The following is a 288,358-nucleotide window of genomic DNA, read 5'->3' as shown; positions in this document are numbered from 1 at the left end:
CAAGGAAAGTTAATCAGCCCCTACATTGTGTCAATATTTTGAACAACAGCCATTATAAATTAAATAATTCATAAATGGTTTTCACAATCTATACTTTATTTATGAATAATATCTCTTGCTAGATGATTCTGATACAGATTACTTTAAAAAAATGTTTGTTGGAGTAAAAAGAATTTTGCCTTGGTGGAGATTACAAATGGCTCCTGAGAAAAATACAAAGAGGAGATTCCATTAATTATCTAGGATACAAGATTCATCTACAAAAACTTCAATCACAGAAGGTACAGATTGGAAGAGATCAGTCACAAACTCAATGGTTTTCAAAAATTACTGGGAGGTACTAATTGGCTATGACCCATTATTGGATTAACTACTCAAAAGTTAAGTAAGTAATTTACTTCAAACCTTACAAGGTGATTCAGACTTAAATAGTCCAAGAAAATTATCAGCTGAGGCTGTGACAGAATTGGCTCTAGTGGAAAAGAGATCATAGGAGGCACAGGTGAATCACTTGGTCCCAAGCTTGACTGGATTTTAGTGATTTTGTCTTCTACTCATTCTCCCACAGGAATTATTTTGCAGAGAGAAGATAATATATTCGAATGGATATTTTTAGCACATAAACAGAGTAAAAAATTAATACCCTATATAGAAAAGTTTCCAATTTGATTGTAAAAGGAGGAATAAGACTTTGTCAGCTAACAGGAACAGACCCAGCAGAGATTATATTGCCTTATACTAATGCTGAAATTACTTCACTGAGGGTAAATTATAAAGATTGGCAAAGGACTTGCAATAATTTTGGGAGAAATTAACAATAAATATCCCAAAAGCAAAAGACTTCAATTTATATAAAAAATTAATTGAATTCTTTCTTGCTTAGTAAGAGGAATACCAATTTCTAAAGCTCCTGTCTTTCATACAGATGCCAATTAACCAGGAATGGTAGGTTATAAGTCTGAAAATATAAGTAAAGCAACCTAAAGCCCATATGCTTCAGTTCAAAAGTCAGAGCTATATGCTATTCTCATAGTTTTATTAGATTTTCGAGAATATCTTAATATAGTTACTGACTCTCAATATGCAAAAAGAGTTGTGTTTTCATAAAAAAAAACTGCTAACCTTATTCCAGATGATTCAGGATTAACTGTGTTACTTATAATCAAGCTTTGTTACTTGCTGGAAACAACACTAAAGTTAGCCAAACAAATGAAAATTAGAAGTTGGATGTGTTTCATTTTACAGAGTTTGAAAAATTATGTATGTACACCATACAGTTGATACCTTCCAGGATTCCAATGGCTTTCTAGCTTGAGTTCCAAAAAGGCTGATTCCATAATAACACATTTACTACAAATATTGGCTGTCGTGGGGATACCTTTACAAATTAAAAATGCTCTGGCATATGTATCCAGTAAAATGAAACATTTTTTACATACCGTAACATAACTTCTTACAGGTATACCTTATGGTCCAAAAGGTCAAACAATCGTAGAACGATCTAACCACACTTTAAAGATTTTATAAAACAGAAAGAATGATATGAGGTCTTCCAGAAAAATGCTTTATAACTTTAAAATTTTTAACTGTCCGTGAGACAGGCAGCACAGCTGCTGAAAAACACTGGACTTTAGAAATAGCTGCTGAATTAAGTCAGCCTATCTACTTTAAGGATGTGATAACCTCAGAATGGAAGTAAGGACACACATTGTATGGGGAAGAAGCTACATCTTAATTTCCATAGCAGACCAAAAGCTATGGATCCCTTCAAAGTTAATAAAGATTAGATTTGAGCATTGAAGACCTCCTGAAAATCTTAGCGGCCATCACAGAAGGTGCAAAGGAAGAGACGCAGAAAAACAACAAATCAGGTGACATGAGCGTTGGTTCCCCTTTGTGTGAACAACTTAAGAGACTGAGGAGACATGGATGCCTCTGCAGTAGCCAGTTAATCTTTTTGGCTACCTCATCCTCATGACTTATGTGTTGCATGAAAATAATAAATGTACCAACCCATGCTAAGGTCAGTTACTCTCTGGCCCCAGCAGTCTGTCTCACCACTTCCATGGCTAGCCCCATGTATCAACCACCCAGCTCACAGCACTTTTGCTATAGATTCTGTTCACCTTCCTATCTGCACCCTGAGCTTAAAGTCACAAATCCCCATAACCCAATAAAATCAAAACTCTAGAGGCTTGTAATTTATCAGTCAAATTTATATCAATAAATTCTCACCCCACAAAACATCCACACAATGAACTCAGAGCCAATTGATATTGACATAAACTACCCACCTAGATAAGACAAATTGTCCTGTAATAATCCATTTCTTATAAGATATTCATAGCTACTTGTGGCTATTTAAAGCCACGAAGAATCTGGATTGTCTTTCTCTTCCTCCATCTTTCTTCCTTTCTCTTTCTCTCCTATCTCTCCCGCCTCCCAAAAACTCTCAGCCCACCCCTCCTTTTCTACTGTCCAATCACAGACCTTGTCTTTCTCCTACCCTCGGCTGCTTACAGAGAACAATCTACAGTTAAATGCCATCCTTTTATGTGGCATACTGGCTTACAGATGCCTTTCACCGGCTCAGTCATGGAACAGAGAATCATCATTAGCTGATTTGTGCACACTGCACATTACACACATGCATTAATGCAGAAATGTTCCCACATGTAACTTTTAAAAATTTGTGTGTTTTCAGAGCAAAATGACCAGGCACCAGAAGTCAAAGGAGCTAGCCCCAGGTAGTCCACCCTCACAGACTGACTCGGCTAGGCCTCCATCTTCCTCAACAGCAAATAAAACAGTCAGCTCTTCCAGGATGTGGACAGCATCCCAATTCTCTTAGGATTCCTAAAGATGCCATCGCCCCTGGACAGCAGGGAGTGATCTGAAGAACACGTTGTCTTCATTCCTGAGAGGTGGGGTAAGCAGTTAGTTATTGGTCATTTGTTGGGTTATGAATCTTTGTCATTTAGGGGGATTGGTTGCAGGTTGTTAATGGTCAGGAAAGAGACAAAGGAAAGGCTATACTCAAGGATCTCTCTCTCTCCTTCTCTCTCTCTCTCTCTCTCTCTCTCTCTCTCTCTCCTTTTTTTTCTACCTAGTATTAGAGGGTAAAAAAGCAGGGGGAAGGACAGTAAAGGGGAAAAGAAGGGTGGATTATTGTATCTCCTTTTAGAGTAAGAAAGTGACAATAAGTCTCAAATACTTTAGATTGCTATGGATTTTTGTATCTTAATAGAGACTTAAGGTCATGTTTGCTACAGTATACTGTACATATGATTCAACTCTTGTTTAAGGTATATGTACATATAACTTGAATGCAACTCACTTAAAAATGTAAGGCTAGTCTCATGAAAACTACTATCATAAGTGGTTAAAGATAATTAAGAAGTACAAGTTAGTAGTCAGCAACCTATAAATAATTATATCCTTTAATGCATTCAGAACTGTATGTGCATGTGGGCTTAGATTTTTTAAAGCCTACCTTATTTAGGATTCTTGGTAGCAAATACCAAACACCAATAAGTAGCAGAGGCTTGATCCAGCAGAAACCATAAGGGTCTGCATAAGTCAGCAGCAGCAAGAGTCAACTAACCTTGAAAGAACCAAGACAAGGAGAACAGCATTCTCCCAGAGGAACCCAGACTGTCCTGGTGACAAAACTTCTGACCTATTCCTACTACTTCTATCAGACTGTGTCAAACAGCACAGTTCCACAGTCTGGAGTCGTCCTCACCATCGTTATCATTTTGTTTTGTTTTAAGAAAACCGATTTTTGTTTTCACAGTCCTCACCTAAGGCTAAGGGACTTTTTTGTCTCTCACAATCCTGAGGCAACACAGGGCATCAAACTCTGAGAACTGGAGAGCTGGGTGTGTACTCGAACAGATCCTCTGGTCCCCCTCTTGATAACACTACTAAGTTCAGTCATGGGTGCTCTATCCTAAACACCCTCAAAGGCCCTGCCTCTGAGTAAACACCATGGTTGGGCCTGCTTCTCTCAGTGCCTCGCTGTGACCTGCATCCTGACACCTGAGATGTAGAGGGTACACAGATACCTCTAAGCCACAGTGACGGTGTCTCTTAAGTGGTCCTTCATTGTTTTGCTTTATTTTCTGAGGTTCTAGAAATCAAACCCAGAGCCTTATGCATGTCACATGAAGGCTAATCACTGAGCTACACCCCCAGCCCTTGTGGCCCCCAGTTTTAATTGAGGCAAACCAACAAAGCTACTTTGTCTATGCATACTTCAAAAGCATGAAACATACAATATTCACAACCCCTTCTTAGTTCTTTTTCTTTAAGTTGTATTTTATGTGTTTGAGGCAGTTTGTCTCAATGTGTCTATGCACCACATGCATGTGTTGCCTCTACAAGCCAGAAGAGGGAGTCAGGACCCCTGAGACTAGAGTTATACATGGTTCTGAACCATGTATAAGTGTTTAGTCCTGGGAACTGGATACAGGTCTTCTGTGAGTGAAGCCAGTGCTTTTAACAGCTAAACCATCTCTCTAGATCCTAGTTCTTTTTTAAAAAAAAATTGTTTTTGTGGTGTGTGTATGTGCCACAGCATGGGTTTGGAGGTCAGGGGCAAGCTGTGGAGATTGGTTCTCCTTTTCCACTGTGGGTTCTGAGCGTCAAACTTGGGTTGTTTGTACAACAGTTGCTTTTCCCACGGATCCAGCTCCCCAGTTCTCTTGTCAGCTCTTAGCAATCATCACATGTATCAAGGTTACATGGCTCATCCTGGCTTGTGCTGGCGGAAGAAGTGCAGATTGTCTTAGTCAGCACAGTGAGTGTCACACTGTTACCAGGTTCTCCGACCACAAAGTGAGATACAAAACGTGTGTCATTTTTCCCAGTGTGATTGTTGAATCACAGTGTGATGCCTGCAACACAAATGATGGGGAACTAGAAGGCCACGGGATTGGAGACCATTCTGGCCAGGGACAGTGGCACATGCCTGTCATCCCAGTAACTAGAAAACTGAGACAGGGGACAGTGAAGCTCAGGCCAGCCTGGGCTATATGGTGAGAGTCTATCTCTAAAACAAGCAGACAGAGGGCAGGGATGTAATAGGCTTGTCCTAAACAGTTAATGAAACAAACTTACAGAAGGAGGCGAGAGAGGAAAAGGAGCTGGGGAGATGATGCGGTTAGTAAAGTGCTTGCCACAGGAGCATGAGGACCGAAATTTGGATCCCAGGGACCCACATAAAAGTCCAGTGCTGTGCCTCATGTCTACAACCCTGATCTAGGGAGGCAAAGGAAGGCAGATCCCTGGAGCACACTGACAGACAGTCTAGACAAATTGAAGAGCTCAAAGTTTGGTGAGAGACTCTACCTCAAAAAACTATGGATAGAGAGTAGTTGAGGAAGACATCTGATGTCAACCTCTGGCTTCCCTGCACACCTCCACACACCCAGACAAGCTGTCAACCTCTGGCTTCTGTGCACATTGTGCACACTCAGACAAGCATATGCATATACCCCCACACACATATTTTAAATAGAAATAGGGGGGTGAGAGGGAGGAAAGGAGGGAGGGGGAGAGAGGGAGAGGGAGAAAGATTGAGGTGGGCAGATCTCTGTAAGTTCCAGGCCAGCCAGGGCTACATAGTAACATAGTGAGACCCTGTCTAAAAAAACCAACCAGACAGAAAGATAGATAGATAGATAGATAGATAGATAGATAGATAGATAGATAGAACAGAGGCGAAGGAGCCACCAATCCACCTGGCTTCAAATCTCAGCCCAACTTATTGACAGGTTGGTCTTTCAATGCATCTACAGCATGTAACACACTATAATTAACAACCATAGAGCTGGCTGTGACATTATTCTTCAAAAAGGATCAGGAAGTGAACACCACAAAGATCAAATCAGTAAACATGAGTCTCCTCTTTGGGTGTGGTGGTACATGCCTGTTATTGTCCTGCTTCCGAGAAACTGAGGTAGGAAGACAGAGTGTGAGGTCAACCTAAGCTACAAAGAGAGAGCCATTCTCAGATCCCATTACAGATGGCTGTGAGCCACCATGTGGTTGCTGGAATTTGAACTCAGGACCTCTGGAAGAGCAGTCGGTGCTCTTAACCACTGAGCCATCTCTCCAGCCCCAATGGGAAGCTTTCATTATGGTAAAATGCACATCATCTGAAGCTTACTATTTTTACTTTTTTGGTTAGTTTTTACTGGGTATGTTCCTGGGTATTACCAAGGTCTGTGTATGCTAGGTAAGGACCCATCTTCTGAACCAATTGACTGTTTTTATCCTTGTTTATTTCAGTTTGTTTGTTTGTTTGAGCCAGGGTCTCACTGGCTAGCCTGGAACCACCTACATAAGCCAGGCTGGCCTCAAACTCAGAGATCCACCCCCTGTCTCTGCATTTCAACGCTGGGATTAAAGGTAAGTGCCACCAGACCTGGTGAGCACAAGCCCTTTGCAAGTGCACAGTTTGGTGCCACTAAGCACATTCACACTGTTGTCCCTCATCACCATCACCACCACTCCAGAACAAGCACAAACTTCACATTCATTAAGCTCTGACTCCCCCACATACATGTGGCCCCTAATACCATTCCACTTTCTATGTCTTCGGATGTGACCCTGAAGAACCTTTGGAAGTGAAGTCATGGCCTGTGTGTCCTTTTGAATAACAGACATTTCTGTAGCACAGTGTTTACAGGAAGCACCAAGATGATCTCCAACCCTGCACTGCTTTGATTGACAGTCTGCTGTGGCCAGAAAGCACGTCTGATGTTTGTCCTAAAGTAACCTTTCCCCCACAGACAAGAATACTCAAAAGATCGTTCGATAAATTTGTGATCATCATAAGTTATACTGTTGTCATATATATGTGTGTATATATATGTATATATATGCATACACACACACACACACATACTGGTGGCTCATGACTTAGCACTTGGGAGCTGAGGCAGGAAGGCAGTAAGTCTAAGGCCAAACTCTGCTACATATAGAAAGTCCCAGGCCAGCCCAGGCTACATAGAGAAGCCTTGTCTTAAATAACCACAGACAGACAGACAGAGACTTCTGAAGGACATAAGATATCATGCATTCTACCTCAGGAATTCTAAGTCCACTCTTTCCCCTATTCATGTGTGTGTACAATTGTTTTAGTTGTTTAAAAAACTTACTGTGATCCCACACACATCCACCTGTGTGCACACATCACACACACACACACACACACACACACACACACACCCCTTCAGTGATCTACTTCAGTTCATCTTTTGTCCAGGAAGCCAACACAGCTGTGAATCCTATCTATTAGGAAGGCCTTCCAGCTTCTCCACAAGCCTCCTTGGTGCAGTAGCTGCTTTTGGCTCTCCTGCAGGGGCCTCCCTCAACCTCCAACCCCCAGGCTTCTTGCCAGCTCCTGTTCGAAGAAGGTGCACTCCCTGAAAGCGGCCAAGCCCTCCCTGTGGTTTCTATTACTTAAAGAAACCCAGTCTCCCCTGGGCACCAGTGCCGCCGCCCCTTCCTCTCCACCCCCCACCCCTGCGCCGAGTTCCCCCAACTGGCTCAGCGGTCTCCTGGTAAATGAACAAACTATCACCAGGCAACAGCCTGGCCTGCAGCCGGTGACGCCAGGCCTGATGCTCCTCTCCGCCTCACCGGAATCTGTTTGGGCTCAGCTGCTGGCTGCAAGGTTTTCTTTTGCTTGTCAGTTTGCAGGAGATCTTTTGTTGATTGGCTGCGGTGGGTGGGGCCAGAAGCCCTGGATTCAGGCAAGGCATTGGCACCCTGGATTATTTCCCCAGCATGATAATATCTCCGAGAGCCCAGTGTGATGACACACGGTAACCCCTCGGGCAAAGTGGAAGCCACAAAGACAGTGGGGCATCGAATAATTGACTAATGCTCTGACCCCACACTCACTCCGATCCAGAACCCTGCTTACTATTAAGCTGAGTGAGCTTCTAGAATACCACAGGCATGACTAAAGGCCAGCCTGCTGTTTAATGAGACTAAAACAGCTTTTCAGAAGTTGGCGAGGGAAACGATGGGTACCAGAGGCTGGAAGAGAAGGACGAGAACGGGGTGATGAACTCCGGCCAACAGGAACTCGAGGGAGAGCAACAGGAAGTTCAGTGTGCGGTTGCATAGGACAGAGACTATAGGGAACGGTAATATTAGGACTGGAGATGTAGCTCAGTGATAGAGCACTTGCTTAACATGCACAAAATCCTGGCTTCACTCCCCAGCACCATAAACAAATACGTAAATGAAAATTATAACAAAAATGAAAATTATAACAAAAATAAGAACATAATATAAACGTAATGTAAACGTAATGTAAAATATAATAAAATACATTTCAAAAGGCTAGAAGAACCTTGAAGATTCTTAACATAAAGTAACAATCAGTGGATCTGACTAGACAGCTCAGCAAGCGAGGATGCTTGCCACCGAGGCTGACAATCAGAAATCAAGCCGCAGAACCCTTACACTGGAAAGACTCAATGCACAAGATAAACAGCAAGGTTCCTGTCAATCCTTGTCTCGCTGAAGAGCGCCCTCTGCTGGTAATGTTTTCCCAGGCATGTGCCTGCTACTACTTTGAGTTCCTTTTGTAAAGGGATCTGTAGAGTTAATGGGGGTTTGTCTCCATCACAGGCATTCTGAGGGACCTGGCTCTAAAATGACTCCCTGAATAGACACATGTTCCCCCCGATAATGCTGAGTTGACAGCCATCTGGACATTCGAGTGCATCAAGGCGAGCTATACACTGTCTACTGAAGACTTAGGATGAGATTGCACAGCTCAAAGAAATGAAGACTCCCCTCCCCCCCAAATGCTGGTTTAAGTCCAAATCCTATACCCTGTCCCTGGCCTTCTGCTTCTAGCCTTGAGTTCCTTCCCTTGGGGTATCTCCTGGTCTTCTAGACAAGCTGTTGTTATCTACACAGACAAACCTTATAGTCCCCAAAGCTTTTTCCTAATGATTCATCTCTGCCCTTTTCCTCTCTTCAAAACCTCCTCCCAGTCCCCCCTTCGTTCCAAGACAGGCCAACCTCCCTGACACCCTGCCTAGCAGACAATCCTCATATGGAAGACCACAAAACATCCATTACACTTCCTGTCACAGAGGACACGGGTTCAAGTCTCTGATCTGCCACCTACCAGTTGTGTGGTGTGAGGAAATTGACATTACCCTGTCTTCAGTTCACAGGACATGTGGGGAGAGTGAGACACGTAGAACACCGTCAGCCCACTTAGGTCTTGTTGCTTACATGACAGAAGGTTGGCAGGGCTTACAGAACAGGCTGTATTCAAAGATCTGAAGCGGTCTTGGGTGTGTCACAGACAAATATAACCAGTGTAAAGAGTGAAGACTTTTTTCAGGAAATGCACAGGAGTGGTTTTCTTTCTTTTAAAAGTCACAAGGAAGGCTGGAGAGATGGCTCAGCAGTTAAGAGCACCGACTGCTCTTCCAGAGGTCCCGAGTTCAATTCCCAGTAACCCCATGGTGGCTCACAACAATCTGTAATGAGATCCGATGCCGTCTTCCGGTGTGTCTGAATATAGCTACAGTGCACTCATATAAAGTAAATAAATCTTTTAAAAAAAATAAAGAAAAGAAAGTTTTTCTAACAACTGACTCTAGCAAGACAGGATATCCACAGGGGGGGGGGGGAAATAAAGTTGGACCTTTCTCTAACTCTGTATCCGAAGTTAATTCTAAATGGGTTCTAAGTGTAACCCAATGGAAGCATGTTTATTGTTTGTGAGGTCCATGGAGGGATGTTACTTACTGGCTTGCTTCCCCTGGCTTGTTCAGCCTGCCTCTTAGAGAACCCAGGTCCACCAGCCCAGGGATGGCATCACCCACAATGGGCTGGGCCCTCCCCCCTTGATCACTAGTTGAGAAAATGTCTACAGCTGGATCTCATGGAGGCATTTCCTCCACAGAGGCTCCTTTCTCTGTGATAACTCCAGCTTGTGTCAAGTTGACACACAACCAGCCAGTACACCATCTTTGTTTCTGTCTTAAACACAAAAAAGACACTCTTAGGATGTATGTGTTGCTCTCTGGTAGAATGCTGGCCAAGCGTGTACAAGGCCCTGGGTTCAAGCCCCATCACTAGAGGGGGAAAACTGTCAGCAAAATAAGATAGTAACAAACAGGATGAGAGAAAATATTTGAAGATCACATATATATCTGCCAAAGGATTAATATCCAAAGTATATAAAGAACTAATTAAAAATAAAGAACTAGCCAAGTACTGGTGGTGCAAACACATAGGGCAAATAGACCATATCACCGGACAGAACTGGTAAGCTTGAACCAGCCTAAACCGGGGAAATCTCAGACTTCAGAACAGTAGGCGTGAGGCCAGCTCCCTCCCTGCCAAACTACCTGATCAGGAATGTATAACCATGGCACCCTACTGAGAGGATCATAACAATTGGTCACATAGCATAAAAACCTGGAGTCCTCCATGCTAATGAGGTGTCCAGCTAGGCCCTGAGTGTTCACTCAAGGAGCATCCTTCTTGCACAAAGTATTTGTTCCCTAGTTCACCCCACATAAGATGTATGCATTCACACCCACCATCAAATAAAACAGTTTGGACAAGCAAGTCTCCTTCATCAAGGATCACCACTGGGGGAAGGGGAGGAAGGCCTTCATCATAAAGAGCTGCACGGAAATCTCCGGAGAAGGCCTTCTCTCCTCTAGCCCTTCTGCAAGCTCCGCACTCACTCGGAAACCACACTGGATTCAGCCCCAGTCCCAGACTCCGGCTGAGCCATTCCCTTCCCCGCCTAGTGGGCAAGGGGAAGCTCAAACCCTCAGAACCTCATTTCCAACTCCCCTCTGTCCCCAGCAGTACGTGGCTACACAGGAAGCAGGGAACCACAACATCCGTCCCAGACCCTGCTGTTTCTCATCGGGGGAAACACGGGCGGCGGGGGGGGGGGGGGGGGGGGGGGGGGACCTCTTTTACAGGCTGTTCTGCCTCCCCTGAGTGGCTTGCCAGCAGCACTCCAGCATCCCAGCAGCAAAGCAGATATGCAGCCCCACAGGTACACACCTTCCATCCCAGTACTTGGAAGGCAGAGGTAAGTGAATCTCTGAGTTCAAGGCCAGCCTGGTATACAAAGTGAGTTCCATGACAGTCAGGGCTACACAGAGAAGCCCTGTCTCAAAAACCAGGGAAAGAAAGGAAGCAAGTCCATACAATTCAGTTCAAAAATGAGGGCGGGTCAAAGAAGACTCCAGGTGTAATCCAATGATTGCACTTGCCCAAAACACTATTAACAATAAAAAATGTACGAAGAACGGAATGGAAACGTCTCCAATAAGCTCATGAAAAAAAAAATTGCTTAACGTTATTAGGTGCCAAGACCACCTCAAACCCATTAAAGTGTTTTCAACAATTCTAACTGAAGCCCCGAGGAGGAAGGACCCTGCAGCAGTTCTGAAAAGCAGTGTGGCCATTTCTCAAAAAGCAAAATAAAAACAATATATGACCCAGAAATTCTACTTCTGAATGTAAACTCAAACGATCTGAGGCAGATCACCTGGCACACTGTATCTATCTGCACCCCGGGAAATGTCGGCACTGTTCACAAAGGAAAAGAAAAGAACAAAAAGAAGACAAGTGTCCGTCAACGGCAGAAATAAGATGGTAAATACTGTGTGGCTTGCAATGACTTTTTAAATGTGGGTTGGGGGAACGTCTATAAAAATCAGTGCCATGAAATTCATAATGTGCTCCTGACTAGAGAAAATTTCAACCTTAAAAGGGGGTGTGCAACGCAAAACAGCAGAGCAGCTGGGGAAACGGTTCTGTAGCTGAGGGGAGCTTCCAGCCCCAGGATCCTTCTGTTCCAGCAATTCCTCTTCAGTGGCAGGGGTCCATAACAGCGTGAGGGAGTTGGTAACAGTGTGCTGCTTGCTCATTGGCCTTTAGCAAAAGAGCCATCCCCTCCCGCCCCCCCCCCCCAAGAATTTGGTCCTTGTCATATCCCGTAATGGCCACAGGAGGGCGCAGCTACCCAATATTACGGTAAAAATCAGAGCCGGGCAGCATAAGCAGCAGGAAGATGATCCTGGAACTGGCTAAGTAGATCCCACAGCTCCCTGCTCCAATCAGCTCCTTAGTCGGCTGGTATCCGTCAAAATAGTATTAAAGCTCTTCTGAAGGAGTGTAGGGGGCATTTTAAGTCTCAAATGAACTGGTTTGTTCTCTTTCCTTAGATGCCCACTGGGTGCCTACAACACACCAAAGGTGAACTAAAACAGATCCCTCCCCTCCAGGGACCTTTGGGGAATAGTACCATACGGAGGGAGGATCCTGAGACTATCAAAGAGGGAGGGAACCCTGAGCGTCTGTGTTTCTAGGACATAATCTGGAAGGCCGGCTGAGGAAGTGCACTTCGAACTTGAGAGCTGAGGGATGCTTAGGAGTTGGCTGAGAGACAGTGGGAGTTCCTGGTTTGGGAACAGAACGTACAAAGGTCACACAACACGGAAGACCAAGGGAGCTCTCAAGGAACCACGGGATACGCACAGCATGAAGCAAGAAGGGATCAAGGGGAAAAAGAAAACAGGGGCTCCAGGACAAGGGATCAGACGTTCGTTCCAGCTCCCTCTGACCTACCGAGATTGTCTCTCGGGCAGGGGTGTCTCTCAGGGCCTCAAGTCTCTGTATTTGACTCTTTCCCAAGCTGCCCACGCCCAGCGACCAAGGTGGACACGTTTCCCAGGGTTGGTGAAGTTTTCATACCCCTGGTAGCTGGCGGTTTCCTCTCCTCACAGTCAACACAGGCCCTCTTCATTCTCCTTCCACTGGCTGGCTCCTTCCTCCCTTGACTCGAGCCTTCACATCCACTGCTTACCTGAAGCCATAAGTTCAGTTCTGACCATGACCAAAAAAAAAAAAAAAAGAAGAAGAAGAAGAAGAAGAAGAAGAAGAAGGAAAGGCAAAAACAGAACAAGACAACTATATTAGATAGCTCCTACCATATGCCCATCTTGTCGAGGGAAGGAGTTTACTCCTTTCAATTGTAAAGAGCCCTTAGGCCTAGGGCAGTGGTGGCGCACACCTTTAATCCCAGCACTCAGGAGGCAGAGGCAGACAGATCTCTGAGTTTGAGGCCAGCCTGGTCTACAGAATGAGTTCCAGGAAAGCTAGGGCTACTCAGAGAAGGAGGAGGAGGAGAGGAAACGGGGTTGGTTGCAGGTAGAATACTTATTATTCAAGGTGCTGGAGACCTGAAAATAGACCGAACCACATCTAAACATGAACTGCCTTTTGTTTCCTGTGTGAAGCAGCAATACTTCAGAAGCTGGGGGGCTTGAAACGGGAAGGGGTCCCTCCTCCCACTCTCCCGGTTGGGATTGCTAGATCTTCCTGGCAGACAGCCAGTTTTCGGCATAATTGACCAAACCTCCTATAAAACAATTTACTCCTCTTCCTGAGAAAGTTCACACATTAGTTTTTTTTTTTTTTTTTTTTTTTTTTTTTTTTTTTTAATGGCTCATGAACATGCCTTAAGTTCAGCCTCGTATGGCCTAGGTATAAGTAAGGATCCCTTTGAGAGGATGTGTTCTCTGGAAGACACTCCCTTCTCCGGCACAATGCTCCCCCACCCCCAGGAAGTGGAGGAGTGTCCTCTTCAAGAACTGTGGATAAGGAAAGGGAACACGCCCAACACATCCTCGCCCTAATACCCAAACTCGATTCTATTTTGCATCTTAATGGGGGCATGGAGGCACATGCCTATAATCTTAGCAGTCAAGAAGCTGAAGCAGGTGGCCTGGGTCTCCCTGCAGCTCGGAAGTGGGCTGCACAGGCCAGCACACGCCATCTTCATAGTCTTGAGGTAAATTTTGTTGCACTATGTAGAGGTGGTCTCCAGCTAGCCTGAGTGCTGAGAGAAAAGGTGTGTACCACCATGCTTAGTACCTGAAGGTGATTTTAAACAATATTTTAGTCCACCTGACTGTGTCCTGTATGAAGGTCAGATGTAGAAATTTGCATCGAGGCTTCAATGTTTTGGTGGTTTGGGTGATGGTGGTGATGATGTTGATGATGGGGTTTGTCTGTCTGTCTGTCTGTTTGTTTGTTCTTGCTTTGTTTTTTGCTTAGGGTTTTTTTTTTTTTTAATGTAACTCAGACTATTTTCAAACTTACCTTGTAGTTTTAACTAAAAGGAGCCTTGAACTTGTTTTTGTTGTTGTTGTTGTTTTAAATATTTATTTATTTTATATAAGTACACTGTCGCTGTCTTCAGACACACCAGAAGATGGCATCAGATCACACTACAGATGGTTGTGAGCCACCATGTGGTTGTCGGGAATTGAACTCAGGTCCTCTGGAAGAAGAGTCAGTGCTCTTAACCACTGAGCCATCTCTTCAGCCCCCAGCCTTGAACTTTCGATTCTCTTCCTGCCTCCCCCACTCCACTTCTGGGATTTCTGCATGAGCCTGTACCACCACACCTTGTTTCGTGCAGAGTTCGGTTCAAGCCCCATCACTAGAAGAAAAAAGCAAAACCAAAGAGAAACAAACAAAGTCAGACAAACAGACCACTTTGGGCTGTCTTTAATCCCAGCACTTAGAAAGCAGAGGCAGGCAGATCTCTGAGTTCCAGGACAGCCTGGTCTACAGAATGAGTTCTAGGACAGCCAAGGCTACACAGAGAAACCAACCCCTCCCCCCAAAAAAAAAATTCAAGTAGGCATTGGAAAGTTAGAGCAAAACTATTGACAGTGGTTTTTCTTTCAAAAGAATTGCAATTAGTTTTTAACTTTCTGTATATATTCACTATCTGAATTTTCAAAGGGGTGTGTGTGTGTGTCTGTTTAACCAAGAATTTCTATTTCTTTTAGAAAGAAAGAACAAAGGCAAATCATGCTCTGTCATCTATCTTTTTTTTTTAATTGCTCTGCTGAGAACGTTTTAAAATATCTTCTTACAAAAGCAATATGTGCTCACCAGAAACAACCAAAAACCAGCCAAGAAGTGCAGACAAGCAAAGAGAAGAAGAAAACCTGCCCTGCTCCTCCCAGGCACAGCCAGTGCCTGAGCCCTCGTGGCTTTGCAAGCTGTGTGGTTTGGTTTGTTGGTTTGTCCGTCCCCTTCCTACAGAGCTGCTCAAAGCCTGCTCACCAGAATCCACCCTGCATCTGTTACAAGAAGTTGGAAGGAGATTTCCGGTTTTCTCTGTGTCCCCCAAACACCAGCTCCAAAGATGAGCTTGCTTAGCCTCAAACTGTGTCTGGGATCCCCCAAACAATAGCTTGTTTAGCAGGAGACCCCTGGCCTTCATCAGTTTTATAAGACACCCGCCCCAGTGTGTTATAGGGGGCAGGAGCTGTCAAGCTGTGGGGTCCATATTATGATTCCCAACACACTGAAATTGCAACACTCTAACACTGCATGATTTTGCAACCTGCTTCCTTCTTCAGAAAGAACTGAAAGAAAGATCCAGCCATTTGCAAAGCCCCCTTGGTACTTTTCCATAAATGTAGCTGAAGGGAATTAAGCCGAATGTGGCTCCCACAACCCTCCTTCCCCCATCTCTCTTATAATTGCTAGCAATCACTCCCAGGGTGCCCTCAGTTAAGACTTGGAGTTGCAGCTCCTGGGAGCTGTGCAGGCAGGTTCTTAGCTTACTAGGCCCAAGAGTCCACATCCTGGGCCAAGATGTCCCTGGGCCATTCCCACACACATGCAACAACAATAGGTTGCCAAGGCCTACCCAGCCTACACCCTCAGATGCTAAAGCCCCCCCTTCCTGGAAGGAGGGCAGGAGAACCTATTGGTTTTGGCATCCAGCCTCACTAGGTCCACACCCTCAGCATAGCCGTGGGGCTGAACAGTTCCTAGAGCGAAGGGATAAACGGCTCACACCTCGTGAGGCCCGATCAGTTCTGGGTGTTTCAGAAATGGCAAATGCTCACGGCCCGGCCCAGCCTCTCCTCCCCTGCAAGCTGGTGAGCCTGTCTCATTCTGAGTTCATGGATTCTGTCTTTCTTAAACCTTCCAGGATTTTTCGAACCCTGTTCATCTTTACAGGGCTTCCTCCCATTCCTAATGATAACACCTGACATTAATACACCAGACATGTTAGAAGGCTGTAACACAGCAGTCTTTGGAGGCAAATATAATTAGGCCTACCTCACCCATGAGAAACCACCGAGTCTAGGACTTGAAGAGACCTACTCAAAGTCAACAATAAGGGACAGACAAGAGGTAACCTAGACCATGGGGGAACCCCAAAAGGATAGTACTGAAGGGAAGCTAGAAGGCTTGGAAACCTCATTCATATCACCTAGTGCTCTGTACCTGACTAGTGCATTTATAAAATGGCAATTCGGCTTGCACCCGGGCACAGCCGTGAGGTAGGCATGTATGTATGTAGAAGAAGCTGAGACCGCACAGTAACCCACCCAAGGCCTCACCGCAGAGGGAGTCTGTCTCTCAACCCCAGCCACAGAAGACCCCTATCTCTGTGCTTTCTCCTTTCCTGGTTGCTTCCCTCCTCGTTTTTCTGAGTCTGCTGCAGGCTTCCAGCTTCCTCCTCTCACTCTGGGTGGTGTTTCTCTTGTGAAACCACACGTTGTGCAAAGCCACCTTTGATTAGATCACCCTCTGCACCACCCCCCACCGAGAACTAAGAGTTTTAGAAGGCTTATCTATGCAAAGGTCCAGAGTGTGTCTGTAGAAGTGACCAGTTAGTAAGCAATAACTTCTTGGAGGCCCTTTTTTTATCCCCAGCCCTAGGGAGGGCCCTATGAGAGGGGTCTATAAGCATAAAAGGCAACATATGACCCGCATCCCCAGGGAAACAGTGAAGGAGCCTGCATATAGGCTCCAAGTGGTGGTACATACTCCTCCCAGCCCCACGTGGTGGTTTGTACCCATTCTCTCAACACTTAAAAGACTGTCATAGGAGGGTCACAAATGTAAAGCCAGTGCACTACATAGACAGACTCAGTCTCAATAAAAATAAAGGTTAAATGAATGAATGAATGAGAAGGGAGCTGGCCCCCTAAAGGTCAACGGCCTGAATTCCATCCCTAGAACCTTCATAAAGGTGGATGGGGAAGGGCTGGAGAGATGCTCAGTGTCTAAGAGCAATGTTTGTCCTTCCAGTTCTCAAGAGTTTAGTTCCCAGCAGTTAAATGGCAGCGCACAACTATCTATACCTGTATGGGATCCAGTTTCCTCTTCTGGAGTGTAGACAGTCATTCAGACAAAACCCATATCCACTATATAAATAGATAAACCTTTTAAAAAATAGATGGAAGGAGAGAACCATCTGCACACAGGGCTGTCCTTTGACCTTCACATGTACACGGTGGCACACACAACCACACATGTACACTGTGGCACACACAACCACACATGTACACTGTGGCACACACAACCACATATGTACACTGTGGCACACACAACCACATATGTACATTGTGGCACACACAACCACACATGTACATTGTGGCACACACGACCACATATGTACACTGTGGCACACACAACCACACATGTACACTGTGGCACACACAACCACACACGTACACTGTGGCACACACAACCACACATGTACACTGTGGCACACACAACCACACACGTACACTGTGGCACACACAACCACACATGTACACTGTGGCACACACAACCACACATGTACACTGTGGCACACACAACCACACATGTACACTCTGGCACATACAGCCACACATGTAGACTGTGGCACACACAACCACATATGTACACTGTGGCACACACAACCACACATGTACACTGTGGCACACACAACCACACATGTACACTGTGGCACACACAACCACACATGTACACTCTGGCACATACAGCCACACATGTAGACTGTGACACACACGACCATACAAGTATACACACCTTGCACATGCATACCAAAATAACAAATTAAAATTTGTAAAAGAACAGAACCTATAAATGCTCTGTGTGTCCCTCTCAGAGCAGCTAAACTACAAGAGAGAGGGTGGGGAGGAGGGGGGAGGGGAGAGGGGAAGAGAGAGAGGAAGAGAGGAGAGGGGGAGGGGAGGAGAAGAAAGGAGAGAGGGAGAGAAGGGAGAGGGAGAGAGAGGAAGAGGGAGAAGCTTAATTTCAAAGATGGGACTTGAAATCTGGAAAGAGAAGGAGTAGGTTTTGAAAAGCAGCCCTGGTGAGAGAAATTACAAAACTGTTTTCCTACATCCACATGAAACAAGTGCTCAGAAATAAGCCACAGAGCGAAAACAGCTAGAGTTTTTGGTGTTTTATTTTGGTTTGGGTTTCATCTGCCAGATTGGCTCTTCCCATCAGAGTGGGCCTTCAATATGGCTCAGTAGGTAGAGGCGCTTGCTGCCAAATATGACAAACTGGGTTTTTTCCCCCACGGGTTGGAGGAGGAGAAACAATTCTCACACTTTGTCCTCTAGCCTCCTCCTCACAGCAAACTCTTGCGAGCCCCCTCACCACTGTGACGTTGCCTACGGGCCTGGAGGAGGGCACTCTCGGCTCCCAGAACCACCAGGTGGCGGAGCTGCGGTTCTGAGGCTACAGTTACAGGAACAGCCAAAGGGAAGAGGACCGGTTCCCAGACCACTCCTCAAATCAGCTGGTGGCGAGGAGGCTCCAGTAAAGTTGGAGGCACCAATCTCGGCGTGAGCTGTCTTCGAGGCCAGCCCTGAGGTTAGAGAGAAGCGGTTGTGAGAACCTGGGTGACGCTGAAAAGGGATTTTGAAAGATATGCCCCTGCAGTCAGACTCCTAAGAGCCGAGAACCCTTCCAAGCCTCGGGAAGGGCTGGTCCTTACTCACCAGCTGCAGCCTGAGCAGCCTGCCTATAGCTTGGGTGTGACTAGGAAGAAGAGCTGGGCTACCGCGGGTTTCAGCGAAGCTGACCACGGTTCTGACCCTTCTCAGACAAAGCACCAGCCGCGCTGAAGAGGAACGCTAATGGCTTTAAGGAGTAAACGCCCCTCATCCCCATTCTGCGGCTGACCTGTGACAGTGGGCTGTGGTTAGATGCTCTAAATGTCATATTGAGCCCAACTGTACATGGCTAAGCCAAGCATTATGGTCACCTGAGCTCAGGTTCAGGCACACCTGGATACCCTCTAAAGATAGAGAAGGACACAATTTGATGCCAGAAATCTGACTTCTATTTCTAGCTATCCGTTCAAGCTTGATTGGGAGAGCCAACTGCTACGAGGTTTGGTGTCCTTGTTTATGAAATAACAAGTTTATTCTCTGAAGTCCCTTCCAGTTTGGAAATTCTAGGGAAAAAAAAAAAAAAAAAAGAAGAAGCTTCTATAGCCAAAAGGTCTGGGGGATGTGAGCGATCAGCAGAGGAGGATAGCGAAGTGTATTGGCGTTGGGGGTAGATAAGCCTCATAAAGAATTAGCCCCACACATCGTGCTAATTGCTACGGAGTACCCAGCGGTAGCCACTGCGGCACTGCCCGCCCCGTCCCCGCCCCCACGGCCCCGCTGCACACACCCACGGCTCCTCAGAGACTTCTGGAATCTCGATGGATTCCTTTACATCCGCATCTTTATTGCCCTTTACATCCGCAAATCGCTTTACATCAGCAACCCTGCCGCGCGATTATTAATCATCTCAATATTCCCTCCGCCTGTAAAAGGAATTGCGGGGTCCGGACTTATGAAGGTGAAACCTGTCTCAGATCCATTCATCCAGCAGTTAACTAAAGTTAATTAAGCGTCTAAAATGAGCTAGCCCCAGGAGACGTACAGATACAACTAGTGAAGGCTTGAGAGCTGCAGGGGTTCTCAAGAACTTCACCCACCTTGCAATTATGTCACCAAAAGCGGTCAGTTAGAAGGTGATGGAAGACCCCCCCCCCCCGGCTAAATGATAGGGTTGGAAAAAATAGGCCCCACGCTCCAGCCAGGAGAAAGTGGCCTTCCCAAGGTCACTTATGTCCCAAGGGAAAACACAGAACCCCCAGAACGTCTATCCTCAAAGCTTTCCACTGCCCCAATGACGAGAATCTGAAATCAAGTGTATCAAAGAGAGGGAGGGTTAGACCAGGACTGATTCCAGGATTTCCGGGCACAGAAAGAGAAAATCGTGATCCCGGATCGTCCACTGGGAACAGTGGAGCCAGGGCCTAAGCTTTGACTGCAGCATCCACTAGCACAAGGATGCTGGCGACCCGAGCCCCCGCCCGCCTCCGCAGGGTCGGGGTAGGAGGAGGGGTGCGCAGCCCAGGGCTCGGCCGGCCCGCGCGGGGGCGGAGCCGGGCAGGAGGCGGGGCGCCGCGGGAGTCCAGCTCCCTGCCCGCGACGCCTTTCCAAATATGGGCAGAACGGAAGCAGCGGGCAGACGTCACGGCGCCGGGTGGGGGCCGCTGACGGGAGGCGCTGACGGCGCCTACGTGTCACCGTGGAAACCAAACAGTAAATAGAGGACTGGCGGGCTCCTGGTGCTGTCTGCCCGAGCGAGCTGACCTGGAGGAAAGGGCCGGAAGCTGGGAAGGGTTAGGTGACACCTTGGCCTTAGCAGAGCAGGGCAGGGGCTCCGGGAGAGTGCCGAGAGGGAGGGTGTAGGGACGCCGAGACCCTCGGGAGGAGCCTGGAAAGCCCGCAGAGAGGAGCCTTCCTACCCTTCCCGAGCGTTCCATCGGCCTGCAAGGTTGTTGCACACTTGGTTGTCCTTACTAGCCGCTGAGCATGCAGGCATTGGGGACACTTTACACTGGACTCAGATTCCAGGGCCGTCACTCCAGGTGGATAATGATAAAAACAGGCCATAGTTTTTCTGTGCCCTAGACTGTTATCTGTAAAGTAAGTCTAATAGCAAGACCTACATTAGAGGGCACTTGTGACTGTTTGTGTGTGTATGTATATATATGTATATATATGACGTGGTCTGATGTATCGTATTGATCTGGCCTTCATTGTGTAGCTGAGACATGGACCTTTAACTTTTGATCCCTTTGCTTCCTTTTCCCAAATGGTGACACGACAGGTATGAGCCATCGTACCCTGTACAAAAAAAAAAAAAAACAGTTCTGACGCTCGAGCCAGCATTTCTTTAATGTTAGGCAAGCATTCCACTAAAGCACAGCCCCAGTCCTGTGACGATTTTTAATTTTTTTTAAAAAAAAAAATCTATCTTTACTGTTTCTGTGCATGTTTCTGTGCACGTTTGTACAGATTGCTGGGTGTAGGTATGTGCTGAGAATCAGATTCGGGTCCTCTGCAAGAGCAGTATACACTGCTCACTACTGAGCCATCTCAACGGTCTTCCTCACCCCCCATCCCCCACCCCACCCCCAAACAAAGAAATGTAAAAGTTGTATAGTTTAGAGCAGTGTGTAGCAGTCTGTGAGCCCAAGTTAGTGCTGACTGCCTACTCCTTGGAAGCAGGAGAGTAGCTTGATTGTACCACAATCAAATGTTACATATACTACTTCCCCATCACATGTAAACACACATCAAAGCCCAGGTGCTCATACACAGACAGAGCTAACTGAAGTAACTCAAGTTCAGTTTGCCTTCACAGTCGCTATGTTGTATCCGTTTGGTTTTGCCTGTTTCTCGGAGTTTTTTTTTTTTTCAGAAAGGATTTGTACCATTCATGCTGATCTCAAACTTGGTATGCAGCCAAAGCTAGTCTTGAATATCTTTCAGAGGTGAACCTCCTATATCCACTCCTCAATTTGGGGGTTACACATATAGAACACCATAACTAGCTAGTTCATGTCAAATCTGTTTGGGGGATGGGGGGGCATGGTAGCACTCAGGAGGCAGAGGCAGTAGGATCTCTACAGTTCAAGGCCAGTATGGTCTACTACCAATTTCCAGACCAGCCAAGACTAAATGGTAAGACCCTTTATCAACAAACAAAACTGGTTTAAAGGGGTCAGCAAGATAGCTCAACTGGGAGCAGGGGTTGTGGGGGCTGGAGAGATGACTTAATGATTAAGAGCACTCTGCTCTTCTGAAGGTCCTGAGTTCCAGTCCCAGTATCCACATGGAAGCTCAGACTTGTCTGATGCCCCTCTTCTGGTGTGCAGATGTACATGCAGACAAAGTACCCATATACATAAAATGCATAAATAACACATCTCTTAAAGAAGAAGAAGAGGAAGATGATGATGATGATTATATGGCTCAGCTAGTAAAACTCTTGCAGAGCAAGCCTGATGATTTGAGTTTGATCCCTGGAAGCCATGTAGAAATGGAAATAGAGGGCTAACTTCCAAAAGTTGTCTTCTGACCTCCATACTACCATGGCACAAGTGCATGCACACACACACACACATAAATAAATGGGAAATCCAGAGATCTGTCTGCATGTATTTGCTTGCTTATTTGTTTGCTTGTTTGTTTACACCGTATTATGCAGCATTCAGAGAACAATCTGTACAGTTTTCTTTTTTTCTTTCTACTGTGTGGCTCTTTGGGACCAAGCATGGGTTGTCAGGCAGCAAACACTTTACTTGCTGAGCTGTCTCCATCCCCAACTTTGAGATGTTTTCATCCCACCACCCCTGATGGGCATAAAAATTACCTCAGAGGAGTAACTGCAGTCAAATTCTAATGATCTGGTAGTGTGGTTAAGCAATTTGGGCTTTAGATTCACAAAGTGTATATTCAAATCTCAGGTCTGCTACTTATCAGCTGTGGGCCCTTGGCCAATGTACTTACCATTTCCTGGATCACATTCCACTCCTGTGAATGAAGACACTAATCTCTGCCTCACTGTTGCGTTTCGAGGACCAAATGAGGCAACCAATCTGACAACGTGATAATGACTGTGTGTTATCAACTGCCGGGTTGTCAGAGGCACACTGATCAGCAGAGCAGTCCCTGACCCAAAACTTCCTGTAAAGTATAAAGCAGAGCCTGGCACAGAACAGGTTCATGTGAAACCTCACCCCAGGGCCACAGATTCTGTGCTGACCTTGGGCTCTGAATAAACCCTATTAATTCTTTCCATTTTCTACTGGGTTATTGGGACTACCCTCCATCTCCCCCAGATGGATCCTGTAGACATTGCAAGCTAACATGTCCCATAACCAACTTAACATCCACATCCCCTAAACCCATGATTCTTTCTACAAACAAAGTCCCTAGGGGGAACCATAAGCCTCTTGTGTATCAAGCTTGGTAAACAGAGTAATGAACATAGATTTCTTCCTCCCCCTCCCAACCCACATCTACCCCATCACCAAGCCTGGGAAGTCCTTTCTTCTAATCATTACTTGTTCTCCATGTCCGCCACTACTGCCATAACTAAGTCTTCAAACGGAGGCTCAGAGCAATGTAGCCACAGTTATCTATTCTTGACTTACCTTTAACTTCCTTCCCTTTCGATGCTACAATATTGATGTAAATGTTAGATCCCCTGCCGTCCGCTCACCTCCACCCCGTGCATTTCATAGACTTAGCCTAGCGAATTCAAATTCTTTGTTTTATGAGTCTGTGCCTTAAGAGCGGTTCGGTGCCTTGAACCTCCACCTCCAAAGTCCAACTCAGAGGTCACCTAGAGACTCCCCCTTGTAGAACATCTTATTCCCTTTTCCTCTCATCCCTCAAGCCTATTTCTGGTATTACCATGTATTATAATGTATGTATTTATATGTCTTTTGCCTTTATTAAATTCCAAACTCTGAAGACACAAGTGTTTTTGCTCACTTCTGAATCCAAGATATGATAATACAGTAGGCACCCAGAACCTGTTGTTCTATAAAAGGCAATCCCTATGTGTTCCTCTGACTGACCACCATCTCCCGAAGTCATAATACCAACCAACTGTTCTGCCACATTTTTCATAGGAGCTGTCCTCAGCCCTCTCTGCACGCTGCTTTGCTTTGCTGAATGCTCATAACAGTCTCAATAGGCAGACACAATTATCATCTCCATTTCGCCACCAAGGAAGCTGAGTATAGGCTGCTTGATTTGCCTAAGGTCAAGAAGCCAGGATTCAGAACTAAGTTTATATTCTGAGACACTTTGCAATATTGGATCCAGACTGCATTATCACATTGTCTTGATAAATTTCCCTGTCATGACAGTCATATGGTCAGTTAGCCCAGTAAATTTCTCCCCTCAATAAACATAGCAACTGGACCCTGGGCCACTTACAGTCGAGATAAAGACGCTTTTTGTCCCAGGCCTTTTAAACTGGGTTCTTTCCACACAGGCTTACTGCTGATGCTAGTTCATTTTGCAGTGCTGGGGAGCCAACTCAGGGCCTCACACAGGCCAGCAAGCCCTATACCACTACCTCCCGAGCCTCTGGGCCTGTTTCTGGAACAAAGAGTTTCTAACATAACCAACAATTAGACACCTGTGGGTCCCCAGACTTCTAATCACCTGCTTTAACCAAACCCAAGCATCAGGGCAGAAAGTAAGAAAGGGATTAGGAGGTAAAGCTGATGACCAGACTAGGGACCTCCTTGGGACAATAGCCAGAATCCTTTCTACTCTTCATCCTCTTGAGTAACAGGACAATGGTTTTGGAACAAAGGAAGTGCAGTTCAGCTTAGTCTATGAGTGGGTCTGTGGAATGGATTGCAACTAAACTGGTTTGGATTTCTGTTGCTTTTTCCTACATTCAAGGGAAAGGAAAATCTACCCAACTGGCCCCTTCTAGAGACCAAAGTCACTCACCAGCATCTAGTACATCTTATCCACAGTTGGTCTGGACCTTCTCTTGGCTAACGATAGTGATATTGATAACGGGTAACCCTTACTCTTCCATTCTAACGCAGACTAAATTACAGGTTATGCCCTCCAGCACACTGAACGAACTCCAACAAACTTGTGTTAGACTCTAAACGTTTTGTACCAAAGTGAAAACATTTTGATTATTTTTTTGTTTCATCTAAAACCAAAATAAACAAACAAGACAGGGTCTTACTCTGTAGCCCAGGCTGGCCTGGAATTCACTCTGTAGCTTATGCTGTGCTCAAATTCATGGCAATGTTCTTGTTTTAACCTCCCCAGTGCTGGAACTGCAGATGTGAATCGCCATCCTTAGAGCAACATGGATTTTTTTTTTAAATGGAGTGTGGGTGCACAGATGTTGGGGGTCAGAGGACAACTCTGTGGCATCGATTCTTTCCTTCCACTTTTAAGTGATCTGTAGGGGTAATCCGGATCACCAGGCTCTCTTATCTGCTGAGACATCTGGGTAGTTTGCTGTTTGTTATTGTTTATATTTTATTTATTTTACTCTTCACTTGAGTCAGTAGTAGGGCCCACCAAAGCCAGGGATGTTGGACCCCCTCCTCTGCCATAGCAGGAATGGTAGACAGTTATATTGTAGGTGCTAAGAACTGAGTTTGGGTTCTCAGCGGCAGGTGTTAGCAACTGAGCTATCTGTCCAGCCTGGAATTTGTATTTAATAAAGGGCCACGGTCTTCTACCCTTGAAGAAGTCTATGAGGTGAATCTTCCCTCCTAAGGTGCAGCTCTCTTATGACATTTTCATAATTGTCATCTGCATTCACTCACCTATTTGCATTCAATCAACAAGAGACACAGTTATGATCAAGATACAATAGGTCATTGCTCTCATGGGACGAGACATTTATTATTTTGAGTAAAAGAAAAGCCAAGATTGGATGTTGCAGCTGTCGAGAAATGCTATGAAATCTATGAAATGCACAGAAGACACCCTAGATAGAGTGACCGGGGAAGGTGTCTAGAAGGTGACTTGCTTTGAGCTGAACCTGAATATCTCAATGGCACAAAACAAACAAACCTCCTCTTCAAGGAATGGAGTCCCGTGCCCTGTGTGACAGGGTATGGGGACCAGAAGAATCAAGGGTCAACTCCTTAATGTTAACAGCAAAGCCAGCACCATTTAAAGCTCCAGCACCATTCAGCATTCAAATGTCACTCTATCCTTTGCGGCATTGTTTCAGAGGAACCCTGTGCAAGGTTTAAAGGTTGCTTATGCTTTTGTTTCTTCTTTTACTTCAGACATGTTGAAACTTGGGATTATTTGCTTAGGATAGCCATCTTAGAGTTTTTGTTGCCCCTTAGTTCAACACATGATTGGTTTACTTGGGAATCGTTGTTGATACATAATAACTGTAATTAGAGCAAAAAGTCCTTCCCTTTAGATTTGATAATTGCATGAGCTGTAGGGGTGTGCAGAGGTGTTGGGAAGCCTTATCCACTACTCTCTAAAGGTGAGTATTTGCTCTTCCATTATCTAAAATTAATTTCAGTCATTACAGTCATTCACTTTGCTGAAATGGCAGAAGGAATCCAGGGGAGGCAATGAAGGAATTCCAGGAATGAAGGACAGAAGGGGGTTGTGTGTCTGCAGCCAGATGTAAAAATGTAACATTCCTATTGCCCAACATCCTAAGAGGGACTGGAACAGAGGCTACAGAACATGCACAGACTACTTTCCGGCTGAAGAAAGAGTGTGGGATTTATTCATTCGCCCACTGAGCAATATCTTCCTTAGTCCTGTACTATAGCTCTGAACTAGGTCTTAGAGTCCATTGGTGGTTCAGGCTCGACATGGTCCCCAAAGGGAAATGGCCCCTGGTCTTTAGTCCTTTCTGTTGCATGTTCAGGACTTGTATCAATGTTAGTGGCACTGAAGACATGCTCATAGTTGTTCCACTGAAACTAGTTTGAGGCTTTGTCGTCTGAGAAGGGATGAAAGTGTCCCCAAAAGAAAGGTGACATTCCTAGTGTCAGTCATCCTCAGGAGCTTTTTGATTCCAGTGTCTCTGGTGAGAAAAGATTTGGAAGGAGTCCTTTGTCCATACAGGGAAGATACTCCTGTCTTTTGTTTAGAAGGAGCTGGCAGGGAGCTTAGAAGATGTCAGTCCTACAAGGCATCCCATGAACTCGGAGAAGCCTTTCAGAGATTTCTGTCTTCCTAGAGTTCAGAGTTTCAGTATTTGCCTATGGACTGAGTGTAGCCTGGACCGATGTGACCCAGAGGAAGGCTTTGTGTCAGACCTGTCAAAGAGGGGATGCTCTTCTCCCATGGCTGGTTTGCAGCTGCCTGAGCCATTAGTGAGGCCCTGGGACAAGCTGCTTTCCTTGCTGCTCTTTCCAATCTGGGAAATTCCTCTCAGGTTGTCACCACACATTTAAAGGAGCCCACCGGGTTATTCTAAAGTTATGTATTATTTGTCAAGGCTATTTACCCTTTAAACTGCAGATAATGAACCTTAACCTAAAATTTTTTCCCCTCACTTCAATTAATTTATATAGGATCTCACAGGGAATCCCAGAACTCAAGCCTCTCTCCTCAGCTCCAGGATTATTGGTGTACCAGCAAGGCCTCTCATAACTCAGGACTGGTAAAAGCAGTGTGCAAGTGGAGTGTGCTGTAAAAGATGTTCTAGAGAGACTTGAAACGAGTTGCTTTGAAGTGTCAGTCATTATGGTTGGAGCAGGTAGATCATAGGTTAACAGCTCAAGTGTAATGGAACTGTCATTTGAAATTGAAACAATTCAACAGAGTATGAGGGTCACCATGACCACAGTGATTTTCATTACCACTAATGACCTGAAGGCTCCCCTTCTACCCAGTTTCCATGCATGGGAACAGTCTCTGGTTTTTAGGTACCAGAGAGCAGGGGTAGGGAATCAATCACTCTCCTTTCCTTTCGGTTTGTGGAAGAGCAGTATTCATTCCCTGAGGTGCCCCAGACAAAGGTCATGTTCTTCTTTGAGATGATAAACTTTCTAAGCTAAACTTATCCAGAGTCTTCTGACCCTTCCCTACTGAGCTATTATGTAACTTCTTATTTACAGACCGGTTAATTACAGTCAGTCATCCATATTATTTATGCTGATCGAGATCTTTGAATCTTCAGTTCCTTTTCCCTACTGTACTGTGAATTACACCCAGTGTTAAAGTCACTCCGCAAGTTGGAATTTGTTTTTCAGGTTGGCATAGGCCGATATAGCCTGCTCTCTTAAGAGAATAAAAAGGGTTGACTGAGTGAACATATGCTAGGGTAAGGAACCAAACGAAGCCAGGTATATAGTGCATACCTGTAATGCCAGCACTTGGGAGATATAAACAGAAAGATCGGGAGTTCAGGGCCAGCCTCAGCTACATAGCAAGTTTGAGGCCAGACTTAGACCTATCTCAAAAATAAACAAAGTATTGAAATTTTGTTTTTTCTTTAACTAAGGAAAAACTTTGAAGGTTACGAGTGCTGAGGCAGTTCAGGGGGGCTGGGGAGATGGCTGAGCAGTTAAAAGTAGTTATTAGTCTTGCAGAGAGCCCCAGATTTCAGCTTCTAGCGCTTGCTTGGGTAGCTGCCATTGTCTCTGAACTCCAGTTCCACAGGATCCCTTGCCCTCTTCTGGCCTCTGTGGACACTGCATAGATACATGGTGCATAGACATACATGCCAGCAAAACACCCTTACACAGAAAATAAAAATAAATACATCTTTAAAGGGGAGGGGCTGGCAAGATTGGTTTGGTGGGTAAAGGTGCCTGATAACCTAAGCTCAATTCCCAGACAAAGGTCCTGTTCTTCTTGAGATGCTTCTGAAAGTTGTCCTGTGACCTCAAGTGCCCTCATACATAAATGCCCTCCCCACATAAATTAATATATTTTTTAATTATTGTTTTAAAGAGGCAGAACAGCCTGATAGTGGACAGGAAGGGGAAGTGGTGACTGGGCCCGAGGTGTGGAAGGAAGGTCACTTATTTCAACTGCTCCTTGGTTGGCTCACATTTCAGATAAAAGTAAATCTTCATGATCCCATGGAATCAAAACGCTAAACTTGCTGGTTGTCTGAAATAACCAGCACTGGCAGGACTGAGGCAAGAGGATTCTGGGAGTTGGAGGCCACCCTGGGTTCCCAGCAAGATCCTATCTCAAACAATGCAAAAATAAAACAAAACAAACAAACAAACCAAAAAACCCCCCACTGTTTGTATAGAGCTAGGCTCTGTTCAAAGGAGTGTTTTCCCATGAAAACCACTAAGGTGAAGATAAGCACATAAATTTAAGAATGCTCCCTCGAGAGGAGCAGGAAGGCACATCCCTGCACAAGCTGTTACAGGTAGCTTTCAACCCTCGGGGCAGGTAGGTAGAAAATCTTAGCGATGCAATATGAACACACATATCTGTAAAATACCCTGAACTAGCATTTCCTCTGAGTGATAAGGGAACGGAGGGCGTGTCCCCTCCAGGACCCACCCATCTTGACAAACTGGTCTCCCTCTCTCAGAAGGCCTTCCTGAAACCATACAAAGCCCTCAGAATAAAAAGAGCAACAAAGTGGTCGCATTCAACTTAAATGCTTTTATTGACAATGTCTTGGAACAATAAGCAAACAATGCTTAAATTTTTTCATTCAAATTCACTTTCCACATGTCGAAAGACCTCAGGGTAGAAAAAAATAAAATAAAAATATAAATATCTGAGAATCCATCTTAATAAATAAATTGAAAACACAATAAAACGTTTTCATGGAAAACTGTTAAATGTCAGAACATTCAGACCACCTCAACAATGCATGATCAGTTACATGACAATGAACATTGACGTTGAAGAACTACAGTACATGGATATAGTTATTTATTTCTATCTAGTGGAAAATAAAGTTCTATCTTTTCTTAGTTTAATATTGGTCGTTTCTAATTGGAACACGCTATTGCCAGAAACACAGTAGGTATTGTTAAAATCAGCTGCACTAGATACAATCCGAAAATATCCAGCACCAGGTTAATTCCAATAATGAACCCAACAGATTAGTTAATGCTATGAGAAGACGAAGGAGAAAGAGAAAAGAGACACAGACCCAGGCCTGGCTCACATGCTACTAACTACCAGCTCTCAGGTGTCACTAGGAACAATACACTCCATGCGGTTTTTGTTTTTTGTTTTTGCTACATCTCCGGAAGAGGTGAGGACTGGAGTCCAGATGTGGATGCTTGCAAGTCGAGGCCCACAGCCTGGTGTGTTTCACGCACAGATAAAGTCCTCCCTAGGTCTACCGGAACCCTCGAGGGAAGACGCGTTTCTCCTCTCTGTAATGCACCAGCTCAGGCAGTGGCGCTTTTGGATGCCGGCTGCCTCGCCTTCTCTGACTGCTCACAGAGCCAGCAGCGTGGGTGAGCTCAGAGAGTCAGAGGAGGGCTCGTTGCTGCTGCTGCCCTTTCGGTGGGCAGCTGCACAGCTGGGGAAGGAGTCAGCCTCAGGGTAGGTGAAGACAAAGGAAGACGTATAGGTGGTGCAGCTGGGAGTACAGGTGACCACGGGAGTGCACAGGGGCTCCAGCTCTGTGACCATGGGCCCCATCCCCAGGGAGCTGCTGTGCAGAGGCTCCCAGTCTGCTGCATAGAAGGAACCGGACAGGTCCACATCTGGCACAGAGCGGGCGGTCTCCGAGCCACTGGGCCTAGATGATGCCGGAAACAAGAAGTCATCAAAGGGCTCAGCCTTCAGCTCCAGGTTGCTGATGCTCTTGACTGGCTCCAAGGATGGCTTGGGCTCAGGGTTGTTGAGAAGGGGCAGGTTGAAGGCCTCTTCAGACTCTGGGGTAGCAGCCTCAGGCAGACCCCCAGTCAAATCCAGGGAGACCACAGACATCTCCTCTGGGAAGCCCAGGTCATCCGGGATCTTGCAGGCAGGTCGGTGAGCTGCCAAAATGAACTCCAGTTTTTCCTTCTCTTTCAGCAGATTGGCAATCTCGGTCTGCAAGGCAGACTTTTCATCTTCAAGTTGATCTGTCTCCTGCACACAGAGAGATGTAAGAAAGGTTAAGACACAGGCCTGTTTCAAGGACCCTGATCCCATAATCCCAACCTGCAACTTTAGTAAAGTTTCAGGAGTAGCAGCTGGTTCAACCTACCGCTTGGAGCGTATCTGTCAGTTCCCTCCTCCGATTCCGGCACTTGGCTGCAGCCATCTTATTCCTTTCCCTTCGGATTCTCCGTTTCTCTTCCTCTTCAGGAGACAGCTGCAAGAAGAAAAGAACCAACGTTCAATAAGGTTGTCTGGTGTCACCTCCGTTCAGTCAGTCACTCCAGTGAAACTGGCTTCTACAGCACCCGCACCTCTCCGCGATGCAGTTTTCCTAACCAGCAGTTGGCTGGCTGAGTGTGATTTGCATTTAAAGTGAGATGTTTAGGAGGGGAACAAAGCTCCCAAGCTAGAGAAGGAGGAAGGAAGCTGTCAGGGAAATTCTTGGGGCCAACTGTCGGAATCTGACAACGGGAGAGAAAGGGCTTGCAGCCACAGTGCAGCCAGTAGCATCGGGGTCTCACCCTCTCTGCTGTGTTGTCTGTGCGCCCGTCCCCCCAGCTCTCCCCCCCCACTCCCCGTGCAGGTCCAGAATCGCCGCTCACCTGCTCTACTTTGCCCCTTCTGCCGATGCTCTGCGCTCTGCCGCCTGACATGGTCTTCACCATTCCCGCTCTGGCGTAAGCCCCAGTCGACGAGGTGGGGAGTCCGTAAGGATGGGGCGCTCTGGTCTGCGATGGGGCCACGGAGGAGACCAGAGTGGGCTGCACCAGCCACTGCAGGTCTGGGCTGGTGGAGATGGCTGTCACCGTGGGAATAAAGTTGGCACTAGAGACGGACAAATCCGCGCAAAAGTCCTGAAACAAAACAGAAAGAGGAAAGCGGAGGTGAGCAAGGAGGTTTCAGACTCAGGTGGAGCAAGTGGCACTAGTGTCGCATGAAGCAGGGAGAGAGAGAAGCATTCCGGTCTGAGACTGCCTGTGTCTTCCCGTATGCACCTCATCTGAGATAAAAAGCTCTCCCAATATCCTCCCATGAATTCCGCAGCGCAGCCTTTCTCCTCCATCCTACTGCTGCGTTCCCGTTATCCCTTCAGCATCACTCGCTCGAAAGGGGGTTTGTTATAAATATCCCTGACGTCTGCGCTGACGCAGGCGCTGCTCCGGAGTCTCCAGAATGAACTCGCTTTTTATCAATGAAACTGCCTTACACACCATCCCGCAGCACCCTCCTCCCTCCTCCCTGCTCTAGGCTGCCCCGGGAGGGGGGATTGCCGCCGTTTGCCGCCTCCCAGGCTCTAGTTAGCTCAAGACTTGTTGGCCCTGGCTGATTTCAGAAACAAGTCACCGAGAGAAGAGCGCAGGCCACTCAGAATAAACCTGCCGCGCGGGAAGGGGTCACTAAGTCTTACTATGACAAGTGTGCACGCGCTCAGGCAAGTCCTGGGTACCCAGGCTAGGGCTGCCCTGACCACGCCAGTCTCCCTCCGGAGCGAACAAGGAAGACCACCCCCCTCCCTGAGAGTCACATCCCAGTGTCCCCTCCTCGGCGACTCCCAGCGCGGAGCTGGTGGCTGCACAAAGCCAAACTCACCTGTGTGTTGACAGGGGAGCCCATGCTGGAGAAGGAGTCGGCAGGGGAATGGTAGTAGGAAAGGCTGTCCCCGACCGGGGAGGCGCTACTGCAGCGGGAGGATGACGCCTCGTAGTCGGCGTTGAAACCCGAGAACATCATGGTCGAAGTTTGAGGAAAGCCCGGCGAGGGGTCCAGGGGTAGACACTGGTGGGAGCTGCAGAGCAGAGCTGGGTGGGAGCGCGGTCACTGCTCGTTCGCGGTACCGCCGGCTCTATCCAGTCTTCTCAGATGCTCGCTGCAGTCGCGGTTGGAGTAGTAGGCGCCTCAGCTGGCGCCTTTATAGAAGCGCTTGTCAATGGCTCAATACGTCACTGGGCGGAGCAGTGGCACTGGAGGGGGGGAAGCGCGCCCCAAGGCCCTCTGAGGGCGCTCTGTCGTCAATTCTCCGCCCCAGACTCCCAACCCCCGTCTCGGCAGGTAACTTTCACCTATGAGTGTTCACAATTGGGATCTTAGGGGGGTCTCCTGGACCCTCCACACGTAGGATTTCGGGGATGGTCCCCCCCAGAACAACAGGGACCGGCCGTGGAAACCTGCTGACGCAGATGTCCTAATATGGACATCCTGTGTAAAGGAGGGAGGGATTGACGGGAACAGCTCGCCGGCTGCAGCCAACTCTGAGGGTGCAGCGCAAGGGGGGAGCGGGGGCAGCGGCCGGGGGAGGGGAGGCGGGAAAGGCAGAGAAGGCGAGCGAACATTCGCACCTGATTCAATGTGTACTCTGTTCCCAGGGTCAGGGGATGAGACCCGGGTCAGCTCCTTTTTCATTGTCCAGCAATCTGGAGGTTTTTTTTTTTTTTTTTTTTTTTTTTTAAGTCTCTGGCATTAGGAGAAGCAGGTAGGCAGCCCTAAAGGCTCGAAGTCTCTGTTCCCAAAGGAAATCTTGCCCACATCGGCCCCCGCCCCATCCCAAATCAGTGAAAAAAAAAAAAAAAAATGGGATCAGTTTCTAAGCCCCTCGCTCCACCCCTGGCCTGGAGAAACATTAGGACTGGGGTTGGAAGCAGTAAGTGAAGGATTCTAAGTAAGTATTCAATATGCTGCTTTACCTACAATACTGAGTTCATTCATAAATTCGTGTTCTAAAGGACGACGACACCCACTCTTGGACCCTTAGCCACTTAAAGCTATCAGGGTGACTGTCCCCAGAGACACTGACGGATAAACATTGTGCAAAACCACCCTCTAAGGATACCTGAAGGGGTCGTTTGCTTAGTTTTGAGCTGAGGCCGGGAGGGCGAGTGGGGGCAGGGGGCAGCTCAGGATTACAAAATGGGGTGAGCTCCTGGAGAGATGGCAAGTTGGTGCTAAGAGGGGGCCTAGATCCGTGCAGCCTGGAAACTGCGCTTACAAGGAACCCGCAGCGGGTGATTTTCCAGTTCAGACTTGCGAAGGGGGCGGGGCAGAGGGGACTGGAAGCAGGGTCCCCAGCTGTGCAGAGATTTTGATGTCTGGGACTTGAGCACAGCTTTTGAGTCTTGGAAGATGGAACTTTGGAGAGGCCAGGTGCTTCGGTGTAGAACAAACACACCCCTACATGCCCTCAGCCTCCTGTCCTTCCGCAGAGGACAAGCCGGGTTACACTGACTGGGCTCGGCCCCAGAGCGCCGGTCACCTCTAGGATAGGAAACCGCAGATCCTCGCAGAACTCATGTGTCCCCTCGTCTCCATTCTGTGGGTCCCAAGGGTCAAGCCAACCGGTGGGCATTCCGAGACGGACCAGAGAGGATTAGGGCAGCGGATAGATCTTTAGGGGTGCAAGGGGTGCAGAACCACAAACCTGCCTCGGGCCGCCGCACCCGGGAGCTAGGCGATCTTGCTATAGATAGTAACAGCGAAGCGGCTGTTTACAGCAACACAGCGCCGCCAGGGCCGTCTCCAGGCGACGCGGCGCGGCCGAGCGCACGGTCCGCCCATCCAGGCCACCCGCCCTCCCTGCTCCCCAGGAGCCAAGGCCTCCCTGGCCGGGCTGCGGCCGCTCCACGGACTGACATCACCCTCGGGTTGGGGGGCTGATCCCGGCTGGCTCCAGCCTGTGCGCTAGTCTCCATTCTTAGAGATCCAAAGCCTGCGGGAGCGGGGAGGGCAGGGAGGCGGGGATTCGTGGAAATAGGCCACTTGCTATTTTTGCATTCCCTGTCACAGGCAGAGGTGAAAACAGAATTTCATCATTGTATGTCATTAGTTTATGTTGGTGGGAATTTAGGTGCTTATTTTTTTTTTCTCCTCGCTCCAAACAGGGGGAAGGGAAAGAGAACAACACGGCATAGAAACACAGGCTTCGTGTAGCTGCTCAATGCTGAAGCGATTTCGTGGCTTTCAGCTCTCTGTGAATTCTAGTCTGTCATGTGCTCCCACTGTTCTTTACTATGAAAGGGAGAGACAGAAAGATTGTGCAGACATCTTCCCTCTTATTAGTTTCGACAAAGTAGGTCAACCTTTGAATTCCTGGGTCTGTCTGGCCTCGCCTTCCACTCATAACCGCATCTCAGGGGCTCTTAGAGGAAAACTACAGTGATTTGATTTATTTCCTTTTCAGGCTTGAAGCAGCTCTGGCCAACACCTCAAAGATGTGTCAAGATTTTATATCCAGGATTTATTTCATACATCACTTACTTTGGCAATTAATAAAGAAGAAAGAAGAAGTCTTTGGGTCTTTCCTCCTCCAAATGGCTTGTCTTCTTTCCTGCTTGGCAATAAATATTATGGCCTGAGAGTTGGACATCTAATACATCTGTCCTCTGAGAAGGACAAGCCAGAGACTGCAGAGATGGCTCAGTGGTTAGGAGCACTGGCTGCTTTTCCAGAGGACCCAGGTTCAATTTCCCTTGGGCACAAGGCTACCCCACAACCTATGAGTCCAGTTCCAGGGACTCCAACGCCCTCCTCTGGCATCCCTGGGCGTCAGGCACACATACATTGCAAAGACATATGTGCAGACAAAATACCTATCTATACATATAAAACAGTGCCATTCTAAAAGGACAGACCATTGTGTTAGTGTCTTCTCTTGTTTATTTAACAAAGAACTATTTTTAAAGATTTATTTATTTTTATTTATATGAGTACACTGCATGTCTTCAGACACACACCAAAAGAGTGCATCAGATTCCATTATAGATGGTTGTGAGCCACCATGTGGTTGCTGGGAATTGAACTCAGGACCTCTGGAAGAGCAGTCCAAGCTCTTAACCACTGAGCCATCTCTCCAACCCAGCAAATACTATTGAAGGACTAGGACTAGGGAAGAGGCTGGCACCTCTTGCAGTGTATGGGGTGGACCTATCCTTACCTTCACATGGAGTCAAGCTTCTGGGGAAGATAGATAAGTAAGTCAATAGAGTATTGTGGGGCTGCGGTAAGTGACTTGACAGATCTAAGAATGGAGCAGCCAGGGGCACAGTGAGGGTTTGAGACAGAATTCAGAGTGACTGCAATACAAAGTCGGGCCTAGATCATCTGTCCTGTCAAGACCAGGGCTGAAAAGGTGGGAGCCTTATATAGGGCCCAAGCCCTCTACTTGGACCCTCCGGTCTCCTTCCCCACAAGTGATCATCCTATAAGACATTCTTATATCTCAGCTTGTCTGTGGCACCCATTCATTAATATAAACATTACATCTTAAGAAACAGAGCAGGCTGGGGGTGTGGCTCAGTGGTACAGTGACTCCTGGTGTGAACAAGGCCCTGAGCTTAATCCCACCATGGCTAAACCTGAGAGCAAGCAAAGAGAAGAAATTATGCTAAGTGTGTTGGCACAGGCATTTGCAGCAGCATTCAGCACAGTAGCCAGAACATAGAAACGCCCACACCCATCAACAGGCAAACCGATTTTTAAAATATGGTGTGCATATATAGTGAAATAGTACTTTCAGTCTTTTAAAAAGAGAAAAATCTGTCAATTGCAACAGTGTGGAGGAACCTATAGGACATCATGGTAGGTGAAATAAGCCAGACACCAAAAGGCACATAGCACATGAGCTCACTTACATTTGAAATCTCACTGTGGAACTCTCAGAAGAAGAGAGAAGAAAACAGGTTACCCGTGGCCAGAAGGAGAAGGAAAGCTGGTGGGCAGGTACAGCTAGGCAGAAAGGATAGGTTGTGGTCTTCTATTACATAAACCATACATGTGCATGCACATGCGCGCGCATGCGCGCGCGCGCACACACACACACACACACACACACACACACACACATTTTCATGCTTTAAGACAGGGCCTCAACATTCACCATGTAGCTGAGGAAGACCTTGACCTCCTGACCTCCTCCTTCTACCTCCCAAGTGCTAGAATTTCAGATGCATGCTGCTAAACCTGGCTAATAACATGTTTCCAAAAAAAAAATCTATAAACAGAAGAAAAGATTTTCAATACTTTCATCCACAAAGAAATTATAAACATTTGAGATGGTAGAAATACTATCAATACTTTTATCCACAAAGACATTATTAACATTTGAGATGGTAGAAATACTAATTACTCTGGTTTGATCATTATTAAATGTATAAGTGTATTAAAACACCCCACACACAAATCTATACAACAATCTGCCACTTAAAAATAAAGTTTTTTAAATGTAGCTCACATAATGTAGCCTAATAATGAAGACAAACCATTGCCTGCATAAGAAATTATCTTTGCCATTTGCAAAGGTCAGAGCAACTTTGAGACAAGTGTGTGCGCTCCAAATTGCCTAGTGCTATCTCCCAGTAGGGCATGGATTCTGGGCAAGTCTGAGTGTGAGGCACTACAACTTTGGCAATGAATCCTTATCTATGCGCTAAGTTCCTCTCCCCTGGAAATCAAGAGTCAAAAGGCCACAGAATCTCTAGTCTGATTTCAACCCAAATTAAAAACAAATTCAAGGTGGGTAGAGTAGCTCCTGCCTGTAGCCCAGGACTCTGCAAGCTGAGGAAGGAGAATGGCTTTGCATCTGGTGGCCTACACAAGGAGTTCCAGGCTAGCCTTGGTTACAACAGGAGACTGGTCTTGCCTTAGAAAAACAAAATGAAAAGAAACAGCCAAGCCAAAACAGGAGCTGGGGGAGGGGGCAGGCATGCCATGCCTGTGATACCTGGCGTGGATGTAGGAGGATCAGAAGTTCAAAGTCATTCTTGGCTACACAGGGAATGTGGGGTTATCATGAGCTGGAGGAAGAAATGAAAGGAAGAAAGAGAGGGAGGAGAAAAGCAGGAAGGAAGGAAGCTCATTTTTCTCAGCAGACTTTTTCTATCCTGTGCAGGCTCTTCTGATTTCGCTCTGTTGCATGGTGGGACGGTAGAGAAACCTGACCAGCGTCAAAACGTTCGGTAACTTTTTGAAGTTGGGTGTGCATTGTTTAGCCTGTGTTATTGCAACATTAAGTGAAAGGCTGCCGTCTGAGACGCCTACGTAAGTGCTGCCGCACATGCCCTGTCCCCAGCATGCAGAAGTAGTTATTTATTTAGGGAAGTGTGGTCTAGTGGTAGAGGGCTGTGGTCAGAGCACGAGACCAGTAGTCAGGAAGATGTGCACACCAGAATCAACTCTTCTGGTGACTTGGGAAAGCCTTTTTTTGCACTTCTTTGGTCATTTTTATGCCCCCCCCCCCTTGAGACAAGGCTACATAGAAGTTCAAGGCCAGAACAGATTACATGAGACTCTATCTCAAAAAGCCAAAGGGGAAGGGGGAATGACAAGACTTACATTCTTGGGTATAAATAGTCAAAAACTGGGAAAGAGAAAATACATAACACATTTGGGCTATCCTTCAGCTGGTGCAACCGATGTGGTGTAACATGCTAGTGGCTCATGGTGGATGGAAGATCAAAGGAGCCGGCTAGGCTTCCTCATGAGAAGGGCTGCAGTGCCCACACACAGACACCACACAGTCCACAATGACAGTATTCTAAATGTGTTCATTCTGAATGTCTGGACACACAGACTCGTCTCACAAATGTGAGATCGACACAGGGTCTTGGGGGACCAAGGATAGTCATCGTATGCCTCTGCTTGTGAACAAAGCCCAAGTTGTCCTTATTTAGAAGAGCACAGGCACAGCTTTGCCACTAGCACCACCCCACGCACCCGCCACCACTGCGACTAATTAGTGCCAGTGATTTAGCCTCTTTGGGAAGAATTCTGTTTTCATTCTGAGCAACTCTTGGCTTTCTGACAAGAGATGATGCTTCAATAGGAACCCTATCCTAATGCGAGCACTTAAACAAGGCTGTGTAATGGCAGAAGTAGATCCATCTGGAGTTGAGGAAACGAGACCGCTTGGGTGCTGAAGACCAACTCGATTCAGCCCAAGCTTGCTACGTCCCCCACCACCAGCGGCAGAATCCCACACCCGTCTGTCTGCCATGCTGAACCACGCTTCAGAAACAAGAACCCACTATCAGACAACAAGGGAAGTCTTCTTTGGATTCTCAGCTGCTCAAATGTCCTGAGCTGACCTTCTGTGGCTCAGCTGCTGGGATTCCAAAGGAACCTCACATACGTCACTAAACCTATAGGACAGCAATACACCCTGAGAAACCTCAACTGCAGGGCTCCCATCCAACGAGAAAATCTCACCATCACCATGGGCAGGGCCAAGGGTGGCTAGGAAGGGCTGGCACATGACGTGTTTCAAGGCGTTGAGACATCTTATCCATCATCTTACTTAACAAGCTGAAAGAAGCATTCATTGATCGTTGCAGTGCCAAAGAAATCCTTTCCCAACTGGGAAAAATCCAACCCAGTCTTTGGGAATGCACAGTGAAGCTACTCCCTGACTTGTCCATCAGAGTTTCAGCTTAGATGTGGCAACTTTTTTCATCTTAGTATTTGAAAACTTGCAGTGGTAGCTTACTGCCTGCTTGGGTCTGATTTTCTTTTGCTGCCCTGTTTACCTGCTGGGTTAGAGTTAGAGATCACTGGTGGAATTCTAAAAGGGACTTACCTAAGAATTTCATCCTCGAGGCTGGACGCAGGGGGCCTCACTTGCCTACAGTGCAAAAAGCCATAGGTTCAAGACCTAACAGCAGAACAAACTTTTGCTTTTGGACTCTGGGCTATTCTGGATATGAAGTCATCAGTTAAGACAAGGGCAAATGGAGACAGATCACCCACCAGTGGATTCTACTTCCTCATTGAAGGGTGAGTTAAACCATGGCCCTGAATGGAGCTGCTGTCCTGCCCAACCCACCCTGCTTAAAATTCAATTTTTAGAAAATCAAACACACAAGCGAAACTCCACTCCTCCTGGCATCTCCACATCCCCTCCACCTAGCCCTCGCCTGGCCTTGACCTCAGCTTGTACCATTCGTCCTCCTGCCACGACTCTGTGTCTTTCCCTTCCCTGAATGACCCCAGCTGGTTCTGTGGCTGGACCATCCCTCTCCTTGCTTCCTTTGCACCCAGACACTGAGCTGTTGACTTCCTCTAGCAATGTCTGCTAGAATGCCACTTCCTCCAGGAAGCCCATCATGGCGTTCCTCTGGTGTTGCACACTCCTTGTTCTGTCACGTCCCTGGGTTTTCCTTTTACCGAGCATTTATCACTAAGTCCATTTGTCCATGTACTTTGTCTTCTCCAAGTAGATCCTAAGTTCCTCAAGGCTGGGGAGTTTACCTGGTTTACTGAGTATCAACCTTCACCAGGCATTTGATAAATGCTTGTGAAATGGAAGGATGTTAAAGAGAAGGCTAGTGAGTCCTGTAGCTAAGACAACAGCATGGATTTCCTTATTTGGATAAGAAACTGTTGTTTGGCTTTTGGGACAAGGCTTTACTGGGTAGCTCAGGTTGGCCTCAAACTCATGGTGATCATCCTGCCTTTTTCTCTTAAATGTTGGAGTTAGTACAAAGAGTTGTAATGGGCTTGACCTCTTACCACAACCCTCCTCAGTAAAACTAAAACCCTGATTAGCATATTTGTGCTCAATATATTTCAAAGACTTATCAACCCAAGACGTCCACACACCTGCGCTTAGGATTGTACATACCCACCATCTCTGCTCTCTCGATGTTTCTAGCATCTGGTATACAGAAAGGATGATCTGAGGTACTTTCATTTTAAAGCTATAACCACTTTATCCACAAATAATCAATGAGACCTAGCACACATGAGAACTTTACAACATACACATAAGCATGCACATGTGCACACACACACACACACACACACAAACACAAACAAAAATCACACACAGAATACACACACACACACACACACACACACACACACACACTTTACAGTATGCTGAGATTGTGCCAGGACATTGAGTTCCACAGAGGAGGAAGGAGAACTGCTTCCCCAGTACCAGGAACAGCACCGAACACAAACAGGATAAAGGCTTTCATGTCCCTTGTCTCTTGGTGAATAGCCCTCTCCCCTGCTCCAGCTCCTGACTTCTGGGAGCAATCTGGCTATGACTGAGCACACTCAGGAGGGACTGTACATTAACTTGTTTGAACTCCAAAGAATGAAATCACACACTCAGGATTGCTGAGGCCCCAGATGTGTCAGGTACAGCAGCCCCACAAAGCTGGTCTGCTGTTGTTAAAACCACCTTGTAATCCTGGTTCACACACATGTAGCATGAAGGCATGACCCTTCCAGCCTTCTGTCCAGACTCATCAAGTGTTTTGGAATACATCTTGGGATACATGCCCAAGGAGATGTCTGTGGATTAGCAGTCTTTGCTTCTTCCCGGACTCTACTTGCTGCAAATAGGAAATGTGTGTATGTTTGCGTCTAGTACGTCAAGTTCATTTGAACTCTGGGCTTCGTCTGGCAGGTGCCCGCCTGAATTTAGAACTTGGAAAAGAGATAAGCAAAGGATTGTGAAATAGTCTAGAGGATAGAAAAGAATAGAATAGAAAATAAATAATAAAAACTCTGATGTTCACCCCACTTTTTCCACATTGGTCCACGGAAACAGCTCACCAAAAGATAATTCTGAGCCATGCCAACTAGTAATTCTCACGGTCCTAAGCTGTTTCCTGGGAAAACTCCTTTTCCTCTTCCTCTCCTTCTTCCTGTTTTGTTCTGTTTTCTGGGTTTCTAAGTCAGGGTCTCTCTATGTAGCCATGGCCAACTCATATATGACCTCGGTGGTTTTGAACTCCTGGAAATCCTCCTATCTCTGAGAGCTGAAACTATAGGCATGTGCCACTATGCCTGGCTCTTTCTAACCCATTTACAACTCACATAGTAGAGCAACCATATAAAGAAGTGAAAAGTTTCACATTAAATGTCTTAGTCTGTGTGTTTAGATAAGAGCAGCTCTGGGGCATTTATATCATACATCTAGTTTGAGATAATTTAGTTGTATTTTTTATCAGATGACCCTGTTTTGTTTTCCATTTCCCAATAGCTTCAGAATTCCCTGAAGGGAAGAAAGGGGTTTTCACATCCTTCAAAATATCATTTCCTTGTGCATGAGCCAGAAGGTACTGAGACTGGACCTCTGCAGCTAATCCTTCCGTAATTCAAATTGTGCAGACTCTAGTATCTGGCTCTTTGCGGTGAGCACCTACTTAACACCTTTGGTGAGCACCTACTATGTGTAGATCACTGGAATCCAAGGTGAATAAGGCAAGCTTCCTAAGATAAGGCTTAGTGTCTGACCACAAATAAGCAAGGAACAAAAACACAAAACAAAAATCAGATAAAAGTAAATATTAAGGTGTTAATGACATCTCACCAGTGGGTAAAGGCTGGTCACTCACACCTGCCTACCCTAATTTGATCCCTATGACCTAAAGGGTGGAACTGACCCTACAAGGGTAACTGGCTGTCTGTTGCTCTGTCTCTGTCTCTCAGACACACACTTGGGGAAAGAGAAACTTGGGGGTTTTTTGTTTTGTTTTGTTTTGATTTGATTTTTTTAAGTAATGCTGGGTTTAATTAAAAGTGGAAGACTATGTTGTGTTTTAACTGTGTAACTATTTTGTGAAGGGTAGAGGGAGGTGACAGGAATAAAATAAATGACTTGGAGGAGTTAGCCCCAGGTATGTCAGGGCACACCTGCAATGCCAGACCTCAGAGCACAGAGCAAGACTGGAGGTCAGCCTGGGCTTTGAGAGATTCTGTTGAGAGGGAGGGGGAGGGGGAGGAGCAGAAGAGAGGAAGGGGAGGAAGAGGGAAAAGGGGGGAGGAGGAGAGGGAGATGGAGACAGGGAGAGGGAGAAGGAGGGGAGGGGGAGAAGTAGAGAGGAAGGGGAGAGGGGGAGAGGGAGAGAGGGGGAGAGAGGAAGGGAGGGAGACAGATATGATAATCCCTTCACCCCCACCCTACAGAGCTACTGCAGTGGGACTCCCCCGCCCCTGCTGTCTGGTGACTCTCCCTTTCCTAGACCTTAAATGCCAACGTTTTGGATCCAGGCTACCAAATTTGGAAAATTCCCAGCTCCTTCCTCGCTTCATTTCCTCTCTAGCTGCCCCTCCACTTCAAACAGGATACAGACAGTTTCATTTCATGCTCATGCTAACTCGGGCCCTCCGGATCCTTCTCATAGCTGCTCGATGGCATGGTGGTTGGTACCACCCTTCTCTGTAGCTGAGAGGGTCTTCGAAACAATAAAGTCAGTCACTTTACCTCAGGTCTTGATGTCTCCCAGGGCTGTTTTTACAGGAATGTGGAAGCAGGCACATTCCTTTTCACCCTTTGTTAAAAAGCTTTTGACAACAAACAGAGTTTGGCTTAGAATTTGGACTGTAAAACAGCAGAACCCAGCTTTCTCACCCAGGGCGCTGATGTCCCTGAATTCTTGCCCAAGGTTTGATCGAGTATGTGTTGTGGGTGGGGGTGGGGGGTGGGGCTTCTTGGGAAATCATTGCAAATATCTGCTTCTTGAATTCTTTGTTATTTTGACTGCACTGAAGGCTTTTCCACAAGCCACTATCAAATCCACCCATCTTCAGTTCCTGTAAATATTATGTCTTCACTGTGCTATGTGAACTATTTCACGACTGGAATCTGAACCCGAGGAGGGAAGCTTGCTAATGGGAATGACATAAGCAAAGCATTAAAAGTGCAAAGAGAGAAAAGTCGGTAGCAAAGGGCTAAGGGGATGAGTGCTAGGCGAACACAGAGCTCCAGCCCCAGATGGATTATCCAAACCACACTCTATTATTTAAATTCAGCCGCAAATGTATGCTGACACATTCCTGGGGGCACGTGGGTGACTTTCATTACAGCAAGGACAAGAAGTCGTGTTCAGTTCCCAGAGAGGTCGTTTCTATCATAGCGGGTACTGACGGTTCCAGGCAATGGAAACCCCGAAGCGGAGGCAGTGGCGGCTGTCCTGTCCGCTGTCAGACAGCGAGCCCCGGAAGAGGGAAGACTCTAGGTAACGGCTTCCATGCAAGGAACCGAGGCCTCAATTCAATGTAAGCACAGGGCTGGGGTGTAAAAAGCATTCCCTGCCTTTGGACAGCGTCGAATGTGAGAACAGTTGGGGAAAGGCCTGGAGAATTAATGTGGGCCACTAGTGAGGTGTTATGCCCTTCCCCTCCACCCCCTTGTCTAGATCTCAAACTCCAAACTTCATCTTCGCATATGCTCCGTAAGTACCCAGGCTGAGGTACAAAGCTTTTAAGAATTCCTCATTCTGTCCGAGGTTCTCCACTGTCTGCACTCACACACCGTTTATACACATCCACACTTATGTGTGAAGGGATCAGCCTAAAATCTATAGTATGAGCTCCATGGAAGGTGGAGGTAGTTTCTTCATTTGCTTTGTTTACTAGATACAGAACCCAGGGCCTTTCACAGTCTGGGCAAGTGCCCTACCATGGAGATACACTCCCCCCCAGCCCTGTCTTCCCTTTTTATTTTGAAACAGGTCCTCAAAGTTGCCCCTAAAAATTAGCCTTGAAGTCACTCTGAAAACCAGGATAAATTTGGAGTCCTCCTGCCTCAGTCTTCCAAATAGATGAGATTATAGGTAGGTCTGAATCACCAGGCCTGGCTGCTGATTGTTTTTGTTTACAGATGTACCCTGGAACACTTGGAGAGGCCAGGTTCTAGGATCTAGTAATTGTTGGACACGTGTGTCTGATGTCTACTGCCCAACTCCTCCACCGGGATTGTATTTATCCTGGACTCTCTCCAGCCTAATAGCTGTTCAGAAATACCTTTTCAGGCTCAGGAGAGATGGCTTAGCAGTTAAGAACGCTTGCTGCTTTTCCCAGAGAATATGAGGTTCCCAATACCCACCTTGGAAGGCTCACAACAGCCTGTAACCTCAGTTCCAGGGGATCCAACACCCTCTTCTGGCCTCCTTGGGCACCTGTATATATATGGCACACACACACACACACACACACACACACACACACACACTAAAATCGTGGGAACTCTTTGAGCCCATGGCAATGCTACAATGAGCTTGTACTCACTGAGGGCTGGTTCTAGACTCACGGTAGAATATTCACTGAGATTATTCAATATTTTACTCAGTTCGGTGATGATCTTTGTGACCTGTGTTGCTTGGGCTGCTGAACATGTTCAATTATTTTGTTGGCTAAGACAAAATCAATGTGAAACCCATTATGGTTCAAACTCAATCATGCTACCTTGGCCTCCTGAGCCTCAAAGGCACGTGTCATCATTCTCCACTTAGTTCATCCCTGTTTTTAATACTGATGTTATAAATGCCAAACCCACAGTGGATCATTGGTCTAAATATTCTCCCTCTCCTCTCTGTTGTAGTGGAAGAAGTGCCCTTGTGACCTAAGTGAATTTGTTTCCCTTAGGTACCTACCACTGAAAGTCTGATAAGAGAAACTTGGCCTCATGGGCCTTAATAATATTTACATTACAGAGAACTAAATTATAGTCTTCTAGATACATTTAACAACACTTATAATAACACATACTTATAATTATACATGTTTATTTACAAAGAAATTGGTCTGATATCAAAATAATAAGTTCCACACAGAGATTTTTTTTTTTTGTAGCATTTAGTTTGCTTGTTTGTTTTAGGGTGCCTGGGATTGAATCCAGGCTCTCTTTCATGCTAGACAAGACAAGCACTCCATAGAATTATATCTGTCTTCATCTCTCCCTCCCTCCCTCCTTCTGTCTCTCTCTGTTTCTCTCTCTCTATCTCTATCACTCTCTCTCTATCTCTCTGTGTGTGTGTGTGTTTGGGGGAGGCATGTTTTTTTTTTCTTTTCTGGTTTCAGTGAGTCTATATGCAATCACAGAACATGTAAAATGCTTCTACTTCTAAGAAAGAAAACCAGAAGCAGGAAAAAATGGGCTGAGCTTTCTCAAGGTGCTGGTTAAACTGGCTCTGCCAGTATCTGTGCTCTGTCCTGGAACACTAGGTAGAAGACAGGCCTGTTCCCTATTCTTGGAACTCTGCCCATTTCTGTTGTTTAGCCCCATCAGATCTGACTGAACCACACATAGTACCATCAGTAATTCCACCTCTCCACCTCCCAGAGGTTAGACCCTTAGTATTTAGGTAGGTGGGAAACAGTTGAAGCAAGGACTGGACTCATTGAAACCAGATCCATCTGCCTCCAAAGTGGAAATAATTTCAAGAGAATTAGTCTTAACATGATGCCCCTGTGCTGTGTGACATGGGGATATCACACTCATCTCTCTCCAAATAGGGAGCCCACCACAAACCAGAGTCCAGGTACCACCATAGTCCAGAGTCCAGCTTGGTGAGCCAATGAGTCTTGTTGGGGTTATTTACAGGAATATAGGTGAGAGGTTACTCCCAGGAGCAGCAATGACTCAAAGGCAGCTGCATCACCAAAGCCCACCCCAGCACAGATGACAGGTCACAGAAAGCTGGGAACCTTCACTGAATGGCCTGCAGGCAGCTCAGCAGGTTGGAGAGTGTCCTTTCCACCTGGAGATCTGTTTCTTTCAGTCTGAGATCCCTTGTTTGTTGGTTGGTTGGTTGGTTGGTTCTTGTGTTTGTTTTTCAAAAGACACGAGTTTCTCTGTGTAGCCCTGGTGGTCCTGGAAGTTGCTCGGTAGTTCTGGCCTCAACTCAGATCTCTGCCTGCCTCTTGGGTGCTGGGATAAATGCATGCGCCACCACCAACCTGGCTTCTCAGAATGGTTTTTGCTGCTTTTCTCCTTTTAGCCACTTCTTTGCAGCTCAGTTTGTCTGAGAGTCTTTTGGGAAGTTCTGTTCCACTAGTCTCAGAGAGAATCCCATGGCCTGGTGAATCTGGTGAGTTTCAGAGACTTCCTGAAGCTATTTCTAGTTGTTTACTTTCCTGCTTAAGGAGCTTCCCTGCAGGATGGAATGTTCCAATTTGGAGGAAACTGTATCCTGATAATGGGAAACTGTCCGAGTAGGGTTATATGACTCTCTTTTATTGGTGATCCAAATATTCTAGTGCAAGAAATGGGTTGGTTTTGTTTGAGATAGAGTTTCACTGTGTAGCCCAGGCTGGCTAAAAACCCACAGAGGTCCAACTGCCTAACCCTCCAGTGCCAGGATTGAAGGCACATGCCACTAAGCCTCTCCAAGAAGTAGTTTGGCCCTCTCCATTTGTTTGTTTGTTTGTTACTTTTGAGACAGGGTCTGGCCCTGTAACCTGGAGTCAGCCATCCTAGGCCTCTTGGCCTCCCCCGTTCTGGGACTCCACGTGTGAGGCACCATGTGAAGCTGTACGCAGTTCTTGAGTTGGACTTTTCACTTCTCTTTGCCTCTCAGCACTGTGAACCAATGGACACCAGAGTTGGTCAGGAGAAAAATGGGAAAATAAAGATGGAGTAGGAGTGTTCACTGAGAAGCAAAAATTGACTTTGAAGAGTTGTTCTTTAATATTATTTGACTCTTTTCTTCCTTAGGACATCTCCCAGAATGGCCTCAGACTCAGCATGTAACATAGGATGTGTAAGGAAAAGATGACGGGGCACCAATGAAAGGAAAAGTCACAGGGCACCAATGTTGTGAGAGGATAACGATCCGAGTCACGGCACCAATGTTAGGGGAAGGATGAAGAGAGTGGGGGGCATATGGCCCATGGAGGTGCGGCGAGGCCTGAGGGCAAGGGAGATGCCTCTGAGGGGCCCATGTTGGGAATCCCTTCCCCCTGAGGGACCAGCCACACAACAGTATAGTACGGAATAGAGTTTATTCAGGTCATGGGAGAGTTAAGAGAGTGCTAGAGGCAGAGAGAGAGAAGTAGAGGAGTAGAGGCTGGCCATGAGCACGTGGGAGAGAGGGGGGAAGGGAAAGGGGAGAGCAAGGCTGTAAAAGCACAAGGCCAAGAGAGGCCAAGAGAGAGAGGAGGGGTCAAGCAGCTCCTTTTATAGTGTCAGATCACTGGGGCGGAGCATACCTGGCCACTGCTGAGTAATTGAGGGGTGGGGTATACCTGGCTGTTGCTAGGTAACTGAGGGGTGGGGTTTACAGAATCCCAACAGGATGTCCTTACATTTCTGACCTTACTTTTCATCTCTTGAATGCCGGGATTGTGTGTGTGCACAGTCACATCTATCACCATGCAGTATTGGGGTCCGAAGCGAGGGTTTCATTCATGCTATGCAATCCACACACATTCTACCAAATGAATTCCAGGCCTAGACCCAGGTCTTCAACACTTACACACTATTTTTAAAGTTGAAAATTATTCAACTTCATGGTTTTAACCACCCCTGTAAAAATTACTAGGGGGACTCATCAGCTCTGAGAGGCATGCGGGGCTGACAGTGAAGCAAGAGTACAAGCAGAAGGCTCACTTTCTATCTCGGCTGCGAGGCGAAAGGCGTTCAAGGTACCCATGATTTAGGTCTTCCACAAAACCTTTGCTCTGTAAATCTGGCAGGTAGAGGCTCGGCCCTGGGACAGAGAGGTGTTGTGGGAGAGTGTGCCCAGTCATAATAGCCAGCAGTTGGTATTTCCACAGTGCCAGCAGAGAATCTCTCCATCCATATAGCCCTCTTCAGTCAAAGCAAACACAGGGAGTGTCCAGGTCCCATGTCACAGAGCAGGAAATACACTGGGGAAATTGATTGTCCTGTGGTTTAAGAAACTCAGCAACATGGAAGGTCGCCATGGTCCTTTTGTTGAATTGGAAAAGAAAAAAATGCCAGTGGGGGATTGGAGAGATGGTTCAGTAGCTGTTCTTACAGAGGACTCCAGTTCCACTTCCGCATTCATCCGCATAGACACACACACAGGCGCACAATACCAATAACCAAGGCTTACAAAGAAAAAGTGTCACAACCAAAATCCAGAGTAGGAAGAGAAAGCGTTTGTGTCAGAGTTTATATCGTGTGCGCACACAAGCACATACTCTTATATTGCCATTAAATTGTAATCAACTTAAGACTTGCTGAAATGAAGACTCTTTGATCCACATATGCCCGTGTCACGTCTGGGTCTAACAAAAAGAGAACTCAAACACGGAAGCTTTATTTTAATGGATGACCTTGGAAAGGGTCATAAATCTGCCTCCTGTGTTAAATCTAAGCACTTAGAGACGCTCACTGCCGCCCTCCTCCCCCAAGCTCTCATCTACCACGGACCACGCCCCTCACCACTTCCATCTTTTCGGGTCATCTTTAGCATGCAGTGTAAATACCACCCCACTACTCTTCCTTTGGTATAACCCAGATACTTTGTCTCAGAAACCGCAGCATTTCTGTATTCCTGGAAATGTAGAAAGAAACAGTAGCATTAGAAAGCAATGGCTGATGGTCTAAAAAAGATCCTATCTCAGACTTTCAAATACCCACTGGCAGTGTCAGGACAGGAGGGAGACTTGCCCAGGCTCTTGAATACATTTACTGGGTAAATAGTAAACGCTTGCAGTTCCTGACTTAATCAGAATGAAGTTCATTAGGATAAAGAGCTGTGCCCTTTGGTCCTATTTGCATTAAGCAAGCTCCTAATTTCATTTAATTTCACTCACATCTCTGAAGGGAATTAGAGGCTGTAAGACAGGCCAAGAAAGGGGCAAGGGAAATTAGCAAAGATATTCACCAGGGCAGATAAAGAGGAAAGGGGGTGGGTTACATCTGAGCAGAAGGGATTGATGCTCTCCTATCATCCCAAGACTAGGCCAGCCATTTTACTTCTTGTTTTTAACTTTTAACTGTGTCAGTCTCTCTCCCCGGGTTTGAAAGCATGTTATCAGGTCATCGAAACCTTTCATGAAACATCTCAGACTTGTATGTGCATGAGCTGGTGAAAGTGCATTCTATTTGACTCGGGAACTGAAGATTTTAAGGCTTTTTTTTTTTTTTTTTTTCCTTTTTAATAGAGCAGGACTTGATTGAAAGCCCTGAGGAGAGATTGTTATCTCTAGACAGATGTGACTTGGTTTCAGGGTAAGGTTAAAACTGCTTCCAGTTTTAAGACAGCTGGGAATGTGTGGCCCTGGGAGAGTTCTCACCTAATATGCCCAAGGCTCTGGGTCCTGGTTTCAATCCTCAACTGAGGGAGGCAGGTAGAAAAGTTTCTGTAGATATTATTTATGTCTTGGAATGCTGAATATTAACTTCATCTGTATGGTAGTATTATTTGTTAACTATCTGGCATTTTAGTGTGTAAAAAGTGACTTTATCTCTTTCTTCGGTCTTGTTTTTAGTTCATTTGGAGAAATCAGGTGTAACATCACTACATCTCACCCCCATCTGTCGCTGCAACTGGACAGAGAAGAAAAATAATAAAAGTCCTTAACCAGAAGTACCCACCCAAGGTCATTTGGAATTTTTTTTTTTTTTTTTTTTTTTTTTTTTTTGATGTACGCCGGCAAGAAGAAATCTGGGCAACTCGGTGGGAATGTGGGTAAATGATGTCATTGCACAGAATTAGGACCAGACTGAGGAAATGGAGCCAGATCCTGCAGGGGGTAGCACTGAATCCAGGAATTGGGTATGAAAGGCTCCGACTGCTCTTGAGAGCATGAAAAGCATTAGCTGGGAAGCCAACCCATTTCTAGGACTTGGCTGAGAAGATAATGGCATTGCTGAGCGGAGGTGCGGGCTAGGAGCCGGCGATCTGACTCTAAAATACTGAGCTGTAGCAGACGCCGGGCATGAGGTGCAAGACTCCCACAGGAGACTTGGTGTGACTGTGGAGCGATGTCATCTGTGGTGCTGTAATCAGTAGAAGCAAAGCTGCACGTTGAGCACGTTTTCTCCTGAATCTCATCCTTGGCGACAGATCCAGACCGCAGCCTCTAAGATCTGTTACAGAAATAAACAGCTGGGAGACAACAACCAAAACAGCAACACTGGCAGAGCCGATCAGAGCCAAAGCTCCGCCCATGCTAGCCTCCGACCAATCAGAAGCCTGTTGCCGGGGTCCTGTGTTGGGCAGCCTGACGTTCCCATAGAGACCAAAGAACATTACACACTAAACACTGGCGGCGTTGACGTCTATGCGTTTTAACCATGGAGACGACAGAGCAAACGTCATCCCTCCTTCCTCCTCGCCTCCCCGCCCTCCCTCTGCGCCAGGGGCGGAGGAGCGTCGCCATCACGTGTTGCCAGCTGGGCGGGAGGCCTGGTGGGCGGGGCCTGTTGTCATGACTGCCGAGGCTGCTGTTGTTGTTTGGAGCTGTAATTAGAAAGTGCTGAGGCGGCAGGGCAGCCAGAACAGATTCTGGAACAGTGTCTACCGCCCCCGGGCCAGCGAGGGTTCCCCAGCCCTGGGAAAGCCAGGACACCCCCCAGGCTGTCCCAGCACGCCTCAGTCCCAGGTCCTGAGCCAAGATCTGTCTGTGAGCCTGGGACTCCAGACTGAGGCCAAACCTAGACCACTCCCTCCACCCTCAGTGGACCATAACTGTCTGGGTGACCTCCCTAACCACTTCTCCTCAGACAGTAGACCACAGAACAGCCACTAACCAAACTACCTTGCCCAGGAGGCTAAAATCAAACCCAGCTTAGAGAACCCCCACTGTTGGAATCAACCCCAGAGTAAAGAAAAATCGGGAGAGGAAAAGTTTAAATTTTGCCTTTCATATAGCAGAGCTCGAGGCATTCATTCTGTGGAACTCTGGTTGAAGGCCTGGGGGAAGGGATGCCTAAATGACCTCACTTGAAGGGAGAAGAAACCAGAAGTCCCTGAGAACTGTGACTTGCAAAGTTGAGAAAGTCATGAAAATATTAGGTCAACAACTAAAGTTAAATTGTGTGTTAATTCTTGAGACAAGCCAGGCAAACATGAGAAATTTTTGTGCTCTTGCTTCCCCTCCCCCAGGCCCCCCCCAACCCGCCTTGGCCCGGCTCTGGAAACAGTTGCAGAAAGATTGAAGAAGCAAAGATACGAAAGGAGCCAACCACCTTATGGCAACCCCGAAACAGAAGGCCAATTGTGGGTAGAAAGATGTGGTGGAAGCACTCAGGACTCTACATAATCTAGATTTAAATTGTGCCCTATGGGGGTGGGGAGTCAAAAGGGAGATTACTCACCGGGATTCAAAACAATCTTTGTAGGGCATGGGGTGCACTCATGTAATCCCTGCTTGTAAATGGAGCATGCGCATTTCCAGTCCAAGAATCCCTGGCAAGACTCAAGCCCAAAACAACACCCAAAGTGCAAGCAGATGGGTGAGTATAGTAGAATGTGCTCCAGAGGCTGAAGACATAAAGGAGTTTGTGAAAATAAGTGGCGTTTGGAAATGGCTCGGGATTTTTCCGTCCCTCCTTCAACACATATCCCATCGTCTTTGCCCAAACAGCACCTCAGAGTTTCCTGTTACTCTGCAATTGCCCAATCACTAGACATTTAAGCACCTATCTACAAAGGGAGCCCATCCCCCATCTTCACCGTGCAATGAGTGGATGGTACTTCCTCCCATCCTTTTGCTCCAACCTCTGACCCACCTATTTCTCACTTCCTTGGCACCCTTCTCTAAACAGCTCTCCTTCCCTTTCTACTCTATTACCTCTCTTCAGGTCTTTACCCATCAACCAACACTCCCTAAACTCTTGTTCTATCTACCCATCCCCAAGAATTTAAAAAAAAAAAAAAAAAGTCTCTGCTTTAATTCACCAAGGCTGCATTTTGAAACTCTTGTCTCATTTCAAACAAAGGAGGAGTATAGTAAATGAAACAAACCTACCCTTGCACTTAAACCCCCAGATAAATATAGCCAGGTGAGGGTTGTTTCATATAGGAGTTTAGGCAAGGTAGCAACTGTCCACTTTGCTGTTCTCAAGGATGAGACAGTCATTTCTACTCTTTCTAACTAGGAATCAGTCCTCCCTGAACATCATTTGCCACCTTGTCTTCAGTGTTCCTCCTAGAACATAAGGCAGAGGCAAAACAGAACTGCATGCTCAGGTCTATGGGAAAGCCTGGCTTGTAGGTAGATTCAATTGAGTCACTTCTGGGCTTGGAAATGAAGGATTTGTGTTGTGTTCCATGTGAGAAAGAGCAGATGAGATTCCCCTGTAGGCGACAAAAAAAAAAAAAAAAAAAAAAAAAAAAAATCTTACAATCTTTATCATTATCCCAAGAAAATCGTAGCTAAGCTAGAATAACAGTTTCCTGAATGATTCTCTCAGAAGCTCTCCTCTAATTCTTCATGCCAATTAAGGACTTAACAAGGCACTGGCAGAGTCAGGAGAGAAGATATAGCTAGTATTTTTCATGTGCTAGGACAGTGTATTCACCTGTTGTCACATTTCATTCCTCTAACACCTCAGAGAAGGAGACCCTTTGTTGTCCACTTTGACAATGAAAGAAACTGAGGTTCAGGTAGTTAAACAACCTGCCAAGGATACAGTATTTGCAACGAATCAGGCTTCCCGGTCAGATGTTCATTTTCAGACCCTTTGCCCATCCTCCATCCTCACCATGCAGTGGAAGGTGCTTCCCCCAGAATCATTCATTCTGTATGTGTTCCTCTCCACCGGGAAGTTCTAATCACTTGCCCAAACTTACTACAATGAAACGAGGGTGGGGGTGGGGTGGGTGTTTGAAGATTGTTTGTGAGATTTGCCAGACTATCTGGAAAAGGTGCTGACATCAGGAAATAAGAAGGAGGATCCATCCTTGCCTCTTGGGACTAACCTACATTTCCTCCTTGGCTCAGGATCCAAGAAACCAAAGAGAGACATGCCCCAGAGCACACAGCAGAAAGGCCTGGGCGGTTTGAGGAGTCTGACCTGCTCTGGGATAAGGAGTTCAGAGCTACCTGGAGCACTCCACTCACATTTATCTGAAGCTGTCATTTATTACTGGCTCCTCCTTCTTCTCCCCCTGCCTGACCCTGCTGAGAAGCACGTCCAGCCTCCCGACCTCAGATGCCTTTAAGATTCCAATGTGTTTGAAGAGTTCTCTCCTTGACAAGCTGTATTTGTCAAGTGGGTCTGGTGGCAAGGGCATTTCCTAGTGATCCAGGACTTGGAAGAAGAGGAGACCCTTCTCCCTCCCTGCCTTGGCAAGCAGCTCCTTGAGCAAGGCATGTAGGTGGCAAAAAGCACAGACAAGCTGCAGGGTTTCTTGCTAGGCAGGAATGCCCAAGGGCCACACCTTCTTCAGCCCTCAGAGCCCTTCTCTTGTCTGGACCTGTGATGGGGGTGGTGGTGCCAAGGAGTGGGTTGTCCGGTGTCTGGCTCCAACAACCGGTTTACTGTGATGATTCTATTTGTGTTCCCAGAGTTCTGTTTGACTTGGTAGCAGGGTGGTGTGTGTGTGGGGAGGTAAGGGGGGCAGCAGGTTCACTCCAGTTTGTACTGGGTGGTTCCTGCAGCCACACCCAAGCATTAAAGCAGGTCCAGGCACTGGTGCTGGGGATGCCTTTCCTGGGGGCCCTGGTGTGCAAAAGCAAGGTGTGGGAAGTATTTCCTTTTGCTGGGCTAGCGAGGTGTGGCTGACATTGTACCTATCCTTATATTACTAACATCACTCAGATTCAGGCCAAAGGGCAGACCTACCAGATTCATGACACTCTGAGACCCGGGATTAGGGAGTGGGTGGTCAAATTAATCTGGGCTAGATTATCCTATATTATTACCCAGAGGCACCCTAGTCCTTGCTTCTGAAATAACAGAAAAACAAAAACAAACAAAAAGCCAAAACAAACAAACAAAAAACCTCCACATAGTGACACACTTGTAATTGAACAGTGGGAAGGAAGGAGACTGAGGCAGGAGGATTACCACAAGTTCAAGACCAGCCTGGGTTACATGAAACAATGTCTCAAAAAAAAATAGAAAATTTATTTATTTAAAGTCAAATAAAACAAAAATCTAACATCTGATGTCTGTGCTCTGCTTGGGGGAACAGTTTTACCCAAGAAGTGTGGGTTTTGCATATATTCCTTTTAGACAAGGTAATGACACTCGAAGAAAACAACCTGCGAGGTCAATTAGACTGTGGATTCCCCTTGTTCTTCATGAGTGACTCTGTCTAGAAATCCCTGGCCTCTGGGGAAACAATAACTAGGCCTTATACTATCATCTTCCAGGCAACTGTTCTTTTGTTTGCTGCTGTTGCTGTCTGAGTATTCTAGCCCAGGCTGGCCCCAAACTCATTGTGTAGCCAAAAATGTTGAACTCTTGCTCTGTCCCCCAACTAACTGTGCAGGGTTCTAGACATTTTTCTAAAAATTCACTTATACCCCAAAACAATCTAAAGAGGCGAATAGGGTGAATACTGTCATCGTCATCACATGATATAGATGAAAAATGGAGACAGAGAAGTCAAGAAAATTGCCAAATATCACACACTTCTATGTGAGCACAGCAGTCTTGGACAGAGGGTGTCTGGGCCAGGATCCGTAGCTTACTGGTAGTGTTCCTGCAGGGCCATATTGTGCTAGGGTAACCACACCATTATTTTCCCACTCCATCATACCTACAAGTCATTTCTCAGGCGCCTAGGTCAATTTTAGGAAGAATCTTTTTGCTGTGAGCCCTGGAGTAGCCTTTCTGAAATGCAAGAATTTCCTGACTGAAGGTGACAGTTCTGGTCACCAGGTGAACCAAAGGACGTCCAGAAGGACATCAGTTCTAATGAGTTTCCCACCTGTGTCACAGACAGGAACAAAGCCAACACAATGACACTCACACCTGTCATGAATGAGCATTTTTGCCTAAGAGGTGGGTGTGTAACTCCGAGGGGCCTCTTGACACTTGAGAGACTGGCAGAGCCAGGTTGGTGGTGCCTGGAGTAGCCCAGCATGTTGATCTGGCAAGACTGCAGAGAGCCCTTCCCTGAAGAAAGTAGCCCCGACTCAGACACCTGGGTGATGAAACCACTTCCTTCCCAAGAGACTCTGGCAGGGCTACAGGCTTTGTTCCTGAGGTCACTCCCTACCCGGATGTGATAATATGTGTTGTGGACTTGAGACAGTTAGAATCTTCTCAAAGAGAGATTAGGGTAAGTAATTACATCACCTACATTAACCAAACCTGTGGAGTCCTTAAGGTGACTGATGTAGATTCAAAGACTTAATTCATAAGTAATCTATGAGGTATGTTTGCTTAAAATCCCCTTTGACTGGAGAAGAAGTAAGGACTGGGAATATAACCTTCCCCAAGTCAATACAAGCAAGGGCAAAGTCCAAATTCACTTTGACTTCCTGGAGTATACTCAACTTCCCTCAGAGTCAAAGAAGATGATGTGGAACCAAGGGAGGGTCTGCCAACATTTTTATACTAACTTGAGGATCCAAGGCCTCAAAGACCAGTTAACTGGGGATCCTTGGGACCATGCCTACAGAATGCCATCTGATAGGCACCCAGACTCTGAATGGCCACTTTAGAAATTAGTGGGTTAGAGATGGCTCCAGTAACCCCCACAGTCTGCAATAAGTCTCAGAATGGCCTGGGGCTTGACTTGACCCAACAGAATGAAAAGGGATGGAGACAGAGAGCTGGTATATTAAGCCGGCGATTTTATCTCTGGGTATTTGTCTGGACATCTTGTCCATCTGGGCTTTGATTCTGTTCTATACCTGGGTAAGCACCTTTTGAGACTAAAGACTATGACCTTACCTTTCTCCTTTATCACCCATTCCTTCCCTGTCCCCCCATCATGACCAAGTCTTACTATATATCTTTGGCTATAAACTTCTTGTGTGGACCAAGCTGGCTTTTAACTCACCAAAATCCTCCTGCCTCATTCTCCTTTCTATTTCTTATCTTAGACTTCTTCTCTGCCCTGTTCCTCATCTGCTGGGTTCAAATCTTAGCTCAAAGAACCAGAGTTGTAACAACCCCCCCCCCCCATCACCACCACCATAGTACTGGCGCCTGATCTCTGTGGAATACTCACCTCTATACCCATTAACACTAAAAAGAGGGCACTATGCTGTAATGGTTAGTGCTGTCAAGTTGACAGAATCTAGAACCACTCTGAAACAGGAATCTGTGGAGGATTACCTTGATTGTGTTAATTAATATAGGAAGACACACTTTAATTGTGGGTGATACTATCCCTTAGGCTCTTTAAAGAAGCAGAGGATAATGAATACATTATTTATAAACAGTTAATTTCCCAAATTTTCATTACTTTGTGCCTAGTTACCTCATTTATAAGATTAGAAGATCTATATATCTTAATCTCTTTCTTATTACTACGAGTTAAAAAAAAATTCAACTCTTACCAAAGCAACTTAAGGAAGGAATAGTTTATTTTGGCTCATAGTTCATGGTTGTAGTCCTTCACGGTAGGGGAAGTTAGGAAGGCAGGAACTTCAGACAGCTGATGAATTACATTTCTTCTGCAGTCAGAACTGGAGAGATGGCTCAGCAGTTAAAAGAGCACCAGCTGTTCTTCAAGGGGACCTGGGTTCAATTCCCAGCACCTACATAGAAGCTCGTGGCTGTCCAGTTGCAGAGAATCTGACATGTCGTCTATAATGAAGAAGCAGCAGACAATGGATGCAGGTGCTCAGCTGGTTTTCTCCTCTCGTGTTCAGTCCAGGACACCAAGCACAGGGAACGGTCTCACCCACAACTGAGTCTTCCTACATTAATTAACAAAATCAATATGATCTCCCACAGATTCCTGCTTCAGAGTGGTTCTAGATTCTGTCAGGTTGACAACACTAACCATTACACCATAATATCTTCTTTTGGACATTAATAGGTATAAAGGTGGGGGCGCAAGCACTCCACGGAGATCAGGTACCAGTACTGTGGTGGTGGGTTGTCATGTCTTTGGTTCTTTTTTGATTTTGGTAAGATGAGCTATCGCCTAGTGGACTAGTGTTCACAATCACTGTGCCACGTCCTGGCTTCATCTCTCCCATTAGTTCTTCCCACCGAGACCTAGCAACAAACACTCTTAGAAGTAGACAGTGGACTCATTCGATTAGGTGAGGGGGTCTCAAGAAATTCCTCAAGGCCAGTTCTCCTGATCATTTTAATATGTCAATTTGGGGAGGCAGCCAAAGCTGTTCATTTGTAACAGCTGCTGAGAAGTCAAGTCAACACCTTGGGATAGATTCTCTCTGTTGGGCACAGAGGTTAGGTTGAAAGTCATGAAACCTAAAATAATTATTGGGCAACAGCATGGCAGGAGATTACAGGCACAAAGTAAACAACCTTTTAAAAAATCCACATGCCTTGGCTGGCTCCACAGTAGCCATCCTCACCTCCTTTTCTTAGACTGTCGTCTCAGCCTGGTGGCTGAGCACATCTTCATAGATTTAACTGCCGTCACTCGTAACATAAGGGCAATTCAAACCCACATGTGTACTATATATAAGCTGGTGATGACCCGGCCTGGGATAGAAAGTGATCGACATCACGGGGTGAGTTCCTGCCACAAAGGAGGGTCAAGGTGAAAGGCTGTTTTATCTCAAATCTGAACAGAGGAGTAGATTTCCTGTGAAGTCAGATGAGAAAAAGAAAAAAAAAACAGTGGTTTGACTCCATTTCATGAAGTCATTTACAGCGGGGTCCTGCCCTGCCGGAGAACTTCAAACACCCTAAGCGGCGTATTTGTGGTTTGACTGTGTTATCCGATTCTGGGGTTGACACATGTTGCTTTTCATTCATGGCTACAGTTTCCAGTCCTCTGGGCTCTTACGTTATGGTTTCGCTGTGGTCACAGACCTCTCTCCGCTGTTCTAGTGGAACAGCTAGATGCAGGGTTACCCCCACAAACAGACCCAGCAGGATGCAGGGATACCCCCACAAACAGACCCAGCAGGACGGGCACGACTCTTTATCATGTTGATTGTGCTTGCCTCACAGGCCGAGAAACCAAGGCTTAACACAAATGAAATTTGTGATCTGGGGTCACATGGGTAGGAAGGTACAGAGCCTGGCTTCTCATGTGGCTGCTACAACCAAGGGCCCTTTTGCCAAATTATGCTGTATCGTACATACTAACACTTTCTTCTTTCTACGCTCTTTGTGCTATGATTTGCCCCTTTTCTACTGGATACCTATCTCAGATATTATTTATGATCTGCCCATTCTTTGCACACACTTAGGTGTGGGCACGAGTACACACACACACCACACACACACACACACACACACACACACACACACACACACACCACACAATTTCACTGTTTTGCTGCTCCGACCATTCCTGCCTAGAATAGTCACTCTATCACCGTTCTGGAAAAAAAGAGATTATTTTTCGAGTCAAGGTCTCAAGTGCCCCCAGGCTGATCTCTCTCTTGCTCCACCTCCAAAGTTCTTACAGTATATAGTATAGTCTTGTGGCACCATGCCTGGCAAAAACACTCTGAATTTTGTCTGGGCCACTGGCCTTATTGGACAGCATCTTGTACTGTGGGCTTTACTGTACAGACTGCCTTCTAACTAAACAACAAGCCTCGGGAGTCAAGGCAGCTCTGCATTCCTCTTTGGGTCCCTCTAGCCTCAGCCTAGAATCATGCACACAGTAGGTGCTAATTAAGAGTCTGAGTAGGGCTGGAGAGATGGCTCAGCAGTCAAGAGCATTTACTTTAGGGTTAGTTAGGTTTAGGGATAGGGTTAGGTGTTGAGTTAGGGTTAGAGTTAGAGTTAGGGGTTAGGACTAAAGATAGGGGTAGGGGTAGGGTTTAGTATTTGAGTTAAAGTTGGGGTTAGGGTTTGCTGATCTTGCCGAGTTCCCAGAACTCATATAGAGTAGCTCCCAACTGGCTGTAATTCCAGCTCCAGGGATCAGATGCTCTCTCTCTCTCTCTCTCTCTCTCTCTCTCTCTCTCTCTCTCTCTCTCTCTCTCAGCTTCTAATGTCATTCCATGTGTGCCATGCACCTATGAATCCTCAGATGCATACCCTGCACGTAACAGAAGTAAATAAATAAATTTATAAAAATAACAAATTAATGAAGGGAAACTCTAGAAATAGATGCCTAACATGGACTCTACTCAGGCTCTTTTCAGCAAGCAGGATTCATTCTTAGCACTGGTACCCTGTCTTGGAACCCTTTAGGTAATACCTTCCCAACAAATCGGTGACCAATGGGAATTCAGTGAATGGAAGTATGAAGTATCACCTCCGTCACCTGAGAGGTCGGTGCTCTAGTCTCTTTCGTTGCTATAACACTCTAACAGCAAGCAACTTGTTGAGGCAAAGCTTTTTAATTTATTTATTTATTTATTTTTCATTGAACACTTCCAGGCCGTTACTGAGGGAATCCCAGTCAGGAACCTGGAGGCAAGAACCAAGGAGAAATGTGGCTTGCCCATTGGGTCATACCCAACTAGTTTTCTTTTATAGCTACACATGTACAAAAAGTGGCATTGCTCACGGTGAGCTGGACCCTCTGGAAATCAATCAACAACCAAGACAGCCCCCACCCCAACTCCCCAAACAGCCCCAGAAGCCAATCTGATTTAGCCAATTCTTTGATTGAGGCTTTCCTGTCTGACAACTCTAGGCTGAGTCAAGCTGACAGTTAAAGCTAAGTAGGACAGTTGAGCAAATTATCACGGCACCTCCATGCCTGCGTTCCCTCGTGCGGAGAACAGAAGTGCTTCTTAGAGGGGTTAGGCTAGAACTCTAAACAGTCCGAAACTACCACTGTCTCTGTCAGTGCATACTGAACCCTTGTGGGAAATGGTTCCAGCATCTCAGATACAGAGAGGAGATGGGCACAAGTCTGATGGGCAGAGGGTGGAAAATTGCTGCCTGAGGGGATGAAAACAACACCCCCCCCCCTTCTGTGGACTGCTGTTTGCCGGTTTTACGTTTTGTTTTGTATTTGCCTGTGGCCAACTCGGAACCCCCATGGTGTCTCCCTTTGGAACCCTAAAAACAGTTGCTGCAGGGGCCTGCTTTTCCTTTCTTTATTAAGAAAAGGAAACAGGAAATTGAATGTAAAAACCCTCCAACGGTTAGAGTCACACCGAAGTTGTGAATGTAACCACACCCCAGCCAGGAAATGAAAGTACAGTTCTCACCGTAATGTTCCTTGCCTTTCGTGGCCCACTTGGTGTTTTTTTCAGATTTGAATTAGATAGTGGAGATGAAAGGGCTGAACTCTGGACAGGAGGGCTGTCACCGGGCTATCACCGGGCTATCACCGCGCAATTGTGGACTGGAACACAGATTTGATACTCTATAAAAAGAGAAGGGTTTTTCATTTGCTCCATGTCAACAGGGTCCTTTCGGATATCACTTACTGGAGAGTAGAGGGTCCATGCACATTCTGACCCATTGATATGTGTGTTTGTTTTAGCTCATGTAGTGTGTTTTTAAATCACTGGATGTTTAAAAACAGAGATTGCATGCATGTGCATGCAAAGACTTGGAGTCTAGATGCACACACGGGCCTTTGTGAGGGAAAAACAGCTGCCTAGCAGCCATGTGGGATGAGGGTGAGGGGTAATGCAGGAATCTACTCTATTTTGTGCTATTTCCCAGAAGTCAGGGGGGGTGTTTGCGATTTCAGGCTTTTATTTTGTGTAAGTGAAAGGCAGACACAAAGCTGCCATCCCCCAGGTTGGAGGTGGAAACCCTTGACACCTGAGTTTGTGGACTCCATCCTTCCTTTTTTGACTTATTCTTTCCTATATGGTTCCTCTGATTCCAAGTCATTAGTCCTCTACTCTAAAGGCAACTATGGACATGTTTTCCTTGCCTGAGCATTACAAAAACTATGGCATTTCTTTGTTGTTGTTTAGATTTTATCTGTCTTTTTCTTTATCTACCTACCTACCTACCTACCTACCTACCTATCTATCTATCTATCTATCTATCTATCTATCTATCTATTGTGTATGTGAGTGTGTGTGTGTGTGTGTGTGTGTGTGCGCGCGCGCGCGAGCTTCTGTACATCTGTAATATGCATGTGAAGGTCAGAGGACAGCTTGCAATGGTTGGTTCTCTCCTTACCCTATATAGTCCTGGGGATTAAACTGAGGATGCTAGGCTTGATGACAGTGGGCCATATTGTTTGGTTCTTTACTTTTATTTTTTTAGATTCTTTCATCTTATTTTATGTGTATAGTATTTAGACTACATGTACATACACACACAAACACATATGCACAAGCTCACACACATCCCACATGTGTGCTTGGTGTCTACAGTTGTCAGAAGAGTTACAGATCATTGTGAGTCTCCATGTGATGCGGTTGATGGGAATTGACCCTGGGTCTTCTGCAAGAACAACCAACGCTCTTAACCACTGAGCTACCTCTCCAGGGACTCATTTGGTTATGTCGATGATAAGTCTTGTTATGTAACCCTGGCTGACCTTGAACTCTCCGTTCTCCTGGGTGCCGGGATTATGAGTATTGGCCACTGCGTTTGGCTGCATCAGACTTCTTGCTTTGCCACTCAACACTTATTCCCGCCTCTTCTGCAACTGGACTCCCGTTCTCCTTCAGGCGATTACCCACTTCCCTCTTAGACTCTGCACTACATCAAGGTGACTCTGGATCACCTCCTCAGTAGATGTACGACAAAGGTATGACCAATCAGATTCTTGCTCAGTTTTCCAACCATAGCGATGGGTTCATATATGGATGCACGACCCTAGAGAGACCTAGTGATAACTTGCGTGAAGAGAGGAGGTGGTGCTGTTCTTACACTAGCCTAGAATAGAGGAGGTGGTGTGTTTCTTACACTAGCATAGAACCTAGAGCATGGAACCTAGAGCTGCTCTCTGTCACCTAACGGGAGGAGGCTGAGAGTTGCTCCAGCTTGCCTGGGAGACTTGCTGAGAGATAAGGACAGGCCCTGGACCTCCTTGATGCAGCCTGTCCTGGACTATTCAGTTCTATCAGGGGCTTCTTAGAGAAACTAAGCTGCCCCTTTAAGTCTCCTACCTGAAGTCACCCTGTGAAGCAAATGTAGACAGAAAGAGGTAGACAGGACACACTTATGTACGTTCCAGATGACCCATTTAATTTCAAACAAGGCCTCCGGAGAACAAAAAGACCTCTATGTTTTTTCCCTTTCTTTTTTAATTATAAATTTTATTCCTATTTTAATTGCAATAATAAAAAAAATCAAATCACACAAACAAAAAAGGCAAAGTCCTCCCCTTTTTTCCCCTTCAAGCCACTCTCTAGAGGTAATAAAGTAATTATGGTTACTAATAATATTGTTTTAAAATTCTGCAGAAATGAAAACTTGGCACTTCTGTTTACCTACTGAGTTCTAGTACCATCCTAAGACCTGTAGTTCCTCACTTGGGCTTTGTCCTGACTTGCACTGATTATCTGTGATCCACACAGAAAGAACACACAGCGTAGAAAGGGCCAGGTTGCAACTGTAACAGAAATAAAATCTCTGACTTCAGAACCCAGCTTCCTTCCAAGTCACTGAGGTTCAGTGGATGGTTAGACGTTTAGCCGAAGTTGCCCGTTTGTGTATATTTAACTAAACCACTGTGGGCTGGTGTTACACATTCTGTTCACAGCTATCTGTCTTATCTGTCATCTGACCATCATCTTTGTCATCACCCCATATCACTTTCTAGATGAGACAGTCAAGCTCTTGAATGGCAAAGTGGTACATGCCCCAAGGAGGCAGAGGTGGGGGAAGACCAAGACTTAGCTACACAGCAAGTTTGAGGTTGGTCTGGGCTATATGAGACCCTGTCGGGGTCTCCTACCTCTTCTTCACCCCCAGTCAGTGAGGAAAAACAAAAGCAAACCTCAAGCTGCTGTCTGAAAAACATTTGCAGACACAGTGGCTTGCAGGGTGACAGTCCATTAAGCTAGTGACCAAGCCATCCCAAGACATGTAGAAAACAATAGCATCTTCAGAGGATGGAGAGACAGTGGGTGACATCACCCTCAGAGAATTGCTAAGCTTTAAGCCCACTGGCCATTGGTCGAGGGTACCAACCCTCACCTCACCCTCTCCTGATATGTAGGTAAGGAATAAGTATCAGGCCCATTTTTATTTCTGGAACCTAGAATGGCTTGCCTGGCTCAGACTAAGTGCCCAAGGTACATTTACTGAGTGAGCACATAAAGGGAATACTTGTTGAATGTTCAAGGGCAGGGCCTCCAGAAGTGAGACTCATCCCGGTGCCGTGTGGAGAGGCTGTGAAGTCTCGCCGGTGACACAGCTGACCTGGATTCATAAGCGTTCGTCCCCAGTGATGTCATGCTGACGTTCATACACAGGATTTCCACACAGCCGTTCTCATCTGCCACACTGGGTTTGAGCCCACACCCCACATACCATCAACAGTCAGGGGCTTTTTGGTGTTGTTGGTTTTATGTTTATTGGCTATTTCAAGGACAGGGTAGAATGATGGTTACTGATTTGGGATCTGGAGCCAGACTGCCTTTGTTCAAACCCTACTTCTGCCACTCACTAACCCTGTGACCTTAGGGCATGTCATTTAACTTCCCAACGGGTGCCTTTGGCCAACAGTAAAGGGGGTGCTTACCTACTAGAGGGTTATGTAGCAAAGCTGTGAGGTTTGTGTGAGGTGACCAATATAAAACATTCAGAAGGGCAGGTAGGAAGCAAACAAGTATCCTGACTGGAAAGAGTCCAGTTATTTGACTTTTTTTTTTTAAAAAAGAATCAGATAGCAAGGTAGCTCCCACTTTTAATCCCAGCACTTCCAAAGCAGAGGCATGCAGATTCTGTGGGTTTGAGCTAGCCTGGTCTACATAGAAAATTCTAGGACATTTGAGGCTACATAGTAAGAAGCTGTCTTAAAAAAAAAAAAATCGAGATCAGATTGCTCAGTGTGGGGGAACGTACATTTGAAATCCCAGAACTTGGGAGTCTGAGGTAGGAAGATCAGGAGGTCAAGGCCAGTGTTGGATATATAGCAAATTTAAAAACAATTACTTAAGACTCTCTCCCCCTACCCCAAATCAAAATAAACACAAATATGAAAAGGAAAATCTTTAAATGACAACACAGCATCCCATACTGTTTTTTGCCCACTGTGCCCGCAAAGCCAGTGAACTGCTGATCTTGAAATAGCACACAGGTTGAGCACAGGATTTATTGTTTTAACTTGCTCTCATCCCTGGATGGTGTTCCAATTCATTATTAGTTCCTTGGCAGTTAAAGTGCATGCCTTTCTGGGTGATGGTAACACGACCTAAAACACATAATCCTTTAATACCCACCCACTCCGTGTCCCGAGTTCCTTCTCTGCCTTGTGGTCATCGTCCGCCTTAGGATCTTCTCTCTTTCCCCTAAGTGGCCCAGCGTCATCTCATTTAAGGTGAGCTATTCCGGCCCCTGCAGCTGTTGTAAAGCCGTTGACTAGGGTATCAGCCCCTCTTCCATCCTCTCTCCTGCAGGCTTCCAATCACACGGCTGCTCTTTTCTCCTCTCTGTCAAAGCAGGATAGCTGTCAAGATTCATAAGCCTCAAAGGGAACTGTTTAAAAATTTGAAAATTTCCCCCAGATACCAATTAGATGTCCACCTTTCCCATGGCCAGTTTACTCCTGGAATGCTGCCGCTCTGCTTCTAGTATCACAAGGAGTCTCGAGTGTGAGAGCAAAGGATTTAGGGTAATATTTATGTGTATGTACACATACATATTGATGATATACCATCACAAAATTATTCCCAGGGCTATATCCGAGGTTAAATTAAGGAACCTAAATTTAAAAATCCATTTAAACCTGGTTTGTAGTTGGGGGTTTCCTCTGGTCTTATCTTGGCTTTCTTCGACGTATACATCTCAGATGTCCCTAGAATTGATGAGGGCCTTGAACCCTGGTTTGGTGTAATTGGGCCAAGCATTTGGGTGTTCCACACTTTCTCCTGTGCCTCAATCCCTGAGGCCAGCATCATTAGGGTGTGGCCTGGGCAGAGATGGCAGCCAGCCCAGTGATGGAGCTATGACGTTCTCACCACCACCACCACCACCTACCCACGTACTGAGACTTAAACCCAACCTCACTCATGCTAGGCAGGTTCTACCACTGAGTCTCATCTCTGGCGCGCCTGCCTTTACTTTTTATTTTGGGACAGTCCAGCTGAGCCACTCAGGAAGGCCTTCATCTTGCAATCATCCTCTTGAAGCTTCCCGAATCCCTGGGATCACAGACATGCACCACCAGGCCGCACCGGCTGTAAGTTCTGTTGCTCATGGTAGAGTCACAGCTGGTTAGGTAGAGCCTTGGGACTAGGATATGGCCTGGTGGAGGGCTGGCGCTCTCTGGGAAGGACAGTGAGATCTAGTGCAACTCTACTCCATGAACTGGTTGGGATGGGGCACAGAAAAGGCAGATACTGGTTGGTATCAGATGGGCCCATCTCACTCAGCATCGAAGCTGTGTGACACAGCAATTGGTCAGCTCAGTTTTGGTCCCTCTGGTTAGGTTTTGGAGGCAGATAACCAGGACATCTTGTATTCTTTGTCATGTTACCCAGGACTTGGTCTTTTCTCTTTAAGCACACTGACGTTGCCCGGAATTTCGATCTCTAGCCCCTGTGACACAGAGGAAGCTTCAGTGCCAAAATGTGCCTTTGCCCGGTGCAGTCATTCATTCAACAGATACTTGCTAGGCAGCCTGCGTAGTAGGCTAAGAAAGCCTCTGGATGCCCATGGTCCAGGTGGGCGGCAGAGTGGCTAAGTACTCAGGCATAAGGTGAACAAACATGTCAGAGGCGAGCTCCCGACCCAGGGCAGGAGGAGTGAAAACAACTTGTTTGAGTCAGCATCAGAAGGAAAAAAAAATGGGAATTTTCCAGGGAAAAAACCACGATAGCTCACACCTTCATTCTAATATCTGGGATGCTGAGTCAGAAGATGACAACTTTGAAGCTAGCCTTGGCTACATTGCACTCACACACAAATACCACTAACAGGAAGGGTATTTCAGACAGATGGAACAGTCTACACACACACACACACACACACACACACGAAGACAAGAGAGCTGAGAACATTCAGTGTAAGGCGGTAAGGAGCGACATGAAGAAAGGTGGCTATACAAGTTAAGCCAGAGCCAAGTATGATAGCATGCACGCTTTAGTCTCAGCACCCAGGAGGCAGAGGCAGGCAGATCTCTGTGAGTCTGGAGCCAACTTGGTCTGCATAGCAAGCTCCAGACTAGCCAAGAATACATAGAGTCGACATTGTCTCAAAAAAAAAAAAAAAAAAAAAAAAAAAGGTAAAGAAAAAGTCAGAGACTTAGGCTGCAGGCCTTAGAGCTCCACGTCTGATGTCAATGGGCTCGGGCCTTCTCCTGAGGGAAATGGAGTAATGAGAAGCTGAGGCAGGAGTATCAGAAGTTCGAGGCTAGTCTGGGATATATAATGGGGGGGGGGGGAGAATGGAGGGAGGGAGAGGGAGAGACACAGAGACAGAGGCAGACAGACTCAGAGACAGATACAAAGACACACAGATACAAAGAAAAACATACAGAGACACAGAAACAGAGAGATACTGAGACTGACTAATGGGCAGGGGTAGATCCGAGCCATTAAGGAGTCCACCAAGGTGAGCTGCCACCTCCCACCTGGAAGAAAGGGGAAAGGAGGGCACAAGTGTCCAAATTCCACCCAAGTCCAATATTAATAAGCCACACAGTGATTCACCTGCACCTTCCCCATTCCTGGCTTCATTTCCCCATCCAGCCCCTGCAAACCCTGTCTTTGATTCCGGTTCACTTCCCTTTCCTCCTCCTCTTGGGGGGGTAAGGGGGGCCCTGCACTAGAACTGTCTCTGGGGGCGCTCTCCTTTCTGCCTTTTGTAGCTAATTGCCAGATCCCCCTGGCTTTCTCTGTGGAAAGCTTTAGGTTTTGCTTTCCAAAAATCCCTTAGAAGCACTTTGGCCAGTGCCAGAGGAGGCCCAACTCCTTTCAAAGGGCAGCTGAGAAACAGTGCATCCGTCAAGTTACGACTTATGGGAACTCCATGGCCACAGCTACTGCCAAGGACAGGAACCAAATCAACAGCAGGAGCCCTGGCCCTGGGCCTCCCTTTCTGGCAGCTCCCACAGTTGAACCTGCCAAGTCTGCATGCCCCTGGGCAATACCTTATGGGTTCCTTCACGTCACTCAGAACATAGCTGTGGAGATCATATACGGGAAATGTGGGGTTCACTGAGAACGGTCATCTCCTCGCCCTGCTAGAAATGGGAAACAGGACAGAGGGGGAGAAACTCCTTGAGCCCTGTCACTATGGTTTTGTGTGAATGACACAGTGTGAGAATCCTAGTGCTTTCAAGGGTGTTCTAATAAGATTCTGTTGTATGGTCACCTATCAAAATGTATATATCTAAAAACTAAAGATTCAGTCTCATAGAAAAGTGCGAAGACAGTTCATCTATAGAACATGATTGAATCAAGCAAATGGGAGTTTGGAGAAGGTGGGCACATTCCCAGCAGTGTAAGGAAAGGTTTGACCTATAAGGACAAACTTTCCAGGTGAGATTATCCTCATTGGTGTGGGCAAGGCAATTTTCTGTCACGGCCCATCTCTGAAACAGACCGTCACGTTTGTTCATGAAGTAGCAGCTGCTAATGTCAGATAAAAAAAAAAAAAATCCTGTCATTCCAAAGCAGAACCATTTGTGTATAATTCACGAACCTCTTAGGTTCCTTTAAAATGAAAAGAGTTACCAAAATAGAAATTATTCTTATCACCATGCCAACAGCAGACCTACAACATCAGCTCACAAAACACTGTGTCCTAGAGCTCAAAGCAGGACCCTCACGTTTCTCCAACAGAAAGAGCTTTCCATTTCCTTCCAGAAAAAAAGCCTCCTTCACTTACAATTCCCTCACCGGATAGTGTGGTCAAGCTGTCAGGAACACACACACACACACACACACACACACACACACACACACACACACACACTCCTCCTCAGCACACATCTCTCTTCTCATTCCCCAAGAGCTGTGTGTGTATGTGTAAGTGTGTGTGTGTGTGTGTGTGTGTGTGTGTGTCTGAGCTGATGACATATTATGACAGCATGCGCAAGAGTGAGGCTCAGCCTCAAAGCAATGCAGGTCACGGCAATAGGCTTTATATAACCCAGAGCTGCAGAGAGACTCAAAATAGCATCTTCCCTGCTGCTCAGTTAGTCTCCTCCATCAGCCAGGGATAAAATTAGAGCAGGCGCTGACGTGCACCTGCGTGTGCAGAGGGACTCCAGGGAGACAGAACAGACTCAACACTCTGCCATTAGCGGCGCAGGCTGCCAGATTTTTCAGACCCCAATCTGTCACCAGACAGAGCCGTGTGTGTATGTGTGTGCGCGCGCGAGTGTGGGTGTTCGTTCGTTGGTGAAAATGCAGGCCATGTAGAGACCTGCTTTGAGGACAGCATGTCAAAGGCCTGGCCTGGAAGCTACAGATAAGGAGCTTGGCTGTGTGGGACTGTGCAGAAGATGTTTCAGGCTACTTGGAAGGAAGTCGGTTTCCATACCTGTCTCAAGTTTACCTTGCTGTTTCTTTTCACAGACCCTGAGCCACAGAGGGAGAAGGCTGCCCCCTTTGAAACCTCATTCTGCAAACAGATAAGCAAATGCAAAGTCTTACTGTGTTTTGTTTTGCTTTTGAACCAAACACATAGAATCTGGAGGTTAAAAGACTGCCAAGAAGTCAAGGGGAGAGAGGAACGAGGATGGGAAAGGAAGCTTGGCTGTTCTGTGGGCTTTGGGGCTTTGACCTTGTCTAGAAGCCATAAACACCACTCGAAGGTGTGGTGGGCAGAAATATCCAGCTAGAGCAGTGGTGTGAGTTTTGCCTTGTCTAGAGGAAGCAGGACAGAATCTTTGGCCAACACACACACACATATACACACACACACACACACACACACACACACACACACACACACACACGGTTTGTTACTGTATCAGTGAACATCAACCAGGTCCCACCTCCAGGGAGGGACATGGCTGAGCCCAGAGACCAGAAAATTAGTACAGACTAGATAGGATGAGTTGGTGGTTGTGTATTTGTTGTTGTTTTGCTCTGTCTTGCCTGCTAGGCTTTGTACAAGCAAGCATGTCCCCCGTCCTGGTCTATAGACGTTCAAAGTCTGCTAGTACACATTCATTTGGGGGAATTTCTGTCTTTGGGCTTCCTTTAAATATATTTAACTATTGTACATGATTCGCTGAGCTTTGACTAAAGCCATAATAAATTCTAGGTAAATTTTTGTGGAGCCCAAGAACAGATTAATATCAGCTTTCAGAATCAAAGCAATACACATATGATCTATAACATATTCTATTTTTTTAGGCATGATCTCACTATGTAGCTCTGGCTGATTTAAACTTACTATGTAGATCAGAATGGCCTGGAACTCAGAGCTATGCCTGCCTCTGCTTCCTGAGGGCTGGGATTAAAGACGAGTCATCATCACATCTGGTTGTCATTTTTTATTTTTCAAGGTGGCAGACTTAAAATATAACATCAGCTGATATCCATGATCCTCCTGCCTCCGACTCTGCACTACTGGATTACAGGTGTACACTACTCCATCTAGCTTAAGCAACTTTTTATATGAATCCCCTCTAAGTTTTTGCTTACAGTTATTTAGTGTGTGTGTGTGTGTGTGTGTGTGTGTGTGTGTGTGTACCTATACAATGAGTCATCAGCCAGCCCAGATCTCCCACTTTTAATTAGAAATTTAGCAATAAAAATGACCCGATTAAGCTGTATAGTAATTTCCAGGTCATTCTGGCCTGGGATATAGAATTAGACCCTGTATCAAAAGAGAAACCAGAGGCGAGGAAGGAAAACAGGGAGCGAAAGTGAGAGGAAGAGAGGGAGGGGAGATAAAAAGGAGTGGGAAGAGAGCTCTGACCAGCACCCCCTCCCAATACTCTTCACTTTTGGCACCTCTTTTCCGTTCTTGTTCAAACCTTATAGCTACCTGAGAGCCCTCGCATTGCCTCCCCGACTCCCCTCTAGCTCTTTAGTTTTACACAGATTGACAGCTATCTCTGGTCTCTTCTGGTCCTCTCTGATCTGCCATGTTCTCGCTTCTCCCCCAAACTGACTCAGTAGGCAAAGCTCTGCTTCCCTTTGTAAGGCACGGTGTGATGTGAGTGTGATCGTTGGCTCAGTAGACCCACAGAGCCGTGATGAGCCTGCCTAGTGCCTGAGCCCGGGGACCTGCAGAGAGACTTCAGAGGAAGGAACTTCTCTGCAGGAGCTGGGCTGTAGATAGGATAGAGAAAGGGAGTGTGGGAAGCTTCAAAGTGGAGTTTCTGCTGTTGGACAGCTTTAGTCTTCAGCCCCATCTCGTGTGGTCACCGTGAACAGAGGTCAAGAACTAATTGAGAAAGCAGGGGATCTGCCTACACTTTCTGTGGCCCCTCGACTCTCAGCTGTCACTAACCCCTCTCACAGCCCCATTGCTGCCAAATACATCATTTATCCTATATCCCGTTCCTTTATCCCCTTTGCTCAAGAACAACTCCAGCTAATCACCCCACCCCTACCCCCACCCCCACTCCCATACCCACAACCCTGACTCTCTTTCTTTGTCAACCTGGGGAACTTAAATTCATCCTTTGGTGTTGGTGAGATGGCTCAGAGGTTAAGAGCCCTGGCAACTCTAGCAGCCCGGATAGCTGTCCAGCACCCTCATGATGGCTCACGACTATCTGTAACTCCCATTCCAGTTCGAATGCCCTCTGGGTTCACAGGACATCAGGCACACCTGTGGCACATATAGACACATGCAGGCTAATACTCTTACACATGAAATAAGACTAAACTTCGAACATCTTTTTAAAAAGTGTATTTTATGAGGCACAGTGAAAATGTGACTTCCCCTGATGTCTGTCCTTTCCTCCCTGGCCCTAGGGGACAGGACTCTTAGGTAGCCCCGGGGGATTTCTGCCTCTGGTGCACATCATGTTTAATATCTTTCCCTTGAGTATGGATTGTGGCAAGGGAGCTTTTGGGGCTAATTGAAAGAGATTATCTGGGTCTCAGCTAATCAGGTGAGGTAATGGGGCTCTTCCTGAAGTCAGAAAGAATTTTCTGGTGCCTTTGGGGAAGTCAGTTACCAGGTTGTGAGGGGACATGTAAAGAGGCCACAGGACAAGAACAGGGCAAGTGTAGGTGCTAAGAGCTGCCCCTACTAACCCCGAGCAAAGCAAGGATCTAACCATGTAAGGCAGGGCTAGGGAGGCTGAATCAGGAGGGTCATGCAGTAGAAGCCAGTCTGGGTGAGATCCTGTCTCAGTAACCAAAACAAGAGGAGAAAGCAAACAGGGCATCACAGAAGCTAGGAGTGTTGGTGCACACCAGTTCTCCTAGGATTGCGAGCTGGAGGCTGGAGACCAGAGGGCAAAGAATCAGAGATGATGTTCTTGGTTATACAGAAACTTTGAGACTAGCCTAGGCTATATGATACTCTGTCTCAGAAAAAAGGTTAACTGAACAATGAATGAAATCAGGGACTTAAGGATTTATATAGAAGAAACTGAATTCTCCCGCCTAACACATGAGCCTGGAATAGAACCCCAGACTCCAGAGATGGATTCAGTCCACAGGCACTTAGTGAGACTGAGTAGAGACTCCAATTAGGCTTGGACTAGACCCCTGGCCCATGGAAACTAAGAGTGTTTTATCCTCTTAAGGGGCTAAACTGGGCTACTTTGCACTACAGTAGTAGAAAAGTAAAGCTAGGCCCCACAGTAAACCATCCTCTGGACCCCACACCTTGAGTAGCCCTCCTTACTTTGTGCCAGCTGCACTCTTGCGGCCAGTGCCCCTATTGCCTCCCCTCCTCCACCTCAGTCCTGATGAGGGTATCTGGATACTAGTGGGGAGGAAGGAATGATGCTGAATTAATGTCACTTAAACCTGAAGTTTCTTTTCTTCCCATCCACCGAGTATTTTAAGAAGAAGTCTTTTTTACTTGGCTAGGGAGCCGGAGGTAGTACCTAGAATTAAACCCAGCTTCTTGGACCTCTGAACTGCATCCCTAACTGGTCCAATTAGTATGTGATACACTTCACAGTAGCCTCCGAAACAAGGCGTTATTTCAGGTCTCTCCTCACCCCTGCAAGAGTATTTTATGTAGCACAGACTGGTCCTTGAGTCTTCAATTCTCCTGCCTCAACCTCCTGAGTAGGAGGGATAATATGCTTGCGCCACCATGACTGATCTAGGCTCTACCTTACTTTTGTTTAACATGGCAGGGGGGACCCAGATGAGAACAGAGTTAAGATTTAGCGTGCTGGCGCTCATCCTTAATCAGTCATGGTAGCTCTAAAGTCTGGGCTCTGCAGTCCAGGCCTAAACACTTGACAAAGCATTGACTTGAATGTGTTCCCCCATGGTTAGGAAGCAGCCTCTGCGTCTCATGCGAGTGGCATAGATTTCACTGTTGGTATGCTCTTCCTGACAAAATCCATTGCAATGGGTATTGCGTGTGTTCTTACTTTTGATTGATTAATGTGGTCACTGCTGCTACGTGGAATGCTTGACACAGGGAACAAGCCTCTGAGGTCTATTGGCCAGGTACCCAGGCCACCTCTGTATGTGTAAGCATTCATTCATACACATGGACACACATAATTACACCTTCGTTAATGGCTCCGTTAGTCGTATAAAATAGTTGGGATGGGCACAGAGCTTTTTATTCCTCTCTGTATACAAAGGTTTATGGAGTACAAGGTTCTGAATGGGCTCTTGGGACACCCAAGGCCCACGTTGCCTTTGCTACCATTTTACACCACCAGTCGGTCTTTTCTTCAGAAAGAGGAGGAGGAACTAAGGCTGTAGCTCAGTTAGTAGAGTACTTGCCTTGCACAAGGTTCTGGGTTCAAACCCTAGCACTGCAGACATCTCAGCATGGTGACTCGTGTCTGCAAGTTCAACAGGAGAGACAGGAGGTCAAGGCCATTCTTAGCTATGGAGTTCAAAGCCAGCCTGGGCTACGTGAGTCCAGACACACAGAGAATGGGAACTTCTTAGGGATCAGGGAGTCTATGCCAAGGGCCCCAGGCAGAGACAGAGAAGAAGTGAGAGACCAGACAGAGACATCTCTCTGGTATCTAATGTGGACCCACCTGGTATGTTCTGGCTGTTCACATTTGACTCTGAACTCATTGAGTTTATAATGATCGAAATCATCCACTAGCTCCTGGGTTGTCTTAAGGAATCTGGGAAACAATGCAAATGAGGTACATGATGCTAAGCTGGAGTCCCAGAGAGCCGCTGGCATCCTTCAGATGTCACAGATGTCACTGCACACAGGCTCAGATGGGGTCCTTTTGAGTCTCAGAAGCTGGCTAAACAGGATTTATCTCCTGAGTTCCTGGCAGCCTGTCAGGTCTTGGGTCAATAGGTCTGACAGGCTCCTCATTGTAAGCTGCCAGGTCACCTCACCCCATGCTGGGAGTGGCAAAAAAGACTGGCAAGAACCCCAGGAGAGAGTGGCATGGCAGGTGTGAATGTAACCGGAAGTCTGGCTCAGAAGCCAGCACCCACCCACCATAACCACTTCTGAGGAATGCCTTACTGGGCCACTGATTTAACAGTGAGCCACCATTCACATCCAGTTCCCTTCCAGGTGGGGGGAGGGTTTATGACAGTGTCCACCTGAAGTTCAGATGTGGAACTTCAGGTCATTAGCATGGACAGATTTAAGTGGTAGCTAAGGCCTCCCTGAGGCAGCTGCCATGACCTTCCCCAAACAAATCCTAAAAGTCATTCAGTAACTGTAACCTTGGGCAATATTATTTGACCTCCCTGAGAATATCAGCTTTCTTCCCTTTTAAAGAGTCTAGCACAGTGCCTGGCCCACTTCATAAATGCAAGCTCCTCCCCCACTTGCCTCCCAGGTGTCTGGGCCACTCCTCCGCTCCTTCCTTGTCTCCACACTGAAGACAGTTGACCAGGTTACCTGGGGATGACGCCAATTCTTAATTATTTGATATTGCCACACATCTGGTCTTATCACCAGTTATTGACTATAAGGCTGGCTGCTTTCTGCTCCACCTGGCTCCTTCCTGCCAGGTGGCTCCCCTTGACGCACTTGGACAATGGTGAAGGGTTGGGCCAGGTCACCCAATGGCATCAGGATTGATGAGAAAGTTTTTTTTTTTTCTTTTCTTTTCTTTCTTAGTATTCCAAGCTAAAGGGGAGGAATCACTGAAAATATGCATACATACTCACATCCCCGTAACATACTTCTGCACAAGTTTGAACCTAGCCCCTCACTTCCTATGAATGTCCTGTCTAGTGTCCCCTGTCCCATCACTCTGTGGATTCCTGCCCCCTTTTAAGACTTGGTTCTGTGTTCTATTTCTTGAGCACATCTCCTGAATTCTGAGTTTCAGCCCGCTTCGCCTGTTGTCTGCCACATGCTGTCTGGGTGACCTTAACCATGATCCTCTCCTGTGGATTCCCAGTGGCCTCTGCCTGGCTCAAGCCCCTGTTCTGCCTACAGATCTGTATTCACAGCTGCCTCTAGAACATTTCTAGCTGGTGGCTCTGCTTCTGCTTGAGCACATAATATGCACAGAATAAGTTGTTGAGCATGAAAGTCAGGTCTACACTGCCTCTTACATTCAGAGTGCCTTGGTCTCTTCCCTCCCAAGCCTCTGACCTGCCTCTCCAGTGATCAGAAAAGCCTTCAGTGGCTCCCTGCTGTCTGTGGACTATAGTCCAGACTCTTTAGGGCCTACAAAGGCTTGTCTTCTGTATCTTGCAAATCTACAACTGTGAATGAATGAATGAATGTCCCTATATTTTGTGCCCCGGTATATTTACCTATTATGCAAAGCCGGGGACCTAAACTGGGATCCCTTTTCTGATAATTCTAATTCCTTAGTGTCCCTTGACTGTCTCCCACTTATCTACCCGTACCCCCACTACAATGCAGACTGTCCTCCATAGGAATACTGCACCTGAATGGGGCCATCTCTCTCCGTGATGCCCAGAAAGATGCAGAGCTGACGGGACTCATACTCTTAAAATTGATCAACTGGTCACTCTATCTATCTATCTATCTATCTATCTATCTATCATTATCATCTATCTATACGTCTCATTTTTTAGACAGTCTTATCCAGACTGGTCTGGTCTAAAGTTTCCAGCTAGGACAGTGAAAAAGGCCAAAGAGAACATTTTATTGGGGTAGGAACTGAAGGAGAGCCACCCCACCCTCAGGTAATAGAGGCCTCAGGATTATTCATTCAGCAACCAGGAGGGTCGCTTGCCATAGTGACAAAGCAAAGCTTGATGAGCAAGCCCCTCGTGGTTTGTCTGCAGCACCTTTCTCATCCCTTAGGCCTTCCTTCTCGGCATCTCTAGCTGCCTGGAGAAAGGCCAGAGTGCAGCTCAGTGGCCTATTGCTTGCCTAGTTTGTAGGATGTGTTAGGTTCAATTCCCAGTAGGGCAGAAAGATAGGCAGGCAGGAAGGAAGGAACAAAAGCAAAGAAAGGTGGGAGGAAGGAAGAGCTCAGTAAAGCCTCACATCGTTTGGAAACCTTTCCTGACCCTTTTTGTACGCATGTGGGCGCATATGTGAACCCCTTCTTCGAGGACTTGATTCCCTGAATTGTCACTGTTGTCTTCGTCCTCTGCAAAGTCTGAAGGGGAAGTTTCCTTCGTATGCCTAGTGTTGAATGTAAGGAGTACTACACAGTGCCTGATAGACCACTGAATGTCAGAGGACCCTTGACGCCTCTCCTGTAGAAATCTTTGTTTGTGCTCTGCGCTGAACTATGCTGTACAGTTCTGATCATATCTCTTCGATGATCAAAATATCTTCAGTGGCTCCCCACTGTCTGTGGAGTAAAGTCCAGACTCTGAGGATATGGTAGCTTGTATTTGTCTCTGATCTTCCTACTTGGGCTTATTGCCCTCTACACCCTCAGAGCGCCAGGGTTCCTCCCACGCAGGCGCTGGCTACTTCCTCAATACCCCGGACTTTCTCCTGCCGGATTATGGTTCGCCCTGTCATCCTTACCATGAATGCCTAGCCCAACTGACTTTGCCTCTTGCAGTTTTCCTGACCCCCAAGGCATCCTGGGTCACTTCCCTGAATCCACCTTAAATTTAAACCTCCAACCCTCCTTTCCTGTTTGTTTTGTTTCGAAACAGTTTCTCTGTGTAGCCCCTGACTGTCCTAGAATTCACTCTAGACCAGAGTGGCCTCAAACTCAGAGGTCTGCCTGTCTGTGCTGTGATTAAAGGTGTGCCCTACCACCGCCCCACTTAAACTTCCAAATCTTTAACAGGACTTCATATCCCGGTGGGTCTGGCCTGCTCACAGGTTCAGCCTTTTTTCTTTTACCCCTCTTTGTTCCATGCTCTTTTTGTCTGAGAACACTGGTCTCCTCTGGGACCCTCTGATGGGTAAGGTTTGGTTTTCGGTTTTGTCTTCTTTTGTTTTGTTTTTAATGATGCTGAGCCCTTGTGCAGGCCCGTCTCCCTGCCTGTTCCTGTCTGCCCTTCATCGGTACCACTTTAAGCACACGCCCTGGGAGATCTCTTTTAGACATCTTCCTGCAACCTCCTGTTTATCCTTTCATTCAGCTGTGTCCCTACGTCCCTCAGCGGGGCTGCGTTCTGCTTGACGGCAAGACTGGCGTTTCTTCTTCTATCCCTGGTACTTAGCACATGTATTAGATGCTCGATAAACGTTTATACGCCAATGGGCTTCTCCAGCGACACCCTTCACAGCAGTCTACAACTGTATAGGCACTTGGTCATTTTTTTCAAATAAAATAAAACAAGTTTTATTATGGATATTTTAAAGACACACAAAGTCAGGAAAACAGCACAATGACATTCACGGTGTCCCAACTGTCACCAGCATTTGGCCAGTCTTATTTAATTCCTTCTTTCTCTCCTTCTCTCTTACCTTCTTTTTACTTATTTAGTTTTTTAAAGACAGGGCTGCACTTAGCCCAAGCAGGCTTCAAGTCCAATAAATAACTAAAGATAACCTTGAACCTCTGACTACCATGCCCTCCCATTCGCCCCAGTGAATGCTGGAATTACAAATTTGCGAGTGTGCACCACCAAGCCTGGCTTGTTTGGTGCCGGGGATCAACCCCAGGGCTTCACAGAGACCACTGACCCTCAGCCCCAGCACATACAACCTGAACTCTCTTTTTAAAGTAATTTTAGAGGAGGTGTCAGCAGGGTTGATGTATCTTGCTTATCCACACAGCTTAGCATTTGGCTCTTAACAGATAATAAATGTTAATCGAATCAGTTAATTAGACAAAAAATGCCATTCATTCACTCCTAGCCACTCAGCACAGGTAGTTTGGGAAAGCCCCTTTCAGAAATAACTGTTCAAAGTCAAGTGAGAAAGTGGTCCAGGTGGGCCAGATGTGAGGAACAGCTCTGACCTGGCAAAGCCAGCCTGCTGGACCAGGGAAGCAGAGAAGCCTCATGCCGTGTGACTGGAATTGAGCAGCAGCAGGCTAAGGTGTGTGTGTGTGTGTGTGTGTGTGTGTGTGTGTGTGTGTGTGTTCATGAGTATGCAGCAAGGTTCTGAGGAGGAGGCAGATCCACTTTCAGAAGAGCTTCTCAGACAAGGTAGGCAAAGTTGGGGGTTGGTTGAAGGTTTCTCAAAGCTTTGAACTAAGAGCATGATATAATCTATTAAAAGGACCATTCTGGCTGAACTGTGGGGAAGAAGTCAGAAGGCCATGGAAAGGCCGTGGGAAGGCCAACTAAGAGGCAAATGCAGTCATCCAGAGGACAACGGTGTGTGGAATGAGAGTGGGAGACATGGAAGACGGACACGCAGGAGAAAATATGCAGGTCTCACCGACCGTTGAGCGTTGACTGGGATGGAAAAGGTTGAGGAGGGGTCCTGAGGAGGAAGCTTCCTCCTGTAGAGTGAAAGTGGCTCTGTGTTGGGAAAGAGACCCTTAGGAAATGCCTGCTACTGCCCAGCAGTGCCAATAGAACACACCGGGTGGAATCAGCTGGGCCAGCATGCTTTATTTTACAGACTTTGGCTCCGAACTACAAAATGTGAAGATCAGATGTGGCATATGAGGAGCCGACAGCGTCTGACACAGTTAAATGGCGGTAAATGTGAGTCCTTATTCACCGCTCCATCCTGGAACACAGCCCTCTGTCGTTAGCCTCTGCCCGAGGAGCTATGTATCTTGGTCACTGCGTGGACTTTCCAACTCTGACAGTGTCACGGGCTCCAGTGAGAACCTGATTCACACCATGGCAAGGTGACTTCTGTAATCCCAGCCCTGAGAAGCTGGAGGAGTCCTGCAAAGCTCAAGGGTCGCCTGAGCTACAGACCAAGTCCATGTTAGCCCAGGCCACAGAGTAAGAGCCTATCCCAGGAGGAAGAGCGCCAGAGAATACCCGATCCACCGGCACTTGGAGGAGTCTTGTGCTTTTGGTGTGTGAGAAATGTGAATCCCATCTACTTAGGTATAGATGTTTAGTCAAAATGATGTGTTAGGGGACTGGGGAGATGGCTCAGTAGGCAAGGTAACTGTCACACAATCTTGAAGACCTAAGTTCAAATTCTCTAAATCTATTATAATTTGGGGAAATGTCTGTATTCCCAGAACTTCTATGGGGAGGTAGAGGCAGAAGAGCTCCCAGGTGATCAGAGCCCAGCCAGAGATCCTCTGAAGAAGGATGGGACGTGAGGACTGATGCCCATAGTTGTCCCTGAACCTAGACAACCAACTACAGCACACACACACACACACACACACACAAAACAACAACATGGTGTATCATATCATCAAAGGACTTTCTGCTTTTTTAAATAGAGAAGATATGAATAAATATAAAAAGAATAATATGTCATTATTAACATGAAATGGTGTCTAGAAAAAAACATTTTTAAATAAAAGATAAGCCAGATAGGCCACATAGCAATATGCAGAAAGTTAGTCCAGAGAGACCAACTCTTGCTGTTGATTTGTCACGGAAGTCGCTTTAATAACTCCTGGGTTGTTTTTGTTTTCATTATTGGTTGTTTGTTGTTTTGTTTTTGAGACAGAGTCTCATAAATAGCCCAGTCTAGCCACAAACCTCGCAATCCTCCTGCCTCAGTCTCCTGAGTGCTGGGATTACAGCTAGGTTTCAGCACACTTGACTCTAATTTACATATCTATTGTCTGTCCATCTGTCCGTCCGCCGTCTATCCATCTCTATCCTGGGTTGCTCCCTTACTTCAGATGCTGCTTCAGCTTCCAGGCATATGCCACCGCATCTGTTTCTAACCTGCTCTTAAGCTGTTCTTGTTCCCTGGACTGTACTCTCAGGCACTGTCTCCCTCCAGCCATTCTAATAACTCACCTGCATCGCCAGGGTGCCAAGCCGCGTGTTTCCCCACATGCCCCCTGCAGGAAGGCATGCCCTGATGCCCATCCTAGGCACACACACCACACATCCTCAATCCCAAAATAAACTGGCAGAGCATTTCCTCTTCCTAATGGGGAAGCAGAAGCTCTCGCTGAGCCGAGGGAAGGGTAAGCCCTGTCTAGACCATCATCCCAGGGGGAATTCTGTGCAAACGGTTCCCCATGGAAATCCCCAGGGCCTGCAGCAGCTCTGCTGACTCAGGCTGTCCTCTCTAATGTCTCCAGCCCCAGCCGACCTGTTCTCTTCGTGTACCCAGTCGCCATCCATCTGGAAACTGGATAACCCCCTAAAAGTGTTTTCTCAAATAAGATATTGAGTGGTCTGTGTCTTTGAGTGGACTGTCAGGGCTTGGGTCCTGCACAGAGCTTGTCCTTTCCTCTTGCAGGTTGGGGCATGGCTTGTGGGGACTATAGGATGAGAGAGATGCTTTATTATTATTATTATTATTATTATTATTATTATTATTATTATTATTATTGCTTTCTGGCACAGTTTCTGTGCAAAAGAACCAATGATAGTCAATTTGCCTCCCACCACGTATTTGGCAATGGCTGGTGACACTTGGGGTGGTCATGATGGGAGGTGGACATGTGTGTGCTATTGTTATCCTATATGAAGAGCACTGGGGTGCTTGAAAATACCCCACAATGAACACACCAGCAGAAAGCAACGTTCAGTCCACCTCTGCTGTCACTTGTTGAGTTAATCAGGCCAAAGGCCAGTGCTGCTGAGGCTGGGAGAGCCCAGCCCAGGGTGTGCTCTGAGCTGTATGCTTGCTAAAGAAAGTTGCTCCAGAGAACACAGACTTGGAGACAGCTGAACGAGAGGGCCCATGGGAAGAAGAGTTCCCTCAGAAACAAAAGCAGTGTTTCTGAGCTACTGGCTCTCACAAAACACCTGCTACAGACAAGTAGGGTGAGCACACCTGCAATCCCAACAATCAGGAGGACGATGCGGAGAGAACAGGAGTTTGAGGTCCAGTGGCCTGAACAGTAAGAGCCCTGATCTTGAAGAGGACTCAAGTTCAATACCCAGTACCCACATGGCAGCTCACAAGTGTCTGCCACTCCAGTTCCAGGGAATCCAGTTCCCTCTTCTGGCCCCCCAGGGCACCAAGCAAGCATGCAGTATGCTTACATGCATGCAAAGAAAACACTCGTGCATATAAAACAAAATAAAGACAACTAAAAGATCTTAAAGAGTTAGAGGCCAACCTGCCCCACATAAGTGTGATAGCTCAGAAACAAAAATCAGACTAAAATCAAGGGGGCTGGAGAGATGGCTCAGTGGTTAAGAGCACTGACAGCTCTTCCAGAGGTCCTGAGTTCAAATCCCAGCAACCACATGGTGGCTTACAGCCATCATGAGATTCAATGCCCTCTTCTGATGTGTTTGAAGACAGCTACTATGTACTTATATATAATTAGTAAATAAAGAAAATACTTTTTGAGAAAAAAAGACTAAAACCAAGTAAATCAAAGAGAGAGAGAGAGAGAGAGAGAGAGAGAGAGAGAGTTTGATTCCCAGGTTCCACATTAGTAGAAGGAGAGAGCTGTCTTCTGAAAACTGTCCTCTGATCTTTACATGTACTTGTCACATGTCCACCCCTTCACACGCATGTACACAAAAACCAATCTAGAAACTTTAAAAAGGAGAATTCAAGAAAACTTAGAAGACAGAAGGGAGAGCTTTCTGGATTCTGTCTGTCCATTCTGGGCTGATCCTGAGGATTTGGTGATTAAAAACACTGTCCTGTCAGGATTCCAGGCAAATGAGGGAAAACAGTGGCATCTGGAGTTCACGTGTTGGTTCTGTGATGGTCAGGGCCCTGGAGCCCTTGACAGTGGATCAGCCAATATGGTCATCCCTGCTTGTGAGGGCCTGCCTCCAAGCCTGCCAGAAAACAAAAGCCAAAGACACTCGAGTTCCTTATAGAAAGGGGGTAACTCACACACATCCTTTATTAATTAAAATTGTATTTATTATAATCAATGTGTGTGTTATGGTGTGTGTGTGTGTATTATGGTATGTGTATGTGTGTGTGTTATGGTGTGTGTGTATGATGGTGTGTGTGTGTGTGTTAGGGTGTGTGTGTGCTATGGTGTGTGTGTATGTGTGTGTGTGTGTGTGTGTATGTGTGTGTGTGTGTGTGTGTGTGTGTGAGTGAGTGTGTGTATTTTGAGACAGGTTCTTACTCTGTAGTTCAGGCTGACTTGGAACCCGCTATGTAGTCCCAGCTGGCTTGGGGTTCATGGCAATTCTTCTGCTCCAGCCTCCTAAGAGTTGGGATTATAGGCATAAACTGCCACTCCCAGGGAGAGATGGCTCAGAGGTTAAGAGCACTGACTGCTTTTCCAGAGGTCTTGAGTTCAATTCCCAGCAACCACATGGTGGCTCACAACTATCTGCAATTGGGATCTGATGCCCTCTTCTGGTGTGTCTGAAAACAGCTCTATATTTATATACATAAATAAAAATCTTAAAAACAAAAAACCTACCACTCCCAGTTTGAGCCCTCAAAGTCTTTGTTGTTTTAGAGTCACTCAAGAAACTTGGTTTCTTTAGGCAGCCAAGATGGCTTAGGTGAAGGCAATTTCCACCAAGCCAGACTCTGAGTTCAATCCCCTGAACCCACATGTGAAAAGACAGGACTGGCTTCCAAAAGTTGTCCTCTGATCTCTATACATGGCATGGACATACACAATAAACAAATGAATATGTAAACAAACAAACAAACCAAGCTTTGCCTTTTGGTCCAGGAAGGAATGTTCTCTGTTGTGCATAGCATAGGTAGGCTCTGCAGGACCATGACTGGTTATTATCTTTATCTGGAAAATAAGTATGGTTTAAAAAGATTAGGTGTCAGGTTATCAAGGAGTGAACTTGTGGTGGTAATTCTTAGTTGCCAACTTGACTGGCTTGAGACACTTACCTGAAGATGGTCAGATGCCTTGATTGAAGCAGCATCAGTGAAAATTTAAGTTTACTGTATCAGCAGTGGTAACATGGCCCAGATTTCCCCCAACACCTTTTCTTCAAATCCAGGGAAGTTACTTGGATTTTAAAAAATAATACATGGGAATTAATAATAGTTTTTATTAATAATACTGTGGTGTAGCCAAGGGTGGTACTGAACTTGTGATCCTCCTGCCTCTACCTCCTGAATGCTGGAATTACAATTATGTAATACCAGGTTCTTATACTGTCGATAGCATCCCTAGGGCTTTGTGTATTCTAGGGCACACTCTGCTATCTGAGCTTCAGTCCCAACCCCTTACAAGGCTTTCATAAGCCTATAGTAGGGTACAGTGATCTGTGCCTTTTTCTTTTGACTCTTTCATCAAGATCTGATGTGATTCAGTCAGTACTCACTGAGTCGTTTCCACGTGCCTAGCTGACAGGTGGCCGCTGGGGACACAGTGTGTGATGCTAACTTGGGACATCTCCAGGGTTCCGTGGCTGAGGGCTCAAAAAGATGAAGTTGCTGCTAGTGGGAGAGAGCGTAGAGAATGAGTGAGTAGGAGCTGGACAGCAAGACAGTGACTCAGGAGTGAGACCATCAGGGCGTCCTGGGGGAAATGCTGAGCTTGTTGGAGCTTGAGGGTTGGATCTCAGGCAAGAGCTCAAGGACTAACTGGAGACATCTTCCATGTAAAGGCGAATCCACCAAGATGGGCAGAACATAGAACAGCAGCCCCAGGGCTGGGCTGTGAACAGTAATGCACAGCAGAGAGGAGGAGTGAAGGGAGGAGGGAGAGGAGGTGAAGGAGGAGAAGGGGGAGGCAGTGAAAGAGAAGACAAGAAATAACAAAGTCTAGAAATGAAGCTTATTAGTAGAACATGTGCTTAGCATAAGGCGAATGAGGGGACATGTAAGGCAAGACCCTGAGTTCAGTTCCCAGCACCACTGAGACACACACAGAGGGGGGGGGGGAGGGAGGGAGGGAGGGAGGGAGGGAGGGAGAAAGAGAGAGAGAACAGTTTTAGAAACAGGAAGAAAGCTAAGAGAGTTCATGGAGGAGAGCTTTTGTTTTGTTCTGATACTGATTGATTGGTTGGTTAAAATTTTTGTTACATTTATTTGCTTATGTGGTGGAAAGGGGGGGCAGGTTAAGAGGTCAGAAAACAACTTTCCAAAGTCAATAATCTCCTTCCATATGTAGGTCCCAGGAATTAAGTTCAAGATCCCAGGCTCGGATGCAAGCACCTTTACCTGATGAGATACCTGACCCATGAGTCACTGGTTTTTCTGGCAGGGGTCTCACTATTTAGGTCAGATTGGCCTTGAACCTTGATTTGGGGGAGGTATTGCTGTTTTGTTTGTTTGTTTGTTTGTTTTAGAAGTCTCACGTAGCTAAAGCAAGACTTGAACTCCTGATACTACTGCCTCCACCTCCCAAGCATGAGTTACAGGTCTGTTCCACTGTACCAGATAATGTTGTTGATGATGATGATGATGTTGGTTTGGTAATGAGAACCAAACCCAGGGCCTTTTACATGATAGGCAAGAGCTCTCAAAGAGCTGTGTCTCTGGTCATTATTTTTTCAGGAACAGTCAAAAGATGTCAAAGCTTCATAGAGTGAACACTAAGAAAAGGACCTTACGATGTAGGGTCATGATAAGTTGCCCAAGGATGTCCAAGTTTTAGCTCTTGTGATGTCTATTCGTGGTTGTCAACTTGACTATATTTGGAATTAACTGAAACCCGAGCAGCTAAGTACATCCGTGAAGGAGTTTTCTTAATTAAACCTTTTGAAGTTAGGGAAGTCAACCAACCCTAAATCTGATTTTTTGAGGCGAGAAGATACACCTTAAATTCAGGCCATATCTTCTGGTGGCAGCCTATAGAAAGACATAGGAGAAGGAAGCTGTTTTTTTTCCTATTTGCCCTTGCTCTCTCTGGTAAGTTCACTCCTTCACTGGCATTAGGGCCTCCTTTGGGATTCTGTTGTATACTGAAGACCAGCTGAGACATATAGCCTTGGGGACTGAACAACTACTATAATGCTGTGATTCTTGGACTTTCTGTTGGTGGACAGCCACAGCGGGACTAGCTGGACCACAGCCTGTAAGCCAGTCTAGTAATTTCCATTTCTACTTACCTACCTTCCTACCTATTGATCAATCAGTCGATAGATAGATAGATAGATAGATAGATAGATAGATAGATAGATAGATAGATAGATTTATTCTATCAGTTCTGTTCCTCTCCAGAACCCTGACTAATACAGCCCTGAAAGTTCCACATCCCAGGAAATAGCTCATTCCTGGGTAAACAGGATGAAGGGGTGCACAAACCTTAGATAATATGCAGTCTCAAAGACACCACCTTTATGTGAATCAGACTGGGCCTCTGCCATATCCTCTGGGCATGATCGTGGCCCAGACACAGGCCAAGGTCAATAAACTCAGCTAGTTGGATCCAGTCTTTGAAAAGCTTTGATCACTTTTAAGGTTTTTGGCCTGGAAGCATTTTCTATCATAAAATTCAGTTAGTCGAGGTCATGTTCGGTTCAGGCACTGTTTCTCTAAATTGCTCTTATTGGAAACCCAGCTCTGAAGGGAGAGTTTCTAAATGGATGAACCTGATATCGATATCAAGGAGAATCAGCTCGCTCCACCAAAGCTGGAGAGCCAGTTTGGAAGGTGCTGAAAGGTGTAAGGAATTATCTATAGCAACTCCTGGGGCTGGTACCTCTTCTGAAGACCAAGGGTTGTGTTGTTAGCCAGCATCACGAAGTCCCTCCTGTTCCGTCTTGCAGTTTACAAATGGGAGGAACCACACAAGTTTCATAGCTTTTTTTGTTTTTAATCATGCTTCAGTCTCTGCCCACTTCTAAGGTGAGGCCCAAAGCTGGCAGTCTGTGGGTTAGTGCAGCCTGCAGATGTGTTTTAGTTGGCTTACCAGGCGTTTGGGGAATGTTTAATAAGTTGCCAGCCCTTAACATGCAGGGGATTTCACATAAAAATCTGAATTTCCTGAAAAGGGGGGGCGGGGTAGGATCTAAGGCCTTCTGGAGGTGGGATCACCTGGTTGTAGTCAGACTTCTCAGTTGGATGCCTCATCCCTACCTGGTTGCTTTCCCTCCCTTTACCTAAGAGACCCAGCCCAAGACTCCACAGAAAATGAGCTTCCAAAATACCTCAGCCATTAGTTCTGAACCACTTGTCTTGACCTGTTTCCAGTTCTGTATCCCAACATGTTCCCAAACCTTACAGGTTCTGACGTCATGACTGATTTCCTGTTTGAGGATCCGACTCATCCCCTCCCCTGGCCGGATGCCTGGCATGGTTCCTCCAGTAACCTGTGCTTCCTGTTCACCCCACCCTTGCCCCTCTAAACCAGAAGACTCACCCAGTTCCTTGCTGCTGGCAGCCACACATCAAACCACAGGCATTTCACTTCCTTTGCCTTTTCCCTCTGTCCTTGGTCTTGCTTCCACTTCTTCTAGACTTGACTTGGTTGCTGACTTTGCAACTTTCTCTCCGTTTCCATCTTTGAGATCATCTCTTGGATTTAACCACAAAATTAAACTCTTCTTGTCTTAAATCACAGCCTCTCCCAAAACATACCTTAAGCTTGGCTTGTGCCTCTTAGAAAAGGTCCGACTATTAAGATGGCTCTAGACCATAGAAATATATCAAATAGAGCAATGTCGGCTTCAGTCACAAACAAACCCCACACATTTCAACATCTTAAGCAAAATAAGAGTCAAATTATTGAGGTTTCATAGCCTGAAAATATATTTGTTCATTTCCTCATTGTTATAGCAGAATGCTATATGAGTCACTTATTAAGAAAAGATGTTTATGGGGCGGTTCTGGAGGCTAGATCTGGAGGCAAGACCAGGGGCATGATGGTAACTTCTCAAAAGGGACAATAGCTACTTCTGTTTATGGCAGAAAAGCAAGAGGGCAGGAGTGGAAAGAGGAGTTGGCTTCCAATAACTTGATTTATGAAAAATATATTGGGGTGTGTGTGTGTGTGTGTGTGTGTGTGTGTGTGTGTGTGTATACAGGTACACACCTTTAATCCCACCACTCAGGAGGCAGAAACAGGCAGATCTCTATGAGTTTGAGGACCACATGATCTACAAAGCCAGTTCTAGGATAACCAGGTTGAGAAACCCTGTCTCAAGAACAAAACAAAAAAACCAAACCATTCATTTCTCTAACAATCTAGTCACTTTTTAGAAACACCACCTCCAACTCCTGCATGGGAGTAAGCACAAATGTCCAAAGGAGTACTTTTTGGTTTTGTTGTTGTTGTTTGTTTTTTGTTTTTGTTTTTTTGTTTTTTTGAGGCAAGCTCTCATGTTGCTCAGGCTGACCTCAAACTCACTGTGCATCTTTAAACACCTGGTCCTCCTGCCTCTATATAAGCAAATGCTACGGTTACAGGAGAATGCTGCTGCTGCTCCCAGCTCTCTCTGAATGACGGTCAGAAGGTGCAAACCTTCCTGAAAGCCTAACAGTAGGCTGCACCCAGGCTCTGGTCAGCTGAGGCTCTACTAACACTGAGGGCTCAAGAATTCTTTATATTCACTTGGTAGGGAGCAAAACTGAGAGTAAGTAAGGGCTCTGTCTGTAGCTCAGTAGTGGAGTATTTGCATAGGCAAGGCCCTCAGAACAATCCCAACACTATACCGGGCAAACACAATCTCATCACCCAGAGAGTAATGTTTGCGTTCATCCCGTTATGTTGGTCTAAGCCTATAATCCCAGTACTCAAGAGCCTGAGACAGAAAGGTCAGTGTCCTCTAGCTCAGGGCTAGCCTGAGCTATGTAGCGAGACCCTGTCCAAACAAACCAAAAAGGAGATCATAATGAGTACCTCTCAGCCAGACAGTGACACACACCATTTTCACTGACATCCCCTTGGTAAAAGCTACTCATGCATCCCCAACCAGAATGTAAGAGACAGGAAGTATGGTCTACAGGGAGGCCTCCAGTGACATGTCATGGAAGGAAGTTTTGAAAAGGCAGTGCTCCATCTGAGCAGAGGCACCTAGCAGGCTCCCTGACTGGTGCTAGTTCCCATTAGGAGTGGTAAAGAAAGGGTATATTTTCTCCCAGCAAAACGTAGTCAAAACTCCATAGCAACTGGCAGGAATTTAGATCAGCCACAGGGGAGAAGGCAAGGTGGGGGACTTTGTCGGCTGTCACAACTGGAAGCTCAGATGGCTGAGATGGCCTGAAGTATAATTGGATCCAGCACCCAGCACGAGTGGCAGACCTCTCTCCCTCTCTATTTCTGTATCTTCACAGAGCCCATGCTCTTTCCTGCTGCTGACTCTCCCTGTCTGACAGACACTCGCTGACAGCTGTCCGAGTTGAGTGTTCTGGGCTCTAGGAAGCAAAAGTTCCACCTCTGTCAGCTCCAAGTTTAAATTCTTTTCAATACATTTATTATTATTATTAGTGTATGTGAGTGTATGTATGTGTGTGTATGTAGTGTGTGTGTGTAGTGTGTGTGTGTAGTGTGTGTGCATAGTGTGGGTAGTGTGTGTGTTACACATACTGTGCATGCAGAGGTCAGAGGACAACTTTCTGGAGTTGGCTTTCTCCTTCTGCTTTGACACTGTTCCTGGGTGCTTACACAGTGACCCTCTGAGTCCTCTCACTGAGGGCAGCTCTGAGCTCTCAGAACTGCAGAAAGGACTGATTATCCTGACAAGGATTATACATCTCCCAAGAAGGCAGGTAGACTGTGAGTTCCTTTCCTTTCCCATCACACCGAAGGACAGGCAAGGACAAACCAGAGAAAGCATAAAACACCTGGCACATGATGCACACATTCCCTGACCCAGACGCTGGCCAGCCCAGAGCCCAGTTCTCGCTGCTGGTTCTGAGAACAGCCCTCCGATACCAGTGTACAGTCACCACCATCCTAGTTACAGTTGCAGCTTCTAGAAGAGTGTGACAGCCAGCTCTCCATCAGTGTGAAAACAGAAACCTTGAAGAAGGAAAGGTCTGTTTGGGCTCACTGTCTCGGAGGGCTCAGTCCACGGTCACTTGGCTCCATGTAGCACAGGCTGGCCTGTGCTGAGGTTAGGAGGTTAGGATATCACAGATGAGTGATGTGGCTGAACAAAGCTGCTCATCTCTTCTCTGCCAGAAGCTCGGAGAGCCAGGCATCCAGGGTCTGGGGCCTTCAAAGTTACTCTCTACACCTCTTGGTATTTCCACCGCTTTCCAATAATAGTATCTAAGGAGCACGCTTCTAACATACGACTCTCTGAGAAACCATTCCAGATTCAAACTAGAATAAAGCCTTAGTAAGACCTTTATGATTTTCTAAGGCTTCACCAGAATTCAGCAAGGCCTACTGATTAAAAAAAAAAAAAAAAAAAAAAAAAAAAAAAAAGTTCCAAATGGATATCATTGGGAAATCCATGGTTTTCAGGCAGAAGTTCAAATACTGAAGTAACTTGTTTAATTTCTCCAGTTAAGAGATAATTATTAAGCCCTAATGTGCCCAGTTGGTAGTCAGCTGTTACACCTGCAATAATGGCTAAATTCAAGTTCTCTGTAAATTCAGACTTATAGACTTTCCTACGTAAAGAAACATTGTTGCATCCAGATGTGATAGCAAGACCAGGCATTTAAAGCCCTGTTCTGACAGGCATGGAAGCCCACATCTATAATCCCAGAACTCAGGAGGCAGAGGCAAGAGAACTTCAGAAGTTCCAAGCCAGCCTGGACTGTCTTTGAAAGCCAATACATAAATAGTGAACAGATAAATAAATAGTTCCATAAATAGCAATCCTGAGTCCTGAGCACAGTTCCCAGGAATCCTACCTATGTGCTGCGGGTTTAATCGCCCTACTGAAATTTGTTTGATTTTTCTGTTTTTTATTTTATTTGATTTTGATTTTTGAGACAAAGTTTCTCTGTGTAGCCCTGGCTGTTCTGGAACTCACTCTGTAGACCAGGCTGGCCTCCAGCTTCAGAGATTCTCCTGTTTCCCGAGTGCTGAGGTTAAAGGCATTCGATACCACATTCAGCTTGGTTTTGGGGGTTAACAAACAAAGTAATGGTTTTCACTGTGATGGTGTCATGCACTGCTTTTTTCCCACTTCCTTCCCTGACTGTCCCCTGTGTGCATCTTGCTTTTCTTTCTAAATTGTTTCCTTTCTTCCTTCCTTCCTCCCTTCTTCCCTTCCTTTCTTCCAATTAGTTGCCCCTTTTGCTTTTTTACGGCACATACTCCATTACTGATTTCATTTTACACTGCCCTTCAGATTGCTTCCTGCCCCCTTTTTAGTTTTATGGCTCCTCACTCACATACATGTGTATATATATATATATATATATATATATATATATATATATATATATATATATATTACATATATAAAGTATATATATAAAGTACACACACACATGTATTATTTTAAATTGAGGTTCTTTCTACATATGGTAGTAAAATTCAGCATTTGTCTTTCTGAGTTTGGCTTATTTTGGCTTAGCATAATGTTTTCCTAAAGATGTACTGATTTCATTGCTGTGTGTGTGTGTGTGTGTGTGTGTGTGTGTGTGTGTGTGTGTGTGTGTGCACAGGTACTCACGCACATGTCTGGTGTGGAAATGTATGTGGTGGTCCAGAGTTGACAATGACATCTTCCTTGATTCCTCTTCACTTTATTCACTCAGGTCTGTCATTGAACTCAGAGTTTATCTATTCTAGCTACCCCAGCTAGCCAGCTTGCTCCAGTGGGCACCTGCCTCTGCCTCCCGAGTGCTAGGATTACAGAAGCCACCATGGCTGACTACAGATTTTTACATATACTTTCAGCATCAGAGCTAGGTCTTCACACTCACTCAATAAGCACTTTACCCACTGAGCCTTCTGCCCATACCCTGCAGGCTAATTCTTACACTCAGCAATCTCATTAGTAGACAGACCCCTGGTTATGGAGAAGTTACAGTTGCCCCAGAAAGTCAGTTCTGGAGTATGATGGTACTCAGGCTAAGAAGAAACTCATTTTCTAATCAATCTCATAATCAAAAAATTACAAACTTCAATCTGTTTTAGATTTATTGTGTATGGATGTCTTATCTGCATGTGTACCATGTTTGCCTAGTGCCCTTGGAGTTCAAAAGAGGGTATCTAATGCCCTGAAACTGGAGTTAGGAATGATTGAGAGTCATCATGTGGATGTTAGTAACTGGAAAAAAAAAAAAAAAAAAAGCTAGAGGCACAGCTCCACTAAAGGTGGAGTTTACCTTTCGTTCCAGCACTTGGATGACAAAGGCAAGTGGATCTCTATGAGTTTGAGGCCAATGTGGTTTATAGAGTGAGTTCTAAGACACCTAGGACTACAAAGAGAGACTGTGAAAAAAATGTAACATATGAAGAAATGGGTTCCATTATGGCATTTTTATGTATGCATATCACTTGACTTTGTTCTAATTCATTCTCTCTTCTCTATCACTGCCCTTCAATTTCAGCTTTGCTGAACACACTGAGGGCTGCCCAGTTCCTGCCTTGAACCATGACATTTGCAGCAAAAGGACATAAGAGTTATTTTTATTCTTACAGTTGACATGCACACTGTGATTTGGTGGGTGTGTGTGTGAAAGAGAGGGAGAGGTGGGGCAGACAGAGAAAAGGAAAAAGAGACAAAGACAGATAGAGAGACAGAGACAAAGAGAGACAGAGAATTAGAGAGACAGAGAATCAGAGAGAGAGAGACAGAGAGACAGAGAGAGACAGAGAATCAGAGAGAGACAGAGACAGAGAGACAGAGACAAAGAATCAGAGAGAGACAGAGACAGAGAGACAGAGACAGAATCAGAGAGAAACAGAGAGAGAGAGACAGAGAATCAGAGAGAGACAGAGACAGAGAGACAGAGACAAAGAATCAGAGAGAGACAGAGACAGAGAGACAGAGACAGAATCAGAGAGAAACAGAGAGAGAGAGAGAGACAGAGACAGAGAATCAGAGAGAGACAGAGAATCAGAGAGAGATAGAGAGACAGAGAGACAGAGACAGAGAGACAGAGAGACAGAGACAGAGAGACAGACAGTAAGAGATACAGAGGAGAGAGGGAGAGAGCACATGCACCATGGTGTGGGATTTTACCCCCACCATGCTGAGGCAGGATCTGTCTTGTTTGTGTTATTACTGTACTGAGTATTCCCATGTGTCTCCACCTCTATCTCACAGGAGGTATGCTGGGATTACAGCAACATCTGGTCCTTTAGGAGGATTCTGGAGACCACTCAGGTTATCATCAGGAGGTATGCTGGGATTACAGCAACATCTGGTCCTTTAGGAGGATTCTGGAGACCACTCAGGTTATCATCAGGAGGTATGCTGGGATTACAGCAACATCTGGTCCTTTAGGAGGATTCTGGAGACCACTCAGGTTATCATCAGTGTGACTAGCTTCTTCCCACTGAGCCATCTCCCTGGCCCATCACCTTCCCTATTAACTCCTAGGTTTCCTTAGGCTAAGTCTCAAGGTGTGATGCTCATATCTAGTGGCATGAGAGGATTTCAGGATAGGGATTCCCCAGTGCCAACAAATGTGTATTTACTTATGTGTACTGGACGTTAGTAGGTATCATATCAGATCTGATTTCATGGGTTGGTGACTTCATGAATATTCTTGTTTATAGCATGACTTGAAATGATAGCTATGGCAAAGCACAATAATTAATTTAATGAAAATAAGAAATCAATAACAGATGGATAGCCCACAGATTTGGAAAAACTCATTAGGATGGCATTCAAATGACTGAAACTTAGAAAGCCTTCCCTAGTTGTGGATTCTGAGTCCCCTTACTGTTAGCATAGGAAGCGGCAAGTTGAGATCAAATGACCTGCCTATACCTACGCCAGACCTTCATGCCCAGAGACAGCCACCCTTTTGAACTCCTGCTATTACTGAAGAGTCAACAGTGCTGTGACATCCTAGAAAGAACACCCAGAACCTATGGCTTGTCACGAGTCAAGACTCAGAGACACTCATCAGCAGGACCAAGGGGCGGTGGAGGAGGAGAAATTGCAAAATGAGCCTGGCTCCTAGAACAGCATGTCTTCAGCACATAGCTATCAGTACAGAAATACCAGACGTAGGTGTGTTTGCTATGGAGGCTAACTACGGTGAGAGGAAGGGTGTGACCTGGGATTATTGTCCTCAAAGGAAAAACTGACAAGCCATCTCCACGGAGCCCCAGTTAAGAGTCACAAGCCCCAGACACACTAACAAAATAAATCAAGGGCTCGGAGCCGTTGAGGCTCTCTCTCTCTCTCTCTGTCCTTGTTCTCGTCCTAAAGACCTCAGAAGAGATCCTGCAGATTACTGACTCTAATATAATGGGCACAGATTGCAAGTACTCAAAAGCAATGCCTTGATAATACTTAATTGCAACAGCAAGAGATAAGATGAGAAACTGGACTAAAGAACATTTAGAAAAAAATAAAAAACGCCTAATGGGCCAGTGACTCCCAAGGCTCAGTCTACAGACCGATGTCCAGTTAGCTACAGAACAATCTCCGCTACGCCGCCTGTCTCAGGAGGACAGACAAGTACTTTAAAATCAATAAGGCCAGGCCAGGCACGATAGCATGAGTCTGGAGTCTCCATCACTCAGAGGGGCGGAGACAGCAGCATTGCTTAATCCCAGAAACTGCGGGGCAACACAAGGCTCATCTCAGAACAACATAGCATTTCAAACATAACTAACATAACATTTGCAGGCAACACCCAGAAAGTGTTCTGGTGGCTGAAGACAAGTTTCTGGGGTTCACTTTTTCAACAGCTGTTCAAATGTCCAGTCAAGTTTGCAAACTACGTGTAGAGCCCTTGAGCCTTATTCTGTAGTTGTGTCTGCCTTGTTTCTCAACGATTGTCAACTCTAACAGCTTTCCAACTTCTCTCCCCACCCCACCCCATCCCCTCCGTGTCTCTCTCTCTCTCTCTCTCTCTCTCTCATATTTTAGAGTCAGAATCTCACATGTCTGTTGCTCAGGCTGACCTGAAACCCACTGTAACTGTAGGGTCCAAACTGGATTCAAACTTCTGGTAATTCTCCTGCCTCATCCTACTAAGTGCTGGGATTACAGGCGCTAACTGCCAGATCTAGCTTTGTTTTTTCTTTAAACACTGCAGCCAAACCTGTTATTCTGAAGGACAAGGAAATCAAGCAGTAAAGAGAAAAATGAATCAGAGAGATGGCTCGGCAGCAAAGGTGCCTGTTGACAATCCTGCTGACCAGAGTTCAATCTCCAGGACCCACATGATGGAAGGAGAAACATGACTCTCCTCAGGTTGCCTTCATACCTTTATACGCACACACACACATGATCAAACTATTGAATGTCGCAAGGGTTATGTACAGCTTCTGAGGAAGGCACCGAGTATCAGGAACAGAATACTCTCAGAAATTACCAGTAGTGGCTGGGCAGTAGTGACAAATGGCTTTAATCCCTGAACTCTGGAAGCAGAGGTGAGATCTCGGAGACCAGCCTGTTCTACAGAATGAGCTCCAGGACAATCAGGGCTACAGAGAAACCCTGTCTTGAAAACAAACAAACAAACAATGACCAAAAAAATGACCATTTTTTAAAAAAGATTTGTTTATTTTATGTATATAAGTGTACACTGTAGCTGTCTTCAGACACACTAGAAGAGAGCATTGGATCCCATTACAGATGGTTGTAAGCCACCATGTAGTTGTTGGGATTTGAACTCAGGACCTCCGGAAGAGCAGTCAATGCTCTTAACCACTGAGCCATCTCTCCAGGTTCCCATTCCTTTGTTTCTAAATGTTTTGAGTCATAACTATTATCACATAAGTTACTTTTAGTGTAGCCAGTATCTGTCCTTTTAAAAACTGTACTTCTGGGAGCTGGAGAGATAGATTTTAAAAACTGTCTTTTCCTCATTTGCAGAATCCTAGAGGCCCATCAATCCCAGATCCTATGAGAGAGACACATGGCCCACCATGAGGCACTGGAACTTTCTCCTGGGAATATGTATTTTAGGAAGGATTTAGAGATGAGGATGGCTATTAATGGTGGCTTTCTACAATGCAGACTCTCCAGGTTGTCCTTACATGGCATTTAATGGTTCTGGATTAAGCCTTAATTTAAGCCTGTGTATACCAGTCTCCTTGAGCAGGCTACAAGAAGGCTTTCACTTTATAGGTAAAGATGATTTTGGTCTGAAGGCCTTCTCACGCTCTTCTGGCCATTTATATCCCTAGTCCGTGGGTCTTTGGAGCCTGAGTTCTGTGAACAGAAGGACCAGAAGGGAGACTGCACCGCTAGAATGAAGCTTGTGAGATTTTTTGATGAATGAGTCATGAAACTGTAACCATCGACTTGAAGAAGGGGACACAAGTCCATGGAACAATCCCAGGTGTAGATGTCAGCATGAGTACACACCTTAAAGCTGTGGAAATGGCTCTGAAGAACAGAACACCTGTACAGTTGGGAACATTGAGTGTTCCAGGCAATAACATTCGGGATTTTATTCTACCAGACAGCTTACAAAAGATACACCACTGTGGATGTTGAATCTAAGGTGAAATCTAAGAAAAGAGTAGCTGGTGCAGGAAGAGGCTGAGGCCCAGGTAGAGGAAGAGGGTGTGGTCGAGGCAGAGGAAGAGGGGGGCCTAGGCAATAATGTCTCTCAAGATTACGGATTTAAATGGATAAGGGATTTGGGGATACTTTTTGTACAGATTTGGTGTCAGTTTTTAATAAACATAAGCATAGGGACAGAGTTGCCTGCTGATTATCAAATTTAAAAAAAGATCTCTAACTCATCTTTGTAAGGGTCTGCCCTATGTGGCTTGATGTAATTGAAGGTTTAAGATAGGAGGCCAGAACTGATGAGTCTACTGCTTGATTGTTTTTGAGAGGAGATCTCAGATCTCCTGTAGCCAAGGCTGACCTTGAACTCTTGGTTCCCTTGTCTCCACCTTCCCAGTGCTGGGATTGTAAGTGTATACCAGCAGGCAACTTCATCTTCTGAAACCTAAGGGCTCTCAATAGTACAGTTCCCCACTAAAGCCAGACTCCTCCAGACTGTGCTGTTTGGTTCAGAAAAGGTTCCTAAGTGTCCACGGGAGACCTTGATGTTTCAAGGGGCCTTACCCATAGTTAATGCATTTTGAAATTTTAAGTTAGCATACTATCTTCACTTATATATTTTATTTAAAATAAACAACACAAATTCCAACAGTTTATAAATAACATGAAGCAACAGCCTTGGGTCCAGATTAATCTGACAGTAAAGACTATTAGAAAGCTTCTTTCTTTAGCCTACCCTTTCTCTTTGCCAGTGTTGCTAGCTCCACTTGCCATTGCTTTCTGGGTGCCACATTCATCAGAGCTTTCTGTTTGTTTGTTTGTTTGTTTAAAACAGAGTTTCTCTGTGTAGCCCCGACTGTCCTGGAACTTGCTCTGTAGACTAGGCTAACGTCAAACACTGCCTCCCCAGTGCTGAGATTAAAGGTGTGTGCCACCACTATCTGTCTTGCTTTCTCTTTCATCCCCCAGCATTAAAGAGAGGTAATAAGTTATTTCTTTTTAATTCGTGACTGAACAAAACTGCCCTACAATCTGAAAGACTCTGCTTTATATCCTGCTCTGGCCTTAGTAATAGCTTATCTCCAGGACAGCCAATTCTTCTAAGACTCAGTTTTCAGTTTCACTATCTATATAATGGGAACAAGAAAGCCTGATCCCATCCCCCAAAATCCTGATTCTATAATGGCTTGGATACTTCAGTTTCCACTGGGTTATTTTAAGGATCAAATGTACTAAAAGCCATAGGACAGCACCTGGTGCCAAGATGCAATTTAGTAACAGTTCTTTTCCCTTCTCCTTTGATGCCTTCTCCCTGATACCACTGTCCATTTCCATTCCAGACCTCTGGTTGCACCATGTACAAGTGTATACATGTGTCCGAAGACACAAGGAAAGCCAGGGAAGGCACAGAGAATGAGTGTTATGCATAATTTAACACACTAGTGAGAGAAGTTTTCTCTAAAAAAGCTGCCTTTCTGGTCTAGAGAGGAGGAGCCATACAGCCCAAGCGGGAAGGAACACCCATGGAGAAGGGGCAGAGATGACCAAAACCCGAGGCAGGGTTCAAGCCAAGTACTTCCGCAGCCATAGGGCAAAGATCAGGATCAGAGTATGGGAAAGGAATGTTGAGCGCTATGTTGGGCCAGGAAGGTAGCAAGACTCCCCCTGGAGCAGTCCAAGAAGCAGGCAGATGAGGAAGATGAGCTTGCAAACAGGAAGTAACCTGGGGCAGAAGAGGCTCAAGAAATGCAAAAGCGAAGGCCCCCAGGAAGGTCCTTCAGGCTTCAGGTGGACTAGGAAACGTGGCTAAAAGCAATGAGTCTATGGTCTGTACCACTCCGGAGGAGGAGACAGAAGGATTGCTTAAGCTCCAGAACCAGAGAACAGTGCGGCAACACCACGAGGTTCACTCTCAGAACATAACTAACATAACATTTGCAGGCAACACCCAGAAAGTGTTCTGGTGGCTGGAGACATGTTTCTGGGGTTCACCTTTTTACCAGCTGTTCAAATATTCAATCAACTACATTGGAACCCTTGAGCCTTACTCTGTAGTTGTTTCCTACCAGGTGTAAGTATGCTCCTTACACCGGAGATGATGTTGGTCCTTGATTCCATTGCTACTTAAAACACCTGGATTTCTGCAGCAGCCTCTTTACCACCTATGTGATGAAGTATTATCTTGAAGTCTATTGTACGTTATACTAAACTTTTATTTGAAAAGAAAACCAAATCCCTTAGGCAAGAATAGTTTGGCGTGAGGAATGGAAAGGACCCCGCGGTAAGAAGAATGAAAAGGAAGAGAGCAGTGGAGGAAAGGTCAGACTCACAGCTGTCCTTGCCTGTCCAACTGAAGAGCCGAGATTGGAATGTGACACATTGGAACCTGTGAAAGGGGTGGGAGGCGGTTCCTGTACAAGACCAACATTCAGGCTGTTGTGGTATAAATTAGGTCAAGATGGAAGCAAGACTATGTGTACACACACACTCAACACACACACACACAAATATAAAAAGTTTCAAGATTCAGCTTCTCGGGGCTAGAGAGATGGCTCAGTGGTTAAGAGTACTGACTGCTCTTCCAGAGGAGCAGAGTTCAATTCCCAGCACCCACATGGCAGCTCACAACTGTCTCCAAGTTTCAACACTCTCACACAGACATAGATACAGCCAAAGCATGAATGCACATCGTACTGGCTGGTTTTGTGTCAACTTGACACAAGCTAGAGTCAACAGAGAGAAAAGAGCCTCGGTTGAGGAAATGTCTCCATGAGATCCAGCTGTTAGGTATTTTCTCAATTAGTGATCAAAGAAGGAGGGCCCAGCCCATTGTGGGTGGTGCCATCCCTGGGCTGATAGTTCTGGGTTTTATAAAAATCAAGCTGAGTAAGCTAGGGGAAGCAAAGCAACCCAGTAAGTAACACTCCTCTGTGGCCTCTGCATCAGTTCCTGCCTCCAAGTTCCTGTCCTGTTTGAGTTCCTAACCTGACTTCCATTGGTGAGAAGCAGCAATCCAGAAGTGTAAGCAGAATAAACCCTTTCCTCCCCAACTTTATTTTCGGTACTGGTCTTTTCTTTGCAGCAACAGAAGCCCTAAGACATACATAAAATAAAATTTAAAAAATGACTCAGCTTCTCAACACGGTCACCTTGGGGGATTCCATTTCTAGCGCATGCTTTCCCACACAATGCTGACAAAAGGCCAGGGATCTACTGCATTCACACAATAGCACAGCCTCAATGGAAGTCTCCTTGGTGATGGACATTCAGAGTACGCAGTGAGGGAGAAAAAAGGGGGTAAGAGAACCCAGATGTCAGCCCCTGGCCAGGGAAAGAAGGACTCTGGGCTCCCTCTCACCTCTCTCCCTATTGGTCTAACCCAATGGGTTTTTGTACCCAGAGTCACTGAGCACAGTCTTCTGAAAGCCTCCACCCGCCAAGTCCACTTGTATTACCAGAGAAACTTTGAATTTTAAGGCCTGTAGCATAGATAGCTTCATTCCATTTTAGCCATAGGTTGGCAGGGAAGGAGCTAGACATGAAATATAGTCTAGTCTATATTCCTGGGGCATTCTTGGATGTTCATGGGTGAAGAAGGGAACACAATCATTATGTTGTGTTGTGTAATTAATAATCCATGCAAATTCTAAGCAATGTACCATCGTTTAGATAGTAGGAATCTTAAAGTCAAAAAGATAAAAGTATTAATGTGATGGGAATAACCAAGCACTTTCTCATTGGATTTAAGGTCCACTCCATGAGAGGGAGCCCATACCTGACACTGCTAAAGTGGCCAAGACCTAGGGAAAACCTGATTCCATCATTCTGCTGAAGGAACTGAGCAGTAACGAGATTCTTAATGACATATTGTTCTACCCATAGAGCAGAGCATTGCTTACACCCTCCTCAGAGAAGCCTCTCTTTGCAGTAGATGACGTTAATTCAGAGACCCACAAATGGACAATGTGCAGAGAGTGAGAGACTTCGAGGTAGTCACTGTCCTAAATAGGGTGTCTTCATCAAACCCTTCTTCCCAAAGCCCCAGGGAAGAGGGGGCAGCAAGAGTCTAAGAGCCAGAGGTGGTGGGTGACTCTGAGGGAAAAGCATCTTCCAGGCACAACAGAAAAGATACATGTATGAATTCAGAGGCTGACAGCGTGCACAAGACCTGCACAGGTTAAACTAGCCTGAGAAGAGGATGCCGGGACACAGTCCCCTAACCAAGAAGCTATTTATAATTGGTACCTACTAGGTACAGGAAAACCAGTTTTTCTACTGGAGTATTACTGAATATATCAACCACAGTCCAGGACAGGTCTCATGTCCAGGGTAGTTGGCCAACACAAAACAGACTCCATGGCTTTCTGCCTGTGCTTTTTGTTTTATTTTGGCATTTTTTGTCTTATTGTTTTTGTTTGTTTCTTCTTTCCTTCCTTTCTTCCTTCCCTCCCTTCTTCCTTCCCTTCTCCTCCTCCTCCTCCTCCTCTTCCTTTTTGTTCTTTTATTTTCATGAGACAAGAGACAGAGAAAAAAAGATAAATTTGGGTGGGCAGGGAGGTAGGGAGAATCTAGAAGGAGTTGGGAGACGAGGAAAACATGATCAAAATACATTGTATGAAAGATTTTAATAAACAGGTTTTTGTTGTTGCTTTTAAAGACAAAGTAACTTCACTAAGGTCACATGGCCATCTTGATGAGAGTCAAGGTCTGCCATATACCAAACAAGCCCGTGCTCATGGTCATGCCTCTCTGGTGTTCTCCTCTAGAATCGTCCTCCAGTAGAGGGGTAATTAACATCACCTCCTTTCCCACGTGAGGTCGAGAGAAAACCATAACTCTCCAATTCCTGCCTCCATCACTCGGCGTCTCCTCATGCTTCACCCACCGCTCCCTTTTTTCTCCCTGTGGTACCCAGGGATTGAACTCTGGCATTTTGCATACCAAGCCACTTAAATGCTCTATCACTAAGCAATATCCACAGCCATCTATTTTACTTTTAAAATGTTCTTATTGGTATATATTAATTATGCACAACACTGGGGTTACTTATGACATATTTATCATGTATATGTTTTGATCTCTCACACACACAAACACATATGACCGCTCTCCTTCCTGATATTACTCTTCCCCTTCTGGTTTAATCTGACTTTTATTTTCATATCTCTTTTGTGTTGAGTGTTATTTTGTTTGTTTTGGTAATCCAGTGAGTTTCATTAGGGTTGCTTATAGCCTAGCCAGAACCCACAGTTAGGCAGCTGCACAGTAAATATTTACAGAAATGTGGGCACCCTACCAGTGGCTACGTTGAAGAAAATGCTCCCCCAAATGCTCCCACCTCCATAACCAAAACCTTTTAAGTTCCCGAGGACGGGTGGGCACATCTGAGCCTCTTCTTTTCATTTCAGGACAAGGTTTCACTGACAAGCACAAATTCAAGGTGAACTTGGGCTCTCTCTGTAGCCCAGGCAGGCTTTGGACTTATGTCCCTCCTGCTTCCGCCTCAGAGAAGCTGGGATTACAGGCCTGTAGCATCAGGCTCAGTCTTCCAGACTTTTCTAACCCCCTCTCTCCTCTTCCTGGAAAATCCAGGCCAGAGAACTGAAACCAAACGAGGCCGCTCACCCAGAGCTTGGCCGCTGTGGTTGCTTATTATGCCGGAGAGGTGGTGGGAAGAAACTGTTTTCACTGTGTTTCCTCAGGTGTTGATTGCTTTGCCTGGGGTGCTGGGATTTTGCGTGCTGAGTCTTCAACAGTGAGACATTTCCCAGCTACCCCAGGCCTGCAGTGATCTCTCCTTGATTGACTGCCCACAGAATTAGCATTTACCCAGGAAACAGTCTTATCCTGCAATGTTTTCTCGTCACACACAGATATATTACAGCTAATCACACCCCCACCCACTCACACCAGTTAACTGGGGGGTTGTGTTTCAGTGCCTCACTGTGGTTTCCACCTTACCCCAAACACAGACGAACACACTGCTCTTTAACACGGTCTCGTAGTCTGCCTGCTTGGCTGAAACCACCAGCAGGTGGAAACCTCTTGGCTTCTATCTAAAAGGTGGCACCGGTTCTTGGCTCCAGGAGCTAGTTAGTATCCCTATCAGGTGCCCTGCCACACCCATCATACTCCTTATCTTCTTTAATTCTCAACAACAAACCCACCCAGCACTACTCCCCTGCACAGCTAGGAAAACTCGGGTTCTGAAAGGGTAAGCAACTTGCATCAGGATAAGATGGTAAGCAAGGAGCAGAAATGGGGTTAGGAGGAAGGCAGGCAGACAGCACCACACACATACCCATGTCTCTGCTTCCTCTCTGCAGAACCTCCGGGCATAGACTGTGTTTGACCTCCCTTATAGGCCCAGCCAGAACCCTACATGGAGCAGTTTACACAGTAAATGTTTGTTCAGTAAATTGTCGAAGGAAGTTTACCCTGATTACTGATTGGGTGAGAACCAGTATTGGAGAAACGGGAAGTATTTGTGCAGAGATAAGACCTGTGTGCCTGGTGGTAAACCCTATGCCCTGAGCCAGTGAGGGGGGAAAAAACAAACTGAGTAGATACATGTGAGAAGTTTTATCCTGATTGGGAGGAAGGAAGCATCAGAGGCGATCAAGAGACCTTGGGTATAGTAGAAGATGGGAGTTTTGGCTACTGTTGGCATCTAGGCCTGTGGGTTCTTCCCACCAGGAGTTATAGAGAGGGAAAAATCTCAGTTGACACTGAGTGTATCCAGGAGTATTGGACAGACCAGCTGGGATACTGGTGTGAGCAGACCTGAGGCAGAGAGGTTGGGGGTGGAGACTGGGTCTAGAGGATCCTGAAGGAACACGTGGATAGGGGTGCAGCAGGAAAATGGAGACATGTTCAATACCCCTGAGGACTTTTTCCTCAGGAGGGAGCCGACCATTGGGTGGTGAAAGAACATGGGGGATCAGAAGAGATGAACTGTTGCAAGAAAACTATGTGTTGACCGGAGGTTTAGGGATTCAGAGCTGCCTGGGCCAGAAGAAGCGGTCAAAGAAAGCCTGTGGGTTTACAGAGAACGGAGTGCCGGTGGAGGTGGACCCCAAACAGATACTTACCCTCACTTCCACCACTGACTTTGAGCAGAGTGTGCAGCCTATCTGTTTTAGCTCCTGTTTATTTACTGTTGGTATAATAAACACCATGACCACAAGCAAATGTGGAGAGGAAGAGTTTATTTCATCTTGCAGTTTGTAGTCCACCATGAAGAGAATCCAAGACTGGAACTCAAGGTCTAATCCTGAAGCAAACCACAGAGGACCACTGCTCACTGGCTTGCTCTCAGGTTCAAGGTCAGCTACCTTCCTATCCCCACAGGCCAGTCTGATGGAGGCACTTCTTCAGCTGAGGTTTCCTCTTCCTAGGTGTATCGAGTTGACAACTGAGATCGGCCATCACACCATCTGACCCTCGGTTTCTTAACCACTAGGTGAAAGATTATATCACGTGCCTTACACTGTTGCTATAAGGGTGAAATGCAATCTGTAGGAGTCATTAATAAGACGCTATCTGCTACTGAAATTAAGCATGTCCAAGTCCATTCTCTAAAGTGGTACAGTATTTGCACAGAACATACATGCCTTCTCCTGTATAATTTAGATAATCTCTAGATTAGGTATAGTACCGATATAATGTAAAGGTTTTATAAATAATGTATTGTTACAGAATGACAAGTGAAAAAGTCTGTTTATGTTTAGAAGAGACAGTCCCAGAGCTCACAGGTGGCACAGGGTCAGGTGGCACCTCAGATATGTTAGGATCTTGTTACTCATGCAGAGGACCACCATTCAGCTCCTAGTAGTCATATGGCGGCTCATAGCCATCCATAACTCTAATACCCTCTTTTGATGTCTGTGGAAACCATATGTATATGCACAGGCAAGACACTCATATACACAATAAAATAATCTAAAATGTATGTACACACATCTGTGTGGGTGTACATATATCTCAGAGACACTATTTAAATGACAGACTTCTGGGCACTATCCCAGAGGACCTGATTTGTGGATAGCAGTGACAGACAGTGGGAGCAGACACAGAAAGGACAGAAATTAATACTTTTAGTTAATTCTGTAAGCAAATTAATTTTGTTATGGATTTGAGAGAGAGACAACAGACAGAGAAAAACACACACACATAGAGAGACAGAGACACACACACACATATACACACAGACAGACAGAGACAGACATAGAGTGCAGGCATGGACATTTCACACTGCTTGTCAGGAGGTCAGAAGACAATTCTTGGGGGTCAGTTCTTCCTTGCCACTGGTGGAATCTAGGGTTTGGATTCCAGTCTCTGGCCTCTACCTGCTAACCTGTCTTGCTGGTCCTCCTTAGGCAGTCTAATGCAGGGGGAGAAAACATGGCGGAACAGGAGTACACTGTGTAGCAAACTAGTAAAGTATAATAGCGGTGGGCCTAGTAAAGGCAGTGACAGGAGTTAACATCTCTGCACCTGAACTTTAAGGATGGGTAGAATTCTGTACATCCCTCCACAATGCTCTATTTGGAGGGTGTGTGGGGTTAAAGAGGTCCTGATTTCTAGAGCTGTGAAGGTGACCTTATTGGAAATAGAGATGACCATGCAGAATCTTGAGACCATTCTGGCTTATTTGGTGGGTCCTAAAACCAGTGAAACATTCCCTTCACACACACACACACACACACACACACACACACACACACACACACACACAAATAGGAAGAGAAAGAAAGCTACGTGAAGAGAAATGGAGATTAGGATGATGATGCTGTGAGCCACAAACTGCCTGGAGCCATCAGGAGATGGAAGAATCTGGAAGTCTCACTGGTCCTCAGAGGGACAGCATCCCTGCCAACTCCCAGAGGAATATATTCTGATGTCTTAAGCCAAGCAGTTTTGCAGTTGTTTGTTGTGGCTGTCCTAGGAAACTAGTACAAAGGTTTGCATTCGAGGCACACAAGCTTCCTGGTAGTCCTTGGGGTTAGATTCCGAGCAGTGGGAAGTCACTGCCTGCAGGGTTTCCAGGCCCCAAAGTAGGATGGCAAAACACAGCTGTCAGTGATGGAAGGTGGTGGTTCCTGTGGAGACCTGTTACTGTTCTCAGTTTGGGATGCAGAGACTTGGTTTTGGTTTTCTCTTCTTTTCTTTCTTTCTTTCTTTCTTTCTTTCTTTCTTTCTTTCTTTCTTTCTTTCTTTCTTTCTAACACTGTAGCTCAGGTTGACCTTTAGTTCTCTATGTAGCCCAGGCTGACCTTCAACTCTCCCTCAGCCTCCTGAATGCTAGAACTAAAGGTATGAACCAGCACTCTGTTAGAAATCAAAAAATAAATAAATAAATAAATAAATAAATAAAAAGCTCGGCCCTGTCTCTGGCTTCACAGTTCACAGAGAGGAAGTCAACGTCACCTACACAGAGCTATCAGTGTGAAGTCTCTGGTTGAGTGAGCAAGCCACAGCCTGTCCATACCACTGAGCATTGTTTGGGAAGATACTGTAGTGTTACTTTAGTTTCACTCCCAGGGAGGTCACCCTAATGTCTGTTCTGGGTGACTTTCTTTTTTGTCCCTGATCAACATGTGGGCAGTAGCTTTTGACCTCTGGCCTAGAGTCTAGAATGATTCCTTCCCTCTCGTTGGTGGCTTCTGTTTTAGGAATGAGAACTGTACTGACTTCGAAAGCCGTCATTCAAAAATGCAGAAGTTGGCCATCTGTAGAAAACTGGCTGTGTGTATCATGAAGCCTCGTAAAGTATGTCTACACAAAGGTCACTAATACTGCCTTTGTCCATGTACCACAGTGGCTTTCTCCAAGCTAGAAGGAAAAGCCTTCCCTTGGAGCCTCGGAGAGCTCTTCCTCTAGCCCCGAAGCTCTGCTTCCCACCCCTCCCTCTTCAGCAGCACTTAGGCTGGGGGCAAGTGGCCTGCAGGAGTGGGGAAAGCAGAGAACCTGGTCCTGAGGCAGGTATTTTGAACTCTCTCCTTACCAGAGGACAGATGTTGCATTGCATTCTAGGTGAAAGGGCGTTGGGGGCTCAGCAGAAACAGGATGTAAGCCAAACAGAGAACTATTTATTGATGAAGGCATGGAGATTTTAGGGACTGAAACAGAAATGGACAAATGTTAGTTGACTGGATTTGTTTTCAATTCTGGATACAAATTGGACCATTAAAATTTTGGCTTTTTTTAGTCCTAATGTTCAGGTCATACCCCCACCCCCACCCCATACCAGTAGAATCCAAAAGTATGGAGTCAGTAGCCAGGCATAAGCCTCCATCTATCTGTCTGTCTATCATCTACCCCTCTATCTACCTTCCTGCCTTACTGGAGACTGAACGTAGGGCTGTTGATGTACTGGGCAAGCACTCTATCACTGAGATGTCTCCACTTCTCACTTCTTATTTCCAGAAAGAGTCTCACTAAATTGCTAAGGTCACACTTTACTTGATAACCCAGGCGAGTCTTCAATATTTGTTCTTCTTTATTGAAACTGGGTCTAGTTATCTAGCCTAGGCTAGCTTCAGATTTACAGAAGTCCTCCTACAGTCCCCTAAATCCTGGGATTACAGATGTGTATCACTGCCTGGCAGACCCCTTTGCTTCTTTGATCCTGTTTCAGACTCTAAGAGTAGCTGCAATTATAGGACTCAAAAACAGGCCTGGCCTTTTTGTTGTTTTAATTAATTAAGTATTAATTAAGTACAATTATTATGATGGTGGTGGTGGTAGTGTGTGGTAGAGGGAGGGGGAGGGGGAGGAGGAGAGGGAGGAGGAGAGGGAGAGGGAGAGGGGGAGGGAGAGGGGGAGGGGGAGAGGGAGAGGGGGAGGGAGAGGGGGAGGGGGAGAGGGAGGAAGAGAGGGGGAGGGGGAGGGGGAGGGGGAGGGGAGAGGGAGAGAGAGAGGGAGAGGGGGAGGGGGAGGGGGAGGGGAGAGGGAGAGGGAGAGAACAGAAATTGATTTTTCTCCTCTACCCTGTGAGTAGAGTCCTATGGATCAAATTCAGGTGGTCAGCCTTGGTAGTAGGCTCCTTTATCCACTGAGCCATCTCAGTGGCTCTAGCTTGGGTTTTTGAGATGAGGTCTCAGTTTGTAGCTCAGGTTAGCTTCAAAATTGCAACCCTCTTGTTTCTGTACCTCCTGTGCTAAAGGAGTACACTGCCACACTCAGCCCCAGTTTACTGTTCGTTTTTGAAAGGTTTCCAGAGGATTCCAATGTACTACAGAGTTAAGACATGATGAAAATGTGTTATTCCGGGTGACATGCCCATGTAGTCTGTGTTCTCTGAGTTAGGTCTTAGGCATTGGGAGTGTTTAAAAGCTGCCTGGCTGGTTTTGGTATGCAGAGGCGGGTCTCGAAGGTACTGAGCAGACAATAGTGAAGCCAACATCATCAAGGGTGCTGAAGCTGTGGTTCTTTTCAACTTGTGCAGTTCATGTCCCCACTGTAATCCTATCCCTCAAGAAGAGGCTACAGCAGGAGGATTGACATAAATTCAAGTCCATACATGGCAACACAAAAAGACTTTCTCTAAAAAATGAAAAGCTGGGCTAGCAGGATAGCTTGTCCAGTAAAAGTACTAATTGCTAAGCCCAATGACCCGAGCTCCATCTTCACTGGTGGAGAGGGAGAACTGGCTCCTGAAAGTTGTCCTCTGACTGCTGCGCATACACCATGGTACATGGCATACACACAAGTATAAATTTTAAGTTAAATAGCAAACATATCCATAGTTAGGAACCAGGTGCTGACTACGCAATGGCCTGGTAAGGAAAGTTGGAGGAAGTCACAGCTTTCTCAGAGCCAGGAATGAAGGCCCATTATCAATGTGATGTTCCACTCCAGGTCACTGAGCTTTATGCTCCTAGGGCTTCTAACAGTCATCTTAGGTCATCTGAGGATCTACATATATGCTTGCTTCAGGCACGGCTGTGTCCAGGTGGAAAGTGTAGCTGATGTTGAGAGTAGATACCCTTTGACTCTGTCTTAATCCTCCTTGGGAGGCCTTAGGGAACTCTGGTGCTACTTCCCAAAGCTCTAAGCAATTTTCCTATTTCTTTCTGGGTATTTTTATAACTTCTTCTTTGTAGCACAGTTGCAAGGGGTGAGGGAAGCTGCAGTTCTCATCTCCCATCATTCACCCCACTTGATGTTCCCTATAATTCCTCTTTTACAATTCTCTCTTCTTTTTGTCCCTCAGTCGCTCTGTTCGTGTTGGCCCAGTGAACTTTTTACCTCATGCCTGCAGTAAGATTTTGTTTCCCTGGTTTCCAGGAATCCAAATCTCTTCCAGATTCTAGGAACAGTGTTCAGAAGCAAACAGAACTTATGTGGCAGCGGGGGGGGGGGGGGGGGGGGGATGGGGAGAACCCTTCTAGACTCACCCTTTCAACTCACAGGATTGTTTTTCTGGAACTTGTGTTTTTAAGGCACATCTTGTATCCTTTGCTTAAGTCATGTTTAGAATTCTTCTGAGTAAAGAAACTAGCATGCAGCCAGGCAGTGGTGGTGCACGACTTTAACCCAAACACTGGGGGAGGCAGAGGCAGACTGATATTTGATTTCGAGGCCAGCCTGGTCTACAGAATGAGTTCCAGGACAGCCAGGGCTACACAGAGAAACCCTGTCTTGAAACAGACAAACAAAAACAAGCACACACACACACACACACACACACACACACACACACACACCAAAATATAAAAATTAAAAAAATAAACTGGCACGTAGTAATTACACTCACAAAGGATAGCATATCATTTTCTTTGTTTTTGTTTTTTTTAAGATTTCTTTATAATATATAAATACACTGTAGCTGTTTTCTGACACACCAGAAGACACATCCCATTACAGATGGTTGTGAGCCACCATGTGGTTGCTGGGAATTGAACTCAGGACCTCTGGAAGAGCAGCCAGTGCTCTTAACCACTGAGTCGTCTCTCCAGCCTGTATGCTGTTTTTACATACACATTCAACAGGTAGTGATTAGATAAGGGTAATTACCATATCCACATGATTTTTTTTGGTTTTGTAGTTAAATTTAGATTTTATTTATTTGTTTGTTTGTTTGTTTATGTATGTATTTATGTGAATGCACTGTAGCTGTCTTCAGACACACCAGAAGAGGGCATAGGATCCCATTACAGATGGTTGTGAGCCATCATGTGGTTGCTGGGATTTGAACTCAGGACCCCTGGAAGAGCCACCTCTCCAGCCCAGATTTAGATATTTCATAACCTTGGTTCACAGAGCTCACTAGAACTTGATCTTTATGGGGAAACAGTGGCACTCGAGTTTAATCCCAGCACTGGGGAGGCAGAGGCAGGCAGATAACTGAGCTCAAGTCCAGCTTGGTCTAGAGAGCAAGTTCCAGGACAGTCAGGACTACACACACACACACACACACACACACACACACACACAAAACCCTGTTTTGAACACCACCCCCCTCAAGATTTTGATCTTGACAGTGAGAACTTAAAGGCTGTAGCACTCACATCAGTCCTGAGCTTAGCATTTTACAGATAACACTGAGCGCGGGCAGAGATCATCGTGTGAGGAAGTGGCTTTAATCTCTAGCACCCCCACAAAAAAATAAGCTTATCACCATGGACATCTAAAGAAGAATATACATCTTCCTTTTTCAAGCAAAATGAATTGAGGGAAGAAGTTCTAAGTTTCAGTAGTAACTATTAACACCATTGTGGATGTTCTGGAAGACTTGAATCATGTGAGCCATGCTGTATTATTAATGTTAGTCTAGGTAGAGAAAGACTACTTATGAATATAAAAACTTCCCAATGGAATGGGAACTAAGTACTGATTTTATCAAGTGTAGTGACAATCCTGACAGCTGGCCATCTCTATTTTCAGCTCTACACTGACTCACTGTATGGTTTCAGACAAGTCATTTAACAGCTTTGGACCTCAGCTTCTCTGTATAAGAAATGGTAATTAAAACACTGCTGGAGAGAGGAACTAGCATTTATTGAGCAACTGCTTTCTGCCCATCATGTGCTGGGTATGTTTTGTGCTGTAGTGTTTCATTCAATCATAAGTTAAATATTTGTTGAACACTTACCATATGCAGGAGAGTATGCCTAGCCTCAGGAATGTATCAGGTCCTAAACAGTCTTAGCTTTTCCGGTGAAGTGGGAGTGGATAATACACCTGAAATGAAATAGACAAGGTAGTGACAACTGCTGTGCAGGTAATGAAACAGTAGAGCACAAGAGCATGCTAAGAAGTAAACTGAGGATGGGGTTATATGCAGGGGTAAGTTGCTGCTGCTGCTGCTGGTGTGTATGTGTGTGTGTGTGTGTGTGTGTGTGTGTGTGTGTGTGTGTGATGTAGTAACTGGGACCTAAGTAATGAGAAGCAAATTGCAGAGTCCAGAGTCAACAAGACCCGAAAAAGAAAGCTCCAGGGAGACCTATGTCTTGGAGTATAAGCTGTTTGCAAGGCTGGTGGCCAAGTGGGATGTGAAGGAAGTCATCACAGGGAAGGACAAAATTAGAGGTTGCAGTAGCCTTGTGAGCTGTGGTAAGCTGCTTAGATTTTATTCTAATTGACCTAATTTACATTTAAAAATCACTTAAGGGGCTAGAGACAGCTCAGCAGTTAAGAGCATTGGCTGCTCTTGCAGAAGACTCTGGTTAGAATCCCAGATCCCACAAATCTGCTTTCAACTGTCTGTAAGTTCAGTTCCAGGGGATCTGGTGCCCTCTTCTGGCCTCCACAGGCACCAGGCACACACATGGTGTGCAGGCACACATGGAGCAGGCGAACAACAAAAAGTAACAACTTTGAAAATCACTTTGTACTAAGATGATAGGTTGGCAGGAACAAAAAGCAGGAACACTAAGGTCTTGTGGGTCACAGGAGTTTTCTGTCATACACTTTTCTCCTTTTTTAAAAACAGACCTCTGAAAATGTGAAGAGAAAAAAACAACCCCACATTCTTAACTCTTAGGCAATACAGAAACAGAAGGTCCCAGGCCTGATTTGATCTGTCTGAGCAGTAGTTTGCAGCCTCTGGCTTAGAGAGGAGAAACTGATTATTATCTATCTGGGACACAGGACTGATAGGGTTTGCTGATGAACTGCCGGTATATGCAGAGAATGGAAGGAGGGGGAAGCAGGGACAATTTCAGGCGCTGGGTAAAAGGTAATTCTGTTTCCCAGGCAAGATGAGGAGGAAGCAAATCTGAGAGGCAAAGGAGAGGGGAAATTAAGAGTTACTCACCTAAGCAGAGTTCTTGAGCTAGGCACTGGATCTAGACTGCAGCTTAGGGCAGAGGTCAGAGGTCAGAGGTCAGAGCTAAAAAGCTCCATATCTGGAAGTTATCAGTCTGTGGATGAATTTAAAGTCATGGGGTTGGGTGACATCACCCAGAGAACAGCACAAATGTTCCAGGGCCAGATCCGCAGAGCTCCGGCACTTAGAAGCCCCATTGATGGGATCCTTGGAATCAGTCTCTGTGTCAGAGAATATGACACATGGCAAACACTGCCACACTGCATTCCAAAAGGGTCTTTTGTATTTCCACAGAAACTGGCTCATGTTGGCTATGTAAATATACATTGTGGAGGACTTTACATGTGAGTGGGAAGGGATGTGGAAGCCATGGATCCTTGTAGGTTGGAATCGGGAAAACTCAAGTTAACTGGAAGGTTAGCTGGTTAAAGTGCATGGCCCAAGAGGCCCAAAGTGCTTTCCAAACACAGAAGCATTTAGCAAATTTGTTACAAATGCCTTTCCCCAACTCCTACAATATAATTCTGTCTGGCCTGGAACTTACTGTGTAGATCAGACTGACCTCAAAATCACAGAGACCCACTTGCTTCTGCCTCCCGAGTGCTAGGAGTAAAGGCATTTGCACTGTGCCCAGCCCCCAAGTGCCAAATTTTAATAAGGACTTCTGATTCATTGTCTGAGTGAGGTGTGTTTGAAGCATGTTCCTTCTTGTATAAAAGAAAAGTTTAGAAAGGGATACACTAGACGTTACTTAACCCCCAAAGGCTTCTGTGGCTCAGGAATTTTAGGTCTATCTGACTGGACAAGTTTCAGGATGATAGACTTGACTGCTTCGGCCTGCTGGTGGGGAAGAAGCGTTTGCTCTGGCTATGGTACACTTTCTATCCCATCACCAGTTCTGCTGAGGCCTTCCTCTCACGTAGATGTGAGAGGGTGCCTTCTTCAATGCAGGTTCAGAGCTTAAAGTTTTAGTTCCCACTGGGTGGTGGTGGGAGGCGGAGGCAGGCAGATTTCTGAGTTTGAGGGCAGCCTGGTCTACACAGTGAGTTCCAGGATAGCCAGGGCTACACAAAGACACCAAAGGAAACAACATAAATGTTTCGGTTCCCTAGAGCTGTTTCCTGCTCTGCAGCTCCATGGCAGAGGCTAGATTTTGTTCTTGTTGTTATTCTGTGTCCTTCTATAGACACATTTTCCAATAAGGGGGAAAATAGCTAGGTGTGGTAGAACATGTCTGCAATTCTGGCACTCAGGAGGCTGGAGCAGGAGGGTTGAGAGTTCAGCACCTGGGTTAAATAAAGAGACCCTGTTCCAAAGAAAAAAAAGCAAAAAAAAAAAAAAAAAAAAAAAAAAAAAGAGTGCATTATGTTGGTGAAGTAGCAGTCAGGATTGCAGTTTAGATACATCCTGTATTCAATACATTGTCGAGAAAATGGCTAGAGAACAAAGGGAGGGGTTTGCTGTTAGGCATTCTACCAGGAGAAATAAATAAGAAGTCAGAGCTTAGGGGGAGGTGGGAAAACACAGGACCAGAGTTCAAGAGCTCTGTGTTACAGTAAGGAACTCGACTTTTAAGCCTCAGTTTCTCCATTTGAAAAATATAATGGTGTCCTTCAGAAGACGGCTCTGACCTTTGTCCCTTTCTCTTTTCCTGACACAGGGTCTTTGCACAGATATGACCATCTGGCTGTCCTGAAATTCAACATGCAAACCAGGTGGCCTCTGCCTCCTAGTGCTGGGATTAAAGATAGCTACCTTTCCACCTTTAAGCTATGAGATGTGTTGTTTTACATTTCTTTCTTTATTCATTTATTTATTTATTTAGTCATTATCTGTGTGGAAGTGTGGGAGTCAAAGAACAACTTCTGGCTTTCTCCCTCTACCATGTGGGTCCTAGGAATCTTACTCGGGTTTTCAAGTTTGGCAGCAGGTACCACTTTACCCTTGGCTCTCTCACTGGCTCCTGGGATTCTACTTTCTAAATTCAGGCTATTCTGAACTATTTCTCAAGTCGGCCCTTTCTGGATTTTAGCCTGGGCATCATTCACTTGCAGAATGCTGCTAAGTCAGTTTGACCAGAAATTCCCTTTATTCCAAATATTTCCTCTTGGTTTTCTACCTTGTGACAAAGCCCCCTTCCCCCATGAATTCCTACTTTTCCTTGTATTAGGAGTTGAAATGAAGCTCTCTGCCCCTACTACACAGTTTCATTATATCACAGTGATGTACTTCAGTCTCCACAGTTCCCGTGAATAAAGCATCGAAGTTCTCCAAGCTAAGCGACACCAATGCCTTTTAGAATACTATCCAAGTTTCTTAGCTTCTCATACCCTCAGTTTCCTTATCTGAAAAATGAAAATGTCTAAGTTATCCTACAAGGCTTTTGAAACTATCAGATGAGATCATTAAGGTATGTGAAATAGGCGTGTCTGGTGGTGGATGTTTGCACTTAGCAGGCAGAGATAGGGAAATCACCTTGAGTCCCAGGTCAGCCTGGGTTGAAAAAGCCTGTCTCAAAAGGAAAAAAAAAAAAAAAAAGATATTTTAAAATGTGGTCTAGGGGTTGGAGAGATGGCTCAATGATTAAGAGCACTGACTGGCTCTTCCAAAGGTCATGAGTTCAATTCCCAGCAACCACATAGTGGCTCACAACCTTCTGTAATGTGATCCGATGCCCTCTTCTGGTGTCTCTGAGGACAGCAACAGTGTACTCATATACAAAATAAATAAATATTTAAAAAATAAAAATATGATTTATTGTATAAAAGGTAAATTACACATGCATAGGTAATTTACAGGCTGCAAATCTCTCACTAATGGTCAGAAGATCCCTAAACCTTGAGTGAACAATGAATTAGAATAATCAGCATTGGGGAGGGAGGTGCTATGCAAATTATCAAGATATACTCAGTAGACTATCAATCTTGGCTTAGATCGGGGATAAAACGATCAGACTGAACGTTCTGAGTGGACATCTCATAAAGTATTATATGGTATTTGCTAGATTTTAAAATGTTTAGCAACTCTATTATGTTTGTGCTTGCTTTGTTTTCAGACTTCTGTTCCAGGAAAGGAGCCAGGTAGAAGGAAAGGGCTATAAAAAATGAAAACGAAAGAAAAGAACAACCATCTAAATTACTAAGGGCACACATTCATCTTCTGATATTTTTGCTATTGTTCAAGAGACATTGATCAAAGTGGATTACAGTTACACACATTATTTTTTGGTGTTGTAGTGTCTGCTTTTTGAGACATGTACCCCAGGCTAGCTTGGAACTCATTCTATAGTCCATCCAAGCTGGCTTCAACCTCAAGGCCATCCTCCTCCCTCAGCCTCCCAAACTTCAGGATTACAGGCATGTCATATTGAGAATTGTGGTTCTTGATATATTTTTCAGCTCAATAACACTTGTTATGGCTGTAACATAAAGATGCTAAACTTTTGCTTTGGTTCGAGAAATGGTCTCAATATGTAGCTCTCTGGCTGTCCTGGAACCCAGCATGTAGACCAGGCTGGATTCCATTCAAGGAAATACATGTGTCTTTGCTTCCCAAGTGCTAGGACTAAAGATGTGGGACACTCATTTTACAAGGCATTAAATATTTTTTAAATCGACAAACACTATATAGTAATTATTTGTTAAGGAATGAATATTTAGTTTGATTACTTTATCCCTGATTAAACATAAGATTGCTAAGTCTACTGATTATTTTATGGATATGAATCTTGCCTGTGTGTTTGTCTGCTTTTTGGACTTTCAAGACAGGGTTTCTCTGTGTAGCCCTGGTGAGATGAAACATATGTATTCCCATTGCTTGGTGCTAAGTCTATTGAACACACAGGATGTACCTCGATTAAACACATTAGACTTACTGAGCATGTCTCTAGCACACAGTAGGAAATCAAGACTTACTAACTAATGGATGAACGATTCCTATATAAATCAGTTTACAACAAAAGAGCAGGGCAGTGGTGCATGCCTTTAAGCCCAGCACTCAGAAGGCAGAGGCAGATGGATCTCTACGAGTTCGAGGGCAGCCAGGTCTATAGAGTTTTGTAGGAGAGCCAGGGCTACACAAACACTGTCTTGAAAGCCCAAAAAGCAAACAAGCACATAGGCAAAATTCATATCCATAAAATAAATAAAAACAAAACAACCTATTGAGGGTACAGAACATATTTTGGAAACATGCCGTTCTTCCCTTTGATAACGTTCATCTGGTAAGATAATATTTTATGCTCATCTCTGACTAGACCAAAACGAAAATTTAAATATTGGTTTGAGTGCAGCTTATCTCAAAAGACTATTGATGTTTTTAAACAAACGAACAAACAAACAAATGCTTTGTGAGCACCAAACTTGCACCTGGCCAAACATTTGGTTCAGAGGCACTAACTGGATACTCGCCAATTCAGTCACCGGTTAACCTCTACGCATTCTTCTTTGAGCTAGTGTCCCACACTAACTAAAAGCCAAATTAAATTCGTCTTTTGTGTTTTTCCTCTTTAGTGCTCCATTGTCCCAACATCTATCAGAGTAAGGTTAGGACACCAAAATTCATTTTGTGCCTTAGCCCGGAGTCTACGCGGCGGGTGGGCGGGCCCAGAGAAAGGCCTTGTGGCTGTTTCTTATTGGGGCCTGGTTGCTATGGTGTCACCGATTTTAAAAACTCGCATAAACCACTTCCGGAGGCTTAAAACAATTACTTCCGCGGTTGCCCACACTTACTATGGTTCACTCAGAAGTCTTTCACCACAACAAAAATAAAACTTGTACAAAAAAAACTCCTGGAAACTCCTCTATAGCCCCTTAAACTCGTGGTTATGACATACTACAAAATCTGTTCTTCCGTTTAAAAATGAATTTGTTTTACATTCCTTTTCTGTTAGCCAATCTCCAAAATGGCGCCGACGGCCTCGCTAGGTCAGAGGCGAGTCACGTGGGTCCTCCCGGTTCCGGCGCGCTAGAGGCCCCGGGTGGTGAACGAGGCTCCGGCACCATGTCTGGTTTGTCTGGCCCACTATCCTGGCCTGGCCCTCTCCCGTCCGCCTTGCTCTTTCTTTTCCTGCTCGGCCCCAGTTCGGTCCTCGGCATCTCCTTCCATCTGCCCGTGAACTCTCGCAAGTGTCTCCGCGAGGAGATCCACAAGGACCTGCTGGTGACGGGCGCGTACGAGATCACCGACCAGTCTGGGGGCGCTGGCGGCCTGCGCACCCACCTTAAGGTGCGGCCGAGGGCAGGCGTAGTCCGAGGGAGGCCGAGGGAGGGGGGAGGCCGGCGGGCGGAGGCTGGGGCTTGGCCTGGCCTCCCCCCCCCCAACCCCATCCCTGAACGCTAAGTACGCGCGGTGGGGACCGCCCCTTCACCCGCGCGTTGGGGTTCGCGGGGCGGAGCTGCGCGCCAAAGTCGGGGCCCGTGGAAAGGCAGAGAGCCTTGGCGGACATAAAGTCTAGAGACCTGGGGCTGTTTCGGGCTGTCATCAGGGTCCTGTGTCAGTGAAGTCTCAGGAATCGAGCAATAACGTGATTTTCCTGAGAAATGTTTAGAGGATCAGTGGGGTTTGACATCATAAGATACCTCAACACCGACAGAATAGAGCAGATAGTAACGTGGTCCGTGACTAATAAAATTTGTTATTAAGCATCTGAAGCGTCACTTCCTGTGCCACATAAGGTTGTACGTTTAGTTCAAACACTACCTTATGGAGCACTTGGCTACCATTGGCCTCGTTATATAAACACAGAAACTGAGGCTCAAATAGACTGAACAGTCGTTGGAGATGGAATTGGCCATTTAAGTGTATTGATGGAAAAGTGCAAAAATTTTCCTTTTGCTTATTTGTGACTCCTGGGATTTATTATTGATCACATATTGGTCTTTAGTCCCATCATTTAGCTACACCAGGGTCATCTGGATACATGTATGCTAACAGCTACTTTACTTAATGCCTGTGTGGTCCTAGTTTTCAGTGGAATTTTGCTTGACCAGATTTTTGAGTTGTTACTAGTTGAGTTGGTTGAGCTCCGAATAATTGTGTTCATTCACAATAAGCACTAGTAATTTTTTTTTTTGTTTCTTTTTAACAGACGGAAAACTTCACATTCTTAAGCCAAATAGAAACAGTTTATTTAAGTTTTTTAAATTATTTATTGTTTTATACATATAAGTGTTTTGGCTGCATGGTATGTATGAGTGCCTTGTAGGTGCCTAGGGCCCATGGAGGCCAGAAGAGGGCATCAGATTTCCTAGAACTGACGTTCAAGATAGTTAGGAACCATATGGGTGCTGGGAACCCAACTTGGGTCTTCTGAAAGTGCATCCAGTGGTCTAAACCTCTGAGCATCTCTCCAGCCAGGAACACTTTTATTTTAACAAGCTCCAGTTATCTTGTTTACATTTAAAGTATTGGGCCACAGCAGTAATAATGTAACAAACTTTATTTAGGAGAGGAAAAACTGTTTTCAGGGCTATTGTTTTGTGTGCCAACTTTTTATTATCACTTTAAATATTGAACTGTCAACCAAGAAAGTGGTGTGGTCATTTTAAAGACACAGATACCTTGTTGAGGTTTGATAATGCTCTAGAGTAGAAGTAGTGCCTAGAATCAGAGAATCTGAGCAGCCAAAGAGACCTTGCTCTTCAGCATTGCTGTGTGTTTTTGAGTCCTGTGTTTGCCCGGGGCTCACTTTTGCCAGACTGACAGCATGTGCTGTATGTAGTACTCCTGAGATCTTTCTTGAAGCTTCATATGTTGTTAGTTTCCTATTTGTGTTCTAAGTAGGGTCTTCCTGAAAAGTAATCACTGTAATTATCTCTGCTAATCCTTTGTCTCCCTTATTAGGCCATTAGTAGTTTCCTAAAGGTAGGAATTGTTTTCCTGTTTATATTTTCTAGAATGTTAAGTATATCGCCTTGCTTCTAGTAAGCATTCAGTGAAAACAGGAACCATGGTCCAACCTTACTGCAGTGACTATCTGGGGGTGGGTCAGAGGCTATCAAAGGAACATCAGCAGCAGGAGATTGTGCTCATTATTATTTCACCAACACGCAGTTCCTCTCCCTTTGTCTACCAGGTCTTACTCCTAACCAGCTTAATGGGACTATTGAAATCTTAAACCCAAAAGCCAAGTAGGTAACACCTAGGAATGAATTGAGCCAGATACTAAAAAAAGCAACTGTGATAAGTGTGGTGTGACCAGCATGGTGGAGATTGTGAACTTAGAGTGAGCAGCTCTCCCTCCCCTCTTTGGTTTTAGGCCTCACTGGAAACCCAAGTTGGCCTGGAACCTTCTATCCTCTTACCTTAGCCTTGTAAATGCAGGGGTTACAGCTGTGTGCAGCGTACTTGCTCGTGATGAAACTCGTCTTGCAAACATGTGGGCCCTTTTGTCCCATCTAACCAGATGTGAAATAAAAAGTACAAATTATGTCAAAGTCCTAAGTTTTATCACCAACCCAAGTTGCTTTGGGCAGTGTTTTATTTCATTGTTATGGAGAATCCATTTGCATGTGTTACACAGATTTTGCAATATTCAGATCCATACTTGTTTAATCTTCACCCTTCTTTTATTATTTTCTGTTAAATTGTCTCAATTCCAGGAAACACCCAGTATTAGTATTTTGGTTCAGCTCACATCAGCTTGAATCTCCTAAAAAATAGGTGCATGACTACTGTGTTTTATGGCCATATAACATCCTTTCAGAAATCACAGGGAGCTAGGTACAGTTGCATATGTCTGTAATCCTGAGGAGACTGAGGTAGGAGGGTTAGGTGAGTCTAGGCTGAGCTACATAGTGAAAACCAGGTGAGGGAAGATCACTGAAGCCTGTGTGAGAGCTGTCTGGTTTAACACGTTCAGACCCCTCTCTCAAAACAAAACACATGGAATCCCATAATGATTCCCTGATGTCATGCGATAATACCCAAAACATTTAAGATTTCACCACTCATGGACTGGTGGGATGTAAAGACTTATCATTAAGCATGAGTTCAACTCCTCTAACCCACACAGTGATAGAGAGAATCAACTCTCAAAAGTTGTCCTGTAAACTTCTACAAGTATACATCTGCATAATGTGCACACGCCCAATAAATTATAACAAAAGAATTTTAATTTCCCATTTGTTTGAAAAAGACTTATGTAAAATTAGTGTGCTGGGGCCAGAGGTGGCTTAGCATTAAGAACAAACACTACGCTTATGGAGGAGCTCAGGTTCCTCTAACCTGTATCTGACAGCCCACACCTCCCGCCACATATTTCTTGTAAAAGGAGTAAAGAATAAATATGTAATCAAATTTCATTTCATCTTTTTGCTAAGAATACTTGATAGCTGGTGCTGATTGGGCCTGTATGGGGCTTATTGATAGAGAACACTTCCTCATGTTCCAGACACTGGGTTTGAACCCAGTCCTGACAGAAGTCTGCTTACCTCACAATAGCACTCAACACTTCATGTGGAATCAAGAAACAAGATGGTATTTTCCATGTCCCTCTGATCTGCTATAAATTTCATAAGTTCAAATATACTTTAGGGTCCTACTGATTCCCTATAAAAAGATGCAACCAAATTTAATAGTCAGTGGTTTACTATGTAGAGTAGAATTAAAGGAGAGGAAGGCAGGGGCAAGCCAGAAGAAGAGATTTTTTTGGTTTTAATTTTTCTCAGACAGAGTTTCTCTGTAGCTCTGGCTGTCTTAGAACTCACTCTGTAGACTAAGCTGGCCTTGAACTCAGAGATCTGCCTGCCTCTTCCTAAGTATTGGCATTAAAGGTGTGCTACCACTGTGAAGCTGAGATATTTTTTATTACTATTAATTTTAAAGGCAGGGTCTCATTCTATATCTCTGGCTGTCCTGGAACTCAGTGAGTAGATCAGGTTGGCCTCACACTAAAAGATTTGCTTGCTTTTGTCTCCTGACTGCTGGGATTAACTTTTTTTTACAAAACAGTCTTGTAGCACAAGCTGCACTCAGCCTCTCAAATGCTGTGACCGTAAGGCATGAGCACCATGTCTGCACAGACACTGCCTGCTGATTGAGCATTTATTTTGAAATGGAGAGAAAATGTTTTTATTTGTACTATGACTATCAATACAGTATTTTGTCCATATGACAAGATACTGCTCTGTTTTTCTGTGATTTTAAAAAAGACCATCCGATTACCCTAAACTTATAATTCACATAAGTAGATTCGAACACCATGCTGAACAATGTGAAGAGATACATGTAATACAGTTTCCAGGTTTTTAGGAAATGATTATATTTCGAGAACATTCCTGCACTGTAGAGGGAAAACAATAGCATATTTGTTGCTTATTTCTCAGAAACAGCTGCTCTTTTATCAGTCACTACCATGTGAATCCTTACCTGGGCTCACCTTTTTCTGTTAGTGAAAATGTGGCTCTTAAATTGATATTTATAATGTTACTGTTATCAGTGGATTAAAGATTAAAAACAGACCAGTAACTTGTTGGTTTGCTATAGAAAGTCAACTAGTACATTAACATAGGATCACATCACAGTCTAGTTTCTTTCTGTATTACATACAAGTCTAGCTTTTACTTGAGCCCTGACCTTGTATTTCTTTCTTCATAAAAGTTAAAGGATGGTGTTTCTTCATTGAACTTTTCCACAGTGACCAATTGTCTACAGCTTGGGTCTTCTAACTCATCTAGAAAAGGGGACTGCTTAGATTTTGAAATCAGTGATAGCTTCTGAAGACAGAGTCTCGCTTTTAGGAAGTAGAACAAATTATAAAAGTAACCTGGAGGGGTGCTGTGACTTTGTCAGTTGCTGACTGGTGGTTGAAGCTAAGTCACTGCCCCCAGATTCATATGCAGCCTGCAGCCTAGACAGTAGGGCCCTCTGTGAAATCATCCAGCTGGACACAGACCAGAATTTGGGCCCCCAGACTAGCCTCAGACTTGAGGGAGGTTGATGTCATCTGCTTTATCCTGTGCCCCAACTTCATTGTTCAACGTAATGTGTGGGAAATCAAGGGACTGGTTGTTAAAAGAGAACAGGGCTTTGTTTGTGCCTAAAGGGGTCATGCTGGAGGTTTTTACCGTAAATAACTCTGGAACAGTATGAAAAAAAACATTTGATCTGGCTTCACCCCCACAGAAGTGTTAGGGCAGCAACTGGTCCTTCATTCTCATCTTCTCCCTCCCTCTCCCTCTCTCCCTCTCTCTCCTTTCCTCTCTTCTTCCCTGCTCTCCACCCCCACCAGTCAAGCCTGACTATTTATTGCCTGTGGTAAGTTAATGTGCAAATGCTGATAGAAGTAGGGAGAGAGCATCTGCCTGCTATCCCACCAGTGCTTGGAAGTTTCCATTTCTGCATCTCAGCAGTTGTACAGAAACCCCATCCTTGATCATATCTGCTTAAGCAGAATGGGCATACTATGCCATGTCATTGATGAGTTGGGTGGGGAATTTAAAAGAATTTAGTGTTGAATGCTGCTTGCTGTGTAAGTTTGGCTTTGTTCTCAGTATAATATATATGATCTTCTGACTTCTGATATACAGTTGATAGGCTTTGTATTTGTTCTTGACTGAAAAATCAGAGTAAGGGCTAGAGAGACGGCTAAGTGAATATGGTGAGTTAGCCTATTGCTTTCAGAGGACTTGAGTTTCGTTCCTAGTACCCCACTGTGTGGTTTACAACCACCTGTAATTGTAGTTCTGGAGAAACCTCTACCTCCACACAGACATACATAATTAAAAACAAAAATAAATTTTACAAAAGAAAAGAGAGATCAGTAAATTCTGTCAGTGTTCTTCATTTTTAAGATACAGTGGTTAAATGTTTCTTTGTGCAGGAAGTTGAACTGGATCATCTAAAACACTTTACCTAACTGCCTCCCCCTCCCAACTTAAAACAGTAGCCTAGACTATGCTCAGACTCGCTATGTAGCTGAAGATAACTCTTCTTTTCTTCCTGTTTCCCAAATGTTGGAATTGTAGGTATAGATTACTACCCCTGGCTCTGCACATGCCTCTGTGTGTGTGGGGGGGGAGTGTGATCTGTCTGTCTGTCTGCCTGCCTGCCTGCCTGCCTGCCTGCTTGCTTTGGTACTCACTGTAGTCTGAGGTTGGTCTCAAAATTGATCATCTGCCTCACAAGTGCAGAATTAGAATTACAGGCATGAACCAGTAGACCTACCTTCCTGTTGGATTGTTCTCATAATTTATTTCTTATCAGATTAAAACCCACATTTCAGAAATGCTGGAGCTCAGCTTGGATTCCTCGCTGTGTTGGGTAGGGTTTCTATTGTGATAAAACACATGACCAAAAGCAGCTTGGTCTTACATGTAGTTCAGGAAGCCAGGGCAGGAACATAGAGGCAGAAACTGAAACAGCTCATGGTGGAATGGGGCTCATTGGCATGTTCTTCATGGCTTGCTCAGTTTGTTTTCTTTATATTATCCAGACCCACCTGCCCAGGGTTAGCAATGCTCCCATTGAGCTCAGTCACTGATCAAGAAAAGGCCCTACAGGCTCACCCACAGGCCAGGCTGTTGCAGGCATTTTCTCAATTGAGGTTCCCTCTTAAGACTCTAGTTCCAGCATATACTCTCCCTTTCTACCATCTAAAGCATGGAATACCTGCTCCACTAGGCTTTTGTACCCTACAGTTTCCAGGACCCTGCTGTTTCCCTGAAGATGGACCTAGTTGTTTGTATTCCCATGCAGTGACGAAGCAAGGCATTAGAAATTCTGTTTCATATCGTACCCCAGCTTTCCTTTGGTTTGGATAACATAGCACACTACTGTGCGTGTCCTAATACAGTTCGGCCGGAAGTATGAGGACCGCCTGATGGGTTGAGTCTGAATTAAGACTCACAGACATGTGTGAGTCCTTCTGACAGCAACATTTTACTGAGTGCTAGTGTGGCCGACACTGTTCCAGGCCTTGACCCTCCTTAGTTATCCGATGAAGTATACACACCTATGTCCTCCTTACTTTGTGAATAAAGCACAGAAGTTAAGGAACATGTCTAAGGCTTTACAACCAGTAAGTGATGTGACTGTGATTTGAGCATAGACTGGAGAGTCAGACTCTAGAACCCTCCATCATTTTTCTTCTCTTTGTTTATTATTTTGGGTTTTTTGTTTGTTTTTATTTTTGTTTTGAAAGCAAGTTTAACATAGCCTGTCTGGCCTTGAATTCTAAGTAGCTTAGAATGGCTTTGAACACCTTCCTGAACACATCCTCTCTTGTTTTCCCAAGTGCTGAGATTGCTGGCACTAGCTGTTGTGCCCATCTTAGAATCTCTCCTCTTTTTTAAAACAAAAAAATTATTTTATTTTACATGTATGGGTGTTTTGATTGTATGTATATCCAGTTTTGGTTTTTGGATTTTTTTAAGACAAGGGTTTCTCCATGTAACCTGACTGTCCTGGACCTCACTCTGTAGACCAGGCTGGCCTTGAATTCGAAGATCCATCTGCCTCTCCCTGCAGAACACTGGAATCAAAGGCGTGCGCCATCACTGACTGGCTTGAATGTATATCATTATACCCCATTCATGTCTGGTCCCCAGAGAGGCCAAAAACCTTGGATCTCCTGAGACTACAATCACTAATGATTGTGAGCTATTGTGTGGGTCTTGGAATTGAACTGGGGTGCTCTGCAAGAGCAACAAGTGCTCTTAACTGCTGAGCCATCTCTCCAGCCCAGAAGCTTTCATCTTAACTGATATCCTGTATTGTCTCTCAAAAAAAAAAAAAAAAAAAAGGAAAGAAAAAAGAAAGTTGACGTCATTGTTGAGAATATTTTTATTGGGTACTAGAGCTCATAGGCAGGACTCACAGGTTGGTGGTTGTCCTTAACTTCTTTTACTCAGTATTATGTCATGGCTGACCGTGGCAAGAGGAAAGAGTAGAGGTAGGAGTCAGCTTGAGGGGAATTCACACTACTACTAAATTTATTTTAAATGGTTTTTAAGATTATTTTAATGCGTATGAGTGTTGCTTTTATGTCTGTGTACCATGTGTGAACCTTTTGTCCACAGAAACCAGAAGAGGGTGTTGGATCACTGAAACTGGAGTTAGAGGGGTTGTTAGCCACTGTGTGGGCACTGAGAACCAAACCCTGGTCCTCTGGAAAAGCAGTCAGTCCTTCTAATTGCTGAGCCACCTCTCCAGCCCTAGGATGGCTCCTAATGGGTTGATCAGATAGTTTCCTCATGATAAAACTGGGTTCGTGTGTATAGAGTGGGAGACTGCAGAAGTCAAATGTCATTCTTAACCACATATCAGCGTGACTTGTCGAAGATCATCTGTCTGAATTGGTGTTTGTCAGGCTTCTCCACTGTAGCTCTTTTTACATTGTGCTCTTTGGGATGAAGTCATTTAGCACAGTCAGCCCACACATAAGGAGTGGTGAGTTAGATTCACTTCCTAGAGGGTGTGGTATTAGTCTTCTGACAGAGATTTGTCTCTTCTTCAGTTATTTGTTTAGCCATAAATTACCTGTATGGAGTCATAGATACTGTGTACTTGAGATTACAATTCATTAATACTTTTTCTTGATGATCAAGTTGTTTTCAGCTTTCCTGTGCAGAGTAAGTCTCCTTGGGCTTTCACATACTCCCATCCTGGGGGCGTTGCTTTTGAGGGCTTCCTCACTTTCTGGCACTATAAGATATCTGATCTGTATATTTTCAGAGTGGTCCTAGGACCCAGGGTTTCTATTTCTCCAAGGAACCCCATTTTGTTTTTTGGATTGTCTCTTAGAATAGGATAGTAGTGTTAATAAGTTTTTTTTTTTTTTCTGATGCCCTTCCCCCAACAGAACAGATGTAACATGTAACAGATGATCCCGCCTTTTCGATTTTAGAGCAAGACCAGTGTTCTGTGAGCAGGAATGGGCTGGGTTACAAAGAAAGTTGTGGTAAGGAGCCAGGCAGAGAGCCAGGGCTTGGGCACATTCAGGTTCCTTTAGGTCCTGGTGCAGTACTGTGTGAGGTAAGACCGGCATCAGTATAGGCGGCCAGGTCATTGTGCATCCATCCTTGTGAACTCTGTTTGTGTCATTAGCAGACTGTGGTTAAAAATAACAGGCACCTGAGATAAATATGTGGGCTTTCATCAGTAAACAAATCATATGTAACTCAGCTGGCTACTCTTCAGTCTTTGAATCTCAGTGTCAAGCAGACTTAAGGTCAAATGTACCATAAAAGGTTTCAGGCTCTTGAAACTTGTCCTGGTTCCTTCCTTCAGGTGCACAATGTTCTGGTTTGTTCCTAAGTGCTTTATTGCCCCGAACACAGCTTCTGCATTAGGCAGGGTGTTATCTTGAATGTTTGGTAATGGAATTGGTCAGCAGGCAGGTTTCTGGACCAGCTCAAGAACTTGTTCCTAGCCATTGCTTAGACTAATCCAAGAAGATAGAATTCCAGATGAGTTTATTTCCCCAGTGACCCATTTTCTCACTTAGTTGACAGGTTCAGTGTGAGCATTCACATAGTCTTGACATCAACTACTCTGCTTGTACAATTAACACCTTTTCTTCTCTTTAAGTTGTGAATTTTGGTTTGCTTTTCTTTAGAAACTGTTATCTAGAAACATAATTTTATTACTTCCTGTTCTATGATGTCATTTATGGAGCAGTTTTAGGGCTTAATATTACCTTTGTTTAATCAGAATCGAATGATAATTACTACAAGTATTTTGTTGTTTAGCCAGGCACAATGGTGCATGGTTACTGAAGGCTGTAATCCCAGCACTGGGGAGGCAGGTTCAGGAGTAGGATTCACTAGTGAGGTCAACCCAAGTTTGATGCCAGTTGAGTTCCAGCCTAACCAAGGCCACAATAGCTAATCCCTGCCTTCGAAACAACAGCAGCAGCAGACCCTAAAGACTTAGTATTCTAGTAGACAGAATCAACAGCTAGCTGTTCAGTGTGTTGCCTGAGTAATCCTGTAGTATTTAAGAAGAAAAACTAAGCACACCTTATTTATTAGAAAGCAGATGGTATGTAATCAAAATTTTTTAATTGTAGGAAAGTTAAAAACATCATTTGCAGCTGTCTTAGTGGTACATGCCTTTAATGGCAGCCCTTGGGAGGAAGAGGCAAGCAGGTTTCTGAGTTGAAGGCCAGTCTGATATACTGGGGGTGTTCCAGGACAGCCAAGGCTACACAGAGAAACCCTGTCTCAGAAAACCAAAACAAAAGGCAACATCATTTACTTGGATTATTATGGCAAGAGGCAAGAAGGTCACCACAAATTCTAGGCCACCCAGTGCTACAAGGCAAAACCCAACCTACCTAGAAAACCAATAGATAGTTCATTATTTCAGCCCATAGACTTTGTGAGCTCTGATTACTCTGAAACTGAGTTTGATTCAGTTTCCTATTCCTTATTTTGGCTACCTACTGGTTTATATAATGATGTTAGGGTTAAGGGATGTGGCCCCCTTTTTGTTGGGGGGGGTGGCGGGTTTTTTTTGTTTTTTGTTTCTTTTGACACGACATAAGAGTTCTGCTGTTAAATATCTACAGTTATTTTTACTTGGTAGAAAACTTAATTTTTTTAAGGAAAATATTAAGATCTGTTGGAATGCCAGCAGTTTGTATGAAATAGTCCAACCTGAAAGTTCAATTGCTTGGATTTTCAAGTATCTAAATATTCTTGCATGGTTAGGTTAGTGCAAGGTGATAAGGATAGAATTGTGATGTCCAAAGGAACACTAAACATTATCACACATTATTTCTGGAACTCGAATTTCATGCTGATGAAAGGTAGTGGGTTGGGGTTGGGGTGCAGGTCCCCCATGAGGTAAAAAGAAACTAGTCAGCAGTGCTAGGTCAGATACTGCTGGAGTCTGATGAAGCACGTTATTTTTCTAACACATTTAAACATAGTAAAACTTTGGGGAAGAGTTTCCACATGATCACAGCAAAGCTTTAGGTATAACAGTGTACATTAAATAAATTTTTAATAATAAAAAAAAGATGGCCCTTCCTTCAGCCTCTAGTGATGCGCTGAGTCATTGCCCTAGAAAGAACTCAACTTCTGATGGTTTTTCAGATGTCATGGGGCAGCCAGGGCTAATGGTTCTTCCTCATTGCAGTGGAACACAGTGTGGAAGGGGACATTTAAACAGAGTTCACTCTTCTAATTACAAGTTGGCAGTTTGAATTGTGGAGTCCTTTAGAGGAACACAGCTGAGTCCTTAGTTTATGTCATAAATCACCCCACGCAGCTTTGCTGCCATGTGTTAGTAAGAATTTTATGACCAACATTTAAATTCTTGTATAATCAGGAAAGGCTCCTTTCATTAAATTAAAAAAGTCATTGAAGGGCATTTTTAATATTCTAGGAGAAAGTAAGGTGATCATAATCTCTCTTCTAGGAAATAAGGTGACTAGGCAAATGTGTGCCAGATCTTGTTAAATCAAGGTGTTTGTAGTGACCTGGTCTCCAACCTTGCCTGAGCATGGAGAAGCTAAAGTCTCTGATTGTTCATTGCTATGAGTGTAACACTATTCCCTGCTGTCTTCTGGGTCTTTTACAGTTAAACACATCTTAGCAACCTACGGTTCTTCTCCCCTGAGAATTAACTAGTACCATAAGCAATAAAATCCCTATACCAAATTCACTTTTAAAAAGTCTGTGTTGTCTCAAACATCATTCATAGGAGACTAATCCAAGTTGATGTTTTCACATTGGCTTGGTTGCTACAGTCTATCTTTTAAGGTTTTTGGGGAGTTTTTTTGACTTATTTTATTTTATATGAATATTTTGTTTGCATGTATGTATGCCATATCATACGTGTGCCTGGTACCTGAGGATATCAGAAGAGGGTGTCATAGCCTCTGGAACTAGAGTTTAGGGATAGATGTGAGTTCACATGTGGGAGCTGGGAATCAAAGCCAGGTCCTCTGCAAAAGCAACAAGTGTTCTAAACTTGTAAACCACTGAGCTATTTCTTCAGTCTGCCTTCTAGAACTTTCCTTAAGAGTTGTCAGTGTGCTTTTGGGAGGCTGGCTGTAGGGAACTGAGTAATGTCTGAGTAGTGGGCTGATGCTCAAGAAAGGAAGTGGTTGTTTTGGTTTGGGGTTAATTAGTTCCGGACCTTTTTGCCATATTATATGTGTACAGTCAGGGCTATCAAGCAGTTTGTGTGTTTGCTTGCTTGTTTTTTTTTCCCCCCTTAACTGATTTTTCAGAAAAAGTAAGTATTCCCTGAACAGATACTTTACTGAATGTTTATGGGCAACTTTGCCAAGATCATTACCATGAAGCTGCCTGCTGATCTAAGGTCTGAAAGCAGATGAACAGTCCTGTATACCACTGAGAGGGCTGTCAGTTGTTTTGAATCTCTACCTCTCTTCTTCCCTTGGTTGATGTTCCTCCTTTAAGTCTCAGCACATTGACCTGTGCAGCTGCAGCTTTGGCTTTGCATTGCGCTCCATCCTTCTTTCTGGGTCTTGTTTCCGGCTTCAATTTTGGTATAATGGGTAAAATAGAAGTTGTGTATACAGTTTGGTACTTTGATATAACAAGTTAATAACCATATTTCATCACTTCATATCAAAGCCAACATACCTCAAAAGGTGTCCACCATCATTAATCATCAAGGGAGTGCAAAACAAGAAAGGAAGGAAGGAAGAAAGAGAGGCCTTCTTATTTCTTATCCTTGCCCTCATCTCGCTACCCACTGACCACAGATCTCAGTGTCTTAAATGTTTTACAAATTAATTGATGATATGAGTGGCAGAAACCTTAAACTCGTATTAACTGGTTGTCTTAGGGTTTTATTGCTATGAAGAGACGCCATAGCGGAGCACACTCTTATAAAGGGAAACATTTAGTTGGTGCTTGTCTATTGTGGCAGGAAGCATGGTAGCATTCAGGCAGATGTGCTGGAGAAGGAGCTGAGAGTCTTGATCTACAGGCAGCAAAGAGACTGAGATCCACAATGGGCAGAGCTTAAGCACAGGACACATCAAAGCCTGCCTCCAAAGTGACACACTTCAACAAGACCACATCTAATAGTGCCACTTCCCATGGGCCAAGCATACAAGCACATGGGGCCATACCTATTCAAAACCCTACACTGGTATTAGAGAATTTAGGGATTTTACTAACACATCCTTTCAATTTTATCTAATAAGTTAACTTTTTTTAAAGTATTTTTTTATTTTATTTATATGAGTGTACACTGTAGCTGTCTCCTGACACACCAGAAGAGGGCATCAGATCCCATTACAGATGGTTGTAAGCCACCATGTGGTTTCTGGGAGTTGAACTCAGGACCTCTGGAAGAGCAGTCAGTACTCTTAACCACTGAACCATCTCTCCAGCCCAAATTAATTTTCTTTAGTTTTCTTTTTTTTTTCCAAAATAAAATAGCTTTATTATTTTTGATGCTAAGTAACATATACCTTTGTAGAAAATAGAAGGACCATTTTTTTTAAAAAAGGCTGGTTTGAGTTAGATACCCAGAATCTCCCTGGCCTTACTTCTTCTACTTTGTGTTATAGCCCCTTATCAGGAATATAGGGATGGATGGATGGATGGATGGATGGATGGATGGATGGATGGATGGATGGATGGATGGGTGGATGGGTGGATGGGTGGATGGATAGGTGGGTGGGTGGATGGATAGGTGGGTGGGTAGGTAGGTAGGTAGATAGATAGATAGATAGATAGATAGATAGATAGATAGATAGATAGATAGATAGATAGATAGATAGATTAGATAGATAGATTAGATAGATAGGAGGAGAGGAAATCCTACCATTCAGAATTATTTCCTCTTAAAATGTGCTTCTACTTAACCAGTCACACTTGTCTGTAAGTTCGAGAGTTTCAGAATGACCAAGACTACTGTCTCAAAACAAAAAAGTGCTTCTACTTCCATATAAGATGGAACAAAAGAAAATATATCAATATTTTATATACCTAGTATGTAAATATTTATATAGGCATTTTGAATCATTACATATATACGGTCATTTCTTCCTTACTGTCTCTGAGCTTTTTGGAGCTTCAGCAGCTTTGTGTTGGAACAGAGTATCTGGACGGTCACAGCCTCTGCAGTTCCTACCTATCAGGACCCTTGTGGAGAAGGTCCTGTGAAGATGTTGCTGGTTAGGTTGACTTTGTAGTTTGGGTCTGGATTTGATATGCTTCTAAAGACACCAACAGCTTAAGAAATAAGGTGTTTGAGGCTGGAGAGTTGTCTTAGCAGTTAAGAGCACTTACTGCTCTTTCAGAGTACCTGGGTTTAATTCCTAGCACAAAATTGGCAATTCACATCTATTTGTAACTCCAGTTTCAAAGGATCTGACACAATCTTCTTGCCTCTGTAGGCACCAGGCATACACTTAGTACACAGATATACATGCAGGCAAAACACCCCCATACACATTAAATAATTTTTCCCCCACAAGGTCTCTCTGTGTAGTCCTTGCTGTCCTAGAATTCACTATGTAGACCAAGCTGGTCTTGAACTTAAAAGGTTTCCCTGCTGGGTTTGAAGACATGTGCCACCACACTCACCTAAGTAGGTTGGTTTTTTGTTTGTTTGTTTGTTTTGTTTTGTTTTTTGTTTTTTTTAAATAAGGTGTTTTAATTTATCCACTTAACATATATGAAGAATGTGTTGGTCCAGGTGGGACACACCTTAATTCCTGTACTCTGGAGACTGAGGCAGGTGGATCCTGTGAGTTTGAGACCTGCCTGATCTGCATAGCCAAGATTGTATAGTGAGGCCCTGTCAAATAAAGTTTTGAATCACAGTTGCTTTGGAAAATGGCTAAAATTGGTTAACTTTTATAACATACTAAATACATTTATAAATAAAAATGGCATGAATGCTTATGTGTATAAGTGCTTAAATAGGCTGTGCATATGAGCCAAACGCCCATATTCAGTACTTGCTAAGTTGAAGAGGTAAGAGGAAGAAGAACTGAAGGTCATTATCTGCTACATAACAGATTCAGGGACAGCCTAGACTACACGTCAATAGAAAGGTCTGAATGTGTGCTACTAAATTTTACTTTCAAGATTTCCCCTCCAGACTGGGCATGGTGGTACATGCATTTAATTTCAGCACTTAGAGACCAGCAGATCTGAGTTCAAGGCTAGTCTCTTTATATAGTGAATTCCAGGGCTAGGTAGGAAGACTTTGTCTCTTAAACAATCCCTTTTCACCTATAAAAGAATTCCACTTTAGCAGATGACATCATCATCTTAATGAGTTAATGTCTGGAAGCTACTCCTTTAGAGTTTCACTTTGCAAAGTAGCTTCTCTTAAGTAAGGAATGAGCATGCCCACTTGTAGCCTGGGATCTGGCCCCTTAAGTCACTGTGTCATCTCTGCTTTTCATATGGTCACTTCATCTATTCTTCTAGGTGGTCCTTTAATAATGGAGCAGTTGAATGTTTGAAGGACTGCTATGCTCCACCAAGAAACAAAGCATCATTTGTAAATGACAAAGATGCCTTTTTGAAGAGAAAGTGGTAAACCTACCATGTCTAAGACTCATTTTTTTTTACTTTTAGTTGACTGTGTGTATGTGTGTGTCTCTGTGTATATATGTGGGGTATATGTGGGTGTGTTTGTGTTCAGGTGCTTGAGGAGAGAGGCTTAGGATCCCCTTGAAGCTGGAATTACAGCAACATCCTCAACCCCTGGCCATCTTTTTATGTTATATCTGTCTCCCCAGTTTCTATAATCGCCCTTCCTCGGAGTTCTTTAATAAGTAACTGTTCTTTGTTTCTTCTTTAGATCACAGATTCTGCTGGCCATATTCTGTATGCCAAAGAGGATGCAACTAAGGGGAAGTTTGCCTTTACCACAGAAGACTATGACATGTTTGAAGTGTGTTTTGAGAGCAAGGGTAAGTAATCACAATGTCTCCCTGTGTTAAGCCTCTTTAGCTCTCAGAGCTGCCTGCTACAGGAGGCACTTGGTTTCTAGTTTCATCTGGTTCCTGTTTATTCTGATGCAGAGATGAATGCCTTGTAGCCTTTGATGCATCTTTAAGATTGTGTGTATAGAATAAAGGGTTGATGACATGTAGCTCAGAGGATTTTTTGTGTAGGGGAACCTCCTGTGTGGTACTGTGATAGTGTGAAAGCATAATGTACATTTATTCTACCGTCTTGTGTGCTGTGTGTGGTAAGTTATCTGTGTAGGTTCCTCATCTGCAAACTGTTCCCATGGCAGACACTGGTAATGAGGGAGGCTCTGCCTGTGCAGTGGCCAGGGCCTCTGGAGCTGGAGAAATCTTGACTGCTTTCCATTAGTTTTACTGTGAACCTAAATCTGCTCTAATAGAATCTGTAAAGGCTAATTAATTAACTAATTAATTAATTAAAGGTTATCCACTGATAATTGGATACTAGCCTCAGCAAGCTCTGAATACCCAAGAAACAATTCACAGACCATATGAAGCTCAAAAAAAAAGGCCAAAAAGTGGAAGCCTTTCTTAGAAAAAAAGTGTATAGTACCCTCTCAGAGTGGGGTACACCTAGACCTTAAATTATTTATAACTCAAGAGCTAAGAAGATAGCCTTGTGACAATTTTTGGTATTTAAAAATCATTATGTTTAATCTTTACACACCAAGAAAACTTCTGTGTTATATTTTTTTACATGTACTTTATGCTCATTGTAACTAGTAAGATTTCAATGCATACTGTCAAACCTTTAAAAAAATTAAGTACTGACAAAAAATATATTCATATAGTTTTATGCCAAAATGCTTTTAAAAATCTGTACATGTATCTGTTTTTTTTTTTAAATAAAATTGTAAGAGGAAAAAAGAAATGCAGGGACCTGCTTGTATAGAACTAGTATTGTAATTTTGTGACAATAAAAATATTATTTTTCCTTAAAATCATTATGAGATACAGAAATAAACAGATTAAAACAGGGGGAAAAAAAGGTTATCTATTTGCCAGGCAAATGTAGAGAGAGAGAGAGATGTTACTAGAAAGGTTGTGTTGTTGTTTGTTTGTAAGGCCTTCAAATTAGCCAAGGAACTGGGATAACTATTCTGCACAAGAAATTGTATAGTTAATACTCAGGTCAGCCAGAGGCCCATGGCTTTGAAGTTTCCTGGGGTTTGGGAAATGTTACAGCTTGTGCTGTGACACAGAGATGAAGACTGCAGTAGACAGAGAGGTATGCACAAGGACCTGGGGTAGTACCGTGCACCTACAATCCCAGCACTCGGGAAACTGAGGCCATCCTGGCCTACAGTGTGAGAGCATCTTTTAAAACATATTTAAAAAGTTAAAAACAAAACAATAATAAGAGAAAAAAGGTAGGGTTTTGTTGTCTATTTTTTGCCATAGTGCAAATTGAACCCAGGGCCTTGTATCTTCTGGGTGGTACTCTGTTAAAGAAATATATTCCTAGACCAAGAAAGAGAGGATCTGACCGCTTAGACCAAGAAGACTAAAAGCTAATTTAAGCTTACTTCACTATATGGTCCAGGCTGGTCTTGAACTCCCAGTCCTTCTGCCCTTACCTCCTGAGTGCTGGATAGATATGCCGTAACTCCTCCACCCATCAAGGTTAGGGATGGAACCCAGAGTCCAGGTCATGGGAGGCAAGTTCTTTACCACTGAGCTATAACCTAACTCAGGTAGCTTTCAGCTGCTATGATAAAATACTAATCAAAACCACTCTGAGGAGGAAAGGGTTTATTTCATTTACAGCTTTGGTCCATCATAAAGGGAAGCCAGGGCAGGAACTGAAGCAGAAGCCATGCAGGACTGATGCTCACGGATTTGCTCTCCATGGCTTGTTCAGCCTGCATTTTTATACCACCAGGAACACTTGCCCAGGGGTGACACCACCCACGTGTGCCCTCCCACATCATTAATTAATGGAGAAAATGCCTGAGACCTACCTAGAGATAATCCAATGGAGGCATTTTCTCAATTGAGGCTTCTCTTCCCAGATTACTATATCTTGTGTCAAGTTGAGAAAACACTAACCAGGACATCACCCTCTCAGGTTTTATTTATTTATTTACTTATTTATTTATAGAATTTATTTTATGTATGTATGTATGTGTACCATACGCATACTTGTTGCCTGAGCAGGCCATAAAAGGTCATAGGATCCCCTGGAATTAAGTTAAGAGTGGTTGTTTTAATGCCATGTGGGTACTCAGAACCAAACCCAAGCCCTGTGCAGGAGCAACAAGTACTCTTAACTACTGATCCATCTTTCCCACTTCTAAATGAAGAAGCATCACATTTATGGGTATTGTCACTTTCAGAGTACACATGGGATTTGGGCACAGAGGCTATCCTGGCTGCCTTGACTGTAGACTTATTGGCTCAGAAAGCACCTGTGGAAGCCTTGTTTTGAGTTCGAAGAGTTATTTAGTTTGGGATGTTTCTTGGTTTTGTTTGTTTCTTAGAGTATTTAAAATTTTTGCATGGGTATATGGTTGCACCTGTGTGTGTGTGCCCTGAACATTTGTATATGTGAGTGCAGGGACCTGTGTGCTGCAGCACATGTGTGATCGGAAAACAACCCACTGCAGGTCTTGGTCCTTGCTTCTGCCTTTGTTGCTGAGAACATAGGCTAGTGGTCTGAGAGCTCCAAGGCTTTCTTGACTTGACCTTTAGTCCCATTCCATAGGAGCAATAGAATTACAGGCATGCACTACCATGTCTGGATTTTACATGTCTGTCTTATTCTGGAGATACTCAGGTCTTCATGTTTACACAGCATCTCACTCTGTTCCTAATCTCACCGATAGTGTTTTTTCTCTTGCTTTCAAGTTGATCTTTCTAGTCACTCCAAAAGTTGTTCTTTATTGTCATGTAAACATACTCAGCCTTGCATATTTGGCTTATGCCTACAGTTCTAGCACTTGGGAAGTGAAGGCAGGAGAATCATGAGATCACAGTCAGATTTAGTAGCTACATAGTGAATTGTAGGCTAGCCCGGATTACATGAGACCCTATGTTAAAAGGTAGGAAAGAGGCTAGAGAGATGGCATATTTGTTAAGTGTTTCCTACTCTCCCAGAGGAACAGAGTTGCGTTCCTAGCACCATTTATACACCAGCTCCAGAGGATCTGACCTGCTCTTCTGGCTCCCACATTCGACATGTACACACTCAGCTCAGACTCAGTGTTCCACATTCAATTACAGCTGGAGTTAAAATGTGTGTGTGTGTGTGTGCGCGCGCGCGCGCACGCGCTCGAGCACATGTGTGCATGTGTTGTCTGTCGTCCGTCTTACGTTACCATCAGAGCACTTGAAGGCAGACAGACCTTGGAAAGTCTCGCTGGTGCAGTTCTAGCTCCATCAGGACTGTTTGAGTGGACTTCCACCAGTTTCAGAATCTCTGCTGTGTCTCAGGCAGCAAAGGGTACAGTAACATTTCCTTTGGCTAATGACATTAAGAAAGCCCAGTGCTTAATCGACATTAGATTTGCCTAAGGCTTCTAATTTCATGCAGGCAGTTTTTAATTCTATAAATAGTAAAACCCAGGAAATTGTGAACCATTTTCTGGAGATTTTTGAGTCTGCCTTTTTCCTGTTTAGAATCTTAATTCAGATGGGCTGAATCAGATAAGTTGCTACATTGCTTTGGCCTTTTATCCCAAATAGACATTTTCCTTCTAAGAATCATTCCTGAGAGTTATATATACTCGACCTATACATTTGACTTTTGTTTTTATCTTTATTTATTTGTTTTTTGAGCTTTTCTCTCAAATGCTTAGTGGGAATATCCCTAAAATGTTCTATTCACCTACTAAGATAGGCCTTGCCTTGATCAAAATGTTTGAATCAAAGTCAAATATTAGATAAAGCTTATACTTTCAATGCTGAGGTTTGCTCTAAGCAATCTAATTCTAGCATGTGCAGTAGCCCTGAGACCACCTCAGAATCTGGTAGGCACTGCTGGTGAGGTGTAGAGACGGTGCCCATTCTGTGCCGCTGTGCATGCCACACTCAGCTTCCGGCTGCTGTCATTTGAGTTTCTCTTAGTGCAGCGAGGCTGTGAATTTTCTTTTTTCTAGTCTGCCCCCTGTACCAGTTACTGTCTCTTGTGTCCTGCTCAAGATGTTTGCCAGCAGCATGCCCTGTTTGCTTTCCAGCAGCCAGCACAGATGGAGGCTTTGTCTGTAGTGTTGGTGATTTTAGCCAGGACTTTGCTGTTGAATGGTGGGGCGGAGTTACGACTGTTTCCTTCTATTGAGCAGATAGGGGTTGGGGAGAGAGAGGGTGGGTGTGTGATTTCCCGGAATTTTAAGTATTCTGCACAATGAATCTTTTGATTTCTTTCTCAGGAACAGGGCGGATACCTGACCAACTCGTGATTCTAGACATGAAGCATGGAGTAGAGGCGAAAAATTATGAAGAGGTATGTGCTTCAGACAGGAGGGAGTCGTGCTGGGAGGCTTATCTGACCTAATCAGGCCAGTGGCCACACTTGGCCCACAGGTTGTGGTTTTCTCAGCAGTCATGTGACAGCCAGCAATGGTCCTAGTGATACAAAAGGTTGTATTAACAGATGAACAGTAATTCTGGCTGTGTTTATAACCAATGAACTGAAGCAGCTGTCTGTACAGATGTATGTTGGTATAGTAGAGAGTTTAATCATGCCATTAGCACTGGGGCAGAACACACACACACACACACACACACACACACACACACACACAAACACACACAAATTTTAAAATGAATTCAGGCAAAAGAAAGTTTTTTGGTTTTTTTTGTTTTTTAATTCCCAAAATCACCCTCTCACACACAACACACACACTTAAACCAACAAGTGGGTGTGTATCTTAGGGCTTAGACTCAAACACTAGTCTTGAACAGCTGTGCTTTTTTTTTTTTTTTTTTTTTTTTTTTGAGAACCAGTAGCCAAAAACTGACTTCCAGTTAAATTAAGGAAGAAGGCAGGGCTGCACAAAGAGTTGCAAGAGAGAAGGGATAGTAACAATAAGTAGAGGGGCTGGAGCGGATGCTCAGTGTGTAAGAGCACTGGCTGTTCTTCTAGAGGATCTGGGTTCAATTCCCAGCAACCACATGGCAGCTCCCAACTGTCTATAATTCCAGCTTCAAGAGATCCAGCATCCTCACACAGACACATATGGAAGAAAACACCAATTCATATAAAATAAAAATAAACTATTTTTAAAAGTGAGTAGATTTGAAGGAGGTTCTTGGGGTACGCACCTGTGATCCCAGTGCTTGAGAGGTAGAGGTACAAGGATCACAGTGTGAGGCCAGTCTTGCCTACTTGGCAAGTTCTAGGTCAACCTGGACTATATTGCAAGATCCTGACCCAAAGAAAGACACATTTTATTCTGGTAGGAATTATTACAGAATAATGGAAATAGATGTTTGGTGTATCCTAACTATATGAAGAAAAGGTGCTTAAAGTTATTTAGAAGAATTTGAAAAATGATGAACAGACATTGCCCTGTCAAGATTTTAGGAGGAAAATGTCCTAAAATGGAAGCCGATAGGAAGTGGTTGGCTGTGCGTCAGGAAGTGGTAGCACAGCGACTGTAAGTCCACAGAGTTCTCTTTCTTTCTTGCTCAAGTGTTCAGGGTTTCTCTGTGTAGTACTGGGTGTCCTGGAACTCATTCTGCAGGTCAAGTTGGCCTGGAACTCACAGGGATCCACCAGCCTCTGTTTCCCAAGTTTTGGATTAAAGGTTATACCACTACCACCCAGAAAAAGTGAAATCTTAACTCTTCAAGATTCTGAAGAATCTTGTTAACTGTTACAACATGTTAAACTTTTTATGAGATATAAAATACTAGGAAAAGATTTTACTTTTTGAGAAATTGTGTGTGTGTGTGTTTTGACTACACCCCCCACTCTCCTTGTTCTGATGCCCCCAGACCTTCTCAGACATGTCCCCCGAGCCTTGGAGTGTTGGAAATATAGCTCTTTTGAATGACAAAAATAGGTACAGTGTTTGCAGTGTGTCATTGCAGCTGCTTTTTCTACCCTTGGATAATTCTATGAAACAGAGACATTGCTTCCTACTGTATAACTTGTAACTTTTTTCTGTCATTAAGTATGTATTAAATTACGGGGTACCTGAAGCCCTGTTAAACTGAAAACATAGCATATTTTCCCCAAAACAATGGTGTCACTTTGACTTTTGTAAAGAGTGGTGTGTGTGTACCATCGTACCACATCGCACAGGAACCAAAATTTCTGGCATTTCCAGTATCCCTAGGTGTTACTAACACTGGGAAAGGGTTTTATCTTTTCTGACCTTCTGCTTAATATAAGAGGGGAATCCCTAGAGGAAAGGAACTACATCGCTTCCTTTGCCTGCTTCCTGCTTCGGATGTCTGGCGTATCCTAAGCTTTTTACGCACATGATTACAACACAGCTCTAAGGTTCTGCTTCCTGATCACGAACTCTTCCCCACCACTTTCTTTAATGATCTCCCTCCTCCCAGGTCCCAACACCAGCACAGATTGAGGCAAAAGCAGAGTAGCTATGACAGGCCAAAATCAGTCAGTTTTGGGGTCTGTGGCTAATCTCCTAGACTCTTTGGACCTTGCTTAGAAATAGCTGTGACTTGTCCCAGGCTAATAACTCCTATGCTGAGATAAGGACAACAGAAACATTTTGTTCTCTAGTTGGTTAATTGCCAGAGAGCACTGAGCATATTTAGGGTTTTTGAGACATTTAATTTTAAGCTCTGGAGATAATGGAGACCCTTTATCCCAAAAGGATTTGAACTATTTCACATCAAGAAGGCATCATATTTCTTTAATTTTCTTCACATCCAACATCTCAAGAATGTGGACTCAGTTCCAAAATCCTCTGTTGTCCTATAAAATTCAGTAATGCTTGATTGTTTGAGACAGAACCTCATCATATAGCCCAAGCTGGCCTGGAACTCAACTATGCAGGCCCCCTAGCTAAGTTCAAACCATCATTTGTTTTAATATGTCTGATTATTTTAGCTTGTCTAAGGTCTTAGGACTGCCAGCCTGTATCACCACACTCAGCCTAATCACTGTCTTAATAGTGGGACATAGTAACACAATAGCCTGTTTGAAATGTTATGAGGGACTTAGTAAAATTGCTATATAGTGTTAATATAGAGTATTTTATATCTGGGAGACAGAACACTGGCTATAATGTAAAGAGAAAGAGTACTCTGTACACAGAAGTCGATATTTGGTCCCTTGTGTTTTAAGGACTTCTGCTACTGCCTTGCCTCTGCAAGAGTTATGGCAGTATCTCTTAGATTCAGTATATGAATCTAGCCTTTTTGTTTTCTAATTTTTTTTTTAAAAGCAGCTTGTTCTTTTGTCAAGTAGAGTAGCTGTTTACAGGGATAGATTCCCTAATTGTGTAACTGGGGGGGGGGGGGGGGGACAAAGGCAGTTTGTGCCCTAACTTCTGACTGTGCATGACCTTTCTTCCTGTAGATGTCCGCACTTTCAACATAAGGAAGTCCTGTTTTAGCTAGATTCTGTTAGTCTGCCATTCTATCAGTAGGTGCCCCAAACACAGTTGAGGCCACAGCTAAAGAATTTCCAAATGTTCTGGTTCTCTGAATGCTGTAGGAAGGAGGAAGGCACTTGAACCTAGGGTTTTGCCTCCTTTCTCTGAGCCATCCTGGACATTGCCAGTGAGAGCTCTCAAGTTCAGTGCCTGAGATTGGCACTGTTCTATGAACCCAGCTCAGACAGCCTCTTGGTTGGCTTCCTGAACTGGTGGGAACAGGCTTGTGATTTGTGCACCTCCCCTGTGCCTGGGAATTGGTCCTTGAATCTTGTTCTTAATCTTGTGTTAGACTTCATGCCCCTTGCATTTATTGTTTAGCCTATGGAGCTTATGGGAACTGATGGCTTTTTGAGGCAGGCCATGAAGGTAGCAGATTACTGTGACTGCAGCAGGAGGCTTTTTCCATGAATCTTGAAGCTGTTGAGCTTACTAAGTTTTAGTTTTTCGCTTGCAACTTAGTGATCTTCTCAGTACCTGTCCAGATACATCTGGGAACTCTCTGAATGCAAGTTATTATCAGAGTGGCAGACATAGATCCATTTTAGGAAAAGCTTAATTTATTGATGCTCTGAAGGTACATAGTCAGGGAAAGGCCACATGGCTTTAGTTTTTTTTCTAAGCAATATGAATTAGTCATGTTAAAGTGGTAAATATTGTGGGATTTTGGGCTTTATGGAGAAGAGAGGCAGAGTTCCCTTCAAACATAAAGCACGTGCTTAAGGAGCCACAGTACTTGAGAAAGCTGGCTCCTTTGAAGCCAGTGCTGCATGTTAGGTAATCTCTTGGAGCTGGACTCAAGATACAAGTCAGAACTATAATGAATGAATGGGGCAGCGTATGAGTGCTGATTGTACCAGTCATAGCTTCAGGGTTGGGAGAGAGGTGTCATAGACGGGGTGACAGGAGAGTCTTCATAGTTAGCACTTGAAGGTAAGTAGGATTGGGTAGAAAGACATAGTATGCTTCTGAACTCAAGGATTATGTTCTTTAGTTTTGTCGTATAGCCCATATTTTCTGTCTTGATGCTAAATAAATGCCTGAGCCTGGGTAGAGATTCAAGAGACCATCTTAGTCTAGTCTGGTCTGCCACTGAAAATTATAGTCTGCTACTAAAAAGTTTGAGTGACTGTGGAATGCTTAGTTTCCTTCTCTGTAAAATGATGGACTCATAAAATGAGTACCTAGTTCCTCTAATACGCTGATTATTTAATGGCTACATGAATATATCAGGAGAGTCGCACTGCACCCCCTACTGGAATATTTGTTTCACATTGTCATGGTCTGCCTTTATCAAGCTTTTTTGGTGTGTGGGGGGCTTATTTTCAGCCTTAGGGGGAATAAAGCAGAGTACTGGTCTGTCTTCATGAAACATACAAGCTGGTGTTCTTCTAGAACTTGGAGCATTAAGTCAGGCATTTAGACAATCAGAACAGCTGTTAGGGTGGTGGTAGATTTTTGTTTCCTTTCAAATTTTACTTGCAGCACTGGGGATCAAACCCAAGGCTTTGTGCATGCTAGTGAAGCTTGGGCCCAGCCATGAGATTTTGCTTTTTATATTTGAACTGACTATGCATAGAGACTGATGTTTAGTCCTGGGCAAGGGTCTTCTGGAGAGCACACGTGGAATTTCTTTTAAAGGGTTATGCTTTTGCCTACAAACGTGAGAGTAGTAGCAGTGGGAAAACTGGAAAGTTCTCAAACTTTACTAGTCTGAGAAATTTAACCAGACCCCTCTGACCTAGTATAATTGTTCACCTTTAATTCATCCATTTGTTTGTTTGTTTAAGGTCTTATGTAGCTTACCTAGGCTCTCCTCAGATTTATTGTATGGTAGTCAAGGCTGCCCTAGAGCCTCAGATCCTCCTGATTTACCTCCCAAATGCATGCGTGCGTGTGTGTGTGTGTGTGTGTGTGTGTGTGTTTTCTCACTCTATAACCCAGGCCAGCCTCATTGACAACAATCCTTAGCATGTGTGTGTGTGTGTGTGTGTGTGTATGTATGTATGTATGTATGTATGTATGTATGTATGTATGTGTACATATGGCAAATATATAAATATTTAATTATATATATATATATATATATATATATATATATATATATATATATATATATATATATATATACACACATATACATATATATTTCTAGCTGGCAGAGCACAACCCAGTTTCACTTCCAGTTCCTTTTTGCAAGTTTCTATTTGGGGACCCTTAAATAATTGATGTCTGAGAAGTTTTGTACTATTGCCTTTCTCTGTCTTGTTAGGGAAACTTTGGATGGGGAAGTACAGAGCAAGGGGGAAGATGTTAAACAGACTAAGTTTGGTTTATTATATGTCTTATTAATACCTTTTCCTTGGGTATTTGTTTGGTTTGGGGGTTTTGTTGTTGTTTCTTTGATATGGGATCTCACCATGTAGCCCTGGCTGTCCTGGAACTCACGATCTAGACCTGTCTGGCTTTGAACTTACAGAGATCTGCCTGCTGCTGCCTCCCAGGTACTGAGATTAAAGACATGTACCACTACTCCTGGCTTTCCTTGGGGAATTTTGTGCAGATAAATACTAGGTTAATAGCAACCTTGGACCCTCAGCTAGAAAAGCTATAAAATTGTAAACACTATATCTTCTAATAGGGTCTGAAAAACCTTATGGTGAGTTGGTAACTATAGCTGCTTCTGAAAGAGAACTAAAGAGCTATCAAGGTAGATTTAGGGTGGTTTTATTGAGCAACTGTATGATTTCTCTTAACTCTGAACATAATCAAGCCCAGTGTTATACGACTTATATATGCAAACAGGATCCTCCTGTTGGTTTTTTGGTTTTGTTTTTTAGTTACTCTGTGATACCATAGGTACACATGCTTTCTTCTTCTGTGTACATTTGACCTAATATGACTCTGTCTGTAGCCTACCAGAGAATGAAAAGGCAATGTGGGGTGTTATTACAGTCAGGAGTCTGGAGAAACAGAATCTCAGCCTTCCACTGAACTGTACCTGTAAAGAAGTGGTTTTGCTGGAAGTGGTGCACCCTCCTCTGTTGCTCTCCAACTCTTTTTTTGAAATAGAATGTCTCGCCCAGCTTTCAACTCACGATTTCAGTTAGGGTCCTCCCTCACCTTCATGTCTCCACCCCACAATGCAAAGTTGAAGTTTCAAGAATGCATCACCATGCCCAACTCCTAAAAACATGGATGCTGAAGATGAGCGTGGGTATTCTTGCTTGCATAGCAAGTGACCATTCACTGAGCCTATTACAGCATCTCCCTAGCCTTGTTTTGAAATCTTTTTTGTACTCTAGGCCTACCTTGTTCTGGAGATCTTCCTGAATGCTGGGTTTACATGAATCACTACTACACATATCTTAAAGAAATCTTAATCAGAATTAAAGATAGAAGGTGGAAAAGTACAGTTTTTAGAGAAAGGAAGCCGAATTTTAAAATACCTTAGGATGATTGATAGAAGACTTGAGTGTGTATACAGACATGTAGATGGTGCATTCTGTTCACACCCCTCCCCCACTTCTTTTGGGCTCCATCCAACACTGGCTAGCTCCTGCCCTACACTACTTCTTTACAGGTATAGTGCAGTGCGAGGCTGGAAAGGAGGAGACTCTGCTCCTCCGGGTGTCTGTTTTGTTTTGTGCTTTGGTGTTCTTTACTTGAGCAGTGGTTTCAGGGAGTCGGGTTCTAATTCTGATCTTTTCCAGATTGCAAAAGTCGAGAAACTTAAACCACTGGAGGTGGAGTTAAGACGGCTCGAGGACCTTTCAGAGTCCATTGTTAATGACTTTGCCTACATGAAGAAGCGTGAAGAGGAGATGAGGGACACCAATGGTGAGTGAGCTAGAAAGGAGACAGACTCTGGACACTGAATACTAGAGTATTTCTCAATTTGGGAAAAGTGGAATATGATTTAGGGAAAGACAATTGCTTCTTCAGGGCTATTGTTACTAAAAGGTAAATCAGCTAACTAGGTTTTCAGAAGAATTAATTTTTTTTTTGTGATGTGTAAATGACCTTATGTTTGGTTAGCTTGTAGCAAAGTGATACCAACTTGTAATTTTTAATGTTTTAAATGGGACTCAAAACAAAGCACAAGGAAACAGAGCTAGAGCTGGAACTCATAGCCTTGTGCATGCTAAGAAAGTGGTGTACCACTGAGGTACTGCTTCTTATCAGGGTTCTGCTGCGTAGCCCAGGCTGGCCTGACTCAGGATCCTCCTGTCTTAGCCTCTCAAGTGCTGAAATCACAGGTGTGTTCTCCTACCCACTTTTGCTTGCTTGCTTTCTTTAATTGTTTGAACCTGAGACTTACGGACAAAATGAGGTTAATTAATTGTCTTTCCTCCCTGGCCATTGTTTAGCCAACTGAAGCAACTTAGTTCATTCCATTTACAATGTTTTTGTATTGTTTTGTTTCTTTAGAGTCCACAAACACCCGTGTCCTGTACTTCAGCATCTTTTCCATGTTCTGCCTCATTGGACTAGCCACATGGCAGGTCTTCTACCTGCGTCGCTTCTTCAAGGCCAAGAAGTTGATAGAGTAAGAGGCTCAATATTCTGTCCCCTGGAGCCAGCAGAACATCGCTGGGTTGGGCCTGGCCTAACTCAAGGCCAAGCCGCTAACAGTATCATCAAGGCACAGCTGAGCTTTCTTGCCAGAACTGATTCTTTTGGTGTGGGAGAACATGGGCACTACCTACACCCAACAAGTCAACGAGGACTTTTTAAAGCAGTAGGATTCGGACTGGTTTTGCAACAAGATTATTAAAGTCGCCTATGAAAAAAAAACAAAACAACAAATAGGGGTTACCCAGATAACGCCAAAGCCAGCATTCATCCTGGGTCGCCTCACAGGATCTGTTTGAGCTGTTTGCTTTTTGTCTCCCACTTGCTCATCACCTTGGTCCTTCACTCTAGTTCTCTTCCCAAGATTCCTCTGACCGAGGTCAGCTCTTTCATATCAGTTGTCTTTTTGGTTTCCTTGTGAAAACACCTTGAACTTCTCTTGGTCCTAAGATGAAATGTTTACAGAGCTTTTGGTGATATCCTTCATAATTTTATCTCTTCTAAAAGGGTCATGGGTGGGACACATAAAAAAGTGAGCTTTGAACTGTAGATAATCTCTTAAAAGAAAATCTCATTTTAGACCATTAAAATGTTTGTGCTCAACTGCTTGAAGTCTTTGTGTATGTGTGTTTAGTTCTGTCTAGTTTATCACCTGTAGACTCTGTCGGTCATATTTCAAGGTAGAGTAGTTCCATCACGTGGTCTTCATTTTGCACTGTTGTAGCTAGCCACTCCCTTCTTCACCTTAGGCTCTGGCTCCCTAATCTGCTCACTGGTTCTGAACCTTTGTAACTTGTTATGTAAATGGGTCATCAAGAGTATAACCTTTGGAGGTTGACTTTCTCCACTCAGGATAATTCCCATGAGGTGACCCGCCGAGGTGTTGCACATCCTGATTTTCCTCCTGGTTATGGATGGCACTGCATTGTGCTTAAAGGTCATATAGCTGGGCCTGGAGATTTGGCCCTTAACTACTAAAGTTCTTACGTGAATGTAAGTTTTCATCCCTCTGGGATAAATGCTTAAGAGGGCACTTGCTATGCTGTGTGGGAAGCACATGTAGTTCTAAAAGAAGCTTCCCTGCTCTTGTCTCGAGTGGCATAGCATGTTACGTTTCCACATTCTTGTCAGTCTTTATCATTGTTATTTTAACATAGCCCCTTGAGTAGGTGCCTGTAAATCTCATTATGGTTTTAATTTGCATTTCCTAATGGCAGATGGTGTTGAGCATCCTTTCTTGTGCTTGTCATTTGCATCCATGTCCTTGTCAGTGAAATGTCTGTTGGTGGCTTTTTTTTTTTTTTCTATGTGGATCATTTGTTCACCTCACTGTTGAGTTCTCTGTGTGTTGAGTCCATCTCGATCAAATGGGTGGTTGCTTGAACTTTTCACATAACTTCTACCAGGAAACATGAGTACATTTTACCAGCCCTTCATGCATGGCCAATCACTGATCTAATTCCTGTTCTTCAGTGTTATCTCTGAGACTTGGACATACGGAGTTTAACTTGGACATCTGGAAAAGTCACAGATAGTTAATACTTGAAAATACATGTAAAAACAAAGCCAAGGTTCATCTGGGAGTTTTAGGCAGTTCTGGAGTGTGTACCTCAGGGTGGTAGGTAGAACATGAAAGGCTCTGGGCCTGACTGCCAGCACTAGGGGGGAGAGTAGGTACAAATGCTTGTAAACGGTAGAAATACTCATTTATCAGCTAAGGTCTCTCCCACTCCCGGGAAAGTGGGTAATCTTTTAACCCTGATGACCTGTTATTATAGGGCTTGTCTTAATTGCAGTTCTGAGAATTACAGGACTTAGGCCCGTGTTGCTTACGGTAAAGAAGTAGAATATTGAAGTTATCAGAGAACACCGCTAAAATGACCTGGATGAAGTACGAAGGTGAACAGGATTGATTTATGTGGTTCGATCTCAGGTTATTCTGTTAAGGTTCCAGTTACTATAAACTCAAAAGCCTTTGTCTTGTGACTCCCTTGAACTCCTCATGCATGGCATCAAGTGTTCTCTGGTACAACAGTGCCATCTGCTGTTGAAAAATGATAGGTCTCACTTCTAAAATCTTAGCATTCAAGTCCTCACCATGGCAACAGCAGATGATCAGAAATCTGTAACATTCATATATCAAGTGACAGAAGAACAATTTAAGTATGAAAAGAATAAACAAAAGAATAAACTTGGGTCAAAAATCCATCTGTGGACTTTTAAATGCAAAACCATTAGCCTGACAAGAGACTCCTATTTTCTGACTTGTGCCTTCCCCTCTTTAAGGAGCAATGACAGCCACTTTATTAGTTTTCTGTTATGAAAAATATTCTCAGAGAGGAGAAAATAGAGCATTTTGTCCATGTTTTTGTTTCCAAGAACAACTGTAAACTTAAGTTTTGTAGAACTGAAATTCTTTCGTCCTTCTGTTTGTTTTAATTCATGCCAAACACAACCAACTCGGACATTGTGCTTGAAGAGCATTTGCCTTTGACAGCAGGCTAGCACAAAAGCTTATCAGCTTCATAAACAGGTATAATATCTGCTTCCCTCCATTTTCAGCATATTCAAAATAATCAGAGAATATAGTTTCAATAAGCCTTGTTCCATACCATTGTCCTGAACCCCCCCCCCCCCATCAGAGCTATCTTCTCTTTGTTAATGGGAAGAGGCATGTGGGATTTATACAGGCTCACCTGTTGGAGATTTTTGTGTAAACTTTCACAAATAAAGGCTAGCAGAAACCATTGAGTTGTACTTGTCTGTTGATCTTTAGTGCCCCTTTTGTCTGGGTTAGCAACGATTCCTCTATATTGCTGCTTTTTAAAGTACATGGAGTTAAACCTGATGAATTAAAGAAAAAAAATGTTGTCACTGATTTACTCCAGATGGATAAAGTTTGTATTTGAACTAGCAACTTTTACATACATATATTTCTTATGTCACTAGTCATTTCCTTGTATGTCCTCAGAGGGTCTGGACTGTAAGCTCTGTAGCTTTTTTTCTTGCAGCTACCACTGGAGTTCGATGAGGAGTTTTTTCCCCAGAGTTCCTTGCTTCTGTTCCAGAAGTGTAAAACCCTAGGGTGTTTTGACTTTGCTTTTATTCATTTATTTTGGGGGGGGGCCTCTCTGGGTAAACTGCACCACAGACAACAAAGGGCAATTTCTCCTCCCCTTTCACTTCTTAATATTTTTTGTAAAAATTGCTTCTAAATTTTTTATTATGTTTATGTGTGTTTTGCCTGCATATATGTCTGCACACCTGGGGAAGCCATAAGAAGGTGTCAGATCTCCTGGGACTGGAGTTATAGACAGTTGTGAGCTGCCATGGGAATCAAACTTGGGTCCTCTGGAAATGCAGCAAGTACTCTTAAGTTGCTGAGCCATCTCTCCATCTCCCCATGAATCTTCTTTCTAAAAGCCAACATGAAGTGTTTTATAGATCACTAGCTGTCCACACATACATACAGTTTATTTGTAAATCCATAGCCTACTGTGAATCTTTTTTTAACACGGTTTTCCAGTTTTTTGTTTTGTTGTTTAAGACAGAATCTGTGTAAGCTAGACTGGCCTCAAACTCATAGTAGTCTCCTTGACTCAATCGTCCAAAAATTGTGTTTGAATGGATGAATCACTATACCTGGCCAAGTATATTTTAACATCAAAAAGTGCATGGTGGGGGCTGGAGAAATGGCTCAGTGGTTAAGAGCACTGACTGCTCTTCCAGAGGTCCTGAGTTCAATTCCCAGCAACCACATGGTGGCTCACAGCCATCTGTAATGGGATCAGATGCTCTCTTCTTGTGTGTTTAAAGACAGCTACAGTGTACTCACATATAAATAAAATAATTTTTAAAAAGTGCATGGTGGGAGCTGAGAAGATAAGTCATGAGCGTACAGAATCATGAACACCTGAGTTTGACTCTTAGCACTTGTGTAAGAAGCTTGATTATAAGAGGTGACCTGTGCTTCTAATCCCAGTACTGGAAAGGCAGAGACAGGTGAATCCTTGGGGCTCTTTGGCCTGCCTGTAAGCCTAGCCTAATCACTGAGCTTTAGGTCTTGGTGAGAGACTATGTCTCAGAGGAACCAAGATGGATGGCTCCTGAGGAATGACACAAAAGGCTGTCCTGTAACTTGTATGTGCATACATACACACTGAAGTGTTTTCTCACTGATGCTTTAGAGAGCTTAGTGAGCTCAGCAAAACTGATAAATAGGGACTGAAGAGATGGCCTAGTGGTAAAAAGCACTTGCTGCTGCTCTTGCAGAAGAGCATTATTAATTGTTTGCTTCCTATTAAATGTGGAAGTACCCACATTGTACTTCCAGTTCCATGAGTGCCTGCTGAGCTTTATGGGCAACCAGGTATAAACATATACTACTGTATGTATACACATGGAGGCAAATGAATACATACAAACATTTATTTGTATGTATTTACACTCAACTCATACATACAAATAAAAATAATTAATAAAACACTTAGAAATGAATGTTCCAACAATGGAATTTATATTTACATACTTTATAAATTGTTTGGTGATGTCCTCCCATACATGAGCCACATACATAATTTAAAATGTTGCAGTGTCACAAAAAAGTAAAAAGAGGAAATAAGTATCAGCAATGCATTTAACTAGTATGTTATAAATATTATTGCCATCATATCATCAAAGTAAAAATGAGCCATGTTTCCTATTTTAATATAAACCCTTTGAAGGCCAGTGTTAGTGGCTCTAACAGCAGACAGTGGAAGTGCAGACTTTGGTCTTTGGTGACCAAATTTTTCCAGTAATTTTATGGGTCCTGGTGGTTTGCCGTTCACAAATTAGTAACTGGCAACATACTATATTGTTCGTTTGTTAAAATATGAAAATGGTCTGTTTTGACCAAAGGCCTTTAAAATAAATGTTGAGGAGCTCAAGATTTATGGGTATTTACAGGTTAGTTTTAGGCTGGGCATGTGACTAACACCTAGCACTGAGAGGCTGAAGCAGGAAGCATATTGTAAATTTGAGGCTAGTGTATGCCACATAGTTCCAGGCCAGCTTGGGTTGCAACATGAAAGTTTTGTCTCAAAAAAATTAAAATTAATTTTAGTTCATTCTAATGAATTTGGCGTGAACTTTCTGTATACTCTAAGATGCAAAAGGACATTCCACTAATTAAACTTCAGATATATAAGCATTATAATTAAGGCCATTCAGTTTTAGGCAGTCAAGTTAAAGACAGCTAAATAGTTCTTCAATGAAAAGGAGTAAGAAGATGAATTGTTAGACTTCCGCAAGACTTAATTTCTTGGACTGAAAGTTAATGCTTATAATTTTAAGTAATCTGATTTTCCCCATCATATCAGCTCAAATATATAATGACTTTCTACTCTGTTTAACAGAGTAGTTTAGCTAAAATCTACTGTGCCTAGATAAATAAGAGGCAATTTTATTCTCACAGTGCCTGCTCGTCACTATTAATACTTTGATTTGGGTATTCCTGAGAACCATAACCAGCAAGTTCAGCTTCCATCCACACCTTCTAAATACCTCTGGGAACCTTGAAAAGCGCTTACCTACACAAATTTATTACTGCCTTGTTATTTCCTGTTCTTTGGAAGACTATGAGCCCCATGAGGGTAGGACCCATGTTTATTCTGTGTTGTACAACCCAGCACCTGGCACATGAAGGTACTACCCGTGTTTGTTAAATAAGAGAACTCAAAATCAGAAAGACTTGTATAACCTAGGGCATTCAGAAAGCAACATTAGTGAACAGGCATTCTCAGTAAGGCAGTGTGACAGACTTGTGGGTAACAACCTGATAGTCATTCAACAATCCCCCACCCCCTGGGCATGTTTGTTTTGTTTTGTTTTTTAAGTCTTTACTATTAGGCCACACAGGTTTCTGTATACTGATGATAGATAGCAATGAAAAGGCAAGGCCCAAGCTCTCATGGGGTTGGCGTTCTAACAAATGGAAATAGCAATAAAAGCTGTAAACATCAAAATGTGATAGATAAGCATCCTTAAAATGGCCATGGTAATGGGTTGGGAGGCCTGTGTTAGTTTGGACTAGACGCGAAAAGGAGTTAGATTTAGTTCAGTGTGAGCATCATACAAGCAGACTATCATTACATAATGTAAATACTGGATCCAGACAGATTCAGACAACAGAAGTCTACAGTGGTCTACTATCCAGATGCATTGCTAAATGTCACCGAATATTAAATGGAACACTGATGAAGTGTAGAGTATGAACTCAGCCTTCATACCACACCAATCTTGTCCTCCTCCTGTGTTTGAGATCTACTGAGTTAACCTAGACCAAACTCCCAGACTTCCTGCATCTGCCTTACCACGTTCCACCTGATCACCAAGCCTAAATGTCCCCCAGATGGAGTTCTGAAATCTGAACCTCTTCACTCAGTGAGACTGCCTCAGTACCTCTTAGAACAGAAATTGCCGCCTAGCTGATCGCCTCCCCCCCCCCCCCCCCCCCCCCCCGTCTCTGTTCTCTACATGGCTTTCTGAGTTCTTTGTAAAATGGAAATTAGGTCTTTCCCTAAGGTGACCAAAGTAATAAGTGAGCTGGGCACTTAAGCAAAAGGATGTTTTAGTTACTGTGCTAGAGAAAGGAAGCTTAAGCAGATTTCCTCAGAAGATTAGAGCACTGAAAGCCAGTAAAATGACTCTGGGTTAAGGTTCTTGACATACAAATCTGGCAACTTGAATTCAATCCTCAGAACCCATGGTAGAAAGAAAGAAACTACAAAATTATCCTGACCACCACATGTGTGTCATGGAAGCACAACCCACCATCATATATATGCATACACAGACTTGATTACATAGAGCTCTAATCACATAGTCCTTTGCTTTAGTTTTCCACTGTCCGCATGATATAGCAAACTGTACCACATACAAAAGGTACTTCCTGCTTTTACCCAACAAGTGTATTGGCACCAGCCCCATAACCTCTGAGTTTCATCACACCCTGCCCTTTCCTAATTTGGGGACCAGACTGCAGGGTTTGACTCTAGAGCTCCTCCTAACTAGCTGTATCAGGTAAAAACCTGGTCCCCACCCCACCCCCAACAGACACATACACCTTGTGTTCATAGTATTGTAAGGATTTGGGGCTATACTACAAGAACGAAACAAAACTCTTTAGCATAGTCCCCACTTAGGTAATTTTGTGGTGGTCATAGTCCTGCAACTTTAGACTTAAAGAAAAAAAAAGAATTGTTAAAGTTCACAGTAGTTATGAAGTTGTTTAAAGTAACATAATGAAACTGTATTGATGATATTGCGGTTCCCTTGATATCCATTCTCTTTTCTCAAATACGGTGAATGTCTGGCATCTGATGTTTCAGAAATGCTTCATATTGAATCTGGAAGATGAGAAGGGAGGGGAAAATGAAAAAATGGCATCAAGTGGGGCTAAGGTATTTTACAAGTCGTCAAGAGCGGACCTATGGTGGTCCTAGGAGAAAGATCCTAACCTACTGACTGAGATGTCAGAAGTCAAATGTTTTTAGCTTACTCTATTATCTTTACTACAATATCTCTACAAACAAGACATGCCCAACGAGTCAAGTGACTGCTAACAGTCAGAGCTCTTGGGACTAACTTGACGCCTGAACCACCTCCAAAGTCTGGCGCGAACTGGAGAGCTGGTAGGGTCTGTAGGGAAGCAGTTTGCAAGTCCGCTGTGTGGTCGCTCTTCAGCTTACAAGACATTCACAGGTGCGAAGGCCAGCGATGCCCCAGGGTGTGCAGGACGCATCTGCAACAAGTGGGCACGCGAAGGCGGAGGAAAAATCCCAGGGAGCCGGAAACACCGCGAAACTGCTTCCGGGTCAGGGGGCAGGAGCCACCATGGAAGCTCCCTGGGCCGCTGGGCCGCCTAAGCCGGTGACTGGCGTCTGAGGCCAGTGAGGCGCTACGCGGCCGGCACTGCCCGCCGTGGATACGCAGGAGGGTCCTGCGGAGCTGCGGCCTCCGCCATGTCCGTGCTGGGCGAGTATGAGCGACACTGCGATTCCATCAACTCGGACTTCGGAAGCGAGTCCGGGAGTGGCGGGGACTCGGGTCCGGGGCCCAGCGCTAGTCCGGGGCCCCGAGCCGGCGGGGCGGCGGAGCAGGAGGAGCTGCACTACATCCCCATCCGCGTCCTGGGCCGCGGCGCCTTTGGGGAGGCCACGCTGTACCGCCGCACCGAGGTAGCGGCCCTCGGCTCCGGCCGCTGCCGGGCCTCCCCGCGCCCTCTTTCCTGGTCCCGCTTTATAGCGCTGCTTGCCCTGAGACCTCTATGTTCAGGCGTCCCTTGGGGTTTATGTCTCAGGGGCCCCACCGTGCTTTCGCCTCACCTGCTCTGGGAAATTGGTTTGATCACTGCTGTCACTGGGCGAACTGAGCGAGTCACTCACTGAGCGGTCTTTTGAGTTGTAGTTTTCCCATTTGTAATTGCCTTCTCCCACACCCCCAAGAGCTTCTTCACCGTTTTAAAAGCTATTCTGAGACCCAAACGAAGGAGCTTCTCACATTAGGAACAGACTATAAAAGCTTACTTCCTTTCATATAGCTGTTCAAGGTCGGGATGGAGAGAGATAGCCACAGATTACAACACTCTCGGCTACTTCTGTAGTTAACTTTTTTTTTTTTCATAAATGATCACTCAGTTGGAGGAGTTCCTTGATCACCAGAAAAATCATTGTGTCTTGTTTTTTGCTTCCTTGCTTGTTTGTTTGTCTTCTCCTTGCCTTTTCTTCAGTGATTATATAAGACAAATACTTTATTGGTGTAGCTGGTTCTGGGGAAACAGAGACCCCTTTCTTTGAGAACCTAGAGAAGCGAAGTCATTTTTCCCACCTTCCTGCATAAGTTCACAACCTTTGGAGTAACCCATGGATCACTGACTACAAAATTAAGAAAGTGTACTGATTTAAAGCCCTGCAGTAATGATTCTATTCCCCAAAACTAGCCATAACTTGGGTTTAATCGCTACAGCATTACAGCTCTAGCTTTAGGGTAAACATTTAATGAGAACTTGCTGAGGTTGCAGAAGGTGATTCATGCACCTGCAATTCTAGTGTCTGCTCTCAGCCAGCACTTTTTGTGCTAGCTATAAAACAAGCTCTGTCAATCCTCAGAAGGTATTCTACCATTGAGCCATACATCCAGCCCCCAGCATATATCTAAGACTGAAAGATGGAAGAAAGGCAGTTGTAAGAAATTATCGTTGTGTTCCTTCTATTCCAGGAACCCATTAGTGAACATTATCATCTGTAGTCGTCTGCATTCTTATTTGTGGCCAAAAATGAACATCACTTTTATTTTTTAGGTTTTTAGTCAGTATATTTAAGTGGCTCACTTACTCAAGGTTTGAGCACCAGTTTCCTATCTTTGTCTTATATATTATGTTAAACCCGATTACTAGCTTTGAGTTAATTTTATCACAGTTCTCAGAACTGTATGACGTTATCTCTGTCACATGGTATTTATAAGATATGAACTTACAAAGCTTCTTAGAAACAACCCTCTCCCTCTAGGTTATAGTTCAGCAAGAAGGCCAGTCATGTTAGTAACAGGGTCTCAGGTGTGGATATCCAAAGGAGAAAAAAGGACTGAGGACTGTCCAGGTGTGGATATCCAAAGGAGAAAAAAGGACTGAGGACTATCCGTGTGCAAGGCCTGAGAAGGAGTCATATTTACATGTATGGTAAAAAGTTTGAAGTTTTCCAAAAGCAAGTTTGAAAGGCCTTGCTGAGGTATTTTAAAGGAACGTTAATGTCAGTTCTGGTACACTAAGAAGCTAAAAGAAGTATCCCAAAATGGAGTAAAGGGTAGGTCAGTCTTCGTGGAAGTGACTCTAACTTAACGAGGATTTAAAAAGCAGAGGGCTGTGCGAAGGGTCTTATTCAGAAAGAGTAAATGAAAATCATGAAGTTTTAAGTTTATGAAACCAGGCAGGTTTAATACTTGCATTTTATAAGGCCCTGTTGTCAGATGGAGATGCTGCTGCGCATTTCTCTTCTTCCTCATATTCCAGCTCTGCCACAGGCCGAATTATGAATAGGGATCACCAACATCCCTCAACACAATCCCTAAGATCAAGTCTCATCTAATACTAACACCTGGAACTAATACTGTACCAATTAAGGGTAGCAATAAAGTATTGTTTTGAATTTTTTTCGGGGTTTTTTGGTTTTGTTTTTTGGTTTTTTTTTGTTTGTTTGTTTGTTCTGTTTTTGTTTTTTTTTTTTTGTTTTTTGTTTTTTTGTGCATGTATGTGGGAGTCAGTTCTTCCACCGTGCAGGTTCTGGGGACCAAGTTCAAGTTTTCAGATTTGATAGTAATCACCTTTACCCACTGAGCATCTTATCAGCCCTCAAAATCACATTGTATTTTTAAAAGGATTTAGGTTTTTTTTATTATTATTATATACTTTTTTTTTAAGATTTATTTTATGTATGTGAGTACACTGTTGCTGTCTCCAGACACACCAGAAGAGGGCATCAGATCCCATTACAGATGGTTGTGAGCCACCATGTAGTGGCTGGACTTGAACTCAGGACCTCTGGAAGAGCAGTCTGTGCTCTTAATCGCTGAACCATCTCTGCAGCCCTTATTTTTATTTTATTTTTCCACTGTCTATATGTGGGTATGTGCAAGTGAGTGGAAGTCTTCAGAGGTCAGCCTTTCCAGAGCTAAAGTTATAGGCATTTGTGAGCTGCCCAAAGTGGACACTGGTAATCAAACTCTGGGTCTCTGCAAATGAAACATACTCTCTTAAACACTAACCATCTTTCTGAGCCGGAAAAAAATACTACCTTGAAGCTTTGTTTCCCTAGTTCTTTAGCAAATTATAATAACTGCAGAACCTTTACAGTCTGTTAAAAGGAGTAAAGAGTCATTCCTTGCCCCTCTAGGAGGTTTTCTTTCTAGGCTCACAGGTTGGGTATGGATCCGTGCACTGCCAGGCAAGAAGAAAACACAATGCTCCTGCTCCTGTGTTGTAGGATGACTCACTGGTGGTGTGGAAGGAAGTTGATTTGACCCGACTTTCTGAGAAGGAGCGTCGAGATGCCTTGAATGAGATTGTCATTCTGGCGCTGCTGCAGCACGACAACATTATTGCCTACTACAATCACTTCATGGACAACACCACCCTGCTGATCGAGCTGGAGTACTGTAATGGTAAGGCAGGACTCAGCGGGACCTCCTGAGAGACACTGCACCAGCCAGGAGAGGGGTGTAAGGAAGGACTTGGAACGATAAAACTCTAAATGGCTTTCTGGAGAGATCGCTGAGGTCTTGGGGAGTTGCAAGATAGTATTCAGAGTGGGAGAGCTTCCCTCCATCATCCTTTCTTAGACAGTCTCAGCCATCGTCAAATTCTTGAGTTTTGTGGTGGGGGATGAGTTCTTTCTGTTTTTATTGTTGTTTGGTTTTTGTGAGTCTCCAAGCATCTCAGGCTCATGGGGAACTCAGTCTAGAACCCACACTGGCCTTGAACTGATTACATTTCTCCCTCAGGCTGCGCTTGTAGGTGTCAGCCACCACTCCTGGCTCTGCAAATTATTTTTTCAGTTGTACTTTGTATATTTTCAGGGTCTTTCTTCATAGAATGGCAGTTTACCATTTTAGACATAACATAGTACCAAATGCTGTAATGTTTAATTAGATTTTATATGGGATATTTATTTACATTAACTTCGTTAATGCTAGTCTACTAATACATGGTCTAAAGATCATAAGTAAATGAGAAAGGCAGTATGGTGTGACCTTATTCTGGCTTCTGGCTTCTTGAACACAATTTTTTTTTTTTAAATAGATTGCATTCTGCCTAGTTGTTGAAAAAAATAAATAAATTCTAACTGATTTCACATCCTGAGTTTCATTGCCCTCTAACCCTGGGGAAAACAGCCTTGTGCCTTAGTTGCCTCATCATAAATGAGTTTGTTGAATCTAAATCTAAAGATTTATTAAGTTAGCTCTTTATATGAAGCAAGTGTTTGATAACAGACCTTATTGTCTACCAGGTTTTTTTTTTTTTTTTTTTTTTTTTTTGCATTCTGATTCTTTATTTCCTTTGGTACATTAGGCCATGAATTCGTAGGGAACGGGCTCCAGCAGCTCAGGCTCTTTTCCGTTAGTCCTCACAAAGTGCGCTTCTCTGGGTGGCGCAGGCTGGCGCTTCAGCTGAACCCAGGCGCCCTTCTCCTTGGCTTCCATTTTCTTCTGATTGTTCTCCGTCACCCGCTTCAGGAAGCCGTCTCTGCTCTTCGAGTGCTTGATGTGCTCAATCCGCACATCGATCCTCTTGGCCGGAATCTTGCCCTTAACTTGCCTGTTTATGATGATGCCCACAGCATGCTGGGTGACATTGTAGACTCTTCCGGTTTTTCCGTGGTAACACTTATGGGGCATTCCTTTCTGAACAGTGCCCATTCCCTTGTTGTCTACAGTACCACCCTTCTTGTAGATTTGAATGTATATAGCCAAAGGGACTACTCCATGTTTCCTAAAAGGCCTAGAGAACATATACCGATTTCCTTTCCTCTTTCCGTTTGTATTCGTCATTTTGGGGAGTTAACTGGAAGATGGCTGTCCTATCTACCAGTCTTATTACACATGAGACTCTCCAGAGGCCTTTTCTGAGCTGCACATTAAGGAGGTACTGGCTTATTCATCTGCACTGTTGCTTTGTGATTAGTTCTGGTTCTGAATAACCCTAAATATACAATTAACTTTTTTTAAGATTTATATATATATTTTAGTGTGCAGTGGTGTTTCTGACTGCATGTTTGTTCTGTGTAAGGGTATCAGATCCCGTAGAGCTAGAGTCACATACAGTTGTGAACTGCTATCCAGGTGCTGGGAATTGAACTCGGATCCTTTGGAAGAACAGCTAGTGCTCTTAACAGCTGAGCCATCTGTCTAGCCTCATAAGTAATTTTTAAAGTAGCAGGGGCCTTACATAATTCACTTCCTTTGGGGTTAAGAGGAACTAGAACATATGATATTTTTTTTCACACTCCATTACTCAACTGCAAGGGAGAATTGTAAAAATGTATTCATAAATTGGAGCTGTGGGTAGACAATAAGATGCAATTTATACTTATTTTACAGGAAGAAATGAGTAAAATGATAAAACAGTCTAGGAGTAGACCCTAGATTTTAGGAAAACTTTTTAGTACAAAGAGAGGTTGTTTATAAACACTCTTTCTAAACCAGTACATCGTAGGTGTAATCTACAGGTTCAGTAGTTACACTGACAAAAGTGCTACAGAAATCTGAGCCTAGAAAAGAACACATTCTGGTTTTTTAGCTATTTCCCTAGAACTACATGAATGATCTTCACTCTCAGGTCGTTTTAAATCTGAGAGTTCCCATTTTTGCATTGAGCATCTTGTATTGGGGGGAGGGGACTTTTGACAAATATTTCTGACAGGAAGATGAGAAAAATTTTGTACCTGTGTAAAAAATAAATAAAATAAAATAAACACCGCAGGAGGGAAGAACTAATTTCCTTTGGGGAGGAAGCGGAACCCTTCATTTCCTGATGTCACCTGTTAAAACCCCTATTAATACAGACATACAAGGATGTGTCTCCACTGAGCAACTCAACCTGTTTTTTGTTCAATTATAGGAGGGAACCTCTATGACAAAATCCTTCGTCAGAAGGACAAGTTGTTCGAAGAAGAGGTAATTTATATGTGTGGCAGGAAGCTAGAATTATGTTTAATTCTGCATTCTGGTTCTGTCTTGACTCTTCCAACAATGAAGAGTGTTTTTTTCCTTTTGTTCAGACTCCTTCCAGGCTCTGAGTGATATTCATGAGAAAGGAAACCTCTAACAAGGAAGCTGTCTATAGCTGCTTCCTAACCGTTTTACCTCCACACCATGATTCACTATGGGCTTTCTTTCCTGGTTCTATTACTGCATACTGGTATGCCCAGTTTTCTGTACCTTTGCATTCTTTCTGGGGTTCTTTCCACAAGTCTGCTTTACCATACTGTATGTAATAGTCTTGGAACTATTTAAGATGACCTGTGTTTTCTTTTTACCCTTACTACTTTTCTTTGCATATTCAACCTTCAAGCAAGGGCTATCAAGTTATGCTGAGTTGTAACCTCTGGTTGCAGCTTTTTTGGTGTGTGTGTGTATGTATTTAAATGAGGTTTTTGTTGCTAATCCAAATATAACATTTTGAATCTGCAGATGGTGGTGTGGTACCTTTTTCAGATTGTTTCAGCAGTGAGCTGTATCCATAAAGCTGGAATCCTCCATAGGTAATGTCTGAAAAGAAACTTAGGGATGGGACTCTTCTCTCCCAGTCCAATTCTACCCTCTGGATCTCCCGTTAGCATGTTCATGGCAAGGTTTCCTCGTTGACAATTAGACGGAAGGAGGGAGTGAAGAAGAATGGTATCTTTGATCTCTGAGGTTCACTCAGGTTTGTGATCTAGGAAGAGTCTCCTGGTAACGAGATAACTAAGTACGTAATTGTTTCTTTTAGAGGTACCATAGATCTGAGTTCATTGATTATCAGTGAAGCCCAGAAAGTGCTATAAAGGAATTCACAGTAAATGTTTTCTCTGAAGAAAAGTGGTTGGCAGTTGTTGTTAGTAGGCAAATTTATTTTTATTTAAATACAAACCTACTACTTTTATATGATTTTTCCAAGTCTTTATTTTAAAAGATTTGGGGAGAAAGGTTATCATTCATCTCTTGTAATAAAAGAAAACCATTCTACTTTACACTCTTCCTAAGCAAGTGTCCATTGCTGGAGACTGATTATAATTATACCAGAGTTTCTTTTAGTCGTTTGTCCATTTAATTAGACTGTATTTCTTTAAAGCTACTGAATATCTGCCTACACTGCGTGGTTGTTACTTTTTAAAAGTAAAGAAATATACTGTTCTGGTTTCCTCACATTTTGTAAGAAAAGAAGCCACAGTGTGAGGCAGACAGGGATTGTGTTACGGATGATCAGTTCATCTTTAGAAAAGGGGCCAGCAGCTTTATTTAGAGAACTGAAACAGCCTCATACGTTGTTTCTGAGCCATACAGTCTCTTGCACTTTAACAGACTATTTGAAACTTTGACATCAACTATGTGTTAAGGTATATAATTCAGGACCTAACTGGTAGCTGAAGAGCAGTGAATCTCCTAGGAATATGGTTCTCTGGAGCACTGTCCTGTCTTCTGACTCCTCCCCCAGTGACATCACTGATCACTCCTTAGCCCTAGAAAGGGAAGCTAGTTCTCTGCCCTTTCTTCCTAAGCCCCTTCTCTAGCATTAAACCAGTGGTGAGCACTGTGCGGGGCATTTACAACCTCATGACAGGAACCAGAAGGTGCTAGAACTCATTTTTCTTCTGTTCAGATCCCAGGAATAGGTAGGTGGAGAGGTTAGTTCATTGTTACAGGGTCTTAATATAGTATATCTTCTTTTTCAGAGATATAAAGACATTAAATATTTTTCTGACCAAGGCAAATCTGATAAAGCTTGGAGACTATGGCCTAGCAAAGAAACTTAATTCTGAGTACTCTATGGCTGAAACAGTAAGTATAGTCTTTATCTTTAATTGAAGTTTTAAAAAATATATGTTCATAATGTGCCTGATTATGTGTATATGCACATGAGTACAGATGCCTACAGAAACCAGAGAGGGTATTGGGGTTGTAGGCAGTTGTGAGCCAAATAATATGGTTGCTGGGAACAACATATGGGTCCTATGCAAGAGCTATAAATACTCTTAATCACAGGGCCATCTCTACAGCCCCTAATATGTTCCTTTGTTTATTTTGTGTGAGTACACATGATACATACGGAGGTTATAGGAAGACTTGTGGGAGTCACGACACGTTCTGTCATGTGGATCCCAGGGATCAAACTCAAGTTGTTGGACTTGACAGCAAGTGCCATTAGCAGCTGAACCATCCTACCTGATTTTTAAAAGATCATTAATTAAAAAAAGACCTAAGATTTCCTTTAGGACAGTGATCTTATCCTTTAGCATTAAAACCTAAGCATTACATTTCTGCTTTTACAGTGTCTGCCCTCAAAAGAACATGGAAATGTAAATTAATACAGTTAACTTTGTCCTAATATTTTCTGATACTGAGACATACCTGCAAACAGTGTAGCCATCCAGACTTGAGAGTGTCTGTTTCAGGAGCTCAGTTGTTTGTATGGTAATGGCCAACTGAACTTCTAAAGAAGCAATTCTTTCCTTAGGGTTGTTCTGATAAAACCAAGATTTGACTGTTAAATTTTAGCTAGTTAAATGTAATAAAGAAATGATACAAAAATGTATAAATACCATTTAAGTCTTTGACATTTGTGCTTTGCTAATTAAAGATACCTGTGTTCTTGGAAGTGGTGTAGTTAATATACACAACATTCTTATTTTCCTACCTTTGTGTTCTCTTTTGAGGTAGTGACATCTATGTAGCCTAGGTAAACCTTTACCTAGACCTGTAGTTCATGGTAAGACTACAGATGTGTCCCGCTATGTCCAACTTCCAAAGACTATTCTTGTAGATTTTTTTTGAAAAAGGACCTCAAACCCTCTACGTAGCCAAGAGCTTGATCTAGCCATTGACCTCGCTTCCCTCTCCCAAGTGCTGGCTTTACTGGCATTACCACTGTGCCTAGCTCTGAGGCCATTTTTGTTGTTTTAGATTTTGTTGTTCATATGTGTATTTTGCCAGAAGGTGTCAGATCCATAGGGACGGGAGCTAAAACATTTGTCATTTTTGTCATATGAGTGCTAGGCAATGAGCCCAGGTCCTCCGTTAACCACTGAGCCATTTCTCCCGGCCCATTCTTAAACCATTGATACTGATTTCACAAATATCAATTTGGGCCATTGGGAATATTTTATTAATTGCACTCACACACCTGTGTAGGCCAGAAGCGGGCATTGGATTCTTTGAATTTGCAGGCATTTGTGAGCTGCCTAATGTAGGTGCTGGTTTCCAAACTCCAGTCCTCTGATAAAAGACTTAAGCATTGAGTCATCCTCACCCCCAAACTGCTAAACTTTTAAGTGTGTCTCTGTATTAGCCAACGTTCTCTATAGGATCAGAACTAATAGGGTGAGTCTATATTAAAAGGAGACTTGTTAGTTAGAGTGCAGGCTGTGGTCCAGTTAGCCCAATGGTGGCTATCTCCTTAAATAAAGGCCTAAAGGCTGGTTGTCTGTGTTGGAGTCCTGAAAAGGTATATTCTAATACCAATGAAGGGATGCCTTCAGAGTAAGATAGATGAACTTGCCAGCAAGAGGAGGGCAAACAGGCAAAAAGTAAAAGCTTTTTTTTATTGTGTGCTGACACTAGACAGTATGACTCGGACTTTGGATGGGTTTTCGGATCTCAAATGATCTGGATGTAGGGTGGGTGTTTCCAGGTCAAATTATCCAATCAAGAAAAATTCCTCACAGGTATGCCCTGCTTAGGTTTGAGATGATTCCAAATGCGGTCAAGTTGTCAAGCAAGATTGCCATCACAGTCTCTTACCTGTGTAAAGTCTGTGTGGGGCCTGAACCACTGAGGTTTAATCTTCTGAGTTATCCTTAGTGCTTTCCCAAAAATTGCCCTTTAGTGAGGCCCGGGAGATTGGCTAAGACAACTGTCTCTCCTGTTGTGCAGGGCTGGCCCTCTACCCTCCTCAGCTCTACGTGAGTCCTCGAGTTGGCATCATCTCACAAAATGCTTTTGCAACCTGCTAATGGTGTTTTGTGATTGTTAGCCCTGATTCCTCTAACTCTTTAATTCACCTGTTGAAATGGTTATATGGTTACCCAAGAAAAGAATTAATTCTGTATTTTTGTTGCTTCTGTTGTTCAGCTTGTGGGCACTCCATATTACATGTCTCCAGAGCTCTGCCAAGGGGTAAAGTACAGCTTCAAGTCTGATGTCTGGGCAGTTGGTTGTGTCATTTTTGAACTGCTTACTCTGAAAAGAACATTTGATGCTACGGTAAGTTGTGTATTGTCCCCATAATGCCTTTGCTGTTCATGTGGTAGGTGTTGAAGTGAATCAGCTTCAGTTATTCCTGAAATTCTGATTTCCTGAACAGAAATCACCTTTAGTAAAAATGAATGAATGAATGAATGAATGGCCTTTAGACCCTGGGTTAGAGAATGTTATTAAAATGCCATAGATTTATCTGCAGCTTGAATTCCTCTGTTGAAATGAACATAAGCAAGCAGTTAGAGCACTGTTCTTGAATTTGTTGACTATAATTTTAAAGTCTCTAGAGCAGTGGTTCTCAACCTGTGGGTTGAGACTCTTAGGGGTCTAATGACCCTTTCACAGGGGTCAAATATCAGAAATCCTGCATATCAGATATTTATATTACAATTCATAACAGCTGTAAAATTATAGTTTTGAAGTAACAACTAAGTAACTTTATGGTTGGGGTCACCACACATGAGGAGCTGTGTTAAAGGGTCACAGCATTAGGAAGGTTGAGAACCACTGATTAGAGTCATCTGTGTGATGCTACAGTCTAGAAACACTGTTTCCTTTCTTATACTTTAGCTACATCCGTTTTGATTTGTTTCTAAGCAGAGGCATATTATGAATAACACCTATCAAAATATTTTGAAATATCACACACTTCCTAAGTAAAGATTATCTTTGTTTTTATGGACAGCAAATATTTTTAAAACTTTTTTTTCCTCTTCTTTAAAGCCTAATGTAAAAAAACAAATTGTTTCTCAAACTTGAATTTGCATTCAGAATCATTTGGGTATCTTGTTAAAATGCAGATTCTGTTTGGAACAGGCCATGTTCTGTTTCTGACCAGCTTCTAGATGCTGCTGTTGGCTGTATTCCAAGAGCCACACAGCCAGGTGCATGTAGACATATCATTGCTGTGATCCTGTTTTGTCACTGTCACCTGAGAATGATGCCTGGCTCCCTGTGGACATTTTCTGATGCTGCATATGGGAAAAGGAGATGTAGGGTAATGCAGACTCACCAGTCTGTTAGGAGCCCCGTTTCTTTTCCTAATTGGTATACCGCTAATTCTCCTGAATAGTGGAGTAAGAGAAACAACCTGTGGAGTAGACAGGCTTCAGATGCTGCAATGCTTTGGGTTTGGGGCTTTGGGGAGGTGTTTTGTTGTTGTTTTGGTTTAGTTTGGTTTTGGTTTTTGAGCCAGGGTTTATCTATGTAACCCTGTCTGTCCTGGAACTCACTTTATAGAACAGGCTGGCCTCGAACTCAAATGTGTCTCTGCCTCTCCAGTGCTGGGATTAAAGGCTTTTGCCACCACCACCCAGCTGATGCCTTGTTTTTTGTTTGTTTTTGTTTGTTTGTTTGTTTGTTTTATTTTATTTTACTACCTATGATTTTGAGCAAGTTGTTTTATATTTCTGAACCCCATTTTTCTTGTGTACAAATTAATGATGTTAATAACTTTCTTACACTATATTTATAAAGATAAAAAGATACATGTAATATGCCTGTTTAGTTTGCAGTAGTTCTTCAATAAGATGGTGGTAGTTTTGTTACACTGCTGTTACTACTATTTCATTTTAAGATACTTTGTGAATTTTTTGCTGGAGGCAAATTAGTTAGCAAGGGAATTGCAGGAAACCAAGCATGCTTAAACATGCTTCTTTTTGTGAGAGGTGGGCAGGGACTCATGTAGAGCATGCTGGCCTATTCACTATTTACCCAGGGATGAACTTGAACTCCTGACCATTTTACCTCTGCTTCCCTATGCTTTTATACCTGGCTATGTTTTTCTTTTTCTTGAGATTCAGCTGAAAAATGAGATTATCATGTATTCCAAGGAACACACTGTTGGCTACACAGTCCTAGTTTTGATCTCTGTCTTAGGATTCCCTTCGTTCCATCTAATAGTAGCATCTATCCATCTTCCTGTCACATACTAATAGTCCTAAGATGAAATCAGCTTATACAGAACTGTTGCTACTCTGAATAGTCACAGACACCTATGGGTCCCTGCTTGGTAGGGATAATGCTCTTTTGTTTTTTTAATTGTTCACTATTTTATTCATAAAGGTATTTTGCCTGCATGTATGACTGTGTGCCACATGAGTGCCTGATGTCTGCAGAGGTCAGAGACAGTGTTAGATCCTTTGGAACAGGAGTAACACAGTTGTGAACCACCATTTGGGTGCTGGGAATTGAACCTGGGTCCTCTAGAAAAGTACCCTGTGCTCTTTAACTACTGAGCAACCCCTCAAGCCCAATAATACTATCTTCATATAACCAGTAACAATGTAGTCATCCTTTTCTTCTAGAACCCACTCAACCTATGTGTGAAGATTGTGCAGGGAATTCGGGCCATGGAAGTTGACTCTAGTCAGTATTCTTTGGAACTAATCCAGTTGGTACACGCATGCCTCGACCAGGTAGGCCTGATATATTCATCTGTTTCATATAGCCTCAGCGCTTGGGGTATGACATGGATATAAAGCACATGAAACCACATCTACCTCCTCCAGCTTGTCTCAGGATAAACATTGGTAATTCGTAATACCTGTGTGCTTTAGCAAACAAACTCTTATTCTATTTTTAAATTTATTTATTTATTATGTGCATTGATGTTTTGCCTGAATGTATCCTTGTGTGAGGGTGTCAGATCCCCTGGAACTGAAGTTAAAGATGGTTGTGAACCGCCATGTGGTTGCTGGGAATTGAATCCAGGTCCTCTGGAAGAACAGCCAGTGCTCTTAACTACTGAGCCATCTCTAAAACCCTTATTTTTTTTTTTCCAGTGTGAAAATACATAATTATAAGATGGTTTTTAACATCTAAATTGTATTCCTTTTTTTTTTTTTATGGTCAAATTCTGGGTTTTTGTCTTAAAAAAAAAAAAAAAAGTTTGTCACTATACAACTCAGGCTTGGCCTTGAACTTACTGTGATTCTCTGGTCTCAGCTTCCTGAGTGCTGAGACTATAGGTGTATACCATTACACCTTGTAGGAGGACAACTGGTTTTATAAAATGATAGTCAGCTATAATAAACTCTTAACATAAAAAATATATATAGTTCTATCAAAGCTTCTTTTTTAAAAGGATTTATTTATTTATTGTATGTAAGTACACTATAGCTGTTTTTAAACACACCAAAAGAGGGCATCAGATCTCATTGCGGTTGCTGGGATTTGAACTCAGGACCTCTGGAAGAACAGTCAGTGCTCTTAACCACTTAACTATCTCTCCAACCCAAGTTTCTTTTTTAAATTATTTTTATTTTATGTACATTGATGATTTGACTACATGTATGTGTCCGTGAGGGTGTTGGATCCCCTGGAACAGGAGTTATAAACAGTTGTGAGCTGCCATGTGGCTGCTGGGAGCTGAATCTCTAGAAGAACAACCAGTTCCTTAACTGTATTCAGTTATAGTGTTCCTGATGGTATGGGCACAAAGCCTTAAATTCACCAGTTAGGGACCTTATAAAAGAAAAGATGATTCCTGGGCCCTAGTCTAGACTGCAGAATCTCCATCTAAAACCCAGAAATCTCTATGAGTGCCCCAGGTGACTAGGCACCTATGTGTTAGGCTTTGCTGCCTTAACTAAACTGATGTGGAGGGCATACTGTACAAACTCTCATTCATGTACAGTATTTGTAATAGCAAGAGACTCAGTGAACATTAAATATGAAATGTAACATAAGAAAAAACCGTTTTTGTGAAACAGAATCTCATTGTGTACTCTTGACTGGCTAGGAACTTGCTGTATGAATCAGACTGACCTTGAATCACAAAGACTCACCTGCCTCTGCCTCATGAGTGCTGAGATTAAAAGTGTTCTACCACACTGGCAAGAAATTAATATTTTTATTGAAGCTTTTTCTTTTTTAAGAATTTTATACATGGGTACCAACTACTCCTGCCTCTATTTTTCTCCCTCAAACTCTTCCCACATCCCCAATTCTTGATTTCTCCTTTAATTATTATTGTTACATCTATATACACATGCAAATATACTCATACATACATATGTACACACACATATATATATAAAACCTACAGAGTCCAGCTTCTAAAAGACTGCATTAATTCTCATTATATAAAGACAGTGTTGGGGCTTGAGGGATAGCTCAGCGGTTAAGAGCACCAGGTAATTTTCCAGAGGACCCACATGTTGGCTCACAGCTATGTGTTACTCCTATTCTGGAGGACCCAACAGTCTTTTCCTGTATGTATGTGTGCTTAGGTTTGCACACGTACAGGAGCTCATTCATGGAGGAAACTGGTTCTTTTTTATTCAGCAGCCATTGACTACTTGTATCTCTTCATCTAGGACTGGGGTCATGCAGAGTTTTCTGACCTCATTGCCATTCAACTGGTGATGTCATGTTGCTGGTCTTTTTCAGCAACTATATTATAGAGAGTATATTTTAAAAAAAGACTTTATTTTTAAATTGGTTCTCATATTGCCCATTCACTCTAAAAGAAAACTTTTTTTTTTTTACTGTGTAGGATCCTGAGCAGAGACCTACTGCAGATGAACTTCTGGATCTTCCCCTTCTCAGGAAACGGAGGAGGTAATCCACAAAGAAATCACCTCATCTAGAGATGGTTGAGTGTATGAAAGGAAGGTCACTGTTTCCTCCCCAACATTCTGCTCTCATTGCTTAAGGGTATCTCCTTGCTTCTACCTCTTTAACTATTTATTCTGGGTTTGTCCTGATAGGACCCAAGGGCTCTCTGTTCCTCCACATCAGTGCAGATTTTAATTCTATGGTTGAGGCAATCATATCCTTAGACTTGCATTTTGGGACTTGGGGTGGGTTGTTTTGTTTCGTTTGAGACAAGATCTTGCTCTGTAACCCCTACTGACATCAAACTTGCCATCCTCCTGCCTCAGCTTCTCAAGCACCAAGATTATAGGTATATATCAGCCTATTTTTAGCTTTTTGGGGGAACCTCCATATCATTTTCCATGACATACTATTTTATATCACTACCAACAGTATGTGTCTGTGTCTCCATCCTTGCCAGTAAGTGTTCCTTTTTAGCCTTTTTAGTGATAGCCTTGTAATTGTGGCATGAAAATCTCCCTGGCTTTGATGTGCTTTCCCCAGTGATGGTGATGTTGAGCATTTGTTATATACTTGCCTTTTTTTTTTTTTTCCTAAATCTTTGAGCAGAGTTTGTTCAGATCACCATTTTAAAATGAAGTTAGGTTTATTTTCTTTTAATTGAGGAGTTGAGGTTCTTCCTGTATTCAGGAAATTGGCTCTTCGGCAGATGGACTTTGTCCACATTCTTTCCTGCTCTGCAGCTGCTGCTTCATGGTGCTGTTCCCCAAGCTGCACAGGAGCTTTGCACTGTGATGCCTCTATGTTTTTACTTTGCTCTTAGTGCCTGTTCTTTGTTCTGATGTGCCTAGTTCTCCCGAAACCTTTTTCCTATATTTTCTTCTAATCATTCTATAGTTTGGGATACATTGAAACTTTAGTTCTATAACTAATTTTTCTGGTTTCTAGTTGTTTTGTTTATTTTCTTAAGATTAATTTTTAAAATTTTATTTTATATATATGTTTTGCTTATATGTATGTATGTACCACATACATACCTGGTGCCCAAAGAAACCAGAAGAGGGCAACAACTGCCCTTTGACTGGAGTCACCAGTGGTTGTGAGCTGCCCTATGGACACAGATACTGAAGCCCGGGCTCATGGAAGAGCACTAAGTGCTCTTAACCACTGAGCCATCTCTCCAGTCCCTTTATTTTATTATATTTCTAGAATATCTCTTATGTATTCCTGGATAATTTCATATATGCATACAATATGTCTTGATCATATTCATCCCACACTTCTCCCTTTCACATCCCCAGAAGCCTCCAGCACTTCCCCTTCCACCATCATGTTGGCTTTTTGTAAGCCGTTGGCTGTTAATCAGTACTGTAGTGGGATGTTAACTGATCCTGCTGACTTGCTCTTGTACAGGTAACTGTAACCTTAGGCAGTTATGAGAGCAGCAGCCATGTCATGTCCAGAAGACAGCATCTCACAGCTCTCTTCTCCGTCATCCAGCCCTTACCTTCTCTCCACCCCTCTTCCCCAGGGTACCCTGAGCTTGCTGTCTTATAACCAGTGGGTTTTTGGGTTTTTTTTGGGGTTTTTTTTTACGATTTATTTATTTATTATATATAAGTACACCGTCACTGTCTTTAGACACACCAGAAGAGGGCATCAGATCCCATTACACATGGTTGTGAGCCACCATGTGGTTGCTGGGAATTGAACTCAGGACTCTGGAAGAGCAGTCAGTGTTCCTAACCACTGAGCCATCTCTCCAGCCCATATCAGTGTTTTAATATCTAGAATTATGTGCTATACCTAGATAATGCCTGAGAGCTTCTATTTTTGTTCTGTGCATATTCCGGCACTATTCTCATTTGGGACTCATTAAGCGTATTTAATCTTTATCTAGCTTATTTCTCAACAATATTAATCTCTAACTGAAAATTTTCAATTAATTTTTAATTGAATTTTTTTTATTTTATAATTTATACTTTAATTGTAAAATATAAGATGTCATGCTCTAGGCAGAGAAGAATAATGGAAAGAGAAGCATAGATACAGAAAGTTGTGTAAAATACTCCTGAAACACAGCATTTTATTTGCCTACCATTAGTGGTTCTAGACCTGGCCAAGCTGCCTTAAGAGCTTTTAAAAAGTACTGATGCCTGTGAGATAGTGTAGTAATTCACACTTATTCAGAGCAATGAGCCTGGTTAGAATACGGATGATAAAGGAAAGAAAGAAGGATCAGGATGCCTGAATGCCAAGCTTAATTCAAAAGAGAATACATGGGCTAGAGAGATAACCACTCCCTGCTCTTTCAGGATTGCAGTTACCTAGCTCTGGGGAGTCTGACTCCTCTGGTCTCTGCTAGCACCTGTACTCATATGCATATATGCACACACACACACACTAAAATGTATCTTAAGATAGAGTACACAAGGATTAGTTGTTCATAGAGGACAGTTTATGTGATGAGAGGGCTGCCCATCGGGTTTACACAGGACTGATTGGGATGCTCATAAGCAAGGGTGGCCAGAAGACACTAGTGTGTTGATGAGTCATGTGGGAATCGAAGCTGTGCAGAACTAAGGTAGTAAGATTGGGCAGGAAGAGCAAGTACAGTGAGTGAGTATAATGGTGTACACTATGATCCTGCACCTAGAAGGCAAAGGCAGGAGATCAGAAGTTCAAAGCTAGTCTGAGACACATACACAGACACACACAGAGGGAGGGGAAAGTTTTTTTTAAAGAAATTGTCTACAGAATTTATAAAAATGGCACAGTGAAGAATAGAGAGAAGAAAATCAGATAACTGAAGTTGATTGGGAGAGAATGAAGGAGTATTATCAGTTATAAAAATAGGGAAATCAGAAAGAAAAGCTGGCTTGGCAGAAAGATAGCAAGCCCAGGATTGGAGGTGCTGAGTTTGTTAGTCAGTGGGCAGACCAGATGGAAATGTCTGTCATGTGAGTTAGAGACTCTCAAGGCTCCCTCTTCCAGTCCAGACCATTTCTCATAATACAAAGCAAAGATCTGCTGCCCTTTGTGTTTAACAAGTCATACAATGTCAGGCCTGTGTAACTCAGTTTTTTGGGTTGATTTCCTAAATAATTGTCATGTTGTAAGATGCATGCTTATGTTTGTAGGATTTAGTTTATGAAGTGTATTAAAGGGGCATGGCTGCAATGTACCTGGTATTTTACTCATGTAACTCTATTTTTCTTTTGGTAGAGAGATGGAAGAAAAAGTTACTCTGCTTAATGCACCTACAAAGAGGCCAAGGTAATGCTCAAGAGGCTCTGTGAAAATATTATGTATGCATCTTCAGTTTCTGATATGGGAGGCCTACTTGAGTCTATGCATATGCATTATCTGATAGTACAGTCTGTGGTGTCAATTTAGGGGCCAACATCAGCTTAAATGTCAGATAGTCATTACTTTATTATTTTTTAAGATTTGTTTGCACATTGTATGCATGCAGGTGCCTTCAAAGACCTGAACAGGGCATTGGATCCCTTAGAGCTGGACTTGGCAGGCACTTGTAAGCCACCTAGTAGGGTTGCTGGGAGGTGCCTACTGAAAGAGCAGTACACACTCTTAATTGCTGAGCCATCTCTTCAGCCCCTACTGAGTATTTTTGTTGTTTTGTTATGTTTTTTAAATGTATATGGCTGTTTCACCTGCACATGTGTCTGTGTATGTGCGGGTCTGGTCTTTACAGAGGCCAGAAGAAGGCATCAGATTCCCTGGAACTGGAGTTTGAGCTGCCACTAGGTGCTGAGACTCAAACTCAGGTCCTCTGGAAAAGCAACCAGTTCTCTCTAGCCTCCAGGTAGTCTTTTCTGAAGAAAAGAAGAAAGCCATCATTTCCTCTAACAATAAAGTGGATGTTATTACCATGGTTGTTGAAAAGTGGAGCTGTTAGGGACTGGCTGGAATCTGGTCTGGCTGAGTTGTGATGAACTATCTTAGGTGGGATTGGGAAAGCCTGTTTTAAGAGAGGATTGAAAGAACGTACTTTCTCATGCCCAAACTGGCAGTTTTTCTAAGGAAATAAACATTTTTTTCAAAAGAAGGGATTTACTTAGCCCATACTGCTTTTGTTATGTGGCCTCAGGGATCAAGGCCAAGGCTTCTTATATACTAGGCAAGCACTGAGCTATATTCTGAGTCTTCCTTGAAACCATCTATATGTTAAATGTGCTTTTGGGGATTGCTGGCAGGTCAAGCACTGTGACCGAAGCACCTATTGCTGTGGTGACATCACGAACCAGTGAGGTCTATGTTTGGGGTGGTGGAAAATCCACACCTCAGAAATTGGACGTCATCAAGAGTGGCTGTAGTGCTCGACAGGTGTGTGCGGGAAACACCCACTTTGCCGTGGTGACCGTGGAGAAGGAACTATATACCTGGGTGGTAAGTAGAGTGGGCTATAAGCCCTGTTGCTTCTGGACCCCAGCTGTGTAGGCATTCTGTTAGCTGTCCTGTGCTGTAGGAATGAGGTGATAGAACATGATCCTGTGAAAGCAGATATGGGCGTGTAGGTCACTCATGCAGCTCCATTCCCAGACATAGTAGTCACCTGTGAATGGTTTTGGATGAAAGAGTGAGAGAGGAAAAGAAAATGTAAGAGCCTTGGGTCTGGGTTTAGAAGACTGGGCTGGCTGTCATGGACAAGTAGATGATTTCTGTCAGGAAACTCCAAGCCCCTCATCTATGAATATAGTGTTAAGACTTTCCTGTTGTTGCCCTCTGAATTTTGCCCTGGCATTCATTGTGTTGCTGTGGTTTATTGTTGATTCTTTTTGGGGTCTTATCTCAAATTTGCAGCCTCCCAAGTGCTGGGGTTATAGGTGTGCACCACCAACATGTTTTCTGCCTTTTCCACATCTGCAACTCTCCTCACTCATCTACAGTACAGCTCCCATCCTTGCGCACTCAGTTAGCATGGGTCTTGAACATGACCTATAAACTGATAAGAGAAACAGACAGGTGCCCTCCTGGTCCACCTCTCAGCAACACCTAGCATCATTAATTGACTGTTCCCTCTAAGTTCTGTTGTCACTCAGCTTCCTATTCGTTTGCTGTGCCTCTGTAGGTGTATTTCAGGCTACCAGCTTCACTCTACCCCTGCTTCCTCTCTGAGGAAGCTCTTCTATTTTCAGTGGCTTCAGCTTTTGCATAGGTGCAAATATTTGTCTTATCCCCTACTTTACCTCTATTGTATGAGAATAGATGATGAGTAATTGTGAAATTTTTTTAAAAAGCGATTTGGCTAAGTGATGACCTGCAGTTATTTCCTAAAACCTTGTCCCTTAAAGGATTAGCCTGAGGGCAGCTACCAGAAATGGAATGAAAGTTATGTCTTACAACTGTTTATTAAAGGGCTTATATTTGAGTGGGAGCACAGAATTCCTGTCACTAAGAAAGCTCTGAGGACTGTTCTTAGTACCATATAGCACTTCTGCCAGGAGCTATCAAGGAGAAGCTAAAAACTAGCAGGTTATCTTCCTGAGAAAGTTCCATTGTGAACTGTAAAGTTAATGACAGATTTGCTTCTATAGGCAAGGCTGGGAAGATTTCATTTTAGGAAAGATTCCTGCTATTAATATACCTTACCTGTTATTATTAAATATATATAACAATCACTAAGAATTAGCCCACCCTTTTGAGCAGATCTCTGCAGAACAATGAAGATGTACTGTCTTGTAGTGATGCTGTATAGACAAATAGACAATTTCTTAGTTCTTAATGATGATCCTATAGAATTTCTAAATTTATATTAGTTATTATTAAATAGCTCTTTTATAATAGGATTGCCATTAAATCCTTTCTGATGTAAAAACTGTATTGAGGACTCTGCCAGTCTTCAAGTGTCAATACTTCTGAGAAAGCAAGCAGGCATCTACAAACTTAGAGCACATTCCAAGAGACTGTAAAACAACCAAAGGTCTTACAAAGGGGCACTTAGGATTTACTATAGGTGCAAGGACAGAAGATAAAATACTGACTGGGTTTATCTATACAGAACTTCACCGATAAACTGATAACTTAGTCACAAAAATTATGGCTTTTAACTTTTAATGAACCTGTTGAACTAGTGACAGGTAATTAATATTTAACTAGATAATTACTCTTAGTGGATATACATGTAAATATTCTCTGTTGTAAACTTCTTATTCAATTTATGATTTAAATTTATGTTTGACTGTCTACTGAATCTTTGTGAAAGGGGATGCTTAGTTGCTTAGTTAAACCATGTGATCTGTTCTCCTAGAAAAGGTACAAAAGACATTATATTGGAAGGCATAGCATTGGGAGCAAGGGCATTGTTACATCAGCGCAGGAGGAGAGAACAAAATTTGAAGAATGCAGAGTGAAATAACTTATAAGGCAACATTAAAAAAAGTAGAAGAGCAGTATACAGAATGCAGAGGAAAGAGGAAGAAAGAAGCAGCTGTAGAGAGAGCAGAAGGAGCAGGCAGGCTTCTCCATGTCATGGGACAAAACAGGTCTTCTCTTAATAGCAAGGCGGGCTTAGTCTCACTAAAGAAGACAAAGCTTTCTTCTTACAGGCTGCCTGTCTCTGCCTTTTGTTTGTATGCTTCACTAGGAAAAAGCATTTTAATGGTTAATATAAACTCCCACCTACACGTAAGGAAGATTTTAAAGCACATCCAGATTCATATCCATCAGGCATCAGGTCAGATTCCAAAATTTGTCTTGTCTTACATGAAGTGAACTGTAAGTGACAGTGAGCAGCTCATTAAAGTATAATCTGGTGGCTGTCTGCTCTAATTTGGTTTCTGTTGCTGTGATAAATACCATGACCAAATTTAGCAATAAAAGGGTCGAAGCTTTTTCTTTCTTTATGCACCAAAGATTGGAGCTCATTTTTCATCCAGGAGTTCTTTCTGCACTGGTGCTTGGTCTTTTGCTCCATATGCATATGCAAGTATCGATGTGTGTATGTAATATATGTATATAATTGTGAGATAAGTATGTATGTAGCCAGACCCAACTGGATTGAATGGAGATGTATGGGATGTGCAAGCATGAATCCATATATGAATTTTTGTGAGTTTATCCATATTTGCGTGTGTTTTTCCTTATGCAAGCAAGACTCTTCTGATTCAATAGAAGTTTATTGCTTCAGCCCCACCCCCACCCTGAGCCTGACAAGCTGAGAGGCAGCTAGACAAGAGGGAAAAGGCTCTAACACTTAATCCTTTACTTAATACCCTGCTGTTTTAAAATGAGGTGATAAATCCCAGAGACTGCAGTTTCTGGCCAGGCAGGTCAGCTACTGCACCAAAGTGACTTAGATTTAAGATAGATAAACATTTTATTATTAAACAGCAACATCTCCCCCTCCAACACTCTCTCTTCAGTACACTTACCTTCAAGAGAGAACCAAAAAAAAAAAAAAAAGAATAGTCTCTGTCTCGTGAGAGAAATCACAAGCCATCTTGATCCTTCTCTAGGTCTCGGTAGCCAATCTAGGTCAAATGAAAGGAAATAGAAAACCAGTTTGCAAAAGTGTACAGGAAATAACTTCATTTGACAGGAGTATGTACAGGAAGTTAAAGTTTTGTTTGAGACTTCATAAGCTTGGTACATTTTTCAAATGTTTTAGATGTTCAAATTTGTTTTATCTCTTGGAATAGTGGCACACATCGATGTAATTCTCTATGGTCTCAAATGGATCATATGAGACATGCGATATCAAGAATTGTTACTTTACAATGTTCCCTTAAGTGTGATTGAATTTTCTTTGAATTTTAGTTTTTTATAGACTGAAATAAATCTAGATCCTGCCCAGTTTTAAGTGTGATGTACTAATGATATAAAGCAACTGGTAGAAATTGAATGAAGCTGTCTTTCTGTAGTAGTGGAAACACAGTGTGGCACTGTGGGTGAAATGATGAAGCAGTCTTTCAAAGCTGCTGTGAACACAGCCAGCAGGGAAAGGGTAGGAACCACACTCAGAAGGTTTTCAAGGCAGTTCCTTCCTGGTTGCTGTATGTGAACACAGAGCTGTTGTAATGTCTTTATTTGGAAATGTAAGATAAGATACCACTGTCCCATCAGTTTAAGAGTACATTGTAGAGCTGAACTCAGTTACTTGCAAGATTTTTTCTCATGCTGTCATTTGTAATATGTTTGTGAGAATCCTTAGGATTAAAAGTTTTGGTTACAGGGCTGGAGAGATGGCTCAGTGGTTAAGAGCACTGACTGCTCTTCCAGAGATCCTGAGTTCAATTCCCAGCAACCACATGGTTGGTCACAACCACCTGTAATGAGATCTGATGCCCTCTTCTGGTGTGTCTGAAGACAACTACAGTGTACTTATATACAATAAATAAATAAATCGTTTTTTTTTTTAAAAGTTTTGGTTAAAAAAAAAAATAGAAAATATGCTGGTTAGTTTTTGTCAACTTGACACAGACTAGTTAACTAAACAAAGGGAACCTCTCAGTTAAGGAATTGCCTTCATCAGATTGGCACATTGTGGGGCATTTTCTTGGTTGATGGGGGCGTAGCTCACTGGCTGGTGCCGTCCCTGGGCAGGTTGTCTTGGGTGCTATAAGAAAGCAAGCTGAGCAAGCCCTAAGGAGCAACCAGTAAGCAGTGGTGGTTTCTGCATCAGTTCTGGACTTGAGGAACTGTAACCTCTCCAAGGTGCTTTTAGTCATGGTATTTATCACAGCAACAGAAACCAAATTAGAGCAGACAGCCACCAGATTATACTTTAATGAGCTGCTCACTGTCACTTACAGTTCACTTCATGTAAGACAAGACAAATTTTGGAATCTGACCTGATGCCTGATGGATATGAATCTGGATGTGCTTTAAAATCTTCCTTACGTGTAGGTGGGAGTTTATATTAACCATTAAAATGCTTTTTCCTAGTGAAGCATACAAACAAAAGGCAGAGACAGGCAGATTGCCCAGCCTGTCTACACAGAGAGTTAGTTTCAGGACAGCTACCAGTATATAGTAAAATCTTGTCTCAATTTTTTTTTAAGTTTAATTCCCTTACCCACTTTTGTCTTTAAATTTACAGCTATTTTACTGGTTTTCTTCAGAAGTAGGATAGATATGAAAGATTAGCTTTTAGCATGAAAAGTTAAAACTTCACAAGACCTCCTTTTTAACAGAACATGCAAGGGGGCACTAAACTTCATGGTCAGCTAGGACACGGAGACAAAGCTTCCTACCGACAGCCAAAGCATGTGGAAAAGTTGCAAGGAAAAGCTATCCACCAGGTGTCCTGTGGTGATGATTTCACTGTTTGTGTGACAGGTAAGCCACTAATAAAAAGTGTCTCTAGTACATTTAATGTGGGACATAATGCAATGTCAGTTGATATTTTATAGCCAACAACTACCCCCAAAAAACCCCAAAGACATTAAGCAAATATACTCATTAAAACAGCATTCCTGGGTTTGGGGAGAACAACTCAGTGATAGAGCACTTGTCTAGTGAGTAAGGCCGTGAGGTCAGTTCCCAGAACTAAGACAAACAACAGGGACTTACCAATTTGCTACTGAGTGGAAAGAGTGCTGCACAAGGAGGACTGTGGATTATAGAAGATGAGAGGTAGGAGAGATTACTGTGTGTCCTACTTTGGGAAGAAAATAATCTCACTGGCTCTTTAGGTTTTGTATATCACAAAAGCTGATCAAGAGTTACTTAGTTTTGATTTTATCATTACTTATTTTATAATTCCTTGGAATTTTTTTTTTAATTTTATGGATATGTCTGTATCTGAATGTGGGTTTGTGCACATGAGTATTATGCTAATCATGGAGGTCAGGAGAGGAGCTCAGATTTCCCTGAAACTGTTTACAGTTGTGAGCTGCCTGGCATGGGGGCTGGATGTCCAGCTAGGGTCCTTTGCAATAGCAGCACACATTCTTTACTGCCAGGCTCTCTCCGGTTCTGTTGGTGGTATTTCTGTCTATAAAATGGGGAAGGCTCCAGGAAAATTTGAAGATCATTTAGCATAATAATCTTACAACTATTTAGACTGTTCATTACATGTGGTTCCCTAAGTAATTCCCTTCTGTGATGGTTCTCTTTCCTTTTGCAGATGAAGGTCAGCTCTATGCCTTTGGATCAGATTATTATGGCTGCATGGGAGTGGACAAGGTTTCTGGTCCTGAAGTGTTAGAACCCATGCAGCTGAACTTCTTCCTGAGCAATCCAGTGGAGCAGGTCTCCTGTGGGGATAATCATGTGGTAGTTCTGACACAAAATAAGGAAGTCTACTCTTGGGGCTGTGGGGAATATGGTAGGTGAAGCCTGTTCTCCCCACTTCTTCCAGGTACTTAACCATGATATCAGTCTTTGAGCACTAAACACATCTAGTAGCCTTTGTTCGGGAATGTAAATTCAGAAAGAGTTACAGAATATCCTCCTGGGGAGGAGCGCCCTTGGTGTAATGACTGCCATTCTTGTGTGTGTTTCAGGACGGCTGGGTTTGGATTCAGAAGAGGATTACTATACACCACAGAGGGTAACTGAGAAGAAGCTTCTTCCTACAGCCTGTCTAAAACAGACTCTAAAAAGACATCCTCTGTCGCCAACCTTTCATAGCAGAGTGTTTTACTTCTGAACTCTTTCTTGTCTAGGAGACTGACAATCTAGGATTCCTGATTTAGCACTATGTGGTCTTGTCATCTGACTAACAGAAATTTGAGAAAACAGATACAGCTGTTATAAACACTGGAGACACATCTTACTGAGAGATGAAGTTAAAATCAGTACAAAAAACAGAAAGTGTCACAGACAGCTAAATCTCCCTAAGCAAGAATGGTGGGAAGTGATATATTATCTCTTACCCCATCCTTCCATTATTACAATTGAACGACATGTGAAGTTGTTTTTGCTTAGAGGTTGTGCAATAGGAGACATCATATCTGATTACTGTCAGGATTGCCAGAACTGGCACCTTAAGAGGCTCCCAAGACCTGAGTCAGCTGAAGGACAAACACAGTCACACCACTCTTACATACCTCAGGGCCCAGGCTTACCTGATCCTGGAAGGTTAACTACCACTAACTACAGCACTGTACCACCAGTGGTTGCCAAATTTATTTCTATTTTGAGATTAAATGGCACATATAAAGACTGTCTTTAGATTCAACCATTCTACTTGTGAAAAGAAACTAAGGCTCCAGGTTTTATAGATATCCATGGCCCCATCCGACATCCTTCATCCTACTACCCTGTCCTGTAAGCTGTAGAGGGATACGAATGTGCTCACTGCTACCTCTACACTTTTAAAAGATTGAGATCCTCCAGGCTGCTGTTGTTCTTCTAAAACTGTCAAGGAGCCTTCATCTCAGAGGATAAAGCCACCTCGAGATCAGAGTTGCCCCTTTCCCAGCTTGTCTGCATAGTCTCCCCAATACAGAAGCCTTCTCCAAAGAAGTAGGATCCATTCCTAAAACTGACTAACAGAAACCATCTGTTCATTCAGCTGCAGCCCCATGTGTTACAAAACTTTAGCTCTGTGTTAGGAAGAGTGAGCTCCAGCCATTGGGCAGCATGATGAAGGAACTTGAGGGTTATTTCTAATATGAATTATGTGTTGTAATTTCTAATATGAATTATATTAAGTATTACTTGGGGTTTTTACCAATAAGTTTTTTCCTTGCAGGTGGATGTTCCAAAGGCCTTAATCATTGTTGCAGTTCAGTGTGGCTGTGATGGGACCTTTCTGCTCACTCAGTCAGGCAAAGTGCTGGCCTGTGGACTCAATGAGTTCAACAAACTGGGGCTCAATCAGTGCATGTCTGGGATCATCAACCATGAAGTGAGTGGCCCTTGAGATTTTAACCACATTGCCAGAATGCTGGGTTGGGATTTCTTTGGTATTGTAAGTTAACCACCATGTAATTTAACTTAAGAATAAAGTGATCTCATAGACATTATGTTCAGCTAAAGCAACTGAGCCTCAGCCAGCCTCAGCCAGCCTCAGCCTAGCCAGAAGAGTTCACAGCATGTGGTTCTGTTCTGTGAAGTTCAGGGACAGGCTAAAAGAGCATAATGGCAGTAGAAGTGCAGATCTTTGTGGGGTTTTTATTATTATATTTCTTTTTCTTTGTTGGGGGACATGAATCTTAATAAAAAATTAGGTGACTCACCTAAGGGAATGGCCTCTGTCTTGATCAGGGTGGTGGTTTTATAAATGTCTTGGTACAGAGGCTAAGTGTGATGGTACATGCCTTTAATTTTAGCACTCAGGACGCTGAGGCAGGAAAGTCTTTAGTTGGAGGCCAACCTGCTATATGTAGCAATACTCCTTTAAAAAACAAGGGCAAAAATCCCACAGTGCGCATGTGCTGCTGTGGGTCAAGCCGTGCAGTAAGTTTTACAGGTCCAGCTCAACACAGGTGACTGCAAAGGGTAAAGAGAGAAAAGTCAAGTAAATTTACAGTTTTGTAACTTGATGAAAAAATAAGTTAATTTGTTCTTTTTTAATGATTTATTTATTTATTTATATGGATATTTTATCTGCTTGTACACTTGCACACCAGAAGAAGGTACTGGATCCCATGGGACTATAGTTACAGACTAAGTTACCCTGTAGGTGCTGGGAATTGAACTCTGATTCTTTCAAAGAACAGTCACTGTTCTTAACCACTAGCCATTTCTCTAGCCCCGCGATGAGTTAATTTGTATGTAGTTTCTAAATCCATTCTCAGGAGAGCAGTCTGGGGTAAAGGCTGGAGAGTGGGTAGTTTGAAAGGTATCTTCAAAATGACCACTTGTAGTTTGTAAAGATGCAGATTTGTGGTAAGCTTTGTTTACAGAGGGACTTTTATATCACTTCAGAGGAATGTGTGTAATGAAGGTGAAATTAGATTATGGTAACTGATTTCTTTGTGTTGGAGAGATTTTGCCCTGCCCTTGTTAGACAGGCAGAGTGTAAGCAACACAGATTTTGTAATCAGAAATCCCTGCCTCTGGCAACAAATTCTCTGACTCTGTGTTGAGCTTGTTTCTTATGTCCTGTTAAAGATGGGAATCTATGTGGCATGCTCTCTTAGAATTTGTTTGAAAAGGCTTTTTCCATCCTTAGCCTGTTCCCGCCACCACCGTTTGCTTCATGACTCTATTGCTCTTTTTTACTTGTCTCAGGCATACCATGAAGTTCCCTACACCACCTCCTTTACCTTGGCCAAACAGTTATCCTTTTACAAAATCCGTACCATTGCCCCAGGCAAGACTCACACTGCTGCTATTGATGGTAAGTTGGCTCAGCTGGGTTGCATGCCTTCAGAGTTCGGGTGCTTTGTGCTATAAAGTCATAGCTTTCTTGATATTTCTTTCGACTTCTCCCTAGTACTCAGTATTAACTCATTAACAAACCAGGCATTCAAGCACAGATCTTTATAAATACAACATAAATGTGCACTTTAATAAGTACACCACACTTTAGACTGGAAAAATGGCTCAGTGGTTAATAATAATAGCCTTTGCTGATCTTCTAGAGGACCCAAATGCTTTCCCAGCATCTACTTTTGACTGCTTGTAACTGACTATCACTCCAGCCTCAGGGAGTCTGATGCCCTCTTCTGATCACCCAAGCATGTGGCATACCCACAGAGAGACATATACACATAAATTCAATGAATAAATTATCTTTGTTTTGTTTTATGATCCTGGGTTTCTATGTGTCTCAAATATTTGATTGAATATTTGTCTTGAAACTCTCTTTGTCGAGCAGGCTAACCTTGAACTCACAGAGATCTATCTGCCTGCTTCTGCCTCCTGAATGCTGGGATTAAAGATATACACCACTATGCCCAGCCATAAATACTCTTTAAAAAAGAAGTCATATTTCTAACATCTGTATTCTAGACTAAGGTTCTGATTGATCACACTGCCTAGGTATCCTTAAGGTCACGTGGGTAATTTCATATTTATACATTCTAGTGCATGGAGTCTGCATTGCTATACCTTCTGTGTTTCATGACCCATTTGTGATTGCTCTTTATTTTTGCTTTTCTCTCAGAACGAGGCCGGTTGCTGACTTTTGGCTGTAATAAGTGTGGGCAGCTGGGTGTTGGGAATTATAAGAAGCGCCTGGGAATCAACCTGTTGGGGGGACCCCTTGGTGGGAAGCAAGTGATCAGGGTCTCCTGTGGCGATGAGTTCACCATCGCTGCCACTGATGGTGAGTGTCTATGTTTCTCAAGCTTTCCAGACAGGTTTTAATTCTAGATTGGGAAAATAAGTTTTTGTGTAACAGGCAGATGTTTTTATGTCCAATATAGTAAATTTTTTAAAGGCCAGATTTTTAAGTTCACCTAACTTTACTGTCATTTAACATTTTTGGTAAAATATTTCCAGAATCATTGAGCACTCTGTCTGTCTTGTTCAGCACCAGTGTTGCTCCACATTCTGATCAGCACTGGCTGGGTGTGTGGGGAAAAGCAGGTGAGAGAAACATCCAACCTCTTCCCTGGACTCAGTCCTCTTCTCCACTAGGAGCTCATTCCTTTCAATCACTCTGTCCCTGGCAGCTGTGCCACAATCTCGGACCTTCAGACATTTAGCCACAGCCGCTCAGCTTGGATAACAAAAGTTATAGTGACAATATAGCCCATGTACTACAGTTGGGTACTACAGTTTATCTGCTGTTCAAATGATCATCCATCACATGCCCTTTCATGAGAGAGGAGGAGGAAGACAGGGAGAGAAAGCCTAGATTGAATAAGAGTTAGATTTTTAGTGTTGGCAAGTCAAGCACTGTGAGTCTTGGTAGACTTCTTCCCTTGGCCAGCTCCATCCTGCACCCCCATTCTTCATCAGCAAGTCCCCTTGATTCTCAGCATGCACCCAGCCTGCTGTCTCACAACTTGAACTGCGTTCTGCTTCCACCTTTGCTCTTTTGCATAGGTTCTCATCATAGCCTTGGAGTCCTCTTAATGCCTCCTGCCCAGAGCCTCTCTTGGTTTGGTACAGCAGTCAGGCCTGCATGGCCCCATGTGACCAGACCTCTCCTCCCCTGCCCCTCTCCCTTACTTTTCTTCTAGGGACCTCCTTGTTCCCTGTTGTGCAAAGCTGCACCTGGGCACCTTTGCCCCCTCAGTTCAGCTAGATGAGTGTTCAAGTATCAGAGTACTCTGACTGCTTTCTCTGAAGGGACGAAATGCCATCTTGCTCTTGTTATTTGTGGCCTTCATTGTCACACCAATCCCTCTCCTTCATAGCACTCGCCCTGTCTGAAGTAGGAGATGGCCATTTGTGTGTTGTCATTCTCCCCACTGACTGCAGTGGAGAAGGGCTTTGCTTCGTGTGCTGCCTCAGACACCTTAAGAAACACGTACCATGAAGCAGATTCTCATACTTATTTGAATGAATGGATGGATGGCAGATGTAGGAGCAGTAGCTGTTTTTACCTATACATAGATATAATTAACTTTTCCCTCACTTCATAGGACTTCTTTCTAGTTCCAGGGTGTAATCATGGGATATCCATAGAATTGGGAAAGTAGTGTTCCATTAATCTGCTCTTTAATTCTTTTCTAGATAATCACATTTTTGCCTGGGGTAATGGTGGTAACGGCCGCCTGGCAATGACTCCCACAGAGAGACCACATGGCTCTGATATCTGTACCTCATGGCCTCGACCTATTTTTGGATCTCTGCATCATGTCCCAGACCTTTCTTGCCGTGGCTGGCACACCATTCTTATTGTTGGTAAACGGGGTTTCATCTGTATGGAGGTGGGGTGGCTCAGACAGGATTGGCTCACACCTAAGGTACTAGTGGTGACATTGTTGGAAGTACCCTGAAGCAGAGGCTGCTTCCTCAAGTCTTGTGCTGGATAAAGACGTCATGCAGAGTGGCAGGAACAGAACATTGTCATTTCCCAAGTTAGTCATCCACTGTTTCTTCTCTGTTGGACTGTTTTGTTTCAGGGGCTTGTAACTCAAGTCTAGCCTCAAACTCAGTACTTAGAAGCCAAGAACAACCTTGAGTTCCTAACCTGCCTCCACCTCCTGACTGTAAGGATTGCAGGCCTGTTTCACTACTATCAGTTTGGACCTTTTTAAGATGGAACAGTTTTGAACTATTCCCCCAACATACGTCTGCATCATAGAATGCGTTATTTCCATTTAATAACGTGGTGTTGTCTACGTTTGTGTTTTCTTGAGAAACATTTAGTAATTCCTTTAAAAGAAAATTTCCAAATGCTATTTGCATATGGAGTACTTTGAAGTACATGATAAAAGCTTGCCTTTTATAAATCTTAGTCCTACATTACCCTTGACCAGTTTAATCAGGATCTCTGGGCTTGGATGTAGATATTGTTACTTTGTAAAGCTTCCATGGTGCTGCTAGAGAACACAAAGATAGAAAATTCTCAGTACAGTCACTGAGTACAGTAGCTCAAAGTGCTTTACTTACGAGACTTACTTCTAAATAGTAAGTTCTAGGTTACTGGGTTTCTTCCCTGTCCCATCTCCCTTCACTGTTCCTCCCAGTGCCTGTACAAAGTGCTTACCTACTGCATATTTTCCCCAGAGAAAGTACTGAATTCCAAGACCATCCGTTCTAATAGCAGCGGCCTGTCCATCGGAACTGGTAAGCAGTGGGGCCCCAGGAACCAGTTTGTTCTTGGGGTTGAGGAATTGTAGCTAAGAAGGAAGGTTCTGTTCTGCTGAGTGTTAAGGCTTTAGCATTGTTACTATCTTCTTTGCCTGCATCACATGTGGAAGCAGTTACGAGACTTACTCCACATTGTAATGGGACATTTATATTCCTTACCAGCCTTTACTTCCATGGTATTCCAGGAAGTCTAGTCTATAAAAATCTATAGCACTTGGGAAGCAGAGGCAAGCGGATTTCTGTGAGTTTGAGGTCAAATGGGTGTATATAGCAAGTTCCAGGCCAACCAGAGCCATATGTCTCCAAAAAGCAAACAAAATTTACCTTCAAAATAGGCCCTCTGAAGGAAAAGTCAGTTACTAACTTTCAACTTAGGAAAATCAGCCTAAACCCTCTGATAGCTAGCTATCCAACTATAATTTTCTTCATGGTTCTCTGTCACTTGGGTCCATGCCTTGAAACTAAAACTGTTCCTGCTTTCCACCTGTGAGAAGTCATGTATGTACAGATATTTCAGAATCCATATTCTTATTTTGGGGAAACTTAAAAGGTGCTTGGCTCACTGCTGAACAACTTTTTACATAAGACAAAAACCAGTGGAGGACCCTTCAGTGTGTTTACCTGCCAGAGATGCACTAAGATTTAGAAAATGGACAAGAGTTATGGTAATTATAACACATACCTTTATGTAAACCTGGCATGGTGTCAACATGCTTATAATCCTAGCACTAAGAAGGTATGGCAGTGGTAAGATCAGAAGTTCAAGGTCAGCTTGGGTGACATAAGGATCTTGTCTCAAAACTTAAAATTTGTAAGCTGGGTATTGGTGGAGTACACCTTTAGTTCCAACACATGGGAGGCAGAGGCAGGTGGAGTTCTGTGAGTTCAAGAGGCTAGCCTTATCTTCAGAGCAAGTTCTAGGACAGGTAGGGCTACACAAAGAAACCTTGTCTCGAAAAAAACCAAAATAGGTAGGTAGGTAGGTGGGTGGGTGGATAGATTATATAGATGGATGGATGGATGGATGGATGGATGGATGGATGGATGGATGGATGGATGGATGGATGGGTGGGTGGGTGGGTGGGTGGGTGGGTGAGTAGGTAGATGGATGGTTGGGTAAAGAGTACAGTAGATAGATAAGAGTAGAATAGAGTAGAATAAAAATGTAGGCCTATAAGATGGCTCATGGAGGAAAGGCTTATACTGCCATCATAACAACCTGACTTCAGTCCTGGGACTTACATGATAGAAAAAGAGAATTAACCTCTATAGGTTGTCTTCTGACCTCTACAAGTGCAGTGTGACAAACACATTCCCACATACATACAGATAATAAATCAGTGTAGTAACTTTTAAAATAGCATGGCACTGGAAAGACAGTTCAGCACTTAAGAGCACCCATTGACTTTACAGAGATCTGGAGTTTGGTTCCCAGCACTCAAATGGCTGTCAACAACCATCTGTAACTCTAGTGTAGTTGCAGAGGATCTGACACCCTCTTCTGGTCTCCAAGGGCAATGCATGCGCATGGTACCCAGATATACATGCAGCCAAAACCAGCCATACACATAAAAAATTTGTAAATCTTTTTAGAATAATTTTTACAAATTTAAATGCTATGTAAAAACTAACAGTTTAGCCTCAAATATTTGACTGAACATTCCACTACATACAATTGTAGGAACTTTTGTGGGAATGACTGATGGGTGTCAGATGGGAAATCTCTCTGTGGCCTAACAAAGTTTTCTTTCCTGTGCTGCCCATCTACCAGTGGTTCAAAACTCCAGCCCAGGCAGTGGTGGCGGTGGTGGCATTGGTGGCGGTGGTGGCGGCGGTGGTGAAGAGGAAGACAGTCAGCAGGAGTCTGAAACTCCAGATCCAAGTGGAGGTTTCCGAGGAACAATGGAAGCAGACCGTGGAATGGAAGGTTTAATCAGTCCCACAGAGGCCGTGGGAAACAGTTGTGGGGCTAGCAGCTCCTGTCCTGGCTGGCTTCGGAAGGTAATTCCCTTCAGATAAGCTTGAGGCAGGAGCTTGGAAGGACTGCCAAGGCCTCAGTTACTTGTGCCCTACTAATTTAGACAAGAGCCAAGGCTTCATATTCCGACCTGGGAAGAAGATGTCTGGGTTTTGTTTTAAAACAGGATCTCAGTTTGTAGCCCTGGCTGGCTTAGAACTCAGTGAGTTCTACTTCCAAGTGCTAGGACTAAAGGCACAGGCCACCATTGGGCCCAGCCCCTTCATGCCTGCATTATCAAAGTAAATGTAGATGCATATAACATTTTATTTTGTTTTTACAATCTATCTTGGAAGATTTCTTTTCCATTTTTAATTAGTTTTTTGAAATTTTTGTGCATTCTAATTTGATCATGTTTAATTCATTCCTCTCTCCCAATTCTTCCCATATCCACTTCCCCCCACCTCTAACCCCCCCCCCCCCCCCCCGCCGCCAAAGAACCCAACTTAAGATCACCTCCCCCCTTTTAGGTCTTTCATGTAGTTTGTGCAGCCCATATACTCTTGGATATATGTCCTTCCACTGGAGTGTAGTTACCTACTAGAAGCCACACCTTTAGGAAGACTGATTCTCCCTCTCCTAGCAGCTAGCAGTTGCCCATAAGTCTTTAGCTAGCAGTGGGTTTCACTCCACTTCCACTCTTCATGCTAGAGCTGGGATTTGGTCAGGCTTGACCAGGTCTTACACAGGTCTTAGGTATGCAAACACAATTGCTGTGAACTTAAATATGCAACTGTCCTTCTGTGTATAGGGAGCATGTGTCTTATATAGTCATATATAGCCACTGGCTTCTATAGTCTTTCTGCTTCCTCTTCCATGATGATCCCTGAGCCTCTGGAGGAGAAGAGGAGAGGATATGATATACATGTCCTCTTTAGAGCTACAGAGTCTTCAGTTTCATTCTCTGCACCATCAGCAGTTGTATGGGTCTCTGTGATAATCACTATATACTGCCAAAAGAAGCTTCTCTGAGTAAGGCTAAAAGATGTGGCCATCTATGAGTATAACAGTAAGTCATGAGGAGTCAGTTTGTTACTGTGCCCATTTAACAAAGTAACAGTAGTAAGTGCTCCCCTAGGGCCTATGACCTGTCTATGCTATGTTTGTGGCCCCAGTAACAATGCCAGATATAGGATTCAGCTGTGAAGCAGGCCTTAAACTTAGTCAAAAAATGGTTGGTTACTCACTCCAGTGATATCCATACCTCTGCAGCAATGAGCACATCGTGCCAGGTCAGTTGCTGTTCTAGTTTGAAGGACTCACACCTAGGTGATTACATTTTCTCTTTGGTGTGTGTACAGTGGTGACTTTGAGCTATATGAACACTTGCCATTGATAAGACTTTTAAAAGAATATCACCTTGGTTCCTCTCTTCTATGACTCAGCCATGTGATGTCTTCAGCAATAGGGTTTTGTTTTGTTTTAAATTCAAGGTCTCACTTGTATCCCTGGCTGTCCTAGAACTCACTATGTAGGTCAGGCTGGCATTGATCTCACACAACTTCCTGCCTCTGTCTCCTAAGTGAGCGTAGGGTTTTGCTATCAAATTCTAGAGGGTAACCAAGGATACTGACGATAGAGGTCTATAGGCCCTCACTTGCCAGCTCCAAAAGAGTGAACCCGTTCCTGGCACTGAGCCTTTAGTTAGCCTGAGATATGGAGTAGGGGCACCACTATAGGGAGTGATGGCACTACAAAGACAATTGAACAGTAACAAGGAAATGTACTACTGTGGGAGCTTCCTAAAAGATAAAATACACAAAAAGTGTAAATGGAGTTGAAGGCACTTTTTACAGTGCACTTGTGCAAAGATCAAGCTCACTGATGATAAACTGTTCGTAGAAGTGAAATATTGGGCAGTTGACCCAATCACTAGCATGTGTGCATGGCCAGCAAACATTAACAGTTTATGGATCCCCTGCTGGCTGGAACTCACTTTATACATCAGTCTGGCTCCAAATTCAAGGCCTCTGCCTCCTAAGTGCTGTGATCAGGAGCTTGTGCCTCCGCACGTGGAGTGGTGGTGGTCTATAGAGTTAAAGCTCTTCATCCACTAGGACTTAACCCTAACTAAGAATGGAAATCAGGAAGCAGCACACCTCCAGCAGCCTAGCAGGGGCCTCGGTGCCTTGGCTTAAAGCCTCCTGACCAGCAGATAGTGTGTATGGAATTGTGTTGTGGAAATGAACCAGATAACAACTGTTGTTGAACTTGAGTTTTCATCCCTGAAGGGATTGCAGTTTGGTTCCAGGTTAGGCAATATATATGGTAAGCCACCATTCTGACCACTAGAGGGCGCTGCTGTCACAGCAACATGAAAGTAAAAGCTACAAAGAACGCTGGAGACAGGAACTTGCTGCAGCCAAACTGCTGAGATTCTTCTTTCTTGTATGCCTAGGAGCTGGAAAATGCAGAGTTCATCCCTATGCCTGACAGCCCAAGTCCCCTAAGTGCAGCATTTTCACAATCTGAGAAGGACACTCTGCCCTATGAAGAGCTGCAAGGACTCAAAGTCGCATCTGAAATTCCTCCAGAACACCAGCCTGCAGTAGGAGCCTGGGTAACCTTACCTCTTTCTCCTCAGCTGGGAGACAGTGCCTATGAGTTCTTTGCTTCTCCTGGCTTCACCACATCCTCTCACTTTCTGGGCCAGTGCTACACTGTCTCTCTACCTTCCAGCACCAGAGGGTCATTTCCTCCTCTCTTCCTCAGGAGTACCAAGCTGAACCATAAATTTTCAAATGGTCTTTTTGTTGCCATAGTTTTTTTCCTTGTGAAACAGCTTCTGTAGCCCAGTCAAGGATGGAGGATGACCTTTAACTTCTCTGTCCCTCCTGCCTCCATCTCCCAGATGATAATAGGTACATACCACACACCCAGTTATGTAGTGTGGCGTCCAACCCAGGGTTCTGTAATACTGAGCAAGTTCTTCACAGAGACCCACATTCCCAGCATCTAAACTCAGTTTTGATGGCACTCTTGAGTGTTGGTTAAGCTGTAGGTAAGAAGCAATGCCCAGAGTCTACTGAAATATATACTGTGTGTATATATAGCATATATACAGCCAACCTGGGTAGAAATGAAACTAAGTCAATAGCTAAACCAGGAGGCATCACACTTCTAGAGAAGCACAACATCATTATGTGACTTTGTGGGTTGTATAATCCTTTGCAGCTACAACTCTGATACCATAGCACAAAGGCAGTCACAGACACAGTCTATCTCTTATCCAAATCATGGGACCCAGAAGGCTTTTAAATCTCACATTTTTGGTGGATTTTGGAATATCCGTTATACATAATGATATATAAACATGGCTTGGAGGCCATATGTGGTTGGAGGTTATTTTGTGTCATATTCTAATATACCCATTCTGAACTGCAGGCCATCTCATGAGCTCAGGTGTGACATTTTCTACTAGTGGTATCATGTTAGTGTTCAAACAGTTTTGGATTTCGGAGCATTTAGGATTTTTAAGTTAGGAATGTTCAACCTATAATACATAATAGATGAGTGTACCTAAGTTTCAGTAAAGTTTTATTTACAAAGTAGGTCAGAATTGACCTGCTGGCTGTTATTTGCTGACCTGCTATTTATTTTATTTTTATTTTATTGTATTTTGGTTTTAAGAGGCAGGGTATCTCTGTGTGGCTCTGGCTGCTCTGGAACTCATTTGTAGACCAGGCTGACCTCAAATTCACAGAGATCTGCCTGCCTCTGCCTCTCCAGTGCTGGGATGAAAGTGTCCACCCCACACCTGCCTCTGACCTGCTGTTCTTAAAAAGTATATGCAGGAGACAAATCCCAACTAGAATACTTGAACGCCTTCCCAGGAGAGGGGTAACAAACCCTTTAAGACTTGAGAGTAAGCATTTCCCTTCCTGTGTTAGCCTTCTTAAATTGTCTTGTCAGTTTTCTTCACAAAGTCTTCTCAGATCTCTGACACAGCAGGACCATCTACATTCTATGAACCTCCCTGTGATCAGAACTTCATGTCAGCACTTTAAAGTAGAACATAGAAAATAAGAGCTTGGCAAAATCCTCCCAAATAGATGATTCTGCAGCCGAATGAGCCCTCAGTACTGGGAGGTCCCTTGTCCTATTAGTACCAAGTGCCACTGGACTCCAGGCTTTTTTTTTTTTTTTGCTTCATTTACACCTATTTTGCATATTTTTGTGTTACCTTGCTGGTTAACATAAAAGCTGTTTGTACTGGGGAGCCATGGCAGATCCTCTGCTTTATCTCCTTCTTGTCCCTAGCCTCCCCGGCTGAATCCTGCAGTACCATGTGTTGGGAAAGCATTGACCTCTCCTGCCTGTGCCTGCAGTGCTCTGCAGGTGGAGGTTGACAGGTTGCAGGGTCTGGTGTTAAAGTGTCTGGATGAACAGCAGAAGCTCCAGCAAGAAAACCTCCAGATTGCTACCCAACTACAAAAGCTCAACAAGAAATTGGAAGGAGGCCAGCAGGTGAGAGCATTCATTGAAGAGTAACTGAATTCTAAATCTGCCTTGAAAGTTCACAGATACAAGCTTGCAAGGTACTAACTAGACTTAGCCCTTTGTGATTCCCTGTCTCTCAATGATGGGACTTTGCACTTGATTCCAGGAGCCTTGGACCTACCTAGTTCAGGAACCTGGGTTTACCATTTTTAACACCTAACTTCCATTGTTTTCTGTTGCTAATTGTCTGGCTTTTCCATTTTTATTGTGAAAATGTTTAAACATTATAATGAACACCCCTATGCCTACCATATGGACTCAGTAATAATTAACATGTTACTCTATTTGGTGGGTATGTATACATACTTTATTCTCTCTCTCTCTCTCTCTCTCTCTCTCTCTCTCTCTCTCTCTCTCTCTCTCTCTCTTGTTTTTTGTTTGTTTGTTTGTTTGTTTGTTTTGTTTTGTTTCCTGGCTTTCCTGGAACTCTGAGTAGGCCAGGCTGGGCTTGAATTTGGGAAATCCACCTGCCTCTGCCTCCTGATACTGGGATTAAAGGCATGAGCCATCACTGCCCCAGCACATTCTTACTTCAATCATTTTATTTGTATATGTGTGCAATTGTGGGGATTGAATCCAATATTTTACACATGGTAGGCAAATGTTTGATACCGAGCTACATCCCTAGCCCTTGCTGAACCATTTTAAAGTAGATTCTAAAAAATGACCTAAGGTTGGGGCTCAGTTTAAGGCTCAGCTAAGAAAAGCACTTGCCACATAAACCTGACAGTCTGAGTTCAATCCCCAGAACCCACCATGGGAAAAAAGTATCACCTCCCAGCAGATGTCCTTCAGCCTGCACACTCAGTGACATGAGCACACACATGCTCCCTCTGAAAACTACAGGTTTGGATTATGGACTTACTGGGTTCAGGTTAAGTAGTTTGAAAACATTTTGCATATGATGCTTCTTGGTATCACTTTATCTCAACTCAGCTACCAGTGAGGGGAAAGTCATTCCTTGGCTTTGCCATTTACCCCTAATGTGAGTTTTGACTTCTTACTTTGTGTATAAGGTTGTTTTGAAGATTAGGAGAAACAATGTCTGTGAAACACTTCAGAATGTTGTATTGGTAGCTGTAGCAGGCACCAAGATTATTTTATCCAGGACTAGTGGGCTTATTGGTTGGTTCCTTGGTTGGTTTTTATTTTTGTTTTTGAGACAGGATCTCAGTTGGTAGCCCTGCCTTGTCTAGAACTCACTATGTAGACCAGGGTGGCTTTAAACTCATGGAGACAATCTTCCTGCTTCTGCCTTCTTTGTACTGGAATTAAAAGTGTTTACTAAGACCTCCCAGCCATTTATTTCATTTTTCATACTACATCTCCCAAATGCTGTAGACCTGGGCAAACCAAAACAACTAGTAACTTACTCTACTGCCTAAGTGTAAAGGTAGAGACTGTTTCCAAGGCAGTGCCACCTGAGCCGTCCACAAGACTGTGACAGCAAATCCTGAGAGATTAGACTATATTGAAAACAGTTTTGATGTCATGGCCAGTAGCACTGTTGCTGATGTGGATTTGCTTTGTCTGCACAGGTGGGGATGCACTCCAGAGGAACCCAGACAGCAAAGGAAGAAATGGAAATGGATCCAAAGCCTGACTTAGATTCAGATTCCTGGTGCCTCCTTGGAACAGACTCTTGTCGACCCAGCCTCTAGTCTCCTGAGCCTACGTAGCCCTCAGGAAACTGGGACCCAAAGAACTTCACCGCACACTTACCGAGTGCAGAGAGCAGCTTTCCTGGCTTTGCTCACACAGACACAGAGCGCAGGGCAGAGGGAGGCTCAAAAGCACTTTCCTTCTGCATTTGGAGAGTGGCATTGCCTTTTAGATAGGATCTAGGAGTGATTTTATTGTTTGGGAGAATGGAAGTGTCCTGTGGCCCTGGCTTTGTCATCAGTGACTGCCAATAGCAACGGCAGCTCTGTACCTCATCTTTTGAGCCCACCTTTTGAAGAGGAGACACAGTACTCATCTTAATTGCACTGGTAGCAGCTCATTTTCTCTTTATCATTTTCATCATTAATTGGAAGCTGCCTTGGAATTTAATCACCAGGCATTGCACATCTGGATGGATGAAGGAAAATCTAAAAATGGAGTGGGCTGTCCAGGGTCCTCCAGAGAGTGGTAAAGTATCCATGCCTTCTCAGAAGCCTGGAGTCAGGAAAATTTACTGGTAGAGTCAGTCAGTCTAGAGCTTATTTTCGGGACGTTCATTTACTTCATGCAGCTGAGGGCTTCAGAGGAAAGCTTGGATTGCTTTCATTGTGGAGGTTGTTTGAAACATCATTAGTGAAGAGCAGAGAAAGGGCAGGTCCCTCATCACAACAGCCAAACTTTCAGGCTACAGTTAGTACAAGGTGGAGTTTACCAGCTCTGGGAGACTCCTCCAAGACAGAAGATGTCTAAGCAAATTACACCATCATCGGGTAGTAGATAGAGCTGTGGGGGAAAACCATGGGAGGAGATAACACTTCCTTTAGTGCCTTGCCTTGGTATCTGAGAGGACCTCAGTGATACTGAGATCTTCTGCCCCTGTGAAGGCTTTTTTGTACCTCTAGTGTCATGACCCTTAGGGGTCTGACTGGGATGAGCAGCCCTAGGCACTCCCTTTCTATGTCTAGTCAGTATTTTTTCCCTTTGGTGTGTTTAGAGCCATGTCATACCCAGTAAATCAGTATCGATTTTTGTACTTGAGTAGCCCAAAGTCAGCACCAAACCCTTGGGGTCACAAAAGCTTGACAGGTAAAACCTGCCAAGTAAGAGAATTGGCTGCAAGCCCACTTTTGTGTTCTCATTGAGAGGAACAGGCTACCTTTTCCAAAGACAATAAATGTCCTAGAAGCGCCAACCTTCTAGCTAGGCATTTAATAGTTTCCCTTAAATGTGAGCCTTGAGCTTCCACCAAGTCTAATGAATTGTGTTTGAGGCCACAGCAGCTCCTTTGATAAGTAACACATCCTCTGTGCTACACACAGCTAAATTGATACTGTTTCAAAACCAAAACAAAGGTTTGCCATCTCTTTTAACATTGCAGGAGGACCTACCTATGCAGGAGACATTTTGCCATTTCCTTAAGCTAGTGATATAAAGGCTGGTGCTGGAAGGAAGCCCATCTCTGAGGATGGGCAACTCGGTCCAATGGGATCATTGATGTCCCTTGTTTTCTCAGTTCTGGGGAACGCAGTACAGTACTGATGGCATCACTGAAGTGTGTTCCCAGAATCAGGGAAGGCCCAATCCTGATGTAAGGTTACAAGCTCTAGGGGTCTGCCAGTAAACCCTGTCAGAGCTTTGGTTCAGTTTGGTCAATGTAACTTTGGTTTTCATCAGGACTGGCTGGCCTTTCAAGGTCCTGTATCCTTATACTTACCATCTCAGCAGGCCTGAGAGGCAGGGTTTAAGGTGTTCAGTATGAACATTGCTTCTGCTCTGGAGCTGAGTGGTATGGGCATGTTGCTGACTGTGGGGTGACAGTGAGTCTTGAGGCAGGAGGAGTCCTGGAGAGTCATGCTCAGGTAGAGCATGATGCTTATTTTCTCTAGTGTGTTCCTTTGGGAAGTCTAGGTTTGCTATTAATCTAGCTGAAAATCTTAAGTTCTGTGCCTTAGAGACAATTTGTACTTTCCAGAATTGTGCCTAGGACAGCCATAAGATTTTTTTTTCCCTACCAAACAGCTATGCAAACAAAAACCAGTTCAAAAGTCACAACCGTACACTGGGTTGAGTAAAAGTCAAGACAGCAGAAATGTCTTCAAATGGTTTCTGTAACTAAATCTTTGTAAATTGTCCTGCTCGTCCTCTATGCAGTGCTAAGTGTTTGAAGCTTTCCAGTAATGTTGCTTTGAGTTACAGTATAGCCTGCATTTATCCTCTGTGCCAACACTTGGCTCAAGAGCCAGCTTCTTGTTTGCCTAATGCTAGAAAGGATGAGGATGGAGTGGTGTGGCATTTCTGTTTTAATAAACGTTTAGACTCTGAGTGAGTGCTGTACTTCAGTAGGCCTGTCTACCACCTCAGTCACCAGAGACGGAACTCCCACAGTTTTATGCCTTGGAAAAATCTCTAGTTCTGTGAGTCTTCTATAAATAAATAACTAAACATGTTCATTTAACAGAAATGACACAAGAGACATTACACGGAAATAACCTCTGCTGTTTTCCAATCTCATTCTTGCCAAAAAGAAAACATTTCCCCCAGAAGTTTGTAAGAATTTAGAAAGTGTGGAAGGGGAAAAGGCCATTAAAGGAAGGATCCGCAGCAGGTCAAGTGACTTGCTGGTCATGCCTGGTGACCAGAGTCCAACCTACAGAGTCCACAAGTCATCTGTGGCCTCACTCACTGGCATGTGCTGCACTCATACACACCACGTGCATTCACAGTATTGAGAAGAGTCAGAGTTCTACACACCTTCTTGGTCCTGATGGGGACATTTCTTCAAGTGATGGCAGTTTGTCTATAAAACTTACTCAAGAAAGCTGAGTTGTGCTTGGTTTCCTTGGCATAACAGCTGCTACTTTTCTTGGCTGAGCATCACACTGAAGTTTAAAGCAAAAGGCTCCTCATGCTCATATTTCACTTGGTTTGTTATCTATTCAGAAACATTTATGATGGGAAGAACAACCCAGGAAAAAAATATGTATTTTAGAGAAAGTTGCTTATATGAGATCCCCAGGCCTCAAAGGAAGTACCAATTGTGATAGCAGGAGGCAGGGTCAGGACTCAGTCAGGACTATGAGATTCCTACAAAGCCAGAAGTCATTTATTGCCTCGGTGATTAACTGCCGACATAAATGTGCTGGTCATTAAGCCTCACGGGTCATGGGCTTTGAGGAAAATCTACATCCCAGCTCTGCTTGCCATCTGTGTAGTTTCGAAGAATGATCAACTGGCCTAAAGCAAATGTTGACAGGAGACACTGCAGTGTGTGAATCAGGAAGTCTCAGTCTCACATGTCTGCACACATTTCTAAATGAGAAGAGCTACCTTGGGAGTTTGACTGCGGATGTCCCAGAGCATTGGACTTTAAGATGTATAATATTTACGGCATGTGCTCAAAGTAGCAAGGACATCTACAAGTATCATCTATGTGCTCTCTATCTGAGGCTGTTTAACGTGGCCCTTCAGCAAAGCTAGCTGAAGTCAGAAGACAAAGCCAAGGTCACGGGGAATACAAAGACATGGGTTCTTGTTTTCTCTCTTAAGCACCTTAAAAATGAGTTAACTGCCATGTCTGTAGAAAATCCCTACACACAGTTGTTTCCTCTAGAGAGCTCTAACCTTTGGCCCTAATAACATGACCATAGGATCCCAAATCCACATGCCTAGGAGGCCCAGCAGATGAGGCAAGGGAATCTGGTTCTTACTGCCTCCATTCCCTACTGAAGAAGCAGAGCAGCAGATTTTGAACCCTTTCCAGTGTGTCCTGTGTAGGTTACAGCCCAGATTGTCAAGACATGCTTCTACCCCAGAGTCAGAACATATTTTTAAATGCTTCATAACATTTATGAATATTATGAATGGGGTGGGGGCACTGGAGAGATGTCTCTGAGGTTAAGACCACTTGTTGCTCTTGTAGATAACCTGGGTCCCCAGCACACATATGGTGGCCCACAACTATCTGTAACTCTAGTTTCAGGAGATCCAACACTCTTCTGACTTCTGCAGGCACCAAGCATTCACATGGTTCACATACATATATGCAATCAAAACACTCGTTAAGTATTTTAAACTTTTGAACATCTGTGGGGATGTGACCTTGTGACTTTAGCCATGGTTTATTTGTTACATGGAATAAAGAACTTTGTGTACTCCTCAGAAAACTTGCCTGGGGGAGAGGGCATGTCAGGTTAAATATCCAGTGGTTCTAGGAGCTTAAGCAGTCATCCTTCTTAAGCTCCCCAAACCCATTAGTTGACGGCCTTACTTGAAGTGGGCACTGTTCCCATGGTTAAGAAGACCTGATCCCTTTCAGAGTTTAAAATAGAAGCATGACTATTCTCTGACCTCAGGGCCATGAAACAGTGAGCATTGTCCACGCTTGCTTAGACAGGCTCTGCTGCCTCAAGTGTAACAACAGCTTCTTCCTTCAACATATGAAACAAATGTAAAGAGAACAAGTACAGAGTAGTAAAATTGTTTTCCACCCATCCGTACCCGGTGAAGTACATAAAGATATTTCCTTATACAGTACACCACAGGGAAGGGTTAGGATACACGGTCCCCTGACATTACATACTTTTGTTGGCTTTCAGCCAGGACCATGGGCCATTACTTCCACCAGTAATGCCTCACAGCACAATCTTACTGCCTTTTATAAGAATCACCATCTGTGTGACAATGACACTCTGACCCCAACTCACTCATCTTTATATCCCAACTTCCAAGATCAAGAAGGACTAAGAGAAACCCTGGACACATGTTGTGTCCAGGAAACACTGAATACAGGCACTTCACCAGCACAAACCGTGGTCAGGCTCAGGAAAAAGGAGCTTTAATGCAGCCTCATTACCCAGGGTCCTCACACACCAATTCTTCAGGCAAGAACATAAACACTGAGCCAAGGTTCTGACTCAGGCTGGGGCTGGGGCTGGGGCTTCCATCTGCTTCCTGCCGTGTAGCAGTGGGTCTCCTCATGGTCGTTTTGCCCTGCAGGCAGATCCTGGGTTCTGGGAAAGTTGTGTTTTTCTCCCTGCTTCCCATCACTTACTCTGGTTTACTGCTGAAGGGAAGAACAGCCTGAGTGAGGCAGGGTCTGCCATTGTCTGCTCAGCTGTCATGCCTCCTGGGAGGTGGGGGACGGTTCTTGATGGTCTTACACTTAGGTATGTGGCGTTCAGCCACTTTGGGAGCAAAGTGGCGGCTACAGTGAGGACACTGCACATAGTCTGGGTTTTCTGCAGGCAGGATGGAAGGCAAGTCTGACAGATTGCCACCTCTGGCGATGACCTGCTGGACCTGTCGCGCGTGCCGGAGGGTACGGATAAAAGACTCATGCTTCTGTCTCCAGGTGCTCTTCCGAGGAGGAGGCTCAGCCTGTAATGTAAAAGGAACATTGAGCTACAGTGGCCATGGATCTTTCTCCTTTCTGGGGCTCCATGGCTTGTGGAAAGGGCCTCAAGACCAAAGAACAAAAAATCGTGTAGGAAAAATGATGGAAGCACAGCCCAAGAGCCTGCAAGGAGGGATCCTACCTGGAGGCAAAGCAACCCTGAGAGGGAGGGGTGTGTGTGTGTGTGTGTGTGTGTGTGTGTGTGTGTGTGTGTGTGTGTGTTCTATGTGGGTAAATATCCATAAGTGAAGGCCTGGAGAGGGTACCTCTTGGAATTACAGGTGATTGTAAGCCATCTGAACTCAGGTCCTCTGAAAAAGTACTCTTAACCACTGAGACAGTTAGCCAACCACTAGATGAGTTTTAGTTCAAAAACCCCAGACAGGATAAGGAACAGTGTTCATCTCAGTGCTGGTGGTGGGAGAAGCCTGAGCTTCCTAGCAACCACGAAACTGTCAAATTCCTTTCTAAGATCAGCTCCCAGAGTACTAATAACTAGTAACAGGAAGCTCTTGGGAGAGACCACAGTTCTCTGGAGTCACTCAGTGAGCCAGAAATGAGCCTTCCAACACTGACTTTGGGATACCACAATTACAGGGCTCACTACTTCATAACTTCTGTATGAAGTCCTTTACTGAATAAACCCACTAAAGAAATGAACAGCAAGGTATGCTGGTGAACACCTTTGATCCCAGCACTCAGAAGGTAAAGACAGGAGGGTCTCTGTGAATTCAAAGGAATAAAGAGTAAAAGACCCTGTCTCAAATAAAAAACAAAAACAATGAAAGAAACAAACCAAATGAACAGGCATGGATTGTCAGATTCTTAATGGGAGCTTATCTAAAGAGAAAAGTTCCCAAAGTATAAAACCAAAAACTCAGGAAACTGAAAAAAAAAAAAAGTTTTAACAGAAAAATAAATATCAAATATTGTGTCCAGGGTATAGAAGTTAAGGCTCAGCAGTTAAGAGCACTGGCTGCTCTGGTAGAGGACCCAGTTTTGATTCTCAGCACCCATGTGGTGGCTCACAACAGTTTGTAACTCTAGAGCCTGCTCCTGGTCTCCTTAGGCAATGCATACATGCAGGCAAAACTCCTATGTGCATAAAAATAAATTGTTTTTAAAAAGATGTTGTCGATAAAAGGAATATATTATGAAAAGTGAACAACCAGAGAAATAAATCAACTATAAATTAAAAGCCTGACAGTCAAACCTCAAAAAGATGCAAAACAATAAAACCTCTCAGAATGGGAAAACGAGAGCAGATGGAAAGGAGAAATAATCAGAAAATCAGTCCAGAAAGCAAACTTCTCCCAAACAGGACAGAGAGCCGAAGAGGATAGTAAGGAATTAATATAATTAACATTTGTAGAATTAAGGATCACAAGTCTTGAAACTTGAAGTGGCTTTCCAAAACTTCAAAATGAGGTCCATAAAACCTTAAAACTTCAAAGCAAAGAAAACCCTGTTAGCTTCTGGAAATGAAACAAAATTGGTGGCCTGAAGAGATGGCTCAGTGGTTAAGAGCACTGACTACTCTTCCAGAGGTTCTGAGTTCAAATCCCAGCAACCACATGGTGGCTCACAACCATCTGTAATGAGATCTAATACCCACTTCTGGTGTGTCTGAAGACAGCTACAGTGTACTTATATATAATAAATAAATAAATCTTTAAAAAAGAAAATTAGTTTCATAAAATGAAACAAGACTCAAAACAACATGAGATTTTGCAAGATTAAGCAATGGGTGCTGGAAGCTAGAAAGAAACAATGCCTTAAAGTCTATAAGATGAGAAATCATGAAATATTTCTTCTTTTTATAACTTTTGTTAACAAATTAATTTATTAAATTTTAAAAAAGCGTTCTTATAAAGAGCCAGGCATGAAGGCAGAGGCAGGCTGATCTCTGCAGCCAGGGCTACACAATGAGGCAATGTCTTAAAAACAAAGTTCTAAAAAAGTCTAATAATTTCCTGCAAGATTTCTATACCCAGCCAAGTCTTCAAATAGGAAGTATTTATGTAGATAATTTCTTCAATTCCATGAATAAAAATATACTGCTTATGCATATCTCTTTGGTAAGCTTCCAGCAAAACAGGGAAACAAGAAAAGACAGGGTCCAACACAGAAGAGAAGCAAATGGAAGTTCCAAAGCCAAGAGAGGACCACCCCAGATAGAGCAAGAGGAGAAAGAGAAGTTTCTGGAATTTGGGGGAAAAGAAAAACATCTCAAACTGTTTGTTATAAAAGGTATCTAGGGTTTGGAGAGCTGGTTTGGTGGTTAAAAGCACTGTCTGCTTTTCCAGAGGAAGAGTTCAACTCCCAGCAACCATATGGCTCACAACCATCTATAATGGGATCTGATGCCCTCTTCTGCTGTATCTGAAGACAGCAACAATATACTCACATACATAAAATAAATAAATCTTTTTTAAAAAGGTATCTGGACACTTACCAAAAAAACATTAACAAACGCCTAACATCTAGTTGGTTAGGGAAGTCTTTATAGACTCATGGAAAATTTGCTCATCAGTGAAGATGTAGACCTTCTGTCCTGTAAAACCCCCTGTTTTAAATCAGAACTGTGGTCAGCTAGAGTGTAAGAGAAAATAGTAACAGAGAAGGCAAAAGGACGAGGTTCTGCAAGCTGACATCAGAGAACTGGAAGGTTGGCAATCAAGGAAGTGAGCATATTATTTAGAAACATGGAAATACATGCCAGAGATATCTAACACAGCTGTGGACAGTGGGGACCGGAGGAGGATAAAATGAGACTGCGTTGCAGATCACTTAGTACCAGATGGGTTTTTAAGTGTGTGTAATGAACTATTTAAAATAAAATTAGAGCCAGCAAGATGGGTGAATGTGCCTGTCACCTCATGCCCAATGGCCCAAGTTTATCCAGAACCCATAAGGGGGAATCAGAGAACCAGCTCTGATTTCAATGTGTGTGTGTGTGTGTGTACACTGACACACACAAAGTAAATGAATATTGATCTTTAAGAGAAGTTAAAAGGGGGCTGGAGAGATGGCTCAGCTGTTAAGAGCACTGTCTGCTCTTCCAGAGGTCCCGAGTTCAATCCAGAGCAACTAACTACATAGTGGCTCACAACAATCTATAATGAGATTAGATGCCCTCTTCTGGCAAGAAGATGTAAATGTAGATAGAGCACTCATACAAATAAAATAAATAAATCTTTAAACAATAAATAAATTTTTAAAACCCTGTTGGTAAAAGGTAAGAACAAGGAATGCTATTAAAGGGAAAAGCAGGCTTGACCAGGCGTATCTCATTGAAACCAAAAACAAAAGGACTGGTGTGAGACATGGCAGCCAGGAACCTTAAAAGAATCCAGCCAGAAGGAGCTTTGGCTGTACAGTAGCCGTGTTTCCATTCTGTATCGTACTGAAATATTCATTAGTATGTTCAGCTCAAAGGTATGTGTGTGGGATCCTGCCTCTCGTGCTGACAGTGTGGTAAACATACTCTCTGTCTGCAGGACTTTATATGGATATTAACTGACTTAACAGGTATACAGGAAGAATGACAAGGGCCTGCAGTCACCTAGCTCTCAAGGACACAGAACTCTGTGTGAGACTTGAGACACTCCCAGGATGGAGTGCAGCTCAATCCAAGTAATTTCTGCCTTGTGTCTCAGTGCAGCCCAAAACCTCAAATGGGTCTGCTTAGAGCTGCAGGGGGGTGGGGGGGTGTTCTGCGGCTCCTATATTTAGGAACTTAAGAAGCACCAAATATTTCTAATATTTTCGATGGCGGCTCCAAGTAAATTATTATGATAGGCCAGAGGGAATCCCCAGTGAATTACTGGATTAACCAAAGGGGAAAGAATAGTAACTGGCCTCCCTATCATTATCTGTCAGCGTAACATGCCAACTTCTCCTTGGAAGCTAGGTTCTAGGAAGATCATCTCTGAGTGTGGGAAAGACATTCTTGTGGTGATCTCTTAAATTGTATGAAGAGAAAATACTGTAAATATACGTTAGCCTCCCTTGAACATCTGTCACACCAATGTGCTTTTTAAAAGACTCTAGTAACGTCCTGATATGAGAGAATTGGAAGCTGGGTGTGGTGGCCCATGCCTCTAATCCCACCACTTTGAAAGCAGAGACAGAAGGATCTCTGTGACTCTGAGGCCAACCTGGTCTACATAGTAAGTTCCAGGCCAGTCATAAAAGAGGAGGAGAGGAAAGAAGGAAGGGGAAGAGAGAGAAGCCCACAGGACACATTTCTTTTGGGAAGAAATGAAAACAGAAATAGAGGAGCTGGAGAGATGGCTCAGAGGTTAAGAGCACTGACTGTTCTTCCAGAGGTCCTGAGTTCAAATCCCAGCAGCCACATGGTAGCTCACAACCATCTGTAATGAGATCTGATGCCCTCTACTGGTGTGTCTGAAGACAGCTACAGTATACTCATATGTAATAAATTTAAAGAAAAAAAAAAAAAAAAAAAAAAAAAAAAAAAAAAAAAAAAAACAGAACTAGATGCTATTTTTCCCCAGACTATTAGAGTTACATGGGGCCTTTGAGGTTGTCTAACATGGGTTATTCCTAACTCTGGCCATCTCATTCTTTGATATTTGTCTTTAAATTCGTGAGTTCACTGAAATTACAGGCTTCATATGTTTTTCTAATACATTCTAAAATAATGTTGAGAAACTCTTCTTTTACAAAGCAAGTGTAAAAGCAAACTCTTCTTTTACCCTTGAAGGTTGGTTATGGGGCAAAACCATCTCCAGGTGGGTATAAATTACCCCATAGCTAATTAACTGGGCAAAAAAAGTACTTTATCCCTATGGTATTTATACTTTAACTAGTCTGGGGGAGGGATCCAAACTTACTTGTGTTTCTTGAACCTACTAAGAAAGTAGGTCAAAGTGGAACTAATTTTGAAAGAGACTACTGAGAATGGCAACAGTCGGAAAAAGCAAGGGATTCCCCTAATAAATCAAGGAAATGTGCATTTTATAGTTGTTTTAAAATAAAATGCAAGTTTTTTAATGTAGGGTTTTTCCTGCAGTAAACATGAATTCATTTTTATAATAATCAAAAGGACATATATTTTGAAGTCTAGAGTTTAGAGCCAATTCAAGTATGATTTATCTATTGGCTGCACCTCATAAAGGTGTTAAGATAGTAACTAACTCAAGATCAAGGGCTATTGATTAGCAATTGACTGTAGATCTACTACCTACAGATCTCTGAGGATGTCAATAAAGATAAAAATCTACTTAAACTGTTCAAGCTTGGGGCTGGTGAGATGGCTCAGTGGTTAAAAGCACTGACTGCTCTTCCAGAGGTCCTGAGTTCAAATCCCAGCAACCACATGGTGGCTCATAACCATCTGTAACAGGATCTGATGCCCTCTTCTGGTGTGTCTGAAGACAGTGACAGTGTACTCGTTAAAAAAAAAAACAAAAAATCAAAAACTGTTCAAGCGTGAGTGTGTGTGTGTGTGTGTGTGTGTATGTGTGTGTGTACACCCTGTCAGTTTAGGGGAAGCCTAGGCCTTGTTTTTGAATGGATGTAATGACATTCCCACAGACACAGTAAGGTTGCTCTCCTCACAGAATTGTGAGGCTCCTATGGAAAGGTCTGACTAGAGAGACTGGCAAACAGAAATCCTGATTCTCCCCTCCATCCTACTCGATGCCCAGTTCCCAAAAGAAAACCAATGAGAACACAGCAGGCCATTCCACAACCCCTCCCCCTCACCCCCAAAGTCACATCTGGGAAGCTTTTATTACCTTGGCTGTGGCTGGCCCCCTCCAGTTTAAGTACTGCTCTAGCTCTGTGCCCTTCGCCCGGGCCCTGGAGGAGTCAAACACTTTTCTTTTGGACCCCTGCATCTTGCCACAGACGGTGGAGTGTCTCTGCAGCCTGAGGGAAAGAAAGGAGCGTCCACAGTGGCTGCACTTGCCCAGCTCTGGCTCTTCTGTGGAGGAGCTGGACCCCGAGGAGCCTGGTGTTCCAGACGAATGTGTTGCCTGCAGAGCATGGCCCAGCTCCTCTGCAGGTGGAGAGCAGGTGTCTGCCGAGGGTCCCAAGTCTTGGCCTCGGATTCTGTTGTTACTTGCCATCAGCCTTCCTTTTTTGAGCCTCTGGATTTCATAATCAGAGAGCTGGAGTGGACTAGAGTTCTCCTGAGCCTGTTCACAAGTTTGTTCCTCTCCCCTGTTTCTACTGAATACTTCAGACCTCAGCTCTGGGGATGAGCAGGGTTTGTGTGTGGGGTTGTGGTCATCATCTCTAACCCGCCTCCCAGGTAGTACCATCCTTTGTAGCTCCCTGTCTTCCTGGAAAACGGCCTGTTTCTTTTCCTTCTGAACCCTTCGAAGACCCTCCTCTGTCTTCTTCAGCTTTTCTCGTAGGAGAATCTCCTTTCTTCGGATTTCCTTCTGTAAACTCTCCCCTGCGGCTTCTAGCCTTTGGATCTGTGTCCACTCGGCCCTGTGGAGTTCTACTATCACCTTCTCTGCCTGCGCAGAAGCAAGAAGAGATGAATCCACCCAGCTCCTTAAACTAAAGCTGCTGTCTGAAAACTCACTTGAGTCAGGGAGTCTTGGGTAGCCATTGTGGTCCCCGGCAGTGGCTGCTTCACTTGTACCGTGTGACTTCCGGTGGACCATGGGTTTCAGTGGGTATGCCCGATCCACTCCAACTCGTTTCTTCCTAAAGGGAATGAAGTCTTGGTCATTTGCTTTGGGATATTGGGGTGTCGGGCTAGACAAGTGAAACCAACCCTTTCCTTGGCCCTGGGCATTGTTTCCTGAGACTTGCTGGCTGATTCCTGCACTGTGGGGACAGGAGTGCCTCCGGGCTTTTGTGCAGACGTTCCTTTTGGGGTGGGTGGAGATATCATCCTCCTGCTCCAGCTCTCTGTTGCTCCAAAGCTTCTGCTGGAAACTCTTCCTCAAACGTCCCATCGAGGACCGCTGGGAAGAGTCACTTTGTTCATAAGGGTCGTGCTTAGCTGAGTGGAGCCCGTGAGCTTCTGTTTTATTATGTGGGAACATAACGCCTACAGGCAGATGTGGAGCCAACTGGAGACCAGCCATTCAGTGCCTGGACGGAAGCCTAGGGGAGATTTAAACCAGATACATGTGAAGAATTCACTCCCGGCTGCTAGAGTAAACTGTTCGTACATTTGCCCTACCCACGTCCCAACCCTCGCGACCGTGCTGTTGGATCTGCCAGGATGTTCTTGCAATAAGCATTTAGTGAGTGATGGTTACGTGCCAGGCCAGGCATTGCTAAGCCGCGGGGACCAAAGCCTAAGCGTGACACAGGTGTTCTGCCACTGACGCCCACACGCCATTTATGGAATGGGTGGGGAAAGCTTTAGATGGAAGGTCGTCTGTGACACAAGACAGGCAACCTGTTCTTACCAGTCCCGGTTCTTGTAAACTGCAGAGGCCACTCTGAGTCCAGTCTCACAGTTTTACGGGGTGACAACAGTGGCCTGGCGACAGGGCCTGGCCCAAAATGCTCCCTGGGCTTTCCCCCTGCTGCAAATTGCAAAGAGCAAGAGGGAGGGGCGGCGCGCCCCTGAAGCAGGTGCCCTGGCTATCAAACTCTCATTCAAAAATGCTCTATGGCTCAAACCCTACCAGGCTTGTAAAAAGTGTGTGTTGAGGGAGGTGTGACAGACACCTGAGCGCCCCGGCCCGCTTTAGATACGGAACTCCTAAGTCACGTTCTGTTCCAGAGGGTCAAACGGGAACCCTCACTGGGCCCCGGCCTCTAGGGATAAACTCTCACTCTCCAACCCCTCGGGAGGTCTCGGTGTCTCCCCTTTCTGCGTACCTGAGGCGCTCGGGGGCCGCTCCAGCTCAGGGAAAAATCCACAAGACCTAGTTTTCCACACCTGACTAAACCCAACCGCCGTCCACGCAGGCGCTCTCTGTCCACCTCTGTTATACCGTTGCCTGGAGACCAGAGCGCCGCCTCTGGTTGAGAACTTTTAGCTCCAGATGTGCGCAGGCGCAGTCCACAAGCAGGCTGAAAGCGGTCGGGGCCGTATTTGGGGTGGAAGGAGGAGGAGTGGGGATAGAGGAGGAGGAAGGGAAGAGGGAAGGGAGGTGGAGTGGGGGTGCAGTCGGGTCACTTGACGCTGGGTGCAGCCAGCTCCGCAGCTCAGATCAGCGATGCCCTTGGGGAGGGGTTGGAGAGGTTTTTTCTGGGGCTACATCAAAGAAGAGTTTGGATTTCTCCAAGAATGATGCTCCCAGACCTTAGGGTGTGCCCTTGTCTGGAGAAGGGTGGAGCCCCTAGATGGGCTGCGGAGTCATCCCGCCCCAGGATTCGGGGGTCTGTCCGGCTAGCGGGAGTGGGACTGCTGATCACCCTTCTGAGCGCGCTCCGCTACTGTGCTCAGGCCCCAGGTAGGGCTACAAGCTCCAGGCTACATGCTCCCGGGCTGTCTTCCCTCGCAATGCTTTTGGCGCTTGCTATTAGCTTTACTTTTATTTCTGTACGTGTTATAGTCCCAGGGTAGTTTCTACGGCCAATCTAATCATTTTGCTATTACAGTGTTTTACTCTCACGTGACCGTTACTACTTAGGGCCCAGAAATGACTCAGCCAAATGCAACAATAATAAAGTTAACAACCAGATCAACAGTAATGAGCATAACTTGATTTCAACATTAAATGATCCTCTGTAACTTTTTGACATCAGAAGAGAGTTTATTTGTCTTCTCCATGCTTCAGTTCATTTGGATAAGCTGTTTGGAACAGATAGCTTAGTTTTTCTTTTAACTACGCAGAAGATTCATGCACGTAGGAAATAAAGTAGACAGAAGTCTTGTTAATACAACATATCAGATCTCAGCTTTTATGTGCTACAAAGAAATTCCTAGGTGGGCTCCCTGGAGCAGATTGTCAGTCTTTCTTTGCTTTCCCAGTTGGCTCCCCTGCCTTCTCCACCTTGCAGATGGTTCCCACCAATTAGGACCAGTGAATCTCAGCTCCCAACCCCTGCCTCACTCAGCTTCTATGGTTTCCCCTATGCATCCTTTTAAACTAGTTTTAGTACTCTCCCTCTGAATCTCTAGTTTTAAACTTCCTCATGCAAGACAAGCTTCACTTCCCTGGGTCTGTCTCTGTGTTAGGATCCCGCTCAGTTCTCTCCTGTCTTGTTTTGTTTGCTGTTTGTTTGAGACAGGCTTCCTGTTTAGTCTATGGTTAGCACTGACTAGTCCTCCTACTTATTTAATTCTCCTGCCTCAGATTCCCCCAGGTCGGGATATAGGCACACACACACACAGACACACACACACACACACACACACACACACAGAGAGAGAGAGAGAGAGAGAGAGAGAGAGAGAAACACAGAGACAGACAGACAGACTGACTGACAAACTGACTCTGAGTGAATCTGCCTGTGTGTGCAGTGTCTGGGAAGGCCAGGAGATGGCAATGGAACCCCTAGACCTGAAGTCATGGCATTTGAGAACTACCTAACAGGAAACCTCAATTTCTCTCCCCCCACCCCCTCTCTCTGTCTCTCTGTCTCTGTCTGTATCTCTCTCTCTCTCTCTCTCTCTCTCTCTCTCTCTCTCTCTCTCGGTTTGGTTGGCTTTTTTGTTTGTTTTGTATTGTTTGAGACAAGATCTCAAATGTGGCCTTGGTTGGTCTGAAATGTTCTGAGTATTCCAGGCTAGCCTTGAACTCAAATCGATCCACTTGCCTCTACCTCCAAAGAGCTGGAATTAGAGATGTATACCATGCCCCGCACACCTCAGTTGATAACAAACTCTCCACATGCACTCAGCTTTCCTCTTATTTTTTCTCCTTGTCCAGGCCCCTGTGGTCTGGCCCTTGCCCTCTCTTGTTAACTATATAGCTACTAGTGTCCTCCTCGGTGAGCTTCTATTTCTGGAACCTATTCACTGGGCAGCATTAACCATTCACTCCAAGACTCACTTCTTACTACTCCTACATCCTCTTGGTTCCTTTTCCTGAGTCTTGTTCCATCTACTTAAGGTTTCTGGCATTTATACAATAAGTCTATTGGAATATACTTACTCCCCGCTTACCTTTTAAGTCTAGATGTTCTCCTGAGCACTCTTATTGCTGATATATATGTAGTTCTAGTCACTCTCTTCCTTATGACTTCTATCAGATCTGAAATTTGGGGTTCACCCATGTCTAAAATGTACTCTGCTTAGCAGTAGTCTCTCTCCAACCCCCACCTGGCACCTTCTCATGGCAGTTCCTCAGGAGTCCCAAACTCAGTGTGACAATGATCATCCCCCCCATTCCCTGCTGTTTCCTGTGGTTCATGCCCTTTTAGCTCCTATTATCTTCTTTGTCATTTCTTCCAAAAGACCTACACATTCTACTGAGTCTACATCTGCCATTTCTCTCACAAGTGGTATCCTTCCTTGTTCTGCCTGTGTTTATCGTTGGAGTGGCTTTACAATCCTCACCATCAGCATCTGCTCCCCGAATCCATCCTTTCTGCTGTTGTCCAGATGTGGATTCCAAACCTCTGTTGAGATATTAGCAGGACCTAGGCTTATCAGTGGTAGAATGTATACTTAGAATGCACAGGGACTTAGGTTCCATTACCAAGCAATAACAACATCAGCAACAACAACAAAACACATACACGAGAGCACAGGAGAGAAGCAGGTAATGGAGAGAGAGGTCGAAATTTAAAAAGTGTATATAGTATTTTGGCAACACATATACTAGAACGGGATTGATACTGAGATTAGCATAACTGCTGCTCAAGAATGAAACACAAATTTACAAAATGTGTCTTTTTTAAAGATTTATTTATTTTATGTACATGAGTACACTGTAGCTGTCTTCAGACACACCAGAAGAGGGCATCAGATCCCATTACAGATGGTTGTGAGCCAACTTGTGGTTGCTGGGAATTGAACTCAGGACCTCTGGAAGAGCAGTCAGTGCTCCTTCCAGCACCACAAGGTGTGCCTTTTAAAACTGGTATATATTGGGGCAGTGGAATTAGCTCAGTTGTGCAAACATGAAGACCTGAATCAGTCATTGCACTCCACATTTTAAAAAGCCCAGCTTTTACTGATTTGTACTCTTACTTCTGACAATGCAAGAACAGTTGACTCCTTGGGTTTCGTGGCTAGTCAGCCTAGCCTACTCAGCAGTTCCAGGGCAGTAGGAGAGCCTGCAGAAAGAACATGTGGGTTGTGCCTTGAGAATGACACTCCAGATTGTCCTCTGGCCTCCATATGTGTGTCCACATACACACATGAACAAGAAGATGTACACTACACCATCATATACATGTGTATATCATATATGTATATGATGTATATATGATCAGCGTAAAGTGTGATGTTTTGATATAAGTATACATTGTAAAGTGATTAAGTTGAGCTAACTTAATCATTTATGTGGTTAATGTTAGCTAGGGGTTTCTATCCCACCTTTGATCATTCAGTTCCCAAATAAAAGACACAAAACCTTTGTATTTATAACTAGCCTTAAGAACCCTAAAGCTGGGCAGACATCAACCTCTAAGGTATTGTGTCTACTTCCCTGTCAATAACCCTGAGTTAAAACTTGTCATGTTTTTCCTGAGCCTCTCTTACTCCAACTGGCCAGCCCTCATGGCCACAAATTCACCTACCCCATGGTGTCTTCTCCCCCCTTTACCTCTCTCCTCCTCGTACTCTCTTCCTTCAACGGAAGTTCCACCCACCACTCTTTTGCCCAGCTATAAGCTGTAGGTATCTTTATTCAACCAATCATTTCAAATTGAGGAAGGAAGTTACATAGCATCCCTTGGTGTACATGAGGATCTCCTCATCCCTTGGGGCAATCAGGCCTTGGGGACCAGGATTAAGCATTACATTACATGGGAACAGATCAAACCTCAACAGCCCGATTACACCACAACAAGCTTTGCTTTCTTCCCTGTTGGTACTGCTTCACCCACAGACTGGAGAGTGAAAATATTCTTAGGAGTGGACTTTGGATTGGCTGCCTGAAACTAAACCCTGGCTCCATCACTTTCTGGTCGTAACTTTGGGAAAACGCTGTCTTCTCCACAAGCTCTTTCTCGCTCCTTCCAGTTATAATGCTGGGCTGGTTCCTGGTGAGCTCTCAGTGAAATGAATTACCATGTTCCACATGACCTTCTCATTATGTGCACGCAGAGCTAAGATGAAGAACTCTTTGAGGGTACCGATTATATATCATCCCCCTTGTACACCATATGGTGTTCCATCCATTTCACTACTCAATGGGTTTGGAATCTATAGGGAAACTTACTTTAATTGGATTTTAGAGAAATGACATCAGTCAAACACAATGTTTAGTGTTGTTTTCAAACATTGCCAAGGACACCACTGAGTCCTGCTCCTCCCCCTTCCAGCAGGGAGGCTTTATAACTTCGTAACAGGGGAACTAGTGTAATGATAGATTTCCATAGCTACCACTACAAACTGTAGTCTGCCAGCCCCACGTATTAACAAATGGGGCCCAGTGTGGTGAAACGATATGATGTATACAAGAAATCCAAGAAGGAACAATAAACACCACACGGAACTTGCTTCATACACGTTCTTGATCCTAAAGATAGTAGAATTCCAATACATACAAATTAAATCTTACTTTAGCAATCGTCGCCTAAAAAACGCTTAGTAACTCTCTTTTTGTAGAAGCAAATACATGCAGTTTGGTTATTTCCTCAGATTTATTGATTATAGCCATTTGAATTACTTGCCTGTGCTTTATTAACTTATCGATTTTAGGCATAATCTTAGTAAGGGAGGCTCTAGGTAACAGCTTCCAAAACCCCAGACAGAATGGCTTCATCGTTATGTCGTGTGCATTTATTGACCCTTGCTACCAAGTCGAAATTATGCATGACCCAGAATTGGAGGAGAACTGAAAAGGGAAAAACGGGGGGGTGGGGGACGCAGGGGACGGATTCTGCTTTTACAATTGCTGACTAAGCTAACAGCACTAGGCACCCAGTAGGCAGTCATGATGGTCCTTAGTTTATGAGTGAACATATTAAGTGTTTTGTCTAAGCCTTTCTATACCCACGGGCAAATGACAATAGGAATATGCTTAGTCACGGAAGTGGGGTTCAGGTTAGTCTCATTGCTTGCAAGACCAGTTTAAAACATCAATCCCCGGCTCCATCCAGTGTGACCCAGTTGTCCTGAAGCCCCACCTTTGGGCGGGCTCTTGGCCGAGGAGCCACCTCTGATTGGTTAGATCGCGATGATGGGCATTCAGAGCAGCGTTGGAGAAGCCGCGCTCTAAACTTCCGGAAGCGGCGGTTAGCGTGGCGCGGGCGGTTCATCTGAAGGTCTTCGGGGCTGTTCAGCCTCTAGTGGGGAAGCCCCGGAAACTTGAGTGTCTGCTGCTCGGATCATCCAAGTGTCAGTGGAGGGGATTGTGGGCCTCATGGGGGATAGGATGGATGGCGGCTTCAGGGCTGCAAGGGTAGCTCCCTCCCCCGCCCCCATCACTACCAGGGGAGTGCGTTCACACACACACACACACACACACACACACACACACACACACACACACACACACGTACGCACTTACTCCTTGCAGTTCCGGTACCCTGAGGTTCTGGAGAAACCCCCATGGTGTTGGAGTACGGGTGCAGCCCTTTCTTAGGATGATGTCTCTCTCACCTTGCTGTCTCTGACAGGTTTGAGCATGGCAGAAGGGGACACCTTGGTCTCAGTGGATTACGAAATTTTTGGAAAGGTTCAAGGGGTGTTTTTCCGCAAGTACACTCAGGTATGTAGCCTATAGGCTTAAGTGTCGGGGTGGGGAGCATCACTAAGTGATGGACAGGAGGCCTGGTTCAGACAAATGGGTACTGGGAGAGTGGGAAGAGAGCACTTGGACACCCTTCTGAAGAATACAGCAGCGCACGCTGATGTGCTGTCACCAAGCTAAGTCATGTTTATAGAAAGGCTGCCATCAAGATAGAGAGGTGAACCAATCACAGAGTAAGTTACGTAATCGCCCATTATCCCTACGACAAGTTTATTCCTCCAACTTCCTCTCAATACCTCAATTTTTTTTTTCCCACCATGGGACTCAAACCCAGGGACGTTTGCACACTAAGCAACCAGTCTACCAGGTAACAACAAACTTGGCACCTTTTACCTCTGTTTCCCCTTCACCAGTCTCTCCAGTACACAAGGGCAATCTCAATTTCCCTTCTGCCTTCAACAGAGTTGCCTGTCTGCTCCCTGTAGCCATCCTAGTGGATGTGACATAGTAGCTCCTTGAGAATTTTCATTGTCTTAGTTCAGGTATCAAAGTATCTAAAACAACTCAAGTTGTACAACTAATGTTCTTCCGTCACCTTAGAAGAAAATACAAATCAATGACAGAAAGATAACTGGACATTCCAAATTATCTGGAGTAACATTTTTCTTAAATTATGGTAGAATATGTATACTGAAAACCTTACCATTTTAACCATTTGAAAACATACAATTCAGTAACCTTCCTACGTTTATACATTCTTGTCCTATCACCAAGGAACATTTGAAGAACCTACCTCCCCCCACCATACACACACTTTTTTCTTTATCTCTACCCACTGACCACCAGCTCCTGGGAGTCATGATCCTGCTACCCATGTATGGAATATGTATGTGGAGGTCAGAGGACCATTTACGGGAGTCAGTTCTCTCCTTCTACATGTAGATTCCAGGGATCAAACTCAGGTCATCCCGCTTGGTGGCAAGTGCCCTAAGTCACATGCAGTCTTGTTGGATCTCTCTGAATTTGACTGCTCTAGCTAGCTCACAGGTAATCATACAGTATCTATCCTTTTGTGACTGTCTGACTTCACTAGCATCCTGTCCTCAAGATTCATCCACCTGTCCTAAGTCAGAACTTCCTTTTCAAGGCTGAATATCATGTTGTACAGTCTCAGGGTGGTTTTGATTTACCTGTTCCTAATGAATAATGATGCGTATCTTCATGTGCTTATTGGCATATAAAAGAAGATGTTATATATTTGAAGAATTTTCTATTCAAATCCTTGGCCCATTACTTTCTCTCTCTCTCTCTCTCTCTCTCTCTCTCTCTCTCTCTCTCTCTCTCTCTCTCTCTTTCTCTCTCTCTGTCTCTCTCTGTCTCTCTCTCTTATTTATGTGTTAACAGCTCTTTATCTACTCAGTCTCTGTCTCTTACCTTTTCTTTTTTTGAGTTTGAGATAAGGTCTCTTTAGCCCTGGCTGGCCTGGAACCTAAGAAATCCACATGTTTCTTTCTCCCAAGTGCTGGGTTTAAAGGTTTATGCTACCATGCCCCCCACTCTTTCTCTTCTTAAAAACTTGTATTTATGTGCACATCTGTGTGACTGGGGAGTATACAGGAGAGGGTGAAGGTCCCTGGAGCTGGGGTTTCAGGCAGTTGTGACCCACTTTGTGTGGGTTCTGGGAATGAACCTGGGTCCTCTGCAAGAACAACTGTTCTTTACCACCCAGCATCCCTCCGGCCTCTGCCTGGATACTAGTCTCTTAGCAAATGTCTGAAGCCAACATTTCTTCCATTTTGGAGAGTTCCTTTTTTCTTGATAGGGTTCTTTCAAGCAGCAAATGTTTTCATCTTGTTTGTTTTGAGACAGTTTGACCGTATAGCCTAGGCTGGGTTCAAATTCATGGTATTCTTCCCAAATACTGGGATTACAGACATGAGCCATCATGCCCAGCAGAAGGATTTACTTTTGAACTCCCAATTTTGCTTTTTTTTGGGGGGGGGGGGAACTGTTCTTGTATTGTTGTGATTTGTCATGAAGAGTCATGCCTGTGTTTTTCCCCTAAGGCTTTTTGTGTTTTAATCACTTGTGCTTTGGGGAGTTTTGGGGGGAACAGTGGTTTTATGTTTGTTTGGTGTTTGGGGACAGGAAAGAAAAGCATGCTAAGCTCTGCCAGATGCCTCTGCTTAGTTTATGTGGCCACTGCTTTCCTTGGAGGCTATATATTCTCAAGAGAACCAGGTTCCAGGGGCCTGAGCAAAGCCAACCTCTGCAGGCTTTGTTCCTTCAACTGCCCAGCAGTGCATGCACACACTTCCGTCTACTGTACCTTCTCTTCTGCCCAGTTCCACAGAACTTCTCCCTTTCCATAGAACTCAGGCCATCAGGTCCCAACCAAGTTCTTCTGCCACTGGGCTGTCCTGTCAGCCAGTTCTTTCCCTAGCGTACTAAAGCAGAGTTTTGGTTATTCATCTGAGATGAATCTAGTTATTCATCTGAGAGACTTTCTTTTTAGGTTGAAAAGAACTGGTAATTAGATTTCTTAAATTGTTCTTAGAAGGTTTGGCATAGTGGTGAACATTCTCAAAGGCTGGAGGAGGAGGGTGTGGGCACTAAAATGAGCTCAAGACCAGCCTGGGTTACAATAGTGAGACCCAACCTCAACAGAAGAAAATGAAAATAAAAAATTAGTGTGTGTGTGGGTGTGTGTGTGTACCTGCATGTGGAGGTCAGAGGACATCTTGTGGGAGTCACATCTTTCCTCCCACTGTGCATGTCCTGGGGACCAGGCTTGGTGGCAAGTAGCTCTTCCTGCTGTGCCATCTTGCCATCTGTGGAAAATGGTTTATGATGTGTTGTTAGCATATTGGAATTTCACTTTATTTATTATTTTATTAATTTTTCCTGGAGACACATGAATAGATGTCTATTCACCCTATTAGGATACCAAGAACAGACCAAACAAATGATTGCACCCAAGGCTAGCTTGGTAAACCAGTGAGCTTTAATTTTGATTAAATATGAAAACTTACAGGCAGCAACAGCATGTAGTTCCCACTTAACATCCCCATCCTTAACACCGTATATAATGTTGGGGGAGGGTTAGAGTGTAGTTGCCTCTTATACCAGCTAGTGTGCTATGCTGAGAGCCCCTTAGGAACCCCGCTTTGTGTCCCTCCCTCCCCAAGGATGGAATGCTAATGGGTCTAATATGAGGGGCTTCTCCAAGTAATCACAACTGCTACGTGTGATTGAAGCCCAGAGGACAGAGTTCTCCAGCACTGGCATATTCAAATCTGAACGTGAATCATCAAGCAATATTCTGATACCATTTAAAAACAAGAGTAAAAATTAGCACACAAATAAGACCTGTTGGAAATTCTCAGTCTCCGATGAGTCAAAATTTGGAGTGCCTTGTTCATTGGACTCCAGATTAATCACATTTCAAATTAGAGATCTTTTTGACGGATATAACTTTCGGCTCAAAACTGCACCGTCATGCTGATAGCTGCTTGCCATTTATGGTGATTTAACATCTGGAGACTGCACAAGGAGGCAGTTGTACAGCTGGCTGGCTGGGCTTTCTTCTTTGTGTCTCTCTGTCGGCATTCAACAGCACCACTGTAGGTAGCTCCTGCTTTTCTTCATGCCTTTGTACCCCATCCCTGAGACTATTATTTGGTAGAAATATTTTTGTTCTTTATGCAAACATGTCTGCTTTGACTATTACTGCTTTGATGGGTACTCCATCCAGTTGCTCCTCAAAACATTCTTTTTCTGTACATAATGCTTTCCTTGGCATGCTCCACCAGTTTCCTGGCGTTTGCACATGCAGTCATGTCAGCTCCCATACTCTCTTGTAATCTAACCTCTTCTATTTATAGATCAACAACAATATATGATCCTAATTATACTTTATGTAGCAATAAAACTAGCTCCGGGGCATCACTGTCTTTCCTAAATGCTCACTTCTGCCACAACTTAATAATGAGCACCAAGGAGGAAAAAGATTACACAGCAGTTGCTTTTCATAAGTATGTGCAACTTTCTTGCTTTTAATTAATTTATTTTTTGTTTATTGGTACTTTGCCTGTATGTGTGTCAGATCCCCTAGAACTAGAGTTACAAATAGCTGTCATGTGGATACTGGGAATTGAACCCAGGTCCTCTGGAAGAACAACCACTGAGCCATCTCTTCCAGCCCCAACATGTTCAACTGTGATTACTTATTACATGAGAGAAATGAAACGCAGGAAAAGGAGCAGCAGGTTTGGAAAGGTGGCTGCCATCAGCTTTATTGGGAGAACCTTGTGACCATGGGGGTCTGTGGGTGGCCTTGAGGTAGGAGAGCGTTAGATCATCAGATCAGGCAATGTGGCAGGGCTTAAAGGCTTTCATTGGAAACTCTGAGAGGAATGGGGAGGCGGCTCAGTGGGTAAAGGCACTTGCCACCAAGATTGGTAGACGAGCTTAACCCCCAGGACCCAAATGGTGGAAGGAAGGAACAGACTTGTGCAAGCAGTCTCCTGACCTCCATACTTTTGCTATAGTCTGCCTGCCCCACCCCATAAGGGTAAGTGTAATTAAAGAGGAGGAACATCATTAAGAAAATTAACTTAGGGGCCTGGGTAGACAGCTCAGCAGCCCATACTGTTCTTCCAAAGGACCTAGGTTTAATTCCCGGAACACGCATGGCTCATAACCAACTCTGATTCTAGCTCCAGGGCACCTGGCACTGCCCTCTTCTGGACTCCGTGGGTACCAGCACTCACACAGTCACATATCATTGCTGGGAAGAGACACCATGACCAAGGCAACTCTTATAAAGGACATTTCATTGGAACTGGCTAAGAATTTGAGTTTCAGTTCGTTATCATCATGGCAGGAAGCATGGCAGCATCCAGCAGACATGGTGCTGGAGAAGGAGCTGAGAGCTCTACATCTTCATCAAAGGCAGTAGAAAACTGTATCACAATAGACAGAGCTTGAGCATAGATATCACCTCTAAGCCCCACCTCCACAGTGACACACTTCTTCCGACTTGGCCACACCTAATAGTGCCACTTTCTTGGGCCAAGCATATACAAAAAGAGGGACCTACCATAGGCAATGCCCACAAGAGATAGAGCCTTCAATGAAAAACCCCCAAACAAAGGGAAACATCCGATTTTTATGTTCTTTCAGTATTAGAGTCTTGTCAGTAAGTTATTTTTAGTGATTTAGTTTAGGTTAGCCTACAAGATAAAGAGCACTGAGGAACGAGGTACTGGACAGGACTGTGTATTAGGGGCTATGAGTTACGAGGCTACAACACAGCATGGCTTCTTTACTCTTGGTCCAGAGAGAGCTGCAGCAGGGACATGACCTGATTTCTCCAGGCTGCCAACCTGCTCTCTTAGAGCAGCCCGTGTCTCCCACGGGCAGGCCCATGATCTAACGGGAAAGGCAAGTAGAAACCTGATAGCTACGGAGCCTCGTGAACCCTGAAGGCTCTGAGGCCTCGCAGCTGCTTCCCTTCTCCACCAAGTGTGACAGAAAGTGGGCTTTGGATGCAACATCAACATGTTGGGTTAACGTTCCTCCACAGTAAAAACAATGCTTGTGTTGCCCGGGAGATTGTGAAATCCTGTGTAATGATCTTTAAAGATACAATGGATCCCTTCATCTGGATTTGTTTAGGTGTGGTCCTCGCTAAAGGCAAAGGGAAGGATCAAATAACTTGAAGCTTTTTCTGTTTAACACACCCACAGGATTGCTGATTAGAAGAGAAAGTGAGGCTTGTGGGTATAGTTTAGAGCTAGGGTGCTTGCCTGCCTCAGCAACATGTATGAGGCCCCAGTACTGCAAAACCACTTTATTTGATTAGGCATGAGGCTGCACGCTGACAATCCCAGCACTCAGAAGGCAGAGGCAGGATGATGGCTGGAAGATGATTTCTATCTAGGCCAGCCAAGGCTGCATAAAGAGACTGTCTCAAAGAAATGAGCAAGCGGTAAGCATTAGGAAATCATTCTGAAGGCATCTTTTGGGGGCTCGCTGTAGTGCTAACCCCAATTACTAAGCAATGGAGAACACTAAAGAATTCAAATGTTGGGTTTTGTAGAATAAAAAAGGGAAATGGACTCAAGTGGCTAAAAACCAGCCAAGAGATCCTTTGGTGCCTGTTTTGATTTTTCTGGACAATGTCAGATTAGTTTCAGTGGTTTGCTTCCTGGCCAGGATGCTGCCCACAGAGCCTGCTCTCTCTTTGTTCTGTGCAGTCTCACGTGCCTCTTTCTCTTCTTCCTTTAGGCTGAGGGTAAAAAGCTAGGTTTGGTGGGCTGGGTTCAGAACACCAACAGGGGCACGGTGCAAGGACAGCTGCAAGGCCCTGTCTCCAAGGTGCGCTTTATGCAGGAGTGGCTGGAGACCAGAGGAAGTCCCAAATCGCACATCGACCGGGCAGACTTCAACAACGAGAAAGTCATCTCAAACTTGGATTATTCAGACTTCCAAATTGTAAAATAATGACACAAATTTTAATTTTCTTTTCAAAATAATCTCACTCCTTTTTTTTATCGATAGATAAAAAAATAGAACTACTCTGTGCTCAGTATTAGAATTTGTTATTATTTTAGTTGCATGTTTGAATGTTACCAAATATTACATGTATGATGAAATGCAAATGTGTACAATGCTAACCAATAAAAACACATTAGAATCGTATGCTTACATTGCTTGTTTTTCTTTAATCGTTAGTGAACTTTTGGGCAGTGTGATGTATTCAACCCTGAAAGGAAGATTGTGAGGTAGCTTAAAGAGGTCTGAAAGAGAAGTGACTTTGAGTCATTTCTTTAAGTTGTTTACACAGGAGACTTCATGTATAGTAAGAGCAAATGCCACCAGGTTGGGTTGTTAAGTGTTCGATGATGTGTTGCACTGATTACTTTTGGTTTTCAATCTTTTGTAACACCTACTGCGTTCCTTCTCCTAGGGTTAGAAATTCAGATAAAGTAGTTCTAGGCTGGACTGCCCCTCCCCTCATTTGTATATCTAAACCCTAACCCAAGGACCAATCCCATTGGACTGCTGACTCCAAGAACAGTGTGAGACAGACAGCCACACCCAAGAAGGAATCCTGGCGCTCCTACTTGTCCCAGAACTGAAAACAAAATAAACACCACCCCCTACTTAAGCCACCCAGCCTGTGGCCTTTTGTCTTGAAGCCCTGGCAAACTGAGCAATAATCAGAAGTTTGCTTCTTTGGCTCCAGAAGTCTGATTTGGTTTGGTTAGTAATTAAACAAATATATACTTATTCTAAAATTAGTCAAAAGTTCCTCTAAAGGGAGAAGGGATGGGTGCTCAGCAGTTAAGGGCACTGTGTGCTTTTCCAGAAATCCTGAGTTCAATTCCCAGCACCCATATGGTGGTTCACACAGTCTATGACTCTAAGACCAAGGGATCTGATGCCCCCTTCTGGTGTGCAAAGATACAGGCAGACAGAAACCTATACACATAAAATACATTTTTTTTTTAAAGTTTCAGGGTGGAGGGAAAGGAGGTTTCAATGAAACTGAGAAGACAAAACTGAGGATTGCCTAATAATTCAGTGGTGGTTATGGAGTGGGGAGGAAGGGAAGGAGGGAGGCACCCTGATGTGCTGATTTGCAAATTAAGAGAGTTGGGTGTGTGGGCACACCTTTAATCCCAGCGCTTTACTTGAGAGGCAGAGGCAGATGGATTTTCATGAGTTTGAGACAAGCCTGATCTATGAAGTAAGTTCCAGGGCTGTTACACAGAGAAATCACGTCTTTAAAAAATAAAGAATGAGAGAAGGGGGGGGCGCTTCTCCGCTCCATATGGAGCTCCAGCTCCATAAAACATTAATTTTAAGAATGCTCTGCATTCATTCCCTGAATATCTACTTGTCACCAGGACACAGCAGTAAACAAAACAAAACCCCTACTTTCACATAGTTCACAATCTAGCGAACAAAAACTAAGGACAAAAAAGATATGTGTGGAGCTAAATATCGGAATATGTAAAGAAGACGTGAACCAGAAGGGAACAAAGTAATAAAACTCACTAGAAACCGCCTTTCACCCCATTGAGAATTAGGCTCAAGAACTGGAACCAGCCAGGTGAAGGGAAGCACAGCTTGGCCACCTTGGCGCCTGCGCACTGAGACGTCGTGCAGAAGCCGGCTCGCGGCGTCTCGGAAGCGCATGCTCCGGAGCGAACACCCGGCGTTGGAGGTGGTTGGTCCGTGAGAGTTGATGGAGGAGATGCGAGGTGAAGAGGGAAAGCACGGGATAAAATATAGTCCCAAAAGCTTGTCTAACTGTACCGGAGCAGTGGCGGCGGCCGCGGGCCTGTCTGGTGGGGTCCGGGCTTCCCCCATCCCCGGAGCGACGGGGCGGGTGGACTGCGCAGGCGCGGCCCGGCCTGCACGGGACCCCGGACTATCTCGACCCCAGAACTGCGGTGTCGTCAGAATGCTCGTTAAACATTAACCCTGTTTGCCAACGGCTGCTAAATGCTTTGTCTTAGAGAGCAATAGTATCTCCGGTTTTCTCAGACTTTAAAAAAACAGCCTTGCCACGGGCCACGCTGTTGTCGCTTAAGAATGAGACCTTTAACGACCTAGAGTCAGGGTTTGTACAAGAAAATTTGACATCTGGCTCTGACCACCATCACTTGTTATTGCCAAGCAGTGTTCTGGGGATATAAAAGTCTGAGAGTATCAATATAAAAATAGATTAGTAGTAAGGGCCTTTCAGCAAGCTTTTGAGCAACACAGGAGCAGAATTTAAATACCAAAGTTTTACTTTTCCCATCCCCCACCTCTTCCTGAGAGAGTAATCATGATGATAGTGATCGCTTAATGAGTCTTCTTGATACGTTTGACTTTTGAATTCGTCCCATTGTTTTACCTTCCTACTTACAGTGTCTTAGAAAGGCAAAGATTTTTCTAAAAGCCGCGGTTTATTGTGTGAAGTATAAATGTTATGAAACTAGCTTAGGCTTTTTTCATGAAGAATTTCTAGCTAATGTTTCTTAGCTGAGTTTAATTTAGGCATCTGTTTTTAGTGAAGTGCTTAGAAATTTGGGTAGTGTCTTTACGGGTCAGCTTCCAGCACAATTATAATTTCACTTTAGGGCATTCATTTTAGGAGCAGCGAAAATGATGAAATTGTGATTGCTTCTTTGGGATGGAAGGCCATTAGAGCAGGCATGAGTTTGGTGCACTATCTAGAAGCCAGAAGTAAGCTTCTGTTTCATGTTTTGGTTTAATACTTTATTTACCTCAAACTGTAGTTCTTTGTATTAGTGGAGAGAAGCGATATAACTGAGGTTTGAGTGTGTGTTGTGTTTTGTTTTCCATAGGTGGTTATTTCCAGTCAGAGAAGGGAGCCAGTGTCTGCTGCTCTCTCTACAGGTCTCCCTGCCATGATCAGGTGTCTGTCAGATGAAGTACAAGCCAAGTTGCGTTCCGGTTTAGCCATAAGTTCCTTAGGCCAGTGTGTTGAGGAACTCACCCTTAACAGTATTGATGCTGACGCAACATGTGTGGCCGTCAGAGTGAATATGGAAACCTTTCAAGTTCAAGTGATAGACAATGGGATTGGGATGTCGGGGGACGACGTAGAGAAGGTGGGAAACCGGTATTTCACTAGTAAATGCAACTCAGTACGGGACTTGGAGAAGCTGACATTTTACGGTTTCCGAGGAGAAGCCTTGGCAAGCATAGCCAACGTGGCTAGTGCTGTGGAGATTTCGTCCAAGAAAAGCTCAACATTGAAAACCTTTGTGAAGATGTTTCAGAATGGGAAAGCCCTCACTGCCCGTGAGGCTGATCTGACCAGACCAAGTGTGGGGACAACAGTAACGGTCTATAACCTGTTTTACCAGTGTCCTGTGCGGAGGAGAAGCATGGATCCTAGACTAGAGTTGGAGAAAGTTAGGCAGAGGGTGGAAGGCCTCTCACTTATGCATCCTTCCCTCTCTTTCTCTTTGCGGAATGATGCTTCTGGTTCCATGATTCTTCAGCTCCCTAAAACCAAAGACATATGTTCTCGATTTTGTCAAATTTATGGATTGGGCAAGTCCCAAAAGTTAAGAGAAATACAGTTTCAATATAAGGAATTTGAGTTTAGTGGCTACATTAGCTCTGAAGCCCACTACAATAAGAATATGCAGTTTTTGTTTGTGAACAGAAGACTAGTTTTAAGAACAAAGTTGCATAAACTTATTGACTTTTTATTAAGAAAAGAAAGTATTATATGCAGGCCAAAGAATGGTTCTGCCAATAGGCAAATGAATTCAAGTCCTCGACACCGCTCTGCCTCGGAACTCCACGGGATATATGTAATCAATGTGCAGTGCCCCTCCTGTGAGTATGATGTCTGCTTAGAGCCAGCCAAAACTCTGATCGAGTTTCAGAACTGGGATACCGTGTTGATTTGTATTCAGGAAGGTGTAAAAAAGTTTCTGAAGCAAGAAAAATTATTTGTAGAATTATCAGGTGAAGATATTAAGGAGTTTAATGAAGATAATGGTTTTAATTTGTTTGGTACAACTCTTCAGACACATGCGTGTGCTCGTGAGAAGTGTGACCAGAGCAGTTTCCAAGAAGCATGTAATAATATTTTGGATTCCTATGAAATGTTTAATTTGCAGTCAAAAGCTGTGAAAAGAATAGCTACTTTAGAAAATAAAACCACACAAAATTCTGGCAACTCAGAAACTATCAGAAAAAAGACAGTGGACTCGTTGTACACTTATGAATCGGATGCCCTGGACCATAGTAAAACAGAAGAGTTTGCCTTATACAACAGCGACAGTGCATACTTGGAAGCCAGGGTGTCAGAAGACGAGGTAGCCAAAGTATCACACTCTGGAGAAAATGAGAAATGGAAAAAATCTTTGTTGGAAAATAGGACTTCAGAAAGACCACATGAAACCAGTCCAAAAATGTTTTCAAGCCCCATTCAAACACATCATCTTCTTGAGCATGAGGCAGGTCTAGAAATACAGACAATAAGTAGTACTGTTAATGTCATGGCTGCCAACATTCCCCAAAATAGTGAAATTCAGAGTCAACTGGAGAAGTTTAAAGATGCTCCTGAAGTGGGGTGCCAACCTCTGCCTTTTGAGACAACATTATTAAGAGTACAGGGTAATCAAAGGAAGAAGGGAAGAAGAAAGAAGGAGCCCAGTAGTCGTGGAAGAGTAAATGTTTTTAGTTATGGACAAGTTAAATTATGCTCCACTGGCTTTATAACTCATGTGGTACAAAATGAGCACGCTAAATCAACTGAAACAGAACATTCATTTAAAAATTATGCTCGACCTGGTCCTGTAAGTGCCCAAGAAACATTTGGAAATAGAACACACCATGCAATTGAGACTCCAGACAGCAGTGATTTAACAAGCATTTTAAGTAAAGAATCCACTCAACTGCCCAACAAAAGAATTTGCAGAGCAAATGCAGGCTATGGAACTGAGAACAAACCTGTAGCAGCAGATGACAACATGGCTCTTTTTCAAGAAAGCTCTAAATCACACACTGATACGTCCTCCTTTCCATGGTGTAGATACGTTTCTGGCGGTTGTAAGAAAAGAGAGAAGATGGGTTCCTTCAAACACATAGTCCATAGGAAGCTAAGCTTGCGTTCACAAGTAGGGTCTTTAGAGAAGTTTAAGAGGCAGTATGGGAAGGCTAACAGTTCCCGAGATACAGAAGAGGACATTAACACTGAAGTCAGGACCCATCCTGATCCTCACAATGAACCCGACGTTCTTCTGAAAGACAAGATCCCCGTGGATATGTCTGATGGTTGTGAGGTCACTACTGTGGAGCACAGTGATACTTGTCGACCATTAAGTTCCATCCTGTACCCAGAGAAGTTTTCATTTTCCAAAGAAGATGACTTAGAACAGATGCCTCATTTGAGAGAAAGTCCTATTACTCTGGCAGAATTATCTCACTGTAACAGAAAACCTGATGTTGAAAAGTCCACTGAATCACTGGCTTCTAAATTATCCAGACTAAAGGATTCTGAAAAAGAGATGCAAACCATGGAGATGACAGGCCATACTAGTGAACTTCCAGATTCAGATCCCAGTCAGAAAGATACTAGTCAGTGCACTAGGTTAGACTTACATTTTTGTGAATTATTAAAAAATAAACTTGAAAAAGTAGAGAGTGACGGGCTTCCAGTGCCAGATTCTGCCACAGAGGACGATGCCATCAATAAAAATAGTGTACTATGTTCTAACAGTATAATGGATGACACAGAGAAACCAGAAACTTCTTTGCTGTTACCCTGTAATGATTCTAAAATTGGCAGAGATTCAGATGTTCTTATCAGAGCTTCAGAGCAACAAACTGGAAGCCCTGACTCTGCCAGTAGAGCAATGAGTCAAGTAGAAGATGGCACCGGCAGCCAAGGTGGTATCTGTTCCCAGAGCGATGAATCTAAGGCAAGATCTTGTTCTGAAAATGAAGAATCAAATACCTACAGTATGAATTGGCAGCAGCATTTTGATGCAACCCTGGGAAGAATGGTTTACATCAACAGAGTGACAGGACTTAGCACATTTGTTGCTCCTACTGACGACATTCATACTGCTTGTACTAAAGATCTGACAACCGTGGCTGTGGATGTCCTACTTGGGAATGGTAAGTATGCAGTATTCATTGGCATGAAATGTTTTTGAAAAAGAGAATAGTGTCCAAAGAGCAATATAATTATTGTCCATAGAGATGACCTCAGCAGATAGCACTGGAAGGCTGTGTTTTTGGGGGTGGGGGTTGGGTTGAGAAATAATGACATAGGGTCTTGCTATGTAGTCCATGCTGGCCTCAAACTCTGTTTGTAGCCAGTCTTGAACTCATGGTAGCTTCTGCCTCTAGATTCTATAGAATTAAAAGTTTGTACCACAACACTCAGCTTCTGAAAGGCAAATTTTAAAAAATTCTACTGTGTTTAAGGCATATCAAAATTCACTGGGTTTAACAATATTTAAGTATAAGAATTTAGTTGGTGATAAAAATGTGAATGTATTTACATGTGTCTAAGATGTTTATGTGTATAAGAGAGAGTGGGAAACTTCATTTTAATAAAATGGTACATGGTTAATGGCTAAAAGACCCACAGTTTTCATCTACCCTGTTTTCCCTTTCTTCCCAAATATACTTGTAGAAATTGCCTTTAGAGACATGACTGCTTCCATTTGATGTTGGAAAAACCTTTACTCACAAGTTTCCAATAAGATCAGCGCAGTATGATTTTATGAGCTTCCCCTAGAATGTAGGATTTGGCCAGCAGTTTTCAAAGTGTAGGCTAGCTAGGTGTCTTCATAACTCTGTTTCAAATGTACTTTACTATACTGTGTATATCAATCCACTTGCTATGCTTCTGGTGTAAGAAGTTGACAATGATGTGGCTCTCAGGTCACACCACAAGGCAACATCAGAGCCTGCTCTAGGACTTGGGGTTCTCAGGTTTCCAGCAACATTAAAAGTGACATTGTTTTGGCAGTGTGTTAGAACCAGATGTTGGGGGACAGTAAAGCTGATTCCCATCTGGCTATAATCTCGGCTTTCACCAGCAGGATAAACATTAAATATGCATCCCTGTTAAAAGTCTCAAATGCTGTAAAAGAATGTAAATTGTATGACTATAATTGCAAATGATAATGTCTTCTTAGCATAAATATTTCTAGTTGGAGGCTCTGATTTACTTGAGGTTAAATAAATCCTTTAGTGTTCATTTTTTTTCCATAAGGAAAAAAAATCACTATTGTAACTTCTAGAGAATGTAATAGGAGGAGATTTGCTCTCAGGATTGTTCTTGATACTGTCCAGTTGCTCTGAAGGCATCTTTATGTGCTTCTCAGTCTAGGTCATATGTACTGGTTTGTATGTGCTGAGCACTTATCAGAGAGGAGCATCTAAGACAGCGGCACCTCATCTTCCTGAAATGTAACTGCTTCTGATTCAGTGCCAATGAATAACTGGATCACATTTAACTGTGGGGTGGTTGTTGCCAAAACAAAGGGGGGAAACCTTAGCTGCCATATTCAACATAAACATCTGCTCCTGTTAAGTAAATTTAGATGTTGAAACTTCTTCAATCCATTTAACCATCTGGATTACCATATCTTACGAACTTTTGAGAATCCTGTTAAGTCAGGTTCCAAATGAAAAATAATTTTGGTATCAAAACAAGTTCATTAAAAAGGTGGCACCTCACACCCTCCATTCACTTGGAAGTGACTCTTTATAGTGGGGCCTCAGGACATGGTGGACCCACAAGAAAATGTAAACATGCAATAAACTACGAAGGGACTAGTAAGGCTCTGTTGATCCTTAACACTTGGGAGGTGGAAGCAGGAGAATTAGGAATTAAGGATCGTCCTCAGGTACATCTCAAGGCCAGCTGGGCTACATGAAACCCAATTTTTACTATTTAAAGGTAAATTAAGAGTAATGTCATATCCTTAGCCCACGGGATTTTCTCTTTAAGGATGTCTTGTTTTTCCAGTTCAGGGCCTTCTGCATAGTAAATACTTTACCACTGAGCTACAGTCCAGCTCAGTGTCCTTTATTATGATTTATACAACGTTATCTTAGCTAATGTCTTGCTTTAGTTTTAGCCTTGTCTTTTTCAAGTAATAGTTCTTTTATATGTACGCCCCTCCTTTTTTACTTTTATGTGTGTGAGTATTTTTGGGTGCATGTATGTTTGTGTACCATGTTCGTGCCTCATGCCCATGGAGGACAGAGAGGGCATTAAACCCCATGGAGCTAGAGTTACAGTTGGCTGTGCGCCACTATATAGGAGCTTCAATTGTACCCAGATCCCCTGGGAGTGCAGCTGGTGCTCTTAACCACTAAGCCACCCCTCCAAGCCCCATGTTTCCCCCTTTTCAAAACTGTCTCTGGCTCTCCGCCAGATCACCGCCATCATGGACACGAGTCGCGTGCAGCCCAGCAAGCTGGCTAGGGTGAGGTAACCAAAGTGCTGGGCAGGACCTGTTCTCGGGGACAGTGCACGCAGGTGCGAGTGGAATTTATGGATGACACCAGACGCTCTATCATTTGAAACGTCAAAGGCCCCATTCGAGAGGGTGATGTGCTCACCGTATTGGAGTCAGAAAGAGAAGCTCGGAGGTTGCGCTGACCTTGCTGCTGGGCCCTGGATATCCACAACCCAGCCCATGACCTGCAACTGTTGAATAAAGCATTTGTATTAGTTCTTGTCTAGAAAACAAAACAAAACAAAACAAAACAACAACAAAAAAAACCCAAAAAACAAACAAACAAAAAAAAAAACTGTCTCTGTTTCTAAGACTCAAATGTGCTCTTCCTGCAGAAAGATGGTTGGAACTAGGCAGTATCTCCCTATACTTCGGTGTCTGCACCTCTCACCGGCTCATCTGTCTTTTTGCACCCATTCAGCATTTGTTGCTTGTTACAGTGAGGGAGGTGGTTTCTGACTTCTCAGCCTTTCGGTCTATTAGGAATAGCTCTGTAATACAATGAAACCACGCTTACAGTAGGGACATAGGTTGTGGATAAGGGACATAAGTTGGGAACTTGTTAAGTCTGCAGTAGTTGTGGGAATCATTAAGTACAACTGTGTGTCTGACAAGGCTTTTCTGAGTAACTATACCTTGGAGGGTGTTTAGCAGCGCCCTCCTCCCATCTGCTGGATTTTGTAGCAGAACCATTTACCCAAAATATGACCATGAAAAATGACTCAAGATATTGCCTAAAATGCCTCCCACCCACACAGCTTCCTCCTTTCCATCACTGAGAATCACATTCATGAGTAAAGAAACAAGGCATTAATGTAAGTTAACAGATAGTTTCATTGAAACTTCTGAGTTTCTGTGAAGGGTTTAGGAGTCTACCTGATGTCTTTAGTGTGTAGAGAAGGCGATTTTACATAATCTTTAATACTTTACTTGTATATTGAGTTCAAACTTGTAGAGTTTCCTTTTTTGCTTAGGGGTTCAGTACAGGTGTCATCCTTTTAGAAGCGACCTTGTTCTTCCTTTCCTCCCAAGAGCTCAGGAAGAGAGGACCACGCTGAGACACAAGAGAGGTGAGTAACGGCAGAGGCTTGGAGACACTTAGAACACACCGTCCACGTGGTGCACAAGACAAAGCAGTGTTGCATTCTGAAGCTTGATCCACACCAGCTGTGCCTCAGGAGCCAGGAATTCCCCATGGCTCTGTTTAACAGCAGAGCTAAGTAATTCAGCACATGCATTTAGATCAGAAATTGCTTTTCCAGACTGGAGGTTCGTTCAGGGTGATTATGCATAGGCTATGGTGTCTGTGACTGGGAAAATGTTTTTTTTTTTTTTTTTTAAAGATTAAATTTCTCCATATTTCAGTAGTTTGATCTTTGTAAAATTCTTTGGAAAAGAAAAGCTAAAGAAATCTATTACTTTGTTGTTGTTTCTTAAATAGATTATATTTTTACCAAAGGCAACAAGAAAATTTGAATTATAATTTGTTTCTGGACACATACTTGGAAATATTTTTTTTGAAGACTTACTTAGTTTTGTTTGTGTGTGTGGGTATTTTTGCCTGGATGCATGTATTTGTGCCACGTGCACGCAATGCCCTTGGCCAGAGGAAGGTAGGTTCTCTGTTGGAGTTACAGATGGTTGTGAGCCACCATGTATGTGGGTGCTAGGGACCAGACCTGGGTCCTCTGCAAGAACCTCAGGCCCTCTTAACCTCTGAGCCATCTCCCTGGGCCCCTTCAACATTGTTATAGTCAATTTGGAGAAAAACTATGCCAGAAGATACAGTAATAATACTAGTTTTAAAAGTAGCATCAGGGGCTGGAGAGATGGCTCAGTGGTTAAGGGCACTGGCTGCTCTTCCAGAGGTCCTGAGTTCAATTCCCAGCAACCACATGGTGGCTCACAACCATCTGTAATGAGATCTGATGCTCTTCTAGTGTGTCTGAAGACAGCTACAGTGTTCTCACATACATAAAATAAATCTTAAAAAAAAAAAGTAGCATCAAGGTTGAGTTTGTTTGCGCACACACACCTTTAATCCCAGCACTCAAGAGGTGGAGGCTGTTGAATCTTTGTAGGTTTGAGGTTTGCCTGGTCTGCATAGTTCTAGGTCAGCCAGAGCTACATACTGAGACCCTGTCTCCAAAACCAAAAGAATAACATCTGAACAAATACAGGAATATAAGATACACTCTGGCATTTGTGGAGTGTGGGGATACTGTGTCTAATCTTTGGTCTTGAGGCTGTTGCTCAGTAGAAGAGGACCTTCACTCTCTTCTGGGCTTGGATGGCAGCTGTCCGTTTTGTCCTAGATGCTGTGGATGCTGCTGCTGTCAGTGAACCACTTCAGTCTTTGTTTTCAGAATGGAACAATCCAGTGTTTGCCCGATACCCAGAGGTAGGTCTGCAGTACTTTTTCATTGTCTATTTTTAAATTCGGACTTGATTTAAACTAAGTATGGGCATGCCCGAGTATATGAATTTATAATTATGAATGGAAAGGAGGCAGATTTCCAGATGATTTACTTGAATATTAGTGTTTAATGTAGAGAGAAGTCAGCATTTTGGAAAGGTCAGGAATTTTGGCTTAAGCATATATATTCAGTGTAAAGAGTGAGTGTGTTTGCTCTGTCTGACAGAGTGGTAGTAAGTTGTTACCATTCAACAAAATATCACTGCATCTGCAGGAGCAGGTCTGTGGGTCCTGACAGTGTCCTTTCTTTGGTGTGTTGTCACAGCATGTACTGAGTGTGGTACTGAGTGGGTAATGGACAAGCGTTTGACTACTGATTTTTCATTTAAAATGCCTTGAAGGGCTTAATCATGGAGCATAGACAAACTGTTCTGGAATAATGCTGGGTTTTGTTGGTGTTCATAAGAAATTCGTTAGACAACTTATTTGTAGAGCGCTTTGGATCTGTAGCTTTTCTACATCTATCCTGTCTCTAGTAGGATATATGAAAATGTTTGTTTGGTTTTACTTCTCTCAGTGCTGGGAGCTGATACTAGGTCCTGTGTGCTAGACAGTGCTGTACCACCGACCTATGTATTCTAAGCCCCTCCCCATGAGAATTCTAATGGATTTTGAAATCATTGGTAAAACAGTTCCACAGAATTAAAAATTAAGTTTTGTCTTTACTGGGTCTTTCTAGGTTGCTGTTGATGTCAGCAGTGGCCAGGCTGAGAGCTTAGCTGTTAAAATTCACAATGTATTATATCCCTACCGCTTCACCAAAGAGATGATTCACTCAGTGCAGGTAAAAGCAACACTGAAAGCCACAAAATGCTTAACATAGACTAACTTTATGATATTTAATTTTTGTTGTTGTTTTTCAAGACATGGGTTCTGTGTGTAACTTTGGGTATCCTGGAACTCACTATGTAGACCAGGCTGGCCTTGAGTTTGCTTGCGAGTGCTGGTTTGTTTGTTTGTTTAATGAGACAAACTGTATTAGTCAAGGAATGTTGTATTATGCCTTTCTAGAGGAGCAGAACTAATAGATGAATACATACATATGTACATATGAGTACATACATACATACATACATACATACATACATACATACATACATACTTGTATGTGTGTGAACTTGATACAAGCTGAAGTTATCACAGAGAAAGGAGCCTCCTTGAGGAAATGCCTCCATGAGATCCAGCTGTAAGGCATTTTCTCAACCAGTGATCAAGGGTGGGAGGGCCCATTGTGGGTGGTGCCATCCCTCAGCTTGTAGACCTGGGTTCTATAAGAAAGCAGGCTGAGCAAGAAAAGGTAAAACTCAGGCAGTCAGGTTTGTGACAAGCACCGTTACCTGAGGAGCCCTCTAGCTGGCTCCTCCATGGACCGTGGGTGGTAGCACGTGGGGTATTGTCTTACCTTTATACAGGTAAGCTTTTGCTAATTTTTGGTTAGAGTCACATTCCCTGTCTCCATGAATGGCAGGTTCTCCAGCAAGTGGATAACAAGTTTATTGCCTGCCTAATGAGCACAAGGCTGGACGAGAGCGGCCAAGCAGGTGAGCATGGGGTCAGCCTCACTAGTGAGCCCATGTGCTCTGATAGCTGCCTTTCAGAGTGTTTGTGGGGTACAGCAACGTGTGGGATACAACTTAAAATAACAGATAAAGGGCAACTGACCTAACGTGAAAGTCTGAAGCACGTTTTAAAGTACATGAACCTGTAAGTACATTGACATGCACATAAATAAGATACACAGTAAGTTCTAGTCTTTTGAGATGTAGCCCAGGATTGTCTCACACATATGGTGGTCCTAATACCCCAGCCTGACTGCTAGGATGGCACAGGCCTATATCACACCACACCTGGTTCATTAAACTAATAAAAGTTCACTATTAGTAGTAAACTAATAGTAGTACTAGTAATAATTGCCTTAGAAGTGAAGAAAAAGGTGGGCAAAAGGAGAATTTTTTTTCTTTTTTTTTTTAAAGAATTATTTATTTACCTTTATGTAAAGGAGTACACTGTAGCTGTCTTCAGACACACCAGAAGAGGGCATTGGATCCCATTACAGATGGTTGCGAGCCACCATGTGGTTGCTGGGAATTGACAGGACCCCTGGACAAGTAGCCCCTGAGAATTTCATTTTCTACTCATTTAAAATATCTTATACTGTAGACTTTTTAGTGTGTGTGTGTGTGTGTGTGTATGTGTGTGTGTGTGTGTGTTTGTACACATACACATGAGACATGTGGAAGCCAGTGGTAACTTAAGGCGCCTTCCTACATTACTTTCCGCCCAACTTTTTGAGACAAGTTTCTTGTAAGCCTGAGGCCTACTGTCTCTGCTAGGCTGCTACCCCGCAATAATACACCTGCCTGCCCCAGCCTTCCCCATTGCTGCAGCTGCGAGTATGCGATTCAGGTTTTATGTGGATGCTAGGGATCCAAACTCACATCTCCATGCTTGCACAGCAAGTGTTCTCCCACTGAACTCCCAGCCCCCAACCCTGTAATGACTCATGTATGTATACACAGTTGCTCCTCTACATATGGAGAATAAAGAGTAACCGTGGGTATCATGTTCATGGATGCCATTCATCTCCTTTGAGGCAGGGTTTCTAATTTGCCTGGATAGCAAGTTAGGCAAGACTGGATAGCCAGGCATTTTCTTGGCTCCACCACTCCAGCTTTGAGATTACAAACACATACCACCATACCAGGCATTTTTACATGGATTCTAAGGCTCTAACTCAAGTCCTTGTGCTTGCAAGGCAAGTGCTTTACCCATTGACCCATTCCCTCAGCTCCTTGTACAGTGCTTTTATCTACAGTAATAAGTTGATGTAAATTTATATAATGTGTTTTGCTAGGTTTATCAAGAGAGATGGCTTGGCTGTGAAGAGCACTGGCTTCTCTTACAGAGTACCTGGGTTAGATTCCCAGCATCCATATAGTGGCTTACAGCTGTTTGTAACTCAGGTCCTAGGGGATCTGACGCTCTCGGCCTTCTTGAGTACCAGCCTTGCTTGTGGTGCACAGATACATAGGCTAAACATGCGTGCACATAAGTTAAAAAAATTTTAACAGAATCAGTTCATGACTTGCTTTAATGAAAGAAAGTTCCTATATAAATCATTCAACAAATATTTGATGCCTATTGTTTGCTAGGGACTTTACCAGGCTCCAGGGATACAACGATAAGAAAGCATAATTATGTCAGAGGTACAGATAACCACACAAACACATAAAAATGTATAGTAGCTCTTAATGGAGAAGTAAAAGGTGGTGTAAGAGCTGATGTTGGGAATTTTGGTTTTGTCAGGAAGGTCAGCAGACCTTGGCAGAGTGAGTCTGGGTGTAAGCATGTCACGTAAGTAAGGAACTAGTAATTCCCTCTGTCAGGTGGAAGCAGGGCTGTCAGCCTGGAGATGAGGCTGGGAAGGAAGTAGCAGGCACATACTAAATGTTAGCTTCAAGCTTCGCTGTGTCCCAGCACTAGCTAGAAACAATTTGTTATATCATGCTGAGTTTTGGGACTGTTCTAGTTACAATATGGAGAATGGACTGAGTCTCTGTGGAATTCAGGACCCCACACGGACAGTTCAGATACCCAGGGTCTAGGAAATAATGGTTACCTAGGATCAGGGTAGAGAAGGGGAAAGTGAAAACATTAGGATTGAGTGTGCATTGTGTGTAGATGGACAGTCCAGCACTCAGAAGACTAAGGCAGGAGATGCATGGCTAGAGTCTAGCCTGTGCTACCAGGTGTGACCTCATCTCAAAACAAAACAAAGAAACAAAAAATGTGGATACTTTGAGAAAGCGGAGATAAAGTCAACAGAGTTGTTGGTGAATTGTTATGGGAGAATGTCAAAGATAATGCCTAGTTTTCTGATCTCTATGACCTAGTAGACAATGTTGCCAGACTGGAAGAGCTGGAGCAGGCTGGGAGGATAGAAATCACAAGTCAGTCTAAACTCTCTTTGAAATGTTAAAGAGGAGGCAAGAATGGGTATAGATCTGAGTGTTCTGACCAGGTGATGTAAATTTGAGTTGTCAGCTTAAAGTTAGTTATTGACTTAAGTTTTATCTCCTGGAAATAGCCTTGAGTTAGAGTAACACCAGTTGACTAGAAAGGCTCCGGCAGAAGAGGCTAGAGAGAGAATGACGCTGTCCTACTGCACCTAGGACCTCAGCCCAGCTGCCGCTATATTGGGCACGGTTCAGTGTTGTGACAGTGGAGACTTGGCACTGAGAGCCGTCTGAAAGAAGAGCTGGACAGAAGCCATCGCTGCTGTGAGGAAATCTGAGGCCTGGAAGGGAGTGACCAGCAGAGAGGGGCAGTTTTCCTTTTCATGAGAATTTGAGCGCAATCACAGTTGTCTGCCTGGTCTGTGGTCTTCCCTCAGTTTCAGTTACCCACAGTCAACCAAGGTCAGAATAGTAAGTGGAAAATTCCAGAAATAAGCAACTTATAAGTTTTAGGTTTCACCCTACTCTGAGTAGTATGATGAAATGTCCTGTCACCTCACTGTGGTCCACCCAAACTGCAGATCACTCCTCTGTCCATATGTTTCTGCTGTGGACCCTAGCTGCCTGTTACTCAGCCGCTGAATACATTACCAGATTAACTATATGGTATCAAGTCCTGTGCCCAAGGAAACGTTATTGTACTTAATGATGGCGTAGAGCACAGTAGAGATGATGCTGGCAGTTTTATTGGCGCATATTGCTATAAGCGTGTTATCATTATTTATGCTTACAGTGCTGGGCTTGCTGGACAAGCCCTCCCATCACTGTGCTGCACCCCTGGCCCTGCCCTGTTCTACTATTGGTTATTGTTACTCTCTTGCGTACCTGACTCACAAGTTAAACTTTAGCATAGATTTGTAGATCTAGACAAAAACAGGCAGTTTAGGGCTTGGTACAGGAGTTGGTTCTCTCCCACTACCATTTGGATCCTGGAATTAAACTCAGGTCTTCAGGCTTGGCAACAAGTATCTGACCTGCTGAGCCTTCTTTGCAGCCCTGAAGTTTTGATTGCCTGAAATTCTGTTAGCTTTGGGATATTAAAATCTCAGCCAGTGGCACCCAGGATGAGTGTAAGCTCAGAAACAGTGTCTTCAAAGAAACAAAGAAGACCACTAAACTTCTCTTGAGGGTTTATATTTATTGTTGGGGTTGCTACCAAAGAGTATTCTTCAGATTCTTTTGGAGGGGTGTATTTGAGACTGGGTTTCTCTGTGTGGAACTTACTCTGTAGACTAGACTGGCTTCCAACTGAGGGCTTCCTGCCTCTGCCCCTCAAGTGCTGGGATTAAAGGTGTGCGCCACCACTGCCTGACCAGACTCTTTTCAGGAGCAAAACCAGGATTTGAAAGTTCTCTTGAAGCTGAGGATGTAGCTGTGTTGGTAGCATGCTTCCTGGCGTGGATAAAATCCTGGGTACAGTACCCAGTACTGCATGTGACTGAGCGTGATGAAGCACTCCTCTCAGCTGGCACCCTCCTCAGCTAGATAGCAAGTTCAAGGCCAAATATGAGTGTTTTTATTTCTAGTCATAAATATGCAACCTATTCCCACATTGACTTATTTTAATTTTTATATTTGTTTGTTTGTTTTATTTTTGTTTTTGCTTTTCTTACCATGTAGCTCTGGATAGCCTGGAACTCTCCATGTAGACCAGGTTGGCTTTGAACTCAAGATCATGTGCCTCCTGAGTGCCAGGGTTAAAGATGTGTCACCACTCCTAGTTGATACTGACAAAAAACATGGCTTTCGTGTGAATAAATTGTCTTCTGTATTACTGCTCCACTCAAGAAATGAAAAGCTCATAACATTGACTAGCAATGGAAAGATGAGCAGTTCTTCCGTTAGGTACAGGTCTGATTTCGTGTTTCTGTTCTGGTAATTTGTGTTGGATGTTAAGGCCACGCCCTCGAAGGGTATGGCTTATTCTATTGTTTTGCTCAGTGTTCATCAGAAAAAGTGGCTGCTCTTTCTAGCCTCTAAGAAAGTTAATAGTTAACATGGGGTATTCCTGTGTTATAGCTATTGTCAGGAGTCGGCTCTAGGGCCTGAGGAGCCTTAGTAGAGTGTCTGCTCATAAGCAGAAGAACCCAAGTTTAAGGCCTAGAACCCACATCAAAAAATTTAAGATACTATGTTAGAGTATGATAAGAAAATAAGAAAACAAAAATCCAACTCCGTTTCTATTCTTCAGTTTTAAATGCATCCTAATATATGTAACAAAAAAATTAAAGCATATTTAAAGTCAGGCAATGGTAGCAGCACATGCTTTTAATCCCAGCCCCCAGAGGGAGACAGAGGCAGGCAAATCTCTGTGAGTTTCAGGCTAGCCTGGTCTACAGAGCAAGATCCAGCACAGGACCACACAGAGAAAACTCTTGTCTCAAAAAAAAAAAAAAAAAAAAAATCAAAAAACAAAAAGCCCATATCTAAAGAGAACAAATGAAAACCAAATATAATCTAGGTGGTAGTGACACAGGCCTTTAATACCAACACTCAGGAGGCAGAGACAGGAGGATCTACATGAGTTCAAGTGCAGCCTTATATACAAAGTAAGTTCCTAGACAGGCAGAACTACACAGAGAAACCCTGTGTTAAAAAACAAAACACAGCACATTTATGTAGATGCCATCATGAGATAAATTGCTCTGTTTCCCAACCTCAAAGTGATTAGTATATTAATAAGAGAAATTTTGAAAAAGCTGAGTGTGCTAGCTGGCATGCACTTTTAATCCCAGAGGCAGAGAAGTAGAGAGACAGTTGAGTCCCTGGCCAGAGAGCCTAACGGACTTGATGAGCCCCAAACTAATGAGAAACCTTTTTTAAGAAAGATGGGGGGGGTCCTAAAGAACAACACCTGAGACTGACCTCTGGCTTATAAACACATGCACAGCAGAAAGTTTGTGAGATGAGAGGTGTTCAATTGGTAGAAGGCTTACCTATCAGGCAACTATAACTGCAGCCAGCCTGAGATACCAAGAATCTCATTTGTTTCCTTTTTCTTAAATCTTGGGCTTTCAAGTCTGTGAGTCTGTTAGTCTCTCCCTCAGTTTCATTTCTGTAGCTGATAAAACACACTGACGAAAATCAATTTAGGAAAAAGTTTATTTTAGCTCACAACTCCGGATTACATTCCATCACTGGAATTGGAAGAAGCTAGGCGCATCCCACCCAGAGTCTAGAGAAGAGAAAGGAGTGCAGGCATACCGTCTGCTCAGCTTGTTTTGTCTGCTTGTCCAATTGAGGCCTCAAACCCAGGGCACGGTGCCCCATACTTGGAGGCAGCTGAACAAAGACAGACCTGTACATTGTGCCCATAGACCAGCCTGCTTTGGACAGATTGAGACTTTTCTCAGTTGACAATTAAACTGTCAGAGTCATAGAAAAATGTTTCATCTTTTAATAGAAATAGGAAAAAGACACTTTCTATTTTAATCAATTCAAGAGAAGAACTTTTATTTCAATATGATTAATAACAATAAACTTCAATCTAGTAGCCCAAAATAATATAAATGCAGATTATAAAAGGTAATGTCATGGAGAATTGCTGTCTGTGAGATGCCCCTGTAGGTGTGACTTCCACACCCTTTGCCTCCTTGCTTGTATTTGAAAGTCTGAAGCCCTGCTCTTAAAAGTGAGGCCTGTAATGGGAGACATGGCTCAGTGGTTAGCAGCACATACTCAAGAATTCTGTTGCCAACACCCACATCAGGTGGCCCACAGCTACCTGTCACTCTACCTCACGGGGAGCAGGTGGCTTCTTTAGGCACCTGCTCCCATGTGCAGTCATGTACACTGGCATCTACACACAAACATACAACTACACATAATTAAAAATATTTTAATTAAAATTTATTTTACTTAAAAATTATATATGTGTGACTGTATGTATGCATGTGTGTCACGTGTGTGCAGTACATGTAGATACCAGATGAAAGCTTCAAATTTTCTGGAACAGGAGTTATAGACAGTTGTGAGCTCCCATGTAGGTGTTGGAAACCAAACTCTCATCTTCTGGAAGATCAACAAGTGTTTTTAACTTCTGAAGTATCTCTAGCTCCTAAAAGTATGGCCAGTAGACAAGACCATCTGGGTGTGTGTTAGAATTGTAGAAGCTTGTACCCTTTGCTGACTTCTTGTCCTGCATTTGAGGATATTTCCAGGTGACAGGTTCACCCAGGAAAGTTTGGGAAGCTCCAGACTAAAACAGCTACAGCTGTAGTCTGGGAGTAGACACAGTGAGGGTCTGTTTTTCTGCAGCCAAGGAAATCATGATTTTTACATCCTTACATGGCTAGGAAAAAACAAAAAGACTTCTTGACAGAGCCACCTTCTATGCAGTTACTTCAATGTCCATAAATAAAGTTTTATTGGAACACGGCTATAATGGCACAGATTGTCTGTGGCTGCTTTGGCTCAAAACAAATTGTTGAGTAGTCATGACAGCATTTATTTAGCCTAAAAAGCATAAGATATTTCCTTTCTGCCTGTTGGTAGAAAAAAATGTTCTGCCCTCTGATCTAAAGTTACAAGTACATTCTTCTTGAGTTTCAGAGTAGCTTCCAAATTAAAATCCTCTGATTAAAATGTATGTAGTGCTTTATCTAATGATTCTTTATCATAAAGTTGAATTAATAAAGCCAAGTTTGCATGAGTATTTAAAAATTTAACCTTTCCTAGATGAGATACAGATAAGTTGCAGAGCTTTTCACTAGGGACAAATTTGGTAATTTATTGGTAATTTCAGGGGCTTGGGGTATTTTTTAATATAGAGTTCAATTGAGTTGTCTGTGATAGAACTCACATTTAATACCAACACCTGGGAGACAGAGGCAAGTGGATCACTGTAAGTTCAAGGCCAGCCAGACATATAGACAAGTTCCAGGCCTGTTATGGCTAAATATTGAGACCCTGTCTCAAAAATAATAGCACAATTGTATATCTTATGTATATGTCATTAAATGTATTGAGTAATCAGCCTTTATCACCCTTCACATTTTATGATTCTTTTAGTCTTGATATGGATGATTTTCTAGGTGGAAACCTGATAGTCCTGGTGGACCAACACGCTGCTCATGAGCGCGTTCGTTTGGAGCAGCTTATTACTGGTAAGCATCTGTCTACCGCTAAAGGAGGCTTAAGATTCCAGTGCAGCTGCCACACCTACAAGAGTTTTTCTGTGAGGAAGGATGCATTGTTATGCTTGAAAAATTAAGAGTACCCAGTCTGAAAACCACTGGAAGTCTGCATGAGTTTGCTTTGCTGTGTCAAACATGTGGGTCTGATTGACTTGGTCAGAGGCACATTTCCTATACATTTTTTCTCCACCCAGACCTAAAGAAGGACTAAGCTCATTTACTGTGTGTGTATATATATATATATTGATGTGCTCTTCACACTATATGCTCTCACTGCTGTGTGTTCTCCCTGCTGTGTGCTCACTGCTGTGTGCTCACTGCTGTGTGTTCTCCCTGCTGTGTGCTCCCTGCTGTGTGCTCACTACTGTGTGCTCTCCCTGCTGTGTGCTCCCTGCTGTGTTCTCCCTGCTGTGTGCTCACTGCTGTGTGCTCACTGCTGTGTGTTCTCCCTGCTGTGTGTTCTCCCTGCTGTGTGCTCACTGCTGTGTGTTCTCCCTGCTGTGTGTTCTCCCTGCTGTATGCTCACTGCTGTGTGCTCACTGCTGTGTGTTCTCCCTGCTGTGTGCTTTCCCTGCTGTGTGCTCTCCCTGCTGTGTGCTCACTGCTGTGTGCTCACTGCTGTGTGTTCTCCCTGCTGTGTGCTCCCTGCTGTGTGTTCTCCCTGCTGTGTGTTCTCCCTGCTGTGTGTTCTCCCTGCTGTGTGCTCACTGCTGTGTGTTCTCCCTGCTGTGTTCTCCCTGCTGTGTGCTCTCCCTGCTGTGTGCTCTTGCATGCCTGTGTACTCTTACTGTTGTGTGCTTTTCCATGCCTCTCCCAGTTGTGTGTTCTCACTGCTGTGTGCTCTCACTAAGCCTTCCCCAGTCTTCAAGGTCCCGTGTAATACTTGGGATTACAGCCTTGAGTGCTCCATCATCTTAGCTGTCCAAATGTTGAAATTACAAGTATGCACCACCATATCCTTTTTAAATTAACAGGAAAGTCTTGACTCCTATGATAAAGTAATGCACAGCCTTAAGTCAAAGAGTTAAGTGGGAATCTAGGGAGATGTTTCATGAACTGGAATGGCAATACTGTCACTAACGTTTTATTTTGCCTTGGAAAATGAAGTCACAGAGTTTGAAAAGATACAGTTAAAAAATGGTGGGAAAAATGACTTACTTTGAGTAAGGACTTAAATGTGACACCCCACCCCCATGCCTTTGGTGAGTGACAAAAAGTGGTTTGAGGACTCCGTAGGTTGTCAGTATTTGAGAGCCTCCAGAGGATAGTTGCTGAGTCTCGTTAGGCAGTTAACAAACCAAGGATCATGTTCAGTTCACTAAATACCAAACCAGTGTTTTTTGCTGAAGTATCTTCTTCCCTGAGTTCTCAACTTTAAGAAGGCTGGTGACCACAGAAATGAACTGGCTGTACAAAATTGTGAGCCTTTTTTGCATAAAAATTGTCAGAGGAAGAAAGAGATGGAGAGGCTTGATGTTTCCATGCCGTGCTCAAGATCATAACAGTTATTAAAGTGGTGGGCTGTGGTGTGGTAGTTAAGGATTGGAAAGAATCTCAGGCTAAGGAGGTTGTCAGAAAAAAGCTTGAAATGAACAAATAAAAATTTTGGCTCATTCCAAACAAACTTACAGGTCAGTGAGATAGAGTAGCTGGCAAAACACTTGCAAGTAATCCCGACAACCCTGAGTTCCATCCCTGTTACCCACATGAAGGTAGAGGAAAATAACTGATCCCCAAAAGTTGTCCTCTGATCTCTATGTGTGGGCCATGGCCTGTTTGAATCCCTTCCCCACCACCACACACATGGCACACCTACCACACACACACACACACACACACACACACACACACACGTGCACACCACACTCACACCATACACTAATAAATACTGTGAGGCTGGAGAGATGGCTCAGAAGTTAAAAGCAACAGCTGCTCTTGCAGAGGATCCAGGTTTCTCAGCACCAAAATGGCAGCTCACAGCTCTCTGTAACTCCAGTTCTGCAGGTTCTGATGCTCTCTCCTGGCCTCTGTGGGCACAAAGCACACATGTGGTGCATAGACATACATGCAGGCAAAACACCTATACACATAACTTTTGAAATCAAATGATGATGGTTTTTTAAAATTCACACCCAAACTTATTTGCTATATATAGGGCCTGCACCATTTGAGAATAATACTGGCAAATTCTTTTCAAAGACAGAGAAACCTTTCTGAAGGAACCAAGAAACCATCTTGACTTACAGGATTGTATAGATATTATGCCACATTTTGTATCTCTGTATCAATACCACACATTAATTATAGGAACACTGCCTTGTTGGTGTGGATGTAAGAGTTAAGTCTTCTATTTCTTATTTTTAAAACTGCTAAAATGAGTCAAGTGGCTGGCTGCCCCTTAGTTGATTGCTAGACTCCACACTGCAGAAATGAACACTGAATACATTATGTTGTTCTAGAGAACTCTTGCCACGGCCATGGCTCACCAAGCACCTTTATAACTGACGGTAACAGCCTTCCCTTCTTATTTGCATCTCATTCATCTCTCCCAATAGACTCCTATGAGAAGCAAGGTCCCCAGAGCAGTGGCCGGAAGAGATTACTGCCTTCCACAATAATTCCTCCACTCGCCATCACCGTGTCAGAGGAACAAAGGAGACTCCTACGGTCAGTCACGCCTAAGGGCATGATGCTGGTCTGTTAAGTTTTACCGTAGTTTTGTGAGGTTTCCATATGCACATTCCGTTTTTTTTTCCAGAGAAGGAAACTGAGACAGTGTTGCATGGCTTACCCAAGGTCTTAACCGTCAGCAGTGGAGCAGGCTCAGAGCCATCTTCTGACCCCAGATGCCATTCTTCCGGCTATAGCATAGATGCTGAGCATAAGACAGTTTCCCTGGTAATTTTTCCCAGAAGTTGTCTTAGAACACTCTTCTCATTCTTGGAACAGCCAAGTGTTTATGCTGCACTGTTTCTGAGAGCAAAGTTAGGGAAATAATTGCTTCCATTCTTCTTGTCTCAGTCCATTCTAGATTCTACATTACCATAATTTTATTAAGAAAGAAACAAAACACTGGGGATGCCAGGGTGGGGCAAGTCCTGGGGCAGGTCATAGGACAGGCCACTTTTCCACTTCTGGGCAGTGTCCGTCTGTTCATTCCAGACCTGGGTTATTCACTGCAGCCAATGTAGCTTTCCCTAGAGCATAGTTCAGTATTTACTGCCACCAATTCATCCCCAGTAGGACATCTTGGTTCTAGGGCTGTTAATTACCTCCCTCTTTTAACACTGATTCAAAACACTGTCAGACCTTTTCTTTGAGCCAAACTCCTTTTAAATGCAGGCCACAAATTAGTTCCTTAGTGAAGAACAAAAACTTCAGAATACAAAGTTTTCTTTATTAGAAGTAAATTGATTCTCATAATAGAAAAACAGAAGGAACAGAAGTTAGTGTACAGTAGGTCTTCCCTTATGTGTGGTGGATTTGTTCCAGGTTCCCCAGTAGATACCTGAAAATGGCACTACCGAGGGAGGCCTGTGTACATATTGTTTGCCCTGTAGATTATAGATTACTAGCTGTACCAGGGCTACTCAACATGTCCTGTAGCATTGCCATGGTGTGTACAGTCAGTCTACATTATTTTATGCTTTGGTACCTCCTTTACATCCATTGATACTTAATGTGTTTGAGAACCATTATAGAATAAAATAGGACTTACTTCAGCATAAAAACTGCAGTACTGGGCTGGAGACATGGGTCAGTGTTTAGGAGCACTTGTTGCTTTTGCAGAGGACCCAGGTTTGGGTCCTAGTAACCACATGAAGTCTCACAGCTGACTGTAACTCCAGTTCCAGAGGATCCAGTTCCCTCTTCTGGATTCCACAGGTGCCAGGCAAGCATGTGGTATATATACGTGCAGGCTAATATTTATATACATCAAATACAAATATAATAGATACATCTTTTTTTAAAACCATGATCTGGGGTAGTCACATGATACATAAGGGGCTAACAGGCAGGCATGCACTATGTGTGCAGGACAGAGGATGCTCAGTGGGGACAGCGTGAGCCTTTACCATGCTTCTCAGAGCAGCATGCAATTTAAATTTTATGACCAGGGATGTAGCTCAGTGGTAGACCATATGCTTAGCATGTGTAAGGCCACTGTTCAGTCCCTAAAATAAAGTTTACTTCTGGAATTTTCCATTTATTTTTTTGGATCACAGTCAGTCACCAGTAACTGAATCCTTAGAAAGTGGAACCGTGAATAAGAATTACTGTAATTGGAAAGGAAATTTGATAATAAAATCTTAAACACATATAAGATAAGGAGAGCAATGCGACTTGCAAAGGTCAGAGCAGCTTTTGAGAATGGTGGAGTGTGGAGCCAGCACCGGAGAGAGTGAAGTCACCCTTTATATCTGGGCTGTCTCCTAGGTCTTACCACAGGCACTTAGAAGATCTGGGACTTGAGTTGCTCTTTCCAGATGCTAGTGAGTCTTTGATCCTGGTGGGGAAAGTGCCACTCTGCTTTGTAGAACGAGAAGCTAGTGAACTCCGAAGAGGACGATCTGCTGTGACTAAGAGTATTGTGGAGGTGAGAGACATCTTCCATGTCTGCAAACTTGCTGAGGCCACAACGTCCATCTTTGTCCTTAGTCGACACTTATTTGTGTTACGTTCAGAGTGCCAAGTGATGGAAATTGACAGACATATGATGTCACAGTAAGGAGGAAGGACACAGTTCTAACACAGTGAAGTGGGGAGTGTACAGATGTGTTTGGGAACTGTTTAGAGCTTCATGTGTGCCACCTGTTGGTCATGTCAGTCCACAGGAGGAGGAAGGAGGAAGGAGCTTAAAGCTAACTAGGGTTCCTCAGCGAGACCTTGTCTTTAAAAAAAGGGTAGGGGTGGGGGAGGCTGGAGAGATGGCTTAGAAGTTAAGAACACTTGCTACTGTTGCAGAGGACCTGGGTTCTGTTCCCAGTACCCATGTGTTGGTTCACAACAATCCTTAACTCCAGTTCCAGGAGATCCATTGCCCTCTTCTGGCCTTCACAGGCACCAGGCCCACATGTGATCTTCATACATATATACATTTAGGCAAAACACTCAGAGGTAGCCAGATGGCTCAGTGATTAAAGGTTCCATGGCCAGGTCTGACCTGAGTTTGATCCTCAACCTACATGGTAGAATGAGAAAACTGACTCCCTAAAATTATCCACTGACCTCCATGTGCGTACTGTGGCATGTGTATATGCATGAATGAACACACACATGCACACACATAAATAATACAATAAAATAATACACAAAAATTAGAAGATAGACTTGGTGACTAAGTTAGGACAAATAGTCTTGGGAAGGCTATTGTACTGGTTACTGTACAAGAAGATGGAGACTAGACTAAGTCAGTCATAGTGGGAATGGAGAGGGGCAGGTTTGGCACCTGAATGAGAGGATGAGAGGGAGACTCCAGAAGATCTGGTGCAAAAGGAACACAAAAGAATAAAGGAAAAAGCCATCACGATGATCCTGAGTTCTAGCTTAGTGTCCAGACGGAGCTCTGCTGCAGAAGAGGAAGGCAATAGAGAGCAGCGTGCCTGCTGGGCGGTGATTGGGACTCTGAGACCGGATCCTCATGTAGGCATGGCCAGGGTCTGGCAGACTACAATGCAGCTCTTGCAACTAGAAAAGAAATGTGGGTTGTGCATATCTGTTGGTGATAAAAGCACTTGGATGGTGAAGAAGGGCCAGGAGCCAAAGAGACTGAGAGAGCATAAGCTTGGGGGGAAGAGCAGAAGGCGGAGTCACGCAACTCAGCTCTGAGGGTGTGCAAGGTCAAGGAAGCCCCTGACCAAAAAGACACTGGGAAAGGTAACAAGTGAAGCTGCAGGCAGGAGGGAGGAGCTAGCAGTGGCCATATAGTGAGGCCTGAGCAGCGGAGTTGCTGACTTGACAGGAGTGAAGCCTAATAATTCTCAAGATCTCTGGCAACCTGGTATCATACACCTGTAAATACAGTGCTTGGCTGAGGCAAGGGGATTACAAGCTCACAGCCAGCCTGAATTACATAATTCTAGGCCAACTGGACAATCCTCTGTCTCCCTCTATCAAAACCAAAAGAGCTGAGGATATAGGTCCATGGTAGGTAGCTACGTACTTGCCTGACATACAGAGCCCTAGGTTTCCTTCCACAGTGCTGGAGTAAACAGAAAGGAAAGCCTCTGTGTATACAGAGGGAGCTGTGGCTGTGACTGAGTCTGTGTGTGCAGGACTTGAGTGTGTTTATGGGTGGAAGGTGCTCCCAGTCTAGCCTTTGTGTCCCCTCCTTCCCCCTTTCTAAGTCCCTGTTGGTGGCAGCCTTGGCTGTGCTTTAAGCAGAGCTCTTCTCTGACCACACAGCTCATTTCTTGTTAAGACTCCTGCTCTGGATCTGAATTCAAAGTATGTTGAATCCAAAAGAAAGGATCTGTGAGAATCTTACTGTAATTCAGTACCTCAAGTTTGAACCAGAACATTATATAAAAACTTCTCCTGAAGTGACTTCAAAGACTACTTACTCTTAAAAGAGTTTACTTCTAATTGAAACAAAGCATGTGGCTACAGAAATTTTGAGGATATTAAGTCAGGTAAATAGGCAGAGTCTGACTTTGGAGGAAGTTGGAGCAATTCTAGCACAGTCCTGGATACATTCTAACCATCTGAGGTCCAGCTTGATGGCTGAGCCTTCTTTTCTTTTTTTTTTTTTTTTTTTTTTTTTATTTTATTTATTTATTTATTTATTTATTTATTTGAGACAGGATTTCATTAAGTAGCTCTGGCCTTCAAATCACAGATCCACCTGCTGGGATTAAAAGCATGTACCACCATGCTTGGCATGACTGAGCCTTTTTAACATGATTAAAATTGTCTACTAACTGAAATAAGAAATGAACTGAAAATGAGACTCTTCTTCCTCTTTGCAGCCTCATAAATGTTTTCAGCCCCACTCACGCATCAGAGAGAGCAACAGAAGTCAGCCTTGATTTCCATGGTTCTCATGTGGCAGCAGGTTAGCTGGTGTTTTTAATTGTTTACAGTACAGCGTCTCACACCAGCTCTTGGTAACCATGAGCATGTATAAGGCTTTGCAGACTAGAGCGTGTGGAGAGGACAAGGAATGTTTGATTTCATTTCTAGGTTTCAAGGCAAAATCATCCTGTTGTAATCTTAGAGCGATTATAACTATTACCAGAAATAATAAATCCTGTATTTTGTTAAAAAGAAATGATTAAATGTACCATACCTGGAGATATTTTTTTCCTCCAGAGGCTAAATAATTTGGCAACATTAAATAGTATCAGCTGTAATTAAAATTTTCCATTTTAGCTGGCAGTTGTGGCTCATGCCTTTAAATCCAGCACTCCAGAGGCAGAGGCAGGTGGATTTGAGTTCGAGGCCAGCCTGGTCTACAGAGTGAATGCCAGGGAAAAAACTCCATAAGGACAAAGACGTCCAAGGGAGGAGAAACTTCTCAGTCGAGCTTTGGAAGATAACCCTCTCAACTTGATGTACATGGAGGAAACACCCATACACATAATCTTAAAATAAAACTAAATGTTAACAACAAGCTTACAGAGTAGCTGTTTCCTTCTGGTGTTTTCATAAATCACTAGATTCCCTCGCTGACCTCCTTCCCATCTCCCTGCTCCCTTTGACCTGGATCCTCGCCACTTTAATGTCCCTGTCACCCCTTCCCTCATCTGAGAGCCACTGTGTTGTCTCAGGAGTCCCTTGCTAGTTTCTAGCCTCTACCCACCTAGATAGCATCCTGTTAGAAGTTAAGATCTGCGAGTGAGAGGCAACACATGGTGCTTGTCTTTCTGGGCCTGGGTTTCCTCTCTTGGTATGTTTCCATGTCTTGATTATCCATCCATCTGTCGATGGATATCTCTTCTGGTTCCTTTCTCTTCCTGTTGTGAAAGAGCAGCTGTGGACATGGCTGTGCAGCCTCCACGTGGGTATGAAGTCCTCTGGGTGCATGCCCGGGAGGGGAAGCGCTGGTTCAGACGGCAGTTCTGCCTTAGCTTTTGAGAAGGCTTCCCAGTGGGTTTTGTAGTGGCAGCACTAGTTCTCAATCCTATCAGCCCCTGATGAGGTTTCCTCCTAGGGTCAATCTGGCCCAGATGTGTTGTCCTTTGGTTTCTTTGTATCTTTTGGGGGGAGAGGTGGTTTTGGTTGGTTGGTTGGTTGGTTGGTTGGTTGGTTGGTTGGTTGGTTGGTGTACTTGTTTTTCAAGACAAGGTTTCTCTGTGTAAGCCTAGGCTGTTATGGAACTTACAATGGCCTCTAACTTAAGAGATCTGTAGAGGGGGAGGGAGATATTTGCTTGCCTCTGCCTCCAAATTGCTGGGATCAAGGGTGTGTACCCCCCCACCTGGCTTCACTTGATTTAATGATAGTAATTCTCACTACAGTGAGATGGAATCTTGCAGAAGGTTTAATTTTTACTTTCTGATGGCTAGGGATGTTGAACTCTAAAAAAAAATATTGGCCATTGATATTTCTTTTGAGAATCGTCTGTTCAGTTCAGTAGAGCATCTGTTTTATGGCACTTTTGTCTTTGTGTGTGTGCTCGTCTGTTTGATTTGTAGCTCTTTATATATATAAATGTTAACCCCTTGTATTAGTGGCAGAGGTCTTCCCTCCACTGTAGACTTCCCTCCGCTGTCTTTCTGGCTATGCATTTGCTTTTTTGATTCACAGTCTCACATTTCCTAATTGTTGGGGTTGTTTTCTGTTCACTGAGGATGGTTTGAAATGCTAAAAGGCAAGGACAGCACAACAGCCTATTCATGCCTGTTTTCCTTTTGGCTTTATAGGAACTTATTCGAGAACAAGTGGAGGTAAGCTTTTCTCTTATGTGGGAGTGTCACACAGACGTGTCACACAAAGGCTTCATTCTCATTTCCCTTTTTATCAATCCTGTAGCTGCTCCAGACCACGGGAGGTATCCAAGGGACACTGCCGCTGACTGTCCAGAAGGTGCTGGCCTCCCAGGCCTGCCGTGGTAAGAGCCTGCACACAGCAGGAGGCCAGGTGAACTGAGCACAGGCAGGGCACAGCAATTGTGTAGGACGCAGTGCTCGTGATTTAGGTCAAGAAGCTGAATCTACCTTAAAAATGACTTGTTGGAGGTAGAACACTAAGGGTGCAGACTGACTGACAAAGCAGAGGAATGGCCCAAGGGAGGCATCCTGAGTGAGGCCCAGTGAGCCTGGGGCTCGTCACAGCATCAGGAACAGCCTTGGCAGAGCCATAAAGGCCAGAGTAAATTCCTCTCATGAGGAGCAGCCAAGAGTACCAAGAAATTAGGCTGGAAATAAAGACCAGACGCTTAGAAGGTTCCAGAGAGACCTTTAGAGCTGGTACCAAGCATAGGTCTAGCAAAGGGCATAAGCAGGGGATGTGATTTGTAGAGGACATGGCATTGCAGGACTCAAATTGGGGACATGGCAGCTGCAGAGCTGCCTGCACCTGTTCTGGGTCCACTGACACCCCCACTTTATTCCTTTCCTTTTAGGCTTCTTACCTCTGCCTTTCTGAGCTTAGTCTGCACCCTGCAAATATCCCAGTGTCCTTTGCCCCTTTGTTCTGTCCTCACCCCTGTACCATTGCTGTCTCCAGAGTCTGAGTCTGTCTGCACTGCCCTTCTTACCTCTGTGAGCCCCATGCCTGTCTCACATCCTGTCCAGCTGCTGCTCAAGTAACTAACTATTCCCTTAGCACTCACCGGAATCCTTGGTAATTGTTTTAATTTGCTCCAGGCAGGGTCTTGCATTGTACCCCAGGATGTCCTAGAACTACTTATATAGAGTAAGTCTACCTCTAACTTGTAGCAATCCTCCTGCTTCAGCCTCCCACAGCTGGGACTACAGATGTGAGGCTCCACGACTGGGAAATATTTTTAAAATATGTTTCTAAATATGTCATTCTTTCATCTGAAATACACATTGCCATTTACAAATGCTTTTGGTATAAAAGTATATTATATATTTATTTTTTTAAATGTCTGTTTCTTTGAAATAAAGTTTCTTATAGTCCAGGTTGGTCTCTTAACTTAGTAACTGAGGATAATCATAAAATCTGGATCCTCTGGCTTCTGCTTTCAAAGTACTGGGTCACAGGCATCTCCCACCATCCCTAGAAAAGCCAGAGCCTGCAGCTTACAAGGGCTGTGCTTGGCCCTGCCTGTCATTTGAGTTTCCGCATGTCACAGTCCATTGTGTTCTGCTGTTCCAGCCTCTTGTTTGTCTTGTCCCTCCTGTGTCCTGACACACTTGCACTGGCCTTTCCTGAGTCTGACATGCCCTTCTGCTCCTTCTTCAATAAAACCCATGTCATCTCCTCCTCCTCCTCTTCTTCCTCCTCTTCTTTCTCCTCCTCTTTCTCTTCTTCTTCCTTCTCCTCTTTTTTCTTCTTCTCTTGGTTTTTCAAAAAACAAGGGTTTCTCTGTGTCTCTGGCAGTCCTAGAACTTGCTTTGTAGTACAGACTGGCTTTGAACTCAGAGATCTGCCTTCTTGGTCTTCTTAACCCAATGTCTCAGCTAAAATAATTTAACAAGAGAGCACTCCCTGGTTAAGTTTCATAGCACTGATGATTTAAATTACTTTACAATGATTTTTCTTATGTTATTAGAGCTCCATGAAGGTAGAGAGGTTCATTCACTATCTGAAAAGGCTCCTAATGCAAAGCATTCATTTAATTAATACTTATTGACAGGGGGAATTGACCTTAGAATAAAGCTATGTTCTAATATGTAATGATTTAAACCAGGAAGATTGTTAGGGAAATCAAGAAAAAGGGAAAATAAAACAGATGCTATAAGAAAACTTTTGAACCTACATGGACAGAAGGAAACTAATTAAAACCTCACACACTCGTAAGTGGGCAAATACTGCCCTGTGTCTTTGTGAAAGCCCTCAAAGCAAAATCCTAACAGGTTAAAGAATGCCCCTCCCCCTCCAGAACACAGGGACAAACTCCATAAGGAAGCTGGGACAGGAGGGCAGTTCCTGAAGCCTGAGTCTATCCCATAATCTCAGGTGTCAGCCTCCAGCAGTGTAAAGGCCAGACTAGAGGAGTCTAAGAAGTCTCTGACTTTGTCCAGGTTCTCCATTCTGACCCAAGGTTGACACTGATTCTCACTGTAACTTCCTTGTGTCTCTTTCATTTAGGGGCCATTAAGTTTAATGATCATCTGAACCTGGAAGAGAGCTGTCGCCTTATCACAGCTCTGTCCTCGTGCCAGCTGCCATTCCAGTGTGCTCATGGGAGACCATCAATGCTGCCCTTAGCTGACCTGGACCACTTGGAGCAGGAAAAACCGGTACAGCGATGACCTTGTTCTAGTTTGCTTCCTGTTGCTGTGATAAAACCAACCAAAGCATACTTGGGGATGGGGGAAAGGGTTTTAATTTGGCTCATACATCACAATTATACTGCAGGAACTGAAGCAGAGCCCCGGGAGAGGTGCTGGTTACAGGTTCACTCATCCTGGTTCATACGGTACCCAGGACCATCTGCCCAGGAGTAGCACCACCCACAACGGGCTGGACCCTCTCACACCCATTACTAATCAAGAAAATGCCCTATAGACTTGCCTACAGCCAAGCTGATTTAAGCATTGTCTTAAGTGAAGTTAGTCGCCTCTTTTCCCAGGTGACTATAGCTTATATAAAGTTAACCAAAAAAGCCAACCAGCATTGACCTATAGAATCAGGAAGGAGCAAAGTTTACCTTTCCTCTCTCTCGTCCTCTGCTATCTAGTTGTAACCCATCCTTGTCCTCCCCAAGAGGGAGTTTTGAAAAGTGTGCACTGGAAGTTTTATTTAAGGCCATCTACTTGGTTTTTCAGTTCACATTTGGAATGGAGCTTAGACTGAAGTATGGCCATATCTCCAGGATGGCCTCCTGGTTTCTAAGCTTGTCATGTGGATTTGTGTCCTGAATATCAGTTGCCTGCCAGCTCTCGGTTTCAGGATTCTTTAAGGCAGGAATGTCTCACAGCTCACAGCTGTCAGAACATAGCTGACATTCGGCCCCTGGCAAGTGTGAGCTGCGATGGTGCCCTGCAGCTGGAGAGAGCTATCTCAGCGATCTCCCTGTTTCTTCATCAGACATGGACGCAGACTTTGGAGATCTCTACTGTGCCGTGGCTCTGACCTGTGAACAATGATTTGACTAATGCAGGAAATGCATGGAGTCTTTCTTCTAAGAGCATTTTTTTTCCTGTTATAACCTGTTTTCCTTTCTTTATGTGTAAGGGTGTTTTACCTACATGTATGTTTGAACACCATGTGTGTGCATGGTGTCTGTGGAGGCTACAAGAGGGTGTTAGATCCACCCTGGAGTTACAGATGGATGTAAACCGCCATGTGGGCGTTGGTAATTAAACCCAGGTGCTCTGGAAGAGAGGTTAGTATTCTTAACCTCTGAGCCATCTCTGCAGCGTGTTAAGATCTGAAATGAAACAGAAGTGACTGTGCACGTGGGATGCTGTGTTGCTGCTTTCCAGAACCCTTCCTTTTGCTTCTCTTTCTTGCTGATGGCTGTGAAGTCTTTCATTGCATGGAGATTTCATAGACTTCCCTGACTTATCCAGTTAATTTTATTCCACTAAAATTCTTTTATTTTACGGGGTTGGAAAAATGGCTCAGTGGTTAAAAGGCTGCCCTTCCAGACGTTTCAGGTTTGATTCCTTACATGACAGCTCACAATTGTCAGCAACTCCACTTTCAAGAGACCTGATACCCTCTTCCAAATTCTGCAGACATAAGGCATGTACATACACACGTACATGCAGGCAAAACACTGCCCACTACCCTTCCATAGAAACCCACCTCTTTGAAAACTCCCTCTCCCCATCACTGAGGAGATAAGAATTTAGACTTACAGTTTAATTCTGAGGGATGCTGTCATTTTTTTTCTGAGTCTAGAAAGGAAAAAAAAATCTAAACACATTTGGACAACCATACTTTGAAATACTTTAAAAAATATAATTGTAACTATAGTTATTCTCTTTCTTCTTATAGGTTAAACCTAATCTTGCTAAACTCCGAAAAATGGCTGGAGCCTGGCATCTCTTTGGGAAAGCAGAAGGCTGTGGTACAAAGCAGAGCCTGCAGCAGCCCATGCCTCCTTGTGAGCCACCATGAGAAGAGGGGGTGCTGTGCCTCCGAGCAGAGAGCAGGAGCATCAGAGGGCAGTACAGCTGTGAGCAGGTTGGCTGGCCCTGAGCAGGGCTGGCACGTCAGTCTCCTGGAGCAGATGGAGCCGGCAGATGCACTCAAACCTATGGGTGGTTTATTTCTTTGCATCTATGGACACAGGAGTTTGCCATATAAAACCTATCTTTTGTAAATTGATTTAGTGACAAAATGTAATGATTTTGTAATTGGTGCGTTGGCTTATGTTTGAGGAGTGCAGATATTGTTTTTGAGCAGTTTTCCCCAGCCTCTCAGTTTACATTACATGAGGATGCTAAGCCCTGATCACTGGTCTGCTTCCTCCACGCCACTGGTGCAGCCCATCCCCCCCATTTGCGTTTGTCCTCTTGGCTTCACTCCCCTGCTTCTTCACATTTTGCATTATAGGCTTACAGTGTTTCTCTGCTCACTATAGAAATATTTCCTGATGTCTTCCAGAGAGACTTTAAATTATACTATGGATTAAAAGTTATTTATAGCTGAGTGTAGTGACATATACCTGTAATCCTAATACCTGGGAGGCTGAGGCAAGTTTGTGGCAGGGCACCATTAGCCTAGGCTGTATATATAAGACCCTGACTCAAAATAAATGAATAAACTGTTGACAAAGAGAAACACAAAGATAGATTAGAGAAAGTTTGAAAAAAAACTTGATAGCCTGGGTTGTCCTGGAACTTGATCTGTAGACCAGGCTAGCCTCAAACTCAGGGATCTGCCTGTTTCTGTCTCCCGAGTGCTGGGATTAAAGGTGCTTGCTACCACTGCCTGGCAAGAGAAATTACAATCTTATCCCTGGTTTTTTGATAGTCCTGTTTTTTAAAACCAGAAGTGAATGCTTATATCCTGAAACAATAAGACATTAAAAAAAAATACTGGGTTTGTTTTTGAAAATGAATTTGTACTTTATAAAATGTTTCCATGAAAGAAATTATTGTATCAAAATGCAGCATTTATTTCATCCTCCCCAAATACGCTCCACACTGTTTTTGTAGAAGATGAGGGTTGTTTGAGTCCTTTTCTCGTTGTATGCTGGTTTTATTAGATTATGCTTAATGGCCTTAGAATTTCACTTGGGACCAGGACTGATCTTTCTGAGAATGTTTGCTATGCTTCCTTTAATTTGTATTTCCCTACTTTTCCAATCACTTATGGTTAATACACTCAGTTGTCTACAGGACCATGGGGAAGTCCGTATGCAAACGACCCAGCTGGTAATTCTTACTGCAGGGGTTTCACTCGCTGTATAATTAACAGGACGCTGGAGGGAATGTCCACAGCAGCACTTCCTGACATCCTGCTCACACCGGCCTCTCCATCAATGAAAGAATTCTCTGTTTTTTTAGTGCAGAAAACAAATGTGTACTCATGGGGAAAAGTGTGTTTGCCAGCAGTCTTGGAGTGAATCATGGGGATGAAAGTAATGCCTTTATGAGCATGGGCCTCGGGGCAGGTTGAAGGGAACCAGCACTCATTTTCCTGCTGATCCCAATGGTTTCATCACAGGAGCCATGAAGAATGGGCCCTGCTGTCTAAGGCAGGCTTTTGTCCCCAGAGCTGTACAAATGAGTGTTTCATTACTCGGAGCATCTTGTCTGTGTCCAGTGGGGAGATGTGTCCTAGGGCCTCTGCAGCACTGTCCCAGACCAGTGAGGAGGAGAAGGGCTGGGGAACAGGACCTACTGAGTGAGAACGCCTGTTGAACTCCAGCCTGTAATTGTCTTCACCTCTCAAGGCAGGCATGGCCAGTCACCATGGATCACCACCACGCTTGCCCTACGAAGAATTTGGGGGAAAAAAAATCTTTTATGTCAGCCCAGTCCTCAGGATTTCAAATGAGTGATAGTACTTTTGACAGAGTCCTGCGACTTTCAGAAGGGTGACTTTTGTGTAATTGCCAACTCCTGCTTTCCCAAGAGGAGCAGAGAATCAGAAGATGTTTTCCATGAATTATGTCTTCCTGGCTAGCCTGAGACACTAGGAGATAATTATCTTCCTCTAATAATTTATAAGCTCATTTTCATTCATCAGCATAAAACAACTTATTAGCCAAAAATATCCAGTAGATTACTTTCATTCCCTGTTGGAGTTTTATATTATTGTCCTTTTGTAACTCAAGGACCATAAGAATAAAGACACCTTTCTAATATATGCTAGTAATTTTTAAAACATTTATTTAGGTTTGTGTCTCTGTCTGTGTACACACATGGGCCTGTAGTGTGTGGAAGCCAGAGAATGACTTGTGGGAGTAGATTCTCTTCTACTGTCCAGGATTGTGAGTGGGGTAGCTGTCCCTGGCCCACACCACCATACTTCAGATGAGTCTTGGGGCCAGCTCTCCTGTGCTTACGCCTTGGGCTTGCTTGCCTGCATCCCTGGCTCCAGGGCCACCTCTACTGTGCCAGTGAGATACAGAGCCAGCTCTCCTAAGTACTGCAGCCAGTGAGGGTTGGGGCCAGCTCTGCATAGCCCTTGGACACCAGCATGCTTCCCAGATTGGCCCATAGCCCATGGTCTATCTGCTAGACCAGGGACATCTGCATGGTCTTTAGTGGTCATATGAGCCACAGACATTCAGCACAGTTTCCTGCTGCTGCATGGCCACAGGTCCAGACATGGCCCTCAGCGGCAGCCTTAGGTGGCAGGGCAGGCTATTCACAACAGGCTATTCCTCTCCACCCTCCTCTGTTCAGAGTCCTTAAGCTGTCCGCATCTCTTTCTCCCCCATCCCTCTACCACATACTTGAACTCGTAGTGGTTCCTGCTGTAAATGGGTCACCTATGTGGCAGGCATGTCTCTGGGTATCCCCCATCCCCCCGGGTTGCTCATTTTGAAATGGCTATGCTGGCTCCTGGGTGTCAGTATTCCTTGACATTTTTCATCTTCCCACCTCTATATAAATATATACTTCTAATATATATAATACACACCTCTAAATAAATAAATTCCAGATAGAGGATTCCAAACGCCAGCACCTTGTCTCAGGAGATCACCCAGGACACCTTTTTTAGTCACTGGGCCATTGACTGCAGGGCTACCTGGGCTGAAGATTTATTATTTTTGTGTATATATGTGTGAGCATATGTTCACCTCCTGTGTGTAGGTGCCTACAGAAGCCACAAGAGGCAGAGGGTCCAATGGAAGTGAAGTTGGAGGTCATTATGAGCTACCATGAGAGCACTGGGAACAGAACCTGGGTCCTCTGCAAGAACAGTAAGCACTCTTAACTACTGAGCCATCTCTCCAGTTCCATGTAATCTTTTAGTAAATAATTTTGGTTTATGGAATGTGTTAGTTTGTCAGCTTAGTGGCTCCACTTTATGAACTTATGTTGGTAACTGGAAAGTTAGGAGCTGTGAAATAAAACCACTCTTGAGAGTTCCATCTTGGCAGTGTTCACCAAAGTACACTGAGAAATCAAGGTGCATGTGGACGCCTCTAACTTCAAAGGACAGCCCTAACTGGGGATAGGGTTAAGGAAATTGAGGACAATATGGATGGCTGAATTTTAGCCGGCACTTTGTCACTGGGCTGAGAGGAGATGGCAGAATTACTGTCAGTATCAAGACTGTGGGTGGTGGGAGCTGGGAGATGGCTCAGAGTGGACAGGCACACGCTCTGGCCAAACACCTGGGTGTGATGATGGCTCACAAGCATCTGTAAGTCCAGCTCCAGAGTACCAGATCTTGACCTTCTGGGGCACCAGGCACACATGGTGCACAAACATATATACAGGCAAAACACTCATGCACATAAAAAGTTTTAAAACCCCCCCTACCCCCCACAAACAAAACTGTTTTGTTTAGCAACAGGAACTAGCACCAGAAAAGCCAGCGCCAAAGCAGAGGGTAAGCTAAGTGTTGGGGAAGGGAACAGCACCACCAGGACCGCCAGTGAGCTGAGCAGGAGAATGGAGAACAGGGTTAGAGGCAGCACAGACATGAGGAAAGCAAAACAGAACAGGACTAAAACTAGAATCGGGGTCTGAAGGGCCATGCCAGGTGAGAGCAGGCACAGCTCTGCAGGGCCTAGAAGCCCTGGCAGCCAAGCCACAAGTCATCTGGGGAAGAGCCGCTCTGACAAAAGCCAGGGTGGGGCTGGGGACAGTGAAGGCTCGCTTCGCAAAAGCAGTGTACAGGCCTGAACAACTTGAATTCAGATCCCTGGATCCCATATACCATTTATCTGAGTTCTTAGAGGCAGCATGCAATGGCCAAGTTAGAGATCCCGATAAAAGGGTAAGTCACACTTTTTAATATTTACCGCAACAACAAACATTTCTTTAAGGGAATAATCCCTATATGTGCCAGGCGGAGGCAGGAGGATCAAGATTTACATAGAAATGGTCATAACCACCCCCCCCCAAAAGCACATTATTAGGCTAACGGAGAGAACTGGCTGCTGTGTTTGCCACTTTTAGACTACGGTGGGGCCAGAATGAGAGGGAAAGAAGGAAGTCTAGGGAAATTGTAGCTCTCCTGCACCAGATAAATCCTTTTTCTTTATTCTGTCTACTCCTCTGTTCGCTGGATCATCATTTAGAAAGCGGTTGTGCCCATTGCCTCAGAAGGTGTGGCCCTGAGCTTTCTCAAAACCTCAGAGCTCCTTTACCTTCCTTGGTGACTCCTCCTCCTCTCCCATGCCCTCTGCGATGACCCCTGACCAAGACTGGGAATGTCTTACCTCACCAGGTGGGATGCTGAGCAGAAAGCTAGCACAGCAGTGGCAATCTGAGCTCAGTCAGCCTCACTGAGGTCAGCCTCAAAACTCACTACTGCTTATCTCAAAAGCGATGATATCAGTGTGGGGCCAGTTACCACGGTTTACCTTTTGATCTGGCTTGCGTTTAAAAACTTTGTTTAGATTTATCATGTTATTTTATGTGTATGGGTGTTTCGCTTGTGTCTGTGTACCATATGCATGTCTGGTGTCCTCAGGTCAGTGGCCAAGGAAGACTGGAGTTACAGACAGTTGTGAACCACCGTGCAGTGCTGAGAATCCAACCCAGGTCCTCTGCAAGAACACAACTACTCTTAACCTCTGAGCCATCTCTCCAGCATTCTTGTTTGGTTGGTTGAGACAAGGTCTCTCTGTGCCGTCCTGGCTGCTTCGGAGCTCACTGTAGCCAAGGCAAACAAACTCACAGAGATCCTGTTGTCCCTGCCTCCTGAGTGAATAAAGGCGTGGGTCACCACACCTAGCCTGGTTTGCAGTTTTGAAACTAAATTTGACTCTGTATGTGGCCCAGACTGCCTCAAAGTTGAAATCTTCCTGCCTCGGCCTCCTAAGTGTTGGGATTACCAGAGTGAGCCATTGGGCTCTGCCTTGTTCTCTTAATCAACTTTGTGTTCTCATTTTTTTCTTTTCTAAAAAATATTTATGGGGCTCAGTGGTTAAGAGCACTGACTGCTCTTCCAAAGGACCCAAGTTCAAGTCCCAGCAACCACATGGGTGCCCTCTTCTGGTGTATCTGAAGACAGCTACAGTGTACTCACACACACTAAATTAATAAATATTTTAAAAGATTTAAAAAGTTTTAAAAATAAAAAAATAACATTTATATGAGTACACTGTTGCTTGCTCTCTTTAGATATAGCAGAAGAGGGCATTGGATCCCATTACAGATGGTTGTGAGCCACCATGTAGTTACTTACTGGAAATCGAACTCAGAACTCTAGAAGAGCAGTCAGTGCTCTTAACAGCTGAGCCATCCCTCCAGCCTGTGTTGTTTCTTAGCGCTCGGACTGCTACAGATGATGACTTTTAGGGATCTGGTCAAGTTTTCACCTGTTCACCACAAGCTAACTTCTTTTCTAGGCAGGTCTTTGTTCTACATACAGCATGCCCAGGGAAGGAAATGGATCAGGAGTCTCCCTGGCACAGCGTTTGCTGGAAACATTCAGCAATGCCAACTGCAGCACCTTTGTTGTGAGTGATGTGGAGATGGGAGTTCTTTATTAATGGCCATGTAGTGGCTGCAAGGCTGCTTGGGGCATGAGGGGAGCAGTGAGGTAGCTCCATGGCAGAGCACTCGTCTCCCACACACAAACCCTTGAGCTCTGTTCCCGTCTCTGCGCATAAAGATGGACAGAGAAGCCGAACAGATACAAAACACAAGTCCTATTTCAAAAAAAACCTTCTTTTATGGCAACTTAGGTGCATATGCACTGATGGAGGAATTTTTTTATTATTTGTAAACTGTACATGTATGTATGAGTGCAAACACACGCATGTAGAAGATAAAGACCAACTTGTGGACGTCCGTTTTATCCTTCTACCAGGCTTGGCAGCAAGTGGATTTATCCAGCTGAGCCACCAAACCCACCCTCGGGGAAGGTATTTCTGAGAGGTCTGATAGACTGTATAGGGCTTTTTGAATTTTATCACTGCCTGTTAGTGTCATGGTAAGAAGCCTGACGGACCAAGTTGTACAATCAGCAGAGCTACGAGTTCAGCAGTGCAGCCAGGCAGCTGTTGTCATCCAAGGTGTAATGCAAGCTTTCTGTTTTTTAAAAGGTGGTTTTGAAGCCTATCTATGAACCATTCTGTGAGTACCAGCACTTTTTTGAGGATCATTGTGTGTGTGTGTGTGTGTGTGTGTGTGTGTGTGTGTGTGTGTGTGTGGAGAGCTTTTGGGGCCACTTGGTAGGAATTTGACATTGGGTCAGGGCAGGGAAGTAAGCTCAGGCGGGAATCTGATTTTAGGCTAAAACCAACAAGTAGGCTTCAGACAAGAATATGACTTTGGGCTAGGACAGGGAATTGGGCTCAGATACGGATGAGCCCTTAGAAACTGATCTCGAGACTGTGGCCCTGCTTGTTCGACTCTTTGTGTTTATTGTCTGGCTTGTTCCCTTAGCCTAGAACTGACCTTATTACTTGCATATAATTAAAATGGCATAAAAGCAGACTAGGAAAAAATAAACTCACCTCAGCCTCAGAACTGGCTGGGGGTCATGTTAAAATGATGTCTAATTGTCTTTTTTTCTTTTGAATCCTCACTCCTGCCCTAAAGAACCTGTTGGCTGGCTGAGCTGGCTTGGTCATTTTTTGGTGAGAGTGTGTTTTGAGACGTCTGAAGCTAAATTAAGAGTTTCTGTTCCTTATTCAAATTCCAAGAAGTATGCTTTTCCTGCCCTCTGCCCAACTTGGAAGATAGAGACCGTGGGAACAAGTGTCTTTACAAACAGCATTCAGTATCTGGCCGTTTATTTGCTGTGTTTGGGAAGACATCTGCATCCATGGCTCTTGTTTCTAGAATTCTGTCCAAGCATCAAGCTTTTTTTCTGGGTCCTGCCTGCAAGACAGTATTGTGAAGTAGGCTCGGCAAGGCTGGGGGTTGCAAGTCTCTGGACTTGACCCTGTCACTGAGTGCCGTTTTTCTTCCCAGCTGTAGCCAATCCTTAAACAGGAAGAGGAAGAGAAGGGGTAGGAAACAGGGCCTGGTGTGGTTGACTGAAGTGACCTAAGTCATGGAGTCTAACGCAGCATCCTGCTTTTTCCTTCTGGGCTCAGAGAAGCTTCTGTCCCACACTCATCCGTCTTAGTCGTGCCTGAAAGGACACTGGTGCTAATTTTAGACAGAGACTGGGATGCACAAAAAGTGTCATGGCAAGCCAGAAACAAATTTGGTGTCCCCGACTCGATGCTGCTCTTAATCCAAACCACACAATTGTACCCAAGTGAATTGCTGATATGATAGAGTTGCTGCTTTCAGAGACAATAGCTTGTCATTGGCAGACACAAGCCACTTCATAAGAAAGCACAGGATCTACTATGCGAGAACTAGAAGTCTGAGTGAGTCAGGCTGCTCTGAAAGACCTTCAGGTCAACCCTCTCATCTATGACCGTCCCCCACCAAAGCACAAAGCAGAGACCTCTCAGTTGCCAACCCCTTCCGGGACTTTCCTTTATAACTTTCAACCAGTTTATTGAAGTGTGGACATCAAACTACCCCCTCCAAATCACCCAGCGCCTTTGGGGTTATAGGTGAAGATTCCTAAGCTCCTTCCCTCCATCCAGACTCAAAAGGTGAAGATCTCATAGGGGAGTCCCTTTCAGAGCAGTGGGTCCCAACACACTTCATCCCAGGGCACTTTTTCAAACTCCATTGCAAAGCACCCACGTAAGGCTGGACGACACAGCTCGATACCACTGGCGTTCTTCCAGCTTCTAACTATTTATGTGCAACACTTTAGTGGAATAAGGGTCACACCACATACTGCTTGCTTGTCTTCTCACTGACACACACCCTAACTTATGGAATAGAAAGTGGACTTCCTTACAAATGTCTCCCACGGGCTGGAGAGATTCTCAGTGGTTAAGAGCACTGACTGCTCTTCCAGAGGTCCTGAGTTCAAATCCCAGCAACCACATGGTGGCCCACACCCATCTATAATGAGATCTGATGCCCTCTTCTGGTGTGTCTGAAGACAGCTACAGTGTGTGAGTGTGTGTGTAATCTTTAATAACAAATATCTCCCACTCTAACATAATGTGAATGTTGTTCACACATGTCACCTTTGACAGGTGGCCCATCACTTCCAGCCTATTGGAATTACGTTAGCCAGCTGTAGCTACAACCATTCGGAATGTACCATAACCTTTCAGAAGGCTGCTATGCTCGCCACTGGGCCACCAACAGTCACTTGAGAAGCTGCACACCTGCCATTTAGGTATGTGGGACAGGAGTCCGAGCTGACATCTTAGAAAATCAAGAAATTGAAATTTGTTAAGAGTGCCCCTTTCTAGTTTTTTTAATATTGAGAACTAATGTAAGTTCAAGGCAGGGAAGACCTTTTAACCCAGACACCACCGCCCAGCTGCTGCAGGAGGAAGCTTCACCTGCAGCCTATACAGCGCTGCACTGGAAACCCCATTTACGTGACCTTCTTGCTGTTGCCGAACACAGGTTGCGATCGAGTTACCCTGATAGTTCATTGTGGCCTTGTGTTCCCTCAAGTAATTCTGCTACTGTAGGCTCCAAGCTGCCTCCCAGACTAACCATTCCTCAGCCTCTTCAGAAAGGGAAGCTTTGAGCCGATTCCCTTTTTCCCAAAATCTGATGCAGCAGTCTAGAAGCAAACCCCAAGGTGGTATATTTTAAGCTCCATGAGGCTTGTCTTTTTTCCCCCTTAAGATTTACTATTTTATATGAGTACATAGTCACTGTCTTTAGACACACTAGAAGAGGGCATCAGATCCCATTACAGATGGTTGTGAGCCACCATGTGGTTGCTGGGAGTTGAACTCAGGACCTCTGGAAGAGCAGCCAGTGCTCTTAACCACTGAGAATCTCTCCAGCATGAGGGTCAAGCCTTAAAACCATTATCGATACTAAAACGTTGTTTGGGGCTCTTCCCAGTTAGCTGTGCGGGGAAACTACTTTTATGTATACTTCTGTTTTAGGGTTTCCTCTCTGACCACAGCCCCCTATGCAGACACACAAAGGGCCGCACTGCAGCTTCAGTCCAGTCAGAGCTCTGAAGAATAAAGGAAATGGGGAGTTTCCAGTAGCTTTTATTGGCACAGCCTAGGAAAAGGACTGCAAGGCATTTCTGAGCAAATACCAACCCAGCAAAAGTAGTCATGGTCTGTCTAATACACACTGAGCCAGAAGGCTGAAGTTCCTTAAACAAACACAGCCTGGTCACAAAGTGGCTCCAAAATCCCCAGGTAAGCAAGCGCTGCTGCTCAGGTACGCCCGGAAGGCAGGAGCAATCCTGGATGCACTCCTCACTGGGGCTGAGTAGGAAGGCAGGCGACAGACACTGAGGGTTCAGACTGACTCTCCACTCCGTACTGTAGCAGCAACAGTCTCCGCTCCACTCTGGGTCTATGCTGGTTCTGCTTCAGACAGGCCGTGTCAGAGGACATGGTCATCAGGATGGTAGAGCTCGCTCATCAGACGGTAGATGTAGGATGGTGCGTTCCCACCAATGTTGGAGATAAAGAGGGTGATGAGGTCGGGAGGCACGTAGTCAAACACAGGACAGTGAACGCTGACCTTCTCCAGAACGTCTCCTGCAAGACAATCACATGCTAGAGGCAAACTGAGAATCCAGCTCTAACGTAGCAGAGTACAAGTTCAATAACGCAGGCATGCTAGAGAGTTGTGGCGAAACTCAAACTGGGAGAGGTGGCTGCGACTCATGATTCTCCCTTTTTTAAAAGATTTGTTTATTTCATGTATGTGGACACACTGTCGCTGTCTTCAGACACACCAAAAGAGGCATCAGATCCCATGTTAACGATTTCCAGTGGCTGGGCCAGTGTGAGGACAGGCAGAGACGCTGCCTCAAACCAAAACAAACTATAACAGTAAAACCAACTTCTCTCTTGTCTTTCCACAGCAATGGCTCATTGGCTAAGGTTACTAGCCGTTCTTCCAGAGGACCTGAGTTTGGTTTCTACCACCACATGGCAGCTCACAACCAGCTGTTAACTCTAGATCCAATGGCTCTGAAGAAACCAGCCTTGCATGCGGTACGCAGACATGCAGATGAAATACCCATACATATTAAAAAAAAAAAAAAAAAAAAAGGATTTTTTTTTCTAAATTCAAATTCAAGATTGCAACCTTAAAGGTCTACTCCTCCCCAACCACCAACACTAACTTTACTCTGACCCACTGTCCCCCATGCTTGACTCAATCTAGCCACGTGACCAGCTTCCCAGTTGGCTAAACTTGCATCTCCCACCCTGCAGCCCCTGGAAAGCTTTCCCAAATCCTCACACAGAGCCCACTCATTTAGACCCCAGCAATGCCGTCCCATCCCGAGCCGTCATCATGAGTCTTAGGGAAGCGTGGTCACCACCCATTCTTCCTAGCACACCTCAGGACCCCACACTTTCTTGCCTCATTCTTTTATTCCCTGCACACGTGCAGTAATACACAACAGGCATTTCTCTTTCCATTTAGTCTTCTGAGACAGTGTCTCATCATGTAGCTCTGCTTGGCTTGAAATTCACTAGACAGATAGACTAGGATGATCCTGAATTGTGATGACCCTCAGCTTCCTGCTAAGTGCTGGGATTATAAGCGCCACCACACCTGGCTTCAAAACTATTTAAATAAAAGCATCTAAGAAGAATAAGGACATGTACAGTGGTCTGCTCTTACACGGTGTGTGTAACCAGCTGGACTGCTGACCAGGACACGGCTCACTGAACAGCGCTGCTGCCTTCAGGTAAGGCCTGAGAAGCACAACTCCTTTCCCGCCCCTCCCCCAAAACATGGGGCATCTAGGCTACCGGTGAGTCTGCAAGGACAAGTATTTCAGATTTTGCTGCTTGGAGTAGTCAATTCATCAAAACGACGCCTTACAGCAACTGAAAATGGCCTACACAAGAAGTAATGTGTGCACACATACCTTCTGTAAAAGGAAGGACTTCTTCAGGAGCCACAAACTTGTGAAATGAATCTTCTTCACTGGGGAACTAAAAAGACGAAAAAAACAACAAGAACATTTTAAAAGAGACTCCGGAGTTCTGTTGAGTGCCCTGCTGTTGCTGTACAGACAGAAATGTCACCCACGAAGAGTCATACAACTGTGTGCACAGACCGAGCTTCATACCCACCAATAAACGCACGGTTGGCTGGGGTCTGGAGAGATGGCGCAATGGTGAGGAGCACTTATTGCTCCTGCAGAGAACCTGGATTTGATTCCTAGCATCCACGTGACAGTTCACAACCATCATCTGTAACTCATGGAATGCAAGGCCCTCTTCTGACCTCCTTGGGCACCAGGACATGCACATAGTGCATGCAAAATAAAATATACTTTAAAAATTCTAAACATCTCAGTGTTGGTGGTACACACCTTTAATGCCATCACTCTGGGAGGCAGAAGCAGGTGGATCGCTGTGAGTTCAAGATCAATATGGTCTACAGAGTGAGTTCCTGAACAGCCAGGACTACACAAAGAAACCCTACATCAAACAAACAAACAAACACAAACAAAGAAGCCTAAATAAATAAACAGGTAATTAAACTGTGGTATGACTATGCAGACATAGGTTGTTCCCATACAAAGTTTCTGTCACTGTCAAATGACTATTTATTTAACAACTGCTGGTATTCAAGCTGCAGCAGACAGGCCCTAGAATGATGTCCCCCCACCAACCCCAACCCAAAAAAGATTCTAGGATCATAGTTTCAACCTGCTTGGCATTTCCAGAAGTGTTTGGGGCAATGGATAAAGTGGCAACTGGACATCCAGGGCCTTTCTCTGTCCTGTGTTATCCCAGTATCATTGGTGAAGGATTATAACTACTGATTCTGTTCCTGGCTCAAACATCTACAGCTCCTTTTAGCCTGTGGTGGACCAAATCCATTAAGCAGAGAACAAACCAAAAGGAGAATCTGGAGTAAGCTGAAGCCAGAGTTGAAGCCTACACATCTGCTCCCTTCTCGGTTGGTTACCAGCTAGAGACGAACCGCACACCTGAGGAGAGAGCTTGAACATGGGCGCACACACGATGAGAGGCGTAGAGTGGTGCTTTGCTGCCAGGGCCAGAGTGTGAGTTCCTGCCACAGCCCTCAGAGAGCCGTTGGCCAGGATCGTCTTCGTACCAATGATCACCTTTGGGAGAAGAAAACTCATGAGTACCTTGGGGTGAAGACCTTACAGGGCCTTTGGCTAAATGTTCAGGCCTGTATCTTAGCATCTGCAGGGCTCACAGGCAGCAGAGGGCAAGGGAGCCTCCTACATTCAGGACTAGAAAGTTATAGTTCTGACAAACATGGCATGGCACAGGAAGCTGCAACATGTTTTTCCCCAGTGTTTCCTGGAAATCAGGCACAGCACTGCCCAGGAACCTAACCCTGATCATTTACCAGCACCCTTGCCGCACTCAGAGCTTCCATGGGAACCCACAGCAAACCCCCAACAGCAACTAGCACTCCTGGCTCAGTTCCACTTCCATCTTTTCAGTGCTTTAGCCACAGCTAGAGGCACCTCCCAGTGAGGATGGGTGATGTGGGTGAGGGGACAAGGCCAGCTAACAGAGTACAGGGACCTAAGTGCTCGCTTTCAAATGGAGCTAGAAACCTTCTCTCACTGTTGACCTCACAAGACAAGAAAAAGAAACTCAGATTCCAGAATCAGTGGCTCCAGAACCGCCCACCTTGTTGACTCTTGACATAACAGCAAATATGGCAGCGTCCGTCATGACAGTTGTCTCAATACCTTCTTTGGACAAATTGATGGCCATTTCATGTCCCTGAAACAGGAGGGAAAGAAAGGCTGGTGCTAGGACAAAGCGATACAGTGTCAAGAGCTGACAATGGAACTGGATCTAGAAGACTGAAATCTAGTTCCCAGGATAACTCATCCATCTGTGGTGCCCAGTCTGGTAAGCCATAGGGACGCTAATAATGTCACTTCAGAGCAGCTACAAAACCGGAACTGCAAGTGCCTACATAACACAAGCACAGCTGGCAAGACAGGTCCGCCTCCTTCTACAACATCTGATGTCCTAGTGAGTTTCTTGAGACTTGTTTTTTACTTAAGGACTGAGTGAGATCAAATCAAATACCAGTCATCCCCAGGGTACCATCCCTACTCTGACCATGAAAAGAACCAATATTTCTTATCCTAGGTCCAGTAATTTGCACAGCTTTCTTAAACTACCATTTAAATGTATCGACAGCAACCTGAAAATCCTTACTGATATGTTGTTTGGGGGATGGGTGTGTGAGACGCAGGTTCTCACTACTGAGCCCTTGCTGGCCTGGAATTCATTATGTACGCCAGATCAAGTTGATCTCACACTCACAGAGATCCACCTGCCTCTGCCTCCTCAGTGCTGAGACTAAAGGCCCATGCTACCAGCATTCCTGGCATAATTGACCTTTTCCTTTCGTTCCTCCTCTTTTTCCCTTTCTTTCTTTCTTTCTTTTCTTTCTTTCTTTCTTTCTTTCTTTCTTTCTCATTTATTGATTGATTGATTGAGACAGGTCTTTAACTTAAGGTTGAGCTAATCAAGGCACTACTGGCTTAGACTCACCCTCCTTTATTCCCTCTTCACACCTTCTTAGTGATTCCAGCAGCCCCCTCTTACCTGGCAGAAAGGAGCACACTCTGCAACAATGACATGGAACTTCCTCTTCCGGGCTGCCTCTGTAAGGAAGGCCTCAACTGTTCTAGAAAAGCCGATGGTCATGATCACCTCGTTGGAATGGATGTGCTCCAGAGCCTGGGCTGCAATGTTCTCCGTTGTGCCTTCTGCAGAACAGGTTGGAAAGAGAGAGTGAAAATGGCACACTTCATCCCAGACAATGGCAATGGCTCGCAAAGAGAAGCCTGCCCTTATATACTACCCACCTGGCATCACAGGGGCAGGGGCAGGGGGTGCCGTACAAAAAGCCCAGAGCAGCTTGAAAGTGGCAGTTTGGAGCACAGATGTACCTAGTTTATGTTTTGTAAATCTCCCATTTTAAAATTTTATATCTTTATTTTTATTGCATGAATGTTTTGTATATGCAAACATACAAAAAATGGTTATGTTTGCCTCATGTGTGCCTGTTTCTTTTGGAGATCAGAAGAGGGTATCAGATCCTCGGAAAAAGGAATTACAGTGGCTATGAGCCACAGTTGTGATGCTAGGAACCAAACCTGGGGACTTTACAAGAGCAGTCAGTGCTCTTAATTGCTGAGCCATCCATCTCTCCAGCCCCAGTACCCAGTTTTAATCTCTGAAGAACAAATTGTAACAAAAATCTGTAAGGAAGGATGGAACTGGTGTGTATATATATTCAAGAAGGGGTGGGTACAATGGATTTGTGGGTAAAGGTGCTTGACAGTCAAACCTGGAAACCTGAGTTCCATCCCTAGAAACCACATAAAGGTGGAGAAGCGAACTCTACAAAGTTGTCCTCTGGCCTTTACACATGCACACATACACACTAATAATAAGCATTTTTTGAAGTTAAGATGATATTTAGTGAAAAAGAAACTTCCAAATGTGGCATTGGGGAATTCATTTTCTGTTTTTTTTTTTTTTTTTTTTTTTTTTTTTTTTTTTTTTTTTTTTTTTTGCAGCGCTTGGAATTAAACCCGGGGCCTCTAGTACATAGTACAGTACCCTTCCACTGAACTACATTCCCAGAAAGTTCATTTGCTAGAAAATAAAAAGTGAAGACTTGCCTTAAAAGAAGTCTCCTGCCCAATGTACTGCTAAAGAACAGGTCTGTCTTGAAAGATGCAGTTACTATCGGCCTAGTGTTTTCCATCCATTCCTACCAGATGGTGTTCAAACCAGAAGACTAGTCAGTCATCTCGCCTATCCCTGTCAATAAACAATTTTCTGGAGGGTTGTTTCACTTGTCTGCGACCTATCTTGTCCACTTAGTGATCAGACTTCTTACCCAGTTCCACTAGCAGCTCATTAATCGCCTCAATGATGTTGGACTTCAGTGGGGCATAATGGAAGCTGAAATCCTCACTCAGGCCTCCGGATGTCAAGAGTTTATGCAAGGACTCCTGTTGATCGCTCTCATCACTTCGCCCATGCAGTCTAAGGAGGCAACAAGACCCAAAGAGTAATCATGGGGGCAACCGGAGCACCTCAGCGACAACAGAGGCTCCAAGCTGATAGGGACACAGTTTAACAACAAAAAGCCAGCATCCCCTGAACCCATCAAGAGCCCACCCAAGCTGTGAGTTTGACCTGCCATATTCCTCCCGTATGATCTTGAGGACTCTCCGCACCATGTTTCCCACGGTGGTCTCGGAAGGCTGCGCGGCCATCATCCTCCTGCCCTCTCTGCGGATCAAATCCATTAGGTCCCCTGAAACCCAAGAGAGACCGGGTGAACGGGGCAGTCGCGAGGTGAGAGTGTATATCAACTTCAGGAATAGAACGAGGAAGAAAAGAGTGGGGCTGGGGCTGCCGCACCCGCGTTGTTCCAGTGGTGGTCCGTGATAAGCCGGCGCAGCAGCCCCAGGGTCTCCCGAGCCATGTCCTCCGAGCTGCGATGCCCGCCACCTCGCTTCAGAGTCTGCACGAAGCCCTCGATCCTCTCGGACAACTCCGAGCCTTTCTCCGCGGCACCCGGCATCTTGACCACACAGTCCCAGCACTTACAGAAACCTCAACTACCAGACCACCGTTTCACTTCCGGGTCGAGAGAGGTCGACTTCCGCTTGGTGGAGCATAATTGAGTTTGAGAAGTTGTAAGCCCGCCCCTCGCTCTGCTGAGGCCAATCAGAAACGCGTTACAGCGGAGCTGGGCGCGCCGCCGGGAAGTGACGGCAGGAAGTGTCCTCTTGGGAGTCTGCGCCCGGAGTCCAGAGGACGCTGGCCAGTCTGGTTGCTATGGGAATAGCGAGCGGCTCTCCCGCCCTGCGACCAGCAGAAGTTGCTTTCCTCTTTCCTGGCTTGGCTGCCTGTTGCTTGGCAGACGCAGTGAGTGCGCGTCCAGCGCTCGGGACGCTCAGAAAAGTGCTGCTGCAACGCGTGATGAACACGTTGTGCATCTTTCCCAATGGGTCCCATTCCCCACGGACTTCATCTTTTCCCCGCTCGGTGCAAGGAATTGAGCGTAGGATCTCATAGGTGCTAGGCAAGTGGGACCACCATTGCTATAGTATCTATTCCTAGCTCTCACGTTGTTGTTTGTCTTTGTACATCCTCGGCCGACAAAGCGCTAAGGAATGTCACTATTGAAAGAGATTGAAAGCAGAAGCTAAAAGGACAACAAAAATGTTCTCCTGCAATTTGGAGGCCTGTGAGTACATACAATGTAAGAAGTTCATCCATTGACCCGAAACTTACTAGGTTTGAGTGCTGGAAGAGGTAGGTTCTCGTCCCTCAGCTTTACAAACTGAAAAAGAAATTCACAATATTTAAGCAGGTAGGGAGGTAATAAGGCTGTGCTTATTACCTGTAAATCCAGGGTCCCCTGAACCCAAACATAATTAGAGTCTCTTACTTATTTAAGATAAACTCCTCAAAAGTAAATCTTTCAGACTTTTAAGACTCTCCTTACAACTGGTAAATTGTTTTTAGGAGTATTAGATTGGTATCAAAATCTTGTAAACCAAGTACAGAAAAACTGTACCCATCATTAGCAAAAACAAACAAGAATCCAAAGCAAAGAAAAAAAAAACCCTGTAATAAAACACATTAAAAAGAGTAAATATTTGCAATCTCTAAATAGCACATTGTTTAAATTGCTGGGGGCTGGCTCACCTGTACCTTCACGATCAGGGCCAACTCCACTGTATTGCCCAGGAAAGGTGCAGAGCCAGCTCTCCCAAGTGCTACAGCCAGTGAGGGAGCATGCTAGCTCTCCCCATCTCATGACTCCAGGATACTCCTGGCTACTGCAGGTGGCTAGGTGGAAGGGAAAAGTGTCAAAGGGGGCCGGCTCTCCCACACTCTGTCCTGGGACAGCTCACCTGCGTCCCCTCTCAGAGCCAGCTCTACTGTGCTGCCCAGACAGAAGTGCAGCGACCACTTGCTCAAGTGCTCTAGTGGACAAGAGACAGGGACAGCTCACCCACTCTCATGACCTCAAGGCCAGTTCTCCAGACTGCCTCAGGTGGTAAATAGGGAGGCAGAGAGGGCATCATCCATGTACCCATACCACCTCATGGCAGAGGTTGGCAAGAGCCAGCTCTCTCTTCCTCTCTCCCTGGGGGCTGGTTGACCCAAAAAACCCTCAATCAGGGCCAAGCCTACTGTGATGTCCAGGTGAGGTGTAGGCCCAGCTCTCCCTACTCTGATGACCCTCAGGTGGCTAGGGGGTGAGCTGGCAGGGGGCATCTAGCACCTCACAGCAGAGGAGTGGCAGGGCCATCTAGCAATGTTTTACGTGCTTAGCAACACATGATGTTACCAAACATCTTTGTAGAAAGTAGATATAAAAAAATTGTTTTCATTTGCATTTTCATGCTTGCAAGCAATGCTTGTGTTTCCGCACATTTACCCACCTTCGTTTGCTCATTATTATAGCCTGCATATGGTTGAAGTGTGTTCCTCAAAAGTTCATTTGCTGACGGTTTGGTCTTTTAGTGTGATCATATGGGGAAGTGGTGAGCCCTGGAAAGAAGGTGGCATCTGGAGGATGACACCCAAGGCTGCCACGTGCATGTGAACACATCAGCTTTCACATGTCACCACTTGCAAGTGAACACGTCGGCTTCCACACGCACGTGAACACACCCACAGGCATTCACTCAGAGAAAGTAGTGACTGAGAAGGTGACTGCATCACCTTAAACTTAGTTTTAAAATCATGTGGATGAGTGTTTTGTCTGCATGTATGTTTGTCATGCAGGATGAGTCCCTGTGACAGATGTTCTGGTTTAAGAAAGGGACTGTCAGAACCTGATGCCCTTAATGGCCGTGAGCAGCCAGGCAGGTGCTGGGAGTCAAAACCAACCCTCCAAGAGAGCTGTCTTCTTTATCGGAGACACAGGTACTCATCTGTCCAGTGACACCATGCCACCATGCCATGCCTTTATGTTCTGTACCTTTCATATTTTGTAACTTTAAAAATGTTTACTCTCTCTTCCTTACAAGGAAACGTAAAAACTGGTGTGAGAGATAAAGCATGTCTGTGGGCTTGCACTAAATCCAAGTGTTCGGACTCAGGGTGTGCAGCAACACGCTTGCGAGATGCATTTAAGTTGTGTGGACTGGAGAGGTAGCTCAGTGGGTTAAAACACACGTTGCTGTTTCGCAGACCCCAGGTTCGTTTCTCAGAATCCACACCGTGGCACACAGCTACCTGAAGCCCTATAAATGGAGACATATACCAGGATCATGGATAGGTTAAATATATCTAGTTTCCCAAGTGTATTCCTCTAATCAAAACTCCAATGGAGGCAATAAAAATAAAAAGAAATCAGAAGTTGTTTCTAAGATATACAAGAAAGAGAAAGAGGCCAAAACTAGTCACGATACTCTAAGTGACAAGATATAGAAAAGGGAAATTTCCCTACTAGAGAGAAAGACTTTTTTAAAAATGTGAGGTAATGTTTAGGAAAATGATCGTTTAGTTTAGGATGAATGTGGCACTAAGCCAGAACATGTTCTGGAGACCTGACAGCGAACAGTAGCACCTTAGAAATCACTGCAGAAAAGGCTGGCAAAAGAAAAGTGAATTGCTTTTCATGAACATCTTTCATCCCCCACAAGAAATAATTCCAATTTATGTACTCAGACACTTTCTTTAAATGTTTGGATTAGAAGATGCTAGGGGGCTAGCTCAGTGGAGAAATGTACACAAAACCCGAGTTTGATCCCTCACATGACAAACTATAAACAGGAATAAAATATTTAGAGGAAAATACAGAAGATTGTGTTTTCAATTGTGGATTAGGGCAGGATTTCTTAAGTCACAGAGGAAGCTAAGGCGTAAGTGGGGTTGGTAACTCGTTCAGTGTTACACATCATACTTAGCTGCAGCTGTCAGCGTGACACAACCTGGAGCCGACTGGGAAGAAGGAACCTCAGTTAAGAAACTGCTGAGGTTAGATTGGTCTGTGGCCACATCCTTGAGACATTTTCCTGGAACTGGCTCTGTAGACCAGGCTGGCCTCATACTCACAGGGATCCACTTGCCTCTGCCTCCTAAGTGCCCGGACTAAAGGCGTGCTTGAGCACACCCAGCTTCATTGCTTAGTTACTAACTGATGTAAGAGTTCCCAGCCCTCTGGGGCAGTGCCACCCATAGGCAAATAGGTATATGGTATGAGAAAGGAACCAAACGAGCCTAAGGAAGCGATCTTAATGAGCAGCAGTCCTCCATGGGTCCTGCCTTGGCTTTTGCTTCATACCATGCTGTATGCCTTTGGTTTGGTTTGGTTTGGTTTGGTTTGGTTTGGTTTGGTTTGGTTTGGTTTGGTTTGGTTTTTGACACTGTGTAGCCCTGACTGGCATGGAACTCACAGAGATCCACCTGTCTCTGCCTCCTGGGTGCTGGGATTAAAAGAATATACCATGAATTCAGGCTCCATGTTTGATTTCTTAAAAAAAAGATTTATTTACTTATTAGATATATGTACACTGTATCTGTCTTCAGACACATCAGAGGAGGGCATCAGATCCCATTATAGATGGTTGTGAGCCACCATGTGGTTGCTGGGATTTGAACTTAAGACCTCTGGAAGAGCAGTCAGTGCTCTTTAACCACTGAACCATCTCTCTGCCCACGCCCATGTTTGAGTTTTAAATGGTGCTTTCTGTCAATTTCAGCCCAAAGTGCCTGGTAGTATCTTTCTTTAGTGCCTTTGTGGGATCTATTTCTACATTAAGGATATGGCTCGAGCGTCACAGTGCTGTGTTCTTGTATGTTGTCCAGAGAGTACTACACACACCTTTCGATGAGATAATTTTGAAAGACATCGAAAGAGTTTCTGATATTAATTCCTACCCTCTGATCTTCATGGCCCTATTTAGAAATGTTTTCTTTTACCTGTGTGTATGTGTGGGCGTTCTCTGTGTTTGTGCATGTGCACATGTACGGGGGTGTACATGCACACCTGGGTATGAGCACATGGAAGCCAGAGGCTGACAATGGGTGTCTTCCTCAGTCACTCTCTACCTTATTTTTGAGACTGGATCTCTCATTGAACTTGGAAACCATTGATTTGGTGGGCTTGGTGGGCTAGGTGATCAGTGAGCTCCAGGGACTCACCGGTCTCTGATCTGCCTTACCACCGCCACCCCGGCACTGGGATGACATGGATGCGGCATGGGTATCCATGCCTGGCTTTCATATGGGTGCTGGAGATCCTAATTCAGGTCCTCATTCTTGCAAAGCAAGCATGTAACTGAAAATGGTTATTTTTCTAGCTCTAGAAATTTATCTTAAACTGACAATCAGATAAATACACAAATTCACAATGAATGATCTTTTCACTATGGCTTATAACAAAAATGAAAAAGAAGAAGAAGGAGGAGGAAGAGGAGGAGGAGGAGGAGGAGGAGGAGGAGGAGGAGGAGGAGGAGGAGGAAGAAGAAGAAGAAGAAGAAGAAGAAGAAGAAGAAGAAGAAGAAGAAGAAGAAGAAGAAGAAGAAGAAGAAGAAGAAGAAGAAGAAGAAGAAGAAGAAAGAAGAAGAAGAAGAAGAAAAACTGGCCAACAACTTCATTCAGCGGGCAAAAGCACTTGACAAGAGTTCTGGAGCACATATGAAGGTGGGAGGGTGGGCTGGAGATGGCTCAGTGGTTAGAGCACCGACTGCTCTTCCAGAGGACCTGAGTTTAATTCCCAGCAACCTCATGGTGGCTCACAACTATCTGTAATAGGATCTGATGCCCTCTTCTGGTGTGTCTGAAGATAGCAACAGTGTGCTCATACATAAAATAAATAAATCTTAAAATTTTTCAAAAAAGGTAGAAGGGGACAACTGACTCCATAAAGCTGTCCTCTGAAATCCACTGCACGTTATGGCATGAGTGTGCCCTCACACACTACATGCAAGAATAATATATGATTTTAAAACCCTAAATATGAAAAACTAAGAGGTTACTTTAGAACATTACTGTAGCGTCATTTCAATGGTATGTGCATTAAAGGAATCATGGGGCTGGGGAGAGTCAGTGGATAAAGCATTTGACACAGAAGCCTGGCTGCCTGTCTTTGGATCTCCAGAGCCACTCTGAAAGTGGACAAAGCAGACGAAAACCGTTATCCAGGGCACCTGCAGGTTAGGGTACAGATCTCCAAAGCTCAGCTAAGCCTGAGTTATGCAAGGGTAAAAGGATCCTCTTCAAAAATGGTGGAGATTCAAAGATGGACACCCAACGGCTGTCCTTACCTTCACTCACACACCCTCACATGCACATGCAAACACACCTCACACACACACACCTCATACAAACACACATGTGCACACACCCTCTCTCTCTCTCTCTCTCTCTCTCTCACACACACACACACACACACACACACACACAAATACACCTCTCATACACACACACACACCCTTTGTTGTTAATTAGATTTCTCAACTCATGCCCGGACAAACCACACCAAACCAACAGGGTTCCACATGGAGAGGTTTAATAGAACAGGGACGGGACAGGGGTCAGGGTCCATGGAAGAAGAGAAGAGAGAGAGAGAGGAGGGGGGATTTCAGTCTTTTATAGGGGAAGTGATGTCATTTGCTCCCAGGTGGAGGTGGGCTTCTGAACAGGTGTATCCTGGGAATGCTTTGGCTGTTTCCATGGTGATGGATGTGCCAGGTTCCTGTCACCTGTGGGTGGCGCCATCCCTGGAGGTAGGAGCTGTCCTAATGCCAACATTCCTCCCTTTTTCTTATCATAAAAAGAGGGGAAAAGGAAGGGGGAGGGAAGCCAATGATGAAAAAGAGAATGTGGTGTTGGGTCTCTTAAGCTACTTTCTGCTGTCTTGGGGTGTCATAGGGGTGCAGCTGGCTTTCACCATTGGGGTTCCCTGGCAAACATTCACATCAGGCTCTTCCATAAAGGAAAAAGAGATATCGTGAAGAAATCTAATCTCCTCACATGAGGCACCAATGCTAAAAGGTGATGCTCAAGTTTCCACACCAATGTTAGGAAAAGGATGAAGAGAGTTGGGGGAGGGAGTAATATGGCCCATGGAGGTACGGCAAGGCCTAGAGGCAAGAGAGATGCCTTTGGGGGCCCATGTTGGGAATCCCTTCCCCTTGAGGAACCAGGCACAGGTACAGAACAGGATTTATTCAGGTCAAGGGGGAGATAAGAGGGTGGTAGAGGCGGAGAAAGAGGAGAGAGGAGTAGAGAAGTAGAGGAGTAGAGGCTGACCATGAGCACGTGGAGAGAGAGGAAGGGAAGGGGGAAAGGAGGGGTGTAGAGAAAGAGAGCAAGACAGAGAAGAGGGCGAGAGTGTAAGAGAGAGAGGAGGGGGCAAGCAGCCCCTTTTATAGTGTCAGGTCACTGGGGTGGAGCATACCTAGCTATTGCCAGGTAACTGAGGGGTAGGGTTTACGGAATCCCAACACCCTTCATATACACACATCCTCTCACACACACATCTTATACATAAACACAAAGAGTAACAGCATGAGAAATAATGACTGTTGACAACATATGGAGTTTTAAATACAGGTTGCTTATGAGTGCTCTTTTTGGTTGGGTTGGTTTTGAGATCATATCTAGTGTGTATCATACTGACCTCAAATTCGCTGGAGCTGGCCTCGGACCCCTTATCTTTCTGCCTCTCTTTCACGTGTGCTGGGATTGCGGTTTGCACTATCATGCCCATCACTGAGCCTAGGCTCTCTTGAGAATAGTTCAGAAGTCTCTTTAAAAATTCAAATGATGGTGGCACACACCTTTAGTCCCAGCAGTACGGAAGCAGGGACAGGCAGAGCTCTGTGAGTTCCAGGCCTTGAGGGTGAGGTCTACACAATGAGTTCCAAGACAGTCAAGGATACACAGAGGAATCCTGTCTTGATCAACAAAAGAACAAACAAACAATTTAAATGGATTTGATTAACTCAACGATTTGAGTTTTGGCCTTTTAGTCTAGACAGAGAATGTTACTTTGGTACTTGTACATAAGTGTTTATGACACTGTATTCATAATAACCAAATCCTGGAAAATATCCAACTATCTACCACAGTTGTCAGATATTAAAGTAAACTGTACGACCTCCGTGCCATAGAGTAGAGCTCGGCAAGCCGAACATTGCTGTGTGCAACGGCAGAGCCTGAGAAAGTACTCTTCGGATCAGAAAGATGAGCCAGTCATTAAAGTTGTGTAAAGACCTGAGTTTGACACCAGGACCTGTGTAATTACAGCATGTGTTGTAATTCTGGGGCCTAGGGGGAAGAGACAGGAAGACCCCTGCCTGGGGCTTGCTATCAGCCCCTACTGTAGCTGGTGAGTTCCAGGACAATTATAAGCATCCTCTCAGAGGAGGTGGATTGCATTCCTGTGGATGACATACAAGTGCTTCATGGTTCGATTATACCTGCACACACATGCACCCATACATGCCTGAAATATATGTCACATATGTCACTATGTAAGATGCGATGAAATAATCTTAGAGAGAAGGGTGTGTGCGTATAGGGACAGCCTGAGAATCTACCGTTATTTGATAATAGTTTTTATTTTTATAATAATTTTTAATTTTTTTTTGCAGTGCTAAAAATTGTCCCAGAACATCACCCATTAGATAAGGCCACACTTTCACTAAGCTGTGCCACCAGCTTTCCAAGAAAATATTAAATTAGAGCTTGTAAAATGGATCCACACATATGAAAACGATAGCATATTCTGTTTGAGCCTGGTCAAACTTTAAATCATTTGTTTATTACTATTGTATGTATGTCTGACATGTAGACACATAGGTGACATGGTGCATGTATGGAGGTCAGAGGGCAACTTTCAGGAGTCAGTTCTTTTCTCTCTCATGGGTTCTGGGCCCTGAACTCAGGCCATCAGGCATGTGTGGTAAGTGCAGTAAGCTCACTGACCCAGTAGTCATGGTTTCTTTTGTTGTTGCTTCTGTTGTTTTGATTTGTTAACATGGTGCTATGTTAACATGATCTTGGGGTATGTATGTGTTCATGATTATGCATGTACACATGCATGTAAAGGCCAGAGGTCAACATTAGAAGCCTCTCTCAATCACTCTTGATGAAAGGGAGCTTGCCAATTAGATAGGCAGACTGGACAGTGTATCTGGACAGGGAGCCCCAAGGAGTCTCCTGTCTCTACCTCCCCAGTGCTGGGATTATGTGTGTGCTGCAACTTTTTAGTGAATTCTGGGGGTTGAACAGCAGTGTTTGTTTGTTTGTTTGTTTTTAAAAGTAGGGTACAAAAATAGTCAACTTGACACAGAATAGAGTCACCTAAGAAGAAGGAACCCAACAGAGAGGAATGCCTTCTTGCTAGGTGGTGTCACACAACTTTAATCCCAGCACTTGGGAAGTAGAGGCAGGCAGATCTCTTAGTGTGAAGCCAGTCTGGTCTACATGGAGAGTTCTAGGACAGACAGAGTTACACAGAGAAACCCTTGTTTCAGAAAAAGAGAGAGACACACAAAGACAGAGATGTGGTAGGGAGGAGGTAGAGATTACTTTTGTAAGATCAGGTTGTAAGCAAGCATTTTCTTAATTAGTGACTGATGGGGAGGGCCCAGCCTACTATTTTGGTGTCATCCCTGGGTTGGTGGTCCTGGGTTTTATAAGAAAGCAAGATGAGCAAGCCACAAGGAGAAAGCCAGTGGGCAGCATCCCTCCATGGTCTGTGCATCAGCTCCTGCCTCCAGGTTTCAGCTCTGCTTGAGTTCCTGTCCTGACTTCCTTCAGTGATGGAGTGTGGATGTGGAAACATAGGCCAAATAAACCCTTCTCTCCCCAGGCTTCTTTGGTCATGTTTTTGTTCCTTAGGTCAGTAGACCCTAACTAAGACAATGGACATGATGTGTCTGTATGTAGATGTCAAGTGAGTCTCATGATTACAAGTTTATTAGATCCTTAGTTGCCCTCAAACCATCCTTCTCTGTTTCTTATAGTCTAATAGAATTTTAGCTGGGCAAAAGGACCACCTAGAATAAAGACTGCATTTAGTCTGTTGCAGGCAGATGTGACCATGATTGTGTTCTTGCTGATGGGAAGGCAGTGTGTAGCTGCTTCTGGAACCTTCCCTAGGAGGATGCTAGAATGTTTCTCTTTCATGTTCATCTCTCCTCAGCTGGCTGAGATGACACAGATGCAGGCACAGGGTCGGGAGCTGATGATGAGCAGTGATCTGGCAGCTATGTGGGCATCCTGAGGCCTCCAAGGAGGAGAGTTCCCATACCAGCCTTTGGACCTTGTGTAGCTGAGAGCAAATCAAACCTAGGTTTTGTTCAAGTCAGTGTTGTTCTGGGGTTTTACCTCTTGCAGTTTACATTGGATCTGATACATGCAGAAGTGGATTGGTGTTTTGTTTTTAGTTTCTGAACTGTCCTGCCTTTCCCAAAACATGTCCAATGATACACAGCCCACTTACAACTGAAAGGAGAGGCTGTTTGATAGGAAAAAAGAAAAGCAGTTCTTTATCAGGCCCTTTCAACTGGGAAACAAAAGGATTATTTTAATAGGATCTTCTAGTTCTTCTTTGAGTGTCCCTGTATCAAGCATTCTGACATTTATCTCTGTCAGGTATGTTTCCTGTGCTTCGTGGAGATTTGCTGGTAATGACAGCTTCCAACTGGAGGCTGATCCACACTTGTACAGCTTTCTCCTCCTGGGCTACAGACTCGCCTTTAAGTCACAGATCACTTCCTTTTCCTGAAGGACTTTTGAGTCAACACTTGGGCATTCACAGCACCACTGTTTTTACCCTTCTTGGTTGTTTTGCTCTAAGTCATGTCTCTAAGCAACCTGAGAGCAAGTGCTATTGTCCCGGACACCTGTTGTTTTTGTCTGCCCTGCACCCCCCTTTCCGCTGGGAATTGCCCCTCCAAGTCCCATGTGACTTGGGTGGAACTGTCAATCCAGCACCTCCAGTGCCTCCAGTGGCTCCCCTGCCATAGACCCAGGTCAACTCTGACAGCTATCTTCCACTCCGGTGCAGGAAGCCGCTTGACTCTTCCCTGTGACTTGCCCGAGAGGTCCGGGGAGAAAGGGAGTTTCTTTCCTTCACGGTATCTCCTGCAAAGAGGTTGGCTTGGGACCGTCAGGGGCCACATTTCCAGCTTCTTGGAGAGAGCTTGCTCTTCTTTAGAAGAAGGCCGTGTAACTGCACAGGGGAGAAGCTGGCTTGGAGTCTGGCAAGAGGTGTGCAGAGCCAAGTCCTAGAGTGATGAATTGCAAATGAGCTGAAGATTTGAAACAGGCAGACTAGGGCTTTTAGATCCAGCCAGACCTGAAGGCAGAACCCCCATCGACTAACCCGGCCTCTGCTTCACTGTGCTGCTCGAGTCTTGGCTGAGCTTCCCTTTTGTCTTCCAGGATCCCAGCATTACTCAGCCAAGGTGGGAGCCCATTCTGCCATTGCTTTAGCTAAGCTAGATTCTTATCTTGGTCTAAATGTAGATTTATATTCTGTAGAATCTGGCACTGTCCCCTTGAACATGGGCAAGTGATAGAATCTGGAGAGAAATTCAAATGACAGAGTCAGGGTGTGTGGTTAGAAACAACTATTCTCCTGCTGGATTCCCATCTGCACACTAGCAGCCGCCCCTCAGAGATCAACACACTCTTCTGAGCTGCACAGAGAATACAGAAACAGCACCGCAGTCATGCTTCCTTCTCTCTTCTTTCCTTTGGTAACTATGGCAGCCCCACTGAGAGACCTGACTCTGGCTGGAGAGATGGCTCTGGTTAAGAGCACTGGCTGCTCTTCCAGAGGACCCAGGTTCAATCCCTAGCCTTTCACATGGCAGCTCACAACTGTCTCTAATTCCAGTTCCAGGGGATCCAACATCAATGCACATGAAAAAATTAAATTGTTAAAAAAGGAGTCTTGCTTATTTCAGAGAGAGAGAGAGAGAGAGAGAGAGAGAGAGAGAGAGAGAGAGAAAGAGAGCTGGCTCTGGTTAAGGCAGTTATCCAAACTGACAGGTCCATTCTCCTATATGAAGCTGTACCAGACAATCAGACAACCACAACTGCAATCTGTGATTCTGAAGAGAAAAACAAAGTGAAGACCGAGGTCCACTAACCAGCTATTCTTTCATCCATGGTAACAGTGACGTGTTAAAATCTTGAGCTTAGAAGTCTCTCAGACAGGCACTTTCTCAATCTAGGCATTACCAATTAACTAGATAGTCTTTTTTGTTGGTAGAGATTGGTGCATGCTAACGTGATCCATGGATAGTAGTAGGGACATTGGTAGATCGCAGTCTGATGGTTTTGTGATAGATTGTCAAGTATTGAACATTGTAGGATTATAGGATGGCCTAGCATCAGTAGGCCTGACTGTCCATAGTCTAGATAAATTTTAAAAAATCTTTATACAATTGTATTCTAGTGTGCTTAATGAGGACCTGGTTGTTACTTCAAAGACCAGATAATCAAAACAAAAAACAAACAACAACAACAAAAAAAACACCCCCTTTCCTCTTTCAAGGGCTCATCACTGCACCTGCTCAAGAACAGGTTCACATAGTAGCTTACGAACCCATGTCCTCCTGCCAGAATCCTGGGTCCTGGGTCCCCACGCCCTTTTGCCACTCTATGCATAAGTGACACTCAATGGCTGACTTGCAGATAGTCTGCTAGTTGTTCCCAGAAGCCCAAGGCCCAGCCACTCCCGTCAGTGCCACTCAACATCACCGCTGCCACCACCAACCAGGACCGGTTCCGGCCCTGGGTTGATGTCGCAAACACCCCAACAACAGGCAGTCATCGTCTGACTTCAGAGAGAAGTCTGACTGGTCCTTGCCCTGAACAAGGGGGGAGGGAAAAGGCGTTCTGGAGCTGCTCCCTGCCTTAGCAGAACATGGGAGTGGGACAACTAAGCCCAGAACTGAGATCCAAAGGTTCTTTCCAATTTGGGCTGATTTCATTTCTTGGGGCTTGCATGGTAGAGACACAAAATCCTACATACATGTGCGTCCATGTTTACTGCTTTTCTGTTCACAAGGAAACGATCACACTAGATGTCTGTCAACTTGTATGTGGTTAATAAAAATGAAATTACAAAATCTGTAGGAAAATATTAAGTCAGGTAACCCAGGCTCAGAAAAGCAAATACTGCATGTTCTCCCACCAATACTAACTCTTACATATGTGTGTTTATATGGGAGTGTGTGTAGAGACCAGGAGGGCCAGTAAGCTAGAAGGGTCTCGTGGGCAGAGAGCATAAAGGGAGAGGGCTGGGGAGGGTCTGGGAACATGTGATATGAAGGTACAAGGGGAGGGATGAAGACAGAGCCTTAAGAGCAGAGGTTGCTGCTCTTGCAGATGGCCTGAGTTCCGTTTCGGCCACATGGTGGATGGTTCATGTTAGCCTCTAGCTCAGCCACAGGAAATCTGAGGCCTTCTGGACAGACAGACAGACAGACAGACACACACACACACACACACACACACACATAAATCTTTTTTAAAACTATGGAATACTACCTGGGATGGCCGGGTACCAGCAGGATTGAAGGCATAGAAAGGAGGAGGGGGAGGGGTGGGAGGAGCCAGACCAAGGCTAAGTGTGTAAGAGAATGTGTATTGAAACCTGATGCTTTGTGAGCTAATTTTTAAAAAACGAAATAAAACAAACAAACAAAAAAGTCACATTGAAGTACTCGTTGTAAAGGCCTGTATTGTAATGACACCGTATATATGACCTCAGAGCCTTCTAGGGAGCTACAAGGTAAAAGTTTTCTTTCACTTTGGAGGATCATGGGAAGAGAGTTGGAAGAGAGTGGGCGGTAGAGAATCTTAATGTGTAGCCCAAGCTGGCCCTTGTCTTGAGATCTTCTTGCCTCTGCCTCCCAAGCACCAGACACCAGGCATGTGTCATCACATCTGTTTTAACATCTGTTCATAACAGATGGACATGTTCACAGGGATATGAGGCTCAGAGTCATTATGACTCCACAGCTAGTGGGAGACAGTATACAAAATTAGCCCAGGTTTGTCTTTCTCGGGGGACTTCCCTTGCTCTTGCCTGAGGAACATGCTCACTGGAATACCTGTGTGGTAGGAAGAGCCTTTCACCGTCCAACAGAAACAGGTTTTTTGTTGTTGTTGTTGTTGTTTTTTAACTTGGAAGGGCATCAGTACATCTATCCCTGTCACATGACCAGTGAGCCAGCAGATGAGACCAGCTGAAGCTAAGATTACTGAAGAGCAACGACTTGCCCCACTAGCCTCTAGGGTGTCCACATAGAGCTGAGATGGAAGAGGCTTGGAAGAGTCCTGACTGCCCAGCGCTGTCCTTGAGGAGGGAAAGCAGAGGCCTCTCTTCTTAAGAGTGTCCACTCCACAGAATCCGTGGCCAGTCTCACCCCGTGGGAAAGCATCGCCCCAGGCCAGCCCAGGAGCCATGATGATGCCGCCTCCTACCCACGGCTTGGCTCAGCGGGTTCCCAAGTGGCTTGACTTCCTTTTGCCCTTCCACCTCCCAGTGTCCCCAGGGAGTCAGGGAGGCCACTGGCAAAGTCGTCCTTCAATCCTAAGTCCCACAGGCTTCTCCAAACCCTGACCCCACACACCTCAGAGTCAGGCTTCTCCAACAAGGGAGGGGGGACTATAAGAGGGGAACCCCTAAGCTGCTCAAGGCACCCCCTGATCCTGGGTCTGTTCAGACCCCATTTCTTCTCCTGAAAGCTGCACACCAGGCTTCACTATCCCTGCAATAACAAGACTTTGGGTATAGGATGTTGTTTTTGCAGCTGGGCTGGGGCGGAGCAGCATGGGAAGGCGTCTTGGGTACTGGCTGTCTGAGAAAGCCCCGAACCCACATTCCCACTAGAGCAGGAGCAGCCCCTTTGGGCTAGTGACTGGGATTTCCTGAGAAGACAGAATCCTGGGCGAAGCACGGCTCCAGCATACTTCAGCCCAGCAGAGGAGGCCAGTCAGCAGGGCAGGGTGCTGGGGTGTGGGGTGGATTAGCAGTCTTGAGGCCTCTGTGAGCCATGGTCTCCACTGAGAGGTCTGAGGTTCTCTATTACCAACTTCAGCTGGAGGCTCTATCAATCTCCACACGTGCTGGGAGCCAGCTTCCTTAAAACAAACGACAAACAAAACCAAACCTCATTTATGGGATCTTAGGGCACGACACACTGTGTGTGTGTGTGTGTGTGTGTGTGTGTGTGTGTGTGTGTGTGTGTGTGTGTGTAATCGGCTACTTCACCCTGTTAGAAATTAAAAAGAAAAAGAGAAAGGTCCCTCATAACCCATCACACACAATCATCATGAACATTTTGACATATTTCCCTATAGCGTACACTTTCAAACTGTTTCAGAATACATACCGCACACAGTTCACCATTTTGCCCATGTTTAAGGGCATAGTTAAGTACATCTCCATTTCTGTGCACTGTCCTTTAAATATGAAGCGCTCCCTACAGGCCCACGAGTTGAACGCTTGGTCCCCAGATGGTGGCGCTATTTGGGGGAAGATTTGGAAACTGAGAGGTGGGGCCTAGCTGGAGGACACAGAACACCTTTGAAGGTTCTACCTGGTCCCTGGTCCTTTCCTGTCCCTCTGCTTCCTGCACCTTCCCCTGTGTCACACAGCGCCATCCCCAATATGTTCTGCCCAACTGAATGGGGCCACGTGCTCATAGATCTAACCCTTAAAACAGTGAAACCAATTTTTCCTCTTTTGAGTGGCTCTCAGGCCTTGTGGTCATACTAATGAATACTAATAAATACTCCCAACAACCTTCTCCACCACCCATTTCCAGAACATTCTGTCACCTCCACCAGCAACTCTGCACCCATACTTTATGCATGAAATCATATCTGTCTGGCTTATTCCACTGAGTATAGCTCCAAAGTTCAACTTTGTTTCAGCATGTGTCAGAATTTCCTTCCTTTTTAAAGTCAAATAATATTCCATGGCGTGTCATATTTTGTCTATTCATTCATAACCTATTTTTAACACAATAAAGACTACATGTGATGAATAGACCCCTGACCCCTTTATCAGGTGCTGCTGTGTCATCCAGATTTTACCAAACACATGCTTTAGTATTTGCTCGATTCCTTGCGCAGCTGGAACTAGAACAATATACTAAACTAATCTTCTACCATTACCTAACAAGGTTCTTTGTTTGTTGTGTTTGTATGTTAATACAGATGGCATTGAGTAGTAAGCCTTTCTCGGTCTTTTATGGGTCCCTGCCTGACTTGCGGAATTTCAGAGTATTTCTCAAGGAACAGTACTACCTGAAATGGCCATTACAGTGACCAACATTCTTGCTCTCTTGATCAATGTCATTCAAACTTCTCAGAAAACAGCATACAATGTTGCTCTTCCCAAACACAGCGCAGGACATCTGCAGCTGGTCCCCCCCCACAGCATACAATGTTGCTCTTCCCAAACACAGCGCCAGACATCTGTAGCTGGTCCCCCGCACCCCCCACACTCAGCAGACCCTGAACACCCAGGAGCTGAGGGGCCATGCCGCACTTTCAATCCCTTGGAGCAATGTGGAAGCCACCACAACAGGGCTTCCGGAGACCCACCCACCTTCTTTCAGCACCTCATGATGCCGCTATGCCAGGGTGGGAGGCCCAGGTTAGGGGAGGAGCCACATTTTGATGACCACAGAACAGAATAGATCAAAAATAGCCAGTCTTGGGCCTGGAGCCCACTTGGAGATAGCAGGACAGAGCCAACCTGGGGCAAAGGAGCAGCTAGTGAAGTGGGAATGGAGTTCCTCATAAGTAAGATGCAGGACCTCTTTGGAGACTACGCTAGGGCCTGCCCAGCCAACCCCTCTCTGGAGGCAGCTATCTGAAACGGTACTACCTTTTCATAAAAATGATTTTATTACTTTGCATGTGTACGCGTGTTTTGTGTGCAAGCATGTCTGTGCAGCACGTCCATGCTGGTGCTCAGAGGCCAGAAGAGGGCATCAGATCTCCTAGGACTGGAGTTACAGACCACTGTGACCTGCCGTGCGGGTGCTGGAGGCTGTTGGTAATGGGTTAGTCTGTTGAGTACCACACAGGCCCTTTATCCTAGATGCTTCCGCTGAACCTGTCTTACTGACAATGCCACTGAGCTCCACAGCAACATCGTAATTTGTTGAAAGCCAGGGCTGGAGTGTAGCTGAGCAGATTTCCTAGTAAATCTCTGACTCTTAAGTTTGTCCTATATCCTGCTTTTCCCGGGGGCTCTAAAGGCACCCAGTTCTTGAAAGGGAGTGGTGGCAGGGGGCTGTATGGACTAGTGAACCTGTGGGGTAGGATTTGGCTCAGCCTTCTCTACCCACTCCTGTCCCATCCTAGGCCAGGGAATGAAGAGTTCTTCACGCCCCAAGGGCCCTGGCTGGAGTAGGAAGGGCACGGTTGCAGAGGGGGCGGCCTGGGACTGCACTACACACAAAGGGCCTGATTGTGGTACAGATGTTGCTCTTTGGAAAATAAGTATCGTGAAGTCGTCTTACTTTGGACAGTCTAGTGTCCCGGAGTCCTTGTGCCAAAGAAAACATGGATTGAGGAAACAGCCAGCAATGCTTGAGGGCTGCAGGTAAAATCGGCTAGTCTGGACGTGTGGGATAGGGTAGGGGCTTCTGCTGAATCCCAAACTAGAGCCCAGGTGCCAAGAGCTCCCCAGATACAGTCTCAGGATGGGCCTAAGGAAATCATTCCAAATCCCCTTGGAGGTCTCCAGCCTAAGTTTTGTAGTCGTAACCTCAAGCACACAGAGGGACCTCACCCTGTTCAGACAGCCCAGGAAGGCTTAGAGGTCTGTGGAGTCAACAGCTTCCATTCCTGGACCTGAAGGACCCAGCTCTGGGACAGACTAGCTAGGGACTGGTCAGCCTTGGGTTGTTGTAGTCCCCTATAAGGGAGAGGACAGCTACTCAGTATGAATCATAACAGGGAAAGGTGACCTTTTTTTCTGGAACATGATTCCCTGTGGGCACAGGGGCAGAAGTCAGTGGGCTCAAAACTCTGGGACGGGCCTGTTTGGCTCGCTCAGGTCAAGAGGGCATCCCACTGGCTTGGTCCATCAGCCAAAGCCAACACAGGAAATGCCAACAGACCTCAACATCCGGGCACCTAATTTGCTCTGGCTGGCAGGGAGTACCCGCCTTCCTGAGCTCAGCAGTTGGCAATGCTGGCTGGCGGGAACAATGACATTAGTGCTCAGAAGATGCTCAGTGCCTGTCCTGAGCCCCACAGCTGAGAGAGAGGAGCTGGGCAAACGTGCAAAAGACCAGCAGGGCAGCGAGGGGAGCCGGGCGTTCCCCTGGATGGCGGCCACTGCACTGCTGTTGGGATACAATTTCATGCTCCTTCGAGGAGAACTGTGAGGGGTCATCCACTCCTCAACGCCCCAGGAAGGAGACTGGTGGGCAGACAGTTGTTAACGCTGAGCCTGAGCCGCCGCCGCCACCACAGCGGTGATTAAGGCTGCTGTAATCGCTCGCAGCCAGCCAGAGGCCTGACAGCGGGGCAGCCGCCGGGGTCTGCAGGGCAGGGGAGGGGGCCCGCGCAGGAACAGCCCGTGCTGGGCCTGTGTGCATTGAGCAGATTAGTTTGGGAATTGACACTCAATCCTTCTCAGTGATTTCCTTCCTGGGGCCCTGGCCAGGACCAGCAATGGGAGTGGGGGTTGTGTGAGCAGAGAGACCTCAGCCCCACCAGGCTCCTTTTAAGTGGGTGGTAGCTGGGATGAAATGTAGGGTGTCCACTTTCAGTATGGCTAAGCTGGACCACCACTCTGCAGATCCCTCGGAGACTTCAGCCAGCTCACATGTCTGAATAAGCCCTCCCAGGAAAGGGATACTTCCTGGTTGTTAGTGTTAGCTGAGCCTCACAAGTGGACTCCATAACCCCTCCCCCCCCAACCCAACGTGGCACCTGGCTCAGGATAGGTTTGTCAATGATATATTTTGTGGGAGGATCTCTGTGATGCCCTCCAAGGCGTGGGTGGTATCTTTGCCACATTATTCCAGAAATTCTCAAGACTGAAGCCTTCTAGAGCCACCTAGTCTGTGCCCTTGTCCCAAAGGGAATTTCCTCTCTGCTGTCTCTACTGGTAACTACATTCCCATGAATTTCTCCCTTGTGAGTCAGGGTGGTGTACCTGGTGGTATGGGTGTGTGCCTGTGTTTTGTATGTGTTTGTGTGTGTGTGTGTGTGTGTGTGTGTGTGTGTGTGTGCCTGCATGTGTGTGAGCCTGTGTATGTGTGTCCATGTATGTGTATTCCTATGTATGTGTGTGTGTGTGTCTGTGTGTGTGAGCTAACCACTCATCTGCCCATCCTGTTCATCCCTTCCAGAGAAAGAACTCCAAGCCCTCTGTGGATAAGGGCTGGCTTCTGGCTTCTCTGGGCTTTGGAATGAGAGGTGTCAAAGCTGCTAAGGGGTAGCAGGAGGGTAAAGAATGATCGTCCTAAGGGAGAGCACAGGCTACCCCACTCTAGCAGGGGCAGTGGCCAGCACCTACCAATAGGCATTAGGCAAGAAGTTCCCCTGCAGGCTAGAGAGGGGCATCCTGGATGAAAATGAGTCGACAGCACTCTGACACCGACAATCAAGCCTCCACTGCCAACTGCTCGTCCCTGCTCTGCTCAGACCTGCAGGGCCCCCGGCTCTATGTCTGAAAACAGGATGGGTTCCAGGGGCCATTGGAGAGGAACATCAATGGCTTCCAAACAGACTCATCATGCTTCCTTGCTCACCGCTCCATCCTCACTCTTCAGCTCCCTTCCTGTCCTTATCTTCTATGTGGTGGTCCTAGATCTCTGCCTTACAGGATGCTAAGACAGGAAGACAGCAGGGACTGGTCATGCAGCCTAGGGCTGCCATTGAATCTTTAAGAACCTCAATTTACTCATCTTCAAGATTCAATAAGGAATGTGCACACTCACTTACATTAGTGTTCAGTGTGGAGTGAAAGCAACAAGATGTAGTAAGAAATGCACGAAGACATTCTGGGAGGATACTCAACGAGTCATCGGCAGGGGTTACCCCAGAGAACAGGCGTGGAGCGGGAGGGGCAGGGTGATGGGTTTGTTGGGAATGCTATCACTTTTTTTATTATGTCTTGATATCAGTAGACTTTGCATATTCAACAACTACGTGTCATTTTGTAATTAAAAAACAGCAAGGAAGGGGCTGGAGAGGTGACTCAACGGTTAAGAGTAATTGCTCTTGCAGAGGAAATGAGTTTGATTCTCAGCACCCACATGGTGTCCTACAACATCTGTAAATCCAGTTGCTGCAAATCTGACTCATTCTGACTTGAGCAGACAGGAGGCATGCCTGTGGTACACATACACACATGCAGGTAAAACCCTCATACATGTAGCATGAGATAAATAAATATAATAAAAAAGACAGTAAGAGTTTTTTGTTTAATAGAATTGCTGCAACTTTAAATGTTACTATGTATTGGCTAAGTGTTTAAGTGGGTGAATGGATAGTGGGTGGGCTGGTTAGGTGGGTGGGTGGGCTGGTTAGGTGGGTGGGTGGGATGGTTAGATGGGTGAGTGGGCTGGTGGACTGGTGGGCTAGCTAGCAGGATAGGTGAGGTTCGATGGATGAATGGATAGATGGGTGGGAAGACTAGATTAATAGATAGATGAGTGGATGGATGGATGGATGGATGGATGGATGGATGGATGGATGGATGGATGGATGGAATAAATGGATGGATGGCTTCAGGTTGAGTGCATGTCTGGCTTAAGACCTGAAGCTTGTTTTCCTGGCAGGCTGACTCTGATTCAGACCCATTCTACCATGTGTCCACTTTTTTCTTGAATAAAGTAAAACAGCTGTAACTCCATCTCAGAGTAAGGGTGAACCCACAGTCATGGCTGTGGTGGGTGGCAGAGAGGTAGCCTCTCTGGCCCATCTCAGTCCCCACTCATCTCCTAGATGGAGTGGCTGTCAGCAGGCCAGTAGGGCCGCCCATTCTGTTCAGCCCAGGACCTGCTTCCAATTATCCATGAAATTTGAGCTGGAAAAGACCTATTAAAGTCCCATTTAGTTTGATTCCCCTGGGGTCCGGGGATCTTTTCCGGCGACATCCCCCTCCTTGTCTGACTGGGACTTTAAGCTCTTTGGATGTTATCTCCTCCTGGGTCAATATTGTGACAACTCCAGCTGTGACCCAGGCCACCCTGGAGCCAGAGCTAGTCTAAGCCTGGTATGGAATAGCAAGGATCCCAAATCAGCCCCTTTCCACCCCAAGGCTCCCCAAAACGACAACTTCCAATCCCACTGGCCACTGTCCTTTGCCAGCCATATGGCCAACTCCCCAGACTGGTCTGGTGGCTTCTGGGCCCACCTGCTTACCCATGCATGGGAAACTCTTACCATTAGGGACCTCTTTTCTATATTCCCAGTACTGCCTGGTACAGGTTTCATATTTCATAACATTGTTACATAAGAAATAATAAATAATGGTGATTAACGACCTCCTCCCCTGGTCTCTGGACTCTCCTGGGTCAGACCTCCCAGGGAAAGCATAGGAGCTGGAGAGAAGCTGGAGAGAGCACAAAGTGTTGGGCGACCCCTCGCATATCCCTTTCAAACACCTCTGCCTGGCCTCGCTCACAGACCAGTCTCTAGGGAGCAAACGGAAGCTACCCAGAAAGACAGTATTGGACTCGTAAAGCCCTGATCAAAAGCGGGACCTCAGTGAGAAGTGGGACCCCCCCCAAAGGTCTTCTGATCTTGCCATCTTATCAGGACCACCAGGGAAGAAGGATGGTATCCACTAAGCTACCTGCCCCACCCCCGAGGCCTCTGAGTGGGTGGAAGGCTACACTCCAGGGACCAGGCTGGGTGCAGCCAGGCCTTTGGGGTGGTCTGCTGGGAAGATTTGTGGCTTCTTTGGTGAACCCTGGAACAGCAGAGAGGGGGTGAGGTAGGGAGGGCATAGCTGGGCCAGCCACTAGGTGCAGAGAGGCGGGATCACAGAAAGCAAGGGCAGGAAAGTTCCTGAGGGACATATCAGAGACTCTCAGGACAGTCCATAGAAGTCAGCCACCCACTCGGCCCTGCAGAGCAAGGGTTAAGGGTGGTGGGAGACACTCCTCAGAGGTCCTCAGGACTAGTCTCCTGGCTGCTCTGGGTATCAGATCCCGTCTTGGGTCTCTGTAAGTTCAGACTTCGGCCTTTGTCAGAGGAAGAGCTCTTCCTTAGATCTAACTTCCTATAATTAATCAGTCAGAGCCAGGATCTTGCTACGTTGTCCCTGTACAGGCCTCCATTTAGCTCTTGATCTTCCTGCCTCAGCCTCCCGAGGACTGTCTTTGCAGACGACAAGTGCCACCAAGCTCTGACTCCTCAACGTCCTTTTCAACTGCATTTCCTGTTCTGTCTAAGGTGGTTTTAGCACAAGTCCCTTCCCAGCATTAACCGGTTGCTTTGTTCTTCTGAAGTTCACTCCCCAGAATGGACATCACAAATCTATGCCTCCTGGGTACTCTGGCCTGTCAACATCTACTCA

General features: G+C 44.3%; 7 protein-coding genes and 2 pseudogenes across 13 annotated transcripts; 5 read left to right on the top strand and 4 right to left on the bottom strand.

Annotated features, from left to right (window-relative positions):
- Positions 1–29,362: 29,362 nt before the first annotated feature.
- Positions 29,363–32,612, bottom strand: FOS (Fos proto-oncogene, AP-1 transcription factor subunit). Its single transcript, XM_080910211.1, has 4 exons — positions 32,340–32,612; positions 31,352–31,603; positions 30,856–30,963; positions 29,363–30,737 (listed from the first exon to the last, which is right to left on the bottom strand). Exons 1-4 carry the CDS (start codon positions 32,478–32,480, stop codon positions 30,096–30,098), a joined length of 1,143 nt encoding a protein of 380 aa, XP_080766337.1. The 5' UTR covers positions 32,481–32,612; the 3' UTR covers positions 29,363–30,095.
- Positions 32,613–95,298: 62,686 nt separating this feature from the next.
- On the top strand, positions 95,299–95,655 carry LOC308417656 (small nuclear ribonucleoprotein Sm D1-like; annotated as a pseudogene). Its single transcript has one exon. The product of its transcript is annotated as a small nuclear ribonucleoprotein Sm D1-like (transcript).
- A 20,138-nt stretch (positions 95,656–115,793) lies between these two features.
- TMED10 (transmembrane p24 trafficking protein 10) lies at positions 115,794–146,654 on the top strand. Its single transcript, XM_080917393.1, has 5 exons — positions 115,794–116,064; positions 131,590–131,701; positions 136,129–136,202; positions 143,046–143,172; positions 143,764–146,654. The coding sequence occupies exons 1-5, from the start codon at positions 115,840–115,842 to the stop codon at positions 143,883–143,885; spliced, it is 660 nt and encodes a 219-aa protein (XP_080773519.1). The 5' UTR covers positions 115,794–115,839; the 3' UTR covers positions 143,886–146,654.
- Positions 146,655–151,780: 5,126 nt separating this feature from the next.
- On the top strand, positions 151,781–193,579 carry NEK9 (NIMA related kinase 9). Its single transcript, XM_080909590.1, has 22 exons — positions 151,781–152,126; positions 154,926–155,103; positions 157,559–157,614; positions 158,131–158,201; positions 159,372–159,477; positions 161,767–161,898; positions 164,199–164,309; positions 166,391–166,455; positions 169,678–169,728; positions 170,670–170,862; positions 175,608–175,752; positions 176,543–176,743; positions 176,922–176,968; positions 178,115–178,270; positions 179,599–179,707; positions 180,476–180,637; positions 181,996–182,166; positions 182,995–183,054; positions 184,850–185,079; positions 187,494–187,655; positions 189,356–189,562; positions 191,134–193,579. Exons 1-22 carry the CDS (start codon positions 151,911–151,913, stop codon positions 191,254–191,256), a joined length of 2,952 nt encoding a protein of 983 aa, XP_080765716.1. The 5' UTR covers positions 151,781–151,910; the 3' UTR covers positions 191,257–193,579.
- LOC308420412 (large ribosomal subunit protein eL21-like) lies at positions 156,007–156,489 on the bottom strand (the record flags this gene model as incomplete). Its single annotated transcript, XM_080916422.1, has 1 exon — positions 156,007–156,489. One exon carries the CDS (start codon positions 156,487–156,489, stop codon positions 156,007–156,009), a length of 483 nt encoding a protein of 160 aa, XP_080772548.1.
- A 2,675-nt stretch (positions 193,580–196,254) lies between the features above and the next one.
- On the bottom strand, positions 196,255–204,583 carry ZC2HC1C (zinc finger C2HC-type containing 1C). The gene is made up of 3 exons (XM_080915191.1): positions 204,474–204,583; positions 202,415–203,744; positions 196,255–196,633 (listed from the first exon to the last, which is right to left on the bottom strand). Exons 2-3 carry the CDS (start codon positions 203,723–203,725, stop codon positions 196,367–196,369), a joined length of 1,578 nt encoding a protein of 525 aa, XP_080771317.1. The 5' UTR covers positions 203,726–203,744; positions 204,474–204,583; the 3' UTR covers positions 196,255–196,366.
- A 191-nt stretch (positions 204,584–204,774) lies between these two features.
- LOC308418758 (acylphosphatase-1) lies at positions 204,775–251,211 on the top strand. Of its 5 annotated transcripts, XM_080914249.1 has the most exons (14): positions 204,775–205,051; positions 210,336–210,427; positions 219,778–223,075; positions 226,413–226,508; positions 227,754–227,839; positions 228,594–228,698; positions 229,383–229,455; positions 236,964–237,035; positions 239,621–239,732; positions 241,503–241,662; positions 245,930–245,953; positions 246,039–246,117; positions 248,286–248,437; positions 250,143–251,211. In XM_080914249.1, exons 1-14 carry the CDS (start codon positions 204,886–204,888, stop codon positions 250,263–250,265), a joined length of 4,638 nt encoding a protein of 1,545 aa, XP_080770375.1. In that variant the 5' UTR covers positions 204,775–204,885; the 3' UTR covers positions 250,266–251,211. The 5 variants fall into 5 exon arrangements, with proteins under 5 accessions (XP_080770375.1, XP_080770373.1, XP_080770374.1 ...); XM_080914245.1 differs by lacking the exons at positions 204,775–205,051; positions 210,336–210,427 and adding an exon at positions 218,625–218,682; XM_080914246.1 differs by lacking the exons at positions 204,775–205,051; positions 210,336–210,427; positions 226,413–226,508 and adding an exon at positions 218,625–218,682.
- On the top strand, positions 225,367–225,581 carry LOC308418776 (small ribosomal subunit protein eS28-like; annotated as a pseudogene). Its single transcript has one exon. The product of its transcript is annotated as a small ribosomal subunit protein eS28-like (transcript).
- An 8,606-nt stretch (positions 251,212–259,817) lies between the features above and the next one.
- Positions 259,818–266,422, bottom strand: EIF2B2 (eukaryotic translation initiation factor 2B subunit beta). Its single transcript, XM_080941344.1, has 8 exons — positions 266,215–266,422; positions 265,987–266,107; positions 265,685–265,833; positions 264,379–264,542; positions 263,443–263,538; positions 262,761–262,898; positions 261,687–261,753; positions 259,818–260,337 (listed from the first exon to the last, which is right to left on the bottom strand). The coding sequence occupies exons 1-8, from the start codon at positions 266,375–266,377 to the stop codon at positions 260,180–260,182; spliced, it is 1,056 nt and encodes a 351-aa protein (XP_080797470.1). The 5' UTR covers positions 266,378–266,422; the 3' UTR covers positions 259,818–260,179.
- Between the last annotated feature and the right edge of the window lie 21,936 nt (positions 266,423–288,358).

Source organism: Micromys minutus, assembly GCF_963924665.1.
Source record: "Micromys minutus genome assembly, chromosome: 1".
Classification (NCBI taxonomy): domain Eukaryota; kingdom Metazoa; phylum Chordata; class Mammalia; order Rodentia; family Muridae; genus Micromys; species Micromys minutus.
This window is presented reverse-complemented; position numbering and strand designations above follow the sequence as displayed.

Excerpts from the sequence above, each read along its gene's own strand:
- FOS (XM_080910211.1), bottom strand. The coding sequence starts at position 32,480 with ATGATGTTCTCGGGTTTCAACGCCGACTACGAGGCGTCATCCTCCCGC. Across the intron at positions 31,604-32,339 it reads GCTCCCCTGTCAACACACAG|GACTTTTGCGCGGATTTGTC; the intron begins GTGAGTTTGGCT and ends GTTTTGTTTCAG. Across the intron at positions 30,738-30,855 it reads TGACAGATACGCTCCAAGCG|GAGACAGATCAACTTGAAGA; the intron begins GTAGGTTGAACC and ends CTCTGTGTGCAG.
- TMED10 (XM_080917393.1), top strand. The coding sequence starts at position 115,840 with ATGTCTGGTTTGTCTGGCCCACTATCCTGGCCTGGCCCTCTCCCGTCC. Across the intron at positions 116,065-131,589 it reads GCCTGCGCACCCACCTTAAG|ATCACAGATTCTGCTGGCCA; the intron begins GTGCGGCCGAGG and ends TTTCTTCTTTAG. Across the intron at positions 136,203-143,045 it reads AGGCGAAAAATTATGAAGAG|ATTGCAAAAGTCGAGAAACT; the intron begins GTATGTGCTTCA and ends GATCTTTTCCAG.
- NEK9 (XM_080909590.1), top strand. The coding sequence starts at position 151,911 with ATGTCCGTGCTGGGCGAGTATGAGCGACACTGCGATTCCATCAACTCG. Across the intron at positions 164,310-166,390 it reads TACACGCATGCCTCGACCAG|GATCCTGAGCAGAGACCTAC; the intron begins GTAGGCCTGATA and ends TTTACTGTGTAG. Across the intron at positions 182,167-182,994 it reads GCACACCATTCTTATTGTTG|AGAAAGTACTGAATTCCAAG; the intron begins GTAAACGGGGTT and ends TATTTTCCCCAG.
- ZC2HC1C (XM_080915191.1), bottom strand. The coding sequence starts at position 203,725 with ATGGCTGGTCTCCAGTTGGCTCCACATCTGCCTGTAGGCGTTATGTTC. Across the intron at positions 196,634-202,414 it reads GGGGGCCAGCCACAGCCAAG|GCTGAGCCTCCTCCTCGGAA; the intron begins GTAATAAAAGCT and ends TTTACATTACAG.
- LOC308418758 (XM_080914249.1), top strand. The coding sequence starts at position 204,886 with ATGATGCTCCCAGACCTTAGGGTGTGCCCTTGTCTGGAGAAGGGTGGA. Across the intron at positions 210,428-219,777 it reads TTTTCCGCAAGTACACTCAG|GTGGTTATTTCCAGTCAGAG; the intron begins GTATGTAGCCTA and ends TGTTTTCCATAG. Across the intron at positions 223,076-226,412 it reads GGATGTCCTACTTGGGAATG|GGGTTCAGTACAGGTGTCAT; the intron begins GTAAGTATGCAG and ends TTTTTTGCTTAG.
- EIF2B2 (XM_080941344.1), bottom strand. The coding sequence starts at position 266,377 with ATGCCGGGTGCCGCGGAGAAAGGCTCGGAGTTGTCCGAGAGGATCGAG. Across the intron at positions 263,539-264,378 it reads AGTGTGCTCCTTTCTGCCAG|GGACATGAAATGGCCATCAA; the intron begins GTAAGAGGGGGC and ends CTCCTGTTTCAG. Across the intron at positions 260,338-261,686 it reads AGTCCTTCCTTTTACAGAAG|GAGACGTTCTGGAGAAGGTC; the intron begins GTATGTGTGCAC and ends ATTGTCTTGCAG.